The sequence below is a fragment of the Dama dama genome, chromosome 33 (assembly GCF_033118175.1).
Source record: "Dama dama isolate Ldn47 chromosome 33, ASM3311817v1, whole genome shotgun sequence".
Taxonomy (NCBI): domain Eukaryota; kingdom Metazoa; phylum Chordata; class Mammalia; order Artiodactyla; family Cervidae; genus Dama; species Dama dama.
This window is the reverse complement of record NC_083713.1, coordinates 49,025,085-49,231,578: the sequence shown is the minus strand read 5'-3', so window position 1 is coordinate 49,231,578 and position 206,494 is coordinate 49,025,085. Positions and strand designations below refer to the sequence as shown.

At 43.6% G+C, this 206,494-nt stretch overlaps 1 protein-coding gene across 3 annotated transcripts; it reads left to right on the top strand.

Moving 5' to 3' along the window:
- The first annotated feature begins 50,638 nt into the window (after nucleotides 1-50,638).
- Nucleotides 50,639-201,891, top strand: KIF5C (kinesin family member 5C). 3 transcript variants are annotated; one of them, XM_061135114.1, is made up of 26 exons: nucleotides 50,639-51,138; nucleotides 98,467-98,557; nucleotides 106,677-106,750; nucleotides 113,486-113,590; nucleotides 118,325-118,373; nucleotides 118,633-118,688; nucleotides 119,357-119,444; nucleotides 123,312-123,436; nucleotides 126,042-126,146; nucleotides 126,513-126,661; nucleotides 138,264-138,412; nucleotides 148,581-148,756; nucleotides 153,906-153,974; nucleotides 155,603-155,809; nucleotides 157,964-158,110; nucleotides 164,507-164,695; nucleotides 168,073-168,190; nucleotides 170,969-171,045; nucleotides 172,356-172,465; nucleotides 174,609-174,710; nucleotides 174,939-174,999; nucleotides 179,504-179,575; nucleotides 182,254-182,358; nucleotides 184,226-184,442; nucleotides 185,562-185,675; nucleotides 198,167-201,891. In XM_061135114.1, exons 1-25 carry the CDS (start codon nucleotides 51,013-51,015, stop codon nucleotides 185,666-185,668), a joined length of 2,874 nt encoding a protein of 957 aa, XP_060991097.1. In that variant the 5' UTR covers nucleotides 50,639-51,012; the 3' UTR covers nucleotides 185,669-185,675; nucleotides 198,167-201,891. The 3 variants fall into 3 exon arrangements, with proteins under 3 accessions (XP_060991097.1, XP_060991098.1, XP_060991099.1); XM_061135115.1 differs by lacking the exon at nucleotides 198,167-201,891 and adding an exon at nucleotides 186,653-186,938; XM_061135116.1 differs by lacking the exon at nucleotides 118,633-118,688 and having other exon boundaries at nucleotides 51,001-51,138; nucleotides 198,167-201,890.
- The last annotated feature ends 4,603 nt before the right edge of the window (nucleotides 201,892-206,494 follow it).

Below are 206,494 nucleotides of genomic sequence, written 5' to 3'. Positions count from 1 at the left end.
ATCTGCAGTCCTGAAAGTTGTAAATTGATATGTCAGTTGAATTAATGGGCCAAGATTTCTGCTGAGAGTGGTTTTTATTCAGGTCCTAAATATGTAAATCAATTTATAGTCAAAACCGTAGGAAAAAATAAATTTAATTTCTTCGTTGGTTGTGACCTGATAGGATCCATGCTCGTTTCTGCCATACTACCTCTGGAGTTACTCATTGCTGATGATATAAAGAGAATAATTTTTATTTGATATGTAGTTTGACTGTATTCATTCTGCTTTTAGTTGGATGTATCTCCTTGCTATTAAGAACTCAAAACAACTTTAGTGCCAATTTCAGAAAAAAAGTTTTATTTCCATTTTACCGAAGTAAAGCATGAAACGAAGTTGCCTTGTGATATACCTGTTATAAATAATATAAAACAAAAAACTGTCTACAGTTTCTGGAGATGTGGCGAATTCAGAATTCATCAAAAGCTGATAACAAGTTTTGTTTTTTAAGTAAAATAGAAAAATAGGCCTTATTTTGATGGGGTTGTAGCTGTTTCACAGGTATCATTTCTGTTACTTGCACATACATTTTTCCAATGTTTTTCAAGACTTAAGTGACAGATACTTGTTTTTACATTATCAAGTTGAAGCTTAGTTTATTTATTTTTATTTTTTTGACTGCGCTAGGTCTTCATTGCAGCATGCAGACTTAGCCCCATGGTATGCGGGATCTTAGTTCCCCAACAAGGGATCAAATCTATGTGCCCTGCTTTGGAAGGCAGATTCTCAATCACTGGACAACCAGGGAAGTCCCAAGAATAGTTTATTTTTACACAGGCCCTCCACTGGACAGTACCACCATTTCTTGGTTTTTGTGATTAAACTAATACTTACAGTTTAGTAAGCTTCTGAAGTCCTTGGAATATGTTTTCTGATAGGATGGGTAATAGGTTGATTGGTTGTTGGGTGGTTTTTTAAACAAAGTGGGTAACTCATGTGCTGGGATATCTTGTAATTAAGTATAGGTAAAAATAGTTACAAACTGCCTTTTTCTGCTTTCCTAGAGTACCCTTCCTTTCCTGGTAATTCAAAATCATCATCATGATAATTAGATTAATTATTATGATATAGCTCTAAGTATATTTGAAGATACGTTGCATATCTTTCTTTTGCAAAAGCCCAAGGGAAAAATTAAGATATCTGGAGGGCACATCTTTAAAATATATGTAGTACGCACACCATTCTATTTTTTAAAAAAATATTGACTAGAGTAATTATAACTGTGCTTAGTAGTTTTTTGTTTTTTAATTGTAGGATTGTTTTCTTGGGGGGCAGGATGAAGAGTAGTAAGGAGAAATAGTATTTCAGAAATGTCTCCCTTGTATGTACTACTGTTTTTGAGTTGAATGATCCTATATTTAGAACAAATTTTATTGACCAGTAATGCACCTTTGACTGAGTTGCCCCTTAATCAACTTGGCAAACTAATACATTTGAAAAGGTTAAGGGTAGTAATTCTGAATATTATGTTCTGTTAAACAAGATATGTTTTTCATCTTTAACCACAACATAATAACAGCAAATATTATGGAGCATGACAGTTCTCTCTCAGTGACTTTCATTTAGTCCTAACAGTTGTGTGAAGTGCTATTATTATTTTACCCATTTTACAGATCAGGAAAATGACATTTAGAGAAGTTAACTTGCCTTATGTCACACAGCTGCTAAGTTACTAAGCCAGGAATTAGACAGGTATAGTCACCACACTTTTAACGCTGGCCTCCCATCTTTAAGAAGGGTGTACCCTTCAGAGAACTACTTACTGGACTTGTTAGTCCACTTATTGGCAGTATCTATATAGCAGAGTTTTAAATTTCATCTAGAAAACAACCTCCTCCATTCTTATACCACCCGGCAATTAATGTTTGTGTTTTGCTTCCCAGACTGAGTCCATTAGATCCACCTGTGGCTTCTAGCCATCAATCAAGCAAACCCAGCCTATCAGTTTATACTCCTCTGCCAGACTTAGCCGGTAAGTGCGAAAGCTCTCAACCAGCACAAGGCTTTGGAAGCTGGGTCTGGGCCAGGACTTGGCTAAGTGTAGCCTTTTCTGACCTTGGTTTCCCCATCTGTAAGATGAAGAATTTCCTAAAACTCTATAAAGGAGGCCACACTGACAAGCTTGGTGCAAGTGTGCATGTGGCCAGCGTGTCGTTGGCTTCTCACCAAGGATGTGGGAGCTAAGGCCCAACATGCAGTTAGTCTAGAGTTTAAGTCCTTACTGTCATCAATGACTGTGAAGTATTGAAGGTTGGTTACATCATATAATGCAACTTAGCTTGTGCAGGACTAAGAATTCTAACCAACTTCTTTGACTACAAGTCTCAGAAGGGGACAAGAATTTTATTTTTGGAGGAGGCAAACTAGGGAAAACAGGACAGACTACACAGTGCAGTAGAATATCAGAATTTGTTGAGCTGGGCTTTAATTGTTTCTCTACCATTTAATTGGCTTGTGATTTTTTTCATCTTTATCTTCGTGTCTCTGAACTTGTTATCATAGGATACATGGGTGGAATTAGATGACCTCTGAAATCTCTGCCAGCTCTGATGCCATAGGAATCAAATTTCCCCCACCCCTCTTCCCTCCCTGGATAGCTCCCTTGCTTGCCATGCCATTGTCAGCATCCTTAGGCTTACCAGCACCATTCAGAAGGGTCAATACCAGATCAGACCCTATGTGCCTTCCTACCGTGTCTCTCCTGTTAATCTAAAAGAGGGATTATTTCTTAACAGCTGTGGTGGTGGTGTAGTTGCCAAGTCGTGTACAGCTCTTTGTGACCCCATAAACTCTTGACCACCAAGCTCCTCTGTCCATGCGATTTCCCAGGAGAGAATACTGGAGTTAGGTTGCCATTTCCTTCTGCAGGGGATCTTTCCAACCTGGAGATCAAACCTGTGTCTCCTGCATTACGGGTGGATTCTTTACCAACTGAGCCACTAAGGAAGCTATTGCTGCAAAGCTTGACATTTTAACAGGGAAGAGGAAGGTAACACTGAGCCACATATATCTTTAGCAATAATTTACTTGACACAGGATTTTAGGTGTGGGCTGCCTCAAAATGGGAGTTCTGTGTGTACTTAAAGACGTGTTTTTATTCTCATGAAACTTGTCTGGTAATATAGTATATTTGACCAAAACCACTTCTTCCCTGGCTGACTGAGTAGAGTAATATTGCAGGTCAAGGAGATGATAAAATACCTCTGAACATTGACTCTGCTGTGGAGTGGACACCTGTTATCCTCAGGAAAGCCTAGAATTCTGAAGTTACCTTCCACTGCTAGAACAAGAGAACTTGACTCCAATCACAAAAAAATTATTTCACCTGCAGTATATCTGCAGATCTGTTGATCTGATGAACAGCACTTTCTAAAGCAATGGTATTTGCCATTGTTGAAGACCTTTAACCATTAGCATATAGAAGAACACTGTATTCTTCTTCCTCTGCTCAGTCCCAGGGCCACTGGTGGTCATGGGCACACACAGCTCCTGTCTTACTAATGCCTGTCGCTTATGTGCTTGTCTCACTTCGTAAGTAAATCTTAGTCAGTGGCCAAGTAAACCCACATTAGGAATAGCCAAGATACAAGGTTTCAGCTTTTAACATGAGATGTCTATATTGTCTACTGCTGAGTGATAAGTAATACGAACATCACATATGTTACAGTGTGGGGTGGGAGTCCACAAAGCTGAAGTCAAGGTGGCAGCTGCTCTTGTGTTCTCTGGAGGCTTAAACAGGGGAGGATCTACTTGTCAGGTCCCTCAGATTGTAGACAGAATTCACTTGCCTGTGGCTGTAGCGTTCTAATGGTTTGCTTCTTCAAAGCTACCTATGGAAGCGAGTTTCTGCTGCATGATGAGTCTTGCTTCAGGAAAGACCTGGGCTTTCGTGAAAGACTGGTCTATAATCAGACTCTTGCTGTCTGGTCTGCTTTGATTAGCTCAGTCAGCTGATTAAAGACCTTGGTCCTATCCGTAAAATCCCATACTCTATACCTTAGAAGCAAGTCACATGCCTTGCCCACACTCAGTGGGTGGGAATTGCACAAAGGCATCGGTAAGTACTGGGGGATAGTGTGTATGTGCACATCTATGTCATTGGATGAATTCCATCCCACTGCCACTCATCCCGGTCTCCCCATCTCAGAGTACCTTGGATTAACATCAAGAGAACTGCATATCTTTATAGGTAAACAATTTAACGCTAATGCAAACATTTTTGTTATTTTGTAAGTAAATCATAAATCCCACAGGCCTGGCTATTGGGCAGGGGATCAGATCCAGGCTGGAGATAAACATAAACTGGCCAACATCAGCACAAAGGCCTTGTGGAAACTAGGGGATGAAACCAGCTAGAGAAAGAGTAGTATGGAATGAAGAAACGTGTGAATAGCAAAACTATGAGGCCAATGGGAAAGTTGAGGGAGGGGGAGGCAGAGAAAGAGATTCGTAGCTATCTAGGAGGAAGATCTAGATCCAGGGGGCTCTAGTTTCATTCAAAAGAACTATGCAGAGATAGAGGGCAGGTCAGTAGGGATGGGTGGTTTTGGTTGGTAAAGAGGAGGTAAAAAGTAATGAGCTATGGGTCAGAAAGCCTACGCTCAAGCCCTGTATAGTCCTAGCCATCAGAAGCTCCCAGGAGAGCTTTTAAAAGCACAGATATGTTCTTACCCCAGACTGGCAGAATTTCCAAGTCGTTTGGGATACCAGTATCTTGTTTGCTTGCTTATATGATTGGTTGGTCAATGATTTTTTATAAGTTCACCAAATAGTGTTTGCTGATTGCAACTAAAGTTGAGAATGACTAGTCTAATCTTTCTGTTCATTAGTTGTGACCATGGGTAAGTAACTTTATAGATAAGCTCAGAATTTATTTCCTTAGCTGTGATAGTAAGGGAGGGTTAAATTATTTGCTCAGTCCCATTAGCTCCAAGAGCGTACAGAGAATGCCTCTCACTAAGTGAGCTCCATGACTACTAGAAATATAGAAGCTTATAACGCTTCCTTTAAAGTTTTGAGATCATATGCATTAAAAAATAATTCTGCCTTGCTGGTTATCACAGATGAAAATTGTGGCTGTTTAAATTCTCTATAGCAATTCAGAAGTGTACCTCACATCACGCTGTCTCAAGCAGTCTAAGTTCTCAGATCACCCTCAGAACATCAGCATGCCCAGAGAGAGAATGGTATCCCCACATACCCACCCACACACACTCCCCACCCCCCACCCCCCATGATGGTCTAATCATCACTTTTCAAATGCTCAGTCGCAACCAGTGTTAGGTGCTTCCAGGTTGTTTAGATCAGCGGTCCCCAACCTATTAGGCACCAGAGAACAATTTTGTGAAAGACAGTTTTTCCAGGTACTGGGGTTCGGGGGTTGGGGGGATGGTTTCGGAATGGTTCAAATGCATTATATTTATTCTGCACTTAATTTCTAATCTAATGGCTGTCACTGATCTGACAGAGGTACCGGTCCTTGGCCCAGAAGTTGGGGACCCCTGGTTTAGACCATGGGCTGTCAGTCTGTGCGTCCCTGTCGTATGTTACTGTGGTATCCGACTACAAGGGCAAAGCTGCTGTTCGTAAGAAGCTGTCTTAGGAGAGTTTTGTTTGCCGAGTATTTGTACAGCATTTGGAACTTCTCTTTTTCTCTCTCCTCTTCCCTGCCATGGATTTGCATACTGCCTTTATCCCGGAACTGTGCTCTGAATTCCATTCTTTTCTATCCAGTGCTTTGTTGATGCCAACACCTGAAACTCACGGACATGCGCGAACTTACCACATGCTATCTTTTGCCTGCACGTTCCCACCACCAGTCGCCCCATTCTTTGCCATCTCAGATACACATCAAAGAGTCATCTTGATTCCTCCCTTCCTCACCCCCACCCCTGGTACATTCCATTCACAAGTCTTTGGAGCTGAGCTCCAAAACGAATGTTGAGTTCATCTGTTTCTCTCTGCACCGCAGCAGCACTTCCCACCTCTGTTCTTGCCTATTTCCAGTCAATTCATATAGTAGCCAGTGTTATCCTTCAGAAATCAGATTATCTTAGTTGTCTCCTAAAGCCCTCCCGTTGCTTCTCATTGCATTTAAAATCTAAAATCCCGCCATGACTGTAAGATCTCTCGTGTCTTACGCTGCCTTCTTCAAAGTCATCCATATTGCTTTCTCACCTCACCACACTTGAGCCCACTGATGGATCTGGTCCAGACTTTCAACAAGTGATTTCCTGCCGCAATCCCTTTGCACATGGGCTTCCTTCTGCCTAGAATACTCCTCTCTGCATATTAGCTAGCTCCTCATCTTCTAGCCCTCAAGGATCCCCTCTTCAGAGAGGTGCTCTCTGGCTGTCCTCTGTTATTTTCTATCCTAGTCCCTTACCTGTGAGTGATATAAAGGAAATATCTTTACATTATATTTGTCCTTTCATCTGCCCATGTGCCTCATGATGTCAAGCACTGGTTATCCATTGTATTTCCTGCACTCAGTACAGAGCCTGGCACATGGTAGTTGTTGAAATATTTGTTGAATAAATAAGTGAATGAGTAACAATTATTTTTCAGAATACAAAAATTTACTTTTTACTTTTTATTGTTATTTTAAACCAAAATGTGATCACTAAACTTAGTTTTATTTCTCTTGGACTTATTAAACAAACATTTGAAGTCTAAAGTAGTTTAATTTTGCTTAAAATGATTAACCCGTAACTTCAGAAACTGGTTTTCCCCCTGAAGCTTCCTTAGGAGGTTGCTGTCGTCTTTAATCCAGAGCCTGGCAGATGGTTGTGGGTGGATAGTGGCATAAAATAGGCTTTGTTTTAAGATTTCCAAAAGCTATTTTTCCACTTATATTTATACAAAATTAGCAGTTGTGCTCAAGTATAAGAAAACCAGGGAGCAGATTGGATAGTTGCTAGTTTTGTCATTGTGAGCTAGAAATATTTCTTCATCAATAATCACTGTAAGCCTCATATCTGGGGTGTGTGACTAATCACTGTTTCTTTATACACTGTTTTCTAGGTGTATTTTTGTCCAAAAACAAAAAAAAAAAAAATTAGATTTCAACACACCAGGGATGTTGTGCGTTATCAGAGCTTTTCATTTAAGCTATTTTGGAGAGAGAATTCTTGCTCACACCAAAGCCACATCAGATGTTTGCCAAGAAATACAAATAACATTTGTACCCAGCTATTGATGTTTGACATCATTTCTCTTCCAGACGTGGCTTGACTTGGGGCTAATTTTTCATCTGTAAATCAGCCTCTCCTGGCTGCTTTAGAAAGCACTGTTCTCTCCAACCTCCATCACTAGTGGGTGAGATTTGTTTTGGTGTTTGTGAAAAGTAGCCCTTTTCACAAAGACTTTTCACTTTTTTATACTCTGTCTTGGAGAATAGATTGCATAGACTTTTTATATTAGTAACTAAAACAACAACAACAACAACAAAAAAAAAACGGCTTACTGATAATCTTGTCCAACCTTCTCTTTTAAAGAAAGGTTTAACCTCTTATTTAAAGAAACAAAGGCAGCCAGCTGAAGAAGCTTACCCAGAACTACATGGTGCCCAATCTGGGACTAACCCCCGAAAGGTGGGATTAATCCTGTATGCTTTCTGAACATTCATAACCTTTATCCAACAAATGCTTGTTTAAGTGATTTTCAGCTCTTAGTTCAAGTTCTGCTCGGAAGTTTCAGATGCCCGTATTACTAATGAACATTTAGAACATTTCATAGATTACAGATCCTTAAAACTGCGTGGCTTGACATTAGTAATATTTCAGATGTCTAAATTCTACCCCACCTGATAGTAAGGCACAGACCCCTTCCTACTTTATGTCTGAATTCTACAAATTTTTTTTTTTCCTGAGATGACATTCACAACTTAAACTTAACCATTTTAAAGTGAACAGTTCAGTGGTATTTAGTACACAATTGAGTATTGTGCCGCTACCATGTCCATCTAGTTCCAGACATTTCAGCACCCCAAAAGGAAACCCTGTAGCCATTAAGCAGTTACTCACAATGCCGTCTTTCTCTAGCCCCAGCAGCCATCAAAAAAAATCTGTTTTCTGTCTATGGATATTCTGGATATTTTACATAATTGGAACCATATGTGACCTTTGTGTCTGGCTTCTTTCACTTAGCATAATGCTTTTAAGGTATATATACATCGTAGTATATACTAGTACTTCATACCTTTCTATGGCTGCGTAATATTGTGTAAGTATATACAACAATTTGTTTATACACTCATTTGTTGATACAGTCATTAAGTGCTTCATTTCAGTACTTTTGAGTACATAACTAAGAATGGAATTGCTAGGTCATATGATAATTCTATGTTTAACTTTTTGAGGAAGCAACAAACTGCTTTCCCCAGTAGCTAAACCATTTTACATTCCCTCCAGCAATGTACAGCATTCCAATTTCTCCACATCCTGACAAACGCTTAATATTTTCCTTAAAAAAAAAAATAAACCTAGTGTTTGTGAAATTACATCTCATTGTTTTGAGTTGCATTTTCCTAATGACTAGTGACACTGAGCATCTTTTCATTGTTTTTTGTCTATTTGTCTATCTTCTCTGGACAAATGTATATTCATTCAAGTCCTTTACTCATTTTAAATTGAGTTGTTTCCCTTTTCACACTGAATTGTAAGACTTCTTTATGTATTCTAGATATGAGATCCTTACAACACATATATTTGCAAAGATTTTCTCTCATTTTGTAGTTTACCTTTTAACTTTCTTAATGTCTTTTGATGCACAAAGAGTTTTTAATTTTGATAAAGTTCAGTTTATCTGTTTTTTCTTTTGTTACTTGTGCTTTTAGTATATTACCTAAAAATTCATTGCCAATCCAGGGTCATGAAGATTTACTCCAATGTATTTGGATAAGATTTTAATGACTGTGAGTTCTTATATTTAGATCATTGATGTATTTTGAGTTAATTTTTTAAAATAATTTTATTTATTTATTTTTGGCTGTGCTGGTTTTCATTGGGCTTCCCTTATGGCTCAGCTGGTAAAGAATCCGCTTGCAGTGTGAAAGATCTGGGTTTGATCCCTGGGTTGGGAGGATCCCTGGAGAAGGGAAAGGCTACCCACTCCAGGATTCTGGCCTGGAGAATTCCATGGACTGTGTAGTCCATGGGGTCTCAAAGAGTCGGACATGACAGAGCAGCTTTCACTTGATCCTCATTGCTTCTCGTGCTCTTCTCTGGCTGTGCTGAACAGGGGCTACTGTCTAGTTGCTGTGCACGGCTCCTCACTGAGGCAGCTCCTCTTCCTGCAGGGCACAGGCTCTAGGGCGTGTGGCCTCAGTAGTTGTGGCGTGTGGGCTCCAGAATGCTGGGCTCAGTAGTTGTGGTGCACTGGCCTAGTTGCCCCGAGGCATGTGGGATCTTCCCAGACCAGAGATTGAACCTGTCTCCTGCATTGGCAGGTGGATTCTTTACCACTGAGCCACCAGGGAAGCCCCTATTTTGAGTTAATTTTATAAGAGGTATGAGTTAGGGTACCAACTTTATTATTTTGCATGTGATACCCCAGTCCCAGCTGCATTTGTTGAACTCTGATTTCCCTGTTGAGTGGTCTTGAGACTTGTAGAAAATCATCTGGCCATAGATGTATGGGTCAATCTCTGGACTCCTAATTCTATTCAACTGATCTGTATTTATGTCTACCCTTATACAACTACCAAACTGTCTTAATTACCATTGCTTTGCAGTAAGTTTTGTATTTTGGTTTTGGGATCATTTGTTTATTGCAGTAAGTTTTGAATCTGGAAGTGTGAGTTGTCCACACTTTTTTTTTTTTAAATCTTTTTCAAGGTTGTTTTCGCTATCTAGGGCGTTAACAATTCCACATGAATTTGATTGAGGATTGGCTTTTCCAAATCTGCACTGATGGAATTTTTTTAAATTTCTATTGGACTGTGATGGAATTTTATAGGAACTTCATTGAACCTGTATGTTTCTTGGGTAGTATTGCAGTTGTAACAATGTTAAATTTTATAGTCCATGGGCATGCTGTTGTCTTTCTATTTATTTAGCTCTTCTTTAATTTCTCTCAGCGATGTTTTATAGTTTTTCACATACAAGTCTTTCACTTCCTTGGTTAAATTTATTTTATTCTCTTGGGCACTGTTTTATGTGGGATTTTCTTAACAGATTGTTCATTTCTGGTATACGGAAATACAACTAATTTTGCATGTCGATTTTAGACCCTATAACTGTTGAATTTGCTTATTAGCTCTAGTACTTATTTTTATGGAATCTTTGAGATTTTCTATATATATAGGAGCTTAACATCTGTGACTAGATACGGTTTTACTTCTCTCTTTCCAATTGAGATGTCTTCTGTTTCTTTTCCTTGCCTAATTATTCTGGCTGCAACTCCTAGTATAGTGTTAAATGTGTGTGTGTGTACTCAGTTATGTCCAACACTCCTCTGTTCATGGATTTTTCCAGGCAAGAATACTGAATTTGGGTTTCCATTTTCCTCCTCCACGGGATCTTCCAGACCCAGGGTTCAAACCAACCTGCGTCTCCTATGTCTCCTGCATTGGCAGGCAGATTCTTTACCACTGTGCCAACTGGGAAGCCCCACAATACTGAACAGCAGTGGCGAAAAGTGGTGAAAAATCATAGCTTCAACTAAATGGACCTTTGTTGGCAAAGTGCTGTCTCTGCTTTTTAATATGCTGTCTAGGTTTATTATAGATTTCCTTCCATGGAGCAAGCATCTGAATTTCATGACTGCAGTCACCATTTGCAGTGATTTTTGAAGCCCAAGAAAATAAAATCTGTCACTGTGTCCACTTTTTCCCCTTCTGTTTGCAGTGAAGTGATGGGACCCAATGCTGTGATCTTCATTTTTTGAATGTTGAGTTTTAAGTCAGCTTTTTTAAAAATTAATTAATTTATTTTAATTGGAGGCTAATTACAATATTGTGGTGGTTTTTGCCATAGATTGACATGAATCAGCATGGGTGTACATGTTTCCCCCATCCTGACCCCCCATCCCATCCCCCAGGGTTTTCCCAGTGCACCGACTTTGAGTGTCCTGTTAATTGCATTGAACTTGAACTGGTGATCTATTTCACATCTCCTCTTTTACCCTCATTGAAAGAGTTCTTTAGTTCCTCTTCAGTTTCTGCCATTTGAATGGTATCATCTGCATATCTGAGGTTGTTGATATTTCTCCTGGCAATCTTGATTGGAGCATGTGATTCATCCAACCCAGCGTTTCACACGATGTACTCTGCACATAAATTAAATAAGTAGGGTGACAAATAACAGCCTTTTTGTACTCCTTTCCCAAATTTGAACCATTCCATTGTTCCAAGTCCAGTTCTAACTGTTCCTTCTTGGCCCAAATACAGGTTTCTCAGGAGACAGGGAAGGTGGTCTGGTACTCCTGTCTCTTCAAGAATTTTCCACAGTTTGTTGTGATCCACACAGTCAAAGGCTTTAGTGTAGTCAGTGAAACAGAAGTAAATATTTTTCTGGAGCTCCCTTGCTTTCTCCATGGTCCAACGAATGTTGGCAATTTGATCTCTGGTTCCTCTACCTCTTCAAAACCCAGCTTGTACATCTGTAAGTTCTTGGTTCACACACTGCTGAAACCTAGCTTGAAGGACTTTGAGCATAACCTTGCTAGCATGTGAAATGAGCACAATTGTACAGTAAGTTGAACATTCTTTGGCATTGCCCTTCTTTGGGATTGGAATGAAAACTGACCTTTTCAGTCCTGTGGCCACAGCTGAGTTTTCCAAATTTGCTGACATATAGAGTGCAGCACTTTAACAGCATCATCTTTTAGGATTTTCAAATAGCTCATCTGGAATTCTGTCACCTTCACTAGCTTTGTTTGTAGTTATGCTTCCTAAGGCTTACTTGACTTCACAGTCCAGGATGTCTGGCTCTTAGGTGAGTGAGCACACCATCATGGTTATCTGGGTCATTAAGACCTTTTTTTTGTATAGTTTTTCTGTGTATTCTTGCCTCTTAATCTCTTCTGCTTCTGTTAGGTCCTTACCATTTCTGTCCTTTATTATGCCCATCTTTGCATGAAATGTTCCCTTGGTATCTCTAATTTTCTTAAAAAAATCTCTAATATTTTCCATTCTATTGTTTTCCTCTATTTCTTTGCATTCTTCATTTGAGAAGGCCTTCTTATCTCTCCTTGCTATTCTTTGGAACTCTGCATTCAGTTGGGTATATCTTTCCCTTTCTCTCTTGTCTTTCACTTCTCTTCTTTCCTTGGCTATTTGTAAAGCCCTTAGACAGCCACTTTTCCTTCTTGCATTTGCTTTTCTTTGGAATGATTTTGGTCATGACCCCTGTACAGTGTTATTAACTTCTGTCCATAGTTCTTCAGGCACTCTGTCTACCAGATCTAATCCCTTGAATCTATTTGTCACCCCCACTGTATAATCATAAAGAATTTGATTTAGGTCATACCTGAATGGAAGGAAAATTATGACCAACCTAGACAGCATATTGAAAAGCAGAGACATTACTTTGCCAACAAAGGTCTGTCTAGTCAAGGCTATGGTTTTTCCAATAGTCATGTATGGATGTGAGAGTTGGACTACAAAGAAACCTGAGCACCGAAGAATTGATGCTTTTGAACTGTGGTGTTGGAAAATACTCTTGAGAGCCCATTGGAGTGCAAGGAGATCCAACAGTCTATCCTAAAGGAGATCAGTCCTGAGTGTTCATTGGAAGGACTGATGTTGAAGCTGAAACTCCAATACTTTGGCCACCTGACGCAAAGAACTGACTCATTTGAAAAGACCCTGATGCTGGGAAAGATTGAAGGCAGGAGGAGAAGGGGACAACAGAGGATGAGATGGTTGGATGGCATCACTGACTCAGTGAACATGAGTTTGGGTAAACTCTGGGAGTTGGTGATAGACAGGGAGGCCTGGCATGCTGAAGTCCATGGGGTCGCAAAGAGTCGGACATAACTGAGCAACTGAACTGCACTGAACTGAATGACCAAAAAGTAGTGGTTTTCCGTACTTTCTTCAATTTAAGCCTGAATTTTGCAATAAGAAGTTCATGATCTGAGCCACAGTCAGCTCCTGATCTTGTTTTTGCTGATTGTATGGAGCTTCTCCATCTTCGGCTGCAAAAAATATAACCAGTCGGATTTCAGTACTATCTGGTGATGTCCACTGTAGAGTCCTCTCTTGTGTTGTTGGCAAAGGGTGTTTGCTATGACCAGCATGTTCTCTTGACAAAACTCTTTGTTAGCCTTTGCCCTGCTTCTTTGTCTAGTAAGTCTAGCATCTGTGCCTCTTCAGGGGTAGCTTGTGTTAATTTCTTCTGGGAATGAATATTTTCTTGTCCCTTTACATGCTTCATCATTTTTGTTGCAGTCTGGACATTTTGGATATTGTAATGTGGTAACTCCAGAAGTCAGAGTTTTCCCTCGCCTCAGGTTTATTTTTCTTGCTTGTCTTCAGCTGTACCTGTTTGTTCAGTGACTTTTCTAAACTATAGTTATAAAGTCAGTGTTCTTTGTCATGTATAGTCCCTGATGTCTGTTTTTATATGAGTTCAGCTAGTATTTTAATAAAGATTTCCTTTAGTTATCCCCTTCCCTGGTGATGGATGGGGGAAGTTTGAAAAAGAAGAGAAAAAAAATTTTTTTAAACACAAATATTTCCCAATCTTTGCAAATTACTTTGTGTTGGAGCACTCCTTCAGTGTCTAGACTATTTATAACACTTCTTTAGCCTTCACTGCCTCTTTAGTCAGCCTGGAGATCAGCCAGAGGACAAAGCTGAAGGTCTTCTTAGGTGTTTTCTGTATATGCATTCTGCCCTGGGCATGCTTGTGGCATTCTAAATTTCCCCTATATGAAGGGGCCCCTTTGAATTCCCTGATTTCCCAAAGCTCTCTCCCCAGCTTTTCCACCCAAGCTTTGGGCCCTTTATGCTTTAGTTGTAATCTTTTGCCCCAAGTAGCTGCAGACAATTTTCCTTGCAGTATTTTCAAGGAATGTCCACCACTTTTCTACCCTGAGTTCCAGGTTAGGCAAAACAAAAACAACATCAGCATCACTCCTTAACGTGACTCCTAGACAGGTGAGGGTAGAGAAACGTAATTCTTATGAATAAAGGTGGTTTTGCTCCTTTTGGAACCAGAGTCCTACCTTGGGAACATGGACCACGATCTTCAAGACCATTGATATGCCACAGGGGTTGGTGGGACAAGGGTGCATAAAAATACCATGAAGTTTTTCTACCATGTTTAGGCTGCCTTTCCTTGATATAGGGTTCACTCGCTTGTTGTTTTCCAGAGTTGACAAAGTTGGTTCTAAAAATTTTTGCTTAATTTTTTTTGCTGTTGCTGTGGAGGGATGGGTCCTTGGAGCTCTACCGTTTTCACTGTTATCTGGCAGATATAGTGTTGCCAGTCACTTTGTTTGTAATCTCTATCATTAAAATTGTTTTTGGTTCATCCCTCAACACAGCATTTGGCTATGCAGTGCAACATGTGGTATCTTAGTTCCCTGACCAGGGATTGAACCTGCGCTCCCTGCAGTGGGAGTACATGACCACTGGATTGCCACAAAAGTCCTGTATTGCTTCTAATAGATCATTTAAGCTCATTTGCATGCTTTTATATAAAAGAGATGTTTTGTCTCAGTTCTTTCATGTTTTATGTTCAATATTTGTGTGTGTGCATGCATTTCATCATGTGATTGGCCTTCTTTGTTCATTTTTGTTGTTGCAGACTTCTTTGTGTTTAGGAAGGCTTCTTTTTTTTGTTGTTTTGTTTTAGTGGTTTGCTTTTGCATGTTGATCTTTGTATAATTAATATTCTCAGTTCCTTCTGTCTTTAAACTACCTGTTGGTTGTTTAAACCTATTGGTTCCCTGCCATGAATAACAAAACAATTCCATTAGCTTGTGTCTTCCTTTGCCTACTGCCCCTCTCTTCTGCAACATTCAATTTTAGTCAATAATAACTTCCTTTGTTTTCACTTTGTGTGCTAAAAGCACTTAAGCTAGCTTATATTACACCATAAATGATATCCTTTGATTGTGAGCTATTTCACAAGAGATTTCATTATTCCAGTTTTCTCTCCCAGTTTTGTTATTTTATTATTTCATCATCGTTAGAACAGAAAATATTAACCTATTCCTACCTTTGTTTTAATTACTATAGTTTTAGTATTTCTTAATATCTAGTAATTTAAAGACACTACTTTCTAACTAACTTTGGTTATTCTTGCAACTTTTCTTTCCATATGATTTTCAAAAAATTTTATTTTATAATTGGAGTCTAGTTGATTAACAATGTTGTGTTAGTTTCAGGAGTACAGCAAAGTGATTCAGTTATAGATTTATCTAGTCTTTTTCAAGTTCTTTTTCCATTTATTATAGAGTATTGGGCAGAGTTCCCTGTGCTATACAGTAGGTCCTTTGTTGGTTATCTATTTTAAATACAGCAATGTTTACACGTCAATTCCAAACTCCCTAACTATCCTTCTCCCCCATCCTTCCCCCTGGTAAACATGTTTGTTTTCTAGGTCAGTGAGGCAGTGTTTTGTAAATAAGTTCATTTGTGTCATTTTTTTTCGATTCCACATATAATAGATATCATCCATATAAATTTTAGAATTAATTTCTTAGATTCTAAGAAAAACTATGTAGGCAGTTTGCTTGGATCAGTATTGAAGGGAATATACCCATAGTTTTGCATATTTGTTGTTAACCTTACCCAAGGCATAGTTTTTGTTGCTCTTGTAAATTACCCAAAAATTTTCTTCATGAAAAGATTTCTTCATGAATCTATTGCTTGTCTTCCATAACACCAGTGGATACCCTGACCTTTACTCCCTCCTTGATCATGCATATACCTCCAAGGGGCTGCCTATCCCCTGCTCCTCCAGTGTACCTCAATATAGCTAATGGCCACAGACATCATCCGTCTCATCACAGTGACCACCCATCCTTCAAGGCTGGCCAGTGAGCACAGTAACCAGTCTGTCGTCAGGGCCAAGGTTGTTACATTTTTCAGTCTTTTCCAATTCTTGTGTCTTAATAAACTCTACCCTTTTTAACAAGAAGGCTGTGGTTTTAATCTAGGAACCCTGAGCTGGCAGTAGGAGATGGAATCAAGACATGAGACCAAATGGAATTAGAACTTCCAGGACTGGTAAGTGGTGACATGTGGCAAATGAGGAAGAAAGAGGGTCTGTGACCTTCCTTCTCTTTCAGACTCTCAGGGTTGTGCTCCAGGGACCATTTACTTTCCACTCATACTCTCGAGGAAGGATGACATGAACTCAGAAGTGAATACCCTCTCCCCCAATTCCTGTCCTTCCCACAGTTCTCCATTCTCTTCTTCATTTTGCGTCTACCATCCTGACATCCCTTGGGCTCTCTGACTGTTGCTGTCTTCTAACAACCAAGTCCTGCGCTTGATACATTGTCGATGCCCCATGAATCTATGTGAATAAATGAGTGGGAGCTACTCCTAGGTTGTTGCCTTTGTAACCTTTGGGGCCGGTCAGGATGGTAGAATCATGCCCAAAACATGCTTGGTACTAGTGTGACTAACAAGTCCACGTATCAGAGATGAATGTGTTGAATCCGTGGCGGGTCAGGCGCTTTCTTGCCTCTGGGACTTTGTGTACTCAAGTCCCTTAGCTAGAAACACTGTCTTCTCTACTCATACCCTCCTCTCGGGTTGCTGACATTTGCATTTCCACCAGGAAGCCTTCTCTTCTGATGAGGTGGACTTCTCTTTACTTCTCTTTTACGCTTGCCCTTGAATTCATTGCACGGTGATCTCATCTGTCTCTAAGCTATTTAAGGGCAGGGGGGACCTCAGGTGCCTTCTGCAGCAGCACTTGGCACATATTAGGCACCAAGATATTACCCATTGGACTGAACCAAATTGGGTTGCTTGTACTATTGGGAATGGGGAGGTCATTCCCTTTTTCAGGATAGTCCCTCTTCTGGAGTACATAGCACATTCTCTTTCCCATCTTAAAAGAACTCACTATTAAGGGGCCCCAGTTCACCAGAGGATGTGACTCAGGATTTCATGTGATGTTCGCTCGGAGGCTGGTGCTCCTCACTCCACTGATGAAAGTGTGTGTGTATACAGATGGCTGCCGGCTGGGGGAACCTCAGCCGCTGGACCTCTGCCAGGCCCCCCTTCCATGCATGGCCCCCATCCCTGCCCTAGCCAGGCTGCCAGTGTTCCCAGTAGTCAGCCTCTGTCCTTGGCACAAGAGCCCTGGCCCCTTACCCCTCATCCCCATTAGCTGTGTTCCCGCAACTGTCATAGGGCCAGGGCTCTTAGATCCAGCGCCAAGAAACCTTTTGTACTAATTTATAACCACAGTGCCCAAAAGTCTAACCTTGAGGGTATCTGTGAGTCACACACACTTCCTAGGGCTGGCAGCCTCACAGGAACATGCGGCCAGAGGGCTGCCCGGGAGCCGGCTCTCGGCACAGTGAAATCCTTGTCTGTCCTCCACGTGCTTCTTTGCTGTCCCTTGTCTCTGCCACACCAGGCTGCCCAGGCAATAGTGTCTGGGGCGGGAAAGATGAGCCCAGGGTCTGGGGTGAGCATTGACCCTCATGGTCTACAGCTGCTGGGGAATGTTGCAGATTGCTTCTGGGCCTCATGGCTGTTGTTGGGGTGCAGGAAATAAGGTAGTTTTCTCTCTTGTTCAACTCGAGAAATTGCTTGAATGTAAATTTTTTTCATCTATGTTAACATCTACCCACCTACCTCACCACTCTTTCCCAGATGCCGTGGAGCATATGCCGTGGAGCGTATGCAGTAGGATGAGGGTCACCCTCCAATAAGAGGAAGGCACGTACTGTCTGTGTTTTGTTAGTACTGCCTCTCAGGGCATCCTGCTTTTGACTCAGGTTTTAAGATTTTACTTCCAACCACTGTTAAATATATAGGCCATCACGGTCCAGTAAAAATATGATGCAAGCCACATCTGTAATTTTATTTATTTATTTGGCTGCACCAGGTCTTAGTTGTGGCCCACAGGATCTTCAGTCTTTGTTTAGGCATGCAGGATCTTTATTTGTGGCATGTAATTTTAAATTACATTAAAAATATGAAAGACAGGTGTAATGAATTTTAATAGTATATTTTGTTCAAACCAATATATCCAAAGTGTTACAGTGTCAATATATAATCAATATAAAAATAATTAATGAGTTTTTTTTACAGAATCTGTTTAATGAAGGATGTTGTTATACTTTTGTTGTTGTTGAATTGCGTCTTCATTGCTGCCTGTGTCACCCATTCCTCTTTGTTGTTCAGTTGCTAAGTCATGTCTGACTCTGCGACCCCATGGACTGTAGCATGCCAGGCTTCCCTGTCCATCAAATATCTCCCAGACTTTGTTCAACCTTGTGTCCATTGAATCAATATTGCCATCCAACAATTTCATCCTCTGTCTCTTCTCCTGCTGCCGTCAGTCTTTCCCAGCATCAGGGTTTTTTCCAATGAGTTGGCTCTTCACGTCAGGTAGCCAAAGTATTGGAACTTCAGCTTCAGCATCAGTCCTTCCAATGATTATTCAGGATTGTCTTCCTTTAGGACTGAGTGCTTTAATCTCATTGCTCTCCAAGGGACTCATAAGAGTTTTCTCCAGCACCATAGTTTGAAAGCATCAATTCTTCGGCGCTCAGCCTTCTTTATGGTCCAACTCTCACATCCGTATATGACTACTAGAAAAACCATAGCTTTGACTGTATGGATCTTTGTCGGCAAAGTGGTGTCTCTGCTTTCTAACATGCTCTCTAGGTTTGTCATAGCTTTTCTTCCAAGGAGCAAGCGTCTTTTAATTTCATGGCTGCAGTCACCATCCACAGTGATTTTGGAGCCCAAGAAAATAAAATCTTCCACTGTTTCCGTTTTTTCTCCCATCTATTTTTCATGAAGTAATGGGATTAGATGTGATGATCTTAGTTTTTTGAATGTTGAGTTTGAGACACCGCAATAAAGACTCTTGCCCATGTTTTCTCCCTGTTCCCTCTGCCTCCTGACCCAACCCAGTGCTTGTGAATGGCCTCCCTGCATGCTGTAGCCTGGCTCCTCTTTCTAGGAAATGGTGAGTTTAATAGCTCTTAAACATGAGCTCTTCTTTCATGACGTTCAGTTCAGCTGTCTATGTGTCTTATCTCAAGTACCCTTAAACCCCCCTTTCTCAGGCTTATCTTCCTTTTCATCCACCACCTCCTCCTCCCCAATCCTGGCATCCTCCTTGTTGTCTCTTTGTTCTGCGCATGATGCTCCTTTTTGCTTAAGCTCCTGTTTCCTGAGCAGTCCCACCATGTACAGTTGTGCAGGTTGTGTACAGCAACCAGTCAGGGCTGATAACCCAGCCTGTACTGGATTGGCCCGAGCAGGCTCCTCTTTCTGTGGGCTGGTGAGTCTATTCCTGGAAGCCTCCTTCTACCCTTCTACCTCCCTAAATCCAACCCATCATGGAGCCCTTCCAGCTCCTTGCAGACCTTGTGCTCCTGAAATAGAAGATGGGATCCTTCTCATGTAGCTGCTTTGTTACCGCACTGGAATGTAGCCTCCTCCCACAGGAAGTTCTGCAGGAGAGTGACCGAGCTGCCTGTGGAGCCTCAGTGCAAGGTCAGGAAAGATGCTCTTTTGCCTCTTCGGCTGCTCTGCTTTTGCTGCTTGGTGGAGTTCTCATCAGCCACCCCCATCCTCCCCATCTACACCTGGGAGAAAATGACTAAAAACAGCTTGAGGCAGGGCTGCCACCCCTTGCCTCCTGCCTATAACTCAGTAGGGCTCAAGTTTTCCATGATTAGCTCTTGAGGGTCTAGACTAGATCAGTGCATCTCAAACTTTGAGGTGCATCAGACTCACTGGAGGGCTCCTAAGACACAGATGACTGGTCCTCACCCCCAGAGTTTCAGACTCTAGGATAGACCCTGAATCTGCTTCTCTACCATGACCCACATGAGGCTGGTGCCCTTGGCCCTAAACCACAGCTCCAGATGTGGTGTTCGGGCATCAGCCCCACCTGAGAGGGCTATGACCCTCATCTCTACTCCCCAAGCTCAGATCTCCTTGTTTTGCAAAACAGGGTGCCTGAGCTTTCTGGGGAAAGAGTCTGTTCTAACATGGATCATTTGTTTCCCTTCAACATATCTTGCATATCCTCCCTGTGAAAGCTTATTGGCCAGAAACAAATATCTAATATTGTTCTTCAGGCTCTGTGTTTGACACCCAAGTGATGATAGGAAAGCTCCACGTAAGTATTACATGGAACTCATCCACTCCCTTACCCTCAACTGAGTGACATCAGGGATCTGATTCCAGAACAAGAAAGGATTTTCTGGACCCATTAGTATGGGCTGTGAATATAATAGGGAGAAAAATCAGAAGGATCTTATTCTCAAGAAACTTCTCCCTCCCTGCCTTGCTCTCTTTTGCCATTTCATAAAAATGTTGGCTTTTCAGGAACCCCAGCTCAGCCTCTGAAAGCCACAGGCAGCATCAGATCGGTGGAATACTAAAAAGAAGAGTCTCCCCACCCACTTGGTACCCACCTTCCTTGGAGAGCGAGTGAGGAAGCCTCACTAAATGACAGCAAATTGAAAACTATCAGCAAGAGAGGCGTTGTGCATGCAACACTGAAACCACTCTGCAGTCATCACTTCCAAGCTGTGACGGCCTGTCTGCAAGGACACCTTGGATGCCTCCCCAGACTGCCACAGCCTCCAAAATTGGACCTGGTTTTATAAGCTGACGTCTGGATATGCTGTCTCCTGGGGAGGTGGGGGTGGAAGAGAGAGCAGGTTTTAAAGAGCTCCTTAAATTAAAACCCAAATTATCTCCAGTCTGCAAGTGAGAACTGCCTCCACCAGGCACGCGCTCTCTTCGCATAGTTAGTAAATGACACAGAGAGATGGCCCCTGGGAAGCCTGTCACTTAACTCTTTCTGCTATGGTGGGCAAGGCAATCTCTTAAGAGCCAAACTCAGCAGCAGTGAGAAGCACAGAGCTCATTTAAAATCAGAGGTTCTGAATGTCAGCATCACTTGGGGAGTTTTTAAAAAAATACCCATGTCTGAGCTCCTCCTCGGACCAATTAAATCAGAACTTCTATGGTTGGAGCCTGGGCATCAGTAGTTTTCACCCCATCTCCACCCAAGAAACTGAAATGTGCAGCCAGCACTGAACAGCATTGCTTTCAAGCCTGTAGGCCACTTCCTGGCTGGGTGATACTGGAAGACTTTTCAACACTGGTTTCCCCAGTGATTCAATGTGGTGGATGTGATTTGCCTCCCAGAATTATAGTGAGGAGCAGGGGAGGTAAATGGGCTTGGTACAGTGGAGGGACCACAGTAAGTGCTCAATAAATGATATCTTCTATTTTAAGCTGAGCAATTGAAGGCTAGCAACTGTTGTAAGATCCTGAAGTGTGGAGATGGAATGGGAAATAAAATTCAAAACAAAATCCAAGGAAATGAAATGGCAAGCCATGAAATATTGTAAAATTTTATCCTGATTTTATTTGATGAAGGACTAGTGCCAGGATATAGAAAGAATCTCTGCAGAGTAGTGATTAAAAAAAAAAAAACAACAACCCACTAACAAAAGATCAAAAGACTTCAACAGACACTTCACAAAAAGAAGATGCAAGATGAGTCAATAAGTGCATGAAAACGTGTTCAGTGCCATCAGTCATTTTAGGGAAAATGCAGACTAAAATCAGATCACTTCATACCCACTGCAACAGCTGGAATTCAAAAGATTAATAATACCAAGTGTTGGTAAGGATGTGAAGCAATTAGAATGCTCATACATTGTGGATAGAAGTGTACTATGATTTGATCACTTCATAAGTCTGTTTAGTAGTTTCTCATAAAGTTAAGCATATATTTACAATACAACTCCAATCCTAGCCAAGGAGAATTAAAAACATATGTCTACAGAAAGACTTGTACAAGAACATTTACTGTTGCTTCATTTACAGGCAAATACTAGAAACAACCCAAAAGTCCATCAGTTGGTGAAAGGATTGACAAATTAATTGGAGCATGCTACTAAGCATTGAAAATTAAAAACAGCACATATGAATCTCCAAGCATTATGTTATTGTGAGAAAGAAATGAAACACTGAAGTGTTTGTTCTCTATGATTCCCTTTGTGTGAAGTCCAAAACAAGCAAACCTAATCTTCAGTGACAGAGAACAAATCAGTAGGTATGTCTGAGTGGCTGGATGGGATTGACTAGAGAGAAGCATGAAAAACGTTTTTGGGGATGGAAATGTTCTATTTCTTGTTGGAGGTGACAGATGCATGAAATTTCCATTGTCAAAACCCATCAACTTGTAAAAATTAAACCCGTGCATTTTATTTTATGTAAATTATATGTTAATTAGAAAGGGTTTATGGAGACAATAAAATCTCATACCAGAGACTCTAAGTGTTTGGGTGCAAAGGATGAAAACTGGAAGACAGATGAATGTGTGGCTGCCAAGTTCACCACCAACTGTTTTTGGCCAAATAAGAGGAAGTACCTGTCCCTAAAAGGAGGTATAAATCCTATTTATATGTAATATTAATCAAGGATATATACCCTCCATGAAGAAGTATGACACACTCTCTATTCACATAGTCCTCTTGTCCAGTTGAGAAGATTTCCATTCTCCAAGATTTGTACAAATGAAATCTTTTGACAGGGCAAAAACAAACCATGTGGATTTTCAACTTCAATATTTACCAGAGGCTATGCAGAGGACACCATCCTTATGGCAGAAAGTGAAGAGGAACTAAAAAGCCTCTTGATGAAAGTGAAAGAGGAGAGTGAAAAAGTTGGCTTAAAGCTTAACATTCAGAAAACTGAGATCATGGCATCTGGTCCCATCACCTCATGGGAAATAGATGGGGAGACAGTGGAAACAGTGTCAGACTTCATTTTTTGGGGCTCCAAAATCACTGCAGATGGTGACTGCAGCCATGAAATTAAAAGACTCTTACTCCTTGGAAGGAAAGTTATGACCAACCTAGATAGCATTTTAAAAAGCAGAGACATTACTTTGCCAACAAAGTTCCATCTGGTCAAGGCTATGGTTTTTCCAGTGGTCATGTATGGATGTGAGAATTGGACTGTGAAGAAAGCTGAGCACTGAAAAATTGATGCTTTTTAACTGTGGTGTTGGAGAAGACTCTTGAGAGTCCCTTGGACTGCAAGGAGATCCAACCAATCCATCCTAAAGGAGATCAGTCCTGAGTGTTCATTGGAAGGACTGATGCTGAAGCTGAAACTCCAATACTTTGGCCACCTCATGTGAAGAGTTGACTCATTGGAAAAGACCCTGATGCTGGGAGAGATTGTGGGCAGGAGGAGAAGGGGATGACAGAGGATGAGATGGTTGGATGGCATCACCAACTCAATGGGCATGAGTTTGAGTAAACTCTGGGAGTTGGTGATGGACAGGGAGGCCTGGCATGCTGCGATTCATGGGGTCGCAAAGAGTTGGACACAACTGAGCGACTGAACTGAACTGAACTTCAAAATATTATGTTGTGATAGCTTGTCTTAACCCAGCCAGTATTCTGGAGCAAACTTGAAGAGGTTCCAACTGGCCAAAGGTGGACAATGTGAACATCACTGAGGATGATGACTACAGTGAATCAAAGAATACCACAGGCGTGTAAATGCATGGGTGTATAATAGTATTAATATCAACAACCTCAGATATGCAGATGATACCACTCTAATGGCAGAAACCAGAGAGGAACTAAAGAGCCTTTTGATGAGGTGAAAGAGGAGAGTGAAAAGCTGGCTTGAAACTCAACATCCAAAAAACTAAGTTCATGGCATCTGATCCCATCACTTCATAGCAAATAGAAGGGGGAAAAGTGGAAACAGTGACAGATTTGATTTTCTTGGGCTCCAGAATCACTGCAGATGGTGACTGTAGCCATGAAATTAAAAGACGCTTGCTCCTTGGAAGGAAGGCTATGACAAACTATGACAAACTGTGTATTAAAAAGCAGAGACATTACTTTGCCAACAAAGGTCCGTCTAGTCAAACCTATGGTTTTTCCAGTAGTCATGTATGGATGTGAGAGTTGGACCATAAAGAAGTCTAAGCACTAAAGAAGTGGTGCTTTCAAATTGTGGTGCTGGAGAAGACTCTTGAGAGTCCCTTGGACTGCTAGGAGGTCAAACCCATCAATCCTAAAGGAAATCAACCCTGAACATTCATCTGAAGGACTGATGCTGAAGCTGAAGTTCCAATACTTTGGCTACCTGCTGTGAAGAGCCAACTCACTGGAAAAGAGCCTAATACTAGGAAAGATTGAGGGCGGAAAGAGAAGGGGAAGACAGAGGATGAGATGGTTAGATAGCATCACTGACTCAATGGACAGGAATTTGAGGCAAATTCCAGGAGATAGTGGCTGAGGAGCCTGGCATGCTGCAACCCATGGGGTTACAGCGTCAAACACAACTTAACGACCGAACAACAACATAGTAGTATTAAACCAGCAAGGACAACAAAGGTAAATCTAATTGGTCACTATTGGAGGATGCTAGGGAACCAAGCCATTATTGTGAAAACAGCAAATAAAAGGAAAGAACTAAGTATTTATTAATATCTTGACTTCCCTTTACTAACTGTGCAGGTAGACCAATGGTACATAAGGTGGCATTTATTTTAATGGAAGTATTCCAGCTAATAAATAGTAGATTTTGAATATCATAATTTTGGATTTTGAAGTGTTACTAGCTGTGTTAATCACACAAAACAGTGACACATTGTGCCTCCTGATGGAAGCACACGCCACCATCCAGTAAATATTCTTGTCAAAAGAATCCAGCATGACTCTGTTCAAGCCTGTATCTGACTACCAATGCAGAGAACAGAGGACTTGTTCAACAACCCATGAGATGCAGTCAGCAAAATCCCAAGTCGGGAAACTGTAGGACAAACTATCCTTTTTTCCCCCAACAAATTAATTGTAAGAAAAGGAAAAAAAAAGAAATGGAAACCTACAGAGTAAAGAAAATGCAAACACATTTCAACCAATTACCATGTGTGGACTTCATTTGGATTCCAATTCAAACATGGTGTTAAAAAAGAGAGAGAGAGAGAGAAAAGAAAGGAACGTTTATGAAATAGAATTCTGGATACTTACTAGATAATTGATATTATTGGTTGATTTTTAGGAGTGATACTGTTATTATAGTTATACATTAAAAAGGAGTCCTTATATTCTTTTGAGACATGTTTAAAAATTTACAGGTGAAATAATATGATAGCCGCTTCAAAATCATATGGGAGGAGCAAGTGAATGAGATACAGATGAAATGAGCCCTGAATTGGAACATAGTCCTCATGTTGAAGCTGCTGAGAGGTATAGAGGAATTCACTGTATTCTTTGGTCTATTCTTGCCTGTATTTGAAAGTATCCATAGTGGATACTTTTAAAAAGCAGAACTGGGACAAAATTTTGGTAATAGCATTACACTGTTTGAGTATGAATATTATGGGTGCTGATTAATTTTCAACAGTGACGGAAGATACATGCTTAAAAATCTTTGTCAAAATGTAAATGTAACATCAGATAAATAGAATACATAATTTTCAAATAACTAAGGTAGGGAAAAGATATAAGATCCTTGAAAGTCCAGCAAAAGTCAGAGGGAAATAAACACAGTGCTTAGTTAATTCCCCAGTGATTCTGTTTGTGTAAAGAAGACCCTCTGTGTCTGTAAATGCAAGAGGAGTGGGAATAGAGGCATACTTTCATCTTATTTTATTTACTTGATGTTATTTGAATTCTTAATATAAGTGTATGCATTTAGAGAACTTCATTGAAATCTCAAAAGGTGATGACAAGTTTCTGCCACACATAGGACTGGTTGGCCTTGAATTTCTAACTCAGTTTTCTGGGGCAGGGCCCGTATACCACCCGCTTGCCTTCTCTCCAGGTGATTCTGTGTAGCAGGCCACCCTCTGATGCTTTTCCATGGTGAAAAACACAATTACTGTTCAGAATTACTGTTACGCATGGTGGGCCTGCCACACTCACCCCAATAAAAGCAATTCGAACCTTAAAAAAACAAAAAGGAATTTACTGTTATAGAAATAGTGTATCAGACATGCAGTACCCAATGTTTATCAGTTCATTTATTTCATTATAATGAACTATTTTACAATAATTTTAGATGTACAGAAAACATAATACAGAGAGTTCCTGGATCCCCTATCGTTAACACCTCACATTACTATGGTTATGTTCCTCACAATAAAGGAACCAATGTTGATACATGATTATTAACTGGTCAGTACTTTATTCGGATTGTCTTGGTTTTCGCCTAATGTCCTTTTTCTGTTCAGGATCCCACCCACGACACTGCTCTGTCGTGGGTGGGATCCTGTGTCCTTGTGTCCCCTCAGAGTCCTCTTGGCTATGACAATTCCTCAGAGTTGTTTTGTTTTTGTTGACCCTGACAGTTTTGAGAAATGTTAATCAAGTACTTTGTGATATGTCCCTCAATGTGAGATTGATTTTTTTGTTTTTCCATGATTAGTTTGGGCTAAAGAGTTTTTGAGAGGCAGACCCCAGAGATGAAGTACCATTCTTACCCCATCTTATTAGGGCTATAAACCATCACCATGACTTATCAATGATGATGTTAAACTTTGTTGTCAGAGCAGTCTCATACCATAGAGAATAATTGTCCATAATAAAGTTCCAGAAGAGATTCTTCAGTATGTTTACTAGTAGGATATAATGTCTTATTTTTTTTAACAAGATAAAGTAGATAACAAATATTCCATTATGCCTGATAGTTAGACAGGTTTGTGGGAGGGAGTGAGGCATTGGGTGCTCTGTGGTTTGCATGGGGATAGTATTCTTTTTTCACTTCTTCACAGCATCAGCATGCCAGTGTCTGACGGTGGTATTCTCTGAGATCATTTATGTCCAACAGGGGAGCACCTGGCCTGGCTGTGAGAATCTGAAGAGCCTCTAAGAATACTGAGAACAACCCTGAGCCTCAGACCAGATCTCAGGTATCAGGGGCCCCTCTCTTCTTTCTAGATCACTAGGAGGCTGTTTTTGTTTTTTTGTTTTCTAAGAACTTTACATGAATTTTCTGTTTTAGTACTTACAGCCACCTCACAAGGAAGGCATTTGTCTTGGGGGTGCTCCTGGCTGAGACCAAGATGAGTCTGAGCTTGTCTAGGGGAAAGTGATCCCAGGAGGCAGGAGGGAGGGAGCAGGGAGAGAGGGGTAGAGACAGGGAGACTCACTCCAGAGGACGTGAAGGAAGTCACTGCTGTGGCTGGACTCCCCAGAATATCCAAGGAGCACACAGAATGCCCCCAGATCTTCTGTCTCAAGCAGGTTAACCTGCCCCCTTGCTGGGCCGCTGGCCCACCGGCTCCTTTCTGCTTTTGGTTGAGAGTCACGCTGTGTGTGTGTGTGTGAGCATGGGTGTGTGCGCTCAGTTGTGTCTGACCCTCTGTGACCCCAAGGACTGTAGCCTGCCAGGCTCCTCTGTCCACGGAATTTTCCAGGCAAGAATACTGGAGTGGGTTGCCATTTCCTATCTCAGTGAGAACTTCTAATGGGGGCTTAAACTTCCCTGCATTTCCAAAGCAAGGCCAGCAGGCTGAGAATGACCAGGTGGGCTCCTCAACAGCAAACCTCTGAGCTGGAGAGGGAACCCCACAGAACCCGCCCCTACCGCCCCCGCCCCAGCTGCCTCTGGACCCAGAGCTGTGGCTGGAACCAGACCCTGAGAGCCTGTATAGACTTCAGCATCATCCCTAATTTACCCACGAGGGAACTGAGACAGAGGTGAATTAACACATCCAAGGTCGCACAGCTAGTAAGTTACAGAGCTGAGACTGTCACTCAGATTCTTGTGAACTCATCTCACGTCTTTTACCCAGTAAGCTTCTCTGTCTGCTGTTTTGACTGCACCTAAAGCAGTGCCGTGTCTTGCTCATGGATCCCACTCAGTATCCTCATCCTGATGCACTTTCTTCCAGCCCTGTGCCCTCACCCACCACTTCTTACCTGGCTAGGCCCTCTGGGTTCCTGGGTTTCCCTTTTCCTCCTTCCTCTATGCCTCCTCATGGCAGGACCATGGGTCCAAGGCTCCTTTTCCACCATTCTCAGCCAGTCCTGTCTCCTATCTAGTGAGCAATTTCCAATAGTCTCACCTGAGCTGTGAGGTTTGCCTGGACTTGGGGAGGGGTGGTGGCGGGGGGCTTGTTGATTCTGTGTTCAAGAGGAGCTCGCGACTTTCCTTCACCTGAGCCAGGCTGCAGGCAGAGCTCACAGGGCCTGACTTGTCGGTGGCCCAGAGACTGGCTCACGTGGTCCCTGCCCACCCCCCACACTTGCTGACCTGTCCGTGGTGTCAGTCTCCACCACTTGGCTTTGGTCTGATGGCTTTTATCCAACTCACCTTTATTCATCTTTCTGTGTTGGTGCTAAATTCCTAGAGGTCATGGACCATCTCTGCGCGTCTATTCTGAGTTACAGGAAAGAGCCTTGCTGACTGCTCCTGCCACCAAGTCAGGTTTCCCAGGTTGGGTCAAAACCGCAGGGACAGAGGTGCGGACGAGGGGGCTGCGGCATCAGTGTGTCCACATGGCTCTGCCTCGTTCGGTTTTCAAGGTGTGTCCACTTGATTAGTTCCTCAAGTCGAATGACCATGTATCTCTTCTTTCCTTTCTGTCCCCCGAGGTGTGACTGCCATTAGGAGGTGAGTCCGCATGGATGCGGGATGTGTGGCAGCCTCCTGTGTCCCAGTCACTGGCCAGAAAGGTGAACGGGGACGGGTTCTACCCACCACTGGGCTTGGACTTGGAGAAGGAAATGGCAACCCACTCCAGTACTCTTGCCTGGAAAATCCCATGGACGGAGGAGCGTGGTAAGCTACAGTCTATGGGGTCGCAAAGAGTCAGACACGACTGAGCGACTTCAAGTGTAAGTGTAAGTGGGCTTGGATTCAGGCAGGAAGTTGGTAAGCAGGTCAACGGTGACCTGAACAATAAGGAGCTGCTGTCAGAAAGGCCAAAATCTTAGAGAGTGATGTAGAAGCTCTGTAAGTCTCAGGACCTGAGTCTAGAATCTCAGATCAGGAAGGAGGCAACAGAAAATTATCAACGGTTGGAGCCGAAAGCTGCATTCAGAATCCAGGAGCAGTCTAGGGGCCGCCAGCACAAGCAGCATAAAGGAATGGGGCTGGGGGCACAGGCAAGGCCCCTCACTAGGCTCCCTCCTCTGCAGGGTTGGGGTCAGGCTGGCCAGCATGCGTCTGTGACCAGCGGATGTTCCTGACTGAGGCGGAGTGGAGGGTGGGCTGGGTCTGAGGCTTTGCAGGCCTTTCTGTCCACTTGGCTTCTTTATCTCCTTGGTCACCTTGGTCTGACCTTCCCTCTGCAGTCGAAAGGAACTCCCTGGATGCTCATCCCACTGTTGTCCAGAGGTGGGTGGAGTCTGACAGGAGGCAGTAGGTAAGTGCAAGTGGCCGGTGGAAGCAGAGCCTGGGGGTCAGGAGATGGAAAGAACTGGGCACAAATGCCTGGCTGTGGCCAAAAAGAGTTTTTGCTGATCCTTTAGGGCTCGGATGCGCAATGTCCATTAACGCTCAAAGCCAAAAACACATTGGCAGTTTCAGCAGGAATAATGGAATTGAAGAGGAAATGGGGTCAATGCAAGAAAGTAAAGTGCTGGCACGTTTACCAGCACTCCAGTTAAAGAATTTGGAAAAGCCCAGGAGTTGCTGAAGCAGCATAAGACTTTGTAATAAATATTAAAGGAGGTGAATGGGAGAGGGAAGCCTGGCAAGGCTGCCCCGGCAAATGTGCAGGTTTTGTCTGCAGCTTACCCTTTCTCGTTGGGGCCTCATTTGTTGTGCAAACCTCTCCCATCCACTATCGTCAGTGACGTCAGCAGCTGTGAACTGTCTGCCCACTGTGTGCACAGCGTATAGGCAAGCCCTGAAGATGCAAAGAAAGAAGTGAGAACGTCCAGGGGCTCACACCGGGGCTGGGGAAGCATCTCGGCGGCTCTTACAAGGGCAGTGGACCCTGGGAGACTGCAGCTGCCCCTCTGCTGTTCTCCTATAACAGATGGGACAGTGTTTTTTCTTGAATTTTGGTGTCATTCTTGACTGACAGCTCCCATGATGTGACTGCCTTTTCTGTCCTCAGCAGCACATGGGCCAGAGTCCACAGTATGGTCCGCATTGTTTTTAGAGACATCGAGTTAGGAATACTGGGCACTTTACTAGTCCTCTGTTACCTTCAGTTTCCTCATCTATAAAGTGAGGCAGCTGGACTTTGGAGTGGACACTTGTCAAAGTCTTTTAAAGACTAGATAGAGCAGTGCCTCTTATATTCTAAGTGCATTTGACTTCCCGGTGGATTTTGTTAAAATGCAGGCTATGCATTCAGCACATCTGGGTGAAGCCTGAGAGTCTGCATTTTGAACAGACTCTGAGGTGATGCTGATGCTACTGGTCCATGGACTACACCTTGTGTATCAAGAAAAAAGATCACATCATGCGATATGATCCAAGATTTTCCATCAAAGAGCCCTCGGTTTGAAGTCCAGTGCTGCTACTGTGTGATCTTGAACAGGTTCCTTAATTTTTCTGAGCCTCAGTTTCCTCATCTGTAAATTGGGGCAATATCAGTAGTAATAACTGCCTCTTTCATTTGTGATTTTAGTACTTTGAGCCTTCTCTTTGTTCTTCTTGGTCAGTCTAGGTAAAGGTTCGTCGATTTTATCTTTTTGAAGAATCAACTATTGGAGAAAGCAATGGCAACCCGCTCCAGTACTCTTGCCTGGAAAATCCCATGGACAGAGGAGCCTGGTAGGCTGCAGTCATGGGGTCGCGAAGAGTTGGACATGACTGAGCGACTTCACTTTCACTTTTCACTTTCATGCATTGGAGAAGGAAATGGCAACCCACTCCAGTGTTCTTGCCTGGAGAATCCCAGGGATAACGGAGCCTGATGGGCTGCCGTCTATGGGGTCGCACAGAGTCAGACACGACTGAAGTGACTTAGCAGCAGCAGCAGTAGCTATTGGTTGATTTCATTGATTCTGCTTTTCTGTTCTCTTTTTTTTAAATCTCTATTCTAATCCTTATTACTTTTATCCTTCTGCCAAATTGAGGTTTAATTTTTCTCTCTCTCTCTCTTTTTTTACCCACTGTCTCAAGTTAGAATATTAGGTTATCAGTAGACTCCAGAACTTCAAAATTGCTTTATTGAGCAAGTTCTGCTAGATAGTCATTGTCTAGGTGGGGAGACAGTTTTTTGGAGCTTCCCACTCTGCCATGACAGAGTTTTTTTAGGCAAGAATAGTTTTTTTAGGCAATCTTTGAGGTTTGTTTAGACCCCAGTTGGGCTGTTTCTATCAGTGTCTTTCCATAGTTCTATCTGGTGACCTAGTTAGCCTATGTTTAAGCTTATTGTTCTTAATTAAAAGGACCCATTGTTTTCTATAGGGGGCTTCCCTGGTAGCTCAACTGGTTAAGAATCCTCCTGCAATGCAGGAGACCCCACTTTGATTCCTGGGTCAGAAGATCCTCTGGAGAAGAGATAAGCTACTCATTCCAGCATTCTTGGGCTTCCCTGGTGGCTCAGCTGATAAAGAATCCGCCTGCAATGCGAGAGACCTGGGTGAGATCCCTGGAGAAGGGAAAGGCTACCCACTCCAGTATTCTGGCCTGGAGAATTCCATGGACTGTATAGGGTCTCAAAGAGTTGGACACGACTGAGTAACTTTCACTTTCAATGCTTTCTACAGCGCTCTTAGGCTTGAACTTCTGCGCACTCTGCTTTAAATAAAGTTAGTTCTTTGGTGAGAGCTTTGAAAGAAAGTGAAGTCGCTGACTCTGCTACCCCATGGACTATAGCCCACCAGGCTCCTCCATCCATGGAATTTTCTAGGTGAGAATACTGGAGTGGGTTGCCATTTCCTTCTCCAGGGGATCTTCCTGACCCAGGGATGGAACCTGGGTCTCCTGCATTGCAAGCAGACGCTTTACCATCTGAGCCACCAGGGAAGCCCTGATAAGAGCTCTGGAACTTTCTTTTCTAATGGACTGCCTTTCCCTTGGGCAAATTTCTGAGCCACAACTCTGAGCAATGGCTGGTATGGTAGTCCCTAGTCTTCTTGGCTTGCTTCTACCCTACAAGTGAGCACTGGGATGGGGGTGACTGAGGCCCTAGTGTTCTTGGTTTGTCAGGCCTGGGATAGAACCTCCATACTAAGGGTTAAAGCTGGATGGTAGGAAAGCTTTCAATAGAATCTAGCGTCTGTACCTGGGGTTGGATGGAATGAGAAATGGAATGGAATGGAGTTGGATGGGAGAGTGGCTTGCCTCTCCCAGTGAAATACAATAACCGTTGATTGGGAGATGAGGGGAGAGGAAGTCCTGTCTTCTTGATCACACCTCTTTTGAATGGAGCTTCCATCAAGCTGAGATGGGATAAGGAGAGCGAGGACATATGGCTCATATGCCTTGGACGTATCTTCTCAAGGTTAATATATTTTCTTAAATAAATGTTTCTTCATTTGTTGTATGCCCTTAGGACAATTTCCAGAGATTTCAAATGATTGTTTTAGAAATGATTTTCACCAGCTTTGCTTGTTTTACTGGGGACTGGATCTGCTAGCTCCTCATGATACCCACCAACCGGTTTTATACCCCACTGATAAAGTATTTTCTCTCGGGCATTTTGATCGATATCATTATTTTGTTTTGAAACTTTCAGAATTCCTGTGCCAGAGACCATTAGTTGGTCTCTGATTTAATAGCCATTTTTTCTTTCTTCCTCAAGCACATAATTCCAATGTTATTTTAGGGAGCAATGTACCCAGATAAAAGACTATATATAGCAGTTAGGTGTGGCCAAGTGAGTTCTGATCTATGAGTTATAAGTAAATGTATTGCCTGTGTCTTGAAGAAAACTGCTTAAAGGGAGTTGTTCAGTCAGGCTGCGAGCCTTTGTCTTTCTTGTTGACTGGAATATGGTCTTGATGGCTGGAGCGCTAGCTGTCATCTTGGACAATGAGGCAGTCCTAGGGGTGGAGGTCACACAGTGAGGATGGCAGAGTAGAAACATAGGAAACATTTCACTTTCATTACTGCATCCTTTGTCATTTCCCAGAGCTGCCATAGCAGTCCTAGGTTGCTTTCTTACAGTGAGTATGAATTCTTGTGTGTTGAAGCCACTGTTTTCAAATATCTCTCAAATATCACCTCCTCTAAGAAATTGTACTTGACCCCCCAACATCTAGAAATGGTCTCTCTTTCCTTTAAGTTCTCATTAACACTTACCTCTAACTCCCTGAGCCCTGATACCTAATATAAATTTCTCCTTGGATCAATACTACTTAGTTTTAGACTGAAAGGAATTAAATGGCTAGCCTAATAAAAGCTAGTCCGGGCCAACTCTGGGGGATGAACCAACAAGTGAGGAGTGCTAACTGGACCTTGAAGCCCTCATCCCCTCTCTGAGATTCACTTCTCTCCTGCAGCTTTCTCACTATTACCTATGGGCTGACTTTGGGGACCACTGCTTTACTTTTGAGGGTTCAACCCATGTATGAGGTCATACAGTATTTAACTATTCCCTTAATTCCATCTGGCACAGCTGAGAACAGGCTAGAAGATATTATTTGAAGATAATTGAAAGTTCAGAGTAACAAAGGAGAAATAAACAAAGACAGTAAAATAACACTAGGTAATCTCTTTTACTCACCTTTAGCTTGGAGGCCCTGCTGCATACTTTGCAGCCTCCAGGTAGCAGACAACTTTGGTTCCTTGTCATCTTGACGTTCCAGTGGCCAAACTATCCAGATGCAGCCATTACAGTATCTTAAAACCTTTGGAATGTGAAGGTAATGGACGTCAGCATGCCCAAGCTGAGATCTGGATCCTAATAGTTTCTGGAACTTGATAACGAAGAGGATAAAAAGCAAACAACTTTTGTGATTTAAAATCTCCCTTGTAGAAGTAATTATTTTGGACCTAGAATTACATTCAAATGGAAATTTTATAAATGCAAATATACAGCAAAGATCCTCTTCTAAATGAAGGTTTTGAGACTAGTTCCCAGGAGCTAAACTTAGAACTGAACATAGTAAAATGTCATCCTTGCTGGCTGCTGAGTGGTATCTATCTCTGCAAATTTGGTCGCTTAGAGAGAAAATACCCTTAACGAAAAAGGGGCCAACAATGATAGGAGAGCTAGCATGGTGTCTGAGTCTTGAACTTGCACTGAACCCCTGTTCTAATCAAGAGATGGAGGTTAGGAGACCACAGAACTGTTTTTAAGGAAGGATTTGTGAGACTCAGGGCTTAAGGAAAAATTTCAGGGCAGGTGACAGCTGGCTAAGAGCTAATAATAAAAAATAAAAATAATAACAGAAAACACTTCTATAGAGCTTATTCTGCCATATATTGCTCTAACACATAATACTTGATGTGTATTATTTTGTTAATCCTTATAGTAACCTTCGAGGTAGTATGATTATCATCCCCACTTTATGAATGAGTAAATTGAGGCACAGGAGGGTCATTGACCTGTGATAAAGTGGAGTTGGGATTGAAACCCATGCAGTGCAGCTCCACAGCTTGGGCCCTTCTCTATTTATTGTTTACATAAGGCAAGTGTCTATTTCTTTCCACCTTTACATGAAACCCTGAGCTCTTGTTAATGGCATTTCATCTTCCTTATGAAGCTGAATATTCCTGATGGACAGAAAAAAAATGAGTGATTTCATCCACTTATTCTTCATCTGACCACGTTATTGAACTTGCATATTTGGTCTATTAGCTTTGTAGCTAACTCATTATTTGAGGTGGTGTTGGTAGTAATCATTTTTCCTATGATTGTGTATAACTTTGCTTCCCCTTTTTCTATAGTTGTGCCTCTCATTTTTGTATGTTGCCTTACCACATTGAGTGTAATTTATGGAATAGTAAAAATGGAATTAAGTTTTAGAGTGGCTATTGGACAGATAAATGTGAGATCAGAGTATATGGTGCAGAGTAAGCAGTTAAGCTGCTGCAGTAATTTAGGTGTGATGTCATGAGAGCTTAGTCTAGGATAATTGCTAGGCATGTATAAGGAGGGACATACAGGAATGATATTTAATTATTTTTTGCTTCTATACCTCATTTTATTTTTTTTTAGCTTTTTATTTTATATTGGGATATAGCTGATTAACAATGCTGTGACAGTTTCAGGTAAACGGTGAAGGGACTTAGCCCCTACATGTTCTTCCCCAAGTTCCCTTCCCATCCAGGCTGGCACATAACGTTGAGCAGAATTCGCTGTCCTATATAGTTGGACCTTGTTGGTTATCCATTTTAAATATAGCAATGTGTATATGTCCATCCCAAACTCCCTAACTATCCCTTCCCACCATCCTTTCCCCTGGCAACCATAAGATTGTCAGGAACGATATTTTACACAAAGAATGTACTGGACTTAGTGATGTGGGTGAACAATTAAAAACATCCTACCTGAAATCTGAAATCTAGTACTCTACCTGATGGTGATGATTTGTAACAGATATTAGTATCAATTGAAAACATATGTCTGGTCATCTAAAAGGGGGTAAGAGGAAAAGAATGGATCCCAATTTTCAGTTTATGACAGTATTAGCAGATATAAGAAATTCTATTAGATAGATTACAGATCAATAATCAGATATATTTATATACAGATGGATTCTATCTATTCTGTCTTTATCCACCCACCCATTTATCCATGGATCTATCCACTTAACAATCTATCTAGTCGAATCTCCATGGTTCAGTCTTTGATCCCTGAACTATCCAGCCCCATTGCTTATCTACCTGCCCCAGAACCACAAGCTTCTCTTTTTTTAACTCAAAATCACTGGCATCCTTCCCCCCCTCCCCCAACATCTACCTCAAATTCTATCCCCATCCTTCCTCCCATCTTAGTTTAAATGGCATTTGCTGCAGCCAACACCACCACACACTCTGCACTTTTCTTTCCAAAGTATTGATACTTGCCACAATTGCAGTTCAATAGGTGTTTGTGTAACTGTGGTGTTCGTTGCCCTCCCTACACCATAAGCTCCATGAGAGCATACACCAAGGCTATATTTGTTTTTGCTGAATCCCTAATGCCCAACACAGTGCCTGGAATGTAATTCCTAATCCACAGTCCTTCTTGCATGGATTTATGACTATCAAAAGCAAATCTTAAATTATTAGCCCCTGGGTATAGCTTTTCTACTTTCTATAGTAACATTTTGTCTGTTGTGCACCATCCGGTCTTCACACCAAACCTGTGAGGTTTGGGACGTGTAGCTGGCATCTTACAGGTGACTGTGTTTTCTCCTGCATGATCTCATTCCGTGCTCACTTACGCCTCATCGTTTACACACCAGCACTGCGCTCTGAACACAGCATACGCACAGGCCCCTCTCTCTGCGGAGCTTGTGCCTCCGTTGTGGATGCCATGGAGCCCCACACATACCCCCTTACCGGCCTGTGCTCCCCTCTCCTGGGGCTGGGAGCGCTCTAGAGCTCTTCTGTAGAGAGTTGGCCCGCTCTTAACCTGGGAGAGGACTCCACACATCCAGTGACTGACCAATACCGGAATACAAGAGACCACCCCCTTCCTCACGGGGGTGTATTTATATGTCAGAGTTTCCTGTTGGGACCATCCCAGAGCCAGTCTCCTGTGGCCTCACCATGCCTCACTCCTCTGTTCCCTTCACTCTTCTAGAAACCACTGCCGTGGGACTGCCCACCTTGGGCTTTGCTTCTGAGGAACTCTTCATCCTACCAAGCTTTTCCGCCAGAGACAACCTTCTTCTGCCCGGAGGTGGTAAGACTGGTAAGTGCAGGTAGCCTGGTCCTCAGAGAAGCGGCACCCAAGGGTTGGGTGGTCCCCACTGGCAGGTGTGGTGGGGTCTTTACGGAGTTGGCATTTCTAGACGATGACAAGTCAAAATGACAGAAGATGTTGCTTCTTATCTCTCAAATCTACCAGAGATACCACTTGTTACAGTTTTTGTTAACCCTCATCATCCCGCATTTTTTCATTCTACCACTACTGGAGACTCTTCTCGTGTCTATTTCTGACTTTGATTCTTCCCCCATCTCAGTCTCCAACCCCCAATCATATTTCCATTTAGATGCATCATTTTTGCTCCCAATATGCTATAGAGGCATTGGGATGAGGAAGCCAGGAGTGACTTTCCCTGGGTGACTGAGGCACCTCCCTTCCCTTGGTGAGCTGACCCCCCTCCCCTGGAGGAAGAGAAGCAGTACTCACTCCTCAGCCTCCATTCTGTCACTCCTGACATGTGAGCATGGAAGAAGGGGAGCTGTGGTTACACACAGGAGTTTGCATTCATGCAGCCTGGCTATCTCAAGGCCCAGCACTACTGGACCCCCCTGATGTCCAGGATTCCAAACAGGCAGCCCCGAGAGAAGCTGGAACCTTCTCCTACCTGCCCGAGGCCTGCCTCCCTCTTCCAGGATCTGGCAGTGGAGACCCCACCTCTCTTCCCCAAGGACATGGCCTTACTCTGTGACCATGACAGGTCCACTCCCCTGAAACCCCAGATTCAGTTATTTTCCAGGTCTCTGTTTCTCCCCTAGATGGTAAACTCTAGGAAGGCAGGCGCCATGCCTTGCTTATCTTAGTAGCTCCTGTGGTAGCAAGAATATACGTGTTATTTTTGAGTTGAAAGTTCTTAAAGCTGTGCGTTACAGTTTCCTATGGTGGAGTCTTACAATCAGTATAAATATTTTCCTTTGATTTAGATCTTCCAATAACTCAACCAGAAGTATATTAAAGTAGAATTTCCCTGGTGGTCCAGTGATTAAGACTCCTCGCTTCCACTGCAGGGAGTGCGGGCTTCCCTGGTAGGGAAAGTTCCACATGCATTGGTGGTGTGGCCAAAACATATATATATATATATATATATATATATATATATATATATATATATATAAAGGTAGATTTGCTCATTAGAGCCATTTTTTTATATTTATATTTTAGGGCAGGGAGGCCTGTAGGTATCCTCAAACTTTTTTAAAATAGGAAGACACCTTTTGCTTTTTAAGACTCCTCAGGCTTACCTGACATTTAGAAGACAGGCAAAGAGTGGGCTGTGATGAGAGGCCTCCAGGCAGAACAGGAACCTTTCACACAATTTGTTCTGTCCCACGCATGGGAAATCCCCAAACCATTTCTATGTCTTTTTGAAATAAAATGAGTCAGTCTCAAGACTGACTCTTGCTCCCTGATCCTGATCCTCTTCACCTTCTGACTGCATCCTGCTCGCAGATGGAGACTGCAGATGGGCACAGGGCGCATGACCCACTTTCAGATGAAAGAGGATGGGATGCATTCATTTTTTCAACTTTGCACATGCTTTTTAGTTGGTGTACAGTTGCCTTACAAGGTTGTGTTAGTTTCTGCTGTACAGAAAAGTGACTCAGCTATGCATATATATTTCCTCTTATTTTGGAGTTCCTTCCCATTTAGGTCACCACAGAGAATTGACTATGTTCCCTGTGCTATACAGTAGGTTATCATTAGTTATCTTTTTTTTTTGCATGGTAGTATGTATAAGTCAGTCCCAAACACCTGATTCACACCACCCCTGCCTACACGTATTTAAAAATAAGTATACCTCCCTCCTCCCCTCTCTTCCTCCCTGCTTCCTGTTTCCTTCCACCCTTCTCATGGTAGTAAACGGCCTCTGTGTGTCCACGCCATAGTCGGCTTGGGCTGCCATAACCAAATGCCGTAGACTGGGGGGTTTAAACAACAGTTCTGGAGGTGGGGGAGTCTAAGATCAAGGTTCCGTCAGGGTCAGGTTGTGGTGAGAGCTCTTTGGCTACAGATGGTCACCTTCTCACTGTGCCTTCACATGGTAGAGAGAGAGGAGGGTATTTCTCTCTTCCTCTTCATTTTTTTTTTTCACTTTCAATTTTGTATTGGAGTATTCCTGACTAACAATGCTGTAATAGTTTCAGGTGGACAGCTAAGGGACCCAGCCATGCATACACATGTATCCACTCTCCCCCAAACTCCCCTCCCATCCAGGCTGCTGCATAACATTGAGCAGAGTTCCATGTGCTATACAGTAGGTCCTTGTTGTTTATCCATTTTAAATAGAGCAGTGTCTACATGTCCATCCCAAGCTTCCTAACTGTCTCTTCCTCCCATCCCCTCTTCCAACAGCTATAAGTTTGTTTTCCAAGTCTGTGAGTCGCTTTCTGCATTGTAAATAAGTTCATTTGTATAATTTCTTTTTAGATTCCACATATAAGGGATGTCATACAATATTTCTCCTTCTCTGTCTGACTTACTTCACTCAGTATGACAGTCTCTAGGTCCATCCATGTTGCTGCAAATGGCATTATTTCATTCTTTTTCATGACTGAGTGATATTCCATTGTATATATGTACTATATCTTCTTTGTCCATTCCTCTGTCTATGGACATTTAGGTTGCTAGGAGAACTCATGAATGAATTTGGTAAAGTTGCAGGTTACAAAATTAATACACAGAAATCCATTGCATTTCTATATACTAACAATGAAAGATCAGAAAGAGAAATTCAAGAAACAATTCCATTTACAATTGCATCTTCCTCTTCTTCTAAGGCCACATTCTATCAGATTAAGACCTTACTCTTATGACCTCATTTAACCTTAATTACATTTCCAAAGACCCCATCTCCAGAGATGGTCACATTAGGATTTCAACATATGAATTTGAGGGGGACACAGTTCAATTCATATTTACAGCCTTGCCCTGGGGTTCTGCAGTTCTCTCTCACTCTGTCTTGGCCAATGTTAGCAAGTATGAGGCTAGTGGAAGTTTGAAAAGTGCAAGCACATTTGTACCTAATCTTTTACATAGCTGGGCTTACTCACTGTACCCCACTGTGAGATGTGCCTAGGCTTGTTTCCTGGGGTGGTGGAGAGACATGGAGAGGAGACTGGACCATCTTAGACTAACTGACAGTCAGCTGATCCCCTGAAATGTGAGAGAGTCCAGCCAGGTCAGCAGAAATGTGCAGTGAGTCATAGATTGGCAAGAAATAATACACAGTTGTTGTTTCAGGCCACTGTGAGACCAAAAGGCTGAAGCTATCCATCTAATCCCCATTCAGTAAGAAGGGCTATCTCTTTGGCTCTGCTGGACAGTGAAGCCAAAGTGGATCCATGGGATGAGAGAGTGATGAGTCTCTCCTGTTCTTTCCCTGGATTTGTATCTCATTGGTGTTGCTAACTGGACTTAGAAGTCTTTTCTCACCTGGTCACTCCTCTCCTTAAAAACCTCCAGTGATTTCCCACTGTCAGCTGAATGCCACCCAGACATCACCACCTGTGGTCCAAGGCTCTCAGTAATTTGGCATAAATGCACTTTTCCAATTTTAGTTCTCAGATGTCTCCTTTCAAGTTTGCACTTCTTGTTCCTGCTTGCTTGCCTGGTATTTCTGTCACTTTCAGTAGGAAGTCTGCATCTGTACACATTTCAGGGTTTGATTTATGTTGCCCTCCCAGGAGAATTGTACATATCTCCCCTCCTATCAGCAGGGTAAGAGAAAGTTGCCTTCTTTGCATTACAACATTGGGTGTTGTTGCTATTCATAATCTTTGCCGATTTAATAGGCATTCCTTTGTTTAGTAATATGGCTGAATAGTTTTTCTTGCATTTAAGGATACTTTGTGATTCTTTTGTTTACTGAGTGTTTATGCTCTTGGCTAATTTTTTTCTGTTGTGCATTACAACTGTCATATTGATTAGTAAAAATTCTTTATTAATGATATCGACTCTTTGTCATATATGTTGCAAAACCTTCCTCAACTGAGTATTTACTTGTTTGTTTATTTATTTATTTATGGCTGTACTGGGTCCACATTGCTCTGTATGGACTTTAGTTGCGGTGCGTGGACTTCTCATTGAGGTGGCCTCTCTTGTTGCAGGGCATGGACTCTAGAGTGCAGACTCAGTAGTTGTCATGCAGTTGCCCCAAGGCATGTGGGATCTAGTTCCCTGACCAAGGATTGAACCTGTGTACCCTGTATTGGCAGGTGGATTCTTAACCACTGGACCACCAGGAAAGTCCCTGTGTATGATTTTTTATATATAGGATTTTATATTTTTATGAAGTTTAGTATATTTTTTCCTTTGATAGGAGCCATCAAGTTTTTTTGTTGTTTAGAATGGCTGTTTCTCTTTTAATCTCTGTATATCTTGTCTCCCAATTAGACTGAAGTTCTCTGAGTGAAGGGTCTGTTTCCAAAGTTGTACTCCTTAGGTCTACTCTCTGCCCTGTTTCAATGTAAATGACAGGTCAGTGACAGCTAATTCATTTATTGGTTGTTGTGATAGGCAGTCTTCTAAGATTGCCCCCAATGAGCCATGCCTCCTGATAATCACACCAAAGTATAATCTCCTCCTTTTGGAAGTGTGCTAGACCTAGTGATTTACATCTAATCAAGGAAGTATGGAAACATGATTGGATGAGATTAAGCTATGAAAGACTGTGGTTTTGGTCTTGTTTTCTCTCTCTCACTTGCTCTGATGACATATACAGCTCTTGAGAGGCTCACTGGACTAAGAACAAAGGGTAGCCTCTGGCCAACAACCAGAGAGGAATGGAATCCTGCCCCAAACCACAAGAATGAGCAGGGAATGGATCCATCCCCAGTTTGAGCCTAGAGATGGTTGCCGCCATGGCTGCCTGAAAGATGAAACCTGGGCTACAGGACTCAGCTAAGGGATGCCCAATTCCTGACCCACAGTGAATGTCGTTTTAAGCCGCTAGCTGTTGGGGTAATTTGTTATGCAGCAGTAGGTAACTAAGACCAGTGTTGAAGAAAAGGCTTCTCATCTTTGGGTACTTTCTCTGACCTCTGTTGAAGAAAACTATCTCACTTACTGTTTCAAAAAGTAAAGGAGAAGCTCCATAGGGAACCACACCCATCTTGGAATTCTCGGTCTCTATTTAACGTATTTACAACTAGTTGATTTGCTGAGGATACTGCCGTGTTTCTCCATTGTTGGTGATAGGAGATGTGTTTATATTTATTCCTCTTTCCGATGGTGTCTGAGGAAGATGGGGCCGCTGACTAGAGCAGCCCCATGTATCTGCTGGGCACTGATGGGTTAGAGGCTGCAAGGCTGGGATGGAGCTGGGACACCACGGACTAGCTCTGCATCAGGGAAGACTGATGCAGGAAAAGTCGGGACCTGGAGAGAGGAGTCGCATGGGTGCTGGGATGAAAAGAGACCCTCCCTGGTGCACGATGGAGTTGGAAATTTGGAGACATGAGTTTGATTTTTAAATAGTTCTCTGTGGAGTGTGCAATAGAAATCCCTAATCTGTGATTCCTGTTACATTTTCAGGAAAGTTGAATTACTTCTAATGCTTTCCTGAGAGTGGATTTTTAGAGGAACTAGCAATGTTGAACTCTGTCTCCAAGTAGGGCCTGAATGAAGTTAGATATAGTTGCTAAAAAATGAGGGAATCGCTGACATTCAGGTCATACTAGGATTGTGCTGCCAGCCCAGAGAAGGGCAGGGGCACCCATGCCCCTCACCTCCTGCATCTTGACTCCTAACTAGGCCTGGTGCCTGGTAGCTGGTAGCCAGTGTCTTGCACAGGTGGGTCCCTCCCTCCACCCTTAGGACATTAAAGAGTTTGGCTTTTCTCTCTCTTCTCCCTCTTTAGAGTCAATAGTTATCCATCTTATTTATTCAGTGCCCTGAATTTTTTTTTTTTTTCTGCAGGAATTAATAATAAAGGTTTAATCTAGTAAAATGAATCTCAGTTGATATGTCAGCTCCTCTACCAGGAAATAAGCAAGAAAATGGGCTTTCTCTTTCAGATCAGCTAATGTTATAATTAAAGGAAGTGAGTCTTTGCTTCTTCCCCGCAGAGCTGGGTTATCTGGACATCTTGAGGTGCTATAGTTTAAAGACATCCTGATTTTCCATTCCATGGAAATATACTTATTTATTTATTTTTTTTTGCAAGTTTTAAAGGGATTTTCAACACTAAAAAACGTTTTCCCCTGTTCATTTGTTTTTTAATTTTCACTGGGGCCAGATATTTTTTGTACTTACAGGAATGGAGCTGGGCCCAGGCCATCAGAAATGATTAAACCCACATCAGAACCTGCAGACCCCAGGGTTTAAGTTAAATGACGATCCCAGTGACTGCCTAAGATGGGGAGCTGATGTGAAAATTGAAGCAATTACCTAGATCACTCAGGCAGAAGGATTTCTGAGGCTTTTTTTTCCTTGAACAATCCAGATAATTGCTTCAATTTGCACTTCTCACTGGCAGTGGAGACTGGGATAGAAACTGTTATCTAGGACTGAGCTGAATAGAGAAGCAGAGTGTTCAGAAAATGACTCTGATCACTCCAGAGACAAGGGGGATGGGGTGGGATTCACATGCCTTGATTTCTATCAGGCTAAAGTCAGTCAAAGGGAGACTGTTCACTTTTTCCCAAATAATTCAGATAATTCCTTATTTATTTTCTGTCTCATCTCAACACTGAACTTTTAGGGTCAAGCAGGTGTTACTGGTGGAAGTGTTGGAAGAAATAGTGGCTGGGGAACTTGCAATCTGTTTGAGGCCCTTTCCTTATGCCTTTACCCTTAATTCCTCAGTTCATTAACTGCCCTCAAAGGGCCTATACATTCCAGCTTCAAGAAGGCTTTGCTGGGCCAGGAAGGATAGGAGTGGAGTAGGTGCTTGTCCTGAAAGCACACTGCACCTCTTAACTTCTTTTTGGCCCCACCGGGTCTTAGACGCAGCACTTCAATCTTCAATCTTCAAATTGCAGCATGCGAACTCTTAGTTGTGGCATGTGGGATCTAGTTCCCCGACTAGTGACTGAACCCGGGCCCCCAGCATTGGGAAGGTAGACTCAGCTACTGGACCACCAGGGAAGTCCCCAAACCTCTTCATATAACCATGAGCAAAATTCAGGATAAAAGGACTTGACCCAGCCCTGAAGCAGATGATGCCTTTACTAAGACCCTCAGGGATTCATCGCTACAATGGGAAATTCACGTTTGTTGAATAAATGAGTAAATAATGCATGAATGCATGAAAGACATTTATTGAGTTGCCATTTTGAGCCTATCATTATGCTGGGCCTTGGAATAATTCCATTAATACATACTTTTCTTTCTTATTCTCATGTTTTCTTAGAAGTGGTGATTCTCCCAATCTCTTCACAACTTTTCCTGGACTTTATTTCCAAGCATTTGGGCACATACTTCTCTTTCAATTCTCACTTATCCAGAAGAGATGGTATTTTCAGCACCATTTCAACAGATGGTATAAAAAATCATTCAGGGTAGCTGAATATCTTTCCCAAAGTCACAGAACTTGCTAGCAGCAGAATGAATGAAAAATGCAGGTCCAAGGGCTTACCTGGTGGTCCAGTGGTAGGATTCTGTGTGTCCAGTGCAGGGGACTTGGGTTCAATCTCTGGTTGGGTAACAGATCCCACATGTTGTGGGGCCTGGCCAAAATAAATACATAAAAGAAAGAGGAGAAAAGAGAGAAAATGAGCTTCAAAATTCTATTCAAAAAATGTAGGTCCCGAGCCCAAGACTCCATCTACAAGGTAAGATCATTATTTCCAGGTTCATGTATTCATTCATTTGTCCTTGCCATTATTGTGATCACGTTGGGCATGGACTGATCATCCAGAAAATGTTTTTATAAAGCATATAAATACTGCATGATCTCCACAACATAGATAAGGGAGCAAGACATATTTAGCAGAAAGAAAAATACCATGTAGACAAAGGAACTAGAGGACAGAACCAGACCACAGTAGGAATCTCACTGCAAGATAGTAGAGCTCAGGTACCAAATCAAAGGGACCGACAGCCTGAGAGAGCAGAGACCTCTGTGGGCTAGAGTGGTTCAGGAAGCTTTTCTGAAAATCAGTTTCTATTTCCTTCACTGTTAAAATAGTTTAAAAAATTGAGATAAAATTGACACATAGCATTGTATTCATATATGTATGTATTGTGAAACCATAAGTTTATTTAACATCCATCCCCATATATAGTTATAAATTTTTTTCATGATGAGAATTTTTGAGATTTACTCTTAGCAACCTTCAAATATGCAATACAGTATCGTTAACTATAGTCACCATGCTGCACATTATATCTCTAGGACTTATTTATCTTAAAAACATTTTTTTTAAATTGGAGTATAGTTGCTTTACAATGTTGCATTAGTTCCCACTGCACAGCAAAGTGAATCAGGTATTCATAAACATACATCTCCTGTTTTTTAGATACCCTTCTGACTTAGGTCACCGCTAGTGCATTCAGGTATGACCTAAATTAAATCCCTAATGATTATAGTGGAAGTGAGAAATAGATTTAAGGGACTAGATCTGATAGACAGAGTGCCTGATGAACTTTGGACAGAGGTTCGTGACCTTGTACAGGAGACAGGGATCAAGACCATCCCCGTGGAAAAGAAATGCAAAAAAGCAAAATGGTTGTCTGAGGAAGCCTTACAAATAGCTGTGAAAAGAAGAGAAGTGAAAAGCAAAGGAGAAAAGGAAAGATATTCCCATTTGAATGCAGAGTTCCAAAGAATAGCCAGAAGAGATAAGAAAGCCTTCCTCAGCAATCAATGCAAAGAAATAGAGGAAAACAATAAAATGGGAAAAACTAGAGATCTCTTCAAGAAAATTAGAGATAGCAAGGGAACATTTCATGCAAAGATGGGTTCGAAAAAGGACAGAAATGGTATGGACCTAACAGAAGCAGAAGATATTAAGAAGAGGTGGGGAAGAATACACAGAAGAACTGTACAAAAAAGATCTTCACGACCCAGATAATCACGATGGTGTGATCACTCACCTAGAGCCAGACATCCTGGAATGTGAAGTCAAGTGGGCCTTAGAAAGCATCACTATGAACAAAGCTAGTGGAGGTGATGGAATTCCAGTTGAGCTGTTTCAAATCCGGACAGATGATGCTATGAAAGTGCTACACTCAGTATGCCAGCAAATTTGGAAAGCTCAGCAGTGGCCACAGGACTGGAAAAGGTCAGTTTTCATTCCAATGCCAAAGAAAGGCAATGCCAAAGAATGCTCAAACTACCACACAATTGCCCTCATCTCACACGCTAGTAAAGTAATACTCAAAATTCTCCAAGCCAGGCTTCAGCAATACGTGAACCATGAACTTCCAGATGTTCAAGCTGGTTTTAGAAAAGGCAGAGGAACCAGAGATCAAATTGCCAACATCTGCTGTATCATCGAAAAACCAAGAGAGTTCCAGAAAAACATCTATTTCTGCTTTACTGACTATGCCAAAGCCTTTGACTGTGTGGTTCACAATAAACTGTGGAAAATTCTGACAGGGATGGGAATACCAGACCACCTGACCTGCCTCTTGAGAAACCTGTATGCAGGTCAGGAAGCAACAGTTAGAACTGGACATGAACCAACAGACTGGTTCCAAATAGGAAAAGGAGTACGTCAAGGCTGTATGTTGTCACCCTGCTTATTCAACTTATATGCAGAGTACATCATAAGAAACGCTGGGTTGGAAGAAGCACAAGCTGGAATCAAGATTGCCGGGAGAAATATCAATAACCTCGGATATGCAGATGACACCACCTTATGGCAGAAAGCGAAGAAGAGCTAAAGAGCCTCTTGATGAAAGTGAAAGAGGAGAGTGAAAAAGTTGGCTTAAGGCTCAACATTCAGAAAACTAAGATCATGGTATCTGGTCCCATCACTTCATGGGAAATAGATGGGGAAACAGTGGAAACAGTGTCAGACTTTATTTTTTGGGGGCTCCAAAAATCACTGCAGATTGTGACTGCAGCCATGAAATTAAAAGATGCTTACTCCTTGGAAGGAAAGTTATGACCAACCTAGATAGCATATTAAAAAGCAGAGACATTACTTTGCCAACAAAGGTCCGTCTAGTCAAGGCTATGGTTTTTCCAGTGGTCATGTATGGATGTGAGAGTTGGACTGTGAAGAAAGCCGAGTGCTGAAAAATTGATGCTTTTGAACTGTGGTGTTGGAGAAGACTCTTGAGAGTCCCTTGGACTGCAAGGAGATCCAGCCAGTGCATCCTAAACGAGATCAGCCCTGGGTGTTCATTGGAAGGACTGATGCTGAAGCTGAAATTCCAATACTCTAGCCACCTCATGCGAAGAGTTGACTCATTAGAAAAGACCCTGATGCTGGGAGGGATTGGGGGCAGGAGGAGAAGGGGACGACAGAAGATGAGATGGCTGGATGGCATCACTGACTCAATGGACATGAGTTTGAGTAAACTCTGGGAGTTTGTGATGGACAGGGAGGCCTGGCCTGCTACAATTCATGGGGTCTCAAATAGTCAGACATGACTGAGCAACTGAACTGAACTGAGTGGTAAAGAACTTGCCTCCCAGTGCAGGAGACATAAGAGACACAGGTTTGATCCCTCGGTTGAGAAAATTCCCTGGAGAAGGAAATGGCAACCCACTTCAGTATTCTTGCCTGGAAAATCTCATTGGCAGAGGAGCTTGGTGGGCCATGGTCCATAGGGTTGCTGAGTCAGACACAACTGAAATGACTTAGCATGCAGCACATAGGCACAGAGCATTGAGTAGAGTTCCCTGTGCTGAATAGTAGGTTCTCATTAATGATCTATTTTATACATAGTATCAGTAGTGTATATATATATATATGTATATATATGTCAATATATATATATATGTCAATCCCAGCCTCCCAATTCATCCCACCCTTCCCTCCTGCTTTGGTATACCCATAAATTTTTTTCTAGGATTTATCTATCTTATAGCTAGAAGTTTGTACCTTTTTAAAAATACATTTATTTACTTATTTGACTGTACTGGTTCTTAGTTGTGTCATGTGGGATCTTTAGTTATCACAAGTGGGATCTAGTTTCCTGATCAGGGATCAAACCCCAGTCCCCCTGCACTGGGAGCTTGGAATCTTAGCCACTGGATCACCAGGAAAGTCCCAGAAGTTTGTACCTTTTGACTTCCTTCACCCATTTCGTCCCCCACTTTGGCAACCTACCAGTCTGGTTTTGGCAACCTACCAATCTGTTTGGTTTGTTTTTCTTAGATTCCGCATATAAGTGAGATCATACAGTATTTCTTTCTCTGGCTTGTTTCACTTGGCCTCTTGATGTAACTGCTCATGAATTTCACTCTGGTCACATGGGTTTTTTCACTGTCCTGGGCATGTAAATTTAATCTGACCTTCAGACTGTCCCTTGCTCACCTCTTGCCTGCATATCTTCTGGTATCAGATAATACCCTTTTGCTGAGAGTCACAGAAAGCTGACTTGAACAGGCAAATTTACTGGCTCAAGAAAGAAGTATAGAGAAGGGTGTGCTTTGGGTTGTTCAGTCTCAGTGGCTTGATCATATAATCAAAGACCCAGGAGTTTTGGTCTATTGGTTCTGTTGTCCAGAGCTTGGCTTTATCGTAAGCTTTGTTCTCCACACAGTCACAAAATGTTTCAGTAGCAATTGAATGTGGAATGTTATCCTCCAGACAGGGAAAGAAATTTTAGGAAACAGAACGTCTTTCCAAAAATTTGGCAAACTTTTCCTCTATCTCCTTGGCTTCATCCTGCCCATCCCTGAGTATGGGATCTTGATGAGACTAACCAAAGCCATGCCCAGAGTTGGGGACATTTGTCCACAGTGTGTTCTAGCTTCTCAGTAGGGAGGGGTTGGATGGGTGTCAGGTAATTAACCAGTGACCTCAATGCCTCCCTCCCCACCTTTTACTCCTTCCCCTGGGGAAATCTATTACTAATTTGTTTGTTTCTCCAGCTTTATTGCAATATAATTGACATAATGTTGTGTAAGTTTAAGGTATCTGTTGCTGCTGCTTAGTCACTTCAGTCGTATCCAACTCTGTGCGACCCTATGGACTGCAGCCCTCCAGGCTCCTCTGTCCATGGAATTCTCCAGGCAAGACTACTGGAGTGCGTTGCCATTCCTTCCTCAAGGGGATCTTCCCAACCCAGGAATTGAACCCAGATCTCCTGCATTGTAGGCAGATTCTTTACCACTGAGCCACCAGGGAAGCTCAAGTTTAAGGTATACAGCTTGTTAATTTGATACACTTATAATTTGCAAGAGGATTAAGCCTACATTGTCTGTGTATGCTCAGTTGCTATGTCTTTTCGACCCCAAGGACATAGCCCGCCAGGCTCCTCTGTCCATGGTATTCTCCAGGCAAGAACATTAGAGTGGGTTGCCATTCCCTTCTCCAGGGGATCTTCCTGACACAGGGATCGAACACATGCCCTCTGCAGTGGAAGCACTGAATCTTAACCACTGGACCAGGGAAGTCGCAAGTTCTCCTTTAGACTCAGTGGCTCTGGGTGGATTTCTATCACCTTCCCTGGTAAGAGCCCTAGTATACATACTTACTAATAGGCATGAATGCTTGACTTCAGGAGAGTAAATGCTTAAACAAAGTACAAGGAGCAAGAGGTGAGTTTAAATAGAAGAAGCCACAAGTAGTTTGGAGTGTAAATGTCAAGACAAGAAGCAGTAAGAGATGAGGCTAATAAGTAGACAGAAATCTGATTGTGGGACCTGGATGTAGTTTGCAAAGAACTTTGGACTTGATCATGTATCTGTTCATTCTACAGGATTATAAATTGGTGTTAGGCAGAGGGTCTGTAAACTATACAACGTGTGTGTGTGTGAGTTGCTTAGTTGTGTTCGACTCTTTACGGCCCCATGAACTGGAGTCTGCCAAGCTCCTCTGTCCATGGGATTCTCCAGGCAAGAATACTGGGGTGGGTTGCTATTTCCTTCTCCAAAACGATACAATAAATACTAGTAATTAACTGGGTGTTAAAGGCAGGCTTCAATTGTCCCTAGACCCTCTGAAATATCATGAAAAAGATTTGTGGGTATGTACAGGTTTATTTGTCTTTGTTTCCTTTATGGAAAAGGTCCCTAACTTTCATTAGATATTAACGGAGTTCCTGACCCAAAAAAATGTATGAACAAGCTTTTTCAGGAATTACTGGCTTCAAATATCCATGCAAATCTCATTTCCCTTCTCATTTCCTCACAATGCTTAAAAACTGTTGGGCACAAAGAAAATGCTCCACAACTGTTAGGTTGGACACGGTCTTAAGAGGGGACTTTCCTGTGGGATCATGAAAAGACGTAAGGGGATAATATAGGCCTTGTTAGTTATATAGAGATTTTAATCAGTAATATTGGATGTGACATCCATCGTGTTATTGACTTGGGCAGCCACCCAAGATCTACAGGTTCTCGGAAGCGTCACCCTAGGCACCACCGCTATCCCCGAAAGCCAACTCCAAGCATCCAAGTCTTTTCACCCGCAGGTGCAGCGACTACAAGTCCCAGGATGCTTCGCTCTCGCAGCCTGAGCGAGGGCGGGGCGGATCCCCGCAGTGACGTAACCGACCGGGGCTGTGCCGAGGCAGGGCGGGGCGAAGGGGCGGGGCGGGGAGGCGACCGGGCGCGCTGGTGCTGATGCAGGATGGCTGAGCTCGCAGGAGCCCGGGAGGTCTGAGCAGGGAGAGGCTGGCTCCCTGCGCATCGCCTCGTCCGCCCGCCGCGTGGTCGTGGGCAGGTGGGCCCGGGGCGCAGCGCAGGGCCAGGGAAGGCAGGTCTGCAGCCGGCTGGGCCAAAGGTTAATAGGCTGCCCACCTACAAGGTGTCGGAGCGGCCGGAGCTGCCCAGCCCGCCGAGTTCGCGATGACCTGCTGAGAAGCGTCGCCTAGGCTGCGGGAGGCGGCCTTGTTGCGGGCGGTGCGGTTCTCAACCACTTTCCCTCGTTGTGCAGAACCGCGGCCCCCCACCCATCCCTGCGCCCCCTCCCTGCCGCCGGCCGAGATGGCGGATCCAGCCGAATGCAGCATCAAAGTGATGTGCCGGTTCCGGCCTCTAAACGAAGCAGAGATCCTCCGCGGGGACAAATTCATCCCCAAATTTAAAGGCGAGGAGACGGTGGTGATCGGGGTAAGTGGCTGGGAAGTCTGTCCTCCCTGATGCTTCGCGATCCAGCCCGCGCCCCGATGCCCCAGGCCGGGCAGAGATGCTCGGGCATCCCCTTTGGACATCCATTGGGGGCTGCCCTCTAGGGTGGACTTGACGAGAATCCCCCACCCCGTAGTTCCCTCCTGGGTGAGTTGAGGGTCGACTGGAGGCCCTGGGGCGGCCCCAGGTGGCGGGGGTGGGGGTAGGGGGCGAGCAAGGGTTCGGCGCCGCCATTGTTATTGGGGTGGGGGCCCGGGTGGGTCTATTGTTCCCCGCCCTGGCCACGTCGCGTGGGTAGTGTGTTCGCGTTACTCTCAAGCTCAGACTCCCCTTAAAGTATGAGCTCTGTAACCCACAAATGACTCCAGGTATCGTTAAGGTTTATCGAGCACTTTGCCTCTTCTCACAGTTTTGGTAAAAGAACGAAAAAAGCTACTGGAAAAATCCTAGCCTCTGCACCGAGCTCCCACAGCCGTGTCGAATTGGCTCCCCGCGGCGTTTCACCTTGCTCTGCACGCGGAAGGCGGGGGCTGGGGGAACACTGGTGGCCTCTCGAGGAGGCTTCGTGTGTCTCCTCTTGCTTCCTCTCAACCCAGGCTGTCCTGACTTGGACCTCGAGTCTCACTGTTCCCCGGTGGGGCGACCCCCACCTGGTGTCCGCAGACCCTCGGGTGTGTTTCACGCTGGGTGGTGAGGAGGCTGTGCGCCCGCCCGCATCTGTGGGACCGGGGGTCCCAAATCGAGCCAAATAGCCTCTGTACCCAAAGAACAAGTTACTTTGTGTGGCTGGGGCCCCCTCGCTTTTGATCTCCCTTCCCAAGTTTCCCTTCCCCAGACTTGGCTCCATTTCTGCAGCGCGGCTGCTGGTGCGGGGAGGGAATACCGTTGGGTTTTAGTTCTTAAAGGAATATGTCAAATGAAATAAGCCAGCTTTCCCTGCCCCCCACCCCCACCCTTCCTCCTCTGTTCCCAGCGTGTGTAGCTGACGGTACCCTCTTTGTATGCGAGTCGCGTGGGGAGGGACCGAGTTAATGGGAGCCTCCCGATCCCCGCTGACACGTTCCTGGCAGCCTGCTCGAGGCTGCTGATGCAGCCTTCCCGGCCTCAGCATTGATTAAATGATGTCATCCCGATTACTGAGCATGCTCAGACTACCCCCTCCCTCCTATTTTCCCCCAGTGGTAGGGGTATTTAGGTCAAGTGATTGACAGGTGACAGTTTACTTAGGGTCTCTGCCGGAGTCAGGTCGACCCTTCTTAAGCACCAGAGGCAGACATTTGCCTGCCCAAACAGTCCCAGCATCTTTGCCAAGGTTGTGCCGCAGTCCCTGTAAAGGGCCCCGGGGACTAGCAGGTGCTGGTCGAAGCGGAAGGCAGGCTTTCTTCGCGGGAGGAGACTGGAGGCAAGGCTCCGGCATTGCCAAAGGGATTCATTGTGTACCTTCCTTAGAAAGGCATCTCCTCTTGAAGACCTCTTCTCTCCTCCCCATTTTCACAGTCATCAGAAAACCGTGACCTCCAAATGCTATGGGGGTGGTCGTTCATCCTGAGAGCTGGCCTGTGAGGCCAGGAAGGAAGGGTTTTCTATCTGCTTAGTGTTAAATTGAAGAAAAGATGTATGCTACAATTATTGATGAGGAAGAAAATTCTATACTTGATGGCTGACATTAGATAGTGACATATCTATGGCCAGGACGTGGGATGGATAGTAGCTTGTTGGTTACACATCTAAGCTGGGGTCATCCTACAGGCTGATTTGCTGTCCTGAGCCAGCCTGTGGTTTGGATAGAGCGGGAATTACTGGGGACATCTAGCCCTGCCCCTTGTCTGGTAACAGTTTTTTAACCAATAATTGTTCAGTCCTAGAACATGTTCTGGTGACCCTATTTTTTCAGAGGTTTTAAAGAGAGGCTCAAGTTGTTTCTTTTCTTTCTCCTCCTTCTCTCCCTCCTACTCCGCCTTCTTCCTCTCTGCCCCCCTCTCTTTCTCGTCTTCTAAGGGTAACATACCAGGACTAGTGAAGTGGAGTAATAGATCATCCCTTTGATCTGTGTGCAAGGCAAAGATCCTTAATTTTATGGTTATCCTTCCTTAATTTTATGACACTACTAAAGTATACTAAACAAATGGTTGTGGATGTGAATATACATGTAGCTCTTCAACTGTAAATCTGGGGTAAATTGAAAATTTTTTATCTTACTATAATCCTTTAGTACAACACTTTTCAGTTTTCTTTAAGATAAATTTTTATTTGAAATAAAGCATTCATATAGAAAAGTGTTTTCATAAGTGTATGCTGCTTTATATATATATATATAAACACTCCAATATCCACCTCTTAGGCTAGGAACCGGACATTTTAGGACCCCAGAAGTCCCTCCCAGTCACTAACTCCCTCTGCCTCAGAATAACTGCTATTCTGACTTTTAGTTTAGTTTAGTTTTTTTTTTTTTTTTTTAAGTTTTAGCTCTGTAAAACCACACAGTATGTTTACCTCTTTGTGTGAGTTCTTGTGTTCAACATTATGGTTGTCAAATTGGTCCACGTTGTGATGTGTGGCTGCAGTTGGTTCATCTTCATTGTTCTGTAGTATCTTATTATATGAATATACCACAATTTATTTATCCAGTAACTGTTGGTAGTAACTGTTTGGATAGTTTCCACTTCGAGGCTAATATAGATGGAGCAGCTATGAACGTTCTTTTATGCATCTTTCAGTGAGTTTGGTACAGAACCGAAGACTGCCAGATGCTGAAGGATGTTGGGACTTGAGTTGGCATGTGCTAGGACCCTTCCCATCCCTGCTTAGTAGTGTGTAACTAAAGGAAGTGACAGTTCTTGCAGCATGTATCACCCTTTGTCGACTGAGTAGAAGGCTTCCAGGTCAATTCAATTGGAACCAGCCCACCTGGCTCGGGTGCAGGTGGAGGCTCTCTTTGGTGGGCTCTCCCCTCCTTCTTGCAGGAGCATAGATTGTGGGGATGACCAAAGAAGCCCAGAACCCAATAGAGATGAATGAAGAATGAATTTCTGTGTAGTTAACTGTGAGTCCAAATTCAGAATCTCAGAAATTCTTTTTTGTTTTTGAAACTGGGGTGATTGTTTTTCCTTTTAAGTCTTGTTCATTTCTTGTTGAGATGTATGCTGAGAGGAAGATTTTGCAGGTGGGGTTCCTAGATTTCTCTTTTTTTAAGAAATGTCATCTTGAAGTGCATGCTTAGTCACTCAGTCGTGTCTGACTCTGCGATGCCATGGGTTGTGGCCCGCCAGGCTTCTCTGTCCATGGGATTCTCCAGGCAAGAGAATTGGAGTGGGTTGCCATACCCTTCTCTAGGCGATCTTCCCGACTCAGGGATCGAACCCAGGTCTCCTGCATTGCAGGCGGATGTTTTACCACCTGAGCCACCAGGGGTAAAGCTTGGAGAGATTATCTCTATCATTCTTGCTTTTTTCTCCCCCCTGCTCCTGTGCAGAACTGTCTTTCCCTGACTGCCCCAGCCACAGTTTCTTCCACTGTGAACACTTGTAGCGCTCATTTTGTATGTGATCTCATAATTTTTTGCCTTAGATTATCATTTTTTAATTTTTAAGAGGTTCTTATTTATTTTAAAATTTTTTGTTTATTTTTGGCTGTGCTGGGTCTTTGTTGCTGTGTGCGGATTTTCTCTAGTTGCAGAGAGTGGTAGCTTCTCTTGTTGAGTATAAGCTTTGGTGCAGGAGCTCAGTAATGCTGGTGCATGGGCTTAGTTGCTCCGAGGCATGTGGAACCTTCCCTGAGCAGGGATTGAACACTTGTCCCCTGCGTTGGCAGGCAGATCCTTATCCGCTCTGCCACCAGAGAAGTCCCTTAGATTATTGTTAATTTTGATCCTGTGTCTAATGACATTGTAAAGCAGGTGTAGAGCCAAGACCCATTCATATTTTGCTTCTTGTACTTCTCAGGGTGTTACCCACAGATGGCACTTAATAAATATTTATTGATCTCTTTGTTGAATCTAGAAATCTTTACCTTGGTGTATTTTAATGATTTTATGGACTTTTCATTGACTGTAGGCTGTGGGGAGTAGTTTATTTATTATTTTATTTTATTTTTCTTTTGTGACATATACTTTTTTTCCCCCAATTATTTTTATTAGTTGGAGGCTAATTACTTTACAATATTGTTGCCATACATTGACATGAATCAGCCATGGATTTACATGTGTTCCCCATCCTGAACCTCCCCCCCGCCACCTCCCTCCCCATCCCATCCCTCTGGGTCATCCCAGTGCACCAGCCCTGAGCACTTGTCTCATGCATCCAAACTGGACTGGCGATCTGTTTCACACTTGATAATATACATGTTTCGATGCTGTTCTCTCAGATCATCCCACCCTCGCCTTCTCCCATAGAGTCCAAAAGTCTGTTCTATACATCTGTGTCTCTTGTGGGGAGTAGTTTAAAAATAATTTTAAAGAGATGTGCTATGTCCTATCTCTTAAATGTCTTGGTAAAGAACTGTGTTCAACCTTGTTAAAAATTAGGTCTGTTAATGACACTTGTGATGAGCTAGAAGTGGAGGGTGGGGGTGAGGGGCACCACATTAATTCTTTCAGAGAAAAATACTGGATTTGGAGCATTTCTCAGAACACTTCTTCATTAACTGCTAAAAGTCCTGGTGAGTCATCCATTACTTTGAGCTCTGCCTGTTGGTTTTGATGCATCTGCACTGATGGAACTCTGTCTTGAGAGGGTTCTCAGTAGGGTTCTTTGAAATAGACTTTCACATGTCAGTTTTGGGCTTTCCTCTTGTTTGCATTCCTGGGAAAGCAGGTCTTGTTAACCAAGGGTGCCTCCCCTGAGGTAATGTAAGTTTTGACTTGTTTGAAAGTCAAAGCAAAATATTAGCCACAAACCCTGAGCTGGCCTTTGGCATGGAAAGTGGCCTTAGGATCTAGGAGGTTAAATTAGTTCTGGTCAGTGGATGGGCAGGGAAGTCAGGGGTGGGGACAGAAACCAAATTCCAAGCCTGAGTTACTGTTGTGGAGATTATGGGCTGAAGATGTCAAGAAATATGGCTAGAACTTTTCTTTTTGTCTGTAGTCATGATTTTTAAAAGCAAGAATATTTTAAAATTTATACAGAGTAAAATCACTCTTTTTGGTTTATAGTTCTATTGTAGGGGGTGTGAAAAATTACATAGAATTGTGTAGCTATGCTGTATTAGTTTTCTGTTGCTGCTATAACAAATTATCACAAATTTGAAGGCTTAAAATGATACACATTTATTATCACACAGTTTCCATAGGTCATGTGAACTAAGAATGTCGCCTGCAGTTGGTGGTGCACCCTGAGGGGAATGCAGGACAGAGAAAAAAGGATACTGGTCCTAGATAGTTAAGATGCATATCAAAGGAATGTTTTCAATTAGTTCAGACTCTTTCATCTTCCCATACACAGAAAAGCACTAAAATCATTAACTTGAGATGTCTGTTTTTTGTGATTAGCAGTAATCTTTTGATGTTCCACTACTTACTTTCTTTTTTTTTTTCTTTAACCCCCTTCAAAATCTCCTGTATATTCTGGCTCCTCTCTTATTCTTTAGAACAGTCCCTCAGAGCTATCTGAGAGGCTGCCATCTCCTGCTCTAATCCTCATAAATGCCTTAAATAAAACATCATTCTCAACTTTTAGGTTGTGCTTTTTTTTTTTTTTTTTCCAGTCGGCAGAAGTCCATCAAGTCAGCTGGTTTCTCTGCTTAGAGTCTTACAAGGTCAAGACCAAGGTGTTGACAGGACCATGTTCTTTTCTGGAGGATCTGGACGAAAATCCATTTCTTTGCTCATTCAGGTTTTGGAGAGTTTGGTCCTTGTGGTTGTAGGATTGAGGTCCCACCCCTTGCTGGCTGTCAGCCTGGGGCTGTTCCTAGCTGCTAGAGGCCTCTCTCAGGTCCAGGCCATGTGGCCCCCTTCCTGTACCTTAAGAGCCAAGGGTGGGTTGATTCCCTCTCATGCTTCAAATCTCTTCTGCCTCTTCTTCCATGGCATATCTTTCTCACTGACTCCTCTGCCTCCCTCTTCCACTTTTCAGGGCCCACCCGGTTACAGTGAGCCCAGCCAGATAATATGAGATGATGTCCCTATTATAAGGTCATCTGATTAGCAATCAGTTCAATTTGCAAATTTCCTTCCATCCTGTAACTTTCATATATTCACAAGTTTAGTGTAGACACCTTTTGGGCCATTATTCTACCTACCATATACCACCATACTCAAGATACAAAACAGTTTCATCACTCAAAAAAACAAAACCAAACCCCCAAAATCTCTCATGCCATCCCTCTGTAATCAAACCTTCTCCCCTCTCTTAACCTCTGGCAACCACTTATCTCTTCTTCTTCTACATAACTGTGCCTTTTCCAGATTGTCATAAAAATGGAATCATAAATTTAAGTATCTTTTTGCGATTGAGTCCATTGAGGTTTAGGTTGTTGTTCCATGTATCAGTTGTTTATTCCTTTAAAAAAAAGTTCATTACTTTTTATTGCTTAGTGGTATTCCTTTATACAGGTATATCACAATTTGTTTATCCATTCACCTATTGAAGGACATTTGGGTTGTTTCCAGTCTGAGATGATTATGAATAAAGCTGCTATAAACCTTACATATGGGTTCTTGTGTGAGTATAAATTTTTATTTCTCTTGGGTAATCAGCCAGGAGTGGGATTACTAGATCATACCATAACTGTGTGTTTAACTCTAAGAAATGGCCAGTTTTCCAATGTGGTTTAAACTAAAAAGTGGTAATATTTTATGCCAGACTTTTTAAAGAGTATATTCATCGCTGTGTCTAAGTGAATATTGACAGTAGTGTTTAATAGTGTGGAGATATGTTCTTCCTAAATTCGGAAGTGTTTACATCACCTGAAAATGAGTTCGTGGTTTCCTGTAAAGCTGCCCTCTGAAATCCTGGAATGGGTGAACACAAGAGAGTAATTATAATCTGGCGTGTGTCACTGGAGGCTACCCTTGTTTGTGGTGAGCACACGGTTGGCACTACAATAAAGGATTGGGGTTGGTAGAGGCATTGGGGAGAGTCAGACGGAACTGCCTGTGAACTCACTAGGTCACTGTGGGGCTGTTTTCAGGTTGCTTAGCTTTCCTGGGGCTCAGTTTGATCATAGTTCAAGTGGAGATAATTACTTAATTCACAGAATTGTTGGAATGAGATGAAATGAAGTGGTCAAAACAGGGTCTGGCACAGAGAAATGCTCAGCATATGCTAATTATCTCTCACGTTTCCTCGTCCTCTTGTAAGTTTCCTCATTTTCAGACTTAGCCTTGCCCCCCCAAATTACCACCCTTAATTCTGGCTAGCCCCTGAAGACCCTTCTTGCATCCCGTTTCCTAGCCACTAGTTCACACCATTCTTATCTGTGGAATTCCTAACCTTCAGAAGGCAGAGCTCAGGTTCCATTTACTTACTGCAGTGATCACACATTGGTGTGTGCACGTGCATGTGCACTTGCATGAATATCCTCTTTGTGTAAATTACAAGCTTCTCAGAAGCAGGAGCTGGTTTTTTTTTTTTTAACATCTTTGTGCTTTTTGCTGTCATTGTCAAGTTGCTTAGTAAGTGTATCTTGATTGACAGTTCTGTCTTCCCCTGTCTCCTTGCCTAGAATCAAGTCTCTCTAAATGCCAATTTCTGCATTTCCTTGAATAACTTGGGCATCACTGGGGATTTCCCTCTGCCTCCACCTGTGCTTCTCTGGCCCGACTCCCTGGTTTAATGACAGGGTTTTGCCTCCTTGTCTTTTCTCCTCCCTTTAGAATAGGAAACTTCCCCCACCTTTGGGCTCCCTTTAGTACCTGTCTCAGATTTCTCACCTGTGTCTCCTTATTAAATAAGCGAAAACAAAACTACCTACTCCCTAATGGTTTCTGTTGAGTTAAAAAAGAATAGCTCCTTGACAGATCCAATTTCACCTGATTTCTCTCAGGTTTTCCATAAAGTCCTATCTTTGTGGCCAAGAAAGCTCCTCCCTTAACCTATTTGCTGCACATCCACCAAGGTCCTTTTACGAGGAAGAAAGCTGTTGAGTGTGTGGTTATTTGAAAATACTGCAGAACTTGAAAGAAAATAGAGTTGTAAATTCATTCTACCATCCCCAACACCAAACTTGGATGCAAGGCAGACAGCCCAGGACCAACTCCCAGCTCTGTGACTTCTTCATTTATGTACTTGGACACATGACCACACCACACTAAGTTTCAGTTTCCTGGCCTGTGAAATATGGATGATAACACTCTCCACCTTGTAGGCTCCTTGTGATGGTTACATGAGCTGATGCATATAGACTGCCGAGTATGGTACCAGGTTCCGAAGATGTATGCTGTTAGAAGACCCACAGTGGTTATTTCTCTGCACACTTGTCAGATTAACTAGGCTTTAGAAAGCTTAGGACCTTTCATAGGTTCCCTGGTCTCTTCAGGTCGTGTTAAAGAAAAAATTATTCTCACATTTGTAGATACAGTAAGGAAGACTGTTATAGTATGGGTTGATACTGTTCCAGTAGGGGAGAGAAATCAGGGTCAATTTCAAGTACAAGTGGAGCAGGTTGGTGGGGCACATAGGTGGAAGGACAGTCACTAAGAGATGTGAAAAGTATGGGGGATTCTTGGTACAGGCAGGCCAGATATAAAGCTTTTAAGATACAAGCACTGAATATCTAAGGTGATGAGGTATTGATGGTGATTGGAGGTGGGGGGATTCTTTCTAAACTGCTTTAGGAGGAGTCTTGCTCAAACTGGACTCTGCAAGGTCAGACATGGAAGTCCAAGTTCAAGGCCCAGTTGAGGAGGGCTCAGAGGAGCCTGATGAAAAATATGGTCAAGGAGAGAGTCTTGGTCATTTGGAACCCAGATTCTTTAGGGGCGCATTTGAGACCTTCCATACTCTGGGCCCATGTCCCTTCCTGACCTCACCCTTTATCTTGTGTTCCATCTGTGCTTCGATTCCCCTAGATTTCTCAATGCCTGCCCTTCTCCACCACGGCTGACCACACCCCACACACCTGGGATAACCATCCCTAAGTTGTACCTGCATGGCATTAGACTAAACCCCTTGCAGAGCAGGAAGCCTTATTGCCATCTTCAGTTCCTGGACTAGTACTTGGAACAGAGTAGTTGCTCAGTATAAGATGTCTTTTGAATGAGGTGAAAGAATGCTGACCTTCCTAGGCTGTCAGATGTTCAAGCCTGGGGTTTTTTCCTTGGATTTTTATCTTTGACCTCTGTCCAGCTCTGGTGACTTTTTCTCTACTTTGACCGTCTTCATCATTTTGTTGTTATTGTCTTTAAAGAATAGTTTTCCCTGGGGTTCTGACATATGCTCATTGAAAAAAACCTCAGACCATGCAGAAGAATATGAAGGAGAAGGTAAAAAGCACTTTTAATTTTATGAACTAGAAAGCATCATTGTTAACATCTTATTGTTTATTCCAGCTCTCTTCTATTTTATAGAAAACACACTTTGTTTTAAAATGAAGATACAAAAATAAAATAAAATGAAGATACAGTTTTATAAAGTCTGTTTTGAAAGCCACTATTTTACTCAATGGTATACCTCAGACATCAGCATTTATAAAAGATTATATATAATATTGTTATGTGTCTAAAGTGAAAATGAAAGTCTCTCAGTTGTGTCCGACTCTTTGCAATCCCATGGACTGTAGCCTGCCAGGCTCTTCTGTCCATAAAATTCTCCAGGTAAGAATACTGGAGGGGGTTGCCATGCCTTCCTCCAGGGGATATTCCCAACCCAGGAATTGAACCCAGGTCTCCTAAGTAATACTTTATTTTCCACTGATAGTCATTTGATTTTCTGTTTTCTTTTTCTATTATAAACAAAGGTGTGATAAACATTAGTTTATCAGTACACATCTCTTTGTGTCCTTGCCCGATTTTTTGTTAGAATACATTCCTAGGATTGAGATTTCTGGGTAAAAGGATATAGCTGATTTTAAGGTATCCACAGGTTTTCAGAGGGAGCAATTTAGAGATGGTGAATTGTCTTCTATTTTATATCCTCACTTCTTTACCCACCCCATGGAGTTGGTGCCAGTTTGTTTCATAAGGCATCCCTTCATACCTGAGCTAAATTAAATTCTCACCAAGAGCGTGTACTTTGTCAGGCACTGTTAACCCATAGATCCAGGACATGGCAATGGCTTCAGACTTCTAATGTAAACCATAGGTTTCTGTAGGCTCTCTCTTGTCAGGTTCAGTATCGTAAAGGATGTTGTTTCTTGGAGGTGATCAAAAGCTAACTCTCTCTTGAGACAGAGAGAGATAGAGGTCAAGATTGTAGTCTTAAAGAAAACTAGGATGAATGTGTGCTTTCTTCTTGGAGCTAACAGTGGATGGCCTGTGATACCATCGGGCAACGGTAAGTTGAGAAGGGATATAATAGCCCTCCCCAAAAAAGCCCTGGAAAGAGCCTTTTACACCCTTCTCCTTTGATTACTAGGTACTCAGAAAAAATGTAACATTTCAAGCACACACCAAAGTGGAAAGAATATCAGAATGTTCCCCCATGAGTCTATCAACCAGTTTCAGCTATCATCAACAAACGAGCTAATCTTATTTTGCTATACACCTCTAACCTTTTCTCCCCAAGTCACTCAATTATTTTAAAGTGAAATCTCATGTCACGTTGTTTTATCCCTGAACTTTAGTATATGTGCTGCCTAAGCGGGTACTATTTTATCCCTAAACTTTTGATATCTCTAAAAGATCAGGACTCTTAAAACCACAGTAACATTATCTCAACTAAAATGTGCACAATTCCGTAATGTCAAATACCCAGACAAATTCTCCCCATTGCCTCTTAAGTTTCTTCTACAGTTGTGTTTGCTCAAATCAGAATACTAGGTACCATTGATTACAGGTGTGGAGAAAAAGAAATGCTTGTACATACCGACCCTGAAAGAAGAGGGAGGGAGGCTTCTGCTCTGGAATCATGTGAGGCAGTAGAGACACACACTGAACAGTCAGGGCTAATCAAGATTTCCAGCCTGTCTTCCTTAACAGTGGTCACGTCCTAGTTATGCTTTTTAATAAACCAACTCTGGCACTGCAGTGACACCCAGAAAAGCTATTTAAAGAGCTGCATGCCTTACAGCTCTCCCTCACCCCTGAGTCTCCCATTGCTTTAGTTGACTTGGATAAATGTCACGAAAGCAGGCAGATGTGTTACTCATCTGTCTTCCAAGCTCAGTACTCACCCTTATAAATTTAGTGTGTGTGTGTGTGTGTGTGTGTGTGTGTGTTCAGTCCCGACTGACTTTGCGACCCTATGGACTGTAGCCTGCCAGGCTTCTCTGTCCATGGGATTTCCAGGCAAGAATACTGGAGTGAGTTGCCATTTCCTCCTCCAGGGGATCTTCCTGACCCAGGCATCAAACCTGAATCTCTTGTATCTCTTGCACTGGCAGGCAGATTCTTTACCAGCTAGCCACCTGGGAAACTCCATAAAACTGTTGCCAAGTACATTTAGAGCAGTTCTTTTAGGTGTGTCTTGGTATGTTACTATTTACTATCTTGTCAGTCAATGAACACTCATCCTTTATGTGAATTGGGTACAGGAAAATAAATCCAGAGAGGTGAAGGGAAAACGTGTGAGAAGAGAATTCAGCGTAATACAGTACTTTAAGGAAAAAGGTTTGAAGTTCTCTTTTTATGTTTTTTTAAAAATTCCTTTTATTCCTCCCCCCGCCTTTTCTTATAAAAAAAGGGAGTTGGGTTGGAGAAAAAGTGCAAATAAAAACCAAATCCAATGATTGATACTTTAACTTCTCTGACTACAGAGTATGGTCATGAGAGCTGCTGATCAATAATGTTATTTTAGAAGCATTTTGTTTAAAGAGCTTGGTTACGCAGTTCTCAAATCTCAGGGACTCTCCCCAGGCTCTCTGACAAGAGCCGTCTCTCCCACTTCTAGGGCTCATTTTGCCTCAAGGGGAAACGACGAACAGTCTGCTTCAGTCCTCTGAGGAGCTTACATCATAGTTTTTTTACTGAACGACCTGTCTGGTACTTCACTCCACTGAGATTATTGACTTTCGTCTGGGAACCTGGGTAAATAACAACTCCATCTGAGGTCAGAAACTTGGAGGAGTCTTGGGGGAAGGGACTTCTGTTATTTCATTAGCACCCCCTGCTCCATAGAGGAACAAATGCCCATTTGATTGGTCAGTGTCCAGACCTCTGTTTGTCCTGGTTACTGGTGGCAAGATCCCATAGGTAGCGTTCGGTTCCTTCCTGTGTCTGCCTCTGGTAAGCTGATCCCTGCGGGGTCTGGCTTCCTGGGCTGGCTCCCGGGACTGGCTGTTTTTCCATCTCAGCATCACCCACAGCTGAATGGATAAGTAGTCTGGACCCACAGATTCAGGCCCATGTGGGCCAGACTCAAGGTTCAGAACAGGTAGGGCTGTGGGAGGCTGGGGTGGTGGGGTGAGGAAAATAGGAAGACTACATAAGCCTTCTTGCTGGAGACTGGCCAGGTTTGACATTGGGTTGATGCACCCTACCATCCATCCAGGTGGTACTTGGATACCTGCGCCATTCCTGTTCCTGTGTGGAGCAAACTCGCCCGCCCAGAAGGGAGAAGACTGTTAGGCAGAAGACTCTTAGGTGAGGCTTTTGGCATTCCAGGACCCCTGGTACTAATGTCATCACGATAGCATTGAAACTATCTTCTAACTACTAATAGTTTGTTTATATAATATTTGTGAAAGTAGACTTTAGAAGGGAAGTGCTTAGCTCTTTAGTAATAATTACTAAACAACACAACCTACTAATTATCTGCTCAGACAAGTGGGGAAAAAAACACCGAAGTACTATATCCTAGAGTAAAGCTTGCTCGTGTGTGTTGTTCAATTTTCCTTAATGAATATGGCTCTTGGAAAAGACTCGCTTGAGGATGTATTTTTTTTTTCATTAGAGTATAGTTGACTTACACTGTTATATTAATTTCTGCAGTACAGCAAAGTGATGTGCATATATGTATACGCTCACCCTCTGTGATGGCCCGCACTCTGTCTGTGGAGTGTCTTCTCTCTGAATCTGAATAAATCCACCTCTTACCTATCACTTTGTCTCTCACTGATTTCTTTCTGTGATGAGACATCAAGAACCTGAGCTTCATTAGGTCCTTAAGCCACATACCATGGATTTTAGCTGGGTTTGAGTCCTACCCACATGGGTTCAAGTCCCAAGCAGGGTTTTGGCTGGGTTTGAGTCCCAGCCACATGGGTTCAATCCCAATCTGAGTAAATGGTTTCACTTTTAAAATATTCTCTTTGTTTTATCTCGATTACTGTGATGAATTTAGATTTGGGGGAAGAGGGTTGTTTTATGGATATTCTTCAGTCTGTGGCTTCATTTTGACTGAGCGACTGAACTGAACTGAACTGAAGCTTTAGAATACTTCTATGTGAAATATTTCTTCAAATACCAAATCTCTCTTATTCTTCTCCCTCTTCTCTGGCACTACAATTACGTGTACGTTGGGATTTTAACTATGTACTATATGTCTCACACATTTTCCACCCTTTTAGGGGGCATGTGAGGGCTTCTAAGGTGGCGCTAGTGGTAAAGAATCTGCCTTCTGCCTGCCAGTGCAGGAGAAGCTGGTTCAATCCCTGCATCAGGAAGATCCCCTGGAATAGGAAATGGCAGCCTGCTCCAGTATTCTTGCCTGGAAAATTCCATGGACAGAGGAGCTCGGCAGGCTACAGTCCATGGGGTTGCAAAGAGTCAGATACGACTGAGCACACAGGATACACACACACACACACACACACACACACACACACACAATCTTTTTTATATTCGTTTCCATTATGGTTTATCAGAAGATATTGAATATAGTTCCCTGTGGAGGGTATATTTTAAACAATATTTTCTGATTTACACAATTATCCAAGCAAGTTTGTAAAGGGGAAAAATGTACAGCTATCTTGCTTCCTTAGTTCTGTTAAAAACAAGTATAAAGAGGTAACACACAGGTTAACATAAAACTTTAAATGAGTTCTTTATTACCATACTCTTCTTTATAAAGAGACGTTTTTCTGCCCTGTGGACTTTTTGAAGCTTCACTGCAATACCGTGCTGTCCAAAGTAGTAGCCACCAGGCTTATATGACTATTAAACCCTTGAGTGTGGGTTGTCCAAATGGGGACGTGCAAGAGATGTGAAATATTTGTAAACTGGCTTTCAAAGTCTCTGTACAAAAAATGTAAAATATTGATTTACTCATTTTTTGGGGGGGAGGTATTTATGACATGTTGAACTAGTAACATTTTGGATGTATTGGGTTAGATAACATTAATGAAATAAATATCCCTTATTCTTTTTACTTTTTAAAATGTGATTACTAGAAAATGTAAAGGTACATGTGTGGCTTGCATTTTTGTCTGGTGTTATTATTTCTATTGGTAATATATTTCTATATCAGAGGGCTGCGCTTACATTTAGATGCCAGCATCTTGACTGTCTTTTGCGTTTAGTAATTTTGGTTCCAGTCTGGCATACTGAGGGATTATTGTGTGCTAAAATCAGTTGTGCTAACCTTTTGAACTTGCTGTGATAAGTGAGACGAGATCCCTGCCCCCACCCCACCCCCTTCCCTGACCCGCCAAAAAAACAGGGTGCTGAGTGTCCAAAGAGAAGAGGAAGCAGCGTTGTTGGAGTTAGAGAAAGAAAGGACATCCCACCTCAAGCAGGGGGATCCTTTGATCCTTACCTTGAGACTGGGTGGGAGTCTGCTCTGCAAATGTAATATTTGCTTCTTTATCTTCAGTTACTTTGCAGTGATGTATAGACGCTTTACAGATTGATGTTTTAAATATTTTTGAGAAAAGACCAGAGTAGGGACCTGTGCTATAGCCGGGCGTCTCTGCTGTCTCCCCTCGCCAGTACTGTGCCGCCGCTGCTCCCGGAACAACAGCCCACCCTGACCTCGGTAATGAAGTACCAGCCATTTACAGCCTGTGTGTGATGTGGATTTGTCGTGCGTATGTCGCGGGTGACACCGAGAACCCCAAACAGTGACACGGTGCGGCGTCCTGAAAGAAAAAACGGCACTGTGCCCTCCTCCCCGCCTGGCTCCCGCCGCAGGGCATCCGCCCCGGGCACGGGGAACCCAGCCTCCGGCCTCGCCCTGCCCGCTGTGTGTTTGTGATTTCCGGCACGGCGGCCAATCTGCCGCGTACCCAGTCTCCATTCTGCCGCTAATGCTGGGAATGATGGAACCTCTTGTCCTGAAGTGCATTCCCCTTCAGCACAGGCACCCTCTGAGGCCGTCCCTCCCCGCAGCTAAACAGAAGCGCCCGTGCCCTTTAGGACGTCAGGGTGGGCAGCGCTGCGGAGGGAAGAATGCGAGGGAACGCTGCCTTTGTCGCTCACAGGTGCCTCCTCTTTGTCCTGGTATCTGGGGGAGAGGTCGCCTTGCAGGTGAAGGCCACACAGCTCTTTGCAGAAGGAGCTGGAAACTCTTTTATACCCGTTTATGTCTCTGTTTGGGTTGGGACAGAATTGATTTTTCCTTCTTTGTCAATGGCAGAACTGCTCTTTCCCATGATGGTAATATGAAAGCATAGCAACAGCAAAGTCAGCCATGGTCTTACCACCCTATACCATCCATGTTAATTTTTTAATATCCTCCTTTTCCTGCTCTTGGTTGATACATTAATTTTCCAAAATGTTTAAGTATTTCCAACCATAGATACACAATTCTGCCTTTAAAAAAAAAAAAGAAAACAAAACAAAAACCAAAGCCTACTCCGTAAACGGTTTTCCGTGTCGTGTGCATCTTCATGGTTATAATGTTTATGGTGACGTAAGTGTGCTCTGCGCTGATAATCAGTTTGATCATTAGCTCTCCTTTCCCCTTGCTCTGGGTGCTGGCGTAGGGATTGTATGCATGCACAGAGCTGTTTTCTTTTGCCGGGTTGTTTCTGGAGGATACCTTCTCCAGAAGTCAGTGTACTGGACCCAGTGCTGTGAACATGTGCATTGATGCTGTCCAGTATTATCCTGTTGCTTCTATAAGGGGCTACCATCCCTATGGCCTCTGGGGATTTATGAGCTTCTCATTTGGCAGGGAATTAATCTTTAAGGTAAAGGAGATAATCATTTGAGAGGGGGCTTACCGCAGTACAGTGGTCTGGGATTCATGTGTCTTGGGTTTTTGTTCACGCGTTTGCTCTGATTTATATGAATTTTAAACTAAAAGTGTAACTATTCGGTGATCTGTTTTAATTTAGAATATTGCTGTCAGTGGGCACTTCTGGGGTCAGGCTGGCGACTGGGGAGTCCCCTGGTCTTTATAGATGAAGGAAGGACTTGGAAGGGTAGCAGTACTCTACCTCCCAACATTCATCAGAAGAATTGTTTGGAGGTGGTGATTTATACTTATCTTTAACTCAGGGCACTTCTCACGTGCTCACAGATATAATTATTCAAATATACTATAGTAGTGAATGAACCACAGCCCTTCTGTACCCTAGCAGCAGCACACGAAGGGATACATTTTGCTGAATGACTCAGGACATCTTGTAGGCATCCATCCTTCCAGGAGGTGTGGTAACACCTCACAGAAAGCATGACTTTATGCTTTGATGGTTCTGTATATCCAGGTACCAGCATGCTCTTCAGTTCTGTGGTAGCCCTCTAACCAGGCTCACCATCCCTTGGGCATCACTGACAAACCCAGACCTGGGATATGAGAACCTAGGTAGGGTAAACAAAAAAGACCTTGATTGCTTCTTACTTCTTAAGATTGCTTCTTAATACTCTTGGAAAACAATTCTCTGTTTGTTCTTCATTCTCTGTGGTCTTTTGAGCACTTTACCTAAAATCTTCCAGACGTTCCATTCAGAGTATGTCAATTCTCTGCTCAAAACATTGAAGGACTCTCCTTTGATAAAATAAATATGAATTCATCAGCTTGTTCCTGGAATTCAGCAAAACTCTTCACAATACGTTCCCTCAGCCTTTCTCAAACCTAACTATACACTGTATCCCGAACTCAGTCTGGGCTTTCACTCTTTCAGGCATTTGTAGGTCAGGTTCCCATCTCGTGGAGTCCCATTCTGATTTTTTTTGTCCCCCTGAACTGCCTTCTCACCCTAGAAATTCACCAGGAGCCATTTCCTCTTGTCTCTAACCTTGGAATTACCACATTTAGATGTGAGCTCCTTTCCAGGTTGAGGTCTATTTGGTTAATTTTCTTTCTTTTTTTTTTAAACAGTTTTATTGAGGTATGGTTGCTATACATTGCTGATTTATTTTCATACTCTCAGCATATGATTCATAATGGGTGCATAGTATATGATGGTGTGTATGTTTGACACTGAAAGAGTATTTCTTGTGTTCATTTTTATGATTGTTTTTATTTCATTGTGCCCTTCTTCCTTTCTCTGTCAATCCTACCTGAGGACTAAACATGCCCACATGTTTCTTTTGTGAAGTTTACCATAATTGGGCCAAACAGTGAACAGGCATTCCTTAGGTACACAGTCCATTTATCCAACCTCAACCAACTCACTGTCTAGTAAGAGAGATAAACAGAGACACACACAAATAATGGCAATGTGGCTAATAAGTGATTGAATAGTAGCCAAGGTTTATTGAACATGAAACACCTTTAAGGTTGGGGCAAATTTTGCAAAGTGTTTCCATTTTCCAAAGGAAAAGATTGTTTTGTATCAAATATCCAAACTGTTGTCTTCTATTCAGCTATTCAACTGTCAGAAGCAAAAAAGAAAGAAATTAGAGACTCATTAAATACAGAAAATGATTTCTTTCAAACAATTTTCTCTTCTTCTAAAATGTAGAAACCACATGTAAAACACTCTTCTCTTGATTTGCAACTTACTAGTCTTACAAAGTTATTTTAATATGAACTGAAACCTGGTATCATAAAGAAAGAAGGGTCCAGGAAATTATAAATTGAAGACATTAATATAAATGAGCCATACTAAGAATTCCATTGATAGTCTTCAACCCTGGAAGGGAAGTATCTGTAATTTACCTAAATTGCCTTGAAAGGAAAAGAAATAAGAGACTTCCTTCCTTGGATGCCTGTTTCCTGGCATTTTCCTAGTAACCAGGTTATGGAGTGATTGAATTATTATTATAATCCCATAGCTGTTATTTTCATTTCAAAAGAGTAGGGTTAATTCCAGCTGAAGCTTACCTTTCAAGTAAGTTTATCCGTAATACATTTAATAAATCAATACTGAGCCATATGGTCTGGTCCCCCTACACTGGGAGTACAGAGTCTTAGCCACTGTATCACCAGGGAAGTCCCTGAAATTGCTTTTTTTAACTTAGGGTAACTCTGTGATGTGAATGTCTGACTTTGGTGTCCCATAAGCCACCCTGTGGCTGCGTGCTCTAGGGAGAGGCGTGACTGGTGGGGAAAGCCTGGGGTTTGGGTCAGTAGAGATGAATCAGGCCTTGACTTTATTGCTCTGAGAGCATCATCTTGGGCAAATTGACCAATTTAACATGTCTGCAGTGAAACAGAGATGCTGAGAAACATGGTGGATGGGAGTGCAGGTGAAGTGATAACATATGTGAGAGGATTGTGTGGTCTGTACCTGCAGCCCACACTCCTAGCCCCCTCTGCATGTGGTCCCTGGTGTGAAGTCCTGCTTCTTTCCTAGACCTCTCTCCTACCAGACATCCTGTCCAGTCCACATAGGAACGGAGACCTTCAGGCATCTAGGTGGTGAAAAGTCCTAGACTGAGCAGCTTTTTCCAGTCTGAAAAAGCCAGAGTTTGTTAATTCCCCTGCAGCTGAATAGGCTGGCTCAGCTTGTATGTCCCTGTGACTTCAGTTCGTGTCTTTAAGATCACCACCACACCATTTATTAGATACACAAGGTCCCAGGACCCTGTGAAATGAGTCTCCTGAGACAATTCCCATCCTCTCTGTGGAAGGCAGAATAGTAACCCCCAAAGATGTCCATTTCCTAATCCCTGGAGCCTAAATGTTATGTTATATGACAAAGGAGAAGTAAGGTTGCAGATGGAACTGAGGGGGTTACTTAGTTGACCTTAAAATAAGGAGATTGTTCTGGATTTTCCCTATGAGCCCAGTGTAAGCAAAGGTCCTTAAATGGGGAAGAAAGATACAGAAGAGTCAGAACCACACAGATCACATCTTGAGAGAGACTGGAGTGGACTCAGCTGGTTGTGGCTGCTTGGAAGGTGAAAGGAGAGCATGAGCCAAAGTATGCAGGAGGCCTCTAAGACCTGGAAAAGGCAAGAACATGGAGCCTCCAGGAAAGAAATGCAGCAGTAACCTTGCCATTTACCCAGAGAGACCCACTGCAGACTTCTGACCCAGAGAGCTATAAGATGATAAAGCTATATTGTTTTAAGCCACTAACTTTGTGGTAATTTGGTACATCCCCAATAGGAGATGAATACACCATCCCATTTTTAAGTTTTTACAAACAAAATGCACATGTATTTGCCAGAAGTGAATGTAAGAAAGAAAGTAATATTTGAAGGGCCTATTTTCATACTGACAATGATATATTCAACATTCAGAAGGAAATTTTACCTGAAATGGAGTTGTGTACAATCCTTCTAAAATAAAAGAATTATACTAGGTGCTTGCTGTATAGAATATTAATTAAATAGTATAGTTTTCAGAATTCACAATTATTGACCCATATAATTCTTTTGACAGAGAAGCATTTTAAAAATTTTTTAAAAAAGATTCACTGGCAAAGCATATTCAGCTATATCCTACCATTTCCTTTTATTTATATTTCAAGACTTATTGCTGCTTTTATTGTTAAAAACTCTTGGCAATTTCAGCTTTTGGGAATAATTAAAAATGGAAACCAGGTGAAGTAAAGCAAATTGAAAGGGATTTATTTTATTCTCTTGAATGAGAACATCATGGACATGCATGTGCTTTGCATTGAAATGTTCAATAATTAATATCCAATTACCTACAGGCTCCTTAAAAACTAGTTCAATGTATTTCCTCAGCCAGGTCATAGGAATCTCTTCCTCCTGAATTCTTTGAGGTTGGGTCTCCCTATCTCCCCTGTAGCCTTGTGTATAGCTCCTGCTTTCATGGTTCAATGTAGGATGCCCCTGGGGCACCAAGGCAGGAGGATGACTTCAGATCCCATCGAAGAACAAGTGAGCTTTACAGCCACTTCATCCTGCCCTACTTCACACTTGGCTCAAACCAACACAGAAACAATTAAGGTTGGTAGCTGCCCTAGAATCTGGCTGCACAGTCAGCTTTACTGAACCATTTTTCTACTCTTCAGGTACCTTGTTTGATTATTCCTTGGAAAGCTATTCTGCTGATTTTGTGGTTTTTCCCATTTGCCTTCTCTGCCACTCAGTTTTCAGTATTCCCCAAAGATCTCTCTATTTTGACAACACTTTCTACTTCTCAGACCTCAAAGGAGATGGTTTTCCTGATACTTTATCTCTCCTCATTCTTAAATCCACATCATTGTGGACAGTCTTTGTCTGATACCCTGCCTAGATTCTCCATTCTCCATTTAAAGTTTACAGTCCAGTGATCTAGTGATGCAGAGAGAGCCTTATCTGGAATGTTTCATGCTCATCCTGAGGAAAAACCTCTGATTTGTTTTCAAAACCTTGGAAACCAGTTTTGAAAATGTCCCTCATTTTTTCTTTCTTCAGCAAAGCAGGCAGCTGACACAGTGGCCCCTCCCTGTCTGCCAGCAGAATCCTGTGAGTGGCCCTTCCCCATCACAGGGCTGACCCACCTCTGCCTCTTTATAAGCTTCCTGACTCCTCTCTGACAGTTACTTTAATTGTGAAGTTTGCATTCAGTCATTTCCATAGCAACAGTGACCAGGGAATTGATAGTTTTACTCTGTAATTACAACCTGCCTTGGGGAAAGGGTTTAACAGATATCTAGTTGGTGCTTTCTCAGTAGACACTGGTGAGACATTGGTGACAAAGAAGGGAGCTCATGCTTACAGACCAGGGGAGAAAGATCATTTCAAAGGCTATGATGGTGCAGGGTTGGAGGACAGGTATAGGTGTGGGAGCACATAGGAATGAACTTAGCTCTTGAAATTCATCTCTTGTCTCTTAACAGGAACACAGTATCTTATGATTGTTATGACATGGATGCAAAAACATTGCATCACAGTTACAGAAATCAAAACTGGTGGTTATGAGGTAGGATTGACTAGAAAGGAACACAGTGCAGGTGACCTATTATTTTGTTTTAAATGATGGTTACACGAGGGTACATGATTGTCAGAATCAATTGGTGGAATATTGGAGTATTTCAGATCTATGCATTTGCATTTATTATATGTAAATTGAAAGTTTGTTGTAAGGCAGTGCTCTATGTATTAATATATGGAAAGATCTTCAAGATGTATTAGGTGAAAAAAACAAGGTGGTCCCACTACATTTCATGACACCTGGAGGGTATAAACATGCCCCAAATTAAAAAAAAAAAAAAAAAAGAAAGCAAGGTAGATACAGGTATAGATCACACACCACCTTTTAAGGCATAAAGAGGGAAAACTAAGAATCCATGTTTGTCTGCTGTTTGGTGAACAAGAACTCGGGAAGCCAGGTGGGGAGCTGGTAGCAGTGGCTGACCTGAGAGGTGAGGAGGTAGAGAGCAGTTAGCATCTGGGGGGTGGAAGGCTGGGTCGTGAGGAAGATTTCTCACTGTACTATATACCCTTTTGTGCTTTTTGGTGTTGGACCCATGTAAACATTTTTCTTATTCAAAAAATTAAAAAGAAAATGCATTGAAACAGAGCTGAGAAGGTTTTAAACTGAGAGATAAATGGTTTCATTGTTCTTTATAGCTGAGTATTTACCAATTGAATGTTTTTAAGCAACTTTCAGCGCTGCTTTGGCAGCTGGCCCGGGCATATGTCCCGCCCCCATGCCAGGCCCCTCTCTGCATATCACCCCATCCCAAGTCTGGTCTTGGGAACCTCGCCCCATCATTCTCTTTGGCACCGAAGAGGAAACATTATTTGCCATCTGGATAATGGCTTATATGAGACATGGCCTCGGTTAGTCTTTTTTTTTTTTTAACACATTTACAGAGCCAGTATCTTCTACCATATTCTATTTCTACTTGGAACAAATACAAGCTTTGCAATCCCATGGACCGTAAGCCCACCAGGCTCCTTGCCTATGGAATTCTCCAGGCAAGAATACTGGAGTGGGTTGCCATGCCCTCCTCGAAGGGATCTTCCTAACATAGGGATCAAACCCAGGTCTCCTGCATTGCAGGCAGATTCTTTACTGTCTCAGCCACCAGGGAAGCCCCCAAGTATAAACAAGGTATTCTTTTTAAACAAGATTTCTGGCTTGAATTAGGTAGGGTCTTCTTGCCTCTCCTGTGGGTGGGCTGTGCATGGAGGTGGCCTCTTTACTGAGCTCATTCTTTCTAACAGTCAGAATTGGGCCCGGACAGACAGAAATCCTGGCCCTCTTTCCTTACATTTCAATGCCCCCTGTCTTATATGCGGAGCCTGAGCAATATCTTCCCTGGTTGATAGTACAGTGGGAGTGCCATTCACAGGCCTGGTTTCACCTTGTCTGGTTTGTTTCATTTCTTCTGGTTCTGAGTTCTCCTCCCACTGGTCCTATGGGGGCAAGACCAAGATAACTGCTAACTGCCAGAGTATCTTAGTAAGAACCTTGCAGTCTTTGTTTCTTTGCGTTTCTTACCTTTCAAATGAAGATGCTGCTAGTTTTTCTTCTGGAAGCCTGAGGAGAATGAAGATATTTTTGGAGCGCTTATGTGTTCTTATAAAAGACCTTATGAGAAAGAACATCTCACATGGCTTCTATCTATCATTGTTTGGATGTTCTGAACCTTCTCCCTGAAACACACAAGATGAAATCTGTATACTTAGCTGTTTAGATATAAATGTCTTATCAAAAGAACCTAAGTAAAAACAGTTGTTGGCCCCTGCTGGGTTTTAGTTCCATGCATCAGGCTTGGGTTTCCTGCCTATACTGTCATCCCCAAAAAGGCCACGCCTGTGGACCAGCAGTGAAGCGCTGGTTTGAGAATTGTGCTTGAGCTGTATTGAGCCCTGAGGGTAAGCATGCTGTGATTGATTAGTGATGTCTGCCATGGGAAAGAGATGGTACGTAGTTCTAGGGACAGGCATAGCTTGTTATTTTGTGTTTTGCGATAAACCACTTCACATCGTTGCATTTTTTTTTTTTTTGCAAATTGAAGGTCTATGACAAACCTGTGTCAAGCAGGTCTATCAGTGCCATTTTTCCATTTGTCTCTGTCATGTTTTGGTAATTCTCCCAACATTTCAACCTTTTTCATCGTATTGTAATAGTTGTGGTGACCTGTGATCAGTAATCTTTGATGTTACTATTGCAAAGAGATTATGGCTTACTGAAGGCTCAGATGATGGTTAGCATATTTTAGCAATTTTTTTTTTTAGCAATATTTTTAAATTAAGGTATATACATTGTTGTTTTTAGATCAATGTTATTGCACAGTTGGAAGACTTCGCTGTAGTATAAACATAACTTACAGGCATTGAGAAACCAAAAAATTTGTGTGACTCAACTTAATTGTGATATTGCAATTGCAGTAATTGTGACATTGCTTTTTTGCAGTGGTATGGAAATCCTATGGATCCTGTGGAAGCCAACCCACAGTATCTCTGAGTATGCCTATATTTGCCAAGCTTGCCTTTGTTGGCCCTGCCCTAGTTTTTTTTTTTTTTGTATCTTATATAGTGCCTAGTGCTATTTACTAAGTGTGTGTTTGTGTTAGTCGCTCATCATGTCCTACTCTTTGTGACTCCATAGACTGTAGCCCGCCAGGCTCCTCTGCCCATGGGATTCTCCAGGTAAGAAACTGGAGTGGGTTGCCATTCTGTTCTCCAAAGGGTCTTCCCAACCTAAGGATTGAACCCAGTCTCCTGCCTTGCAGGAAAATTCTTTACTGTCTGAGCCACTTAATGGGCCAGTTTACTAAGTATATATTCAATAAATATTTGCTTCAAGTTACTTTTTTCTTTTTGAGTTTGCTTTTCTAGAAATATGATTATACAAATAAACAAGTGTATCCATGAGATCAGGGCAACTGACACTGATACTTACAGTGTTTAAGTAGCACAATACAAGGAATGAAGGTCTGGTTCAGTGCCCTTCTCCCTCCTTAAATGAACCTTGGCTAAACTCCTTTGGTTCATAGTTTGAGCTCTGTGTGGTAGGTGTTGGCCATCTCCTCTAACAGCTCCTCAGCACATAATACATACTTATTACTGTTCATGGCATCCTCAGTGAGTACTTTAAAATATTTCCAAGGCCTGTCAACCACATGTAGCTTACTATTTAAAGCAGTAGTATAAATGGCTAAATGTATTGACCAAATGTCAGGTACCCAAGTAGCATTTCAAGTGTTTGCATGTATTAGCTCATTAAAAAAAAAAAAACAAAAAAACAATTTTATATTGGAGTATAGCAGATTAACAATGTTGTGATAATTTCAGGTGGACAGCAAATGGACTCAACCATATATGTATATGTATCCATTCTCTCCCAAACTCCCTTCCCATCCAGTCTGCCATGTAACATTGAGCAGAATTCCCTGTGCTATACAGTAGGTCCTTGCTGGTTATTCATTTTAAATATGGCAGTGTGTACACTGCAGATCCCAAATTCCCTAACTATCCTTTCCTCATGTTCTTGGGAAATTTCTTCTCTGGGCCCTGACTTCCCCATGTATAAAATGCAGGGTTGGATGGGATGGCTAAGATCCCTCCAAGCTCTACCTTATTTGATTCTGAGTTACATACCGAAGATATCGTTGAGCCATGCTGGTGCATGCATCTGTGCTCAGTTGCGTCCAACTCTTTGCGACCCCATGGACTGTAGCCCACCAGGCTGCTCTGTTTATGGGATTTCCCAGACAAGGATACTGGAAGGGGTTGCCGTTTCCTTCTCCAGGGGATCTTCCCAGCCCAGGCATCAAACCTACATCTCCTGCACTGGCAGGCGGATTCTTTATGGCTGAGCCACCTAGGAAGCCTCAAGCCACCCTACTACTCACCCTGAAATCTGACCAGTGTTCTCTGCATATGTTGGAGATTCACAGACCGAAGTGAAGACTTGAACATTCTCCCCCCACACACCAGAATTATAGCTTGTCAAATGTGAGAAACTTATTTTCCCAAACAATTAGAGGACACCAGTAATTATGTTTAATTCTATATTGAACAGTTTTCCTGTTGTGTCAGCCCATTGTCTTAATTGTGCTTAAGAGCAGCAGGCTGTTATTTTGAGGTTTGTGAAGTTTAAAAATGGCCTTGTGTCTGAGCATGGGGGAAGCAAAAGAGTTAAGAGCTTGGGCTATGGAGTCAGACACTCTTGGTACAAAGCTGAATCTGCCCCTTATTGGAAATCTTTAGCAAATTTCTTAACTTCTTTAAATGTTGGTTTCCTCACATTGGGGATAATAATGGCATCAAACTCATAAGGGTGTTGTGACGATCACAGAGCATATATATGAGGTGCGTGGTGTGGCGTTTGGCATGTAAACTTTTCAGATGTTGGCTGTTGTATGGTTTCTTATTGATTGATTCGATGCTGATGACGGGCAATCTCTGGACACATTCCAGCCTCCAGCCCTGATAGATGGCCCCGTCTGCGGTAGATCTGGGCTCCAGCCTGGATGGATTGCTGGTGTTCTGCACTAGTTCTGACCTTCGAGGTGTCTGTTGCCTACCTTGTGTCAATTTTATGTCTGTAATTTCATTTTCTAAGGACAAGTAGAATGGAGCTAAGAAATATGGTCAACTATTGGAGAAGTCACAATTGTAAGTCCCCTGAAGAGAACCATGGGGGAGTAAGAGCTAATCCTAGCTTTGAGTAGGGGTGTTATCTTGGTAGCTGACAATTTTAAGCCGTATGCAGACATGACCTTAGAAGACATTGAATTACATAGTGAGAAGTTATTTCCTTTTCATTCCTCTTTCAATCCGTCTCATTCTATCAAAGAGAAAGCCTCACTGTTGTGCTATCCTTTAATCTCGAATACTTTGGAGTTTCCCTTGTAGTGAAAGGAAAAAGCAGGTCTTAGGTTTGGAGCCCCTGGTGGGCAGTGGTATCTGGCTAGAATTCATTAATATGGCTTTACTTTCATTGTATTTTTTTTTTTTTTTTACTGCCTTTTACTTATAGCACTTAATACTACTGTTTCACTTATAATAGTAGTGTGAAAGTTTCATTGAAAGTGTATTTAAGGAAAGATGAATTGATTTAAAGAAAAATGCTAACTTAAAAGTGAATGGGAACTCCCCTGGCTGTCCAGTGGTTAGGACTTCATGTGTTGGTGCAGGTTCGATCCCTAATCAGGGAGCTAAGATCCCATATGCCTCACAGCCAGAAAACCGAAACATAAAACAGAAGCAATATTATAACAAATTCAATAAAGACTTTAAAAATGGTCCACATCAAAAAAAAAACCTTAAAAAAAAAATGTGAGTGGATAGTACATGGCTGCAGCAAAAGTTGTGATGCATGTGTGCTCAACCATTTTCAGCTCTTTGTGACCCCATGAACTGTAGCCCCACCAGGCTCCTCTGTCCATGGAATTTTCCAGGCAAGAATACTAGAGTAGATTACCATTTCCTCCTCCAAAAAATTGTGATGGTGGCACTCAAAGCTCTGAGTTGGGGAGTGATGCTTTAGAGTGGGAAGGGGGACAAAAACTTGATCCTAGGGCAGGCCAGAGTTTTGAAAGAAGTGAGAGGACCTAGAGAATGCAGAGGTGCTGGAGAAATCCTGCTGGAAGCGGGAGGCGGACACACAGGCAGACATTGCAGAGGGGGCTCTACAGTGATGACAGAAGCAGTGTAGCTGGGTTTGCCTGTGGGACAACGGAGAGGCCTCTGCTGGAACCCGTTTAGCACAGGGACCAGCATATCCTGAGGAATGAGTCAGAGGCAGGAAACAGGCAGTGTTTTCGGCTTTTTTCTAAGGAGCTTGGTATGTTCAGGTAGAAGTAAGTAGGATGGGAGTATTTGTTTTAGAATAGCAAAGACATGGGCATGTTCTTAATGAATGGAAGAGGAGCTGGCAGAGACACATGTGGGAGGGGATAGATGGAGCCAGAGCCAGGGATGCAGGAGGATGGGTTTCCCTAGGATGGAGGGAGGAAGAGTAAGACTTCCCCTGGGCGGGAGGGAAGGGGAGAGACAGAGGAGAGAGGCAGGAAGTTGCTTCTCCTATCAGTAAATTCTGCAAGTAAATGCTAGCCAAGTCTTGATGTTGAAATTACTCAGCAGGAGAGGAAGGAAGAGAGCAAACAAGAGTGCCTAGGGGGAAGCAGGTGGCTGTGGAAGTGAAGACTGAGGAGATCTAGGCAAATAGCCCCTCACTGATCTTTTGGAAGCGCGGGGAGGAAGGGGCATTCCCGCAGGGAGTCTTGGTGCTCAGGGCATGATGTTGTTAGAAAACCGAGGGCAAAGCAAGTAGCAGCTGCTTTCCAGATCCATCAAAGGGAGATTAGTCCAAAAGCCGGCCCTTTGGGGCCCTCTGGTGCTGTTTTGTGAGGCTTCTTGAATTGAGGAAGACCAGTAGAGAGGCCTGGGGTATACATCCAGCTGTAGCCTCTCAGCCCAACTGGGGCCTCTCGGCGGCAGTGACTTCCTGTCACTTGAGGGCATCCGGAGATCCAGGCTGTGGTCTTCAGGCCAGAAGTCCCTGCCCTGTCTCAGATCTTTCCAACCTACTCAAATGCTGCTACTTACCATTTACACTGAAAGTTTTGGCTGGCCTGGCTTTCCTTTTATTACAGCATTGCCCACGGTCCCAGAAATGGAATCGATGTGGTAAAGTCATTCTTGTTCACCAGCATGAAGAGTAAAGCTTTCCAGGCAGCTCAGATGGTAACTTTGAGAATCACTATCCATTTGCATTTTCCAGAGAAATGCGTCAGAGACAGAGGAGGTAGAGTAAGGCCTGGCTGCTTCCCTCCAGAGAGTTGCCATTCAATTGGGAGAGAAGACATACATTCTCAAAAGAAGAAAATAAACAGAGAAAAAGACTTCTCGGCAGGTGGGGTGTGAAATGGTCCTTGAAGAAAGAGTAGGATTAAGAGGAAGCATTTGCAGTTTGACAAACAATTAAAGGGACACCAGAGCTTGCCAGGGTCCATCGAGACCCCACTGTCTGGACATTCTTTATCTACTTCACCTGTTGGGCTGAGGGTGAAAGTCTTTTCTTCTCCCCTCAGGGGAGATGGAGAGCAGCTGTCTCAATTTATTTGAAAAATATCCTGAAGATGCTATCATGAATCACTCTCTAGGATTTCTCTCCTCCAAACAAAATAAAGCTTGGTCCACCAATCCCCATTTTTATATTTCTAATCCCTTAGTCATTGTAGAACAGGAGATGGGTTAAGAGTATGGTCCTTGCTCCATTCCACACTTACTCACTGGACAGCCTTGTGCAGGTCATTTCCACTGTAAGCCTTGCTTTCTCTAACTGTAAATCAGGCGTTCGAATATTCTCTACTCCCTGGGGTCGTCCTCGGATTCACAGAGATGATTTCTGCCCTCCATGGTGCTGTGGTTCCAACAGCTGACAAGCATCCTGTCTTTCTACCCTTCCCAGCAGTGCTCTTAGGATCAATCCCAACTGTCTGGAGAGGTGCTGCTTGCCCTGCAATGTTCTGAAGGCTGATTAAAATAGAAAAGGACTACTTTGTCTGAGAATTCACATTTTTTAAGCTGACACTTTTTTTTTATTAGACAGAACTCCTACAGAATAATAAAATGGAATGAATCTGTGAAGCTATCTACGTAATGAGGCCAGTGTGACACCAAGTCCCTGAAAATATCAGCCAGATCTCCAGTATCAGTTTAACTTTAGCATTCATGGAGTTTAAAGGACCTCAGAGAGGAAAACCACTCTCCTTGCCAGCTGTTTTGCCTCCCCAATCAGACCCTGGACTCTTGGTTCTTACTGATTGTGTCTTTGTCACTGTTGACCTGCTAAGATTTGGCAGATTGCCTGACACAAGAGAGCATCAACAATTATATGTTAAATAAATAAATGAAAGTATTTTTAAATTAGAAAATTTTGGAAAAAAGTGAAGGAAATGGAAGTCAAGGAGTAGAACGCAGAGTAGTTTCAGGAATGAGTGTTACTAACTCATAGTCACCCCAGATGCTCTGAAGTTCATTCTCCCCACAGTGAAGTCTCTGGCTTCCATACACAGAGGAGCATGGGCAGTGGGGTCAGGCAGACCTGGGCTTGATTGTGGACCTGCCATGTCTTAAGTTGAGTGATGCTGGGGAATCTGCTGTCCCTGTCGTGTGGTGCTATGTGTGATAGCATTTCTTGCGTGGGATTGTTGTGGGCATGAGGGATGTTGACTTGAGGTACTTGGTACCTCGGGCTTTATTTTCACCTTGATTTCTGGACTGTTTGGATGATGACTTCAGTTAGCATGTTGAACTTTGAGGCTGAAGGAGGAGAGGCAATCTCTGAAGAGTGTTCTGAGAATAATGATGAATAAGGCCTTCCTGGCCTGGGAAGCCTTGATGTTGGGTTGACTTTAAGTGACCTGAGGTCCGTGACTCTTGTATTGAGATCATTGTATCCGACTCATGGACATTTGCAAGAGTCCATCCAGTGGTTCTCTGTCATCCATGCTTGCAGCATGCATTTCACCCTCGCCCCCAACCCACCTTCTTTCTTTCTCCATCGCCCACTCCACCCAAGCTGTCCTCTTTCCTGTGGACTTCTAAAAGACCTCTTTAGTGGTCTTCATGTTTTCTTTCCTTCTCATTGCCTCCACAAACACCAAGTCCCTACAGAGCATACAAACTCATATTTTTAAAGGAAAGTGAAAGTGTTAGTTGCTCAGTTGTGTCTGATTCTTTGTGACCCCATGGACTATAACCCTCCAGGCCCCTCTCTCCATGGAATTATCCAGGCAGGAATACTGGAGTGAGTTGTCATTCCCTTCTCCACTGATTCTTCCCGACCCAGGGATTGAACCCGGGTCTCACACATTGCCAGCAGATTCTTCACTGTCTGAGCCATAAAAGCAGAAGTCAAATCAGGCCATTCCTTTGCTTAAGAGTACATTAAAAGATATGATAATCTTTAGGTGCATCCATGTTACTACAAATGGCATGCTTTTGCTCTTTTTTTGGTGGCTAAGTAGTGTTCCATTGTATATATGTACCACATCTTCTTTATCCATTTGTCTCTCAGTAGACATTTGCATTGTTTCGTATCTTAGCTGTTGTGAGTAGTGCTGCTCTGAACATAGATGTGCATGTACCTTTTTTTAATTAAACCATAATGGAAAAGAATATAAGCAAAGAATGTATAAAACTGAGTCACTTTGCTGCACAGCAGAAATTAGCACAACGTTGCAAATCAACTATGTATGTGTGCTCAGTCATGTCTGACTTTTTAGGATCCCCCTGGACTGTAGCCCCCAGGCTCCTCGGCCCATGGAATTTTCCAGGCAAGAATACTGAAGCAGGTTGCCATTTCCTACTCCAGGGGATCTTCCCAATCCAGGGACTGATCCCATGTCTCTTGCCTCTCCTGCATTGGCAGGTGGATTCTTTACCACTGTACCACCTGAGAAGTCCTTAACTATATAGCAATTAAAAAAAGAGTACATTACAAGGATGCATGACTGGACTTTCTAGCACCGACCTTCTAGTGGCTCTTTCCCATCATCTCATACCACCCTGCTCTTTGCTCTCCAAATACATCAGCCCACTTTCCAGTAAGCCCAGTGCTTGCTGACTCAAGGCCACACTGTCTTGGTTGCCTCTACCTGGAGTACCCTGCTGTTGTCCTTCCTCTGGCTGGCAAGCCTTCAAGCCCCCATTCTGTGTCACATGCTCCATGCCATTGTCCTGACCCTCTGTATTTAAGTCCCATCAGAACACCAGCAGAATTGATCTCTGTTATGATTTCACTGCTTATAGACTGTTTCCTCCCACTCTGTTGGAATAAAAGCTTCCCTGGTGGCTCAGACGGTAAAGAATCTTCTGGTAGTGCAGGAGACCCGGGTTCAATCCCTGGGTCAGGAAGATCCCCTGGAGAAGGGAATGACTATCCACTCCAGTATTCTTGCCTGGAGAATTCCAGAGGAATTCCAGAGGAGCCTGGCAGGCAATAATACATGGGGTCCCAAAGAGCTGGACTTGACTGAGTAACACTTTCAAAGGCAGGGAACCCGTATCTCATCACCACTGAATTCCCAGTGTCTAGAACAGTGCCTGGCACGTGAGGGAGTCTATTAATATTTGTTGAATAAAGTGGTGAGAAGAGAAACTCTAACTTGGTAGCACTATACAAAATATTTCCAGCTGTGTGATGCTATTGAGGGGAATCTGAGAGGGGAGTCTCAGTGCTTGTGGGTATAAGAGAAAATAATGTTTCTGTCCTCATAAGGGACAGGAACCATCTCTGATGCAGAAACACTGTTGAACTGTGATGGTGTGTAGGTGAATTGGGTGGATCTTTGTGGTCCTGAGTCTGGAATGGGGGAAAATCATGAGCTCTGAAATCTGACCCCCTTCCTTCTGCACCTTACTAGCTGTGTGATTGTTCCCAATTATCTCTGGACTCTGATTTTCCCATCTATAACATGGGACAGTAATACCAACCTCCCTCCATTGCTGTGGAGATTAGAGATGGTCTGTGTCTGGCACATGCAGCTGCTCAATAAATGGAAGCTTTTATTTTGGGGGGAAAATTTCAAAATTCTAGTAATTCAAGACATGACATCTGAAATCCAATTTAAACAGCTATTAAATACTTTTAATAATTATCATAAATACTGCAGGGAATCCAAAGATGGGTAAGATAGAAAAATTGTCCTTTAATAACTAAAAAATATATGAAAGTGTAATATTAGTCATTATGCTGCTAACAAATATGTGTACAATACTTTGCAATTCATAAAGTGGTTTTGTCTGCTTTTTATTAATTGCTTCTCACTGACACTGTGTGAAGTAAATATAATACAGGCTTTGTGACCCTGTGCAAGGCAGGGACCTCTCTGAATCTGACCTTGTCACTTATAAAATCCAAAGAGTGATAGTTATTTTAGAGAGTAATTTTGCAAAATCTATGTGATGACCCAGGCAAAACATAGGGTCTGGCAGGTGAGAGTCACTCAAATAAATTTTCTTGCCCTAATCTCTGACCTGGATCCTGTTTTCTTATAACATGGTGCTTCCAGGTGACTGATATAAAGGAGCTTGTGATCAGAGATCAGAGTCCTCCTGGAAGCATATCAAAGTGTCATAGAAGTTCAAAGAAGGAATGAAAGAGAGAGAGGAAGAGAGATGAAATAAGAGAGAGCAAGCATCTGTTCGAGAGGCTCAAGAAAAGGCTTTATGCTGGGAGAGATAACATTGGTATGAGGTTGAGAGAACAGGTTGTGCTTTGACAGATAACAAGGTGAAGGGTGTCAAGTTCCTGGTTAGAGGGAACAGTTACAGCAGTGAGGTGTATGCAGGCAAGTTGCTGTGAGCGCATTGCTGGTATTGAGTAGGGAAGGACCCACCATGAGGTGGTTCTGCATTGTTGAAGGCATTAAACTAAGGGGCTCACGTACAGTAGGCATCCTAGCAAGTGACTGTCAGTTTTTGGGAGCAGGGCCAAAGGCTCATGCATTTGGCAAAGAACACAGGAGGCAAGACAAGTGGACCACGACGAAGGCTCTTGCACAAGGATAGGCAAAAAGGAATGATCGTTGAGGTGCAAAGCAGGAGAGAACAAAGAAATGTGGCAACTAACAGTGACAGTGGTGAGGGAGAGCTGCGAGCAAGAAAGCTCTGTCTTCAGTTTAGACGACCGGGGACTGTGATTGAAAAGGGGAGGTAGGGGAGGAAGAAGACAAGGAAGAAAACAATGAGTTCCCTTGTCAGCATACATTGTTTAGGGTATTTGGGGACATGCAGTTGGAAGTTTTAATCAAACGGTGACATGGATTGTGGACTTGGGTTTAAGAATGGTCTTATATCAGTGTTGTGCACAACTTATGGCTGAAACGATGAGAGTGTTTGAGCTCTTTCATGGGAGAGAGGATAGAAGAGGATGCAAAAAAGAAGAGGTCCAATGAAAGAGCTGGGACATTCTTTATTAGGAGGTAACAGCATGGAGAACTAGAGACAGGAAGACAGGAAGGGGTACTGACTGACAGCGTGCGGTGTCCAGGGAGACAGGCCAGAGTCTGACCACAGCAGGGCTGGTGCACAGTTCTCACCGCGGTGTATGCTTGGAGGACACTGCTGACAGAAGACTTAGATGTGATGACTGGGAGGCTGTGGAACCCTTTAAGAAAGCAGTTGAATGAGGACAAAAATTAGATGGTGGGATGTGAGGGGAAAGAATGAGGAAGTACTAGGAGCAGAATACCGACCTTTCTTCTAAATAGGTTGACTGAGAAAGAGGACCAAGATGGGGCAGTGGTTTGAGGGTGAACAAAAAAAAATGTTAATAGAAGACTAAAACACTGGCTGCTTCTTTGTCTTGAAGCATGTTAATGAAGAAGAGCTACAGAAAGGGAACATGGGATGAGAATGGATGAACACAGGGTCCATTCTCAAAGGAGAAGGCACCCACAAGCAGCCCTTCAGGTAACTGGGTGACTATTAAACGATTATAGCCCTAAATACAATAGTTGAGCAAAAGCAGCTTGAAATAATAGGTTTAAACTGTTTTCTTGCTGACCCACCCTAGGGTTGGTCATGAAGAAGATGCACCTGCCTTCTGTGCCTTCTTCCTGTAGTCCTGTCTTTCCATGTTTGGCGAGGAAACTCCTCTCCTCTCCAACCATCTACTCAGAATGAGCAATTGATTTATCTTGGCTCTGTAAAGTAATGACTCTGATAAGCTAATTGCTGCTCCTGGCAGAAGACTAGAAAGCTATTTCTGATTACAGCCTTTTGGAACCATACTGGTTTCTCTTGTTGTCTAATCCATTAATGGATCACATGGTAGAGTTTCAAGTCAGGAGGAAGGGCATGGACAGGCTGAATAAAGTGTTGGGAGACTTTGCTGTTTAAATCTCGCCTTGTTTGTGGCCAGCTAGCCCTTCCAGTGCCTTCTCTAAGTCACTTCAGTCGTGTCCGACTCTGTGCGACCCCATCCCTGGGATTCTCCAGGCAAGAACACTGGAGTGGGTTGCCATTTCCTTCTCCAATGCATTAAAGTGAAAAGTGAAAGTGAAATTGCTCAGTCATGTCCGACTCTTCGCGACGCCATGGACTGCAGCCTGCCAGGCTCCTTCCATGGGATTTTCCAGGCAAGAGTACTGGAGTGGGGTGCCATTGTCTTCTCCGTCCAGTGCCTTAAGTACTGACAAATATGGTGTCCTATCCTCCAAGTAAAATTTTAAAATCTTTTGAAAGATGCAAGGCTTCTGTGTCCTTTGCACTTAAAACAACTTTTAGATTTACTGATTACAAAATCGTGGCTGAATTCAGCAACACTAAATCTTTAAAAACAACAAGTACATTTTTGGGGCACGTCCCAAGAACCCCATTGGCTAACTGGGTAAGTGCCTCTATGGGTCAGACTCCCCTTCTCCTGGCTGAGGATATAGTATCACTGGACTGAGAGGCACGAGCCTCATGCAGCCTGGGTTGTAGCCCATGCATTCTAGACTTTGCTGGCTGTGGAAGAGCTATTAAAGTCTGCACAGAGCAGCTCGCCTTTATAGTGATAGTGCTCTCTAATCACATGGGGCTGGCACCCTAGGCTCAAACTGTGACATGGTTACCCTGAACTTAACAACTATTGCTGGTTTGGGTTAATGTAATTATTCTATTTTATGCCACATTTTTTTCTCCTGTAATGTATGGGAGTCATTTTTTCAGTACTATGTAAAAGAAGCCATTGCTTTTACATATTGGGTTATACTGTGTCATGTTCTAAACCCAAATGCGTGGAATTCTTAGAAAATCTATAGTTGAAGGTTAAATATGTTCTTGGAGGATCAATGACAGGAGGCAATATGGTGTTATGGGTGGAAGGCTTGGCTGGGAACCAGACATTCTGGATCCTAGTCTCAGCTCAAACTGTTGCTTTGCACATGATCTTGGGAAGTTATTCTCCAGAAAGGGAAGCTAATATTCCTGTCCAGTCTCCAAAATCACGAGGAACGATTAGAGATAAGGGACTTGAACATACCATAAAAGCAAAACTGCCATCTAGTACCTGGGAGAATCATATAAGCTGTTTCTGAAGAGTGAAAAATGAGTAGAATGCTAGTTAATTTATGGAAATATTTGCAGTGAATATTTGTCAGAAGCCTCTGTATGCACTATACCTAACCAAGGGAAGGTTTGGGGGAAAGTTTTATGTTTCATGTTTTAGGTAAAGGGAAGAGAACATACGTGTGTTACCGTGTGGCTTCCATGCCGTTGGAGGTGTCACCTGGAGTCCTGGCCGCCCTGGGGGAGGTCTGCAAAGGGAACATACGTGTGTTACCGTGTGGCTTCCATGCTGTTGGAGGTGTCACCTGGAGTCCTGGCCCCCCTGGGGGAGGTCTGCAGAGGGAGCATACGTGTGTTATTGTGTGGCTTCCATGCCGTTGGAGGTGTCACCTGGCGTCCTGGCCCCCCTGGGGGAGGTCTGGAGGGAGCATACGTGTGTTACCGTGTGGCTTCCATGCTGTTGGAGGTGTCACCTGGAGTCCTGGCCGCCCTGGGGGAGGTCTGCAGAGGGAGCATACATGGGTTACCGTGTGGCTTCCATGCCGTTGGAGGTGTCACCTGGCGTCCTGGCCCCCCTGGGGGAGGTCTGGAGGGAGCATACATGTGTTACCGTGTGGCTTCCATGCCGTTGGAGGTGTCACCTGGCGTCCTGGCCCCCCTGGGGGAGGTCTGCAGAGGGAGCATACATGGGTTACCGTGTGGCTTCCATGCCGTTGGAGGTGTCACCTGGAGTCCTGGCCGCCCTGGGGGAGGTCTGCAGAGGGAGCATACGTGTGTTATTGTGTGGCTTCCATGCCGTTGGAGGTGTCACCTGGAGTCCTGGCCCCCCTGGGGGAGGTCTGCAGAGGGAGCATACGTGTGTTACCGTGTGGCTTCCATGCCGTTGGAGGTGTCACCTGGAGTCCTGGCCCCCCTGGGGGAGGTCTGCAGAGGGAGCATACGTGTGTTATTGTGTGGCTTCCATGCCGTTGGAGGTGTCACCTGGCGTCCTGGCCGCCCTGGGGGAGGTCTGGAGGGAGCATACGTGTGTTACCGTGTGGCTTCCATGCCGTTGGAGGTGTCACCTGGCGTCCTGGCCGCCCTGGGGGAGGTCTGCAGAGGGAGCATACGTGTGTTACCGTGTGGCTTCCATGCCGTTGGAGGTGTCACCTGGCGTCCTGGCCCCCCTGGGGGAGGTCTGCAGAGGGAGCATACGTGTGTTACCGTGTGGCTTCCATGCCGTTGGAGGTGTCACCTGGAGTCCTGGCCGCCCTGGGGGAGGTCTGCAGAGGGAGCATACATGGGTTACCGTGTGGCTTCCATGCCGTTGGAGGTGTCACCTGGCGTCCTGGCCGCCCTGGGGGAGGTCTGCAGAGGGAGCATACATGGGTTACCGTGTGGCTTCCATGCCGTTGGAGGTGTCACCTGGCGTCCTGGCCCCCCTGGGGGAGGTCTGCAGAGGGAGCATACGTGTGTTACCGTGTGGCTTCCATGCCGTTGGAGGTGTCACCTGGAGTCCTGGCCCCCCTGGGGGAGGTCTGCAGAGGGAGCATACGTGTGTTACCGTGTGGCTTCCATGCCGTTGGAGGTGTCACCTGGAGTCCTGGCCGCCCTGGGGGAGGTCTGCAGAGGGAGCATACATGGGTTACCGTGTGGCTTCCATGCCGTTGGAGGTGTCACCTGGCGTCCTGGCCGCCCTGGGGGAGGTCTGCAGAGGGAGCATACATGGGTTACCGTGTGGCTTCCATGCCGTTGGAGGTGTCACCTGGCGTCCTGGCCCCCCTGGGGGAGGTCTGCAGAGGGAGCATACGTGTGTTACCGTGTGGCTTCCATGCCGTTGGAGGTGTCACCTGGAGTCCTGGCCGCCCTGGGGGAGGTCTGCAGAGGGAGCATACATGGGTTACCGTGTGGCTTCCATGCCGTTGGAGGTGTCACCTGGAGTCCTGGCCCCCCTGGGGGAGGTCTGGAGGGAGCATACGTGTGTTACCGTGTGGCTTCCATGCCGTTGGAGGTGTCACCTGGCGTCCTGGCCCCCCTGGGGGAGGTCTGGAGGGAGCATACGTGTGTTACCGTGTGGCTTCCATGCCGTTGGAGGTGTCACCTGGAGTCCTGGCCTCCCTGGGGGAGGTCTGCAGAGAAGCAGTTGGACTGGATTGCTCAGTGCTTTGCCCAGTAGGCTGCTCCCAGGGCGACGTGCCCCAGTAAGAAGGCTTGCAGTCATTTTTGCTCTCTTCCATTTGGCAAAATAATACCTTCAGTGAAACAGTTTTTCACCTCTTCTCCAGTGAGAAAGGTTTGATTTTTCTTTTTTTTTTTTCCTTCAGAATTGACTTGTCAGAAAACCACATCTCCTGAAATAACCATAGCAACAGTTTTATTCGTTTCTCCAAGTATATAGAACATTGAACTCAACTCCCGGTTTAAAGATTTATGTTCTCTCACGCTGTTTGTATCAAGACAGAAGCCACCCTTACGGGGAAAAATTCCAGAACCTCTGTGATCTTCATTATTATTACAATGTATTAGAGCTGGAATGAGCCAGTCTTTACTTTACAGAGAGGAGGAGACCCGGAAAATAGAGGTAAATTCTTTAAGGTGACAGAGTATGTGGGTGTGAGGTCTGGGAGTAAACAAGTTCCTCTGACTCTCTCCTAAGCTCTCCATGTTGGTAGATGAGGGCACAGAACAGTTAATGAGTGGAGACTGAGGGGAGTTCATTGTATTTCGATATGAAATAAAAATCACATACAAATAAGCATCTTACTTTTGAAACACAGACTTCATTAATTTCTCTAACAAAAGTAACACTTCTGTCTTCATTTTTCCCTTTAGCCAGACAATAATTCTGAATTTCTTCATTTGCCTTCCCAGAGTGTGGTTTTTTTTTCATAGCTGTCTGCGATCTTGAAAGGGCTTGTGTATCCACCCAGCAGGACTTTGGGTTAAAAGGAAAGAACTGAGGCTGGTTTCCTGCAGGAGGAAGGCTTAGAAGATTCACGCTTGTGTGTTGCCTTTGTTCATTCTCAAGACTTGCAGAGGTTGGCATTGCCTTGGCAACTCTGGTGGAAGCTGATTGCTGCTTGGTGGATGTCAGTTTTATGGCAGCCTCTCCTGGGAACAGCCCTGGCTTTGGCCAGAACTGGCACCCGCCACCTTCCTTGGGGCACAGAGCCAGTGTGGGGCAGGAGATGAGAATGTCTGGGCCCAGCTCTTGTTTAGCGTTTTATACTCGGTCATGGAGTCATCCCAGCGCAGATGGGGCAGGCGGTGGAGTGGTGGGGAGAAGACGGAGCTGGAGGGTTCAGCTGATAGGAGAGGTCCAACTGATTGGCTTCAGGGTCTCCCTGTGAGGCTATATTTACAGGTTAGTGGATCCAACTAATATAACAGTGGTTATATAGGATTTATCGGTGATGGGAGAGAGCTGGTCACTGCTGGGTATGGGATGCTTCTGTGCGGTGGGGTTTCTTTCTGCTTTGGGAATTTGCTGGTTCCAGAGACTTAGGAAGCTGCACCAGACACAGTTCCTCCCCTTCCCTGAACAGGCTCTGTGGCTGGACGTGGAAATTCTATTTATTTTTAAAGAGTGTAGAGGGTGGCCTTAGAACAGAGTAATATTTTTGAGGGATACCTCCACCCTGGAAATTAAGTGGTCCCAGAGTTCTGTGGGTGCAGAGCTCACGAGTGGCAGACCTGGGGGGTTGGGTGCCCAGGGTGTCATTTGGCACTTGGCTGTGGTGAGGGCACCAGCACACCAAGTCTTGGAGTTGCTACATTGTGAGCGATTGTCAGATATTGCCATCCCTTCCCTTAAAGAGCCATTGCTCAGTAATTTTGCAGTACAAATTGACTCAGTTTTTATTACAGGATCGCACTGACCACGTCTTGAGCATCTGCTCTAACAGCGGGCATAGCCCTGGATCCTTTCCTGAATGAGCATATCTAATCCTCACAGGAGGCCTGAATTGTGGCTGTTACTGGCTTTGTTTTACAGATGAGGAAACTGAACTTCAGAGAAATGGAAGCTATACTGAAGAGTATTTGGGTTCATGTCCACCTTTTGGCAGTCTGCTTTCTTTGGGGAACATTCAGCATAGGCTTCTGGAGTGAGAAGTAGAAAACCCCTGTTCTAAATCCTTTTATAAATCCTCTCCTCCTGGTCCACTGTTCTCTTTCTTAAAGCATGTGGATGTGTACAACTTATAGGTTTCATAAAATGATTCTTTCATTCTGGGTCATTGTATAAATGCTAAGATACCAGCAAAACAATATGTTATAATGCCTGGGAACACCTCTATATCCATAATATATATTGAAATCAATTTTACGATGTGTCAATTTAAAAACTTCTCCTCATGTTACTGAGAAACACCGCTGCATGCCCACTAGAGTGGCTATAGTAAAGAAAACAGATAATTACAAGTGTTGGCATGGCTGTGGAGAAATTGGAACCCTGATATGCTGCTGGTACAAATGTAAAATGGTAAACAATTTGGAAAATAATTTGTCAGTTCTTCAAAAAGTTAAGCATAGAGTTATTGTATCACTCAGAAATTCTACTCCTAGTTATATACCCAGGAGAAATAAAAATAAATGTACACGTAAAAACCTCCCATGAATGTTTATAGTAGGACTCATAATAACCGAAAACTAGAAACAACCCAATGTCCATCAATAGGTGAATGGATTCATAAAATGTGGTAAATGCATACAATGGAATTTTATTCAAGTCTTGAAAGTGAATGAAGTGATTCATGAGACAACATGGATGAACCTTGAAAACATTGTATTTGAAGGAAACTTGTCAGAAAAAGCTACATATTATATAATTCCAGAACAGGCACACCTATAAGGACAGAAGTAGATTAATGGTTGCTTAGTTGTTGCTTAGTTGTTGTTCAATCCCTCAGTGGTGTCCAACTCTTTGCAGCATGCCAGGCTTCCCTGTCCATCACCATCTCTTGGAGCTTACTCAAACTCATGTCCATTGAGTCGGTGATGCCATCCAACCATCTCATCCTCTGTCGTCCCCTTCTTCTCCCGCCTGCAATCTTTCCCAGCATCAGGGTCTTTTCAAATGAGTTGGTCAGTATTGGATCTTCAGCTTCAGCATCAGTCCTTCCAATGAATATTCAGGACTGATTTCCTTTAGGATTGACTGGTTTGATCTCCTTGCAGTCCAAGGGACTCTCAAGAGTCTTCTCCAACACCACAATTCAAAAGCAATTTGAGTTGCATGTGGGCTTTTAATTCTCTGATCAGGAATTCAACCTGCGTCCCTGGCATTGCAAGGTGGATTCTTAACCACTGGGCCACCAGGGAAGTCCCAGTGATTATTCTCAGTAATCACTTCCTCTACTCAGTGTCTGAAGATAATTCCACAGAGTGAATTTTAATCTTTCTGGGGAATTTTTTATTCTTCCTTTTTCTTCCTTTCTTAAAGATAGAAGAAAAATCATGCAAGTCATTGCCACCACCCCTCCACTTTGGTCACTAGTCTTTGTTGGTCTCAGAAAGACCAATATCTTGTTATTAGATAATATGCTAATAAAAATGTTAATAGTCTTGTTAGATTACCTCTTTTTAAAAAAAATTAATTTTCTGAAGTAAAGTTGAATTACAGTGTTTTGTTAATTACTGCTATGCAGAAGAGTGACTCAGTTATATATTTATATATACACAACATTTTTTTCATATTCTTTTCCATTATGACTTATCACAGGATATTGAATATAGTTCCCTGTGCTATATGGTAGGACCTTGTTGTTTAGCCATTCTGTATATACCAGTTTGCATCTGCTAACCCCAAACTCCCAGTCCTACACTCTCCCACCCTCCTGCCTGTTGGCAACCACCAGACTGTTCTCTATGTCCTTGATTTTGTTTGTTTCATAGAGAGGTTCATTTTGTGTCATATTTTAGATTCTACATATATCATATGGTATTTGTCTTTCTGACTTACTACACAATCTCTAATTGTATCCACGTCATTGCAAATGGCATTATTTCATTCTTTTTAATGACTGGGTAGTATTCCATTGTATGTATGTACTACGCATGAGTGCATGCTAAGTCGCTTTACTCACATCTGACTCTTTGTTTACACTATGGACTGTAGCTCTCCAGGCTCCTCTGTCCATGGGATTCTCCAGGCAAGAATACTGGAGTGGATTGGCATATCCTTCTCCAGGGGATCTTCCTGACCCAGGGATTGAACTCATGTTTCTTACATCTCCTGCACTGGTAGGCGGGTTCTTCACCACTAGTGCCACCTGGGAAGCCCAATATATGTCCCATATCTTCTCTATCCATTCTTTGTCCATGGACATTTAGGTTGTTTCGATGTTGATGAATAGTGCTGCTATGAACATAGGAGTGCATGTATCATTTTTAAAAAATATTTATTTATTTATTTTGGCTGTGCTGGGGTCTCAGTTTCAGCACGCATGATCTTCAATCTTCATTGCAGCATTCGAGATCTTTAATTGTAGCATGTGGGATCCGACATGCTCCTCTGCATTGGAAGCTCAGAGTCTTAGCCACTGGACCACCAGGTATCTTTTTGAATTATGGTTTTGTCTGAATATATGCCCAGAAGTGAAATCGCTGAATCTATTTTTAGTTTTCTGAGGAACCTCCAAACTGTTCTCCATAGTGGCTGTACCAGTTTACATTCCCACCAGTAGTATAGGAGGGTTCCCTTCCCTCCACACCTTCTCTGGTATTGATTGTTTATAGCCCTTTTGACGATGGCCATTCTGAACAGTGTGAGGTGGCACCTCATTGTAATTTTGGTTTGCGTTTCTCTAATAAGTAGCAATGTTGAGCATCCTTTTATGTGCCTATTTGCCATCTGTAGTTCTTCTTTGGAGGAATGTCTCTTTAGGTCTTCTGCCTATTTTTTAATTGGGTTGTTTGTTTGTTGTTGTTGTTGTCAAGGATTACCTCTTGATTATCTCTTCTTCGGGATAATTAATTTCAGTTTCCTTCACCTTCCTTCTGGTGAGGATTTTCTAAATCTTTAAGGGGGTCTTTGCTTTCCTCTGTACCCAGTAGTAATATTCCTTCCAGGTTGGGATATTAATAGACAGGCCATATGGTTCATAGACAATTTGCTCCCAACAACTTGATAGGAATTCTGGTGGTTTGATTTTTTTTTTTTAATTTCAACTATAAAAATGTAAGAACCATCTGCTGTTATTTTTTTGTATGTGATCTTGGTTAAGTTATTTAGCTACACTGCTCCCATGCAGTTAGCACTGCTCTGCTAAAGGCTTTCATGGCAAAGCTGAGTTACTTCATTTTCAGTTGTAATGTATGTGGAGTATGTGTCCCACCCAGATTCCTTTCATAAATTGCAGCAGCTTTGCATATTCTGCACTTAGGTTTTGGCATTTATATGGCTTCTGTGTTAGCTGGTTAGATGCTTTAATAGTAGTGGTCCATTTGATTGGTTGAAAATGGGTCACATACTAATTGCTATGGAGCAAACCAAATAGAGTAATGTGATAGAAAGTGATATCAGGGTTGGGTGCAGTTGCTTTTGTTAGGGCCATGGAAGCCTTCAAAGGAGAATTTGGAGGTGGCATCTGGAAGGTGGTAAAGACAGTCAAATGAAGACCTGTGGTGAGCCCAGTGAAGATCTGCAGTGAGAGAATTCCAGGAAAAAGGAAGAGTTAAGAGCAAAGGCTCTGAGCTGAGGAATAAACAAGGTGCAGAAGGAAGTCCAGTGGGCTACACTGTAGTTAGATGAAGGAGGATGCAGGGAGCTCAGGGTGGAGAGGGTCTAGTCTAATAGGAACCACTGGGGAATTTTAAGGGAGATGGGCTCATTCGGTTTATCGATTACAAAAGCTCACTCTGACTGCTAAGTGAACATTGGATTGTTTGGAGCAAGAATGGAGGCAGGGAGACCAGTCAGGAGACTAAAGCTGTGGTCTTGATGAGAAACGATAATGGCATGGACTGGGGTTGTGTGGTGCAGGTAGTGAGAAGTGATAGAATTTGGGTTGTGTTTTGGATATGGAATCTATGAAACATAATAAATGATTTTGACCTGAGTACTAGGTGATTAGTGGTGCAATTCTTATTCAGATATAGAGGGCTTGATGATTCTTGATGGAAGGAAAGTTGTGACCAACCTAGACAGCATATTAAAAATAAGAGACATTACTTTGCCAACAAAGGTCCGTCTAGTCAAGGCTATGGTTTTCCAGTGGTCATGTATGGATGTGAGAGTTGGACTATAAAGAAAGTTGAGCGCCAAAGAATTGATGCTTTTGAACTGTGGTGTTGGAGAAGACTCTCGAGAGTCCCTTGGACTGCAAGGAGATCCAACCAGTCCATCCTAAAGGAGATCAGTCCTGGGTGTTCATTGGAAGGACTGATGCTGAAGCTGAAACTCCAATGCTTTGGCCACCTCATGCAAAGAGCTGACTCATTTGAAAAGACCCTGATTCTGGGAAAGATTGAGGGCAGGAGGAGAAGGGGATGACAGAGGATGAGATGGTTGGATGGCATCACCGACTGGACATGGGTTTGGGTGGATTCCAGGAGTTGGTGATGGACAGGGAGGCCTGGTGTGCTGCAGTTCATGGGGTTGCAAAGAGTCAGACATGACTGAGCGACTGAACTGAACTGAACTGAACTGATCGTTCTTTTTTTGGCCAGTTAAGCTTGACATGGCTAATGGACATCAAGTGGAAATATCCAGCAGGTGACTGAGTGTATGAATCTGGAGCTTGGGCCAGATTTGAAGGCTGACATGTTCATTTGAATTATAGAGAGAAGGCTGAGGTCTGGGGCCAGACACACTGGTCTGGAAGAGATGTCAGCAAAGGACATGGACAGAGTAGCCAGAGAAGCCTCAGAGGACCGTGCGCTAAATAGATGCCTGGAAAACAAAGTGTCTCTGGAAGGAGTAAATGGCAACCTAGTCATTCAGGTTCTAATGTTAGCACTCAGCACCCATATTAAAATGTAAATCCAAAAATTTCTTCTGCAGATGCAAACAGTACAGCTGAAGCAGGCTGGGCCCACTGCCTGCCCACTGAAACCCTTAGCTATAGTGGGAGACTCTGAAATGGGGAGACTCCCTCAGAAACAGGGAGACTCTGGTTTCCTAGGGGTCTTTGCTGCAGTCTCAACCAGGATTTGTGAGGTTTTCGTTCCTTTGCTAAAACAACAGTGATGAGTTAGTTGTTATTGTTGCTTAAATGTATACAGCTGTATACAGCTGGTACACTATGCCATAAATCAGTTCTTGAAAATAATCAGTAACTAAATTCTAATCCAGATTCTAGTTCCTCAACTTTAAGGTTCACCTAAAATAAAAGGCTATGACCAACTCAGTGTATGAAAAGACACATAGAAATGCTTACAATTTTAACTAATTTATGCTCTGATCCTGACAAAATAAGTTTCATAGCAAATCATTTTCTAAATTTTATCTTTTCTCAAAGGCAGTTTCTGTTTGGGAATTAACTTTTGCTTATGGAAAATGGTTGTATTATATGTTTGTCACTTGATAAATGTGATATTATTGAAATGAGGAGTTAGAGATTTCTTGGTTTCTACCTCTCTTAAAGTGGAAGCATAACGTACCCAACCAACATTTTAAAGGGCAAAACTGGGGAGTCCTATTTTTGTACCGTGTACTGTAATAGGTCCTTTTCTCTGCTGTGTCAGTGCATTTTCTGTAAAACCTAAAACAGAATCATGCTGTAAATAAGACAGTTTATTTTGGTGACTTTCATTAAGTTTGGAGGAATAATGGATTTGTTTTAAATTAAGCAGAGCTGCATTTTCTTTCCAGAAGGTTTAGTGGATGACACATACTTAGGCAAACTCTGTAAATGTTTATGCAAACCTTTTTACTCTACTGACATTTAGTCGAATTTTACAAATAGGTAAATCTAGTAAGAATGTGGTGGGCTGATCACTGGCAATAGATTGTGGTGAGGAATATTCTCTTGATTATTAAGCCAAATACTTGGTTCACTGATTGAATGAGTGAAATAATCCCTTTGCGTAATTGCATAATTGTAACAGAACGACTGGCTCTGCTCTTTGTGAAACGCAAACTTTGATGGTACCTCAAAATTCTCCATTTTTTTCCCCCTAAGACTAGGCTGGAAGTAGCTTATTTCCCTGGTTGGCAGTCTCACTTTTTAAAGGCTGAAGCTCAAACACGGCCGTAACACATAGGGCCTCACTGGTGTGCAGCCTTCCCAGTCATAAAGGAGTGAGAGAAACATTAAGCCAGGCTGACACTTGCGTGCTTCCATTTGTGTGAAGGTTATAGGATGTAACAAGCCTTGTCCTTGGATCCCCCATGAGCAGTTATCTTTTTGAGGTGTCAGGCTGGCTTTGGGTGGTTCCCGGCATCCAGAGCCGCCTGTGGAGGTGCGGGGTGAGGGTGCAGGAGGCTCTGGGCTCCCTCCTTCTCTCCCTTCGCTGCTCCTGTCCTGGCTGCTGCACGTCCTTGGGGAAAGTGAAGGCGAAGGGCCGCCTGGGTGGAGCAGGCTGTGGGAGAGGGAGGTGTTGTGATGGGGGTCCTCTGGGGAGAAGGCCCTGTCTGTCCTCCTCCCGCCTCCCCAGGGCACAGTGCCTGGCACAGGAACTTCGGTAGTTGCCTGTTGAATGCTGAGAGGCGGAGAATCGGGGCTCAGGGCTTACGGAGCAGCACAGCAGAGCCTCTTCCCTTCCCTCTGAACCTTCTCAGTCGCACACAGCCCAGCATCGTGGGGCCAAATCCCAGAGCCCACACCTGGAGAAAGCACTTGACTTACTTTATAGTGTATATGTTAGTAGCACTCGGTCATGTCCGACTCTTTGTGACCCCATGGACTATAGCCCTCCAGGCTCCTCTGTCCATGGGATTCTCCAGGCAAGAATACTGGAGTGGGTTACCATTTCCTTCTCCAAGGGGATCGTCCCAACCCAGGGATCATACCTGGGTGTCCTGCGTTGGCAGGTGGATTCTTTACCATCTGAGCCACTAGGGAAGCCCTTACTTTATAGATGCCCTCCTTTTCTCCAAAGTGTCTACCCAGCTAAGGTACCACCTGTGCATGTGAAGAAAACACTGGAATAATCTGGGACAGAGAACAATAACATCTGGCTAGGAAGAGCAGCTTCTTAAATCTGATCATGGCGTCTTTCTAGTGAATAAAGTCCAAGTGCATTACAACCCTGTCTAGGTATCCAGCATGCACTGGCTCCCCATTTCCTTTCCATCTCCTCTTGTCTACCCTCTACGTCAGGGGACCCCAACGTCTGGGATCTAATGCCTGATGATCTGAAGTGAAGCTGATGTAATAATAATAGAAGGCACAATAAATGTAATACAGTTGAATCATCCCCAAATCATCCCCGCCTCCTTGGTCCATGGAAAGACTGTCTTACACAAAACTGGTCCCTGGTGCCAAGAAAGCTGGAGACCGCTGTGCTAGTTCCTTGAACACCCCAGGCCCCTTGCTGTCTGCTCCACCCTTTGCCTCAATTGTTCTTCATGTGCCTCAACCTTCCTGATCCTTTAAAGATCCACTTAACTGGTACTGCTTCACAGAGGTCTTCTTTGGCCCTCATGTCCCTTCTGTCCCATTAATTTATACCCAGGCATTCTGCATTTTCCTGTGTGTTTATTTTCTTGCTTATTAGCTATCTGCCACGCTTGACTGATGCTGTCCAGGAAGGACTGTTTTCTGATTTGGTTAGCATCTAGTCTATGCCTGGCTCAGAAGAAGCTCTCTGTAACTAAATATTTATTTAAATAAATGAATGAATGTGTCAACCTATCTTTCATCAGAAAAAGTGCTTCAAGTAAAAAAAAAAAACACAACATTTCTCTGATCTCAACATATAGTATACATACACACAATGAAGGTGTCGTTCATGCTATAAAATTTCCCTCATCTTAGTAAGGAATTGCCTTGACAAGTAGCATTGGTGATGTAGTGCCTATGATCTAACTGATATTAGTGCTTTTTATTCATGAATGTCTAATGTGTTTTTTCACATCTCTCTTTCTTTTGTCTTTCTTCTTTTAGCAAGGAAAGCCGTATGTCTTCGACAGAGTGTTGCCTCCCAGCACGACTCAAGAGCAGGTTTACAACGCGTGTGCAAAGCAAATTGTCAAAGGTAAGTGCTGTTTCTTTATTTTCTCCTGGGCCTTTCAGAATAATTGAAAATGTTAAGTGGTATTTGCAGCCTAGAAATCAATGTACCTTGACCGTAAGCAGAGGCCTGCTAATTGGAAACACTGAATTATAGCAAGCTCTGGCCCTGATTTGCTATGATGTCAGGATTTAACTCCTTGATACCTCTTTTCCAAGGAGATTTCTTTATTTCTTTTGCCACCTTTTGGGCAGAGTCATTCTGTCACTTAGAAGCTTAAAAGCAGGGTAAGATATAGTCACACTATTTTTGTAATGGCTTTAAAATATTGCTGAAGCTATAGTACCTCCTCAGGAGAAAAACATCTATTCTGATGCTCCAGTTGTATATTTTTTGGTTGATTTGTTTTGTGCATCTGCCTCTTCAGAAAGAAGATTAATTTTTTATTTTTAATTTTATTGGAGTATAATTGATTTGCAATATTGTGTTAGTTTCAGGTTAAAGTGAATCTGTTGTAAGTATGCATATATCCATTCTTTTTAAGCTTCTTTTCCCATCTAGGCCATTGCAGAGTTTGGAGTAGAGTTCCCTGTTCTATACAATAGGTCTTTATTAGTGTTTTTCTATATAGTAGTGTGTATGTGTCAGTAGAAATGATTTCTGAAAGTATAGTCTTCAGAAAGAAGCTTTAAAGGTGGGAAATTCTTGGGCATCAAGGAATTTTCTGCAGCATTCTAAGATGACACATTACCTTTCTGGTTAGTGAGTTGTTCTTACTACTCAGCATTCCTTAATCATACTTTAATCTAACCCACTTTCTATCGTCCCACCCAGACCCTGACATTTGTTCTTCCACGTAGGTAGCCTAAAGCCTGAATTTGTGTCTTAGAGATCAATTCTTTTTTCTGGGACTGGCCTTGGCCCTGAAGGATTTGTGTCAAAATAATAGCAGGGAGCCAAGCAATTTACACATTTCTCTGCCTTGCCCTTTCAAATCAGGGGCAGGACAGAGCTTGCCCTTGGGGAGCTCGCCATCTGGACAGAGCTGACAGAGCTGAAGGGGCATCTCCTGCTCCTTTGCTTTTCATCGTTGAATCCTTGCTTTCAGATTTGAATGCTGCAGTAATTGTGCTTTCAAATGTCTTGATGCTGCCACTTTCATAGGTAGTGCTAGATTTAAAGAGTGAAAAGTGAAAAAACAAAACCCCAAACTCCTTGTCCTATTAGATCCACTTGTTTTTAGAAGCTGAGCTGACTAACCTAACTATTTGAAAGGCATGAAAATCAGCCCTGATTACATCTGTTAGATTCATTCTGACCTTGGACACCTGTGTGGGAGACGCCTGTCAGTATGTACCATTTCTTGCTGAGGTGTATGGTTATTTATGTTCTTGTTGCAGACATCAATTCAATTAGAAGGTCTTCACAGTAAGATTATTACAGAAAATTGAAGAGAAAAAAAATATGCCAGAATGTGAGATTTTTTTGAATTAATAGTTTGGACTTGTATCTGTGGTAATTTTGTCTTCTAATTCTACTCTTTTGCTTCTCTGTCTAAACGTATTTGCTCTTTCTGGAGTATATAGCTCTTATTTGCTCCTAGTCAGCCCTTCTTCCCCTCTATTATCAGTCTCTTTTATATTTTTATTAACGTAATCACATATAAGCCAGAATTCCTTCTTTTTCTCTCCTCCTTCATTATCAGAACCAAATAGTATTTACTGCTTGCTGTGCTAAGCATGAGGGCTATTTAAATATACACCCACCCTCTCTAAGTTGACATTGTAATTAGAGATGGATGCACTCCATATTTTAAAAATCCTGTGATTAACAAATAATACTAATAACCGTTGAGTTTTTATTTACTAGATAAGTTTGGGTCCCTTTCAGTGTTTGGGTTTTTTTTTTATAATATGAAATGTCAGAAATGGACAGTCCCTAGTTGGGGGGATTCTTGTGGACTTCCTAACTGTGGATAACTTGAGTCCCTAATAGACAGGGAGTCACAAAGAAAACCATCTAAAATAAAGTCAGGCTCTGATATGATATAGTAAACAGACATTTCTTGGGCACCATAAATATAGCATCAACATACTCATTTTGTAGCAATAAAGAGTGTCTTATTCTCCCTTAAAAGGAAATTATTAGGGGCATAATGGAGACCAAATTTAACTTTTTTTGAAAATATCCACTGAAGCTGCCATGAGGGGAAGTGGCTGTGTATTTCTCTGTCAGCAAGATAAAATGTAGGTAATATAAGAAAGAACTGCTTGGCATAGATTACTCAGGTACAGCTGAGGTTTCTCTGGCCACGATAAGCCTTGTTTACATCAGGAATGGAAGGTGGTGCAGTGGGAATCTTTTTTTCTAGAGGCCAAGATTTGAATCAAATGACTTCTATAAGTCCCGTAAGTCTCTGCAATTCATGGTAATATAGTAGATTGGTGTGCTTTCCTTTCAAGTCTATCTAAACCCTTAATGGTTTTTGAGATCAGAGAGACTCCTTTTAACTAGACAGCTTTATTCTCTCTTGGTCCTTGCATTCCCTTCAACTTCACTGGGTTTAAAAAAAATATTTTGAACATTTGATTGTAGCATTCTGGCATCTCCTGCACTCCCATCTTGGCCTGGTGTGTGTTTTTCAAAATGTCATCTGAAAGAGTGTAGAATTCTCTCCATTTCTTCTAGAAGAGGAGATAGGGTTTGTGGGTACCAGCATGATAAATAGGAAGGTTCCTATGGATGCTCTAGGATTTAAAAACTCTGGTCACTGGGCACTATTCCTGAAATAATCAGAGTAACTGTGTCCCCATGTACAGAAGCCATCCCTGGCATTTGCCTTCCAGATTAACTGGATGCAGATCATCCAGTGCTAGAGAAGATGGTTTCTTATTTTCCAGTTCTAATTTCTTTAAATTGTGTCCATTTGATTGTTTCTTTCATTCATATTTCAATGTGAGTATACTGGGTATTTGCCATATGGTTAAGTATTGCTAGGGACTGAAGTCACTAAGACACCTAGGACTCTGCAGAAATCTTTGAGTATAAAGAAGGAGCAGATGCTTGCATAGTTATTATACATGTAGAGATTATGTGCTTTAAGATGGGTGTGTGCAAAATGCTATGGGAGCATAGAAGAAAGTCACTTGATACTGTTAATTTTGGTGAGTGGGGAGGAGGATTGGAGAATTAAGGAAGGCTTTTTGGAAAGGTTGGGATCTGAGGAGCATAGAATATGCAGGGCTGTACAAGAAGAAGGAACAGCAAAAAACCAAAGCCTAAAGCTTACGGTGCAGAGTGATAAGCCCTAAAAAGTTAGGCTGGGGACTTCCCTGGTGGTTCAGTGGCTAAGACTCCACTCTCCCAATGTAGGGGGTCTGGGTTTGATCCCGGGGCCAGGGAACTAGGTCCCACATGCCACAACTAAGAGTTCACATGCTGCAAATAAAAATCCCAAGTGTTCCAATGAAGAGCCAAATAAACAATTATTAAATAGAAATAAATATCTTTAAAAAAAATTAGGCAGAACCAGAGTTGGATAGAAATTGATGGACTTTATCCTATAGGCGAAGAGTTGTGGAACTTTTTTTTTTTGGCCTTGTTACACAGCGTGCAGGACCAGAGTTCCTCGACCAGCGATTGAACCCATAGCTCCTGCAGTGGAAGTGCAGAGTCTTAACCATTGGACCGCCAGGGAAGTCCCCACTGGAGAATTTTAAGCTCAGGGATATTACCAGATTGATTTTATTATTCTATTATATATGACTTTTAAGAAGAATTACATCTATTTTGCCGCTGTTATCTGTCAGGTACCCTGTATGTATTTTACATATGTTACTGCATTTTAAGTCTTTACAACTTTATGAGATGTGTGAGTATTATTATTCCCATTGTACTAAAGAGGAAATTGAGGTGAAGTAACTTGGCCAGGTGGTTTAGGGACTAGTGAGGTTGTACCTTGAACCTGAGTTTGTCTGACTTGAATTTTTCTGTACTATCCTGCCCCCACTTTTCTGGTGGGTCCATAATGAGCATTGGATATTTATTTTATGAGTTATTCCTTTTCCATCAGGCCATATGGACTACCTTGCAGAAAGGCAGGGGTAGGAATGGGAGTAGAGAAGGGAAGAAGGGAAAGAACAGAGGCTGGGTTCCCAGGGTTGCGGGTGACCCTGGCTGCTGCCAGTGAGGAGGCACGCTTCCATTCTGAAGACACAGCATGCCCTTGCCTGGGCACAGTGGCGTGGGTGCCCCCAGGTTGGTGGGCCCGGCATCCTGGCTGGCCACTGGCATTTGGTAGGTTGGTCTCTGCAGTCTCTGGGCACAGCCTGCTTGAGTTGTGTGGTTGGCTGGCGAGAGCCTTAGGAGTCCAAGCCGGGGGTGTCTTGTTGGCCCCTTCTGCCAGAGGCTGTGGTGCTACATATGCTTCCCTGGTAGCTCAGACAGTAAAGAACCTGCTTGCCAGTGCAGGAGACTTAAGAGACGTGGGTGCGATCCTTGGGTCGGGAAGATCCCCTGGAGGGAGGGCATGGCAACCCACTCCAGTGTTCTTGCCTGGAGAATCCCATGGACAGAGGAGCCTGGCGGGCTGCAGTCCATGGGGGCACGAAAGAGTCGGACCCAACTGGGCAACTAAACAGCAACAACAACTGGAGCGACATTTGGGCCACCATTTCACATGGAGAGATGACAGGAGGCCACGACAGCCTCCTCAGGCGCCCTGATGTGCAGCTATGACTCTGTCCTCCCTGAATTCTTACCTGCCAGTCAATGGACCTAACTCTTCTGCTTCAGCAAGACCTAGACTCAGAGCTGGTAAAGCCTAGGGAGGGCAGCTTGACTCTGAGGCCACACCAGGAGGCACAGAGTGTTTTTAAGGACCCCCCTCCCCTCCGCCTTCCTCCCGGGAGATGACAGGACTCTTCCCGCTCACTATGGGCTCTCTTCTGGGCTTGCTTGGCCGCTGGATGGACGTGTGCTGTGTGGGGCCCCGCTGGCCCTATGGTGTGAGCTGAGGTCACATCACGCCAGTCCCTGTCACAAAGAAAGGTTCTGTCCAGCTGGGCTGGTCCCTGGCTTTGTGGCTGGTGTACAGAAACAGTCATCCTGTTATGACAGAGACCTTGAAACAAATGCTTTCCTCGGGCCCGGGACCTGTCCTTCAGCATGATGAAAGTGCCTCTCTGTGGGCCCTTTCTGCAGAGGCGGCGGGTGGTGATGTGGCTCAGCGGCGGCAAGCGCAGGCCTGTTCCCCTCATCTTTCTGTCCTTGGCAGGTGTCCTCCTTCTCCCCGCATCTCAGCGATGGAGCCTCACATGCATTTTGGTGCTGTGCCCCCCTCTCCATCTGTCCTCTCCCCTCATAAGCAAATGTAGATGCAACAACAAGAACCCCCGCTCCCACACCCAAACCCAGAGTTTGGAAGGAAATAGAGGATACCAGGTTAGAAAAGCATCTCGTTTTCTTTTTAAATCACCTTCTGATTCAGAACCCAGTTGATAGAGGGTGACATCAGCCCTCTTCAACCTTGAACACCGAGATAGGTTCTCCAACAATGAATTAATTGTTACATGATTCTGAACACTTTAAAGGCTAAGTGGAGTTTGTCCTAATGGGATTTTATGTGTTCTCCTTTTCTTGTAAAAAAATAAAAATAAAAATCAATTGCCCACAGTGTTGCCATAGCAGCAACAAAGAGTCAGGGATTCTCCAAGAGCCTCACGTGCCCTTAGCTCCCTACCCCTAAACAAGCGATGCTGTCCACGAGCATTATGTGTTTGCATGTATGTGTCCCAGTCCTTAGCCTGAGGGAGTCTGGTGAGCAGTCTGACTCATTAGGATTTAGTGAGGGTGGATTAGATGGGTGGACTGGGGATGTCTACGGGGTAGAATTCCGAGGCCCTCATCCTGTTGCTTCCTGACAGAGGAAGAAGCAAGTACTGGGTTTTCTGCTGTCAGCAGAGCTGGACCCTGAGCTGAGGTTTCTTCCCAGGGGCAGCTGCTTGGGGGCAGCTGCTCAGGGCCACCTCTGTGTGCAGGTGGGCGTGTGGGGTGGCCAGCGGCTCTGAGGAGGGGCAGAGGGACTGGACCTTGGCCTTGGCTCCCTTTCTCCTGTCCTAATGCCTGAGCTGATGGGCCCCAGGGTGCTTCCTCCACAGGGACTTAAAATAAGGAAGCACTTTCAGGGTCAGGGGAGAGGTTTAATTTCTAATCAGTTAGGAGCTTAGGTGCTTTGATTGTGGCTGGCATTGAAATTGTCTGGAGGTGTTTGTGCCGTGAACATACAGAATTTTCAAATAACATCCAAGGATGGAGACCCCTTTCTTCGAGTCCCTGAAAGCATGTCACATTTGTGGTTGTGTAGAAGCTCTGACTCCCACTCTGACTACTGTTTTTGACTGGAGAAACCTTTTCTCTGAGCAGGTTGGCATTTTCAAGAAGACTGAAGCTTGAACCTCCAGCCTTTACATTGTAGTCTTTAAGCTTTTGCTTCCCCTGTTACCAGGGAAACCATTACCAGAAGTCAGATACGTGTGAACATTTTTTCTCTCTCAATATAGCTTGACGCAAACTCTTGAGAGCTGCTGTGAATAAAAAAAAAAAAAAAAAAAAATCCTGCCATTTAATTTTTCTTTTTTTTTAAGCTTCTCGAGGGAAAATCCCACTTTCTTTTCTGATCCCAGTTTACACTCCAAAGCCTCAGATCAGTAAAATGTGTATTAAAAAATTTTTTTTTAGGAGACTCAACAAAACAACAGAAACTAACCACCATCATAAAACTGAGAGAGACCAAAAAAGCAAACAAACCAACCTAATCAGGGCCTGAAATAGACGGAGCTGAGTACCTGGCTTGATTTTTTTCTTTGTACATGGTCTTGGAGAGGACACCCTCTTATAGGGCTCCTCTCCCCACCCCTCTGTGCTTTTAGGAATGCGAACTTCCTCCCTTTATGTAAAGGCAGGGGGTCAGGGGATATTAATCATGCATCATCCTCCTTGTCAGTGCTGTTTATGTGGGTGAAGCAGATCGAGGGAAATGAGCACTAAATATATTTTAATCACCTCTGCTGCTTTGAAAGAATTCGCACAGATAATCGCCAGCTCATAGCAACGTCTGTCTGACTGTCCACACGCCGCCCCCGCCTCCCAGTCATCTCTGTGTGAGCCGGAAGCAGCCTGCAGTGTGTGGGGTCAGCGCTGTCTGCTCCTTGTGTTGTTGTTTTAGTCACCAAGGCATGTCTGACTCTTTTGTGACCTTATGGACTGCAGCCCGCCAGGCTCCTCTGTCCCTGGGATTCTCCAGGCAAGAGTACTAGAGTGGGTTGTCATTTCCTCCTCCAGGGACTCTTCCCGACCCAGGGATCAAACCCACGTCTTCTGCATTGGCAGATGGATTTTTTACAGAGGAGCCACCGGGGAAGCCCCTGCTCCTTGTGTAGTTAAAAGAAATTCCCAATTCTTTTGGGCCAGGGCCATCTTCCTACCACAGTCACTGGAAAAAAAGAGGCATTACATTTGAGTCAGGACCTGGGTGGTTTCTAGGCTCATTGGTTTGCCACCATGTGTCTCAGTATATGGAGTGGGGCCCCGTCCCTCCCAATGGGACAAGCTCTGTTCTGAATGGACTCCGGGCAGCTTCTTAAGAAACCTCCCCAAGGAACCTGCTGGGGCCAGGTTTAACCCAATCCAAATCTCCTGAAGCAGATCTTCAGGAGAGAAATTCTTAGAACAGTGCACCTCACTGCAGAGACTCAGGGCATGATAATTTCCGCCCCCCCCCTCCCCCGCCCAATAGATCTCAAGACATGGAGAAGAAAATTCAAATACCTTTCTACTAAAAATAAAATAGACTGCTCAATATCTGTTTTGATTTCGATATAACCGGGAGAAAGTGTGTCCGCCTCTCCCTTCATTAATATATTCCATAGGCATGTGAGTCCATTTATTTTTATTTTGTGGGGCTGTGGAGGCCCTCATTCCTGCTTTTATCTCACAATTCTACTTAAAATGCAAATGGAATTGAATACATCATTTGTGTGAAAAATGAGATGGGCCATTTGGAAAATGTAATTTTAAAACAGGCAACCGGCACTGGCATGCAATCAAAGTAATGAGTTACTTTTAATTTTTTTCTTGCTTGCAGATGTCCTTGAGGGTTACAATGGGACGATTTTTGCATATGGACAGACCTCATCAGGAAAAACACACACCATGGAGGTAAGGCTTCAGGGTACTGTTACGTCAGTCTCTGAGATGACTGAATGGAAGTGGTGCTTCCTGCAAAATGTTAGGTGCATGTGGCTTTTTGACTGAGCAATAGAGATGGTTAAGGGGATGTAATGTTTGTGTCACAATTTTTGTGTGTCTTTGAGGTGTTTTAAAAATAGTGGTGAGTAATAAAGTCTCAGGAGTTCAGTATTTTTAAAAAAATCATCTTTTGATAACTCTGTGAAAATATTAATAATAAATTCTATTTACAATAAGCTAACCAGTGGCGTGTGTATCTCTGTGGGCTGTCATCCCAATCTTGCTGAGAAAGTCTGTTGTGAAAATCATTTACTGTCTAAAGAGTCTCTGAGGAGGCAAGTCTCTTCTGAATAAATAAAAATTTGTAGGTCAGAGGTTGAAAGAAGCTGGCTTTTGGACCAAATTCAGCCCACAGACATATTTCTGTATGACCTGCAGTGTTCTGTGGTTTTTTGGTTGTTATTTGTTTGCTTTTTTACAAATTGAAGGCAGTGTTTAAAATGGGAAAATTTCAAACAATTTTAAGTTGAAAATTCTTAGATTCTTACACATTTTGGTTGAAAATTCTGATGATCTAGCAACTCTGGGTGCAATTTCACCATCATATGAAGTGTAAGTTTCATTGGAACAAAGCTGTTTGTTGTCTTGTTCACCTTTTTACTCACATTGCTAGTATGTGAGACCACGGCTGTCACATAGGAGGGCTTTGAAAGAATATTTGTGAAATGGTACCCTCATGGTGGCCCTGGCTGACCCATGAGTGTTGGGTCAGCCCTTGTGGTCGCCTGGTCCCCTCCATGCACATCGTGATTGAATGTTTAGCATCCTTCCCCAGAAACATACAACCCTGGCCCCGCTGTGCCCTTGAGGGTGTGGCCCCAGCTGTAATCGTTGGCCCTGGATTTCTGTGGCTCCAGGCAATTTTCCAGACAGGGCATGCCTGCAAAAAAAAAATTGATCCCTTTTACCCCTTCTTTTCCTGCTTTTTGCCATGGACTTGACTCCTAAACAACCTTTGGGGCTGGATAATTGTTCTAAAGACTGGGCCCACCTGACAGGTGAGGAGAGGTGAAGAGTGGTTATTATAAGCAACTACACAGAGGAAGTTTGGGGAATTCATCTTACAAGCAGCGGGGTGAGATGAATCCTTAATCCTTCAAGCTTAGCTTTTTCATTTACGGTCCCCTCTTGGGACTGTCACTGAGTTGGCTACTGCAGACTCAGTTTAGCTTATGAATCATTCCTATTGAAGAAGAGATTTCAAAGGCACGAGGCTAATATCCTCAGGGCTCTGGTGTTCTGCTCACAGTGACTTCAAGTGTGGGGCATGACTCTGGGGGACCTCATTCCTGTTGTGTTGACTCACTTCCCCCCATTTCACTGAGACAAAGGGGTTCAGAGACTGCACGGATTAAAGGAAGCCCCAGGTTTATTTGCCACCTTTCCCAGGTGGAGCAGGACTGTTCTTGGTCACCCGAGCCTTTTGGTCTCTCTTCCTGCATCTCACATCCTTGGAAATGGGGTACAGGCATGGGTGTACCCCACGCTTCTGCTTTGGCCCCTCTCCTGCCTCTCTACTGGGCCCCAAACACTTAACCTGCTAGGCACTAGAAAAACTGCAGTGATCCATTGCCTGAGTTTCACCCACTCCAGTAGCCATGGGCAGAAACTCCTTCATAACACCTGAGAGAGAGAGAGAGAGATAGTAAGAGACAGCTTCTCACGAGGGAATCATTCCTTAGTTTTTTGGAAACTTGCCCAACCATATACAATACCAAAAAAAATGCAATATTTAAACCCTCCCCCCCACCCCCAAATCTTACAAAATGCTTACACTAGTGACCTTTTAAGCTTTGGGATTAATTCATCTTTGAGAAATAAATACAATGTTTTTGCTAAATGTCAAAATTTTTAATTGTAAACCAGCAAACAAGAGACCTGTCCCCAGGGTAGAATCTTTGTTTGTGTTGCGTGTGGGTGGTCAAGGACAAGTGGATGTGAGGAGATGGCAAAGAGGTGTGCCAGCCCCAGCCCCTTCACACTAAAATTGGAGACATTGTATTAAATGAGAGCCTCTGCAGGTGTCTGTGACTCCCTGCGTGAGCCCCGCACACTGGGAGTGGCGCTGTGGGTCTGGAGGGACTCCAGGGACCTAAAAGGAACAGGATACTGTGCGGGTGGCTCTCACAGTTGCCTGAAATCTCTTGCCTTTCCTTCTTTGTCAGTTTCAAAAGGTTGCTGGGAATGAGCTGCTTTCCTTTACAGTGACAATAGAGGGTCACATGCTTATGTCTGCAGGAGGAAGGAATGGGGTGGATGGGGGTCCTACCCGAGTGCCTTCCCACCCCCTACATACTCTGCATCTGGCTCATTCTGAAGGGGGATGATAGTTGGAGAAAAGGTAGGAAATATTTTAGAGGAAAACAGAGGAAAGGGGAAGCTCCACGCTGAAGTCGACACTGTAGGAGACCAGGAAACCCAGGGCCTGAAATACAATTAAAAAAAAAAACAACAACAACAAAACCCTGCAGGGCTCTCACCTTCTACAAGGAGGATTTTATATATTCAGCATTACACATTGTGATCTTTTAAAAGCTCTGGGAAGGGACTGTTAATTCCGTGAATGGACAGAGCTGTCACATTTAAAAGCTGTTTTTCATTTTAATCCCCCACCCCAACCCCAGTTTGGGGTCTGGCAACCAACGGTGATTCCATTACCTTCTATTGAGGGGAGGAAACAGATAAAATTGGAAAGATTAGCTTCTGAGGATGGTGCATTTCAGGCGGATTTTCAGCACAAATGGGAAACACTTGGCAGTGGGTGCTAAGCTGAGGGGACCCTCGGTGTGCTGGGCCCTGGCTGGGCTCTGCTGGGCAGTGTGCAGGGGCTGGTTGGAAGAGGGGTCCTGGGGTGCTGGCTGCACGGAGAATAGAGGGCTGGACCTTTGTTCAGAGCGTGAGGCCGGGAAGGGTTTCTCTCGCCCCGTGCCTTGCTTTTTGGCCCGCTTCTGCACACTGACTTGGATGCAGACACGCTGTGTTTTTCCTTCTGCCCAAAGGGACACCTGGAGGCCCTGGGAGGCGCGGGCTGTCCTGCTGCGAGGAGCTGCCAAGTGGTTTTTCACGAGCCTGTCTGCGTGCATTGGTGCTTGTGCGCTGATGGGCCCCACTCTCCCATCTTAAGTGTTTCAGGAAACTCTGTCCTGCTTGGGAGGCTGAGGAGGCCACTGGGGCTGGAACAAAGGGAGTCTTGTTCCTTGGCCAATGGCCTGGGTCTGGTGTCTGCTTTCACATGTGCTCCAAGAAGGCCACCTTCAGAGGTGGGGAAATTATACAGGATTTGAGGAAGATTATACAGGATGCAAGTATTAAAATGTCTCTTTTGCTTTCTGGGAGAAACAAGATGATGGAGTGGTAATGTCCACTCAAGTTCATCCCTGATCCTCCAGCCGACTAAACTTGTCACTGTTCTCCAAACAGCAGTGTGCTCTCTTGGTCCCTCCCCCGTTCTCTTTCTCCTATTTCCTTGCCTCTGCCCACAGTCTCACGTCCGTCCTTAATCATACTCATCCCTCAAGATCTGCTGTCTTTCAAGGAAGCCATCCTGTGTCACCCCAGCTGCAAGGGATGTTTCTGTTCTCTGAGTTTCTAGAGCTCATTGCCTCTTTATCACCTTTTTTGCCTGAGGTGGCTGTTTTTTGTTTGTGTACATATACCTTTCATTTGCAACACAGACGCAGTGAAGACCTTTATGGAACACCTCTCTGTCTCCTACACACACCACACAAATCCATCATCACTGCGCCACATATACACCACTCACGCCTATACCACACACACCTCCACACCACACACATCTATCATCACTGCACCACACGTACACCACACGCACTTCCACCACACACTCTTCCATAGCACACACACCACATATACCCCACACAGCTCCACACCACACACACCACACACCTCCACACCACATACCCCACACACCTCCACACCACCCACAGACTCCACACACCTCCACATCACACACAAACACAACCCATCTCCACGCCATATACACCACACACATTTATTCTCACCACACCATACATACCTCCACACCACACACATATCCCACACACCACACACATTCATCCTCACCACACCTCACATCGATAGCCTTCCCCACACATCCTCATGCCTCTCACACCCACTCACTATGTACACCACACACAACACAAATACACATACTACACAAACACACACACCTCACACACAACACATATACTACACACTGTGTACATTGACACCACACACACACACACACACACACACACACCCCTCCACATGCAGATTATTTTGGCATCCTCAGTTTACAGAGCATAAAGGCCCTCAGCACTCGGACTTATGAGCTAGAAGAAGGCATCCTAGCCCTTAAACCTTTGGTAGCTTTGGGTATCACTGCGTCACTATGGGAATGGGGGGTATTAAGGCCTTCTCCAAACAAACATGTGCTCCTTCTTGTATGATTTTTGTGTTGAGTCTTCAGGGAAACAAAATAGGGAGTGTCCAGACTCATCCTGATTCTGCCTTGGTTCACACCCCGATGAAGGCCAAAAACGGATGTCAAAACTTGTATGCACCCAGAATTAATTGGAAGGTCAGTCTGTTGAAAGCAAAGGCATCTAGGGAAACAGATTTGAGTCAATTATAAATGATTTTTGGATTATCAATCATTCTCCTTTGGCTGTGGGCCACTGAGGAGAAGCTGAAGTGTTGTGATGGATTATTCAAGAGCTCCAGGTGGGGGATGGTGGGGGAGGATGCTCTTTAGACTTTCTGAGTCAGATTGGCCCATTGGTGTCACATTTGATAGAATAGAGATCTGTGTTTTCAATGTGGGTACCATTTCTGCCAGCAGAGTCCACAGTCCAAAGCAGGTGGGGTCCAGTATTCTGATTTATTACATGTTTATGATGGCCAATGAGAAGTGATGGCCCAGTAATTTGGCTTTGTTTTCATTAGATATATCTGGGGTAGTAACATGTTTTCAGACTCTTCAGGTCAAATAAACCCTGACAACTGCTTAATGAGAACATTATTATGAGCTGAATAATAACATTTATTGTCACTCAGCCCATTATATATACTTTTCAACTTAGATTCTATAGTAATTCCATGCAGTAGATATTGTACTGAGTCTCATAAGCCCTGGAAAGAAATACTTACTGGCCATACTGCCTTTAGGGAGTATACAGTTAAACTAAAAAAAAAAAAAAAAAACCAAGAGAAATACATCAAATGATTTAGGATTCTTGGCAGATGAGGCATTCCAGGAGAGTACCTGTTTTTCTGGTAAGAGAGCTTTGCCAGAGGCCAGAAGTATCTGAATTCAGCTTTTCCCTTGCTTTGGACAGAATGGACGGTCAGGAATCAGGTGCCTGAAGGACAGCTCATAATGGAAAGTGTTTTGTGGCCTGTAGTTAGTGCCAGGGTTTGTGTGACTTCTTGCTTTTCGTAACTCAAATATTGGCTTGAAAGTCACCTGAAAGAAAAAGAGGACTTGGTTGAGGAAAACAAAGCAGATCTTTGAGGTATTGGGCATATTTGGAACAAAGGTATGTGAGTCAAATTCATAAAGGCTGTTGGGCATTCCTGGAAAACCAGAGAGCAAATTGGCTGTTCTGCCAGCTCCATGTCTTCCTAGAGTTTGGAACTTCTGAAAGGCAGAGTGAGCAGGGTATGAAGTTACTGACAGTTGCTTTGACATGCAAACCCTGTGTTTGTGAGCTGATAGGTTATTCAACGTGGAACTTAAGTGTTCCTTTGGGTGTGTGTGTAGAGAAGGCTCTCTGGAAGTTGTATGCTGAGGTCCTTTGTAAGTCTGCTGCTTTAAACACTTATAGAACTCCTCTTGAGGAATTAGTTTCAGGTACTATGCTGTATCTTTTGGAAAGTCTTTGAAGCAGCAAATTCTGGATTTTGAAAATGGATTTAGTGATAATTGAGATAATAGAAACATTCATCTATCCATCCATATATTAGGTAAAATGAAGACAAGTGGGAAAGAGGGGGAAAAAAGTTTATAAGCAGATTTACATATTAGAAACAGCCAAAATATTTGAAACAATAAAAGCTGGGAAGTATAGATTTTAAAAGAAATTGATAAAATGGATTTTCTTGATTTGTTTTTTAAAGTGCTACTGCAGGTATTTGCAGAATCAGGTTCTTAGAAATGTTTAAGCAGTGATGATGTGATTGAAACTATGTCTATCAGGTCTTGATGTGATTTCATTAAGGCAGATTAACTTGGATTTGTAGGTTCTGGTCTATGTGTTAACATTCCAAACCAAAGCCCACATTTAGTGTGTTTCAGTCACACATATAACCTCCTTCCTTCTCCGGCTGTCTCTCTCCCTTCTGCTCACACGCTTACCTGCATATACACTGATCTGCTGCCCCCAGTGGCAGCAGGAAGGGATATTGTGGGTCTTCAGAGCCTGACAAAATGTGCTGTCCCACGCGGGCTTGAGTTACCCTGCTAACTGTTGGTCTGTTGGCTTGTGGGGTGGATCTGCAGGGGAGCAGGCAGTGTCTGTGTTCTTGTTTAAGTGTCTCCCTGTTCCTGTTTAAGAAGCCCGGGTATGGTCCTTCCTCTCTCTCACACGGTGCTCAGGTACCCAGCACCCTTTAGATATCTATGTTGTGTTTTTCACTCACTAGGGGAAGCTACACGACCCTCAGCTCATGGGCATCATTCCAAGGATTGCGCATGACATCTTTGACCATATCTATTCCATGGATGAGAACCTGGAGTTCCACATCAAGGTAAGTGCAATTGATTGAGTCCCGAGAAAAGAAACTGAGCCCCAAATTGTGTTTCTTTGCTCTCCTCTTTTTACATGCACATAGAAGATGATTTTATTGATTTTAAGTGACATTCCTGTGGTCAGCAGAGCCGTATTTATTATTTAATGGCTTAGGCCAATACCGAGGGAGTATTGAGATAAAGGAAAAGCCCATTTTAGGATGGAATCATTGTGATTGTGGCCTGAGTTCTCCCCTTTACCCTGTGGATTTCTATAGATATGACTGGATGTGTCCGTAATTGGGCATGGACAGCATTTCCCAACGTGTGTCTGGAGAACCCAGTCCCTCGTATCATTACCCAGTGGGCTGCTGTGGAAAAGGCTTATGTGGCCAATTTAGCTGGGAAAATGCTCTTGTTGAGCAATTTAAGTTTACCCCATGCTTAAGTATGCCATTGTGTAATGCACTTGTACAAAGTGGACATGTGGTATACTACATTTCCCAGCTTCTTTGACTGTGGACCTACTTTTTCCTCCTTGGAGGGCGACAGACTAGCATTTGGAGGAGCACTTTCTGAGAAGTTCTAAGAAAGGGAATTCTTTTCCTTCTTGTTTTTGTTTTTCATACCTATGTTCTGGCTTAAATTTGAACTGAAAAAGGGAGATTTCTACTCTCTTAACTATAGCTGTTAATTCTTAACATTTGGTATGAGGGGTATATTCATTGGAACTCCTTTGTTTGCAAGTGACTAAAAGTCACTTATTTAAGCAAATAGAGGAAGTTGTTGTAGATAAAGCATCTGACAGCGGGTGTGGGGGTGGGGAGTTGTGGAGAAGTAAGAAATCCAGGCTCTGCTTTTCCTTAAGAAAATTGTGATATGGCTCACATACCATAAATTTAACCTTTTTACAGTGTACAATTTAATGGTTCTTAGTATATCTTCCAAATTGTACAACCACAATCATTATTTATTACGCCAGTGAATACTAAGCGGATTTATTAAGTAAGTGTATAGACAGTTACATGGAAAGTCTTACAGCACATTTTAAATGAAAGGGGAATATATGATTTCCATAAAGAATATTAGTAACATCACCTCTGAAAGGTGAGACTACAGATGATTAGTTAAATCAGTTTTGTACATGTTTATCCTAGAAGGTAGCAAGAAAACTAGGCAATAAGAAGGCAAAATGCAAAAATTAAACATGAATTTTGAAAAGTACATTCTACACGACTTACTGTAGTCTTTTACCAGCAAAAACAGATTCTGACACCTACTTTCCTTTCTACTTTTGGTAGTCCTATTATTCAAAAATCTTTTGTGAAAAACTTACGAGTAATAAAGTACAAACTTCAATTGGAAACATCAAATTAGCTCTGTATAATGCTTTCAGGATCACTGGTTAATTCCAGAACATTTTCATTACCTCCAAAAGAAACTCCATCCCTGTTAGGGTCCCTGTCCCTGCCCTCTTGCTTTATTTCTTTGCCTTGTTCCAGACCATCTTCCTCTTGTGTGTATGTGGGAAAGAGGGTGACATCACAGCTTCTGCTCCACATCCCCTTATTTCCAGTCCCTCATTCCCCTGGGAAGGAGCCCATTGGCCCAGCCTTGGTCTGATGAGCTGTGTCCAGGATGCATGTGGCTGGTGGGGTCCTTGCCACAGTGACTATCACAGGGACAGGGTTGACAAGGGGATGGGGAGGAGAAGGGGGCATTCCTAAGATGACTTGGACTTGAGCAGATCAACCAAGAGGCTGATGATCCTTGAAAACTGGGACCCAACTGCCTCAGTTCAGTTCAGTTCAGTTGCTCAGTTGTGTCTGACTCTGCAACCCCATGGACTCTGCAACACGCCAGGCCTCCCTGTCCATCACCAACTCCTGGAATTTACTCAAACTCATGTCCATTGAGTCGGTGATGCCATCCCACCATCTCCCAGGCCCATCGTTTTAGAAATAAGGAAACTGAAGTTCAAAGATATAGAGCCCAATGGCCCAAGTGACATCAAGTCCTCAGCACAGTCTTGATCTGACCAACCCCACATGTAGTACCTGTTCCATTATATTAAATTTCTACCTTCACTTATTTCTGTGGTGTGTGCATGCTAAGTTGCTTCCATCGTGTCCAACTCTTTGAAACCCTATGAACTGTAGCCCACCAGGCTCCTCTGTCCATGGGATTCTCCAGGTGAGGATACTGGAGAGGGTTTCCCTGCCCTCCTCCAGGGGATCTTTCCCACCCAGGAATCAAATCTGCGTCTCTTGTATCTCTTGCATTGACAGGCAGGTCCTTTACCACTAGAGCCACCTGGGAAGCCCATTTCTGTGGTACCTTCCCCAGATTATATAAAAACAAGGCAATAACTATTTGCCCATTTATAAAGTACATCTGGCAGATCTTTTTCCTTACAGCTCCCTTTGTTGGCTGACGCCAGCTTCTCCTCCTTGCCAGAGTTCTTTATATCTGAGGATGCAGAAGCTTGTTGCTTTGATGGGATCAAGATTTAGGAGCTTAATGCATCTTTAAGGCTGTTTGCATTTAAATACCTTGAACCACTGCAGGGTTCTTATGGGATAATCCTGGAGTAAGATGTTAAACCAATTATTGCCCTCAAAATAGGGTCTCACATTAGAATCTTATTAAGATAAAAATAGCCCCAGCATGAAGGGAGGGAGGAAAGGGGGAATGACGCTCATGTCCAGGGCAGAATTTTACAGTCTAGGGTCCTGTCCTGCGTCTGTAGTTATGTTCTCTTATTTCACAGATGATAATTGTTAAGTAGGCAAGTTTGCTATTGATTACTCTGTATTTTGAACTGAGTAGTGACAGGCTTAATCAAGAAAAAGAGGCGTGATTAAGACAATATTGAAAATCTGCTCCTTAAAGTGAGCCTCACAGAGGTTTTAAACATTATTTCTGAACATGCTTTTAAGTGCTTATTTATTTTTCTTCCATCTGGTCTTACAAAGTATTTGAGGTGACAGAAATAACAAAATTCACCCCCCTCCCAAGAAACCACTATCTGCTATGGTAAAAAGAAATTAATAAATCAGAATTCTCTGTAATACTTATATTAAGTATGAACAAGTTTCTAAGTGCCAGATTTGCTAATATCTACTTCATGAGTGGTCTTCAGGTGTCATTAATTTTCTCTGTAACCTGTGGAAATAAGGACACATGCTTAAGATCTCAGAGTTAACAGAAAAGTCTTAATGAAAACCAGACAATTCTGAAATACAGAGTGGGTTGGCGCCGGGGTTGAGTGGGCTGCAGAAGGACTGGGTTAGAGATGTCTAAGGTTTAGAGACCAAGCAGACCCTAGAATTGTGGCCTCGGGGAGAGGTTTCTGGAGCAGTGGGTGAGGTAGGTGTGTCTGCGACAGAGCCAGTAACAGGGCCATTTGACTGGCATTCAAGCAGGCAGAGGTTGTTAGGGAGAGGATGCTCAGCTGTAGATTCCAGGGTTTGAAGCCAGGACCCCAGATCTCAGAGAAACGAGGAGTCAGGAGGTTCCAGGCTGAGACAGACGAAAGATAATGAACCAGGACTGAGCTGGGCTGGGACTAGTGCTGGGCTAGGGAGTCTTCACTTCGCCTGGTCCAGAGCCAAGACTGGTGGTGCAGGGGTGAGGTTTAACCTGTAGAATTGCATCCCAACTTTACAACTATTTTTTCCGCTTTTTAGAAAACATCTTTTTGATTCAATCCTCTGTTTAGATTTCTGGGGAGGAGGAATTGGGGGGGAACCATGAACTTGAGGGAAGGAAAAGTTGATCTGGTTGGCAGAAGGCAAGTGTAGGTTCAGTACAGAATCCTAGAGGGAATTTTTTATATCAATGGCTTCATATGACAGATGGGAGCGTTGAAGTCTAGGTTCTTGATTACTGGTGAATTAAATCTCCAAGATCACATATCTAGTTAGAATTGTTCCCAGATGTCAGCCTTGGGTAAGGGTCACCTGGGGAGTTTAGAAGTGGATGCCAAAATCCTATTCTTGGAGATTCTGATTGAGGAGGATTGAATTCGGGTTCAGGGCAATTTAAACAAACGCTGAGTGAGATGCTGGCGCAGGCAGTGCTGGGACTGAGGTTTGAGAATAATTCATTGGAAGGCTTCCTTTCCCTCTCACAGATTAATTGTCTTTTATTAAGTTACATTTTGTTCAAGTCCTTCCTGGACTCCCAATGCTGGCCACTATCACCAGCTCTCTTCCTGTTACCGGTTCAGTAGTTCTAAGCAGCTGCCCTTATCCCCGCCTCTCCACCTTCTTCATCTGGATGTTTGGAGCATGCGCCCTCGCTGGGCTGATGAGGCTGTCAGTGTCACGCCCAAGGTGAGGCCTGCTGGCTTTTTGACAGTTACTTGCAAAGGACATGTTCTGCTCTAGCTGTTGTCCTGACTGGAAGCTTACTTGGTGCTCATCTAAGGTGAAAGGTAGAGTCTTCCGAAAGACTAGCGCAGGATGTGAATAGCATCTGGTTGGGAGCATAGGGACCTCTGATGTGGGGTTGGGGTGGGGCCTGGGCCGCTGAGCAGGGACTCTTAGAGCAAGCTGGCAAGTAGGAAGCAGGAGGCCGGTGAGAGGTGGGGGGTTGGCCAGAGCTCTCCCCTCTAGACTCTGAATCTTCATTTTATAGCCTTCTTCTTACTCTTCATAGCATGAGAAAAAAAGCTTTTGAAAGTTCTAATAATGATGTTATTGAAATACAGCGTGGGATTTCTGTTTCAAAATCTATTTGTTTTTAATCAGGTTTCCTATTTTGAGATCTACCTGGACAAAATCAGGGACTTACTTGACGGTGAGTAACCTGAATTCTTGTCGTTTGTTCTGTAACTAAAGTCCAGGGAGGTTGAAATGTTTTACATCCCTTCTGCTTCAGGAATTTATAGAGACGTTCTGTTGCCTTCAGGCTGTCTGCTTATTCTCAGTCAAAGCTTTAACTTGAGTTATTGCAGATTAGATCTGCCTATCTTCTGTAACAGTTTCTATTTTTCCTCCAATACAGGGTCTTTAACTTTTCTTTTCTTCTTTGCATGTCATCATTATCGTCTCTGTAGTATCCAAGACAAACTTGGCTGTTCATGAAGATAAAAATAGAGTCCCGTACGTAAAGGTATGAGGAAATCTTGACTGATGATGCAATTGATTTCCCTCCAATCACTGTCATAATTATTACCTAAGATGCCCGGAACATTACCTAAAAAGTACATATCCATATTTAATCATTTCTTATATTTAATATTCATCTGGTTAAAAAATTGGCATTTAATTTCTTCAGTTGTATCTGTGTAAGTGTATCCCAGCTGTCAGATCACAGGAGGTAAGAACTAGAGAACTGAACAGACATTATTCACATTTAAAGAGGCTTTGGGATTGAGTACAGTTGTTCATACTTGGCACTTGGAAGAAGCCTATCGTAGCATTATGTCTACAGTTTCAGTATCTAAAGTTGGTGGCGAGATTGAACGGCAAAACAAGATTTCATCCATATCTTTCTCCATCATTGGTTTTCTTCTTTATTTTCTGTCTCCCCTGCTATTAAGTGTGACTATGGGCTTAAAATCTGGCATTTCTTTTATGGTTTACTTCTGGGTTTCCCAGTGTTTCTCAGACTTCTTTTGAGTGTAGAATTCAAGCCCTTGGCAAGGAGTAAGAGTTTCTGGGTCGACACTGTGTCCTTTCTCTGCCTCTGCAGTTCCAGAAGCGGGAAAATGTTTAGCTGTTTTAAAGTCTTGTTGTTTTCAGTTTTTCAGTGACAAACTTGCTCTGGCTGTCTTGCAGGGGTGCACCGAGCGGTTTGTGTCAAGCCCGGAGGAAGTCATGGATGTGATAGATGAAGGCAAAGCAAACCGCCACGTGGCTGTAACAAGTAAGCCCGGTGTGGTGTTTCCTCCCCTCTAACCTAGGACACACACATCTGCCTACCAGCAAGGTCGGCTGCGGGTAATGAGATCCAAATGGAATAATGCCCAAGAAGGCATTTATACGGCAGTGACGGGCACTCAGACGCAGGGGCGTGTGCAGTACCAGCGGGCCTGGGCAGGTCCTGGTACAGAAACAGCGCCTCCTGCAGTCCAGGGCCTGCTGGAGATGTTGGGTGACAGTGGGCCTGGGTACCAGCCTGAGCCTGGACACTGGGGTAAGCAACCAACCAGCCAACTAAAGGCGGAAGAAAGTAAGCTCCTAAGTTCATTTATTTTAACTCTATTATTGTTTAAAAAATTCAAACTGACAGATTCTATATGCTAGTCGTACACATCAAAAGAAACTATGTTAGGTTTACATCCTCTGTAAACAAGGAAAAGAAAGACGCAGGAACTCAGAAAGGGGGGCCGGGTGCTTTATTGTAAACTCTTTGCTGCCTTGTCCATAACAGACACAGTCGGGTCAGCTGGTTGACCTTGTGGTGCCTTCCTCAGGGAAACAGGTCATGTGGTGTTAGAGCTGCAGAGGTTCCATGAGACGATGTCTGTCTTATTCAGAGGGGCAGGGACAAGTGAGAGTGACTTCTTATGAAGATCTTCTGGAAGGAAGAATTTCTAGCTTTGAAGAGAGAAACTTATCTGGGCAGGGCATGTAGATATGTCTTAACACAGTCTTGATGTCTGCAAGGTGCTGACCTTTAGAGGGTCAGCTTGCTTTGTTTGATCTGAATGAGTAGACCATCCACGACAGTTGACACTACGGAGAGGCAGATTTTCACCTACTACAAGAAAAACCCTTGTCCTGATAGCTGCTTCACATAAAGCCTGCTACCTGGAGAGGTAGTGAGTCCCCTGCATGGTGTAGAAGAGATTCAAGCACTGCTTGCTTGTTGGCTGGTTCTATGATTTTTTGATCCAGAACTGTAATTCTCAACTGTTTCTCTACTGCAACGCATGTATCAGATGATATTCATATATGTGGCAAGTTCCATATGTGAGCCTAGACTTGTATACAGTATGGGTTAAGCTCTATTTTCTCTTCTGCTTAGACACTTACAGAAAGAATGATACACTTACACTAACAGCATCTCTTGTAAAGAAGTTTCCACTCTGTTTCTTAAGTTAGTTATGAATTATTTGTTATATACCTGATAGTCTCTCATGGCCCTCTGCTTCAGAACTGTTGGTACAGAACATTATACTATTTTTTCTTATTCTGGTAAGATATTTTCTTTTTAAATTTTGTTATATTATGCATAACATACAGTTTACCATTTTAACCTCTTTTAAGTGTCCAGGTTAGTGGCATTAAGTACATTCACAATATTTGCAACCATCACCATTTCCTGTTTCCAGAATTTTTAATTATCCTAAAGTGAAACTCCATACCCATTGAATAATAATGGCCTGTACCATACTCCCTCCTCCCAATTCCTGTTAACCATTGTCCTTCTTCCTGTCTCAATGAATTTGACAACTCTAGGTACTTCATATAAGTGGAATGATACAAGCCCTTTTGTGACATGCTTGTTTCACTTAGCACAGTGTCCTCAAGATTCATTCATGTTGGCATGTATCAGAGTTCCCTTCCTTTTTATCAGGCAGAGTAATGTTCCATTGTATGTATACACCACATTTTGTTTATCCATTCATCCATAGATAGACATTGTATTGCTTCTACCTTTTGGCTGTTGTGAATAGTGTTGCTGTGAACATGGGTGTTTAAACATCTGTTCAAGTTCCAGCTTTTAGTTTTGTTTTTTGGGTATATACACCCAGAAGTAGAATTGCTGGATCACATGATAATTCTACTTTTAATTTTTTAAGGAACAGCTATATATTGTTTTCCATTGCAAGTGTACCATTTTGCATTCCCACCAATAGTGTGCAAGAATTTCAGTTTCTTACATCCTTGCAGACACTTCTTATTCTGTTTTCTTTTTAATGGTCATCTATTGTGTAATGATGTAAAATGGTGTCTACTGAGATTTTTGGTTTGCATTCCCTGGATGATTAGTGATGCTGAGGGTCTTTTCATATGCTTCTTGGCCATTATGCATCTTCTTTGGAGAAACGCTCTTTAAGTCCTTTCCTCTGTTTGTAAAAATTAGGTTGTTTGGCTTTTGTTGTTGTTATTTGTAGGAATTCTGTATATATTCTGGATCTCAGTCCCTTATCAAGTATGATTCAGATATTTTCTGTCCTTCTGTGGGTTGCCTTTTCACTCTTTTGACAGTGTCCTTTCATACACAGTGTTCTAGATTTGATGAAGTTACATTATTTTTTGTTGCTGTTGTGATTTGTGTTTTGGTGTCATATCCAAATCATTGCCAAATCCAGTGTAATGAACCTTTTCCCCTATGCTTTCTTCTAAGGTTTTATAGTTTTAACTTTTGCATTCAGATTTTTTATCCTTTTTGAGTTAACTTTTATATAGGACCTAAGGAAAGAGTCCAGCTTCATTCTTGCATGTGGATATCCAGTTTTCAATTTGGTGAAGACTGTCCTTTCTGCGTTGAATGGTCTTGACATGCTTGTCAAAAATTACTTGACCATATTATGTGAGGTTTTATTTCTAGGCTTTCTATTCTGTCTTTTTGGTTTGTATGTCTGCCTTTATGACAATACCACACTGTTTTGATTACCATAGCTTTGTAGTAAGTTTGAAATCAATGTGAGACCTCCAAGTTTGTTCTTTTTAAGGATTGTTTTGGCTATCCAGGGTCCCTTGACATTCCATATAAATTTTAGAATGGACTTTTCTATTTCTATGAACAGTATCATTGGGATTTTGATAGAGATTGTATTAAATCTGTTGGTAGTATGGACATCTTAACAATATTAAGTCTTAATCCAAGAGCAAGGTTAGCTCTCCATTTACTTGTGTATTCTTTCATTTCTTTTGGAAACATTTCATAGTTCTCATTATTTGCCTTTCATTTTCTTGGTTAAATTTATTCCTGAGTATCTTATTCTTTTTTCATATTTTAAATGGAATTGTTAATTTCCTTTTTGGATTGTTTATTATCATAATATATAATGCAACTGATTTTTACATATTGCTTTTGTATCCTGCAACTTTGCCAAATTCATTAGTTCTAACATTTTTCTGGAAACTTTTAGGGTTTTTTTTCCCCCACGTAATCTGGTTAGATGGTTTTGAGAACTGATTACCAATGTGCGTTGAATAAGACAGTCACTGGGGTCCTTGTCTGCCTGGTGAACAAAGACCAAGATCCAAGAAGATTTTGATTTTTGTTACTTGGCTCTGATGAAGCATATTTCATCTCTGAGACTTTCTATGTTCCTAGCATGGGTTATAAAAGAAATGTATGTCTTAATCCTTCTTTAATAAAGTCATAATTCTTCCTTAAGAAAGGTTGTGATATCACTGGTAAGTCAAGGCCTGCACACATGAAGAAGATGGAATACATCAGGTACTAATCATGGTGATAAAGGCTAAAGGACTTAAAGTAAGGCAGAGGAGGAAGCCTTGAGCTCTTCAAGGAGAGGGTCAGACTGGACTGGAATGTTGGAGGACGGGGACTTCAGGCAGAGCTTGAGAGTCTGTTGTCTGAAGCCACTGACTTCAATTTTTAGATTAATTTCTCTGCCACCTGAAGGTATTTTAAATCTTTCATTTCTAGAATGAGCATTGTTTTTCAGAAGAAGTGGTCTCAGATAATTTTTTAAAATTGAATGGACTGAAAAAAAATGGAGCTATTAGTCATGATTTGTTGTGTTTTTGATTGAGAGGCTTACTACTAAATTTATATGTTCTCTGTAGAGCAGTAAACTCTTTTCCTTTTCAGACATGAATGAACACAGCTCTAGAAGTCACAGTATCTTCCTGATTAATATTAAGCAAGAAAATGTAGAGACTGAAAAAAAACTCAGTGGGAAGCTTTATCTAGTTGATTTGGCTGGGAGTGAAAAGGTAATTGGTTCTTTATTTGTATTATCCACAGTTTCCCCCTGCAATTTGCTTCAGTGTGCAGTGGTATAATTTTTATGTCTTTCTAGTCCCTGGTTTTAAAGAGCTTTTAAAGTTTCTGATGTTGTGCCAAGATGTTATTAAATTTAACCTTCATTTCCCTGCTGTTTCTTTTCTGGTCCTGAAGTTCCCTATTCACGTCACAGGAGGTGCTTTGAATGCAAACCCTGATTTATGCCTCATAGACTCTGATGATGACACGAGGCAAGTGTTTGGTGTGAACTTAGCCTGGTGAAGGCAGCTATTCAAAGGCGGGAGGGACGTGAACTTCTGAGGGCAGGAAAAATCTCTGTGTTGTAACAGATTCGAATAGGCCAGGAAGGGGCTTTGCCTTTGGAATGTGGCAGGCTTGCCTCTGCAGGTTTGTTTGCTGATAAAAGATCTGGAGCATGGGGCTCTCTCTGCCTTCCTGGCTTCTCTCTCCAGCAGGTGTGAACTGCCCCAGTCCTGCATGGGCAGCCTCACTTCCTTCAGGCTACAGGGCCTGGAGCTGGTGTTTAGCCACAAGCCCTGACTGTTCTGTGATTTTGTCAGGATTTTCTTTCGGCATCTGGACCCTGTCAGTTCTCTTCCAGGCACACTTGGTCACACTCCAGATCCAATAGGTTTCCCAGCACCTGCCCTCTGCCCTCCCATCTCACCTCCCCAGCACCATGGGAAGCTCCTGTGGCCACACCCGAGCTGGGGGCACTGCCCGCCTTGGGTGACATCATAGAGCAAGTCTCTGCGCACAATACCCTGTGGCCTGCCTCATCGCTGATGTCATGCAGACTGTGTCCCCATCAGGGCCAGCCCTGAAGCTCAGTCAGTCTCCTGAACTGTGTCATTGATCCCCACTTACTGCTCCCACCACTGAGTTGCCGAACACCAAATTATGGCCACTGTCATCTGTGTAAGTAATGGCTACTTGGGTTGTTCTGTCCTCATTTGTACGGCCTGGAGCAGAAGATCGCCTGGATAGTCCTAACTGGGACTTGAAAATCGTTCTGGCCCCGCTTGAAACTGTAATTAAATAGATGCCCACCAGCCCAGGAGTAGAGAGTAGCATTGCTCTCCTCTAGACCGGCCATTAGCAGCTGGCATCTCCTTTGCTGACCCACCTGTCGTGTGGGTCCAGACAAAGCTCTTAGGGATCCCTTGCCTCATCCCGAGCTTGCCCCATTTCCCTTTAGAGAACAGAGATAAGTACTCAGGGCCTAAATGCAGCAGGAAAGTGCTTCATGCAGGCAGCTGAGAGTGGAGGCCTCTACAGCATTGGCGGTTATTGCTTATGATATTTATGAGGTGTTTTAAAGTTGTGGACCTGCAAGTTCTTTCCTCTGCTCATATCTGTGTTCCTTGCCCTAGATGTATCCGCATGAATGTGTCAGAGTGATCTAGTAGAACAGAGCTCAGGGGCTTAGTCCCATCTCCCCGAAATGTGTTCTTCTCTTGGTTGAGCAATTTGACATGCCCGGAGTTCAAATTTTTCTTGTCTGTAAAAGGAAGGTGATTGTACTTGTCTTGCATATTTCATGCAGCTGAGATGCTTAAATGTGAAAGCACCTTAAACACCAAGAATAGACTGTTACTATTTGTGAGCCGGCAGCTCTGTGATTTCTCCATCTGTAAGCAGGGGACCCACACACAATTTCTGGAGAAATATTTGAATTTTTCTTTGGAAAAAAACCCACCCCTACCCCCTGGACATGCATTCATCTCTGTCATTGGGAGTTCCTCCTTTACATGTAATTGAAATCCATCTTCGCACAGTTTAAAATCTTTTCCCCACTTTTCTTTCTTCAGAGAGCCTCGCTTCCCTTGTGTCTTTGGTCCAGTCAGCAGAGCTATGAATCATGTTGAGTTCCCTTTTTTCCCCTAGCATCAGTGAACTGCTTTGTACCCAGAGCAAATGCTATACGTACAAAATTGCCAGTAATAACAGAGCCAAGGAGGAATGGTGCGTGGTTCCTCTAACTATGGGAAAAAAAGACAGATTCACTATGTATACATTTTTTGACTTTTCATGCCTTGTCAAGTATTTTTCCCTTTGGATGATTACTCCTTTTTTTCTTACAATGGGAATGAATAGGGAAGGAACAGAGAGTCTGGATAACCATCCCCACTACCTCTTGACCTTTGCTTGAAGTTGGAGCTTGTAATGTCCATTCACTGTGGCCAGGACATCGTTTTCTCTTAGCGCATCCCCAGCGTGGGGATGGTTCAGTCTCGCAAGACCCCAGCCTTTCTGTAGTGACGGCGCTTTTGGAGCCTGGCATCCCCAGATGGATGTCCCCTGGGAAGTATCTGCAGCTCTACACGCGAGGCGTCCCAGCCATTCCTCTAAAACCTAATCGAGAGGAAAATGACAACAGAAGAGAACCAATCCCCTGCCTCAGGCACCAGGGAAAGTTTCATCGCCGTGATTCTTACTTACTTGTAATTTCCCCAGCACTCCAGGAGGGTTCCCCTCGGCTCCCTCCAGTGCATGCGCCCTCCTGTGAGTTGGGGTTTTCTCCTCTGCGCCTTTGCTGTCCTGTGCAGCTCACTGCTTTCTCTTCTCTGGCAGGTCAGCAAAACTGGTGCCGAGGGAGCTGTTCTCGATGAAGCTAAAAATATCAATAAGTCTTTGTCTGCTCTTGGAAACGTGATCTCTGCTCTGGCAGAAGGGACGGTAAGTGATTGTGTCCCCATCTATTAAATGATATCATGAGACGTTGCCTCTTGGGTCCGTGTACTCTCTTTGCCGCACACCCTGGTGATTCATATGTTTTTGTTTGGAAAGGGACGGGGGAATCCTGGCTATGGACACCCTGCTTGCAGGGAAATCTAGCCCATTAAAATGTGTGAATGGTGATGCTAATTTCATATGACCCAGGTCCCACAATGGGCATGCTCAACTTTGGCAAGATGCAAAGACCAGGCCACAGATTTTTATTTCACATGTTTCTAAGCCCAGTTCCCATCACTAACTTGCTGGCCTCTGTCTTTTCTCTTTGAATTGGCTGTAGCAGACAGTATTTTTTCTTTTCCCAAATAGAAAACACACGTGCCATACCGGGACAGCAAGATGACTCGGATTCTTCAGGACTCTCTGGGTGGGAACTGTAGAACCACCATCGTCATTTGCTGTTCTCCCTCAGTCTTCAATGAAGCTGAGACCAAGTCAACGCTCATGTTTGGACAAAGGTGGGCATGACCTTCGTAACCTGTGCTCTGAGCTGGGTCTTAGGTGTTAGGGGTGAGTGGTGAGGCGCTTGGGTCAGAGGACACAGAGGGAGGGGGCAAGCAGCTTGTTAGTAATTTGCATCTAGCAGGTGGCCTGTAAACCTTGAGGCATCATGTATTGAGGCCAAAAGAAAAATTATGTTTTAAAATAATAGGTATGAATATGTCTATCAAAGGTATGTTAAAAAAAAATCCAAGCTTATTGTAGATGTGATTGTTGGTAATTCAGTGGAATTTTGGTTTTGTTTTCATGGAATTAATTCTAATTCTCAGGTTCTTCATGGAAATTAAGTCTGACTCTCAGGTTCATGGAATTAAACCTTAATTCTCAGGTTCAAGCATATTCAACTCAAGACTGGTAACTACCAGTTACAAGTGGTAGTACTACTACCAGTAACTACTTCAATGTTTGGAATCCTTTGCAAATTTTCTGATAGACTAAATATTAGACTGAGTATTAAAGAGCAGGGAGAAGAAGTCCTGATGCTCACCCTGGGAGTAAGAAATACAGCTGTATGCTGAGGAAAGGGGAGGATGGCCTCATCTTCTCTTCTTCAGAAATGTCTGAAGGACACTTCTTGATGTCTGGGGAGTGTTACTAGGTAGGCAGCAGGGACAGCCAGTAACCCTCCACCAGCATTCCCTGGTATGAGTTAGTTCATCCCTTCCTTTTTCCCTTTGGCTGTGCTGGGTCTTCATTGCCGTGTGCAGGCTTCTCTGGTTGTGTGAGCAGGCTCAGTTGCCCTGTGGCATGTGAGATCTTAGTTCCCCACCAGGGGTCAAACCTGTGTCCCCTGCGTTGGAGGGAGGATTCTTAACCGCTGGACCACCAGGGAAGTCCCACCCCTTCCTTTCTTGGCCTTCAGTCATGGTCTGTCAGTCACTGGTGTTGAGCCCCATCGTCCCTGCATGGCCGCCTGAAGTGCTAGTCCCTAGAGTGCTTGTGTGCTGTGAATGGGGCGATGCTGAGCATCTTCTGTGCTCAGTGGGCTGAGCCCAGAGCTGAGGTTGGGAGATGCAGACTTACTGACATCATCCCCTTCACGTAACTGTGTTACCTTTGGACAAGTTACCAGTTCTCTTCAGGCTCTGCCTTATGCCTGGAGCACTCCCTTCTCCCAGGAGTGTGTGGTTATGCCCGAGAAGTAGTTTAAGATGCCTAGAGAAAAGACAGATGGTGGTGGGCATTCTGGATCAGAGATTGTTATGGCTTATTGAAACCACATTAAACCCCAGTCATTTCCTGAACCCTCACAGAACATAGAATTAACCAGTCATGGCACCTGTGGGATGTCTAAATAAATAATAATCACACTGAACTGTTGTAGAACTAATGTATCTTTTAAATTGGATGTGGGTCCTTTATTTCCTCTGAAATCACTTCCTTAATATGCCAAATGCTTAGGTCAGTGGGTTGCAGAAGGATAACACCTTCTTTTCTTAAGGGTCACGGGATACCTATAAACCAGTATCAGCTTGTGAAAAGCATAGAATACTGTGGTGATCATCCTGCCTTCCCCATCTCTCTTGGTTTCTTTTAAATAAGTTTTTGGCCACGTCATGCAGCATGTGGGATACTTGTTCCCCAACCAGGGTTGAACCTGTGCTACCTGCGCTGGAAGCATGGAGTCCTAACCACTGGACCGCCAGGGAAGTCCCTCTCCTGGTTTCTTAAATTTAAGATTTGACAGCTTCCTCTGAGGACATTTTGGAGGAAACCAGCACTGGATGCATTTATAAAGGGAACATCTCTTTAAAAAAAAAATATTCCCACCCATAAAGCAAAGATACTTTACATCTTTGCAACCCAGAGTCTTCCTGGGACACAGGCTCTGTCTCAAGGCTGTTGTTGTTGGTGGGCATGTCGCAACTGTCCAGAGGAAGAGTTTTAGGTATGAGTGAAAATGATGATTTACTTTCTTCTAATCTCATAGCATCATCATTATCACCTGCACTTTTTTAAGGAACTAGCATGTGCCAGACACGTCAGAATCCTCCTAGAAATTCTGTCAGATAGGTGTCTCTCCCCTTTGTACAGAGGATGGGATTGAGACCTAGGGGCCAAGCCATTAGGTCCTGCCCCTGAGGCCACAAAGCCGGTGAATTGTGGGATGTTACTGGACTGAGACTGTATCACCTGACCCGCAGTCTCTTCCATGAGGGCTGCTTGATCAGGAATCTAGGTGAGCATAGGCCTCTGGGGCCGGTTACTCCTGCTTTGAAGCTCACCTCTGCTCCTGACTCATTTTTTTCTCCCTTTTCCTTCTCTTGGAACCTCAGTCTCTTTGCCTGTAGGAAAAAAATATAATAATGTAATAACACCTACTTCTGAAAATTATTGGGAGGATTAGATGAGTGGCTTCAGTTTTTACTCAGCACAAGGGCTGGCATGGAATATGGTGTCCCGTAATTGCAAGTTCCTTCTTTCCTCCATCTTTGAACAGGCTTGGGAAAGTCACAGTCATGCATGGGGCTGGACCAAACGTGATATAAGGTACAGGATACAGCTGTAATATAAGGATCAGGACTGAATGAAGCAGTAGAATTAGATTTCTGCAATGAATGATGAAAGAAATCTGATAATCTGATAATTAAATGCTGATAATTTGGGATGCCAGGAAATAAATAGTAGGTCAATTACATTTTCAAATGCAATAGGTTGGTTTGTAATCTTTTGTCAGAGTCATTTGAATACTGGGCTCCATGAGGATAAGAATTAGTTTATTACCAGCGTCAGTGAGTGGCACCAACAAGCACCTAGGACAACTCGGACACAGTAGGTGGTCAGTAGACAAATGTCATCAAACGAATGAGCAGATGAAGCTAATGCTTGTTATGTAGGAATCCCAGAACGTTAAGACAGTTGCTGTACTATGACAACATTATGTCCAAAAATTGGTTGAGGTTTAGATCTGATTTGTTTTCCTGCTTATAATTAGAAATGTGTTATGTTTTGTTCCCTTTCCTCCATCTTCAAGTTAGTTAATGGATTCTTCAAGGACATCTAACTTCTCTACGGGGCCAATACTTGCTTTATTGTTAAATACACACATTGAACCCAGTTACACAGCGGACATGAGTCTGAACCTCAGATTGGACATGGTACTGATAGCTAATGAGATTAAGAAGCACTTTGAACTCAAAAAAGACCGCTGCGCACCTCCCAAACTCAGTGTAATGAGTGTTCATTATATTCTTGTTGCAGGCCACACCTGAGGGCAGCACGGAGTTCCCTAGTTATTGCCACATGGTTCTTTGAAGAACACGAAGAAAGTCCATGTTTGTTGTTAAGCCATACTGTGTTGACGTTCTGAATAAAACATTAGTAGGTCCTTTGAAGCAGTAGAAACATGACAGGGTGTACAGATGCCTGAGGGCAGCCTTCCAAGTCAGCACTCTCCAGGATTCTAGATGAAGTCCTAGAATTTAAAGGAACAGATTTCACTGTGTCTGTTTCTTGGTTTCTGTGATGATGGCTCTTCTTTTGGGTCAGGCCTGTTGCTTTTTGTCCCCTGAATGCCCAGCATTGTGCTAGGAAAGTGGTAGAGCCATTTCCTGAGTTGTCATAGAGCTTTCAATCTGGTTGAGGAGGCAGTACTTGAATTTCCAGATGATGGAGAGTCAAAGAGCTGTCCTCTGTCAGGAAGCTGAACACTTGCAGCCTCAAGGGTTGGGGACTCAAATTAGAGCAGTTTCATTGATTCTTCTTTTTCATCTGGCTTCTAGCATTTCATTTTCTAGTCTTTAATTACTCTTCCAAAATACTTTATAGCACCATTTGAAAAGGATATTTTTAGGTTTTAGAAGTATAAACTCAAATCCCCCAATTATCTTGGAAGCCTGTTTAGTGTACCTTGATTTGGGGCAATAATGAGGAAAAGGGGAGGCCCCTGGGGGCAGACCAGTTTAGAAACAGCCTGAAGCAGCACCTCATTGACACCAAGTGTTTTGATTGATCCAGCATGAATAATTCAGAGGCTTTGGTTTGTATGTTAACTGTGAAAGCAGAATGGATAGTTCAGGAAAAGTAATACTCTTTTTTCTTTTTCTGATATGCACTTTTCAGGAAAAAAAAAACCAAAACTGTCCCATTTCATGCTCAGTTTGATGGTAGCTGGATCAGGCAGAGCCTGAATGGTGTATGTGAAACATGCCTGTGTGCAGAGCTTGACAAGTTCCCTGCAGGACCAGAGCTTTGGCCAAAGGAGATGCTTGGCTACAGTTCTGACATACAATGGATTAAGACTCAGATTGGTTCCTGTTGGAGGGCCTGTTGCCAAAACATCCATAGGATTAGTTTTTGCTCTTTGGAGGATGAGATGTTGTGGATGACAGTTAATTTACCTGGATGCCAAATCCTCATCCAGGTCGGTCATTTCTTAATATTTCTTGGGAGACTAGAGTTTTTCAAAAGACCAAATTTAAAGCTCTTGGTTTCTGCTTCCCTACATCCCCTACTCATGAGCAGGGAAATGGCCTTACCAGGGAATGGGAAGGTGCTTTGTGGCAGTCACGTTTCCAGAAGAATGTTAGGTGTCTTACATGGGAACTAGGACCTAGAATGGAGTAGAAGGTGTGATGGTTTTATGTGTGAGCTTGATTAGGCTGTAGTAGCCCATTATTTAATCTAACACTAACCTGGGTGGTGTTATGAAAGTGTTTTGTAGATGTGGTTACCGTCTAGCAGCAGTTGACTTCAGGTAAACACATTATCCTCCATAATAGAGGTGTGCCCCATCCAGTCAGATGGAGGCCGTAAGAGCGAAAAAATGAGGTTTTTTGGAGAAGAGGAAATTCTTCCTCAAGAATGCAGCAACAGTTTCTGCATGAGTTTCCAGTGAGCCAATTTCTTTAAATAGCCAGCTAGACAGATGGATGGAAGGTATTTATGTATATATCAGATAGGGTATCTATTCATCCATCCATCTATATATCTGTTCTGTTAGTTCTGTTTCTCTGGAGAACCCTAACTGATAGAAAGGGATGCTAGACTACCCTCTCCCACAGTGGGAAGATCTGTCTCTTTGTCTCTCACATACACCATTCACACTGTGGAGTCATACATTACAGATTTATTCTATACATTGGAGGTCTGGGTTTGTCTAGAGCTCCTTGTCCAAATGCGAGAGGGAAGGAAAATGCTGAGAAACAAGAGGTGAGAAGGTACCAAGAGTAAACATCTTCCTGGCTGTTCCAGGGGAGGCCAAGGTAATTTGAAGAAACTCCAATAGTATGTAGTTTCTGTATCATTTAGAAATGATCTTGGCTGGAAAGATGAGTATAGGCAATTATTGAGGACGTAGGTGGAGTTGAACTTATCAGGCATGGAAGGATGTGAACCAGTGGTTCTAGGACTTCCCCTTTCCAATGAAGGTTTGCTTCAAGTGCCAAGTTACAGAATGCTGTAATGTATAAGGGCTTAATAAAGGTGGTAGAAGTAGACATGATCGGCAGTCTTGGAAGCCTGAACGTGTGCTTCTGAACAAGTAAATTGCAAGTTCAGTGACAGGAACTGAGAGGTGCTGAGGAGGACTTCGCAGAACACTGAAGGACAAGGAGGCCTTGGAAGAGACAATGGAGGAGCCATCCTCCTTCCAGCCCTCAGTGGAATATGTCAGTGTAATCCTTTTCTGGTGTCACTGTCTTTATATGGGATCTGCTGTGTCCTCTGCTCTCTGTCAGCTGTGTTTGGTCTGCCTTCCCCAAGGCTGTTTAACATTTATGAGCTTTGAGGTCTTGTAAAAACTAGGTCCTGGTTCTCTCTCTATGGGGAGAAGACATATTATATCTGGCGCAAGCTTAGGTTGTGTATTAAGTGGTGCTTAACTCTGTAAAGCAAGCTAAAACACAGAAAAACTGCAAAACAGATACCCTAATCATTGTGCCTTCAAGATTTGGCTCATTTGTGCTAAGTAGGTCTTACTATTAAGATTTTGCTCATTGTGCTAAGTAGGTCTTACTATTAAGTTATAAACCTAATATTAATTAAGATTCTTTCCCTATCTAGCCTTTGGTTAGGATTTTCCTCAGTGTCTGCTATTGTCATAGCTTAAGGAACAGGCATTTATTTCTGTATACAGCGTGGGGGCTCTGGCTGAAAAACCAAACAGAAGATCTTTAGAGATGAAGACCCAAGTTATTTTGTGCTCCTTTGTGAGTGATGGCGTCAACACTGGATTAATCAAATGTTATCAGAGTGAGACTGGGCCATAAAGATGATGAGTGAGCAGTAAGTTCATGGCTACAGTAAGGCTCACGTGGATTATTGGTTTGTTTTCCTATATCGAGGAGATAATGTCCCAAAGCTGCTTCTATACAGCTTCAGCTAGACAAAATGTGATAAAACCTGCCTTAAAAGCAGTTCTTAATTTCTGCTGTTCCATTGACCTTTTGTTCCTTGTTAGCTACCTGAAATTCCTTTGGAACCAAGCTGAGCAGAAAATACACATGTGTATGCATGTGTGCGCACGGGTCCAGACATTGTGTCCATGTACGGTCCTGAGTGCCTAGGATCCATGTTGATTTGTTGTGTTTGAACAGAGTCTAGACGTTTAGAATGACACTAATTTTGCTTAGTGTTATAGACAGCTCTCAAGTATGTGGGAAATACCAGAATAGAAGAGCAAAGAGTATGAGAGCTGAAAGATATAGGACATGCTCTACAGTGGACAAGGCAAGACAAAGCAAAACAACAAAACAAAAAGCCGTCAGACCACTAGCTAACTCATACTGACGGCAACCAGCTAAATCCTGACAAAGGAGGAGAGGGACTTGTGAGTGGCAAGTTAGATAGAACCTAATCATGAGGCCCTCTTACTCTGTAGATTTTCATAAAGTTCACAGTAAAAAGCAAAAGAAATTGTAGATGTAGATCATCCTTTTATTCTAGGTCTCTTGTAGTAGTGAGGGACTGAGACACTCTATAGTCCTCTTTGCAAGGCTAGTTTCAACATCCTAGATAGGAGAATATTGTATTAAAAAAAAAACAAAACTCCAGGCATAGACGTTTACTGTCTCTCTTAGTACCTCTTATTTATTTCACAATCTGGAAATTTTTATCTGACTTGATTTCTTTACACATCAGTTTATTTTTCTTAACTTACTTATGTTGAGTATAACATGCATATAGTAAAGTAAATATAAGTATGCAACTCAGTAAAAATTTTACAAATGTATATACACATGTACCTATTACCCCAGCACCTTAGAAACCTCTATTTTACACCCTTCCAGTCAGTACTCTCAGGGGTAGATGGCATCCTGACTTCTGTCAACATAGATAACTATTTGCTGTCTTCGAACTGTTTACAAGTAAAGACGTACAATATTGTTTTGTATCTGGCTTCTTTTATGCAATGTTGTTATCTTTGAAGTTCACTATATTGTTAGATTGTGAACAGTTTATTTTTCATAGGTATACAGTATTTTGTTGTATTAATATAGTATGTATGTATGCATTCTGTTGATGGATATTTGGATTGTGTTCATCTTGGGGCTATTATAAGTGAAGTTGCTTTGACATTGATTGCCATGTCGTTAGGTGAACATATGTCTTCATTTCTGTTGGTTATATACCTGTGAGTATTTAGTTTTAATAGATAGTACCAAAGAGTTTTCCAAAATGATTGGAATAGTTTACACTTTGTCTAGTTGCAAGTGAATGTTATAGTCATTGCACATCCTCAACAAGTTAGCATTATCAGTTTGAAAAATTTTAACTGTTCTAATATGTGTGTAAATATATCTTTTTGTTATTTTATTCCCTGAAGGCTAATGACATTTGGCACACTTTTCTGGGTACAATTTATTGGCACTTATCCTGTGAAGTTCCTATTCCAGTCTTTACCTGGTGTTTTCACCAGTTGTGTGCTTTTTTTTCTGATTGATTTATAGGGATTATTCTGGATAAGTCCTTTGTCAGATACATGGATCGTTTGTGTCTTTTCCCACTCTGTAGTTTGTTTTAACTCCTTTAATGGTGACTTTTAATGAAGAGAGGGTTTTTAATTTTAATGAAGTCAAGTTTATCTTTTCTTTCTGTTCTATTTAAGAAAGAAATCTTTATCTACCCTAAGGTCTTAAAGATATTCTCCTGTTTTCTTCTAGCAGCTTTGTTGTTTTACCTTTCACATTTATGCATGTGATTCATCTGTATAGAATTTTTCATATGTTATTGGGGGAGTCAATAAAGCACCATACATTGAAAGGATCGTCCTTTCCCTCTGTGCTATATGCACACCTTTGTTGTACATCAGATGGTTACATGGCTGAGTGTCTGGGGATAATCTATTCTGTTTGTATTCTAAAGTTTCTGGACTATTTAATCAGTTTTAATTACTGTGGCTTTATAGTGTATTGATATTCCATCCTCTTTGTCCTTCAAAATTGTCTTTTCTATTGTTGGCCTTCTTTATTTCTATTATAAATCTTAGAATCAGGTTGTCAATTTCAATACACACATGCAAATCTCCTGAGATTTTATTTCAGATTATTTAAAATCTGTAGAACACATTTGGGATAATTAGTATCTTTCTAATCAGTGCTGGCTGGTTTCTTCATGTTCTCCATTTAGTAGATGGAGAGGCATGATGGTCAGCCTCATTAGTGACTGAATGGAATCTGTTTAGGGCAGCAGCAGAAGACATGGTTTCCCACTATTATTCTCAGTTCCAAATGGGAGTTGGGTTGTGCATCTTCCATCTGTTCCTCTGGATTGTTTCTGTGCCATCTCTGCTCTGCTCTGCACCCTGGGACAGCAACCAGCTTGGACAACTACAATGGGCTCCTTTGCCTCTGACTTCCGGTTAGGTCCCACCAGTGGGAGAGGAACATAGGCAGGTACTCAAAAGGAGAGAAGAGAGTGATGTCAGGGTATTAATTTCATGGCTTCTTCCACGAAGGGTCACTTCAGGTTGGCTGTGTTCCTAGACTACAGGCTGTTAACAGCTTCGACAGGGCAGCATTTTTGTTTTTAAGAGTTTAACAGTTTTTAAAAATTTACTTTATTTTTTTTTAAATTGAAGCATAGCTGATGTATGATATTGTCAATATATGTTAGAGGTGTACAATACAGTGATTCACAGTTTTAAAAGGTTACAGCCTATTTGTAGTTATTATAAAATATTTGTTATATTCCCTGTGCTACACACTATATCCTTGTAGCTTATTTATTGTATGCATAGTGGTTTGTCCCTCTTAATCCCTGCCCCTGCCTTGCCCTTCCCCGCTTCCGTCTCCCCACTGGTAACCACTTGTCTGGCCTCTGTATCTGCGAGTCTAGACAGCTTTCCTCTTATATTTCCCTTCCTCTGGGCCCCCTTCAGCCTAAGAGTGGTAACGGATCCCCCCATCACTAGTGTGTGTGTGTGTGTTTGTGACTCAGTCGTGTCCGATACTTTGCAACCCCATGGACTGTAACCTGCCAGGCTCCTCTGTCCATGAAGTTCTCCAGGCAAGAATCTGGAGTGTTTGCCATTTCCTTCTCCAGGGGATCTTCCCGACCCAGAGATTGAACCCGGGTCTCCTGCATTGCAGGCAGACGCGTTACCATCTGAGCTATTATCTGTATATTACCTGTTATCCCTTGTTATTTCCCATCACCCTTACCATACCTTTGTTACACTCTTCCCAATTTGAGAAGACTGTTTCCTGCCAGGACTCTGATTCCTGCAGAAGTGGGAGAAAAAGAATTTTCTCAACAACTTAAAAGAACTTTGAGAATGAGGATCAGTTATACCAGTGATACCTTGTTGGGTCTGCTCACAAAATTGTACTTCTGGCTAAACCTGCCAGATTACAGCATAAAGGCTCTATGCTTCTCCTTCTTGTATCATTGGAAATCATCAAGAGACTTTGTGGTGCGATAACTGAGATTAGTAGCCTCAAAGTATATCCTTAAATGTCCATAAACATTTCAGCCATAGGTTATTTTTCACTTTCTGACTTAACTCAGTTAAAATGGATGCTTCAGTGTTTGTGCTTGTATCTGAGAAACATCCATGACACTGCCTAAGGATGTTGGGGGAGTGGTGAGGTGAGTGTGTCAAATTGGCACAGACTTTAAAGTAGCAATAGAGTTGCTACTATTTGAAAACAGAGTGGAAACACTTCTGGAGACAGCAGCCATAAGCTACAGTGAGTGAGGGAGAATTATACTAATTCTTAAGTAGAGTCTTGCATAGAAATCGTTTTAACTCTTCTTTTGACAGTTGGGTTATTTAATTGTATGCTTTAGAAATTAATTTTTAGAGTGACATCTGCTGCACTGATGAGGATCGCTGAATTTCTTTTCCTAAAATAGAAATCGTGTCCAAAATATCATTTCATGACAACAATGATTAACCCGAATCACACATCAGATAGTGCTGGCAAATGTGACAGGACAAGAACTGGTGGGAGTTAAAAATGAAAAAGTCAGTAGCAAATAAAAGGGGATAGTACATAAATAAAGTTTTTAAAAGAAGTTTTTACTTCTTAAAAAGTATGTAATAAGTAGAGTTCTGCCACCATGAATTTGCTTTTCAACTGGACAAACCTTACATGTTCATTTCTGTGCATAAGTTGGCACATCATGTATTTTGCTTTCATTACTGACTGCAGCTGGAACTGCCTTGATTGACTGTCCAGAGTGCCACTGGGGCATCCCCCTCCAGGCCATCTGCCCTAGGTGGTCACTCTTTATACCACAAGTGGCAGAATGGTGGCCATTAGACTTGTTTGTATACCCCACACATCAGTTTGAAAAATTATATTCAACTGGGATATACAAAGAAAAATCTCAATTTCTGACTTTTCTTGGAAAAAAAAAAAAATGGGATGATCTGAGAAAAGTGGGCCCTCTGCTCCTTCTTGGGGACTGGGTGGTGGGAGAGGATGTGCTCAGCTCGGAGCCGTGGCTTCACCTGGCCACCCTGAGTTGGTAAAGTGACCATCTGTCCCTGGAGGTGTGGGTCGACCTGCGTTCAGTACCTCAGGGATGGTGCTGAGGTACCAACTGTGCGTAAGAGAAAGAAGTGATTTGTCTGTATGTATATTGTTGTGAGAAACTGTAAACTCTAAGGCCAGAGACCTTGTCGTGTTTATCTTGGTAAATCCCCAGTGTTTCATAGACGTTAACTGAATCGAAAGGAAGCTCTTCCTGGGCAGATGAATCTGAAAGTGGCATGCAGGATGCTTAAAGGAGGATGCTGAATGTCTGAAAAGCTAGGCTCTAACCACAGGTTGGTGCTGAGAACATAGGCCAAGGTGATAGCAGAGGGAGTGGAAATGGTGGCGGGGAGAATAGAGAAAGACTCCAGACAATTCAGATGAAAATCCCGTTGGGTCTAGAGACAGGCAGGAGGAAAAGGAGGGAAAAAAAAAAGGAAAAGGTGAGTTTTGGAGCCTTAGAAATAGTGGGGCCATTCAAGCAGCTAAGAGGGTGGTGGTAAAACCTCTAGCATCCTTCCTGCTCCCCAAGTCCTAATCTTCTGGTGTGAAAGGAATTTGAAGTTTAATTATATTCATGATTTAGCAAATGCTAGTAACTCTGCTCAGAATTTTTCCCTAATGTTTTTCACACCAGGGCTAAGACCATCAAGAATACAGTCTCTGTGAACCTGGAACTGACAGCTGAAGAATGGAAGAAGAAATACGAAAAAGAGAAAGAGAAAAATAAGACTTTGAAGAATGTTATCCAGCATCTGGAGATGGAGCTGAACAGATGGAGAAATGGTAAGGAAGAATGAGAGGAAGAAGGAGGTGTGAGGGCGTGCTTTTTTTCCCCCATGACTGTTGATGTCCTGGAACACTTGGGAAAGAGTGGATGATGGTGGAGCTTGGTCCCGCCTTTCAGCAAGCTATGTGAACAAGCAGATGTTTTCCCTAGCACTGATCCCTGCCCCCACCCTGTCACTTAACTGACATACATTCCTAGTGTGGGCAAGTGACTGTTTGCAAGTTTGCCTTAATCCACTTCCATTGAGATGCGCCTCTATCCATTACTGCAATTCACTCTCTGGTAGCCACATTTGAGGTGTAGAGGGTGGTGTTTGAGACTTTGGGGCTTTGATTGCTTTTGATTAGATGAAAAATGTCATTCTTTCCTCTGTGAGTTTTATAATTGATTTGGAGTTAAAAGTCACCTCTGGCAAATGTTTGCTTTTTTTTTTTTTTTTTTCCTTGGCCCAACTCATCTTCATGCTCTGCTTCTTCAGAGTTAGAAATAGAGGATTCCTGAAGAAACTCGGTCCTAAAATGGAGTCTCAAAGGCTTGTTTCGTGACTCATTTTTCTTTTTTCCCTAAAGCATTCTCTTTGGTGTGTTCTCCTCAAAGAAAATATCTCAGAGAGCTGACGTGCAGTGGTGGGTGGGCTATGGGTGAGGTGTTGGAGAAGGGTTTCCACATGCAGACAGATCATTTCAGTGATTTTTGCTTTGTGATGGAGGTTAGCAGGCACAAGTCCTTTTTCTATTCCCCCTCCCCTTTTTTCCCCCATGGAAACAAGGCAGCTTGGTGTGTGTGGTGGGAGATAGTGGATGGTTAGTGTTGGTATTTATTTCAGATGCTGCATCAGGTCTCAATCTTGGGTGACTGTGGGAGCCTGGCGGCCGCTGTGCAAAATCCAAAAGTAACCTGTCTGCTTGGAAGTGCACAGTTAGCAGCATATGTCTTATGATTATATGTTTGCCTCTGTTTTTGATAGGAGGGGTGGGTGTCAATGAGCTACTGTTCAATTGAAGAACAATTACGTGGCCAACCAGGATTCAAGAGAGGTTCAAGAAATGACCTAGTAGCCTAAATAACACCATTCTTTTCTTTGGGGGCGATTTTCTAGCTGCACATGTGTTTTGAAAGCTGCTAGAATAATTGAATAATTCAGCATCTGTGGCTGGTGGATGACTTCTTGCAATTTGGCAGGAGTAGGAGAGTGGGGAGGGGTGCTTGGAAAGGCGGGGAGCGCCCTATGAAATTTTGTTCTATTTCTGCGATCCTCTTGGGTCATTTCTCTGCTGGACACCTGGAACATTCAATACAACCTTTTGGCAAAAGAGGGGCACTGGCCTTAGAAACATCATGGTGTGGGCAACTAACCTTGTTCTTTTCCTTCCTGTCCTTTGCCAAGCACCAACCCAGCCCTGCAGTTTTCCATCCTTCAGTCACTGACCTCTGGGGTCTGCCTGCTGCCCTTTTTGCCTGACTGATGCTTATCTTTTTGTCTCTTTTGGGTACTCTCTCCTGCTCTTGAACTAGTCACTCGGCCTCATTTTAACTGTTGCCTCATTTCATCCACTTTGCAAATCTACTCAGAAATTTATTGTTTTTTCACATCCTGTGAGGCGAGATCCTACCTAAGCCCTTAACTTACATAATTTGGGAAAACTAACGTGTGGTTTCTGACACAGGATAGATTTACGTAATTGTATGTTAAGTAAGCCTGTGTTAAAGGCAGTGCCGGGGATTAGAGGGTGAGCAGTCAGGCATGGTCTCTGCCCTCACAGAGCTTACAGGCTGGTGAGGGAGATAGTCTGCAAGCACGATCACGAAATGTACCAAAAAGGGAGAGGATGAGGTGCCGAGGGTTATTACAGAAGAAGGCCCTGAGCTGGCCTCAAGTCAGCAAAGGTTTCCTTCAGTAAGTTCCGAGAGAAGCAGAGCAGTTTGTTGGGCAAAGTAGGAGGTGAGGGTGGAAATGGAGGTGGGGTTGGGGAGCCAGGTTTATATGCCCTGAGAGGCAGGAGCATGAAGGCCAGTGTGGAGAGCTGGGGTGGGCCAGCACCGAACTGCAATGGGCAAGAGCAGCAGACACGTCTGGGCAGTACTCGTTCAGGATTTTGGTCATTTTCTCAGAAGCAGTGAAAAGCCATTCAAGGATATCAGATGATGAGATTTGCGTTTTCGAAGATCCGTTGGTTGTGTTGGAGGATGGACTGGAGGGCACGGGAAGAGCGTTAGGATCTGGGGTGGTCCTCCAGGCATGAGATTTAGCCATTGAATTGAGAGACAGGGCAGTGGAAAGGGAAAGAGATGGGTAGATCAGAGAGGTATTTAGGAGGTGAGGCTGGTGGCTGTAGGGAGAGACAGTGTCAAGGTTTCTGGCTTGCTGAATTGGATGGAGGGCAGAGCCACTCACTGAGACAAGAAATGGGGGAGGAGAACCAGAAGTGAGACGTGGGAGAGGACGCGGGGAGTTTGAGGTGCCTTTGGAACATCCAGGTGAAAATGCCAGATAAGAAGTTAGGTCTGAGTGTCTGGAGCTCAGGGGAGCTGCTTGAGTGACAAAGAAAAGTATGTGGGTTGTGGATTTTTTTTTTTTTAAATTTATGGCTAGCATAACTTTCATGAACATTAAATGTGAGGCATTTTTAAAGTCTTTATTGAATTTTATACAGTATTATTTCAGTTTTATGTTTTGATTTTTTGGCTGTAAGGCATGTGGGATCTTACCTCCCTGACCAGGGATCAAACCCACAACCTCTGAGTTGCAAGGCAAAGTTTTAACCACTGGACTGCCAGGGAAGTCCCTGGGAGTCATGGATCTTTAGGACATAATTGAAGGTATAGGTAGGGATGAGGTCTTCTCTGGACTCTGAAGAGAGGAGAGGGAAGAGGAGAGGGAGGGTCTTGAGAGACCCCTCCATTCATCCCCATGTTAATATGTAATCACTGAGTGACTAAGAGAAGGGAGCTCTCTGGAGTTCTGTCCTGCAAGCTCACATTTTAAAGGATTTTTTTTTTTTTTTCTGGAAGCGAAAGTTTTCAAGTATAGAGAACCTACTGAAGTGGTATAAAACTTTCAGACCGGAAGTGAGGCAGGTGGAGGCATGGTGAGGTGGTCCTTTGACTGGGTGTGAGTGAAGGACTATTTTAAGGATTAACTGCTCATCCAGCAAAAATCCAGAGGCTTTCTGTTCTGTATGGAGACCGTGTGTGTCTTGTAGGCAGGATATGATACTTGCCCAAGCTGATTCCACAGGATGCTTGAGTCCTAAGTTCGTTCTTTTTCTGTTGTGGGTGCCCTGTGCACGCAGTCCTTGTGGTTTGTTGTGTGGGTTGGGGAGATGAGTGTGAAAAGAAGGGACTGGAAATACCCCCAGTGTGTCCTGTGCATTCTGATTCCTCATGGTCATGGGGACACGGCTGGGCGGTGTCAACTAGAGAGCTGGGATTTTGAAGGTTCAATCCCTAGATTAGGAAGATCCCCTGAAGAAGGAAATAGCAACCCACTCCAGTATTCCTGCCTGGAAAATCCCACGGACAGAGGAGCCTGGCGAGCTACAGCCCATGGGGTCACAAAGAGTCAGACACAACTCAAGTGATTTAGCACACACATGGAGAGGGGTGGGAAAGGTAAAAGAATGTGATGTCTCAGTGGCCAGTCGGGTCTGGGCAGATACTGTAAATAAGTGAAGGGAGGTACATCTGATACAGTTGGCCGCAGGAGAGAGCATTCCCTGCCCAAAGTCATTCGAAATCTGTGAAATACTCTTATTACATGCTGGTATTCCAGTCCCTACCTGACCCCACCCCACCTGTATGCTCCTAGCTTAATGGGCTGCTTCAGATGCGAGCCTTGCCGTTTTCTCCTCTGGGTGTAATAGAACATTGATCCTCAGCATATTGACCTGTGACTTATAATGCACGTGTTACACCAAGCCTTAATTCATTTCTGCCACTGCCATTCCAGCATTGTGGCCCGGGGCATCTGCTTGGGGGCTGAAGGTGGGGGGCACACCTTGTTTTTATAAATTAGGAGTGGGGAGAACCACCCACTCTCCTGGTTCCATTCCCCACTGGTCCAATGAGGGTTCTGAAGATAAAAACAAAAAAAGAAAGCAGAAACTGTATTCAGTATCTTGTAATAATCTATAATGGAAAAGAATCTGAAAAGGAGTAGATATATATGTGTAACTGAATCATTTTGCTATATACCTGAAACTAACACAATGTTGTAAACTAACTATGCTCCAATTTAAAAAAAAAGAAAGCTTTAAGAGACTCATAGAACTAAAAGAACAGCTGAGGAACTGGGCTTCTGAGGGGCCACACCATGAGTGAATCCTCTCTGGATGTGTTTCTGTCCTTGTCATGTATATTGGAGACCCAGAGGCCCAGGAGAGGTGGAGGAGATTGTTCTGGGTGGTGAGCTTGGGCTGGGGAAGGACAGGGCACCCTAATGTGTTGTCTGACCACAGCTGCACTCATACGGGGTGGGGGGCGGGGTAAATCTTCACAATGCAGTCGCGGTGCTGTTATGAGAATGGGTGTTGAGTGGCTAAAAAACAACGCATGTCCACCAGAATGTACTAGTGACATCTTGTGGGCTGAAATCCACGGGCAGACTCTCTTCAAATCTGGAGGCTCTGTTGGCAACTTTTAGCCTCATGGAAATGCATTCAGCCTACATGCTTAAGGACAGATAGAGGGAGTGGGCAGCTGTCAGAAATAGGATCTTTCTTTTTTTCCCCTGCTCTGTTGCTTGTTGATCATATGTATGGGAAGGACTCAAACCATCCTGTAAAGGAGTTGAATTCAGCTTCCAGTCCACCACTGCCTGGCCCCCTCTCCCATCCCTGGTCCCTGCTCAAGCTACCAAGAAGACTCTGGACAGGAGGATGGGAAAGGAAGGCTGAGGGCCCAGGGCCATGAGGCTAGAGGAGAGTTGAGTCCATTGTTTCCTGTTGTTGCCAGGTCAGTCTTTACCCATGCCCTCTTCTCTGGTATGTCTTTGAATTTTGTCCTTTAAAGAAATGACAGCTTTTTACAAGAGCTTAAGTCAGAGAAGGATCCCTGAAAATCTGGGTGTCAGAAGTGCAGGGGAATAATCGGATGATATGGTACATCTACAGTGTCTCTTGCATAATTAAATATAATATTAATGAACAGAGTGGATATAGTCATGCAAAGAAATTATTTCATCACAGTCTGAGAAGGTGTGGAAAAATCAGCAATCTCTAAAGCAGATTGGTTCTCCAGATTTAAAACCTGCCAGGACAGCAGCCTTGGTTCCGTAAGTAGCTAAACTTGTAACCTTGAGGCTGGTGGGTGCTTTGTGAAACTGTGCGGGTTCTGTAGTTGCTCACACAGTTTGCTCTTGTGGCATTAAATATTTAGAAGACGTGCCCCTCCTTGGATTTCTGATTATTGTAGAAATTCAGAAGTTAGTATTTCATTTGAGAGATCTAGTTTGTTAGGCTCTCTCCCTTCTTTCGAGAGACAACCAAACACTTGTAGAAATGCTGACTGCTAGGAGAATTGTGTGGCCTGTGTAAAAAGAATGTAAAGCAGATGCTGACTCCTGGGTGACCAGTTTATTAGAAAATTACTCTAGAAGGGATGAGAGAATGTCTTAAGCTTCTTACAGTATTTCGAGCAGCTAGGGTAAGAGATGCTACGTGTGTACAAAATAATCCCATAAAGAAATGAGTTTTTTTTTTTTAAACCATCCATTTATATAATGACATCTTGTATCCTGCTGCTCTCACCCATCTGGCAACTTAAAAGATTTCCTTTTTCGTTTCTTTGATATAGAAATTACCTGCCATTAGGTCTGCCACTGGGCCTGTTTAATTGGTATTAAAAGAAAGCACCTCCTTTGCCAGATCTGATCTGGTTTCTGGTGGAAGCTGTGAGTGACCAGCCAGTCTATGCCCTGGAGTTGCAGAGAGAAGGCAATTACCTTACTATATTCTCCGGAGGCTTTAGGGGCTTGACTTATGAAAAGGATAACTAGCTTGTTGCTACTTCATGTGTGAAATTTTAATGAATTACTGGCAGTCTAATGGTTTTCTATCTTATTTTTATTTTTTTAACAAAAACTCAAAAATCCTGTTTTAGAATTTTTTAACTAATAGTGCTAACAAGAATTTTTGATTAGTCTGTCATTCTTATTTATCGCAATAGATGGATTTCTATTTTTTGTGGAAATGTTATTTATGCCCTGTGGGGATTTTGATTTTATAATTAAAATGCTCTGTAAACCTTATAGGTGTGCTCCAACTGAACACTCCTGTGTACACACAAATTTTTTTAGTCCTTAAAGGTAATTACATCTGACAATAGGAAATGCCAGAATGCTTATGTAAAGAAGGAAATCTTTTCTTGAGGTGGGGGTTGGGGGGAACCTTTCATTCTAAAAAATATGATGCTTTACAATATTACATGCCCTTTCTCTATGGACAGCAAGTATAAATCCTGAAGGGATAAACTAAGAGAAATTTGCTTTTCACATAAAGGAGAGTAAAAATAAAAATAAATACTGATCTTCGTTTGTGGTCCTTCCCCTTCTCCTACCACCAGATTTCAGGGCATTATTTCTCCAGGGTTTGTTTGCAGCTGTCTTCCACGTTATGATTGGTTATTCTGTAATCACCTGGTGGGGGCTTCTCTGGAGACCCGGTCCACTGCAGTGCAGGGAATATTCTCCATTAATGCCGTGAGATTGCCATGGAGACAGATTGCCTGGTGTCGGGTCCTGCCGCGGGTTGGGAATTTACAATCCCCAGACGTGTTTGTGAGCCGGACGGTGTAGTTACTAGGGACGCTTCTGGAAGTCATTTTCTGGGTCCTTTGAAGGGCAGCGGTGTTGGGAAAACTGGCTCTTGCTTCCTTCCTGGGCAGGAGCTGTGCTCTCCCCGGCAGACACCCGCTGCTTTTGTTGCTGCGTGTTGCTGCTTTGTTCTTCTCGGCCTGAAAGACTGCTGCAAAAAATAATCGTGACTGCCTGACCTTTAGAATAAAAACTGGGATGGGCTCGCTGTTCAGATGTAGCTTTGTGGGGGACATGTTGACGCTTTGATTGAGAGAGCTGTTCAAGGGAAACCAGAAGGCCTGGTGTAGGTTTCAAATATTGTTTTCATAATAAAAATAAACCCGAAAGGCACTCTCATGGCTATACTGTATTTTATTTTGGGAACTGAGCTCTAACCACTAAAGGTATTGTCAGGACCCCAGAGACACTAATCTCAGAATAAGTAAAAATAATATTTTATGTACAAAACCTAAAACGTTGACACTTGGTCAGGGAGTGGAGGGGATAAGAAATGGATTTTTGTGTTTTTTACACATACTGTTTTAATTAATCTTTAGAACAATGATGTGTTCAAAGCATTGGTGTTTCCTTGCCTTTACAAAAAACAAAGCAAGAAGTGAAGTGGGAGATGGCTTGTGATTAGCTGAATCTGTGGAAGGTGCAGGTGACCGAGTGTCCCACTATGGCCCTGACCATGTGTGTGTGTAGCATCTGTTGGTCACTTCAGGTGCCTCTCAGAGCCGTGTTGACTGGCTTATTGAACCTTTCTAGTCTGGAACAACCGTGGTTGTACTTTGTGATGCTACAGTTTTTCAGTGCAAGAAGAGGGCAGCTTTAGGGGTAGTCATGCCTGTGGCTTTTGGTTACAGCAGGTCACCCACTGCTAGGTTGTGGGGTTCATCCCTGACTCCTCCTCCCACCAAACACATGGAAATATGCACCAGATAACTCCTTGGAAACAAAAAAAGTGAAAGTCATTCAGTTGTGTCTGACTCTTTGTAACTCTATGGGACTGTAGCCCACCAGGATCCCTTGTTCGTGAAATTCTCCAGGCAAGAATATTGGAGTGGGTAGCTATTCCCTTCTCTGGGGGATCTCCCTGACCCAGGGGTAGAAGCTGAGTCCCCTGCATTGCAGGCAGATTCTTTACCATCTGAGCCACCAGGCAAGCCCCAGGCAACTCCTTAGCTGACCCCAGTCTCACAATATCACTGCCTCTCTGGGCATTTGGCACCACAGAACACAGGGTTTCGGATGTCTCTTTCAGATGTTTTTGTATCATACCTCTGGACTTGGGCTGGCCTGGCCTGTGGGTAGTATGACTATATTCTGCCTGCTTTCTGGTCCAGTGCAATTAAGAATTTCCTCTTCATTAAGATTTAACTGGAAGATCAATTCATACTGCACTGGATTGCCCTGTTCATAAATTTCAGAAGCTGGAACTGAAAAATTTACAGTCATAATCCAAGTGGGAGAAGGACATTTACAAAGTGTTAATGGTGAAATTCTGTTAAGAAGGAACAGAGTTGGGAGGTGGAGGTGAAAGAGGGCTTTCAAATTTTAGTATATACTCTATGGTTAGAAAAAGACAAACATATATTTTTATAATTTTATATTTATAATGTTTTAAACAAACAGAAAAAAAAACTTGGGAACTAAATAGAACACTGTACAGCTTTTATAGCCCTTGGACTTAGCAGGCTATAGAGAATATAGGTGCTTTAATTGGATGAAATCCAGTCTGCACACTAAGGTTGCTGATGGATGCTTTAAACCAAGAATTGGAACTGAATGAAATATTGATTTGGTTCAGGTTCAGTTCAAAGGCTACTCTGATATTCTGGTTTTGTTTCAGGTCAATAATTTTAGAAAAGGGCTTAGGTACAGTACAGTCTGGTTGAGCTTTAGAAGAAAAAACAGTTGGCTCAGTTTTATATTCAGCAAAGTAATAATTTATTCCAGGTTTTGCTTCAAGTTGCTGCTTCAAATGGAACTGTGATATCAAGGTGAAATCATTGAGTGTTGATTTTGTTTGACGTGGAGGCCTATGGTACCGTTTTGTGATTATCGAGTGAGATAATGGAGTCTTAAGCAATAAAGCTAACCCATCACAAAGTGCTTTGTTTATATTGAGATAAATGTACACAGTCAGTGTTGAGGGGGGTTTCTCGAGATGTGATATATACTGTTCATGAAGCCACGGATTAGGAATTAAGTTCTGTCATTTATCTTTGAGTGCCTTTTGTTGTTGTTTTTTCTTTGAGAAATTCCCTCTGGCTCTGGACAGTTTTCCTGGGGAATTTCCACAGAATGCATTTTATGGGCTGAGAACTGGGGGAGGCCTGGGACGTTGCAGACACTCACTGATTGTAGCAAATTGAGTGTGAAGCTGATGGTAAACATTGTAAGGGAAAAGTATGTTTGGTTTTGGTTTGCTTTCCAAGTAGATATTTAAGAGAGACAGTTGAGCCACATGGTTTCCATAGACTCCTTTTTTGCAGTCTGTCTTTGCGAGGTGGTTTTCTTGTTGGGGATAGCCCTCGGCCAGTTTAAGAACTTCCCCCTTTCCCTCAATTTGCATGGTTGCATTTGGTACTGTTTCCTTCCAAGGCGCCGACACTGCTCCTCTGCAGACCGAAATGCGGGGAGGAGTCTGCACAATATTCTTGGTGGGCTGCTGTTTCTTTCCTGGGACTACCTGATATCACAGGAAGTTATTCTCTTTGAACTCTCCAGTCCGCCAATTAATTCTGACTTCCTTGGGGAGAGAGTAGTAGTGTGTGTGTGTGTGTGTGTGTGTGTGTGTGTGCAACGTCAGTCAGAGTTCCCGGGTCCTAGGGCCACCCCAACTTCCTCCTTCAGAGTCAGGGATTCTCAAAGCATGACTATTTGGGCCCTACAGTGTTCTATTAACAATGGTGAATTTGTTCCTTGATTGGCTGTTGCTGTTAATGAAACAGTAACCTAATTAATTGTAATTAGAGTGCCTCAGAGGTCTGCTTCCCTTTGAATCCATCATCACAGAGAACATGATTCTAGTAAAGCCCCAGCATATTCCTCAACAGAAGAAAAATGTTTGCAAAAAATTCTGGGTATCGCTGCAAAGTTGGATTAGTTGAGAGCTTGCATGGTTGATGGAGCCAGTTTACATCAGGAGCAAGGGGGTGTTACATAATCTTCCTTATACTCGTTTGGTCAATTAACTATGACCTTTCTTGTCAAACAGAAAGATGACAAACTATTAACTTTAAACAGCTCCTTGTTGTGTCCTTTGTGTCTTTTCCCTGGAGCTGACTATTTTTGTAACTTTTCCTGGAGGGCTGCATGCTAAATTTCTTCAATGCCTAACTCCTCTTGGCTGCGCTTTGCAGGAGAAGCTGTGCCTGAGGAAGAACAGATCAGCGCTAAGGACCAGAAGACTCTAGAGCCCTGTGATAACACCCCCATCATAGACAACATTGCTCCCGTGGTTGCCGGCATCTCTGCAGAGGAGAAGGAGAAGTACGATGAGGAGATCTCCAGTCTCTACCGACAACTGGATGATAAGGTCTGTGGTCAGAGTTTATAGACCTCACGCTGGTACAAAAGCTAAAGGTAGCAGGTCCTAGACTTACTGGCTGGAAGCAGCTCAAGCCCCATGGAACCTGACGTAAGAGTGAAGACTGATGTTTATGTCTGTTTTCCTAATACTCACCCTAGCTCTATTGGGCTGTCCTGTGTGCTAAGTCGCCTCAGTCCTGTCTGACTCTTTGCGACCCCATGGACTGTAGCCCACCAGGCTCCTCTGTCCCTGGGATTCTCCAGGCAAGAATACTAGAGTGGGGATGCCAGGCCCTCCTCCAGGGGATATTCCTGACCCAAGGATTGAACCAGCATCTCTCATGTCTCCTGCATTGGCCGACGGGTTCTTTACCACTAGTGCCACTGGGGGAACTGGATTCATGGGGAATGGAAACTTTCATGGAAATTTGATTGAAAGACTGACCTCAGTAGACAGAATCTTCACATCTAGAAACTGGATGGGACCTTATCATAGCATGAGGGTGGAGGGTGAGTGAACTTTGTTTAATTCTCCCTGCTTTTCTTCTCTGGGCTTGTCTGTCACCTCTTGGAAATTCCAGCAGTGTCCCAGCTCTCGGGGCAAAGGTGGTGGCTCCCAAAACTCAAGTGTGTACTTTGATCATGGAAGGTCCTGGAATGAGGAGCCAGTAACAGCATCAGTAAGGGGCATCCTCTTGAATGAAGTCATTTGGATATGCTGATTAGGGATGTCCAATTTCTTGGCAGACTTTTGGGACTCAAAGAATCCCATCAGTGCACAAATTGGAATAAAGGAAGAGAGATCTTGGAGAACACTGTCTCACTCATTCCCAGTGAAGGTCAGGTTAGGAATCCCAGAGGCAAAGGAAATTAAATTGATGTTTCACGTGACCTTGGCATATTGCCCTTGGAATACCTAAATCCTTTCAGTTTATTTCATCCGGGTTGCTGATATTTTTAATCTGATTTCATCTTTTCTGCTGTGGTTCAGCTCAGAGTGCTTGGGGACACCTCTGGCTTGGATAGAACAGCTTTGTTATGTTAACGTTGTCATTAATCTTACAAGCCTCTTTCTTCTGAGTAAAGCTCAGAGTCTGGCCTCACCTTTACAAGGGAAATGTGACTGCTTGCCCTAAGGAAGCTGGTTCTCTTTGTGCTTGTGGCTCTGGGAGTTTGCATTATCACCACAGTGTTAAACTGGGGTCACCTTAACCCCTCGGGTGACATATTTAATAAGATATTCATGCTGTGAGAGCTGGATTAATTACTTTTTAGGCACTGGACATACTGTTACCCTTCTCTTTCTACCCAGGTATTTTATGTAAAACCTCAAACAAAGTGAGAGAAAAGGGAGATCTATAAGGAAGTGAGCAGTCTATGTGGATTTTTTTTTTGTTTCTCCAAAGAAATGTTATTGTTGAAGCATATTGCAATTTTTTTTTTACTCATTTAGAATTGAAGGGTTCATTTTTAGTATCCCCAAAGAATCCTGGATGTGGGGTGATAACCTGATTCTGCTCTCTGTTCTCTACAAATAGAAACCAAACATGGTTGGAACTGGGATCTTTTTACCCTGGTAGCATGAGAATTTTTCATGGATCTGAGAAAACTTTAGAGTCTTGAATTCGGCGTCTGAAATGTAGGCAATGCCAGGCCTTGGCAGTTTTCAGTTGGTAGCTGGCAGAACTGACCCTGGAGCTCTGCCTCCTAATTCCCAGCCTAGGACATTTTCTGTCATATTCCTTTCCTTCAGTGTATGTTTTGAAAACCCTGGTAAGCATACATTTTGGGATTAGCATTTGTGGTCCATCACAGGGCAATGCTGAGAGATCTGGGAAAGGACTTGAGCCCCAAAGCCTCAGCCTGGTGGGGGGATACCGAAGCTTGTCATGCCATTTGTATCTCTACCCATGGATGGCCTGGGTATGTCTTACCAGGTGTCATTTTTATTTGTCCGCCTTTTAAAGGTTCTAGAAGCTATTTCATGCTTCTGATGATGTTGATGGTTTGATACTTTTAAGAATACATGAGTTGGGACAGGGCACCTTCATAGATTATTAGTGGCTGAAAGTATCTAGGTTTAGATAAGATGCTAGCCCAGGGTGCTTAGATGACTTACATTGCCTGGAGGTAGCAGAGCTACAGTGAGCTTACACATCTTCTGACTCCCAGTCCAGTGCTCATCCTATTTTGGCTTTACCCCTTGAAATGAGGAACTTGTCAGTCCTAATGAATTTGTCTAGAATGTGCTGGAAGAAAGATTCTATGTGCTCTTCTTCCCGATGCCCCCTCTGTCCCTCTGTGCTGACCTTCCAGGGGTCGAAGGACAGGTCCTTTTCTAAGGCAGTGCTGTGTGATGGGAAAGCAGGCACTTTAGACTCAGTCCTGTGGCTTAGCAATGCTGAGACCTGGGCTGATGACCCATCTGCTGAAGTTGTTTTTCTTATCTGCAACATGGAGCTCACATCTGTCACTTCAGAAGGTTGCATTGGGGAGTAAACGATTCTAGGACATAGCAGATGCTCACTCAATATTAGTTTCTTTTCTATCTTCTCCCTTTCTGTTTGTTTAAGGGAGAAGCCACATGATGGGGGTATCAGAGGGTGGTGGTGCAGAGGTGGGCTAAGAGCACAGTTGTAAGACAGGCAGTTTGGCAGTGGCTCTGTCTCTTTTTTCCCATCACCTCTCCAGTGCTTCTGTACTGTGGGAGATGTAAGAGCAGAATTTAAGTGTAAGCAGATGTTGCACTTACGGTATTCATCGAATCATTTCACTGAGTACCTTTGCAACAAAAACAGCTTTATCATTAAGGGTGACTGACCAGTAATCTATTGACAACTCACTTATTTCAAATACCAGAATATTTTCTGAAAAGTGCCTGCTAATCCATTATCCACAGACCAGATCTTAACAGTTGGCATCAGAGTGAGCATGTTTAAACATATTCTAAAAGATGCGCTTGAATGTATAGATATGGACTGCACAGCACATCTTCCTCTGAAAATTTTGAAAATTAAAAAAAAAGAAATCACAACAGACTATGCTAATTCCTTCTTAAGGAAGGGTAAGTGTAGGTTTGGAAATGTCTCTAACATAAGCGATTCATGTTGTTATAATGTAATCCTTGGTCGTCATTCCTTTCCAGACATGCTAAGGGCCCTTGATTTCTCATGGTACCTCAGAAATAACCGTCTCTCAGCTCATCACCTGTTAGGAGCAAGCCCATGTCGTCAGGCTTTGAAATGAACACAGTATAAGAACAAAGCGCTTGCACTGCTATTCTGTCTCTCTCGTGATTTATATCACTTGTAGCCATTGCTTATACGTCCCAGGGGAAGAGGTGGCAGCTCTTCCATGTTAAACTTCTTGAGTCTTTTATGTTAAGTTGTTTAATATTTGTGCGCTGAGGAACATAAACACTAAAACTGTTCCTGGTAACTGACATTCTAAGTTTATATAGTAGAAGAGAAAATATGTCCAACATAATAGTCTTCTAGTTGGGGAAATAATTTTTTTTTTTTTTTGAGAGATTTCACTTACTCTGGTATAATTTCCCTAATTCTCCTGCCAGAAATCTGACTTCACGAGGAAAGCCATGAGTATTTTTTAGAACCATTAAAGAGTTTTTAACTTGTAAAAACATTTTCAAAACTTCGGGATAAGATGTGCTATGGAGTCTGTATCTATACATTCAAGTGCATCTCTTAGAATCTGTTGACACAGGCCTGAGGCCAGCTGTTAAGATCTAGTCCATGGATAATAGATTTCTAAGCACTTTTCAGAAAATATTCTGGCATTTGAATTTTCCTATATATAAAATAGTTGAGTTGGTGTTAAAAAGTTCAGTAGGAACACCATCTCCTTGAACAGAGAAATAAGCCCAAAAGATGTTCTACACAAAGGAAAAGGAGACCCAGATCTCATAATGTTAATGTTAGAATTTTCTTGCTCCGTGGAAAGCATCAGGCTGTGATGCTGGTTAACCTGATTTAAGTGGATGAACTGACACAAGTGAACAGGCAGGAGAGTATCCTGGGGAAAACTGAAGTCCTGCACCCCGGCCCTTGAATTTACCCTCTAACCCCCACTCTGGAAAAGGAGGAAAGCGCAGCACAGGTAGGTGTCTGAGGGCTGCTGGTGGAAACACCTGGGCAGCTCCTGGCACAAAGAGGAGCACTGAACTGGATTGAACTCTGCATGGGGTTTAGACCCCAAAAGCGTCATCACACAGGATGTTCTCTTGTTCCTAAGGGAGAGGCACGTGGGAAGCCGCGCTGTCTTTCTGCACAGGCTACGCTTCACAATTTCCTTTGAACTCATGAAAACCTTTGTAACCAAGATTGAATCTCATGCAGTTAGGCGCTGGCCGCCTGCCGCTTTGGACCACATCTAGGGGGAGGGGAGAGGCGAAGATGCTTACGCTGGGCCGTGGGAGGTGGCAGCTCTGGCTTTTGTGGCAGCAACACCTAGTGGCAGAAGCTGAGAGCAAGAAGAGTGAATTAGCCTGTGGGGAGATCCTTTCCCACTTCAGTGACACACCAGAAACGAAGCAATCATGTTTCTGCATGCCAACTTCCTTGAGGTTTTTTCAGACTGGTAAGAAATTTAGCTCCTAATCAAAGGCAGCTCTCTAATGCCAAAGATGAATTCTCTAGTAAATGTTTCCTAGTCTAAGTAAGAGGTTTGAAGTGGAAATACTGGTCCCTTTCAGCTGTCGCATGGCAGTGTTCCCCCTCACGGACATGTTTGACAAGGTTTGGGACATGTACCTGTTACAGTACCAGTGGTTAGAGATTCACTCCGTAATTTTTTGAGCTAGGAATTCACTGTTAACATCTTTGAGTTGGAAGGGATAACTCCAAGTCCCTTTCAGTTTCCAAGCCCTACATCGCTGATTTCTGGATGAGAAGGAATTAAGTTGAATGTGGAGGGTATTGATTTTCTCAGAATATCTAAATGTTTCATCGGCTGAGAAAGGTGGGTGATGTGGATTTGAACCAGTCTCTCATCTGTGAGGAGGCACCACACCATTTGCTTCATCTTATTAGCAAGCTTACAGCTGGCATCCTGGTATCTGACTGCCATCCATCGAGAAACCAGGCTATCAAAAATGACATAACTAACCACAAAAAATTAAACATGATGTTTCATTTCAGGATGATGAAATTAACCAACAGAGCCAGCTGGCTGAAAAGCTAAAGCAACAGATGTTGGATCAGGATGAGGTAAAGAATGCAATAAATTTTTTTTTTTTTTTGCAAAGTTCTTTTATGACTGTCTGTTGTGGCTATTCCAGAAATTTAATATGCAAAGAATTTTTTAAAAAAAAATCACTGAATCGTGGAAAATTCTTGGTAGATTTCCTTTCAGTGGCTGCTAAAAGCTGATTTTAGCTGAAGTTAGAAAATAAATGTCTGACTTGGTAGAGCTCTAGGGTTTTGAGAGTAAATAACTGGTTGGTACACAATCTGTGACAAGCAGAGAGAGAGGAGCTTGGTAGTGGGGCAAGGATGATCCTCCTTCGTCATACCCAGGGCCCAGCACTCCTGGTTCATTCCATTTCAGCCTTTTCTCAGGTCTTTGATATACACCATGTTCTTGTGCTGTCTTGTAGGGAAAAAAAAATACTCAAAGAACAAATATAGAATGCAGAGAAGAGGAAAGCACAGAAGACAGGGGTCCAAGCGCTGTGTTAGTATATATGTGATACACTCACAAGGAGGCAAATTTTTTTCAGTCTCTCCCTGGATGGCACTCAATTCTCTAGTAGATGTCTTTATTATGTTGTATTTTTGCCAAGTATTTTACAAACAGGAACCTAAGCAAAGAGCAGATCGCCAATCTATCAAATACAGAGGGTTCGTAATTCCCTTGCTGTGAGGGCCTAAGTATGTCTTCTCTTTTGTGCTTTCGGGTGTTTTCTGCTTTGTTGCTAAAATGCTATGGATTGGCTCATATGATACAGTTATAGCAAGTGGCCATGGTTCATGGCCCCAGTCCCACCCCTCTCATAGACGTAACACACTCTCTTACCATTTTCTTCTCTTCCTCTTTGTTGCCCTTCATCTCTTTAGAACAGTGATTATGCCCTCTGTGCAAACATTTCTCTTGGCAGGAACCATATGTAATTGATTTTCCTCTTAACTACAGTTGAGTCTTCCATTTGTTTAGTGTTTCCTGCCCTCTCCCTCCCATTCTGTTGCTGTGCATCTCCGACTTGGTACAACTGCTGTGATAAGCTTTCCTTTTTGTTACACTGAAGACTCTTACTGTTTTTCTATACTGTCAAGACAGTATCTGTTCACTATAGGCAAATCAGAAAATACAGTAAGCACAAAAGTAATAAAGGTATCCATAAGGTCAGTCATTCATGTTTTACTAGTGTTAATGTGGGGGAGGGGGTGAATTCTTCTGTAGTTGATGATGAATATTAAGAAAAATTAGGGACTGCTCTCTTATACTGTTTTGATTGACTCTGAAATCGACCAGTTTACAATGTGAAAAAAATGATGATAGTAAAAAGCCATGTAAGTATTATTATATCCTTGGAAATTACTCCTCCTCATCCTTTGTTCAACATGTGGAATAGCCAGTCAGCTAGAAAGTGTGGTGATTCTTGATCTGTAATCAGTTCTTGGAATTAAGCTTATGCAGCTTTAAATAAGAAAGAAACAGAAAGAGAAACATATTTTCAAGACAACATGCTGTTTTTTCATTTAGCATGTGGCTATATAGTATGGTTTCCAGTTATCCTGAGATTTTTAAACTTATTTTCTCTAATCTTTGGGTAGAGCACTGAACATAAACCTTTAAACATTAGAGTCACCAATTCCATACCATCTAATTTCCCCAGCTTTTAGCTTCCACAAGAAGAGACTATGAGAAGATTCAGGAGGAGCTGACACGTCTCCAGATTGAAAATGAGGCAGCCAAAGATGAGGTGAAAGAAGTTCTCCAAGCTCTGGAGGAGCTGGCTGTCAATTATGACCAGAAGTCACAGGAAGTGGAGGACAAGACCAGGGCCAACGAGCAGCTGACAGACGAGCTGGCCCAGAAAACGGTTGGAGCATTTGTGTGTGAGGGCGGGACTTCCTTGGGTGCCATTCCTGTACTTTTATTGATATTTACTGACAAGACACTACAAAGCATGGCAGTTGGCTGAGTGGTTTTTCAGTGTTAGGCACAAATGCATTCTTTGAAATCCTCCAATAACTGAAATAGTTTGTGTAAGTGACTTGTCCACTTGCCCCAGATCTTCATGTCAGGTCTGTTTTGTATCTAGGGGATTTGTAACACTAGAAGTGATGCCTTGTAGGATACTCAAGAAAGTGCAGACTTTGGAGCCAGAAAAATCCTAGTTAGAAATCTGACTTTACAACCGTTAAGCCTTAGTCGAGACATTTAACACTTTAGTGTACATTTCCTTATTTGTAAAAATGGTGATAATAACATGTTCCTTTCAGGGCATGGGAATTAGTGACTGTTGACGGAAAGCACTTAGCGTGAACCTGTGCATATGCTACAGTATCAGCAAATAAATCCCCAAACATTGTATTGAGAGCGGAGCGTGCAAGGCATGGAGTTCACTCTTCCTGTTTACACCTTCCTGAATGCAGCCCATTCCTTCCCCAGTGCTGCTTGTCCTCGCCTAGGACCTAGCAGTCCTGGTTTGTCTGTTGTCCTGTTTTTCAGCAAGTGCTTCGATCTGCACGTTTCCTAATTTTCAGACTCCCAGCGAGAGACGCTGCTGGTTCTGCACAGAGAGCTAGTGGCAGAGGGCCAGTGAGCATTTGGTGAGGTGGCTGCTGGTGGAACGTGTCCATTTTCGCTTTTTCTACTTGGAAGACGGGCGGTGGGCAGCCGAGTGGCTGTAACCAGCTGCCCTTGGCACCTCAGTCCAATGGCCTGGTATCATGGGATTGTGCCCAGCCTGCTTGGTGGAAAACCACCATCCTCCCAGCAAGGGGAAGTAGCAGATGGTGCAGGAAAGTGCCGATCTGTTGACCGTAGATGCTGTGGATGGAAAACGCTGCTTATTCCATACATTCAGCTGCATGTAGGAAGGCTTTTTAATGTTTCCCAAGATAGGAACTACTGCTTCTGTGGATTTTGAAAACAAAATGAAATAAGCAGTGGCAATGCCTAAATAAAAACAAAAATGAAAAATAGAAAGACAAAGCAGAAGTTACTTAGGAAAGAAGGAGACTTAGATTTTTCACGGCTTACTGTTTTCTGCAAGATTTTTTCACTAGTCTGTGGTATATTTGCTTCCCAAAACAATGAAACGGTTTCCATGATACAAGTTTTATTTTCTGTCAGACCAAAGTACTACTAGACTAGTTTAGAGTACTATTTTTAGTTTGATTATTAAGAAATACTTGAGTAAAATAGTTGCATATGGAAGAATTACATAAATGTCTTTGCATTAACCTTTACAATTCCATAATTTATGCAGATTATTTTCTCTTTTGGCTGAGTTAATACCAAGAAACCAAAAGATGGCAAATTTGTTGATGTTGAGAGTTTGTTAAGTTAGGTAGTTAAAAATATATGCATATTGGTAGTGTACATGAAGAATGGGAAAGGAATGAATTTGTTAATGTTTGGTAGTAAAATGGGGCTTCTGGTATGTATATTTAGAAACCATCTCCTATTGAACCAGACTAAATTTGAAGTGATGAAGGGTGTCCAGTTCTGGTTCACTGTGAAGATGGAAAGACTTTTTCTTGGTTGTTCTCTAAACTCACTAATGTCCCTTTGGGCCTTCCAGACCCATCTGTTATGAAGTCAGATGGGAATTTGGAAATGGTCCCAGGGAGCAGGTTTGTTTGGAAGTGGAGGTGGAGACATTTGCAGGTATGTTTATATCCTGAAGAATGTGGACTGAAACAGAACATCTGGTAGGTAGGATTAGATGTGATTACACATTATAAACATAAGGACTCCTTTTGAGCTTTATTTATTTTTAATAACTTATTCCACTGACCTGGAAATTATCATCTGATATACAGACAAATGACATATCAGGCCAAGACAACTTCCTCTTCTTATCAGAGAATGCAGAGGTATACCATAGTTTGGCTTAAAAGGACTCCTGTTGAAATTACATGAAAGGATAAAAGAATTCCACCCTACATGATGTTTTCTTGATGATGCTGTGTGTATGAAGTTGATGGGTGGCCCTTTAAAGCTGTTGTTAAAATGTGTGTTTCAGACTACACTGACAACCACACAGAGAGAACTGAGCCAGCTGCAGGAGCTGAGCAATCATCAGAAGAAAAGGGCCACCGAGATCCTGAATCTGCTGTTGAAGGATTTGGGGGAGATAGGAGGAATCATTGGTACCAACGACGTGAAGACTGTAAGCCAGCCCTTCTCTTATCCTCGCTATCTTCTCTTGTAATGGCACGATTCTGAGCAAGCGGAGTCTGTGTTTATTCTCCTAAGTATCCAGTGCTTAGCACGGTGTCTTGCATCTGTTGTGTGCTTGATCATATTTGAATGAATGAATGAAAGGCTGATTGAATGACTAAGTAAATTATTCTTTTGGTTGAAGAGAAAAAATTACCTTTCAGTTATAGGAAATGTCCTCTGATCTTGGTTGGCCTTCTGTGAGTTGGTTTAGTCCTCAGAATTCTATGCCAGTGTCACAGAGCTTTGGAATTGGATAGATTAAACAAAAGTTCTACTCAGAAATGTTTCTCCTTTTTTTTAAAAAAAAAAGTTATCTATTTATTTTTGGCTATACTGGGTCTTTTTTGCCATGCATGGGTTTTCTCTAGTTGCAGTGAGCAGGGGTTACTTTCTGGTTGCAGACTCTAGGTGCATGGTCTTCAGGAATTGTGGTCCCCAGGCTTAGCTTCCCTGCAGCATGTGGGATCTTCCCAGACCAGGATTGAACACGTGTTCCCTGAATTGCAAAGTGGCCTCAACCACTGGACCACCATGGAAGCCCTCTCCTTTTCTATGAAAATACAACAGAATGAAGGTTCCCAATCAATCAGTATGAATTAGGAAAGCTTTCAGCTAGAAATAAGAGGATTCTAATGATGGCTTAATAAAATAAAGCCATGTTTATTATTCACAGTATAAGAAGTATAGAATCTTGTTATTCAGGTTGTGATCTGCATCCCCTGGGAACTTGTTCTAACTAGAGACTCTCAGGCCCACCTCAGACCTACTGAATTAGAAGCTGCATTTTAACAAGAGTTCCCAGGTCATTCCTATGCTTCTTGAAGTTTTAGAAGCAACTCTTGGTGCAGGATCTCAACAATGTCAAGGAGCCAGGTCTTTATTTTCTTTATGTTTTCCTCAGCCTATGACCTTTTCACATCTGTAGATTTTTGTCTCTTGGTAGCAAGATAGCTTCTGTAGCACCAATCATCATGTCTGAGGCAGGACGGGCTGTAAAGCAAGACAGCTTTCATCCAGGAGAGAACTATATCCCAGAAATCCCCAATAGGCATCCCCTTATACTTTAGAGAGGCCAGAATTGGGTCACATGGTCACCCCAAGCTGCAAGGGAAGCTGGGAAAGCAAAGAGAAACAGTTTTACTACAATGGGCTTAAACCAACCATGAGTAACCCCTGGGGTGGTGTACATTGATGCCATCGATAGCAAGGTTATAAGGGACATGGCATAAAGTTGACTATGAGTTTAGGAATACAGGGAAACAAGAATAAATACTGCTATCAATCAAGAACAATTTGCCACAAAATAGACAGGACATTGGAAAAATAAGAGCGACATCAAACAAAATAGCTCTCTTGAGGTATAATTGCCATAAAATAAGCTGCATGTATTTATTTATTTGGCCGTGGTAGGTCTTAGTTGCCACAGGCAGGATCTCAGTTTTGGCATGCAGGGTCTCGTTCCCAACCCAGGCCCCCTGCACTGAGCGTGTGGAGTCTTACCTACTGGGCTACCAGGGAAGTCCCAGCTGCACATAAAGTAAGTATAGAGTTTGAGAAGTTTTGACATATGTGTACATTCATGAAACCATCATCCCCACAATAAGATAATGAGCATGCCTGCCACCTTCAAAAGTTTGTGGGGCCATTTCTGGTCTCTCTAGTCTATTTCAGTGATCTAATCTTTATACCAGTACCATAGTAATTTGATTATTGTTGTTGTTCAGTTAATTACTGTAGATTTATACGAACTCAAGACTTTCTGTGGAGTAGCCATTGATAAACATGTGTGGATTTTATCAAGCCAGGGAATAGTGTTATAGCATTAAACTTCTACCTCAAAGGTTCTTAAAATCGAATTCTTGGAGTTTAGCCTGTTAGCCGTTAAAAGGCCGAACTCTACTTCAGTCTGCTTTGGAGGAACACTCAGGTTTTGAGTTGGGATTGTTAAATACTAGACAGGCCTCCCCAAATTACTTTGGTTTATGGACATTTCTGGGAACCATTGAAAGCTCTTCTTAGGTGGTATAACAGATCGAGGTATCGAGCATATGACCTCTTGTAAACCCAATCGTTATTTCATAGAACCTCTATTGTAACTGAATATTTCATGAACCTTTGCAAACGAATCTAATTTTAGCGTAGAATTCTCCGGTACTATAAGATTAACCCTATTAAGTTCCAGTTCGGTGATTTTATATTTGAGGATTTATTTTTAGACGCATATGTTGGTGTTGAGCTATAAACTTCTGAGGTTGGGGTGATTAAATGGTCCTTGCAATATGAAGGTGCAGTTGATTTATGGGAACTTGGCGCCTGCTGCTGATAATGATAAAGGAAGATATTTTTATTCCAAGTTCTAAAATAGAGCTGATGAAAAATGCTAATGAAATCAAGGAGTGTCTGGGTGCTTTGGAATTAAAAAAAGAGAGCCCTTACCTTTGGGAATATGAAGTATGATTGAGGTTATTTTTAAGTACTTTGAATATTTTTAAGATATTTTTGAATTCCAGACATTGGATGCCCTAGTTAATTTCATTGATAGCTAGTTAATTTCATTGATACTCTCACTTAGATAGCATCACATTCTGCTTTTTTCCTTACAATTATGATTTAGTTCTTAATTGTAAGGAAAAAATTCATCATGGCAATGGGCATTAAAGAGGAGTAATTATGTGACTTTGGGCAAGTTACTTTATTTATCTGGGTTTCATATTCCTAATTTGTAAAATGATAAGATGAGTCCATGTTATCTTGAAGATGGTCAGCCCAGGAATTGCATGAGTTATGCATATATTTCTTAGATCTATCACTGTGGGTACAGATACTTTTCATATTGGCGATGAGTATTCAGTTGATATAATTCTTTTGATCTAAAAAATGAGATCAAGGAAATGTTTTTTGGTGATCTTGTGTTTTTAATCCTAAAAATCCTATTCAGCCCCCATGGTGGTGTTCTGGGGCTAGAGGGAAAAGCTGGCTGCTTGAATCTTTCTCAGCCCTCAGTTCTAGGATACAGCAGGCCTGAACAGCAAAGAAACAGAAGAACTCATATTTCTCCGGCTCAGTCATGTCTGGGGGCATTTTCAGAGTCCAGGCAATACTTAAGTCAACAAAACGAGATGAGAGCAGCAAATGACGAGATGAGCCTGGTGTTGACTTTATCCAGGTTTACTAGTGAGCCTCTTCTTTTCATGTTCCAATGTCACCGGTCTTTCTTTAAGGCAGAGATTTCTAGATTTCTAGCCACAAGCAGAATAACAAGTTGAGGTTGAATAAACGAAATGGATTGGATTAGCTGCCAAGTTTTCTTCCAACCTCAGGTCTAGCTGAGGTGGAGGTGAAGAAGTTCAAGCAGGTGACAGAGACCCCGGGCCCCACCTCCATGAGGGACCTGGCTGTGGCTGGGCCAGAGATGCAGATAAAACTGTTCCAGATCCTGGGCCTGAAGTCAGCCTTCATCACTGATAGCTCCCGTCTCATCAACTTCTTCAGCACAGCCTGGGCTCTGCTGGGGCTAGGGTGTGAGTTCCAGTCCCCACAGAATGGTGGCTGGGGTCCTCACCTCCAAGAGGGCTTGCTTCTTCATTCCCCTCCTGCTCCTCAACCTCTTGGAAGCAACTTTATCATCTCTGTGCTGCACTTGTAAATAAAACTGACATTTCTAGACGCTTTTTTTAATAAGGATTTTTTAAGTCCCGTTATGACTTTGTAGGGCTTTGGTTGCTCAAGCAGTAAAGAATCTTCCTGCAGTGCAGGAGACTCAGGAGACGGGGGTTCGATCCCTGAATTGGGAAGATCCTCTGGACAAGGAAATTGCAACCCACTCCTGTATTCTTGCCTGAAGAATCCCATGGACAGAGGAGCCAGGCGGGCTGCAGTCTATGAGGTCACAAAAGAGTTGGACACAACTGAGTGACTAAACAGCAACAATAAATGACTTTTGAGGTCTTAGAATGTGAACAGTCACTTCCCTTCCCTTTTACTTGGCCTAGAAATGGCACCTCGGATGACTGCTCTGTGCTCTAGAGACGTGGGAGGGGGTGATTCCTGTATAGATGGAAGGGGAGGCAGTCTCTTCTGCTGAATTAGTCATCCCACTGGGCCTCATAGTCTAGTACATACGTTTCAGTCACTGTCAGACCCAGAGGAGAGTTATTAAATAATCCTACAGCAGCAAACTCTGATTCTTCTTTTTAAAATAACAGTATACTGGAATTACTGAAAACTCTGAACTTACATGACTGTATACATGAGCTCATAAGCAGTAAGAAACCTTGCAGTTAATATTTGCTTGGAGTACTGTGTTGTTTTTTTTTTTTTCCCCCCATAGGGAAAAAAATTCAAAATCTACTGATTCAAAATCTCCTTTTTGACCTCCTGGAATAAGTATAGGCTTCAGAAGTTATGGTTCTGGTTTGAGGGAAGAAATACCCAGTTCTAACTTTGGAAAATGCCCATTATAGTATTTTTTTTTCTACTCATCTCCAATTCGGATGTCACCTGGGCATAGAACACAATGTGCCCTCAGCTGAAGAACGTCTTAGAGGAGGACGTGTTCCCTTCCCACGACACCCTAACTCAGTTCAGCCATGTTCTCCCCCCAGGAGCTGGTATAGGTTGTGAATTCCACACAAAAGAGATGGATGTCCCCTTACCTTTGTACAGAAAAACAGTACACAGGGTACACTTGGTCAGGCTAAAGAATGAGTTTCTCATCTCTGTACCATGTTGGACTGATCACCAAGACAGAAGGATAAAACTGAATTTAAAGATTGTGGGGTTTTCTCATCTGTTATCTCCATGATACTGGATTATGAAAGGAGTGTAATGAGTGGTATTGGTAGGCAAATCGCTGGCAGTCAGAAACGTAACTGATTAGTAAGAACCTCTGTTAAAGTAAGGGGCTTCCCTGGGGGCTTAGCTGGTAAAGAATCCACCTGCAATGCAGGAGACCTGGGTTTGATCCCTGGGTTGGGAAGACCCCCTGGAGAAGGGAATGGCTACCCACTCCAGTATTCTGGCCTGGAGAATTCTGTGGACTGTATTGTCCATGGGGTTGCAGAGAGTTGGACATGACTGAGTGACTTTCACTTTCACTTCTGTTCAAGTCAGATGTTGATACTTGTGGATTTTCTTGCTGTGAACCTGGACTCTGAATTGTGTTGACTGACCCTGAGACATTTAACAACTTTGTCGGGGAATTTTTAGGGGAAGGTTGACACCAGATTACAGGCACTCAGCTCTGTCCAGTGTACTTTTTACCTGTTGCCAATTTTCAGGGTTGATAGACCACTCCGTGTTCCTAGCTCTTAAATGTTTGCTGAAAAAAATAGTCATACGATGAGTTAATGACAACAATAATGACAAAAGTGGGCAGATGGAGTGTATTGTGAAACATCAAAAAACAGAGTTGGAATGACTGTCTTAGAATAACTGAAGCCTCTGTTCATGGGATGGGTACTGGAGAGGGCTCTTATTTTCTCCTGAGGTGCTAGGATGCCCTCTGGTGGTTAAACAAAATATTCGCAGTTACTTTGCTCCTCAGGGCCATCAATTCTGTCATCTCAGCAAATGGGCTGCATTATTTGTATCCTGTAGAGCTCTGAAAATTAGACAACAAATATGAGATGGTGCAAGGATTCTGGTTGTCAGAATCTCTTCTTCTAAAGGTGAATTTAGACTGTTATTCTCAGGTGATCTTAACTAAGCGAGATTCCTGTGTGCTTGGAAGAGGCAAGGAAACATTGGTCGTAATGAGAAGTCATTCAGGAAAACTTTCATCCAGAGGTATTTCTGGTGATAGCACGTTCTTGTTCATTAGATTCTTTAATTGAGAACTATATAGAAAATCCTCTGTATTACAACCTTTGCTTATAGAAACATGTTCAAGTTCTTAGACTGCTTGTTTCTCTGGATAGCAGACTGTAGAGAACATAATTGAAGTTTTGAATGATTTCTTTTGGGACACAGGATTACCTTTAGGAACACCGGGTTTTGCTGCCCTTCCAGAAAAGTAAGGAACACCTCTTCAGAGTTATCTCTTTTTAAAATTTCAACATCTTTTTCTACTGCTATCACCTCTTTCATTCTAGAAAATCAATTGCAATGAAAAACCTGGTTAATTGAAGATTATGTTAGTTGAGGTGTTTTATTGGAAGTTTTATCCAAGGTTTCAGAGAACTTGGGGTTGAACCTATAGTTTGGCTTGTGGTTCTCAGCTTGTGGTCCTGCGATTAGGGATTCCTAACCCAGAAATCCACAGACATCCCCATGGACAGGTTTCAGGGCGCTGTGAACCTCTGGTGATTGTAGGCGTCACTGAATGGTTCCCTCTTGTGCTCAGCTGGCAGATGTGAACGGAGTCATTGAGGAGGAATTCACCATGGCCCGGCTGTACATCAGCAAGATGAAGTCGGAGGTCAAGTCTCTGGTGAACCGCAGCAAACAGCTCGAGAGCGCCCAGATGGACTCCAACAGGAAGATGAATGCCAGCGAGCGGGAGCTGGCAGCATGCCAGCTGCTCATCTCCCAGGTAGGCCACCCCTTTGTTCCTCTGGAAATCTGTTTCCTCCACGCTCTTACTGAGGCTGATGGTGTCTAATAGGGACAACTGATGGACTTGTCCGTGACCTGGTCCCAGGCAGCGACCGGCCAGGCTTATTCTTAAGGCTAGGTTTAGTTGTACAAATTACATGAATTACCTTCAGTCTTTTTTTTTTAAGGGATGTGTCTACATATCTTTATCTAGCTATTTATAAATAAGTAGATAGGTAGGTAGGATAGATAGTGATGTATAATGAGTGGGAAAGATTCAGTTCGGTTCAGTGGCTCAGTCGTATCTGACTCTTTGCCACCCCATGGACTGCTGCACGCCAGGCTTCCCTGGAAAAGTGGAAAAGATTGGGTGGCATCTAAAACAGCTCTCAGCTAAGGCAGCATCCTTTGATCCTTTAGTCTCTACGACAGATCCAGTTTAATATGGGGCAGCAGAAACCGCCACCACTACCGCTACGACGGTTACTAGTGGCAGTAGCAGGAAACATTTTACTGAGTGTTCCAGTGCACTGTGTGCTGTGTTAAGCACTGTACGTGCATTCTCTCACTTGATCTGTAGAAAAATTCTGATAGGCAGCTGTTCTGATTGTCCTTGCTTTTTAGATAAGGAGAATGAGACTTGAGAGATTAAATATACTGTCCAGACTCACATAGACAGTGAAAGGCAGAGCTGGAACTCAAACCTTTGTGTGGGAACGCAAAGCCTTGAAGGGATTTTCAAGCCCCAGTGATGAGGTACTCTTCTGTCCATTAGAAAGCATTTTCATTTTAGCATGGTGGTTTCAGAAAACAGCAGCCTCGTTTCTGGTCTGCCACTGTACGTGAGGCTGGCGTTTGGGTTTGGGGCTTCTGTGAGGGGTCGGGTGTGTGCTGCTCGTCGCCTCAGCCCAGGTGTTAAAATAGCTAAAGTCACTTGGGGAGAGCAGATACCAGCGTGTAATGGCACATCTGACAGTGCTGAGAAGCAGACGAAAGCATACTTCATCCTGTATGCTTTTAAACATAGGAATGTGTCATCATGCAACCATCTCCAGCCTCGTCTCCTACTATAATCATCTAAGAGATGCAGATTAAAGCATCAAGTTTCCATTTTATAAATAACATAGTAGGCAAAGAAGTGTTTAATAAGAGATTAGTCAGTGCTAGTGTGTAATACTGAAATTTATATACATTGTTGAGAAAAGTATAATTTGGTCAGTCCCTTTGGAAAGCACCTTGGGAATCAAAACCCATAAAAGTGTAAGTATACTTTGGCCAGTAACTTCATTTATAGCATTTTTCATTTTAATGAAAGTGAAAATTTTTCATTTCATATGGTATTATCATTCCCTGATTTAAAATATTAGCACTTACATGGAAGATGTTGATTGAAGTATTACTTTCATTTTAATAAAATAGGCAACTATTTATTGAGAGACTAATAACATAAAGTTACATGGAAGGATATTATGCAGCTCTTACCAAAAATGTATGAAACCTAGTCATTTGGAAAGTATAATTATATAAAGTTAAATAGAAATGGAAATGTTGAGTGACAGATCTATGCTGTACCTTGCAACTTGGTAAAATATGCATCTGTATAGATAAGACCAGGACTATAGAGGGGAAATATCTGATAGTGTGGTTTATGGGTGAAATTTCAACTACTTTTTCTGGATTTGCTGGACTCTTTGACATTTTTATAATTTATGAAAATTGAGAAGAAAAACAATAAACATTAGGGCATAGTACACTTCAGGTCTGATTTCCAGGTCACCTGTTACTCTGAGAGCATGTGCTTCTGAAGCACTCTGTCCCTAACATTTGAAGGCCAACACAAGTGCACAGACAGAGGCCCTGCGGCCCAAAGCCCACTACCTTTCCTTCCATCTGGACACATCAGCCTCCCTGTCCAAGTCAGGCCCCTTCCGCACGTTCTGTGAGCTGATGGAGCTTTGCAACTGTGTCAGATGTAATATATGTAAATGGATGATGGAAGCTGCACTGCTGCTCCTGGGGGTGACCTTAGGGTCACTAGAGTAAGGAGTTTCTCGTTTTCCAGACTCACTGTGATCTAGAAGAGGATGTGGGTTTCGGGTCGGCACGCTCCCTTGGCATAGAACTTTGCCCAGTAGTCTGGGGTACAGCCAGAGGACTGCCCACGTAGGGTGCTCTAAAGTGTCAGGCCCAGGACTGGGGCCCCAGTTGCCCAGATCTTAAGAGAGTGACACACACTCCGGGTGTATGAGATTGGAGTCAAGAATATTAGGATGGTTTGGGGTTAAAGAATAACCGTGTTGGTTAGACAGTGCTTTCTGCATTAGCAACAAATACAGTTTTCCCTTAGGTGCTATTTTGTACTCTGCCACAATTTACACAAAACCAAAGATTTAGTCATTATTACCTGGGGTTCAAAAGTAAGAAAAACCTTGTTTATTTTCTGACGTGATCTAAGGAGCCTGACAAAATATTTCCAGCTAAAATGCTATTATCTCCTTTGTTTATACTCATCCTTGTCACCAAAAGCTATCTTATAAAATACCTGCTCCAGCAAAGTCCCATTTCCCAGAGGTTATTTCATTACATTAGAGCTCCATCTCCAGGGTCCTCCTGGCTAAATATGATCCATGTAGATACGGGGGAGGAGGTGTCTGCATATTTCCATCTGCCTCGAGGGGACTGCTGTTCCTGTTCAGTTACAAGCTCTCATTCCTTCATTCATTCCTTCACTCCATTATTATCTATTAACTCTATGCTTTCATGGAGCTAACAAGTAGAAAAAAAAAAAATAGATGAATCAATAGATGTTAGGTGCTGTAAGAAAATGTTGGGGCCCAAGTAAGAAGGATCCAGCCAGGCCCATGTCTGGCAGGGTGTTGGGGAGAGCTTCCTCGGGAGAGGAAAATGGAAACGCAGAGTCTCTGAAATAGGAATTGTTGTGCTTGAAAGGCAGAAAGTGTAAAGACATAATACTTGAGTTCCAAAGAAGAAATCCAAAGGTACAGGTTCAAAGAGTGAAGCCCACAGCCTTGACACTTTTCCAGCCCCTTTCTTTCCAGCAGACTCTGTTTTTTACAAAGAGGAAAACGAGCTTGAGCTTTGGTATTTTAGTTTAATAGATGTTAAGGAAGGGCATGGTAAGGAAGGCCATGAGCAGGGGAATGAGGCAGAGAAGCACATGGGAAAAAGAGGACTGTCTTAGTCTGTGATCCCAGATCCCAAGCCTCGGGCAGAATAGGCACTTGGCTCTTGGGACTCAAACAGAGGAGTCAAGAACTCCTCCTCTGTTGCATTTTCCTGTTGGACGGTCCTGGGCAAGCCAGGATAATCACTTGCTAGTCATTCACAGCCGCCTTTCTGTTTGCTTGTTTAAAGCACGAAGCCAAGATTAAATCCCTGACGGACTACATGCAGAACATGGAACAGAAGAGGAGACAGCTTGAAGAGTCCCAGGACTCGCTCAGTGAAGAGCTGGCCAAGCTCCGAGCCCAAGGTGAGCAATCGACCACTTTTCAGGTGCCCAGCGGTTGGCCTGAATCAGACACACTGTAGTTGGCTGGACTCTTGATGTTTAATTTTGCTCAGTTAAAGCATTTGTATGTCTGCTGAAAACAGTGGCATAATTGGAGTGGGGTAGGGGGTAGAGAACCATCTAGAAGACTGCCCCCACCCCATGTCTGCCTCTCTTTGCATTTTCCCTCAGTCCACCCTGCTGCCCAAGTCAGAATCCTCTCCCTTCTTCACTTCCTGTCACCAAGTCCTGTACATTCAACCTGCCAGATGCTTCTCTGGTTCTGTTCATCTCCAGCTTCATTGTCACTAATTAAGAACTGTGGCTCCGTTCATTGACCGAGGGGCTAAACCCTAGCATGTTCGAGGCTGACCACTGCGCTGTATCCCAAGGGAGGATTCCAAAATCAAGTCTTACCTTGTCTCTAGCCCCAGACCTCTGACTTTTCCGCTCCGTTCATTGACCGAGGGGCTAAACCCTAGCATGTTCGAGGCTGACCACTGCGCTGTATCCCAAGGGAGGATTCCAAAATCAAGTCTTACCTTGTCTCTAGCCCCAGACCTCTGACTTTTCCATGCTGTCCTGTTGCTCTAAATATCAATTCTGAACTTGCAGCCATGGTTCCCCTGCATCTTGCATCCTTTGAGCAAACTCTGCCTTTTCCAGGCAGTCTCCTGACCCCTTTGTGAAAGAATGTGCTCAGCACATAGGAAGCACTCAATAAATATGAATAAATAGAAGAGATTCAAGAGAAATGACTGGAAATGTAGAAACCAGGACAGGATTAATGATGTATGTGTTGTGGTGAAATGGGAACACACAGATCTTATGAGTTGCAAAGAAAACTGGTAAAATCCCTTTGGGAAGCATTTTGAAAATACATATTAATCATTCTAACATTTTTCATACCTTTTACTCCTCAAATCTCAAATATTCGTTGCAGAATTCTTGAGAATTCATTGCTTATATTAGTGGAAAAAAAAAGAAATCCTAATCCTAATCCTACATGTCCAACAGTTAAATGAACTATGGTATGTGGTTTAAAAGCATAGGTTTTTTTTTTCATCTTGGAGATGAAATACATGAAGACCAAGCAACAGTGTTTACAATGCATTAGATTAAACATCATAATATATAATTTTATCTTTACTGTGGTTATAACATTTAAAAATCAATGGATACTTATGTTTGAAGGCCTATAAAATTAATATTTGGAGGGAACATGGTTTTAGTAGGGTAACAGGATTGGTGACAGTGTTATCCTTTTTTATTTATTGTTGTATTGTCTGTTTGCTCAGTAAATACATTTTGCTTCAAATGACAACTTAAATTAACAAAAGAGAACACACCCACCCCCGCTATGACCTTGTAAGGTTTTCTTTATGAGGTAAGGGATGTTGGGAATAGAATGCTCTACCCAAAAGTTGACATGGAAAAGAAGCTTTCCCTCTGGTCAATGGCTTCTGCAGTGGTGCCACTGAGTGGAAATAAAATCAAAGCACTGATGTCCACTAAAAAAGATGCATAATGTGAAAGTTGCGAGTTAAGTTTTATTTGGGGCAAAATGAGGACTGCAGCCCAGGAGATAGCACCTCAGATAGCTCTGAGAAAGTGCTCCAAGTAGGTAGTGTGGGAAGGTCAATATATATGATTTTGGTGAAGGGGGAGTTCACACCATCAGGCACTTATCTTACATAAGGTTTTCTGCTAGCCATGAGGAGCTAAATTTCACCATCAAGAGATTTAGTGCTTTTCTAGATAGGAGGAGATGCACAGATTGGGATTCATGAAATCAGTTCCTGAAAATATCTAAAGACCTGTTCCCCCAGTTTCCCTGGAGCACAAGATGCCTCATTTCTCCACCCTGAGCTCCCTTCAGGGCGTGTCGAAGGTCAACAGCTGCAGCAACAACAGGGTTCAGTCTCCGCAGAGGCAGATGGCAAATGCCCTTGGCAAGTGCCAGTTTGTAGTTGACACTGAAATAAAGTGAAACAGAATGGAGAGAATACTTAATGACTTGAATGTCACTGTCGGAAACCCTTTTGGTCCCTCCACCTGAGGCTGCCCATGGTCCGTGGGGCTCAGCGAGACCCCCGACCAAGGGGAGGGTGAGGCTGACGCCCCCTCCCCAGAGGCGTGGCCCGTAGCACCCTGCCCCCAGCACAGCGTGGGCTTCCTGCTTAGTCTGGAGAGAGTTATTTTATGTTTCTGTTTTCTTTGTGCTTGTCCCTAGATTATTTTCCTGCTCCAGATTCTTAGAGAATACCCATGGGAGGTAAATTAGCTCTTTCTGAAACACTAATATTGGCAGGAATCCAAATACCACTAATACTTGCAGAGAGCATTGTCAGTGACCATGCACATTTATGCACACTGGCAGGAGTGGCTGACCAGGCCTGGTGGGGAGCAGTCCTCTGAGGGCATGGAGTGGCAGCCCCATCAGGTCCAGCATGACCGCTCCAGGTTCACATGTCCCCTCTAATCGCCATTCTCCCTGGAGGACTTCCACAGTCTCCCTGGAGAGATCAGCCTTGATTTAACAAGCTGGAAGTCCTGAGGTGTGGAGGGGTATCTGAGAGTGACATTCAAGAAGTCCTCCTTCAGAGGCATGTTCCTTTATTCCATGGTGGTAACTTGGTGAAATAAGCTGATGTTTCACTATATTCCTTTCTGTTGTGGTTTTTTTTTTTTTAATTTTTACTTTTGGATGGGAATCCTGCCGGTTAAATCTTTTACATCATCCTTTAAAATTCAAAACAGAAAAAATGCACGAAGTCAGCTTCCAGGATAAGGAAAAGGAGCATCTGACCCGGCTTCAGGATGCTGAGGAAATGAAGGTGTGTATGCAGCCCCTTCCAGGAGCCCCGCACGCCCTGGGACTGGATTTTCTTCATCTGGGAAAATCCAGCTCCTTTCCGAGATGTGTGAGGTGAGGTAGGAAGGAGTGGGGTGGGACTGGGGCTGGGCATCAGAGCTGCTCTCAGAGGGCGGCCGGACTTAGAAGCGAGATGGACGTGCAGGTGTCCAGGCCCGCTGAGATGTCTGCAGACAATAGTTACGTTGCATCAGTACATTTCTCTTCCCGCTCACGAGCAGGAGGGAGACAGTGCACCTTCCAGTAGCCGCGCTGGCCGCTCGTCACAGCCTCTGCAGAAACGGTCACCCCTATTTTGAATGGAAGGATACACCTCCCCTCTATCTTTTAAAGAAATACCCCCAATTTGAATTTACATCTCAAACACAGGGGTCTTTATTTTGGTCACATTTTAAACAGAAATGGAAATGTGGGGAAGAAGATTGGGAAATAAGGGTTTTAGGTAGATAAAATGAGATAGGAGAAAATGTAGAACTTTTGATTATGTGTGTGTGTGCATGAGTGCACACGCTTAATTCCTCAGTCATGTCCAACTCTTTGCAACCCCATGGACTATAGCCTGCCAGGCAGGCTTCTCTGCCCATGGGATTTTCCAGGCAAGAATACTGGAGTGGGTTGCCATTTCCTTCTCCAGGGGATCTTTCCGACCCAGGGATTGATCCCTCATTTCTTGTGTCTCCTGCATGGGCAGGTGCATTCTTTACCACTAGAGCCACCTGGAATAGTTTTAGACAAACCCCACGCTCCTCTGGGTGTGAGTCCCGTAGTTAAAGTGATGCCATGCATGACACTGTTCAGCCAATAAGCCTGCCTCACCTGGCTGGGCCTCTCCTGGGTTCACGTCACTTTGGTGGAAAGGTGCTTGGAGCATCATCATAAATCCCTGCAGTGGACAGGGCTGGGAGGTTATTGACATTTTACTGGTGGGGAAGTACAGCTCCGAGAGGTGCCATGGCCTGAGGTCAACCAGGTAGTAAGAGGTCAGTGACCTCAGGGTGACCTGGCGAGAGAAGCTATGTGGCTTAGGTGAGCTATGGAAAGTCAGAGGCAAGCCCTTCCCTCATGAAACATGGTCATTTGCCCATGGGAACTACTCAGTTTTCTAACAGATCCTTGGATATGGTTGTCCCTATAAAGCAGGGTAGGTCCTGGGCCCTGGTATGGGGACCTGACAGCTGAGGGAGGTGGGATAGGAGGCAGCGCCCCAGTCTTGGCACAGTGCGGGCTGAGAGCCAACAGCAGCTGACACATTTCGCTTGGCCTGGGTTGCAGAAGGCACTGGAGCAGCAGATGGAGAGTCACAGGGAAGCTCATCAGAAGCAGCTGTCCAGACTCCGGGATGAAATCGAGGAGAAGCAGAAAATCATCGATGAGATTCGGGAGTGAGTTGCCCCGGGGGACTCGCAGGGCGTGGAGGCGGCACAGGCCCTGTGCCAGCCTAGAGGGACATAGCGTCTAGCCCGGGTCTCTGTTCTCCTTGCTCTGTGGGCGCTGGGCTCCGCCCTGGTGTCACAGGGAGCTGGGTTGTGATGCTTCTGAGGTCTGTTCCCCATCTGGAGTCCAACCTCTGGGGGCTCTGGTGGGCAGGTAGCAGGTTGGCCCAGCTGCCCTGCCTGGTGCCCGGCAGAGCAGGACACATTGGTGACTCGCGTGGACAGACATGTGCCCCTGTAGGTGGGGATGCGTTCCTATGAGAGTGTGAAAAAACCTGCTGGGTTAATAAATGCTCCAGAGGAGACAGACAGCTCCTGCTGCCTCCTCGCCCAACACGTACCAGCGTCTGCACAGCTTGGAGCCACCTGGTCACACACGTGGGCTCTTAGGGACCCACGCTGTTGGGTGCCTGTCTGTGCTCGAGGACGTCATTGCAGCTGGGCTCCAGTGACACCTTCTCAAGGCCATTCTTCTGTTGCAGCTGCTGCTGAACGGCCCCCCTGCTCAGTAATGACCCCTCCCCGCTCCTCTCACCTTCCCACATCATCAACACAAGTCCCCAGGCTGGGAGGCACCTTTAGGCTCCTCTCCTGAGGATTCTTAACATTTTTGCACAGTGAGTGCCTTTGCAGAACAATGTGTTTACATGTCCCAAATAAAAGAGGAAAACAAAACCAGTTATGTTGAAATATATTGAAATACAGTTCATTCCACGCCCCCATGTCCCCCGCCCCAGTCTAGACTAAAGGTTCTCTCCTTTCTGTTTCTATAGATGAAGAAATAAGATTTTTATACAGAATCAAAGCTAAATGATTTCCTTAAGGTCATACTGTTAAACAGGAATCAAACTGGAGTTGGAGTTATTCTCCAGACTACTGATCCAAATCTCTTTGCTTGTACCGCATATTTGCATTTTAAAAGCAGAAGTGTAAATGATGCCATGGGTAGGCTCTGTGCAGTCTACCTAGGAAAGCCCTTAGCATCGTCTCTCCCCTTTGGGGCCACCCCATGCTCCCTATCAGGTTGTGCTTTCGCCTTTAAGCATGGCTTTTGTTTGTTATTCTGATGAATCACCCACAAATCATTCAACTGGGAGGAGCGGGAAGGGGGGGAATGGAGGTGAGAGAGATGGAGGGTGTCTGAATGAGTTGACAGGTGGGGGGAGTTTCCTTGGCCTGTGCCTTTCATCTGGCCTCTGGGTTTTCCTTCAGATAGTGTGTAAGCTATTCGGTATGGTCAGGTGGGCATGGGAATACAAAAGGTTTTATGAGGACAGCACGTGTGCTAAATCGTGTCCAACTCTTTGAAACCCTATGGACTGTAGCCCACCAGGCTCCTCTGTCCAGGGGATTCTCCAGGCAAGAATACTGGAGTGGGTTGCCATGCCCTCCTCCAGGAGATCTCCCTGACCCAGGGATCAAGCGTGCGCCTCTTATATCTCCTGCATTGGCAGGTGGATTCTTTACCAGTAGCACTACCTGGCAAGGACTGGGGTACATAAAATGACCCAGTGCTCCCATCCGGGTGGTGAGTTTCTTTTTTGTAGCAGCCCAGACTTTCTTTGTGTTTCCTCTCTCTGACCACTGCCCCGACTTCCCCCTCCTCCCCGACCCAAAGACCTCACAGAGCAGAATGGTCCCTATGTCAGCCAGGGAGTTGGACTTGGGAGATGTTTTCAGAACATGGGACCAGAAAGGAAGGGAAGGTCAGAGTGGCCAGATAAGGTTCCAGGAGTGCATGCATACCATCTGTGGGGCAGAAAAAGAATTCTTACTGGACTCTCTCTTCCTGTTTTAAAATATTGGCCCCTTTCCCATCTCATTTTTTTTCCCCTTCCAGAGCTCTTGCATAAGCCAGCTATAAATACATTCTTAAAGCCTTATGTTTCATGCCTCTTAGATGTTCCCAGAAATTAGTTTTCACTCGGGCAGGGAGGAAGCTGTGAGGTTGTTCTCTGATCTCTCAGAGTCCTCTAGAATTGCCGCCTTTATTGCACAGAGCTAATGGGCTTGGAACAGAATCTTGTCTTCAGTTGCATGACTCAGAATCTCAGGGTGGTGTGGAATGAGTTGATGTTTCCTCTCATTTCAGTTTGAATCAGAAACTGCAACTAGAACAGGAGAAGCTCAGTTCTGATTATAACAAGCTGAAAATAGAGGACCAAGAGAGAGAAATGAAACTGGAAAAGCTCTTGTGAGTACGCTTTAAATATTTCCTCTATTTTCTCTCATCCCCATGAAATCTCCGCCAGTCCACACTGGTGATTCAGGTACCAAGATATTCAGGTTAGGTCGGGCCAATTTAAAAACAGACCCTGAGTTGGTGAGTTGGTTTGTTTTGTTGATTTATCTGCAGATGCATGGTGTCTGTGAGAATCTCTGATGCCCCTTTGGTGGTTCATGGTTCCTTTCTGTTTTTCAGATTGCTCAATGATAAAAGGGAGCAAGCCAGAGAGGACCTCAAAGGGCTGGAGGAGACAGTGGTATGTTGATGTGTTTCCCAACTCATTTGAGTCTCAAAGACCAGATTCGTATATGATCTTTTGAATTTGTTTCTTCTAAAATTTTATCTGTGCATGCCTTTCTTGAGTATCATTTTAAACAGAAAGCTTCCTATGGAAACATGAGAGCTGTAGAATTTATTCCTCAGGTCTTGACACAGTGATTAACCATCCAACCATCCTTAGGAGTGTAACCCTGGAGTCCTGACGAGATTTAAACTCAAATCAATGTCTGCAGTTTTGCCACCTCTGCACATTGTGTTTACTTCCATTCAACAATCAGTGGATATTTGTTGAGCACCTGCTAAGGACTGTTCTTTTAGGTGCTTGGGTTGCATCAGTACACAACAAGGAGAAGAGGGTGGCCCTTGTGAAGCTGTCCTTCACTTGGGAAAGACAGACGAGAACAACAAGGAAGTAGATCATGGTCTCCATTAGGTGGTTATAGAAGGGGCACAGGATACTGGCTGGGGGAGGCCCCACTGGGAAGTAACATTTGAGCAGGAACTTAATTAGGAAAACGAAGGAGCCGTGGGGATATCTGGAGGAGGAGCCTGTGCCAAGGCCCTGAGGTCAGCCCACGACCCACATTTGGGGAACAGCAGGGAGATCAGTCTGTCTGTGGCCAAGAGGAGAGGCGGGGTAGGAGGGGGGCACAGAGAGGTCGAGACAGAAGGGGAGCCAGGCCAGATTCGGCCTTGAGACCTGCAGGGTTTGTGGCGGAGGAGCGGCAGGTCCACTCCCCTTTGGAAGAAGGGCTCACCGTGTGAGAGCCTGGTTGCTCTGCTCTGTCCTGCATCTGAACTCATTGGTTTGTCTCCTGGTCTGTTGCTGTTTTATTTGCCCTGGGGATGGCTGCCTGATGCTGAGGGCTCTCATGAGCCCTTCAGAGTGCCACACAGCCTGTGTTTGAAGACGGACATCCCGACATAGTCTCTAAATCTGGTGAAAACACATCCAGTCCTTGCACATGACATGTTGTTTAGATATAGGCAAGCATACTGGTTCCATCCATACGTCATGTGAACTATTGTGGGACTGAACCTGAGTCCAGGAGTTCGGTGACCCCAGACTGGGAGCAGGTGGTTGATCAGGGCTGGACCTGAGGCTGTGCTTGGGCCCCTGGGTGAGAGTCGGCTACTCCTCAAGGCCGGATGGGGGCTCGAAGGGCACAGGCCGTTCAGGACAGAAGTAGAATGACCGTTGAGAGAAGCTGGGCCTCTTGAGCCTGGTGGAGAAGACAGTGGATGGAGCGGCTGGAGGGGAAACAAATGAAGCCATGAAGTTGCTTTATCTATGTCGTTTTCCTGGAGAAAGTGATACTCATAATCAGAGATAGTTTATAACAATTCAGAAAAATATTGACCATTAACATGTTCCTATACTCCCACCAGCCGGAGGTCAATATTTCCGTGTCTTCCTTTACACTCACGCACTCTCTCTCACAGTCTGTCACGTAGTACACCTTTCACGCTCACACCCAGAAACTCACTATTTACCTCGCTCCCTCTCACGGTCTCACCCACATGTGGGCACAATCACGTGTTCTCGCTCACTCACCCGTCTTCACACACACTCACACCCGCAGGTCCCCACTCTCACGGCCTCATGCCTGTATGCACCCACTCACAAGCTCTTACACACTCAGCACATCCCCGTCACACGCTGACACACACATGCACAGTCACCCGTGGCCATCCACACATTCTCACTGGCATACTCTCACTTCTGCTCACTCACGCTCACAGCCTCCCTCACGTCCACTCACAGACACGCACTCCACGTACTCTCTCTCCCAGACTCACAAGATTTCTCTCTTTTATACTTACTTGTGAGCATGTTATTTTGCTCTGTTGAATACATTTATTGTTTTCTCTTTTTTTTTGGGTGTGTGTGTGTGTACGCGCACGCGCTCAGCTTGTGGAATCTTAGTTTCCTGACCAAGGATCGAACCTGTGCCCCCTGCAATGGAAGCGTGCTGTCCTAACCACTGGACCAGCAGGGAATTTGCTTGAATATGTTTTTAACAACACATTTTCCTCACTCGCCTCCTCAGATACACTGGTTCTCCCTGCCACACCTACATGCCTACCCTTGCATCCATTCCCCACCCCCGCCCCCACACCACACACACACTTAGACACTCAGTCCCTCACACGGGGACAGACCCACCAATACAGCTTCCCACGAGCTCTCTCTCTCCGTCCACATACACACGTACACATCACACACACAAACACCGGAGCCCTGCAGTCTGTGCCAGGCTAGACGTGGGTGTTACTGCTTATCCTTCCATCACATCCTCCCACGCTGTCAGTGTTTCTCAGAGGTGGCTTGCTGTCTTTGGCTGACCTTTCCTGAGCCCGCCTCAGCTCAAGGCTGCTCTGCCTCCTGGAGTGTCTGGAAAAGGTCAGGGTGGGACCTGCCACTAGGGACCAAGGTCTGTAAAGCCCACTCCAGGGGCAACATTTGGAAAGGCCAGCCGGCCGGTGGGGACGTCTCTGGGACCCCAGGCAGCCCTCTGGCTTTAGCAGGACACTTCGTGTGGGCTCTGGGGCTAGACCCCTCCTCCCTCTGCGTTGGGAAAGCTTGTGTCTCCACCGCTCTGGTCCCACCCTCGCTGTGACAGGAAGCTGAGCCCTGATTTTACACGGAGAGCAGCACCCGTGCGGGGAGAGGCCTGAAGGAAAGCAGTCAGGGTGGAGGGAGAAATAACACACATGATAGAGGAAAATTCATGGCCCCAGAAGTCAGATGGGAGTTGCCTAGGCATACATGTGTGGCTTATCAGGCATCTCCAAGCTCTGAACTGCCTGTGTTAAACTGTTTATAGAAGTTACTTAAAACCAAACAAGAAAGAGAGAAAGTCGCCGAGCTCAGGACTCTGGATTGTTTGGTGTTTGCCCCTGAAGAATCGCCTGGCCCTTTGAAAAGGCACCTAGGTCTTCTCTTCTTGTTTCCCTGTGGGGTGGTGGTGGTTTTCATGGAAAGTATTTTCTGTGATTATAGCTCAGTCATTAATCAACCACCTGAAGCAGGGAGGAGAGCTCGCAGAGCAGAGGGCCAGGGCTGAGCTCTGGGCCAGAGGCGCGGACCGCGTGGCCGTGTCACTGACAGCCTGGAGCTGTCCCCCCACACCTGCCCGCTGGCGGCTCGGCCCCAGACATGCAGCGAGTACACGGTGTTCCCACAGCAGGCCCGCTGGCCTCCTGCAGAAAGTAATTTGCCTCCTCTGAGGAGGCAATTGACTTCAGGTGCTTTTTATCTCAGCCCTATTATGGGACCGGACCCAGTAATAGGACCTAAAATTAACACAGAACCTTTATTCCCAGAAACTTATTGTTTCCATGGCTTTGGAGCAGCCTGTTTTGTCCTTTCTTCTGTGAGCTTCTGTTAGTTCCATCCCTTGACATTCTGTGTGACAGTAGGTCAATTTTGACAAATTGAAAAATACAAATGCAAGTGTATTTCTCTCCTCATTGGGAAATATTTTTCACAGAACTGGTTGTAGGTCTTGTGGTGAATACATGGAGACTTAAATGGAAGGAAACATTTAGGTTTTCTGACTTTGTTAACAGGGGGCACCAGGTTTGTTTCAGACCTTTGTCTTAGCAATCTAATTCCTAAGTGTTCATTAGCAGAGAATAATCCTAAATGGAGGGGGAAAAAAAATGCTCCCAAGAAGTTAACTATAGGAAAGTTATAGCAACAACAAAAGGAAACAGTAAAAGACTAATGAGGAAATAGCTGCCAACTATGATGCATCAATAAAGAATACTAGCTAATATTTATTGAACACTTACTACGTGCCAGAAACATAAGAGTTTTATAAGAATAATCTCATTTAATCTTGATAACAACAACTTTGAAGCAACTACTGTTTTTATCCTCATGTTATAAATAAGAAAGCACAGGAGGGTTAGATACTTTGCCCAGGGTCACCAGGTGGAATGTCCATTAGCTCAGTGATGTGAGGCAAAAAAAAGCATATTGCGGACCAGGGCCAGAGGGGTGTGGAAACATGAAAAATGTTGGTCAGCTAGGGTGGGAGAAATTGTAGCTAACTTTTCATTGAAACTTGTTGGCATTTTGTATAATGTGTGCACAATAAATTAGAGTGAAAAAATAGTCCATTCTGTTATAACGTAGCTCACTAGGAATTTTTATGAGAAAGCTTTCACGTTTTCATGGTTGAAAGGGAGGAAAAAGGTTCTATTTAAAACAGAGCAAACGAGCAGGCTTTGGTCTAGTTTCTATATCTTTGTTTGAGTTCCCAGGCTCTGTACCTTGGGGTAGCCCTGGGAATATGCCAGGTGGAGGGGGAGGACATGAGGGTGGGCAGGTCACAGGAAGTGGAGGGCCCTATGGCCTTGACAGCCGGCTTGCAGAGCTTTGTGGAGGCATCTGGGGTTGATGGTCTGCTGCCAATGGTGTCATAAATTGTGTGCCCTCACTTAAGTGGTGTTTTAACGATCTTCTCTTCCAGTCTCGAGAACTGCAGACTCTGCATAACCTCCGTAAACTCTTTGTCCAGGATCTGACTGCGCGGGTTAAAAAAGTGAGTTCTAATTCATGTGAATGGGATTGAGGAGAAACGAAAAGTCGGCCAGAAAGAATCATTTTCAGTTGCTTAAATCATTATCGCTTGCTTAAATCCTAGCTGGTGATGCTTAAAAATTACTTCATACCAGAGAATGTGATGAAAAGAATGTGCCAGAGGAGGGAAAAATACCTGGAAACATTTTTCCATCTGACTTTTCATTCTTAGTGAAAGGAAGCTATCATCCTTTCCTTGGCCTTTATTTCAAACGAACACATATTTATCTGGTTGCAGTGTGAAAACCTCTGAGTGACGCAGGGAAAACCCAGAGGGCTCTTAAGAGACAGCATGGCCCTACGCCTGGTGAATGATGCCAGGAACCTGGAAACACCAGGGGCTGGACCCTCCTGTTCTCCGGTTAGGAGGCTCTGAGGGGCCGGGTCGGAGCGTAGGAAGCACCTGAGCATCCCGTGTCTTGCCTCCTATCCCCAGCAGCCACGCAATTGGTCCTTTGTGTTCTGTCTTACGGTTGTGGAAACGGGCTCCACTGTCCTGAGATCACAGAGCCGGGGAGAGCCAGAGATAGGCCTGAAATCCAGGTCGGTGTGACTTCCGAGTCGGAGCATTTTGTGCCACATGCAGTGGTGATCTTGGGGAATTGCCGAATGGTGAACCCCCAGAGCAGCTAGCAGAGGTCTCAGGAAGGAAGAGGGAGAAGCAGCAAGAAAGCATTTGAAAAAGTTACGGATGAGGAGCAGCAAGCATACCCAGAGGTAATAGAATGGACAGAGGTGTATTTAGGTGTGTGCACAGGGGTGTGTGTGAAGGAGCCAGGGAAAAGAGATGAAGTATATTATTTAAGGGAAAAAAAAGAGGAGGTGACTGATAGGGTCAGATCTGAGAGGATAGAATTGATAGCATAGAAGAGTATATATGGCTTGGTAAATGGAAGGGACACACTTTCCCAGAGAGGAGAAGTGGAGAAACCAGACATTAGCAGGGAAATATATGACAGGGGAAGAGATACATTCAATGACTCTGACTTTCTTCAGCTAATGTGGAGAAGGAGGAAGAGAATGGGGAGCCCGTGGAGCCTGGAGGAGGCTCGGGCAACTGTGAGGGATTTACTGGAGATAAGGATGCTGAGCAGTGGTGGGAGTGTCCAGATGAGGTTCAGAGCACGGATTTGTCTTGGCACTTGGCATCATGATTCTAGTGAGTTTGGAGGGCTAGAAATCAAAATAAGGAAAGAGGGTGGAGAATGATGGGAAAGAGGGATATTTCAAGTCCTGAGTGGCAGGGTAGGTAGTGACCACAATCATCAACGTAGAAATGATCAGAGGACCTGGATCAGGGAGCAAAGAGAGGCTAGAGCAGAGGTGATGAAGACAGAGACTTAGGGGGATTATGATCAGAACTGAAAAGACTCAGTTGTGGGGAGGAAGTATTCCAAGGAGGACGCAGAGCTTGGGACCAGATTTCATGATGTAAGACTCTCTAGGGAGGATCTGCTCTTAGACCAGTGGTTCTCAAAGTGTGGTCACCTGGCCAGCAGCACTTGCATCACCTAAGAACTTGCTGGATGTACCGGTTCTCACATCCTTCCTTGGATCCACTGACTCAGAGACTGGGGTGAGTGAAACTCACTCAGTCGGGTCTGACACTTTGCGACCCCATGGGCTATACAGTCCATGGAATTCTCCAGGCCAGAATACAGAAGTGGGTAGCCTATCCCTTCTCCAGTGGATCTTCCTGACCCCAGAATCGAACCAGGATCTCCTGCATTGCAGGCAGATTCTTTACCAACTCAGCTATTAGGGAAGGCCCCAGAGCTTGGGACCAGACCAAAAACTAGGGTGGGGCCCAGCAATCTGAGTTTTAACAAACCTTCTGGGTTTAAGAGCCCAGGATTTAGACCCAGGAGACAGGTTTGAAATGCCAGTATGGCTACCACCTCTCAGAAAGAGTGATGATATCTTTTGTAATCAGACAAAATAAGCATGCTTTGCCATTTTTAGACTCCAGGATGTGTTTGTACATGTATTTCCTAATTTATGTGGCCACTCAGCATGGAAGTGTTGGGAGAACAGTGCTTTTGTTAATCTCAAGATCTGGTAAATTTCGAGTGTCAATCCAGCACAGCACACAGATGCCTTGAGTGATCTGGGATGGATTTGTTAAATAATTTCATGTAATTGAAAGCTGAAGGGACAAGCAGAGACCATGGAGACTGCCCAGCGGGACCACAGACACTTTCCCACAGCTTGATGACTCATTATCTCACTTGTGATGTTTTGAAATCAAATTTAGGTCTTGGGCTTATGTTTTCCCATTAATTCTTCTTAATGAGTTTTTGAAACACTTTCTTTTGAAAAGAAAAGTGTCTGTTTACCTACCTGCAAGGGAGAGGTATATTCACAAAGAGAACTGTATCTAATTTGTATCTTTCAAAAGTAGATTGCAATATTTTTGGTCAGCTATGTAAAAAACAGCATATTTGATACTGATCAAGGGAATTAATTGGGAAGACTATTGAGTCTCAACTTCTAGAACCTCTATTTTCATTTTCAGAATAAACCTTTAGTAGGATCGGGGATTTCTTCCCAAAGATATTTAGAATGGCTCTTCCGCATGATGCTGGGGCAGAGGGTGGGCAGTTTGGAGGCTGATTCTGCTGACCCCTTGTCTTGATGCAGAGTGTAGAGCTGGACAGTGACGATGGAGGAGGCAGTGCTGCCCAGAAGCAGAAAATTTCCTTCCTGGAGAATAACCTGGAGCAACTCACCAAGGTTCACAAACAGGTAGGAGGGTTGTGCCAGCTTGCCCCTGCTTCTCCTTCTCTCCTGGAAAGAAGACTCGCTGCGTTTGGCTTCAGTGAGGGAGGAGCTCTGATACGGAAGGTGAAAGGACCGTAACATCGCCAGAGAACATCCGTGTCAGAAGGGACTTTCAACTCTTGGTCTGCAGTGACTTCCTTTGTATATAAAATCCTTTCTTTGATGGAAGCTAAATATAAAGCATTGAGTGTGAGCTCTCTGAGGTTTGGGGATCAGCGTGTTCAGTCATGTCTTTTCATTCTGCCTCCCTTTCCAGCCTCTAAGCCCAGCTGGCCTCGCTGTGTCCCATGATGCTTTTGAGGACACTTTGTGGACCCAAAGACTCCACAGAACACAGAGCAGATGACTCTGAGCTGGTTCGGGCTTCCTGTTTCTACAGACGAGAAAACAGGCTCAGAGAGGAAGCCGCTGGCTTCATCCCACAAGTGGGAGAACTGGGGCCAGCTCCAGCCCCGTCTCTGCTCTGTCCTGTTTCTTGGGCATCCTCTCAGGTTCCTGCAACACCCTGGAGTTTGTTTAGAGTGGCAGAGAGCAATAACCATGTCCAAACCCACTGACGATTTAGGCAGGTTATTTGTCTCCTTTCTGCTTATTTTTTAAAATTTGCTTTTAAGTGAAAGATAACTGCTTTATAGTATTGTGCTGGTTTCTGTCATACATCAACATGAATGAGCCATAGGCATACACATGTCCCCTTCCTCTTGGCCCTATCCTTTCTTTTTAAATGCTGAAATGTTCATGATGGCTTTCCCTAAATCCTCAAGATCTGGGATCTGAAAAGAATGGTTCAGCTTTGCAATGGACCACATACTCTAGGGGACGTCATTTCTCTTTGACTTGTTACATGCTCTTCAACGTTACTGATGATGGCACTTTTGCCCAAAGGGAGGATGACAGATTCAACGTGGTAGAAGTCATTCAAGCAAACTGTTGATGAGAAACAGAAAAACAGAAACTGCTGGGGACTTGAAATTGAGCCCTGAAATTCATTAATTATTTTATTCATGAATTCAGTGAATATTTATTAAAAACCTAGTCTGTACTGGGCACTGGGGCTGGGACTGTGTGGGGAGATAGGGGTAAAGAAAACAGGTGTGTCCTAGCAATAGTTCAACCCACACAGCACTCCTGATTTTCAGAACTTTTCCTGATCCACTTGTATTCCCACAATGGTCCTTTTATGTAGTATGTGGACTTAATAAGTGGTTGAACGACTCATACCTGTTCCGATGACCAGGAAATAACAGAACTGGCTTTTGGCCCATCCTTAACCTAGCGTGAGTCTGTTCCTTCTGAATTGAGAGTCTTAGATCATAAAGAATGAGCAGTATTCCTGAGGTACTTAGACCCTGGATACACTCCAGACCTTCAGCACAAGGTCTGAAGGAGGCCTTCAGAGAGCTCTAGAACATGAATGCCTTTCATAGAGCATGTCTGAGCTGGCTTCACGTTTCTTAGCTTTCACATGCCAACATCGGAGTAGTCAATTGTCTCCCGCAAGTTCCCCCTCACCCCTCAAACAAAAGCAGCAGCAAATCCCACCCAAGCCTGAATGTTTCTCACAGTCGGAAATGGCTTCTAATTCTAGCCTACTCCCCTCTCCAATTTCTCCAACCTGTGAATACTGTGTTTGGCAAATCTGAGTCTCAGGATGTGGGATTTTTATTCCCCTCGGGCGCTCCCAGAGTTTATGGTCTTAGGCACTTTTCAGAACAACCTGGCAGGGGGTGGTGGTTCTAACTGCTCCTCTGTGGCCTTCTCAGCCCCCAGCACTGGGTCTGCTGCTCCTGCTTCCTCTTTCGGTAACTCCCCACCTCTCCCTTCCCTGCAGCTGGTCCGGGACAATGCAGACCTGCGCTGTGAGCTGCCCAAGCTGGAGAAGCGCCTGCGCGCCACGGCCGAGCGTGTGAAGGCGCTGGAGAGCGCGCTGAAGGAGGCCAAGGAGAACGCCATGCGGGACCGCAAGCGCTACCAGCAGGAGGTGGACCGCATCAAGGAGGCCGTGCGAGCCAAGAACATGGCCAGGAGGGCTCACTCGGCCCAGATCGGTACGTGCGTCTGCACCCGGGCCCTTGATATAAGGCGAGGGCTCTGCGGGCCAGATGGTCTGTGCAGGCCAGCCGGGGCCTCCAAGCACCCGGCGTCCATCCTGGGAAGATGGGATCGCTAGACGTGCGCTTCCTTGAGATTCCAGAGGACATAGTGATCCTCAAAATTATCGAGCTGAGCAAAGAAGCCAGCCAGCCCTGGCTGCAGACAGAGGGGTTTGGCTGTAAACAGAGGTACACTTTCCCAGAGATACCAGAGTATATGGCTTGCTCAGCACAGCCTGCGGACGCCTTGTGGTTTGCACCTGGTGGAACCACGAAGGAGCTGCACGTAGCTAGAAGACTCAGAGAGAGTCTCTTGTAAGTACAGGTTTGGAAATACCCTGGAGAGAGCCAGGCCTGGCATCAGTGAGTGCATGGGGGTTGGACATACAGCCCCTTCCAGGCCTGGATTTGGATGTTCTACCTGCAAAGACTGAGAGTGTAGCTGTTGAGTCATCGTTCCTGGGATAGAGCCATAGGAGGAAAAGAGATTTAGGGATGTTCTCTAGAGAGCATTTTTTTATTCTTCTTAGATGGCAATATCTCCAATAATATGTAATAATATTTCTTATCAGATACTGCTGTGCAGATGTTTGGGAAACCAGCAACTCCTTGTTTCTAGTTTTAAGATCATAGATTAGTGCTTCACTGCGTTTATTGGATTTTTATACCCTTGGAAAATCTCCTGAAACCTGTGGACCTCTTCCCCTAAAAATGCATCATAGACAGAATTCTGCATCCAGTTTTAGGGAGATGCTGTTGAAACTCACTGGGGCCTATGGATCTGCCTCAGATAAACCTGAAAGTCTGTTGTCTCTAATTTTCATTAATCAGAATTGAATAATTGATATATAAGTTCTCTTTGTCCCCTGAATATTGGGTGGCTTGGATTAGCTAACTGTGCTAATAGAAGGGCAAACCTCCTGTCTTCAGAGAAGTCTGGTGACTGATAAGAATTGCGACATTGATGAGAAGATTGTGCCTCTTGGTTTTTGCCTGTGACCAGGAAGTATCTGGATGCAGCTGTGTAAGCCCTTTCTGAATGTCTCTTCTCTCTTTTCTGTCTGTTGGCCACAGCCAAGCCCATCCGCCCTGGACACTACCCTGCATCATCTCCAACGGCGGTCCACGCCATCCGAGGGGGAGGAGGCGGCTCTTCAAACTCCACTCACCACCAGAAATAAATATGAAGTGAGTCCCTCGTGTCGCTTCTGTCCGGGGCAATACTAGGGGCTCTCCTCACCTCTGCCAGGAGCTCGGCCCCCCGTGTGTAGACAGCTCAGCTCTGCCCAGCACACGCCCTGGGGCTTCAGGTTATTGGGGGCCCGCATTTACCCCGACTCAGTCTAGAGCCTTCGGGTCTTCCAGCTCAGGCCACTGGTGCTGGGACCCCGTGGCGTTGGGGAGGGCGTGGTGAATGAGTCAGGCCAGCCTTCTTTTGTCTGCGGGACTCCCCTCTATAGCTGGCATCCGCAATGGCATTACCTGTTTGTCAGGTGCTTTTGCTCAGAGCAGGCAGACATGGGTGGTTGCTCTAAGCCTCAGGAACTGAACCTAAGAAAGAGCCAGATAATTAAAAGTCACGTGTTTATAATTACTATCGGAACTCAACAAATGGGGTTTTAAAGAATTGTGCACGTTTTCATCTAGCTAAGCCTGGACCACTTTTTTCCTTTGAGATGCTGGTCTGAAAACTGCTCTTCCCACAGTGCACATGCCTGACTTGGCTCTACCACGTCAGCACAGAGGGGAAAGTGGTGTGCTTGAGAAAAAAGGAGGCAGTACAGGCCTGTCCCCTTGTGCTTGAGGGAAAGAGTCTACTGGTTGGGCAGGGCAGACAGACAGCTCGGTGGCCAGAGAACTCTGTTTAGAGAAACTGACTTCATGTCAGTAACCTATAGATGGGAGGAGGTGGCTCCTATAGCTGACCGTGGAGTCTGAGCCCTCAGTAGGAGAGCTTGCAAAATGGGTGAGCTTGGCGACAAAATCACAATGATCAGGGGCAAGTCAAGAGAGAGTGGGTCTGCACCTAGGCTTCCCTGATAGCTCAGTTGGTACAGAATCCACCTGAAATGCAGGAGACCCTGGTTCGATCCCTGGGTTAGGAAGATCCCCTGGAGAAGGGAAAGGCTACCCCCTCCAGTGTTCTGACCTGGAGAATTTTATAGGATCGCAGAGTTGGACACGACCGAGTGACTTCCATTTTCACTTCAAGGCAAGTGAAGATGAAGGGCTGGAGCCCCCACTCACAGGCTACGACAGTATTGTTTAGGCTCAGGCAAAACTTCCAAGGAGGAGCTTTTGCATGCCCTGCCCCAGCAGCACGTCAAGGAGCAGGACACACCAAGGTAGCCCATGGCAGGCAGCATGCCCTCTATCTTCTGCCGTATCCTGGAAGAGTGGATGGGAGATTATCTTGGTGATGGGTCACCCTATTCAGATGTGATCTCTGCTTTTAATCAGAAGTGAAGGCAACCCACTCCAGTATTCTTGCCTGGAAAATCCCGTGGACAGAGGAGCTTGGTGAGCTACACTCCCTGGTGGTGCGGAGTTGCACATGACTGGGTAACTAAACAACAACAAAGTAAAACTGGATGTTAAAAATTTGTTTTCGACTGCCTCTTATTGGTGTTGGGGTTGACACTTGAAGGGAGCTGTAAGAGCAAATTGGGCAACTTTGTACAGAAAGCCTAACAGTGGTTCTAGACCTTTGGTGAATGTCAGCATCACCTAGCACCCAGAGACCCAGGCTCCTTGAAGTAGCATAGGGTTTGGACCTTCATGTTTTCACCAAATACCCCAGGTGACTTTGCCTGCCTGCATGCCATCACTTCAGTCGTGTCCGACTCTTTGCGACCCCATGGACTATAGCTGGCCAGGCCCCTCTCTCCATGGAATTCTCCAGGCAAGAATACTGGAGTGGGTTGCCATTTCCTCCTCCAGGGGATCTTCCCGACCCAGGGATCAAACCCATGTCTCTTATGTCTCCTGCATTGGCAGGTCGGTTCATTACCACTCAACACCACCTGGGAAGCCTTTGCGACCTGGTAGCCTAAAGTATCATAAAGTGGCTTATACGGGATGGATGTTTATTTCTCTGTCACATGAAGGACATTTGAGGGTGGTCAGTGGCTGGGGGAACTGGACAGTGACAAAACTTAGGCTCACTGTCCTCAGCAAGTACACTGCCTTCTTCACGGTCACCTAAATGACTTCTGCAGTTCTAACTGTAGTGCCTGTGCTCCATGTTAATATATGATATTTGTTTTTCTCTTTCTGACTTACTTTGCTCTGCATGACAGACTCTGTGTCGATCCATGTCTCTACAAATGACCCAGTTTCATCCCTTTTTATGGCTGAGTAATATTCCATTGTATATGTGTACCATATCTTCTTTACCTGTTCCTCTGTGGATGGACATCTAGCCTGTGTGCTGTGTTGAGCAAGCAGAGAGAGCAGCTGGGGAGAGGCAGAAGCAGCTCACGCAGTTGAATCAGCTTCCTTTAAGTTGCCTTTTCAGGGGTGCCATCCATCTACAATGCCTGCACCCCTCTGGCACAACTGAGACACACGTGATCACGTCTGCTTCAGGGGAGGCTGGAGAAGGTGGTCTTTGGCTGGGCCCATCACTGCCCCAGATAAGAGTAGTGTTCTCCTGCCTGGAACGGTGAGATGGATGCTGGATAGGCAGCCAGCACTCTGGTTGTTCTTTTTTTAAAAAATGTGTGTGGCTGTGCTAGGTCTTAGTTGCGGTGTGTGGGATCTTAGTTCTCTGACCAGGGGTCAGTCCCTGGCCCCCTGAACTGGGAATGTGGGGTCCTAACCACGGGCCCCCAGCAAGTCCCCCAGCACTCTGTTTATTGAGCACACACCCTGCAGCAGCGCTGTGCTGGGTGTAATATCTCTATCACCCGTTTGGTGGAAGCACCGTGTTCACGTGTGTTTGGCTCCAGCAAGCGCCTACGGAATACACCAGCCCAGGGTTTCTGGCTTCCGAGACTGCTCAGTGGGAGGTCCCCTCCTCCGGCACTCCCAGGAAGGCCTGTGAGGCCCACTTTTATGTAAGAAACGTACAACCGTATGGTGGCCAGCCATCACCCTAGCCTGAAGTCTCAAAGTCTTGGGACTTTCAGGACCTTCAGAGTGTAGATGCACCCTCACCCAGCATGGTGATTCATTTCTTTTGTTTCTAACTCAGAGTGCTAAGAGTGGATTTGATGATTTTATCTGAAATTGGAACCTTCTCCCGCCACCTTATTATCTGTTCATATGACTGCCATGGCTGAGTGTTCTCACAACGTCACCAAATAGACCCCATGCAAGGGTCAGGGTAGCGGAGGGGTTAAGGGGCCTGACTGGACAGAGACCTGGGTCCGGTGTCAGGCCTTTCACTTTCTTAATCTCAGACTCAGTCTTCTCATCTGTGAGATGGGGAGAGCCCTTTCCCTGGGCACTGCAGTGATTTGAGGGCTAAATGAGGTCATGCTTCTGAGCGGCTTGGCACATAACGAGTGCTCAACAAGATGGCAGCCGTGGGAGAGGTGAGCAGTGCAGGCTTGGCACAGGTGGGTGGTTAATGAATGCTGGTTTATGTTATCTGCTAATTCTCATAGTTGTTGGAAAACAGTTTTTAGTCTCTGTAGCAAGAGATTGTAACCACTAAGTGGAGAAGGCTGATGTCTGAGTATCCTCTTTGGTGCTGTGACCAGATATAAGGGGTTTAAAATACACTAGCATGTATTTATCCCAATATTATAAACAACAACATTGACTGTTTTTATGAAAATAATTGGGCATTGGTTAGTGGAGTCAGAAAAAAAAGGTGATAACCAATGGAGTAGGGAATTATAATTGGAGCTGAGGAAATGCTGATTAAAAATAAGCTTTTTTAAAAACATAATTGGAGGAAATTCCCTGGCGATCCAGTGGGTAGGACTCTGCTCACTCTCTGCTGAGGGCCTGGGTTTAGTCCTTGGTCGGGGAACTGAGATCCCACAAGTCTCACGGCATGGCTTAAAAAATAGAAATATGGAATTCATTTCTTAGGTGGATCAAAACCTTTTTGAGATGATCTTTTTCGGGTTTTCCTGGTGGCAGTGCAGGTAAGGAATCTACCTACAATGCAAGAGATGCGGGTTCTATCCAAAGGTCAGGAAGATCCCCTGGAGAAGGGAATGGCTACCCACTTTAGTATTCTTGCCTGGAGAATCCCATGGACAGAGTCTGGTGGGCTACAGTCTATGGAGCTGCAGAGAGTTGTACACGACTGAACCACTGACACTTTCTGCTCTTTGGATGCTTGTTCTGAAGTGTGTCTGTCCTGTAGCAATGGTTTCAGCTGCTGATCTTCCCAGCCCTCCTGTTGGAGCCAGAGTGGCACCTTCATACTCAGGCAGCATCTGGGTCCCTTTGGAATTTCTTTCTGCTTCATTTCAGGATGGAGAGAGTATAGTCGCAGTGCATCTCTGGGTTTATGCTCAAAGTTTCAGAGCCACTGAAGAGGCCAATGTGTGGAAATCAAAAGAACCCAGGACAGTGCCAGCTTTGATCTCATATTAAAATGTGGGGGCCAGGGCTGCCTCAGCAGGATGGGGACCATCTTTTTCAAGCTCCACAGCCGGACATGGGGCAGCATGGTGCAGCAGACTGAGGACACGGTATATGGAATTGGCCTCACGTGGGCTCCAGCACTGGCCTTGGCTCTGTTCTTTTGTGACATTGGGCAAGTTGCTTGATTTCTTTTAGCCTCAGTTTCTTTATCTGCCAAATGGGATCAGGCATTTTATACTTGCTCTGTGCTTGGTTTAACAGTAGAGAGACAAAGGCTCTGTTCTTGTGTTCCCTGACACGCTTGTCGGGAAGAGATAGCAGATAAAGAAGGTAGCTGCGTATAGTGGTCAGTGTTCTGAAGAAAATAAGAACAGCTTAATGAAATAGAGATTGGGGACACTTATTTAGGAGAGGGGGTGACTTTTGAGTTGAGAACTAAATGATGAGAAATGCCAGCCCCATGGCGATGTGTGCACAGACACTCGCTGGAAGGTGGGTCCAGGTTGCGGCACGTTTGAGGGACCACAGGAAGGCTGATAAGGCTGGAGCACAGAGAACAGGGGAGAATATCATAATTTGGGGAGGGAGATGGAACCAGATAAATTGAGGCTGAGGTGGGCAGTTGAGAGTGTAAGCTAAGCCTGGGGTTCACTGGGGCCTTTGGGCCTGGGAGTGGTGGGACGGGTTCATGACTAGTAAAGGTCTGTGAGAGCTGGACTTTGTAAGGAGGATAGGGGTGGGGTGAGGGTAAGTGCAGGGGACTCCCCTGGGGGTACTATTGTGGATGTCCACTTGGGCGGGGTGAGGGGGAGTCGCACTAAGCTAGTGGCAGTAGCAAGTGGTCAGAGTTGGCCTGTGTTGAAGAACTGAGGGTGAAGGGGTGAGGAGGAGGGGTGGGTGGGGGTCAAATGTGGTTCCTGGGCTGGGGCCCTAGCAACCAGGTAAATATTGGTACCTTTTAGCAATGACTGGGAAAATTGAGCGATGCAGGTTTTATGGAAAAGAGAGCTTGGTGGATCATGAGATGCCTCTTAGACAACTCAGCCTAGCTCACCATCAGGCAGGTATGTTGAGTAGGCAGAAACCTGCAAGCTCAGGCGAGAGGTCAGGGCTGAGGTCATAGAGAGTTATGGCCTGTGGATTGTGTTTAAGGTCACATGTCTGGGTCTGGAGGAGGTCACCTGGAGAAAGGGTGGACAGAGGCAGAGAGTGAGGAGGGTTTGACCAGATCTGGGGACTGGCCAATGGAAAGGTCAGAAAAAGGAGGTAGCAGCGATAAAGGGGCCTGAGGAGGAGAATGTTAGTCTCAGGGAGACAGAGTGAAGCCCTGGCTCCTAAGGGGAGGTGGTCAGCTGTGCTGAAGTCTGCTCAGAGCTCCAGGGAGATAACCGCAGAGACTGATGGTTGTTGGAGGCCTGAGGGCAGAAACCTCAGCTTTACCACACGGGGGCAGCATGCAGCAGAGTGTGGGGGTGGGGAAATAGAGTCAGCACCTGCTTGCAGCTTGGAGTTTTGTTTGAAGCAGCAGAGAAATGGAGGGATATGAGGTTAAGATGGGGTTTGCATTTTTTTTTTTTGGCTGAACTCCACAGCATGTGGGATCTTAGGTCCCTGACCAGGGATCGAACCTGTGTGCCCTGAGCAATGGACGTGCGGAGTCTGAACCACTGGACCAGGGAAGTCCCTGCTTTTCTTTTTTAAGATGGCAGCTATTACAGGTTATTTGTACGCTGATGGTAATAATCCAACTGGGAAGGGAACTTGATAACTTAGGAGCCAGGAGAATTACAGAAGAGAGTATTGGCTTCCTGTGAGGTGCTTCGATCCGAACATAAACGAAGGCAAGGCTGTGCCCAAGGCAGAATAGAAGGTTCTGGTGACTGGGGCATGCAGGGAGGTGAAAACGGAGCTCATCTTAAGTGCTCCTTTTCCTGTGCAAGTAAGAAGTCATCTGCTGAGAGCGTTGGAGGACATGGGGTTGCAGGCTGAGGAGAGGTGTGTAATAGGCCTCTTGGGTAGTTCTGAGTGCTTATTCGAGGCCCTGCATTTAATTAAGGTAGACACCATTCCAATACTTGCCCGTCTGCCTGGTACCGAGGGCCCTGGAGCTGGGATTGCTTTCTTCGCTGTGCAGCGGGCACGGGTTCCAGTATGTCCACCAGATGGCGCCAGTGGGGCGTTACTGAAAGCTCGGCCGTTCTCTGAAAGGCTTTTTGAGGCAGGATCCATCGTCTTTTCGTTTTCCTCTCTTATTTCTCAAACTTGAGTAGTAAATAGAGTACTTTTAAGGAAATAAAATTCTCACAGATTCCTGTAGTTAATTTAAATTATTTTAGTTTTTATTTTATTATTTTTTATTATAGTGCAAATTAAAAAAAAAGTGTACACTCCTTAAACTGGTAGATGTTCCACAACTATCAAGTTGAAACAGATTTAGAAAGTAGTTTTAAAAAGTCAAAAATCCAAATCACCAACCTTTACTAAGCTTTACTAACTTAACAATGACAGTCTTTTGCTGAGAATAAAGAGCAACGTGCAATGTGACTGTAGTATGTATTGCATTCGGTGGAGCTTGTCATGTGTGTCAAGACATGACAATTCTTTCACCCTCTTTTTCTATTAAAAATCACTGCAGGATCACCCCTTGCTTTCAAGTCATTCTGTCTTCTCATGGCTGGAATGCCTCATCTTCCCATTGTCTGGATTTAGCCTGAAGATGATAAAAGCCGTGACGAGAAGCACCAACTTGGTTTTGGCATAAAGCAGGTGTGGGGCTGAAGTTGGTTACAAGATAGTCAGCTAGATAATATGGAATATGCACATATTAATGCTTCAGATTTTCATGGCAAGGAAAGCATACAATTGAAAATACAGTGAAATGAACCAAAGACCTCAGATTCCTTTCAGTGTTGATTTTGAGGACTGTACACATATTAAAAACTATATCTATCTATCTATATATCAGGTCTAGAAATTATATCCTATTTAATAAAGTTTTGATACACTTTGATAAAATATTAGGCAAAATCGTGGTGGTAGAGACAGAGGCACTAACTGGGCTCTTGAAGTACATTTGAAGACGCTTTTTTTTTTTTTTAACCACTGTGATTTCATGTTTTGAGGCATAAAGAAAACAGCTCTGGAAAAGCACTTCTGCAGTTTATAGCAGGGTCACCCAGGTGAATGTAACTACAGAAAGCCATTGAAGAGCTCAGGAGTCTGTCCTGACCCCTGGGTCTCTGATTTATGTGACATTCCCTGGATCACTGACAGTCTCTGCAGGGAAGTGCTACCTCTTTCAGGTTTTACTACTTCAGGATCTTATTGCGAGTTTATTTGTTAATTATTTTTCTTTCTTTTTATAAAAGTTTCTAAGTGTTTTATTTATTTTTTAATTTAGTTTTTATTTTATATTGGAGTATAGTTGCTTCCCTGGTGGCTCAGATGATAAAGTATCTGATTACAATGCAGGAGACCTGGGTTCGATCCCTGGTCCTGGAATATCCCCTGGAGAAGACAATGGCTACCTACTCCAGTATTCTTGCCTGGAGAATCCCACGAACAGAGGAACCTGACGGCATACAGTCTATGGGGTCGCAAAGAATTGGACATGACCTAGTGACTAACACTTGCACTTTTCATAGTTGATTTACAGTGTTGTGGTAGTCCTCAGTGAACCCTGCGTCCAGCTTCATTGGATATCCTGCAGAGAGGCAGAGTGACCCATCAAGATCTTGACAACTTGTTAGTGGGGGATCCTGGTCTGAGAGCTCTGATCTACTTTGTAGCAGTTCTCAAGGTTCCTGACCTTAGGACCTTTGACATTCCTAAAAAGCTTGGTGAACTCAAAGAGCTTTTATATTAATATTTCTGAGTTGTATCTGCTGATTGGTAGTGTAGTAAAAATGGAAACAGTTAAAATAGTACTTCTATTAACAAATGCCATTTTTAATGAAAGGTAATTATTTTCCAAAACAAAAAACTTGGAATGGCACTATTTTTTTTCTTTTTTACAGTTTTTTGCAAATCTCTTATAAGCTTAGAAGACAACAGTTGGTTTCTCGTATCTGCTGCAGGCCTTCCGTCTGCTGCAGTTGGGGTTGTTTCAGTTGAAGTATATGAAGCACATCCAGCCTTGTCCCTCCAGACAAGGTTCCTGTCCATTTAGCAGCTAAAAAATCCATGGCATGAAGTTATGACCATAGTACCTTTGTCATGGGCTTGTGCTGGGAATTAAATGAGATCATGTGAAAGTAGAGTGAAAAGTCAATAGACTCTCTGGCAAAAATTAGACCCTGACAAATTAGACCGCGAGTGTTACGGCTGTGGGGACAGGCCTAAGAGGAGTAGGTGAAGCAGAACCTGGGGGAGAAAGGAAAGACGTGACTGCAGACGGCACTGGCGTAACACGGGACTTTGAAACTAGCGTTGTGCCTTCCAAGGGAGGGATCGTGGAGGAGCTGAGGGAAAGAATTCCTTCCTTCATCTCCAGCACAGTCACTGGACTTGACTCTCCTCAGTGGTATGCTTCTCAGAGCTAGGAATTCAGAGCAAGTAAAACTCGCCCTCAACAGCAGGTTGCAGAGCGCCCCTGTGGGACAAATTTGGTTCTGTTCAGCAGTGGTACGTCGGATACAACTGGTAATTCTTACAATGTAGGGACTGAATTGTAGAGGCAAAAGTAAGATAAAATTGCATACTATTTAGATTAAGCATCAATTGTTTGCATTGCAAACAATTGCAAAAGCCAAAGTTGGTGGGGGACGTCTCTAACTGCTTCTTGCAAAACTCACATATCATTAGTTTCTTTCTTCAACCTTCCCCACCCCTTCTAAAGGAAGGTGATTTTATTTCTTGCTCAATCTGGTCACACATTGCCACTCTGAGTTACTATCCCCAGTTGTGCAGAGGCCCACGGACAGTCTGGTAGCAGGGCGCTTGGTCCAGCATGCTTTTAGGTGAGTGAGTGGCTCCTCTGAACCATCTAAGGAGGGTCAACAGTGCTGGGTTCTCAAGATTCACCAAGCTGTCTGGGTGGCCAGTCTCTGTTCAGAACAGTCAGAAATGGTTTTTTTGGGGGCTAACCCACTGGCCTCTATATGTTATATCCATCTCCTCTGTGGAGTTTGTCAGAGGTGAACATTCAGATAGTTAGGGGATGGATGGGAGTATCCAGGTCCATCCTTGGACCTGGGGAAAAGACTACTTTGGCATACAGGCCCATGAAGATCTTTAACTCAGGATGAAAAAGGTGTACCTCTAAGTAATAAAGGGCGTTTTCTTGGTAGAGTTGCTGTGTTTCCTTTCAGAACCCCTCACAACCTCAGTTCCCCCTGCCCTCCTAGAGGCGGTTAAACTAAGCAGGCTGGGCCTCCTTTGCGGCCCCCCATTTCTTCCAGACTGTTAGCCAAAACGTGCCGCAGCTTGCACATTGAGGGGAGTGGGGGGATTTGAATGAAAGGCCCTTTATGGAAATCATGTTGCTTCATGGTCCGCTGGAGTTACTGAGGCCGCCCCGTAGAGTTTGTGTGTCTAACGCTCGGCTCTGTCAACACGGGTAGGCTGCAGTTATCACGTTAAGCCATAATCCTCCATGTAAAGTATGAGCCGAGTTCCTCCCTGCCTGCAGGCATGCAGGATAGCCGTCTCATCTGACCAGGGTGACCCATGAATGATTTTGAGATCACTTGGAAAAATGAACCTGTAAGGAAAGTGAAATGGGGATTTCAAAGGTACTATTTAGAAAGCATTCTTGAGCCTATTGGTTTTCAGCTCAGAATAGATTTAAATGACAACTATGACTATGCTTTTAGGTTTTCCATTTCTGGTGCTAATAATAAGCACACAGTCTCACCACAGAGTCTCCACAGTAAAGATGCTCTTTCCAAAAACAGATCTCCTCTCTCTATTTGACTTCTAAACATGACAGGAATATAAGATGGCTTTATATTTTTCATTCAGCAGCTTTGTAATTGTGAGCAATTGCACTATTAGAGCAAGAAATGGTAGTTATCATACGATCTGCCTGACTATTTATTTTTTGAGTGGGGGAAGAGGTAATTTCTAAAAAGGAATGCGTTCTCTTTTTTCCTACTCAATTTTTGGTCTTTGTTCCCTTTCCCCCACCACCTACTTTGCTATTATCTACTTTTAAAATCCCTTTCCACACTGATTTTTTTTTCCCATTTATTTATAATTTATATCCTACTTATTTATACAAAATATGTGAGGTTGCTTACAATATTATAACACATAAATCAGGAGAGTGAAGACAAAAAAATTAGGGAGAGAGTGTTGTAGTAGGAAGCTGAGATATTTATCACAGTTGAGCACCAAGTTTGAATGTAAGGCTCCTCGGAGCAAAAACAGATGTGTGTCCACTTGGAGTCCCCTCTTTTTTTTTTTTTTTTTTAGGTATAATTGCTTATGATCTTATATTAGTTTCAGGTGTTCAACATAGTGATTTAAAATTTTTATAGATTATACTCCATTTATTGTTGTTATAAAATACTGGCTATTATTTCCTGTGCTTTGCAACATATCCTTGTAGCTTACTTATTTTTTGCATGGTGATTTGTACCTCTTAATCCCCTACTCCTGTCTTGCCCCTGCCCCTTGCCTCCCCGCACTGATAATTACTAATTTGTTCTCTAAATCTGTGAGTGTATTTCTTTTTTGTTGTATTCACTACTTTATGTTTTTGAGGCTCCACATATAAGTGATAACATACAGTGTTTGTCTTTCTGTCCAAATTACTTGACTTAGCATAATGCTCTCCAAGTCCATCATCCATGTTGTTGCAAATGGCAAAACTTCATTCTTGTTGATGGCCGAGTAGCGTTCCATTATGTATCTACATGAAGTTTGTAGAATCAGAAGAGCAGCTGGGTTTTTCTTAGTGTCTGTCACATTTTCTGTGCCTGGCACTACCTGTATATTCCTTAAGGATGAGGCTCTACCAAGCTCTCCTGTCACCCACTCCCCAACCCACAAGCACCATGATCTCTGCACAAAACCCACAGGCAGGACCCCCGACAGACCAGGGCTTCTGGTCTGTGAGGAGGTGTGAGGCTTCCGGGTGTGAGGAGGTTGAGGCTTTCTGTTTCTTGCTGAAAGTAGAGTTCACTGGAGTTGGTCCAAAGACTGACGAAGGGCTGGCCTCTGAGTCAGAACTGGTCACATTTCATCCTGGAGACTTGACCATATCCGATGAACATCTGGTGGGACGTGGAGTGACATCAGAGAGGGCCTACTATGTAACTTCACCCCGGGGAGACAAAACAATACCTTTCAGGATTGGGAGTCTATGCCTTGAGAAAGCTTGGCCTAAGGGGGTGTGTCTGACCTGGCTGGATGTCTTTAAGTGCTGGCAAGTGAGAATTGGTGTTTGAGTTCCCCCAAGGAATGAGAAAACGAATTCTGTTTCTCCAAATATCTGTCATTTCAATAGGCACTGACTTTTGGAAGACACTATGAAAAGTGAAAGTGTTAGTCGCTCAGTCATGTCCAGCTCTTTGTAACCCCCATAGATTGTAGCCCACCAGGCTCCTCTGTCCATGAAATTCTCCAGGCAAGAATACTGGAGCACGTAGCCCATTCCCTTCTCCAGAAGGGAGAAGATCTCCAGAAGATCTTCCCAGCCCAGGGATTGAACTTGGGTCTTCCAACACTGCAGGCAGATTCTTTAGCATCTGAGCCATTAGGGAAGAGACTGTTGTCAGGGCTAAATACTTGGAGCAAAAGAAAAAGCCTCCTAAGTAGGAGGCTGTGCTGTCCAGTAGGCTCACTGCTCACCACACAGGTGACTTCTGAGCACTTGACTTGTGGCCAAGTTCACACCAAGATGTATGGAAAGTGCAAAAAACACACCAGTTGACAAACACTGGCAAAAAAGACTGTGAATTATCTCAGTAGTAATATTTTAATGTAAAACATCTCAATCTCTAATAATTACTTATGTGGCCACCTGAACATTTATTAATAAAATTAAATGTGTGGCTCCCATGGTATTTCTGTTGCGACAGCTCTGGTCTAAATATCTAAAATTAAAACTTTTTTTTCCCTTAAAGAGTGAATTTCTATTGTGTTCTCTAACTCCTATGTTCTTTCTCTCTTTGATTCTCTTTCAACAGATATGACTCCACGTAGCATGTCAAGGACTACATTAATCACCAGTTCCTTTATTTTTCTCCCTCCCACACAGTTTCCATTTTCTTTTACACTTGCTTACCCCAGCCATCTGCAGTACACCAGTTTCAGATATTTGAGCTGTATAGAGTTTCTGTGTACAGATGCGTGCTTGGACTTTTCTCAAGAAATCTGAAGGGAACGCTGACAGAAGACCCACTTACTCCTGGGACCCATTGCTCTGGCCTTGGGCCTGGGGCATTGGGTGGTCCCTGGGTGGTTCTTAGAGACTCCTTTCTCGGCAGCCACGTCCCAGCAAACACCACTCCCTGAGGGGGAACAACCAAGTGCCGTGGAGGTGGGGACTCCCGCTCCACCACCACAACTGTCTGGTTTCCTGTAAAATACACACATTACTTTATATTTTTAGGGAACACAAAAATGCTGCTATAAGGGTTTGAAATTTTCATTCTGAACACTTTTCCAAAACAAGTCTCCCCAAAGATGCATTTTGAATACCCTGGTCACATCTTTGGATCTGTAAAATACACCTTTTAGTATGGCACCCTTTAAAATGCAAAGCATATTCATTCAAGGCAGAAAAACAATCTGACAGTAGCAATGTAGACAGTGTTCACTCAGACACATCTGTGTAAATGCGAGAAGTCATAGCATTCACCTCTGGGCTGCTTGTTACTGAACCTGCAGTGACTAGTCTCAGCCAGCCCAGGTTAAATATCATTCCTTCAGACATGTTGAAAATGCTGCAAAGTTGGATGAGTGGAAATGGGGCTGCCTCCCTCCTCACTGCCTTCTCCCTGAACACAGAAGCTCGCTTCGGGGATGGCCTCTTCTCTAGGGAACCATCGTAAGCCTGGTGGGGATGCTGCTGATGAAATCCAGGATTGTTCCAGCAGTTGAAAAGGAAACCCTAGAGGGAAAGTGACATATTTTTGTGCCTATGAATAAGTTGTTGTATTAACCCATCCTTGACTGTTTAGTTGAGTTCTCTCTTTGGCAGCAAATAGATAGGTTTCTCTTAGGTAGAATTTGAAGAAATCAGTGTGGATGGATTTTTCAGTTCAGCTATCGTTTTATTCAAATTCGTGACTCTAAAGCTGATTCAACTTTTATTTCCAGTTGTGCTTATTAAAATGATCGATGTCCAAGTAGTAAAGTTTCCAGGGAAACTGACAAGGATTCAGTTCAGTTAGTCTCATGTGCTGCTACTTGTTTGGGTAAATCTGAGGATTAAGTCAATGATGACCAAACCCATCTCATTGAAAGAACTCATCCTATGCTTATGGCGACCTGGGATGAGTGAGCTGGTTCTATCCCTGCTGTTTTCACCATTGGAATGAAATTATGCCAGGAGAGACATGGTGCTTTCTCATTGCTGGTGGGTGGGAGATAGTTCGTGTGTGTGTGTGTGCGCATGTGTGTGTATAAAAAGCACTAAAGACCGAATAGATTTCCAAACTCTTGTGTAAAATTTTCCTAACCAAGCAAAGCTGCTTTGACTTAATTTATTTGTTAAATGTTGCACTTTATGTGTATTTTGTTTTGAGGGGCAGGTAGTAAGGCAAGAGAAGAGGATGAATTCCACTGAAGTATTTATTTCATAAGAATGACAAGTTTGCATTCATTTACATTTTTAAAGCTTCTTGTGTTTGATTTTTTTTTTTACATTGTTGATAGCGCTCCAGTGCTATTTGCCATCTGACAGAAAGATCCTTGTAGAGCAGGTTTGACAAACCTTATCAGATAATAAATAACATATGCCATAGATTATAACCTTGTTGTTAATATGGTTGCCTCTGATTTTAGAAGCTAAAATTGGTCCTTGAGAGGATTGCCAGTTAATAAATGGTCATAACCACTGTTGTGGTTATGCTGTCTTATGCAACTGTATAACTCTATGTTTGGAAATTGGACAAAGGTGAGGAATTCTTCCTTTTGGGTTTTCTTGGTAATAGATTATTTTAGATTCTTTACAAAGTCATTTTTCCCTGGGCACCCGCTTTCTAATTCTGAAGGGGTCTTTGACTCGTTCATGTTTCTAAAAGAAACATTCACTTGTAGTTCCTCTGTTAGGGATTCACAAAATTCAGTTCACTTTTATTCACAGAGAAAGTTGGCTTTGATGTCTCTTAAAGATGATTCTGCTAGTTGCTGATCAGCCAGTCAGTTCACCTAGCTTCAGTCTTTACAGGACCTCTAAGCTAACTTTCCTACACTGTGACTAAAGGCAGATCATTGGAATGGATTATGCAGTATAATCAAATGAATCCCTAAATGTTACTTTGCTTAATAAGGTAATATCAGGACCATATACTCTGTAGAATCACTTTTGTTAAAAGCCGCATTCATGCAATTTTCACTTTCTTAGACTACCTTTTTTACATTTCTACTCTGGATGTGAAAACTGCGTTTGTGGACGGTGGAGCCTGTGATGATATTTTTTGGTTGTATGCTGCTTTTTACTAGAGTGTGTATGTATGTGTGTGTGTGTCTCCTCTGTGAATAATTTTATATTTCAAGCTACTTCTTGAACTTTACTCTTTGATGCTAAAAGGGAATAACCAGATGATTTCTACAGATAATCTCTCCCTGCAGAATGGTGGATTGTTGAATTAGAGGAATGCTGTTTGGGATATCAACATTTATGGTTGGAGACAAAAATATATTAATGCCAAGTAGGTTTTGGTCAGTTACTGTAGACTTCTGTATAAATGCATCATCTCTTCCAATGCTGTACAATTTGCCTTGTGGAATGGCAGGTAGTAGGGAAAACAATAAGTGTGGATTAAGACTTTAAAGGAAATAGTATTATATGATTAAGAAAATTAGAATTCGTAGAAATATTGGGATAAATGAAGTAAAAAGGACTGGCTAGAATGTAGCATCTAGAGAGTTTTTGAAGCCCTACTTTCACAGGGGGAAGTGATTTTCCTGTCCAAAGGCCAGACTAAGCCATCCCCAAGACTCAAGGGGAGATTATCATTTCTTTTTTCCTGGAGGAATAACTGAAAGCAAATAAAAATTCGCAACAGTCTCCTTTTTGAAGTGTATTTTTTAAGCCGGGCAGAAGACATTTAGACTCTGCCTTTATGACCCAGTAGGGAAGTTGTTTGTTGGCAGGGGGTAGGAGGTAGGGGACTGGGGTAAGATTTCACTTCTAAGTTGTCTCACACTGCATATCTTAAGCGAGCTACGGGAACCGTCATAGTCTAAAATGCCTTCACTGAACGTTAACAGTTTAGACTTTTTAAAAAATCTTGAATAAGGTCAAGGTAACAGCTGAAGGAGGCACCATTCCGTGAAGTCTGCTTACACATTTACAAATCTGTTCATCAGTTTAAAATAGTTTTCACCGTGTGTGGATATAAGGGGAATAGGGCAATTCTGTAGAATTATCCATGTCTAGTTTGTAAAGTATGTTGTGTGTACTGCAGATGTGTGTTCTCTGGGCTTTATGTATTTGTACAGTAGCTTTCATTAAAAAAAAAAAAAAAACTTGTGGATGAATTTGTTTTGGTGGTGTGAGGGGGAGAATGGCAGTTTGTATCGAATTATGATGCTGTAATATAGTACATGTAACAAAAGAGCTGGAAGTAACCCTCCCCTGGCCTATGGACAATTTTGGTTATCTTCTAGGTTCTAAAATGAAGATCTATGGATACTCTGGCAGACTGCATGTTGTATAATTTGAAAAATACTAAAAGTGGAAAATAAAATTGAATTACACTTTGGCTGGTCTGTTTTTTCTTATCTGAGTCATCTTAAAGGCACCCTCCTTGCAGTCCTCAGTGCCAGTGTGGGGATGGGCTGTTTTCTGGCCTCGAAGGAGTTCATTTCAGGGAGCAGCGGCTCGAATTCAAAGCCTGAGCAAGGTCAACCTTTACCTCTTTGTCTTTTGCTTTGCTTGATTGTCTGTTTTTTAAGTTTTTCCTTCACTGAGGATCCAAGAAAACCTGACCTTTGTTTCTTCGCCACTGAAAAGACAGCCACTGATATCAGTAAGTATCTTAACTTTTTTAAAAGTATGATTGAGTTAGTGCGATGGACCAATGTATTAGCTGAATTTCTGAATTTCTTCTTGTCCAAGAAAGGATTTATTCTAATAATATGTTTTACCTCATGGGCATTCTTCAACTAATGCACTGGAGCTCTGCATATGTTGCAAGGTTATTGGCATCTTCTGACAATTTGTTGGGGTGTTCAAATTCCTGTTTTAACCTACTGATTATTACTGTTTTGTTTATTTGGCTATGTTGGGTCTTAGTTGCAACATGTGGGATCTAGTTCTCTCATTGGGAATCAAACTCAGGTCCCCTGCTTTGGGAGTGTGGAGTCTTAGTCGCTGGACCACAAGGGAAGTCCCAAGTGGAATCTTTAGTTGCAACATGTGAGGTCTTTTAGTTGCAGCATGCAAGATCTTTAGTTGTGGTCTAAGGGATCTAGTTCCCTAATCAGGGATTGAACCTGGGCCCCCTGCATTGGGAACATGGAGTCTTAGCCACTGGACCACCACAGACGTCCCTAACTTACTGATTATTACCATTAATGTACAGCTCTGAGATCTTGTGAGAGGATGCCAGAGTATGAAGCCACTGGGGAATAAAAAATGGCAGGACACAGGATTATCTCTCTCTGCTCTCTCAGCAAAGAGACTGCCCTACTTTGGGTCACTGACCTTCTGTGGCCCTGCATGGCCTTGTGTATGTAAAAACCCTCATTTGTTCTTTGTTTGGTTAATGTTGCCTGAGAGCCAGAGAGTAAACTGCTTTCATCAATTGAAAGTGGAAAGGTGGATGTCAAATAAAGGCTTTATAGTAGAATTCAGGGCACTGCAAATGACATGCTTTTATGATGTCTTATCTATCTCCTTGAATTTGTCATTCTCCAAAGAACTTGGAAGAGGCAGTTACTAGACTGTTAAAGGTAACTTAAGTAGTAAAACTTCAAATGTGGTGGATGAATATTTAGGCTGAAGCCCATTTATTTTAGATGGGAAAGCAGTCCCCAAAAGGATCTGATTACAGAGCACATTTCAGTACCACTGGGAGGTGACTTCTAGGTTCCACGACCAGCAACTCCGCAATACAGTAGGTCTACATGAACCACACCTGTTCCCTGGGCACCCACGAGCCGTCCTCAAGGTTTCTTGTTCCATCGAGCTCTGAGCAGTGTTCAGGCTGTGCCTTGGAAATACGACAGAGCTGGAGCATCTGTGGGAGAATGTGGAACGGAAGCTATCTGCTGAGGCAATTACTGGTGACGTGTGTATTGGCAGCTTTAATTCCAGCATTTGTGACAGGTTACATCTTGTAATTTGTCTTATGTACATAATAAATTGAACAGGAGTGGGAGGCATCTCTCTGGTGACACATCAGATGAAAAAATGCGGGCTCACTTGACAAAAGGCATCCTGAGCCATGGGATTTTTACTTTCCCTTTGGTGTTTGGTGGTTCTTCAGCCAATCTGCAGAGCAAACACCGATTTCCGTGTGGTTAGTTGGGTTCAAAATAATAAAAGACTTGAAAAAAAAAAAAAAAAAGACTTGCAGGTAACCCCTGTGGATCTTTCTACTTGGCAATGCACCATGGATGCAAAGGTTGGAATCTTCCACCTGCTTCGCTTCCCCAGTGCTGAAGGAGGTTCTGTTTGAAGCCCCCTCTATTTCTGTGTGTGCTTAGTCGTGTCTGTCTCCTTGCAACCCCGTGGATTGTAGCCCGCCATGCTTTTCTGTCCATGGGATTTCCCAGGCAAGAATACTGGAGTGGGTTGCCATTTCCTCCTCCAGGGGATCTTCCCAACCCAGGGATTGAATCCACATCTCTTGCATCTCCTGCATTGTCAGGTGGGTTCTTCACCAATTGGCAAGAACTTCTCTTTCCAGGACCCTCTAAACCTTCACCCCTACCCATGACCAGACTGCAAATCATTCTTGTAGAACAGCTTTTCAAAAAATTGACCTAAAATGATACTTTACTCCTCCAGAATGTATACCTGAGATGAAAGAGATTGGCAAACTTGCCAATAATGTGTTCCAGTCCCAGAAGCTCATAATGCTTGGAAAGCTGCAGTTGGTAGTGGATTAAGGTGAGAGACTCTCCTGGTGGTGTGCCAGATACTGTTTTAAGCGCTTTACATGTATTAATCCATCTAATCCTCCCAATAACGCCATGAGGTAGGCACCATTGTCTCCAGTGGGGACGGCATGGGCACAGAGAGGTTAATTAACTTGCCCAAGGTCTCACAGCTGGAAGGAGAAGCAAGGATTGAAACCCAGGTGGACTGATCCTAAGGAGTGTACTCTCCACAGCTACTGATACTGCCTCTCAGAACAGTGCTGTGTGTGTGTGCGTGTGTGTGTAGTGAAAATCAGCAACCAGCCTCAGAAATCATTTTGTAAAGAACTTATCCATTTTTCTTACTTGGCAACTTTCGGTGTTTTCTCCTTTCATGGAAATCTGAGATCTTACTGTTATTTGAATTACTTTAAGCAATCTAAAACAGCTAGGAAAGAATTGTTGTTGTTGTCTGGTCACTAAGTTGTGTCCGACTCCTTTCTTACCCATGAACTGTAGCCTGCCAGGCTCTTCTGTCCATGGGATTTCCCACGCAGGAATCCTGGAGTGGGTTGCCGTTTCCTTCTCCAGGGAATCTTCCTGACTCAGGGATTTAACCCACATCTCCTACATTGGCAGGTGGATTCTTTATCACTGAGCCACCAGGAAATCGAAATCACAGAGATACTTCACAGCAGGGGTGCCTGATAACGCACGACTGTGGGGCTTCTGGAGGAAGGCCACCTGCTGGAGCGCGGTGCTCAGAATGTTTTTCATCCATAACAGACACTTGGAAGTGCAACAGTCACTTGTGTCATGATTTTCAAACTGTAGGTGGTAAGAATTTCACTTACCCATGTTGATTTCTTTTTCTCTTTCAGATGCTATCTCTGGTTGCATTTAAAAATACACGACCTGTATCCCTTGACTTCTCAAGCTAAAAGAAGAGCAGGGTTCTCTTGTCCCAGCTGAGCCAGCTCTAGCAGAAGGCCTGAGGGGGCGCTGGGGGGGTTCCCTCATCCATAGATCTGCGTGAGGCCTCAAAGAAGGCTCTCAGGGACCCATGCTCATAATAATAGCTGCCCCGTACCTCACCTCCAGCCCTGTCATGATGATTAATAAGATCTCATTTTAGTGTTTTAAGTTTTAGAAAAAGTAAACATGCCAATCATACCACACATGTAAATGCACATCCAACTACAGAAAGGGGCAGGAACAGCAGTAGTGGTCCCCCTGAGACCCCCGTTTTATCACAGACTCCCTGTGCTTCTGTCTGAGGATGCCTCTCATAGGCTCCTGCAGGGTTGGGAAGGGCCGGCCCAAGGCAGATGCGTCTAGGTCATGCGATGCTAATTCCTTCAGCCAGTGCCAACCTGGCTACCGGCTAGCTAGACCCCAACCAGCAGCCCTGGTGTCCTTGCTGCCCTGCAATGCTCTCTTCTGAGCAACATACCCCTGAAGCATGGGCCATCTGGCAGTGATGCTACTCGGTCATGAAAGAAGGATGGACTTGGGACCTGGACCTGGCTCTACTTTCCAGGGAACAACTCCGGGATGTGGTCAGCCTGTTTAACTGTGCAGCATCTCAACAACCTCATCTCCATACTGGAGTTAGGGAGTTTTGTAGCCCACTGTCCTCCATTCTTCAGTGTGTTGTGAGCATCAGTGAGAAACTGTATGCAAGCATCTTATACAAATACCACTCAAATATATGGGATTGTGATATTGAAATAAAATTCAAAAGGGGTAAATCTTTTTGGCTTTATTCAGTGATTCATGAATCAGGCAGCATCCAATCTAGCAGAAGCTCTAAGGAGATGTATGAAGTGAAATACTTTTATAGGCAGAAGGTAACAGAGGCAGAGAGGCAAAAAGCAGGTTGGTTATTGCAAGGTCACTTTGCTTTAGGGGATGGCAGGGGCATGTAAAGCAAATGACCTAATGAATGCTGGTCAGGCGATTCCCTATTGCCTGGTTTAAGATTCCATTTCTGGGAGAGCCAAAAGTGAAATTAAGTCCCATTTTTGGTTTGGTGACATGGGGCTTTAGAATAAGTGACTCCATCAGGGGCCTGTTGCCTTGTTTTTAATAGTTATTATCAAATACTTCCCAAGTGAAGGTATTTTTGCCTTGGACACCAGCTTATCCTTCACCTAGCATTACAGATACTTTGAGCAGGAGAGCAGACTGTGAGATCCTGGGAATCATTGGATTCTACCAGTGAAGTGGAATCTCATTGGAGCTGTCTGTTTAGGGTC

Bases quoted from the DNA above. Each gene is read 5' to 3' on its own strand.
- KIF5C (XM_061135114.1), top strand. From the start codon at position 51,013: ATGGCGGATCCAGCCGAATGCAGCATCAAAGTGATGTGCCGGTTCCGG. The intron at 98,558-106,676 runs GTAAGTGCTGTT...TCTTGCTTGCAG, and splicing joins TGCAAAGCAAATTGTCAAAG to ATGTCCTTGAGGGTTACAAT. The intron at 113,591-118,324 runs GTAAGTGCAATT...GTTTTTAATCAG, and splicing joins ACCTGGAGTTCCACATCAAG to GTTTCCTATTTTGAGATCTA.